The sequence below is a fragment of the Rhyacophila brunnea genome, unplaced genomic scaffold (assembly GCF_057557595.1).
Source record: "Rhyacophila brunnea isolate RB1 unplaced genomic scaffold, BYU_Rbru_1.0 scaffold_13, whole genome shotgun sequence".
Taxonomy (NCBI): Eukaryota; Metazoa; Arthropoda; class Insecta; order Trichoptera; family Rhyacophilidae; genus Rhyacophila; species Rhyacophila brunnea.
In genome coordinates, this window is record NW_028232785.1 from 37340584 (window position 1) to 37581103 (window position 240520).

Below are 240520 nucleotides of genomic sequence, written 5' to 3' on the forward strand. Positions count from 1 at the left end.
TTAATAACGACATTAAAAATTTTATGTGGATAATTCCATTGTCACACGCAACCCTATCTGAATATCGTCATTTCAACTTCACTACCCTCGTTCCTATTCATCATCCACATAAGGTCAATCAATCATATATATTTACCTATACAATTAAGGTGAATATTATAAAATACATGAATAAGTGATGGTCCCTAATCCAATAACAAATGGACACAGAAACCATAATTTAAATCGAGCAGTAATACATGTATTTAACATCGCATTAGGACAGAAGAAAAAGAAGTTAAAAATGAGACAAGAGGAAAAAACAATTACCTAGTATTAAAGAACGGTAAGAAAAAAATAGGTGTATAAAAAAGAACAGTAATTAAAAAATAACTTATAGTTTAGCTTATTACTAATAAATATAATTTGAATATGTGGCATCAATTCGCCAAGTGGATATTTAGTCTCGTTAAATATTAATATGTTTCAAAATATACTTACAATATAAATAGATACTTAATTATGTTAATATTTTCACAAATTTGTTGATCGCTCGTGAAATTTTTCATTTTGACCGCTGTTTCTACTAAAGATAAAACACAAATAATTGAAACATTAAACGTAATGTGGCCTCAGGTAATAGCACAAAAACACGTGCGTTATCCATGATTGTATTTTTGCAAATATGAAAATGTAAACAGTTTATTATTTATGATAAAATAAGTAATTTAAATATTAAAATTTTATTACTGAAAGGTCCATTTACACGGATCACACAATGTTAAAACTCCAACTTTTGTTGGTTGCGTTCGTTTGTACAAAAAATGCTGTTCTGATTTTTATACTTTTGATAAAATATGTTTTTGAAACCATTGTAAATAGGTATTGCAAAATTGTATGAAAAAAAATATATGACAGTCGCCATATTACAGTGTTTTCGATTTTGTACTTTAATTTGTCACCGAAAATGCACTAAGTCAAGTACTTACTACCTTCATATTTTTTCCCAAAAAGTATCAAACCTGCGGTTATTTTGTAGTACCACATTAAGAAATTGTAGCCAATAAAACGATCTGTAATTTGAAATCGATAACTATATTATGACCTTTTATAGGTATATATAAAAAAAGTTAAGACCACGCTAACTTTCAAACTCGATTATCTTAAAACTCGTATTATTGACTTAATGCTTTTTCACAGTATACCCATGGTATGAAATAATTGATTGTATTGCTTGCTATGGAATCTGATGAGTGGGGCAGTGTTTTAATTAATTTGTTCAACGAATTTTCGATTACATATCTGTGGCTATTTAGCAGAAGCAGATATGTCGAATTTTGGTGTTTTGAGGTTTAAATGCAGATTTGTTCTTCTATGTCTATATTTTTATTTGCCAAAATCAGATATGGCTTATCTCTTCTACTGACTTCATAATCAACGAAACAAATTTCAGATATGTTTGAAATTAAGCAAGTCATATTTGCCAAAATAAGATATGGTACCATATCTGCTTCTGGCAAAATAATAAGTATTGAATATAATCAATGTATTCTATTTGCCAAAACAAGATATGGCTGCTGTTTTGGTAGTTACTGTTTTTTGTAGGAACAGTTTTTTTATTATAATGTCTTATAATAACTGAAATTGACAACTCTGATATTCTATCCTCAACATGGCGCAGTGAAAATGCAGTACTAGATGATTCAGTTGAAAGATTGATTGAATGCAGTACTACATAGATTCCAATGTATGTGTCGCAAGCAGATCATGATATTCAAATTACCGAATCTCAACAAAACTTTGCCTCGTCGGATAACGAACCCCTTGCTCAACAGATTAGAAGAAATTCTGCTAACAGCTCTTATAATCCGTGTACATCTACATCTCGAAGCACGAATTCATCTCAAGAAAAAATCAAGAATAAAAGAAGGTTCATGAAGAATTTGAAAGACTGCGGCAAAGAGTATAAAACTCGTGGTGGTGTGGCTAAGCCTGAAAAGCTGTTTATTCCATTAGAGTCCTGTTGCCGTTATAAATGTTTAAGCATGCTTAGTGAACACAATCAGAAGGATATGTTCGCAAAAATTCTGTGAATGAATAGTAAAGACACGGCTGACCAATTCCTCGCAGACAGCATTACCGTTAATGACAAATTAATAGAGAGGAAAGGAAAAGGCAAAGGTGGTCAAGTAAAAGAACGCATGATTACAGCTATTTATAAAGTAAATTTAGTAAAAGTTTGCAAGAAGATGTTTCAGAATGTTTTTGGCGTATCCCGAAATAAAATTGATGTCGCAATTGTGAAAAAACGCAGCTCGGAAACAGGAACTATAGACGGTGACCAAAGGGGGAGTCACGAACGACACAATAAAAATAACATTGAAGAAATTGAAGTAACTAATCATATTAACAGGTTTCCAAAATACCAAAGTCACTACTACCGAAGACATACAAGCAAGCTTTATTTATCTCCGCAACTTAATATTGCAAAGATGTATGATATGTATAAAAATGAACGGACTTCTCAACAGAAAATACCTTTTACATATTCTAAATATGCTTCAATTTTTCGTGAACTAGTCCTAGTATAGACACTTGTAAAGTATGTGATACATATAACATTCAGATTAAGTGTGCAAATGATTTAGAAAGGAAAGCTGAACTTAATGAAAAAAAAACGAACACTTGGCTAAGGCTGATGAATCATATAAGAAGAAAGAACACGACTAATTGTTATCTAAAACTAGTCAGTCCACTCGAATGCTAGTTTTTGATTTGCAACAATGCCTGCTAACGCCTTCCCTGAATACCAACATAGTGTACTATAAAAGGCAACTGTGGACTTATAATTTTACAATTAGAGATTGTAAAACAGATACCGCAAGCTGTTACATGTGGCATGAAGGGATTGCTGGTCAGGGATCTGATCAAATAGCATCGTACTTCGTAGAGCATTTGCAGAATCTTCAAGAAACAGAAACTAATATAGTAGCCTATTCAGACTCCTGTCCAGGGCAAAACAAAAACATAAACTTTTCTTCAGCATTGTCTTATTTTGTCAGTGAATCTGAACACGTGCATTCTATAGACCACAAATTCTTGGAAGTGGGACACACCAGAATGGAATGCGACACGGATCATGCCCGCATAGAAAAAGCTAAAAAATCTATTGAACTTAACATTAACATCCCACAAGACTGGTACCAATTTGTACGAACTGTACAAGGCAAACATTCGTTTAATGTGGTGGAAATGTCAGCAGAAACTTTTCTCTCTTATTCAGACTTACTGAAAACCACTTTCATTAAGAAGTTAAAATGTGTTGAAGGGCAACCGATCAATTGGCACAGTATAAAGTGGCTACGGTATGAAAAACAAGTCGGTGATATAAAATTCAAATACTCTCTGAATGATGAGGAGCCCTTCAGAACAATGCAGTTATTAAGGAATTCCAGAGGGCGTCCACATATTCCTATAATACCGAGGACTCATATGGCACCTGCCCCAATAAATCCTCAAAAAAAGAAGGACTTACTGAGCATGATGTATTTGATAGATCCCGTGTATCATACTTTCTATAAATTACTTGAAACGCAACCTTCTGTACCCAATTATGGTGATGCTGATACCAGCGAAGACGATTAAAACCTGGATGTTATTTTTAAGCTACCTGTAACTTTAAAATAATAATATGCCTAACCTAGATATGTGTGAGATATGGTACATTATTTTTAAAATTGAATTTGCCAAAACCTGATATGTTCTTTAAAGTGATTTTTAAGAAAAACTGTAATATTTAAATACAAATGCTTATAAGTAATTAAAACTCAGTTCATGTCTTCATAATATTACATTAACTTTCTTTCATAATTAAATACATAGGATTTATCACAAGACACACAACATTCAAATTGCTCCCCTGAAAAGTAGGTGAAATGGTCATATCTGCTTCTGCCAAATAGCCACAGATATTAGTATGTATATAGACGACACGTCTGGCTATCTCCTATAATTTTTATAATCGTAAGGATTACAGTTTAGAAGATTAAATTTGATTCCTAATAAAAATTAATAGTTATGGGTGAACGAATTTACTTTCATAAAATAAAATTGATATTAAAGTGTCAAGAATTAAGCTAAGAACGCGCTGTACCTACGATTTTTAATTGATTTTACCATTGATTTGATAAATGGGCATTTTCGCCAAAGTTTGTACATTGCGTTTTTGGCATGTCCCATGACTTTGATTGATTTTTTCATAGTTATTATATTATAAAATGTTGGAAAGTTATGTACTTTTAACATGCAAATTTATTAATTTACTCTATTCAATCAGTTAAATACAACTATCTGACCTGTATATATTTTTAATTGATTATTTAGATCGAAAGGTAGTGCGTTTTTACCATGTCCCACCCATAAATTCAAATAAACAAAGTCTGATTTCGTCATTAATTTTGAGTGTGTAAAATTAAATTCGTAGTGTTTTCAACAGCTTACATTATATATTTTTGGAAAATATATAGTTTTTTCGTAAATTTGTACCAATATTGAAAAAAAATCACGTTTAAAGTGTGTCCCAGGATATTTGAAAAAGTGGAACTCCACATTCCGTTACCACGATTTTAGCATGAAGGCGAAAAATTTTCACTATAAATATGTTTTTTTTTAATGTAGCAACATTTTTGTATAACACTGATCGCCATGTACACTTTAAATTGTTGGTGTGTGTCGGTATCGCTATCGGAACAGGTTGCTTTCTGGGTTGGTCATTTAAGAAGTTCCACTACTGTTACCACGATTTATAAGGTAAGAAAACACATATTTCTATTTCACATACTACACATATGGAGCTTATCTTTCATACTACAGATATAATAAAACATATCGCAGGTTTAACAATAAAACTAAGCTAAATTTTGGCTTCAAACACTTCTGAAACAGAATCCGTTACTTCCACTCCGAAACTATATTGGTGGTAACGTATATGTGGAATGTAAAAGTAACGAAATGGCATGCATAAAGTTGGGTTTACAGTGTGTGTTTAGTTCTTCATAGATTATAAAAAAAATTATTTTGTCTGTTCGTATGAAAAACAAAAATATTTTCATTAAAAAATATAAAAAATAACCTGACTATAATATAATAATATAATAAAGATTAAAAAAGTATGTGATATGTCTGAATACGCAAAAATAGCGCACATAAAAGTATGGAGATAAAAAAAAACAACAGAAGGAAAAGAAAAAACACCAGACTGAAATAATTGCGAGACAGGCACTGGCTCTGTCATACTCTTTCTGTTATACGCCACCAAAATTTTAAAACTTCTCCATACATTTTAGGCATAGAAATTTATAAAAATGTATGAAAAAGTATTTTTTTGTCACGTTTAACAGAAATGTGTACTCGATTAGATTTAATACCTAGAACTGTAGGTATTCACGAAATGTCAGAAAAGTACGTCTTGATTACAATCAACCTGTATAGCTACATTTTATGTTGATGAATACAATTAAATTTCAAGACAACATAAAGTCGAACTTGGTTATTACGAGGAAGATGGGACCGACTGAATTTGCTTGTTATAAGCGTTACTCGTTATATCAGAGAATAGGTATTTTTAAATGAGCATGTCACATTACACAAAAAGCCGAAAATAAAAAATTTGGAAACCATCGTAAAAATCCCCGAAACGAGCATGGCATTCATAAACTACAAAAGAAGTTGTTTATTGTAATTAACGCTGGTAGGTACCTACGGACTTCACAAACCTTGGATTTTTCAACCATATGCGTGGATACTTTTTTATTATTGTCGGTGAAACACCAATAAGGTAGGTACTTAGACACTTTACTAGTGTCATAAACGTAATCCGACCCCGGCGGCATCCTGTCCAATCGGATTTTATTGCTTAGGGTCGAAATGTTTTAAAACGGTCGACACATTAACAGTATTTTAGCTCGGTATATCCGATAAGTTGCTCGTTATAACAGTGAAAGAATTAAATGTATGGCGAAAATCATAAACCAATTGTCAACAAATGTTTCGTTATTACATCCGAGATCTCGCTATGTCAGAGATCGTAATAACCGAGTTTGACTATAATTATTTTCGTAAAAGTTATATACTCCGTGCCGCGCTAGGAACTCGCGTCTGAATCCCTTGCTGATTTTTTTTTTCATATATTGTTAATTTGCTTAAAAATATTTTTTATCTGAGTTACAAATAATATAAATGCCAAATAAAGTTATGGTAATGTATAGTGTGTCAAAATTATTACCTACCTTATTTTACAAGTATTGTGAAATTTATTATAAAATATGTCTATTTTAGTGATTAAGTTTGATTTGTTTTGTTATTTTGACGCACGTTGAATATTTATCTGTCTATCAAAAAATTCAAATAAATTTCATAAAACAAAAATTTGTTTTTATGGTAACATGTAACTTAAGCTTTACAAATTACACTCCGTTACCATTTCGTTCCATTCCGAAAATGTCCCCAAAAAAGTTGAACGTTAACTATTTTTCATTTGATTATTAAATAACGAAACTTATTTATTTTTCCAATAAAATTTAGTAAAAGTGATTATTGTCTTTAAAAAAATAGCAGAACGAACATTGATTGGTTTTTTCAAATACTAAAGGAAAAATGCTCTGCCATTATAGACATAGGGTAACGGAGGGGAACGAAATGTGCCCAAGAATTAAAATTCAATAATATTTTTTGACTATTTGTAGTTTTATTTTGAAGTGTATGGTTTTTTTAATCTAATAGAGCTCTTTTAAGTGATAAAAAGTGTTTCATTCATGTTTTAAAAGCTAAGTTTCGTAGTCACGGAACGGAAACTTATTATGCCCAATTTCATAATAAAAATGATATAAATATTGTATTAATCAATATTTTGCTGAAAAATTGCTATCACCAATTCAGCAATAGAACAAGGAATCTGCTAGCTATATAAAAATGGTTAATTTGAGTGAAAAAATAATATTACCCAAATTTCAAACATGTACAAACTTTGGCGAAAATGCCCAAATACAAAAATCGATTTAAAAGTTACATCTTTAAGACATGATTTTAGTATAAAAAGATAAGGCTATTAACTTGCTAGGTTTTTTTTATGCCGTTGGTATTTTAAATCCGCGATGTCTTTAAATAGGTACCTACCTAAATTTACCTACATGTATGTATGCGGCCCATGTCGTGTTCTCCATCTAGTAACTGCTTTGCAGGTAGCACCTTGCAGCTTCTGTTGGAAGCCAAAGCTTCTGGATTTACTATGGTGGAAGGTGGTAACTGTCTTCTGATGGCTTCCGGTCTTCAGGATAGATGTTTACATAGGTGTCGGCGGGTTTGCATGCCCTCCGTCATAATGTTATCGCTCCTGACGTCGCAAGCTTTCATCAGATAGAATGGAGACTATTATTGTTCAATGCGTTGATTTCTCGCCAAGAGGAGAAGATACAGATGTCCATCCGATGTTTCTGGCAAAAGGGCGGGATCTGAATGGCTGCTAGTGACAAAAAATGCCTCCAACGGCGCGAGTAAGTATTTGGCTGTAAAAATGGCTGCGTTCGTCTTCGAATAAAAAAATAACATCTATCAGAGTCGGATGACATCGAGGAACACGAATATGAAGATATGGTTATGGTTTTAATTTTATGCGAACGGTGACGAGGAATAAGAGTAGGTACATTAGGTATGTAGATTAGATACCAACCTACCAAATAATGTTATTAAAGCGAACGACACCGGTCGTTGGACAATGATGTTTTAGCTCTAATAACAAGAACATTTTGATAATTTTATTCAAAACGAACGTTCCAAACTGATTTTATCCTAACGCTAGGCACCCACGTCCGAAATTGCGCGCCCATGCGGCCAAGCGCAAGCGCTGTCACATTCTGACCATTGAGTGCAGAGAGATGGTTGCACTAAAAGGCGACGAAATAAAATTTAGTAACCTATAATAATATGTGTGATAGATTAACATAACAACTCATTGAGAGCAATGTAGGTATGTTGGTAAACAATCTATGTACATATTTAGGCGAACACTTCCATCGAATGATTTGGGTTTCGGCAGCTAAACGATTCACTGTACAGCTAACTTCTGTTCAGAACTGGTCTGAAGTTTCATACTAAACCATTTCTGACGGTCAGGGAATGGTTTGACTTTCGCTGGAACAGTGAACCAAACGCAAATCTTAAACGGTTTCCGGTTTACCTACTTTCTACGCCTTCGATAATAAATTATTTTACTTATATTGTCTATGGTCATACGGATGAAAACATCACTGGAACGCACCTTTGGTCAATTGTCTATTGACACGTCAGTCAATCTTATCAGATATTTTGCGTCATTAAACTTCGTAAAATGGATGTAAAACGTGAACTAGATGGTTTTGAATCTGACACAGAAGTCCAGCAATGGTTTGATGTGCCAATTATCCATCCAAACAATCCGCTTATAAAGATTTGTGTAAAGCAAGAGAATGCTTATGATGCCAACAGCACTATTGAGGTTAGGTTTTCCAAACTTATTAATCATTGTAAGATTGTGTTTATTCTACGTTGAAGTGGTTTCTTACTGATGCAAATGAAACAAATGCGTGATACATTGGACTTTACTAACTGAAACATGACGTAATAAATTATACATCGTTGTATTGACACTTCACAACGATTATTTGACTAGGCACCTACCTACCTATAGGTTCTGCGTCTCTGTGGCTGCAGGTTTACTACTTTTATTATTTTGAAGACAACTTTACTATTGAACATTTATTAATAATAGTAGGTACACAGTATTGAATCGTGATAATAGGTCACTTACAGAAACGTCCTTGTGTCACATACGAAAATAATAATATAAGTGTAAACACGTATTATAAAATACCTTCTGTCTTGTTTTTCAGAGCCCTGTAACCAGCCTTGCCGATATTAAAACTGAGATTGATTCTCTCCGAGTTGATTTCAAAGATGCATTTTCCGAAGACAGTGATCCGCAACCTAGTTGCTCATATTCAAAAAGCGAGCCAATAAATCAGGTACCTACTTACCTATTTATACAATATTTTAAATAGATAAATATTGTGTTATTCACATCGTGCTTGTATGCGATCATTTATATTAGTCTCCGTTATTATTATCATTGGATACAAATTGTATTTTATAAGAATATGTTTTATTTAAATTTAACGTAACGATCAAATGTTTGGACTGTACACTCCTTCGGTGCCTTGTTTTACGATACTAGATTTGTGAAAAAGACTGCCTGTTATTTTTATTAGTATATTGGTATTTTATTATTGACATTCAATAATATGTCTTATTAAATGGGTCGAATAAATTTGTTGCATAATCAATATCGGTGCTGTGAGTATCTACAGCAGTGTTTGCCAATCGTTTTTACTCCACGGTACACTCGTGAATGGGATTTATTCCGCGGCACACAAAATGCGTTAAAAAGGAAATTTTCCTTATTAATATGAATAAAGAAAATCATAGTGTGGGTTGATCCATTTTTTAATATTTTAAGAACAAATATGTACCCAGGTGGTAATAATTTTATTGGTGAGAAGAATGCAATTGATTTTTAGAAAGAATTCTGTAAAACGCGGCTCTAAATTAGATAAACAAATACGTAACTCCATATCTACCATTTTTTCTCGCTCTCATTTAACGATTTCATTTCCACGAGTGCTGAAAAACCAAATTCGTAAAGATACGACGATCCAAACGGAGACAGAGATTAAATTCCTGTTGTAGCCAATTGAGGATATTGACGCCAAAACGATACAACACTAGCTCAGAAAATAAGGCTTTGTGCTCAGGATCGTTTTTTAGATCTATTCAAATATCCTCCTCTGTTAATGTCAGGTGTGTACCGTCGAATCTTGAGAATGGATTGATCACCCACTGGTACATTATTTGATAATCATCATCATAAGTCGAAGTCATTCCACTGCTGGATGAAGGCCTCCTCAAGCTTCCTCCAACTCTCTCGGTCCTGTGTCATTTGCTGCCACGTATTTTCGCCGAACTTTACCAGTTCGTCATTCCAGGGCAACCCTGTGGCCGTGTCGTGCCCCTTGGGTACCACTGGATGACGGCATTTGTCCAGCGACTATCCTTTCGGCGAGCAATTTGCCTCGTCCAACTCCATTTCATCCGTTTGGCAACGTCTATTACAACGCGTACTCCTGTCTGCTTTCTAACCCATTCGTTTCTCTTTCAGTCCTTTCGCATGTAGCCGAACATACACCTCTCCATGCCTCGCTGTGCCAATTACTCAAGATCATGTAATTTGCAGTTACGATCCTATAGATCTCAATGTGCTATATGTTAACAAAAAGGCAGATTAAACTACGCAATGTACTGCAGTTAGCTGGAATGTCTTTCAGTGAGTATACATTCACTTGCCAAATGCAGTCGTACATTGGTGGTCACCGAAAGCAGAGGATACAGCTGTGGCAGGTCTTATCCAGAAATGGATTGACTCTGGCTGATCATAATGGTGATACTGTTACATAATATTATTAATCATGTTGTTATTTTCAGGAGTGTGAAGACAGCCTGATCAATATTATAAAGTCGGAGAATGATAATGAAAATGTCATCATCAAACGAGAATTTTTTGACGAAGCAATTCGCCAAATCAATAATGAGAATCCTCAACCCGGCTCCTTCGATCGACAAAACAGCCCAGTAGACCAGGTACGTTCATTTACAGGTTCTCCAATAACACAACTTTTAAACATTTTTTTTTAATATTCTAAACATCCACATCTACATGGTATTAAAATTTATATGGTCACCGCAGTTGTTCTCAAGGAATACAACTCTGGTCACCCAATTTGAATATCACTTATTCGAGCACTGCTGGTCGTATATCCCGAACAATATTGGCTTCCATTGGGTATTCAGCATAAACCAGTGACTCCACGAAGTTTTACAGGAAATAATCCGGATATATCAAATTGCACCACCTTGGAGGAGGCCAATAGTTGTCATGTCCATTTTTCGAAATCAACTAAAGCAAGCGATTATAAGCGGTTCACGAAAGAAATTAAGTGACAATCGTGTCGTACCAACCTCATCAGGTGGCGGAGGAAGCCGCTCCGCGAACTTCTCTTTTTGATCGATTCACAATGCTTGAGACCACTGTAGCGAAAGAATGCCTCATCTGAGTACTACAGTAACAAACCATTTCATTGGCACCAACAAAAATGCTTGTACCAAATAAGAAACAAAAACTTGGAGGAGCTAGTAGTAGTAATTCTGACAGACAGTAAAAATGGAAAACCGTTCAGTTATGTGAAATCTATAAAAGAAGCGTGGTTAAAATGCTCCCACGACCTTTTTGAAAAATTTGAAAACATGCTAAAATAATATATTCAAAGAATAAAAGATATGCAATTCTCTAAAAACACGGTGAAAGATAGAATCTCTCATTGCAAAATTAAAGCCTTTTTTAATTGAATTCATCAAAATAAATATAAATGTCATTCCAATATTATCTTTTGAATCATATTTTTAAAAAACAGTAGGTAAGAATAATTATTAATTACTGCTTTTCCCGTATGCAACTGACATTGATTAATTCAAAATCATAAATAAAAAGATAAATGTTAAGAATGTTGAATGTTTTTGTAATTTTGACACTTTTCTGTAATCAAAATATCAATTTTTAGGTACCTAGTCTATTATAAACCGACATATTTAGTGAGCATTACACCGTTTTGGCTATTTTGTATAGACTCTTTTGACTGGATGTTCCAAACGGATGCGGTCGTTTTTGTTCGGGATATTTTCACGGGGTGCTTAGTCAAAGTGGAAAAATGCGAATTTTTCGCGTAATTTAAATGAAAAAACAATAAAAACTTCATGAAAAATCATGTAATTAAATAACTCAAAGGTTTGTAATTAAAAAATGTTTAAAAAAAATGTTTGGTTTTAAAACTTGACGGCCGCTCAAAATCAAATTACTAGCTTAATATAAGAGATAAAAATTAAAAAATCGTGTTCAAAGTTTACATAAATATACCTAATCAGATGCATTTAACAAAAAATATTTAAGGCTAATGTATTGGTTCAAGTATTAAGTCACTAGAGACCAAACGTTTAGCTGGAACACCCAATTTGAATTTGGAATTTTTCTGTTATTATATGTGCACAAACGAAATAAAATCGTGCACAAACGTGCACTAACGATGCACAAACAAATGCACCCAAAAAAAGTTGGAGTTTTAACATTGGGTGATCCAGGTAAATGGACCTGGTCGTGAGAAGGTCTTCGATCAGACCACCAAAGTGGTTGACTAGGTGAGGGAGAGTCAACCTAGCACTTCGTCAGGTGGACGCAAGGACACCTTTCGGAGGCAGGGATATACGAGGAGGATACCAGACCAGGTTAGGGGTGGCCTGCCAAGAGGCCCACGCCCATCCAACCGAGGTTTTCCCAGAGATAACCGAGGTGGTGCAAGGGGCACTTACCCAAGACGCAGGTGACCGGGTCTCCCTCACCACGTTCAAAGGGGGACGCCTCCAGCATTTCCAGGAAATCTGGCAGGCCAAGGGTGCACCACCACCATTATTAAAAATAATAACGGGAACCCGTATTCCGTTTATAAAGAAACCCCCTCTAATAATGCCTTCCGTGCAATTCCAGAAGGATTTCCAAACGCGACAATCGCTGGAGATCACTTCACAAATCGCGGAACTGAAGGAATCGGGAGTATTGGAATTGGCAGAACCATCTCCAAGCTTCCTCTCAACCCTGTTCCTAGTAAGGAAGCAAGACGGCAGTCAACGACCCGTCTTCAACCTAAAACGCCTAAACGGTTTCCTACAACCAAGGCCGTTCAAACTGTTCCACCACTTCAAGGTCCCAACATTCCTGCAAAGGGAAGACTGGTTAGTAAAAATAGACCTAAGCCAAGCGTACCTACATGTACCTATAGCTATACAACATCGCCGATTTCTTCGGCTAGTTTACCAAGGAGAACTCCTTCAATTCACGTGCCTTCCATTCGGACTGTCGGCAGCACCAAGACTGTTTGCCTCGTTAACAAACTGCGTGGCCGAACACCTCCGGGGAAAGGGTATGAGAATCGTCACTTACTTAGACGACTTTCTGATGGCAAATCAGTCCAGAGAGATTCTCCTGTCGCAACTGACTTATATGATAGATTTCATGCAAGCTCTAGGCTGGATAATCAACAAGAAAAAATCTTGTCTGATTCCAAGCCAACAGCGGGAGTTCTTGGGTATCACGTGGGATACTCACAACAATCGGAAATATCTATCAACAGAGAAGTGCACATCACTTCGTCACCACCTGCAATTGCAGATCCAAAAAGGCAGTTGGTCGCTCAGGCAGGCCCAACGCCTCCTCGGGCGACTCAACTTTGCAACCTTCGTCACTCCACAGGGGAGGTTGCATTGCCGACGTCTACAACGTACGAGCGCTCAATTATCGAGGAGCCAACCTCACAAATCAGCATCGATTCCTCCACAAGCTCGAGAGGACATCATGTGGTGGATTCGAGCGGTGGGCTCCTCAGGAAAGATTCACAGGGCAACCTACAATCACTTCCTCACCACAGACGCAGCCGATTCAGGCTGGGGAGCGCAGTTAGACGAGTACCACCTATCAGGTACATGGACAAAACGCCAATCCACGTGGCACTCCAACCAAAAAGAGCTGTTTGCGGTACTTTCAGCCATACAACTCCGGGAACAAACGCTCAGGGGATCAGAATTACTCCTACAAACCGACAACAAAACAGTGGTGGCCTACATCAACAACGAAGGGGGCACAAAGTCCGCAAGCCTACTAAGTCTTTGCCGACAGATCCTGGAAATCGCCAACCAGGCCAGTATATCATTGACTGCACAATACCTTCCAGGAAAATACAACTGCGTGGCAGACCATCTCTCACGCAGCAAAATTATCCCAGAATGGCACCTAGTTATGGCGGCTACAGCTCCCCTATTTCAAAGATGGGGACTCCCAGACGTAGACCTGTTCGCGTCCAACACAGCCCATGTTGTCGCAACCTATGTCTCACGAAATCCGAACGATGCTCTTGCACTGTTCCACGATGCCTTCAGTCGACAGTGGGACTTCAAACTAGCCTGGATATTCCCGCCACCGAATCTAATTCCACAAGTATTGGCACACCTGAACATGGCAAGGGGAAAATATTTACTAGTGGCCCCATGGTGGAAGAAGTGTTTTTGGAGCGCAGACCTACAGCAGAGATCACTGGAACCCCCCTACCCGATCCCGCACTTGGAGTCATTTCTAGTGGATACAGTGACAAACCATCCACCTCCACAAGTCCGGGACCTATCACTCCAGTTATGGATAATTTTGGGTGGGCAGAGTTAGTTTCTAGCTGGTCGGTAGAGGACAGATCACTTCTCACTTCTGGCTGGCGACCATCCACTTTGAAGACTTATAGACCGGCATGGGACAAATGGAAGACATGGTGCATGGCCAACACGATAAGCTATAATACCCCCGAGCCGATTGAAGTGGCTAGATACCTGGGTCACTTATACAATAAGGAAACACTATTCTTGTACATAAGTCAGCCATAGCTACCTTTTGCAAACCTATGATCAGTAAAGACATCAGCAGTAACATAGTTGTGCGTCATATGTTAAAAGCCATATCCACCCGCAAGACTAGACCTACAAAACCACCGATTTGGGATCCTAGAATAATCGTGGACTACCTCAAGAAAACAACACCACTAGTATACAACCTATATGAGGTTTCACGCAGAACAGCTATACTATTATTTAGTGGCGCACCCAGGGGGGGGCCAAGGGGCCCTGGCACCCCCCAAAAATGAAAATAATCAGAATGATTTTAAACATTGAAATTGAAAACCAATAAACTATACCTTTGGGCTTAGACAAATAAAGACACGGCAAAAAAATGATTTGTAATAATTCTCCAGCACCCTTCTTAGAAAAATTTCTTAGATTTTAATCTCTAACACAAAAATTTCGAAACACTAATGTCAGGTTTTTTTAGAAACACAATCTCTAATGGAACTGTCTGAAAATGAAAAAATTCTCGGTGTCCACCCGAATTCCGGAGTGGTGTAGGTCATGGCTGGGGAGGGCTGACAGAGCTCTAGCCTGGGGGCCCGGGCTGTGGGGGGCCCGGCATGACGGGTCGACCAGATAAGTGAGATAAACACACATCATAAATTAGCTTTAATAGTAAAAAAGTCGCCTGCGGCGCTATTATACTTCATGGCCATGAACATTTTCAATTATTTATATAATTGTGCAATATATTTTTTGATTATTATGTGTCGATACTCGACAGCTCCATTATTAAAGTAGATGTATTAAAAATCGCCAATAATTCACTGTATAAGTACCCTTAATTTGAACTGAAACACAATTTGAAGAACGTTAATGTAGTGTTTCACACTGCCTTTAATCTTAGCGGTAGGTAGGGGACCCGCCAAATATCTTAGCCTGAGGGCCCGTTTCAGGATGTGGGGACCATGGTATAGGTATACTGAGTGCCATAGACAAAAGACCGATAAAGGAGAAATTAGGCTGTGAAGAAGAAAAAGATCCTATGGGACTAATTTACATTCTCCTCCTTGGGCCCCCCCCCAATATTAAATCCTGGGTGCGCCACTGCTATTATTACTCGCATCGGGACGACAAGTTCATGACCTTACCCTACTCAGTATAGCGGATAATGGCCTAGTCGATAATGGCGACCATATAATTCTATGGCCAGTGTTTGGTTCCAAGACGGACACATCAAGGCACCGCCAATCTGGATGGAAATTAAGCGCTTCCAGTTGCCAAAACATCGATCCAGTTTTTTGGCTACGAAAACTTATCTGCGTTTCCAATGAGAGAAGAGAAGAGGGTGGTAATATTCCGGCATTATTTATCTCGTCAAGAGGCCCCCCAAAACCTGCGACTCGAGCAGTCATTGGAAATTGGGTGAAGTCAGTACTCGCTGATGCAGGGGTACAGGAATCACCAGGCAGTACTCGATCAGCAGTCGCCTCTCTAAATTGGTTAGAGAACTACCCCATAGATGACATCCTGCAGAGAGGTAATTGGCGCCAAGAAGCTACTTTTAAGACATTTTACCAGAGACCGATAGACACACAGACTTCTACAGCGGGGGAACAAAATATGTTGACCTCTCTATTCAGCCCGGTACACTGAGCCTAAAAGCAAGGAGATGTTATACCTGATTCTCATGTTAGGTTCATCCACCTTATCTTGCAGGATCTATCTTGCTTTACCAGGTGATAACAAACAGATATCTCAAGGGACTTCAGAGTCAATTGCGAATAATGAAAGGAGTTTTACCTACCATTAAAACTCTTATTATTCTTGTTGACTCTGAAGTCCAGAGAACACCTACCTGGTTTCCTTGAGACATATCAAATTGAATACCAAAGACAAAGCACGCCGCGATACAAGCGTCAGTCCTGCCAGCCGGTAAAAAACAAGATGAACAACCAGAGAGGTAAATAATCGAGAAGAAAAGGGGGTAAAAAGGGGCCAGCGCAGAAGAACACAAGGCAAAAATACGATCAACATCTCAAGGGACTTCAGAGTCAACAAGAATAATAAGAGTTTTAATGGTAGGTAAAACTCCTTTCATTATCGCTTCGCGAATTCGTTTAATTGCTAAGTTTTTAGCGCGGGAATTCGTGAACTCAATACTACGTCCTCCCGCGATAATTTTTTACCACTCTTTTTATATTGAGCAGTGATGCCATTTTTTTAATACAATATACTCCCGAATATTAAATTTCTTTGGCTTTCGTCTCTTTTATTCGGCACAATCTGACATACTATTGTTGTTTTTATTTAATAAAACGCAATTTTTTTGTAGTACTTATTCCACTTTTAAAATCCACTATTAAATGTAAAATAAGTACTACAAAAAAAATTGCGTTTTATTAAATAAAAACAACAATACAATGCAGTTCCCCCATGAATTGACAGTTAACAAAATAAAATGACATACTATTATTATAATTAGATACAATTCTTACGTGCTAAGTACATGTTGAACATTTTTACAGTTAATCAACGAATTTGGGAAGTACGTACGCACATTGTTGACCAGAGGGCAGGTGACATGGTTACACCTAATAAAAATAATTATTGTTATTAATTAAACTATCGGGAGAGGCCCAATAGTCATGGGTGCAACAGTGCTGTTAGTGTGCATTTGCCATTGGTGAATACGCGTTGTGCTTGAAAATATCGAAAGGCAAAACCCGAGTGGAAAAAAACTACCCACTCAAATAGTAGTACAAAACTTAAATCCAATAAAACTCAAACACAGTTTATTGTTTGATCGCTTCCACGGCATAGGTTTTTCAGTATTTCGGCCATACATAATAAATAATTACGTATTCTGGCAACACTTCTCTTAAATTAATGTACCTTGAATGGATCCTGTTTGTCACGTTCTTCCTGACATATTTACCATTAAAATGGATGTAAAGCGAGAATGTGATGGAGGACAACCTGAAGAAGAAGGCAAGCCTTTGTTTGATACGGCGACTACCTACCCAATCAGCCCGGAAGTTTGCACTCATATAAAGCAGGAGAATGCCGACGTTTCAAGTTGCAATTTCGAGGTTAGTTTTCTGAAACTGATTTTTTTAGATTTGAAATAATAACGATTAGTGTGAAATAATAATATGTTGCTTCTTTATAAACTGCGTAGAGACATACAATGATATTAAACGTTGATTTAAAAAAAAAAAACTCGATTATACATTTTGACAGCTACGATGCATTTCTGATTTAGGTTAGGGCAGGTTATCTTCTAATTCATTTTGACTATAATTAGTATACATTGTTATATGGATATTATATGAAGTTACGTGAACTGGAAGTGGTTTTACTGTGTTAACCACAATGTTTCTTTCAGTATCTTTTAACGGACCTCTTTAATACAAAACCTGAGACTGATGATCAACTATCCGTCGTCAAGCGCGAGATTATTGAAGATGTAATAGACCCATTATGTGATGTTGAAGATCCTCAACCGGGTTCAGATTACAGGCCTATACATCAAGTTCGTTCAATTGTATAATGTGTTATTTTTCTTCCCTTGGTGCAGTCTTATATCGATGGCTGGAATTAGCAATTCATGTTTTAATCTTAGAGCCGTTACACACGCGACACCATTGTCTCGAGACGCTGCATGAATGGGCGCATTTAGACGTCGGAGAAACAAGTGTGAATGTTGTCACCGCTTTGTGAAAACAGTTTATTCAATTGTGCGAATATTTATATTCCCCTAATAAAAATACACACTTGACACGGTGACACAATTTAATAATCTGTATGTCTTGTTGTCTAAACAAAACAATGGTACGAAAATGATCGTCAGCATTTCCTCAATCATAATGAGAACAGCGCATCTCGGTATATAATAACTAATGACAAATAAATCAAATTGGGTTTTTTTCTCCTATAATTTACGTTAACGTTTAGTCGGTGTTCTTGACATTAGCATCTGTACCATAACACCTTCAAAATTCAATAGGTACATTATTGTTTATCAGATAATAGCTACACGGAATATTATCAACTGCATTTCGGCAACATTTATATAATACTAGTACAATATAACAGAAAGTTGTAAAGTTGGCTCTAGCACATTGCATACGATTGTTGATAAGCAAACATGGAAGTCAAGCGAGAATGTGATGGAGACCAATCTGGTAAGTACTGAAGACAAGTTTGATGTAACAACTAGCCATCAAAACAGCACTGACACGCGCACCCGTGTAAAGCAGGAGAACACAGATGATTTCAGTTGCGATTTTGAGGTTTGCTTTTATTTATTAAGTCCATTCCTGCGATTTTTTATAATTATTTCAACGGAATACCTACGATAGGTTTATATTTTTTACTAATTGTTTAAGATCCGACTGATTTTCTCTTAGAGATGCTTACATACTGTAGCTTAAAATTTAGAAGGGATCTTTATTTAGCTACATATTTTTTCAGACTTATACGCGGCGTTAAAGTGAACTCTGCCATTCTTGGTGGTGTTGGCTTGTGTGTCTCTGATAATTACCTTAGGAATCGAGGGCATCCGCTGCTTGTTCTCCCACGGTGCAGAACTAACCAGCCATTAGTAATGCCAATTGGGAGGGCAGTAACCATGTTTAATGAAATCGCTTCGGATATTGATATATTCCACTTACGTGAGGGTGAATTTATGTGGACGTTGTTTTATAAGTTTTTAAGATAGGGTCTATCAAAGTTCACTCTGTGTGCTTCCATCTACTTTTATTTTGTTACTTATTTTATTTATTTTCTTATTTTATTTCTTATTTTATTACTTATTCTCTGTATTTTTATTTTAAAAATTATTAACACTTATTTTATGTCATGTCGTGAACGCTTTGAATTTATAATTTGTTATGTTCATTATATGTAAAATAAATAAATTTGATTTGATTTGAAAAACATACGAGGATGTCAAACTTTCTTTCAAAAACCTTTTGACATAGGTACATTTAGACAGCTACCTTCCTCAATTATATAAAGAAGTATTGTTATAAAATAGGTACGCGAGCTCAAAATTGTTTTTTTATATGATTACAAAAATGCATAACGTTTCTTTCAGAACCAGGCAACGCGTCTCGCTGAAATTAATCCCGAGATTGACCTCCAGCTGGTTGACGTTAAACGCGAGTTCGTTGTAGACGCAAAACACCCATTCCACAATGTAGATCCAACACCTGCATGTTCGCATTCAGATAACGGACCAGTACAGCAGGTAATTGTATATTATGCGATATTTTCTTCCATTGGCTATGTATCCTATCACAGCTTTGTGACTAAATTTCAAAAGGTGCATATTATCCTCATCTCGGTTATTCACGCTTCGTACAACTATTTCACTAACCTATTTATCTGGTTTAGTGTGAATGGGTGAATTGACCTACAGTATTTGAATGTGATGTCTGTCACTGATGATTACCGATCGACCTCTTCTCTCAGAAAGTACTTTTGTCATAGCATTATTGTTTGTAGGTAGCAGAATAATGCTGCGATGACATTATGCCACGTCTCATGCTGGCATGGACACAAAGTAAGTCTGTGGTTTCGTCATTCTGCAGAATATTTTGAATGATCTAATTTCAATGAACCTAAACAGTTTATACGTGTGCGTAATTTAAAATAACTTGCGATATTCAATCCATACATAATATTGTGAACAGTGCCAGCGCCATCGTAAGATACATAGCTTGAGCATATCTTTTTGTACACGCATCTCTCAAACGAGTGATCCCACTGTTCAGCTGTCAAAATCAGATTTCAGATTGCCTCCAAAACAACATAATTATAAGGTCTTTCTCTTTTCGTATTGAATTATTATAAAAAAAATCGCAAATCAAATCTATAACCTTTCTGTGTTTTTTTTTATAAATATACATTCCAGTTATTTGTCAATTATCAAAGTCAAACTATTTCTTCATGCAAAAACGGTGGTAACATCGATTTCCAAAAAATGTCTTATGTAACTTTGAACTATACAATACGTTTGTGGAAGATGTGTTAATGTTAGTGTAGTAATTATGATGTACCCCATCTATCAAAATCAAACCAATCCCATTTTCAAGACAGCTGCAAACCAGCAGACAATAGATTAGGGATACCTAGGCATACATGAGGTCAACGAGAACCTCATTTTGGATTTTTATAATTATATAAAGTACCACACCATAGTCACGTTCTCACATATATCGAGTAGGTTTATAGAAAGTGTTAAATGACATTACAATAATCAATTTGTTTCTGATAGAAAACGCGTTTTATAAAATGATATAAGTATCTCTTAATAATTATGATTATGTTAAGCGTTTTAAGATTGTGCTTGATTTAAATTGAAGTATGTTCGGGACTCCAAAAATCGAAGTAAAAACAAAGCTTATGTACCAATTTACACTACCCAGTACCACAGTCGGTTTTAATCGATCGATCACTCCGCGCCTTGTCAAGTGCTAGCCTTGGCATTCGGAAACGAGTGGTCTTACCTCTCCTGCGCCTCCCACTGCTGACCAAGCATTATTCTATAGCAGTGATGGTGAACCTATGGCACACGAATGTTTTATGTTGAAGGGAAAAAAATATTACCTAATATAATATTAAAAAAAAACAACAAAAACGTGATACAAATAAAAATGTAAGTACTTAGGTATATACACTATAAAAAAATAATGATGACACAGCCGTGCGTAATTTCTATATTTTTTTTAATTATTTTTAGCAGTGGTATTTACCAATCGATGCACAAGCGGAAACGACGTGCATACTCGTGCATAATCGTTATACGATCTGTCTATTGCATAAAAAAATAATAGGCAAACACTCTTCTAGAATTTATGTTTAACGTAAATATATATTTAAACAAATCGCTCCTAATGCATGGAAAATAATATTATCGCAGTCACCTCATCAGGCGGCGGAGGAAACCTTTCCGCGAAGTTCTGATTTTGATCGATTTATAATGCTTGAGACCACTGTGGCGAGAGAATGCCTCATCTGATCGCAGCAATTCTGGTGTCATTTTCTGTGTAAATAACCAAGGTAGATAATACAGTAACAAACATTTTATTTGGCACCAACAAAAATGACTGTACCAAATAAGAAACAAAAACTTGGTGGAGCTAGTTGTAGTAATTCTGACAAACAGTGAAAATGGAAAACCGTGCAGTTATAGGAAATCTATAAAAGAAGCATGGTTAAAATGCTCCCACGACTAAAAAGGTTCACTAACACCGTGTCTAGGTACAATATATCTACCTGGATCTTATAATGAACTGTTATTGAAAAATCTCATAATTTATTAATACTTTTAAATGTCTTTTTTAGATTATCGCTAGAAGCTCTGTAGCGGCCAATGCTACGAGTCTCATATCGTCCTGGGACGTGACTGAAGCACAAGTGTCTAGCGAAGACCTACACATTGAGGAACAGTACATTAAGCTAGAACTCAAAGATTATATTGAAAGGTTCAAAGATGTCGCCAGTCGCAATAGTAAACGTGATATTTTTCAATCGAATAATATGGTAAACACAGAATTATTAGTGGCTGTTATACAACTGGAAACAAAATCGTTTCATAAACAAAATTTTGTGTGCTGTATCTGTTTTGATTTTTTTTCGTCGTTCGGCCTAATGTCGCTTCACAAAGCGACACATAAAACCGCAATTGCGGAAACGACCGATTCCGTTGCAAGGCCGGTTAAATGTGACGATGGTCATTTTTCAAGATTTCGTCCTGTTCACGTCATGAAGTCACTCAAAATGACTTATTCTGATGAAAATCCATTCAAGTGCGATATTTGCAATTACTCATGCACAACGTCTAGTGTCATGAAAGTGCATAAAGAGACCCATTCCAGTGAAAAGCCATTTAAATGTAATATCTGCAAATACTCATGCAAACGATCAGATTACATGAAAACACACAAAATGACCCATTCTGGTGAAAAGCCATTCAACTGTGATAATTGCAATTATTCATGCACGACGCCTAGTAAGTTGAAAACACATAAAATGACTCATTCTTGTGAAAAGCCATTAAACTGTGATAAATGCAACTATTCATGCAAACGATCAGATTACATAAAAATACACAAAATGCGCCATTCTGGTGAAAAACCATTTAAATGTGATATATGCAATTACTCTTGCAATCGATCAGGTAGTTTGACAACACACAAAATGACTCATTCTGGTGACAAGCCATTTAAATGTGGTATATGCAATTACTCATGCACGACGTCTGGTAGCATGAAAACACACAAACTGACTCATTCTGGCGAAAAACCATTTAACTGTGATAAATGCAATTACTCCTGCACAACGTCTAGTAGCATGAAAAAACACAAATTGACTCATTCTTGTGAAAAGCCATTTAAATGTGATATATGCAATTACTCATGCAGACAGTTGGGTAACATGAAATCGCACAAAATGAGTCATTCTGGTGAAAAGCCATGTAAATGTGATATGCAATCGATCAAGTAGATTGACAACACACAAAATGACTCATTCTGGTGACAAGCCGTTTAAATGTGATATATGCAATTACCAATGCAATCGATCAAGTAGATTGACAACACACAAAATGACTCATTCTGGTGACAAGCCGTTTAAATGTGATATATGCAATTACTAATGCAATCGATCAAGTAGATTGACAACACACAAAATGACTCATTCTGGTGACAAGCCGTTTAAATGTGATATATGCAATTACTAATGCAATCGATCAAGTAGATTGACAACACACAAAATGACTCATTCTGGTGACAAGCCGTTTAAATGTGAAATATGCAATTACTAATGCAATCGATCAAGTAGATTGACAACACACAAAATGACTCATTCTGGTGACAAGCCGTTTAAATGTGATATATGCAATTATTAATGCAATCGATCAAGTAGATTGACAACACACAAAATGACTCATTCTGGTGACAAGCCGTTTAAATGTGATATATGCAATTACTAATGCAATCGATCAAGTAGATTGACAACACACAAAATGACTCATTCTGGTGACAAGCCGTTTAAATGTGATATATGCAATTACTTATGCAATCGATCAAGTAGATTGACAACACACAAAATGACTCATTCTGGTGACAAGCCGTTTAAATGTGATATATGCAATTACTAATGCAATCGATCAAGTAGATTGACAACACACAAAATGACTCATTCTGGTGACAAGCCGTTTAAATGTGATATATGGAATTACTAATGCAATCGATCAAGTAGATTGACAACACACAAAATGACTCATTCTGGTGACAAGCCGTTTAAATGTGACGCACGCAATTACTCATTCATAACGTCTAGTAGCATGAAGATGCACGAAAAGACTCAATCTGGTAAAAAGCTACTTAAATTATAATTATTCGTGCATAAAATCGCATATCATGAAATTCTATAAAAAGACTCATTCTGGTGAAAAACCATTGAAATGTGATCAACAAAATTTCTCATGCAGACAGTGAGGTACCATGAAAAATCACAATACTACTCATTTTCGTGATAAGCTATTTAAATGTGATTTATTCAATAATTACTCATGCATTGAATCTGGTAGTGAAGTCATTTACATAATTATTGTGATAAATGCAATCACCCATGCATATATTTTACTAAGATAAAATTACATGAAAGGACTCATTCCAGTGAAAAGCCATTTCGTGTAAATTATTCTGCGCATGCTAATTGTCTGTAAAAGACATTAAAATAAAAGACACTGGCTGTGCTTTTCAGTGAACTGTAAACTGTGAAGGAATGATTTGGATGCTGGGAGGAGAGCGTATGTCTAGGATGCCAGGCACTGACCTTTTATGCTATTGACGCTGACTTCATGGCCTGGTTGTCAATACTGGTCGTATTATCAGTCTCGTTCGGTATTGTTCATAGGGTCATCTGGTGCGTGGCACTTAACGGTTTAGCTTAGGTAAATGTTTATATGCGCACGGTTGATGTATAACTGACCGTTATTTGTCGCGCCAGGCAAGGGTTCAATTGTCAATTGGGTTGGAATTTATCTGTTGTATTTGGGCCACCCTAATTGGCGTTATCAGACACGGCCATTTGAATGTGATATAATTACTCATGCATAACTTCTGGTAGCATATTTGACATTTTTAAAAAATCCCGCATTTTTGGGACATAATTTCAATATTATACCAATAAAGGCGTTGGCTACCCGTTCACTAATTAGCTAGGATAAAGTATCTGTAGTCAAGACTTTGAAATAATGGTCAGTCGAGAAGGGGCCGAACGCGCGTACGTCATTTTTATCATCAGCCGATAACGTAAACAATTAATATTTTTGTTGCCCATTCTATAGCGACATAATATTATGTAACCGTATGTAATATTATTTTAAACCATACAATAATAATTATTATCTCTGTGCTTAATACAGTTTTTGAATACTTCAAACCCACTCGCTCTAAGAAATCTCGTTTGTGTCATTTTGGATTTGTGTAAATGGACGTTAGGTCTTAGTGACATAAATTTAAGTGTATCGAACTCCACTACCGTCAGCTTGTTTTTTTTTTATCCATATCCAATCCTAATTGGAACACATGGGCCTCCAACGGATTTTGTTTTTACGAGAAACAAATGACATCCACTTTCTCAACCTATTAAGTCCATACTCTGACCCTACACAAATTCATTAACAATATGTGTACATGCCAGACCCAGCATTTGAACCTGGGACCCACGATGCTATAAGCCGACGCTTAAGACGTGCGGTCATCGTGGGATTAGCTAGTTCAAAGCTTCGTTTAGGGGATCCGACAATATTAACGAGTGGTGCAGGACTAGTCAATGAGCTCCCCAAACACGTAGATATGTTTTTTGTTTTTAAAATTTTATTTCTCTGGTTAAAATTGTACTTAGGGTCTGCAGTAAGTATGTTTTTATTTTTTTTATTTTATATAGGTAGGTATCTATTCTCTTCTTCTCTCTTGTGAGGGTACCTAATATTTGTGATATTAGAAATCTCATGTTGTGTACGTCTTGAATTTAGATTTGTTATCTCCTCAATGTCTTGTTTTCTTAAATAAATATAAATAATCATATAATAATAATAATTAATTATAAGTTCCTACCTACGTCCCTATTTATATTGATTTACAATTAAGAATTTAAACAATGTCTCACATTTATAAAAATAATTAGTCTGTATAAGAAATATAACTATAATACCAGTTAAATAGTGTGTTTAATTACTTCCACTAATTGAAATTATCACATCGTCCCCTATTAACATAAAAACGTACAACAAAAAGTCAATTTTTTCAGGAGGCAAAACAAACATTTTTTTTGTTCAAGCGTTTTATGCAAAACTAAGAATCGTAGAAAAATGAAATTTGGTTTTCTTTTTTAAACAAACTTTTTTTATTATATATTAAAAAAAGTCGATCTACTTACGATTTCGTGTTGCCAAAAAATTTTCAGTCCATCACTGGTAAATACTAAGGTTTCAAAAAATGAGAGTCATTATTTATTTTTCAAGTATGTTTATTATTAAAACTATATAGATTGAAATTATTTATATAGTTATTAAAACCTGCCTTGCCAAAAAATGATCGAATAAAATATTCTTATATCTATAAAATATCTAAAATGATTTAATGGCAACTTTAGATATTTTATAAACAAACTAATATTTTTTTTTTACTATTATCGTGGTACTGTGTCTTGGATCTATATATTATTGTAGTCATGGTGATTGAACTAAAAGAACATAAATACATTTGACTTACAAAGTTTAGTGTGCAATATTTATATTGGACTTCAAAAGTCTACCTCCACCCTTCGCCACAGCAAAACACGTACACAAAATTGTGTAGGAAGTTAATCATAACAAACAATACGTGTAAACATCGTTTTATTTATGAAACGATTTTGGTTTTAAATAATTTCCAATTCTTAACTTTTTTTAAAATAACAATTCAGGTTTTCATAAACATACATTTTTCATAGTTTTAATTTATTCGAGTGGAAATTTCCAATGATTACAACACCACAACCAGAGTTGATTTAATTATCAATAGTCAGATACAGCCTCATTCACAAAATGGCAAAATAATTAGGATTGAATTGGATTGCAACATAAAGATGCCACAAAACGACAGCTTATTGCAAAGATCTATATGACATTCACTACTGCTAGGGGCGCGAGTTAAAAATGCATATAAGTATACCTTAACATACATTTATAAGGGTTCGCACCACTATGAATCATGTATTTTAGGAATAAGAAGTTTCCAACGTGCATATTATACGTTGCAATGAAAAGGTTATAGGTTTTTCTCCAGTATGTCATTTCATGTTTTTTATGATCAACAAGTTGTTAACATCTATGTGAAAAAAGGGTGCATTTATAATGTTTTACACAATTATAAATTATGTCATGTATTTTAAGAAAGGGACGTTTCGATCGTCTATATGAATATACATTGCAATTAAAAGGTTAAACACCAGCATGTGATATTAAATGACTTTTAAGATTACTAATATGAAGACGCATTGAATTTATGATGTTATTCGCCAGAATGTAATTTTTTATGTGTTTTAAGATTATTAGGGTGCGGAGGTCTATATGAGCACATACTGCATTTATATTGCTTTTCACCAGTATGTTTCATTTCAGGTTTCATAATTATGTTATTCAAGTTGTGAGCAGCATTTATCTATATGAACATAGTCATTGTATTTAAAAGTTTTTCAACAATATGTAATTTTTTGCGTTATAATATAACCAAGTTGCGAGCATCTGTGTACACACATGCAATTAAGAGGTTTTTCACCAAATGCTTAATTTTAAATAAATAACTTAGTTGCGAGCATCTATATAAATAAACATTGCATTAATACGATTTTTCGGCAGTATGTGTCATTTCATGTCTTTTAAGATCACTCAGTTGCGAGCATCTATACAAACAAACATTGCATAACTAAGGTTTTTCATCAGTATGTATCATTTCATGTCTTTTAAGATTACGAGCATCTATATGGGCATACCTTGCATTTATGACGCTTTTCACCTGTGTGTGTCATTTCATGGTTTTTAAGACTATTAAGATGCGAGCATCTATATTTGCATACCTTTCATTTGTGACGTTTTACACCTGTATGTGTCATTTCATGTCTTTTAAGAAGACCAATTAGTGTCGAGCATCTATAAGGGCATACCTTGCATTTGTGACGTTTTTCACTTGTGTGTCATTTTATGGGATTAAAGACTACTAAATCGCGATCATCTATATGGACATTCTTTCCTTGTTTTGATGCCAAATATGTTGGACAAACGGGACGTTCTTTTAATACTAGGATCAAAGAACATTTTTTAGCCTGTGCCAAAAATGGTGATGAATCTTCAGCTTTTGGAAATCATTTAAGTTTAAATAATCACTCTTTTAATATCGGTAAAACAAAATTAAAATCCTGCATTTGAATGAGAAATTTATAAAATTGGATAAACAGGAAATCTTAGAAATTAATAGGTATACATTTCTGCCCAATTCTAATTTGTTAAATGATCAATTATATTTTGTGTCTTCTCCATTATTGTACCCTATTTAATATTTGGGATTGTCATAACATAACTTTATATATTGTACATTATTTATTATTTTAATTTTTATTTAATTTTGACTCATATTTCTGTTGTATTTGTTTTTTATTCGATCTAACTTCAATTGATAATATTGTTTATTTTATTTTTTATAAAATTTTTATTATAAATTTTGACTAATCATAATTATTTGTTGATATTAATGTTATTGTAAGTGTAGATATTTTCATATTTTGTGGTTTGTTAATATTTTAAATAATTTATTTAATGCCCCTGACGTAGTATGTCCAACCTCATTAGTTTTAAATTAGTCTGTTATTGGGAAGGTATTATTGGACGGATAATTATTATGTACCTATTGTTATATTATTTCTATCGCTTTGAATTTTGTGTGATAAATATTGTTTTAAAAAAATGTATTCAGTTGAAAATGTCCCACTGAGGCGGACGAAACCGGTCCTAACATATTAATTAAAAGTGGAATAAGTACTATAAAAAAAATGCGTTTTATTAAATAAAAACAACAATGCGAGCATCTATATTTGCATACCTTTCATTTATGACGTTTTCCACCTGTGTGTATCATTTAACAGTTTTTAGGGTAAACAAGTTGCGAGCATCTATATGGGCATACCTTCATTTATAAGGTTATACACCTTTGTGTGTCATTTCGTGTTTTTGATGAGTACTAAGTTGCGAATATCTATATGAGCATACCTTGCATTTATGAGGTTTTTCACCCATGTGTAGTTTCATGTCTTTTAAGATCACTCAGTTTCGAGCATCTATATGTGCATTCCTTGCATTTATGAGGTTTTTCACCTGTGTGTGTCATTTCATGGATTTTAAGATAACTCAGTTGCGAACATCTATATGAGCATACCTTGCATTTATGAGGTTTTTCACCTGTGTGTGTCATTTTATGTCTTTTAAGATCACTCAGTTTCGAGCATCTATATGTGCATTCCTTGCATTTATGAGGTTTTTCACCTGTGTGTGTCATTTCATGGATTTTAAGATAACTCAGTTGCGAACATCTATATGAGCATACCTTGCATTTATGAGGTTTTTCACCTGTGTGTGTCATTTTATGTCTTTTAAGATCACTCAGTTTCGAGCATCTATATGTGCATTCCTTGCATTTATGAGGTTTTTTACCTGTGTGTGTCATTTCATGGCTTTTAAGATCTCTCAGTTGCCAGCATCTATATGAGCATACCTTGCATTTATGAGGTTTTTCACCTGTGTGTGTCATTTCATGGCGTATAAGATTACTTAGTTGCGAGCATCTATATGAACATACTTTGCATTTATGAGGTTTTACACCTGTGTGTGTTATTTCATGGTTTTCAAGACTCTTAAGTTGCGAGCATCTATACGAGCATAACTTGCATTTATGAGGTTTTTCACCTCTGTGTGTCATTTCATGGATTTTGAGACTACTAAGTCGCGAGCATTTATATGAGCATAACTTGCATTTATGCGGTTTTTCACCTGTGTGTGTCATTTCATGGATTTTAAGATAACTCAGTTGTGAACATCTATATGAGCATACTTTGCATTTATGAGGTTTTACACCTGTGTGTGTTATTTCATGGTTTTTAAGACTATTAAGATGCGAGCATCTATATGAGCATAACTTGCATTTATGAGGTTTTTCACCTGTATGTGTCATTTCATGGATTTTAAGACTACTAAGTCGCAAGCATCTATATGAGCATACCTTGCATTTATGAGGTTTTTCACCTGTGTGTGTCATTTCATGGATTTTAAGATAACTCAGTTGTGAACATCTATATGAGCATACTTTGCATGTATGAGGTTTTACACCAGTGTGTGTTATTTCATGGTTTTTAAGACTATTAAGTTGCGAGCATCTATATGAGCATAACTTGCATTTATGAGGTTTTTCACCTGTGTGTGTCATTTCATGGATTTTAAGACTACTTAGTCGCGAGCATCTATATGAGCATACCTTGCATTTATGAGGTTTTTCATCTGTGTGTGTCATTTCATGTTTTTTGAGACTACTATGTTGCGAGCATCTATATGTGCATACCTTGCATTTATGAGGTTTTTCACCTGTGTGTGTCATTTCATGGATTTTAAGATAACTCAGTTGTGAACATCTATATGAGCATACCTTGCATTTATGAGGTTTTTCAGCTGTGTGTGTCATTTCATGTTTTTTGAGACTACTATGTTGCGAGCATCTATATGTGCATACCTTGCATTTATATGGTTTTTCACATGTGTGTGTCATTTTACGTGTTTTGAGATGAGATAGTTGCGAGAATATATTGTCTAGGTTTTGATCAGTAATCACGTCTGTGTGAATTACTTTGTGACTTTTTAGAGCACTTCCGCATCCAAAAACTGCGTTACAAATGCTGCAAATTAAATAACGTGAGAAATGTACTACTCTTTTCAGATTAAGTCTAAGTTCCTTCGGAGTCTCTTGTTCTGAGATTTCTCCTTTAATGTTTTGTTCATCTATCGTTACTTCTGAATACTCTATTATTCTATCTTGGATTCCATCAGGCGAGGATTGTTGACACCTGTCGATATCGTCATGCTTTGTGAAAAAGCCTTTAGTAGAAACCTAGAAAAAAACAAAAATAATCGTAAAGTCAATATTATTCTAAGTTAGTATTTAAACTGTTCCATTTGAGTTATTTTTTCGAAGCTTATGACTTTCAGCATCTTTAGACATTATAAGTGTATTGAGAATGAAAATGACGTTAAGAAATGGTAATATTACCGACATAGATATTAAATACAAACAATGTTACGGAACGATCCGTAGTTTAAAAAAAATGCACCTACATGAAACATCAAAAGAAAATGCACAAAACAGACAATGACACAATTGTGGTACTGCTCTTGGTGATATGTATAAATCTTATATAGTTTTGAATGCAAAATTTTAGATTGATGTCAATAAAATACATAGTTTCAATTTACTGTGTTTATTTCTAATATTTCTTGATAAAATAATTTAAGATAACCAAAATAACGTACATACTATGAGGAAATTTTGCACCCTGTTCGATAAAAAACAATGTAAGCTTCGTGTAGTAACTAGTAATTATTTCTGTGTCAGTGTGTTATTGGAGAGTGTGCATAGTGTCAGAAGATGCTGAAAGGCGAAACCAATGTCACAAAAATATTCAAATTGATAGAATGTATATTCAAATTTTATCAAGCAACTTAGATCAATATTGTAAACAATAATTTAATGTCGTTAAATATTCAATAATTTACTAGAACCATCTTATCTTGGCTACGAATATAAAGTGTTGTATGCAGTGTTACAGACTATATCGGGTACGTAGATTTATACTTGAAAGCGCGGGAAGAATTTATATTCAAAAATCATCAAGCGACAGATCTACAGTTTAAACAAAATTTGAATATATCATAATTCTGAATTCGTGAGGACACGCATACTAAGCGTCGCATAGGGGCGTCAGTTATCCAAAGTGCGACATTCTCGATTAGGTATGACTCGGTTTATATAATTTACACATATTAAATGTTATTGGATAAATATTTTTCGAAAAAAATAAAGTTTACCGATTGAGCACATTTAAATAATGATCTAAGCAAAACAGCAAGTCGTATTGCTAAACAACTAAAAATCGGACCTGCGCAGAAGCACACTTACTTTCGTGCGCATATAGTATGTGTGTATTTTCTGCGTCTTTGTGTGAAAAGTCTGTTTTACATGATACAATATTATATTCACAGTTTACAATGACAAAAATCCTTTACAAAGACAAGCACGAGAAATTCCTGTTTTTAATTTGACCGAATATTTAAAAGTGATGAAAAGCAGTACAATTTTATAATGAGTAGATATATATTTATATGGAAAATGATTTTCACAGTTTGCGTTTTATAACAACTTTACTAAAAAAACTATAAAGACATTATTTGAAAATTATAAAAAAATGTGATTTGGTCATCGATATATTTAATATGTATACTGATCACTTCTACTAATTAAGTCATAATTTGTGTTCTCCTAATTATTTAATGAATACATACCTGCAGATATACAAACAGTATAATATGTGGCTTTATTGAGTGTTTTCTTCAAAACTAAAAAATTACACAGTATTCTTTGACCTATCATTATAATTAAGAAGTTAAGTCTTTAACTAATGGCCCTTACAATACTCTCTGAAGCGTTTTCAAAATGAGGTTACCATAGGCAATCGGCCTTTGTATTTTAAATCAAAGTAGGTAGGTATTGATTACTTTAATTACTTTTTTCAATACGACTGGCCAGGAATAGTACGGAGAATTATTAAAATTTTAAACGTTAACCTTCGATAAAAATCGGCGAATAGAGAAGCAAATGTTACAATAAATAAAATTAAATGTACCCCATGTCCTGGTGTGTAATCTGAATGCGAACATCCGGGTTGACGATCTTCATCAGAAAATGGTGGCGTTTTCTCTTCAGTGAATTCGCGCTTTATGTCAGTCTCAGCTTTGATACCAGTGACACCCGTCGCAGCGAACTGAAATAAACGTTTCATATAACATGTTGTCAATAAGTTCTTTTCCTTTTCCACGGCGCTACATCCCGGGGTGAGATTTGGCTTCCTCCACAACCGCTCTCCACTCACTCCGTTCTCTCGGCACACTTCTCCAGTTACCAAGTCTTCCTATATGAAGCCAGTCCACTTCTACGGCGTCAGCCCATCTCCTTCTTGGACGGCCTTTGGGTCTTTTTTGTTGGGGTAGCCACTTCATCATGATCCTTTGCGCTCTAACTTCAGGCATTCTCTCCACATGTTTCGCCCATCGTAGTCTTTGGGACTTACAGTATCTTGATTGTTTGCTGTTCAATCAGCTCTTCCAACTCGTAGTTCATTTTTATTCTGTAGTTCCCATTTTCCAACGTAGGTCCAAAGATTTTTCGGAGTATTTTGCGCTCGAAGACAGCTAATTGATTTTCCTCGTTTTTAGTCAAGCTTATAAGTTAATAAGTACATATTATTAATATAAGAAATTAAAACGTTATTATCTAGCTAGGTGAAAGTAGGCTGTTAAGATCGGACATAATTAGTGCACACTAAACATTATCAGGCATAATCTTTTGTTTTCATTAAATTAGTATTTAATATTCCATTAAACCCTGCCTAAACTAAACCATAATATCGCGGTAAATAATAATCGCTTTCCAAATTGAGTTACTATTGCCATTGTAATTTAAATCAAAGTAGGTTTTTTAAAATTTAAATTTTAAAGGACATTTAATATGAACGTCAATTACTATCGATAGGCCGCTTGGTCATTACGCACCAGGTGCGTCTTTAGCGTCCAATGACTTAATTACTTTAATTAAGTACTATTTTTACTTTCTTTTTTCCTAAAAAAGATATCTTCTGTTTGTTATATTATATTTTCTCAGAAGTGTTTTTAAAATTATGTATGTTCAATATATTACCTATATAAAATTCCATAAAAATTTTAATATTTTATAAAGGAACGAATCTCGACAATTTATCTCTGAGACGAATTCTATAGTTTTTTGACATATTGTTCGGCGCGGAGCTGATACTCTGGAGAGACTGGTAGTTTTGGGCAGCCTCCAAGGCAGATGAAACAGAGGAAGAGCGACCAAGTAAAAGAGCTGACTGAGGGCAGCCTTCACTATGTCCTGATATAAGCAGAGGATTGAGAGGAGTGGGAATTCTTGATCGCTTAAAAGATGATAACATTCCAAGGTGGTCACCATCCTCTACCATGAGGGAACGACCAAGAACTAATGGGAAACATTGAAAATGTACAGATGGATTGTGCTTTTATTTAGCGATAATAACTGTTCAAACGTAAGATTTCTGACTGTCGTAAATAGTAAGCGAGACGCCATGTTGTCATTTTGTGGTTAACCTCAAAATGAGACTGCGCGATGTAGTTTTTTTTTCAGCTGGTTTGCTACTGTCGCTCTACTGCGCAGACGCGGATATCGAACAAATCCCATCTGTCACGTGAAAATTCAGAAGCGAACTTTTTTGATTCATGCAAGCAATATTGCAACTTGCACAATAATACGTGTGTACACGTAGATTTTCTTTTTATGGCCTCGGTGATATATGTACTGTCAGCAGTAAATCCTTGCATTACAACTTTCATGAAGAGTTTCAAGTCATCAGCAAACAACATAAACATAGGATTTTTAATTACTAGTGCTATGTCATTTATAAAAACGTGAACAGCAATGGCCCTAACTTTCAGCCCTGAGGCACACCAGAAAATGTTTTAAATGTCATGTCGGTGACTGATAGAGGGTGTACGATACGTAATGTTGACGATTCTTAAAATTCTTCAGAATAACGCGAGAAATCGTTTAACGGCCTGCTCCAAATCCATGCTGCTCATTCATTATAAATGACTAGCGCCATCTATAGATTAATACTTGAGTCGGCAATGAAATGACTCAATCCTCGGAGAATTCATGCTGTGCACGATCATTTCAAGAACTTTTGCTGGTGAATAGAGAATGGCTACAGGCCTATAGTTTTTTACTGATGACTCCGTACCACTCTTATGAATTGGAGTAACCTTCGACATCTTCCATGCTTCCGGAAAGATACCCGTCTCCATTGTCAGGTTGAATATATATATGAAAGTGGCACTTGACAAAGTCAATACAGCCCTTTAAAAAAATCTTGGGACATATGCGGTCCCTAAGAGCGAGTATTCTTATCTTTTTTAATAAATCTAAACACGTCACCCTCATCAATTGGGAAGATGTCAACGGATTGGGCACCGCATGATCGTTTTCTCTGCATATATATGAACGCGACATACTTGTTTCTCCGCCTAAACGCGCCCATTCATGCAGCGTCTCGAGACAATGGTGTCGGGTTTGAAACGGCTCTAAGATTAAAACATGTATTGCTAATTCCAACCTTCGATATTTCGAATTCCAACATCTTCAATAATCTCACGCTTGATGCCGACGGATAGTTGGATCATTCGTCTCAGGATTTATATTAAAGAGGTCCGCTAAAAGATACTGAAAGAATCATTATGGTTAAAACAGTAAAAACTGTGTTAACCATAATGTTTCACTTTCAATTTCAACTTTCACTTTCAATGTCTAATTATAGTCAAAATGAATTAGAAGATAACCTGCCCTAACCAAATAACAAATGTATCGTAGCTGTCAAAATGTATAGTCGAGTTATTTTTAAAATCAACGTTTAATATCATTGTATGTCACTACGCAGTTTATAAAAAAGCAACATATTATTATTCCACACTAATCGTTGTTATTTCAAATCTAAAAAAATCAGTTTATAAAACTAACCTCGAAATTGCAACTTAAATCGTCGGCTTTCTCCTGCTTTACTTGAGTGCGAACTTCCGAGCTGAGTGGGTGGCTAATTAGTGTGCCAACCAAAGGATTGCCTTCTGTATCAGATTGTTCTCCATCACATTCTCGCTTTACGTCCATTTTAATGGTAAATATGTCAGGAAGAACGTGACAAACAGGATCCATTCAAGGTAGGTAGGTACATTAATTTAAGAGAAGTGTTACCGCAATTCGTAATTATTTATTATGTATGGCCGAAATACTGAAAAGTCTATTCCGTGGAAGCGATCAAACCATAAACTGTGTTTTATTGGATTTAAGTTTTGTACTATTCTATTTTAGGAGATAGTTTTTTTCCACTCGGGTTTTGCCTTTCAATATTTTCAAGCACTACGCGTATTCACCAATGGCAAATACACACTAACAGCGTATAGGTACTGTTACACCCATGACTATTAGACCTTTCCCGATAGTCTAAATTACGTAATTATTAGGTGTGACCATGTCACCTGACCTAGTCAACAATTGCCGGCCACAGACGGACAGTTCTCGTAACAGGTTGAACATGCCAGTTAATAACTATACAGTTATCTTTGGTAGATAATCTGCTGCGCCCATAGACGGACACTTTTCGACCTTTCAGATGTTTGCCATGTTCAAACTGCCAGCGACCCCCTACTCCCGTGTTTTTGTAAAACTGTTGGAATTTCAACTAGCCGAAAGTTTTCGGGTGACGTTAGATGTTGGTAACGTAAAGTAGTATATACCGCGCGATACAACTTCGGCTGGTGTTGCTTGTTATTGCATTTTATAATATATTTTATAATACATTAAAAATGTAATAAAATTATGTACGCGGAGATCGCAAATATTATATTTTATTTATTTTTACGAGAGTAAAACAAAGTAATAGTTATTTATGTAAACATATTATTTTATACAATATAATATAAATGTTAAAATGAAAGTTATTGTGAAAATATAGACTAATAACTCAGTACTCAAATTTTGTTTATTGTATGTAGTGAATATTAAAACTTATTAATTTAAGACGTTCACAACATAAATTAATATACCTAATTGTGAATGACAATCTCGGTAAATCTAAATAAGATTTAAGTATATATTTTAATAATATCATAGTAATTAATTATTATACTGATAATTGATGTAAATATAATTTTGTGGCATGTTTAAATTTATTGTAGGTATATAAAATCAATACCTTTATAAATATTACCGTTTTCTATTACAATATAATATAAATGTTAAAATTTTAGAAAGCATTATAAATATTAAGTTATTGTGAAAATATAGACTAATAACTCAGTACTCAAATTTTATTTATTGTATGTAGTGAATATTAAAAATTATTAGTTTAAGACGTTCACAACATAAATTAATATACCTAATTGTGAATGACAATGTCGCTAAATCTAAATAAAATTTAAGTACCTATATATTTTAATAATATCATAGTAATTATATAATACTGATGATTGATGTAAATATAATTTTGTGGCATGTTTAAATTTATTGTATATAAAATCAATACCTTTATAAATATTACCATTTTCTTACTTAATTAATACTGTCCATTAAAGGGAATAATTTATTCAAAAGAAAAGATTACATTTTATATTTACACGAATGTGTATAATATTGTTTCGGTGAATCGATAAAATACACAATCCACTAGCGAAATCATAATTTATTTTACCAACGTCATAGGTGTGTATTTTATGTCAATTTGTTTCTAATAAAAACAATTATAACCATAATAAATTCAAAGTAAAATTATTCGTGTATCATCGTTCAAGTATACCCTACCTAAAACTAATTGAAACAATACCCCTGTGTAATATCTCCGCGAACCTAACCGCCATAGTTTTTGACACTTGCTCTGCCACAGACAATAACTGTACGTTATATGGGCACGTCTGTTGACAGTTCGACAGATTTAAATGGGGTAGTTAAACTGATCTGTGGTGTGTCCACTAACGTACAGTTATTGAACAGTTATTGTCTGTGCCATGTTCAAACTGCTACGAGAACTGTCCGTCTATGGGGGCCTAATGGGCGTACGTAGGTACGTCCAAAATTACTTGATTAACTGTCAAAATGTTCAACATGTACTTAGCACGTAAGAATTGTATCGAATTATAATAATAGTATATCAGGGAAGAATGTGATTGTGCCGAATAAAAGAGACGAAGACAAAGAAATTCGGGAGTACCTATGTAAAAAGAAAAGATGGCATCGCTGCTCAATATAAAAAGAATGGAAAAAAATACATACCTAGTCGCGGAAGGACGTGGTATTGAGTTCGCGAATTCTAGCTCTAAAAACTTATTCATGTACCTATTATAAAACGAATTCAGATAATAATAATATATAATTAGAATATAAGCAACATAATTAACATTATGAACGTAACAATATACTTAACCCTACAATGCATGACATTTTCTTTTTTGATGAAAAAAATATATGTGTTGTGAATTATGGTAAAAGTCGAGGGAAAAATATTAAAAAAAAAAAAATAAGTTTTTGTATTTTTTTATTCAAATAAACAATATGATGCCAAATGGCATCTGCATGCAATAAGGTGTAAATTGAAAAATATTTTTAAAAAAAATATGATAATTTTTAAAACAGTTTTTATCTTTAGTAATACATAGTGCAACTTTGCACTTTTCACACATTGTCCTGGAATACCCACTACATCCTAATCCTTAACATCGAAGTTTCTTATATATGTGCATCGGCCAGTGGAACTTGTTATCTCGTCGTTTATCTTCGGGTGGGGCCTATGGATGACTTTGACTTTTTTCGCACTGGTTCAGGAGTCAAAGAATTTCCATTTGGCCGACCTCTTTTAAAAGCTGAGTTAGAAGTTGATGCGCAGAGACATTTTGCAACTTTGATGCGAAATTTATATAAACTAAGAAGTGTTTTTTCTTGTTTACCCTTCTCGATCGAAATCCTCTCATATAAAAGCCAAGCATTTACCGACTTCAGATCGAGTAAATGGTAAAAAATTCTCATCGGTCATCTTTTGCTTCTCGTTTTGATTGTTTGTTTGCCCAAGAAGCTATCCAGAAGATCGACGCCACCCACGTGGTTATTATAATCAGATATCACGTGGGGGCATTCATTGCACAGGAAGTGGATCTTATCAAAGCGAGCTACAGAAGTGAATGGAATCTCACCGGCAAATGTTGATAGCATTGTCACTACTTTATTGTCCTTCAAGGCTGTATTGGATATTTCAACACCATCATGGGTAGCGACAAATTCATAACTAGTGCCACGAGTTGCCTTTTTAATAACCTTTTCATCTGGAAGCTTACATCATGGAATCCGGTTTTTTCTAACAGTGCCAAGGCTATGTATTCCTTCCTTTTCCAGATAAGTTAATAATTGGATTAACGTATAATAGTTATCGAAATATAGTTGTAAATTTTGATGTCTTGGCATATTTCTGCAGAGTCTCACCACCACATTTGAGCTCGCTCCTAAATCATCTTCAATTGCTGGTCTGGGTAGACTGTTTTCTTGTCCACTATAAATCTCGAATTTGAAAGCAAATCGTTTGAACCCGTATTTCTTTGGTTTCATAGGCATGTATTGTATCATAAAATTTCTAGCTTTGGTCGAACACATTTGTTCATCCACACATAAGTACTTTCATACGGAATTTGAGTGAATCTTTCATTTAAGTGTGTGATTAACGGTCTGACTTTAAATAGCCTATCGTATGCTGGATCTTCTCTAGGAAGGTGTTTTGTATTGTCTAACCTATTTCCAGTACCCAAAGAAATATGATCTACGTTTTCTTCATGATCACTCTCGTCTGATTCTAAAGGTCGACAATTTGGCTCAATATCACTGTTACTATCGGAATAATCAAGGCCATCAATGCTTTCTGAAGAGTCCCATCTTTCCAAAATATTATCAATCTCTCTGTTAGTTAATGCTCGTTTTCTGGAATGCAATCTAGAAAAGAAATTAGTATTTGAGAACCAATTCATCAATGAAGTATATTATAGAGTACACAAATAAAAAGTACGTCAATGCATGATGATGCCAAATGGCATCACAAACATTTTTCTAATTATTTCTATGTATTTGATATTCAGCATAAAAATTATACTTAATAAAATCATAAAGTACATACCTGAATGCATCACGAAATATTTTTTTTATGTTCTTGAATGGACTTTCTTTGGCTAAAAGGTATATTTGAAACAGGCGAATTTCAGGTTCAATCACTTTCGCTTCTGTCAGACATTATTTTAAGAATTGTATTAAGTTGGAGACATCTGTTAATTAACTGTACTACTATATAATTAGAACATTTACTAATGAAAAATACTAAATCATTTCAAAAACGAAATCATAGAGGGGGTTATTAATATTTGCATTAAAATATCATGATGCCAAATGGCATCAGTATGCAGTGTAGGGTTAATATTAATTTGGATAGGTACTGTTAAACATAAGTTTCTTTTGTAAAAATAACCCTTGAACATATTATTATCAAGCCACGTATTCATTAAAAAAATACTATTCATTTATTATTTAATTTTTGTGAAACCCGGGTCCTACCAACATCCCGAGCTAGCCACAGGACCCGAGATATCTCAATATGTACCTACCTACCGACACTGTGATTTTTAACCTAAATATTAAATCAATTAGGTAATACAATAAAGTAGAGACACTTTATTGCCTACCCATTCAGTCAAGGATCAAGTAAGTATAACAAACAAGACATTGTCAAAGGGCCATGTCTTTATTTGACTTTGCCCTGTCTATCCGTGCTTGGTGCAAATCACACCCAATGTCCGTGTGCCTGCCTCAAAATACGGGTGGCATTTGGTTTGTATTACACTGACAGATATGTTATTTTACCACGTTGAAGATTAATATTGTATTTAACAACGTCTGTAGAAGAAAACTTGAAAATAGGAAAAATGAAAATGTGCCCTTTAGCCATTTGAATGCCGAGATGCGCTTATTTCGTTATGATTGAGGAAATGCAGACGATCATTTTCGTGCCATTTTAGGTCCATTTACCTGGATCACCCAATGTTAAAACTCCAACTTTTTTTGGGTGCGTTTGTTTGTGCATCGTAAGTGCACGTTTGTGCACGATTTTTTTTCGTTTGTGCACCTATAATAACCGAAAAATTCCAATTTCAAATTGGGTGTTCCAGCTAAACGTTGGGTCACCCAATGTTGAAATTTCAACTTTTTTTGTGTGCATTCGTTTGTGCATCGTTAGTGCACGTTTGTGCACGCGTTTCTTTTGTTTGTGCACGCACATTAAGGGGGTTATTCGCATTTCAATTTGGGTGACCCAGCTAAATGCTGGATACTTGTGTCACTAAATTTAAATTGTAAACACTAGTGCGTTGGTAGTGAACGTTAGTGCACGATTCTTTTTTGCCTTTTCATCTGTATTCAGCGCGCTATTTAATTGTTAAGTTTGTATGCAAAACCTGACTGCGTGGGTTTAAAAATATTTTTTTAGTGATATCTCTTGTCGCATATCCAATGCGCAATTGTGCATACTTTTTTTATTTTTTTCTCATATAGTGCGTGAGATATTTGACATGAAATATTTGATGAACGTTAAGTCGAACCACCCAACAAACTTTTTTAATTTTTTATTAGGTCATCAATTTGTCTATTATTGGCTTACGTTTGTGCACGTGCTTTTTTTGATATCGAGATTATATCTTGAGAGATATTATTTTTTTAAATTTAGTGACTTGATACTTGAACCATTAAATTTACCTTAAAATTGTTTCGTTAGGTGCATACGATTACATATATTTTTCTAAACTTTTAACATGATTTTTAAATTTTTAAGTCTTACATTAAGCTATAAATTTGATTTTGAGTGGCCGTCAAGTTTTAACATCAAACATTTTTTTTTCCACATTTTTTAAATGCACACCTTTGAGTAATTTAATTACATGATTTTTCATGTATTTTGTATTGTTTTCCCATGTAAATTACGCGAAAAATTCAGATTTTTCCATTTTCACTAAGTACCCCGTCAAAATATCCCGAACAAAAACAACCGCATCCGTTTGGAAGATCCAGTCAACAGAGTCTCGCATAATAGCCAAAACGGTGTATGCTCTCTAAATATTTAGGTTTATAATAGATTACATAAAAATTAATATTTTGTATATACAAAAGTGTTAAAATTAAAAAAAAATCAATATTAAACTTAAAATTTGTCTTTTTATTTATGATTTTGAATGGATCAATTTTAATTTCATAAGCAAAAACGCAGTAAATAATAATTATACTTACCTACTGTTTTTAACTAATGATCCGTAATAAAAAAACAAATAAGTTATAATACAATAATTAGGTTGGTATGCATATTTTTGAAAAATGCAATGTATTTTTATGCAACGATGTTTTCTTCAAAAGATAATAAATTGGAATGACATTTCGTCAACTAAATGCGAGGAACATGTAACTCCGTATTGACCAACTTCACAGAAGGAAGAAAAAACTGTTTTAAAATAAAACGGATTGGTTTAGGAAATTTGAAAAACACTTTTAGTAGGTATTTAAATGTTATAAATGAGTAAATCTCGTCATTTTTACAAAATATTTATGAACATAGAATATAGAGGAGTAACATGGTTTGCTTTTGTTTTTTTGAGATTTGAGCTAGGAGTTACAATGTTTGAATTAAAATAAACAGTACCAAGTTTTACAGTATCTATTGCTTGTCTACATTATGTTGGAAAATTCAATAAAATCGCATAAATAGGGGTAATAAGCATCACATAAATGAACGAAATAATATTTAATTCATTATAATTTTCGAGTTAGCTTTCAAATGACAGATTATTATAAAATTAGTGATAATCAGCCACCATACTTGTTTTCAAGAACTGAAGGTATTTTTACTTATTTTATTTTATTTCATTCCTTTCTTGATATAGTTGAGGGGAGGCTGCAAAGAATTTTGGTTGCATAATAGTACTTTAATTTATTCGTACAGGGAGCTCTTGCATTCTTCACTAAAACGCAGTTTGAAATTAATATTTCCATTTATTAGATCCATTATATTGCAGTGCTCGAATATAAGTCATTAGTTTTAACCTGATACTGGAGCAATATTTTTTGTGTTAAATATAATAATTGCTATAAGTACTATATTATAATTATTAAAATATCATTAATATCGATAATTCCTATTATGTATCATCTGCAAAGAATAATATTTTCCGAATTAGGTACTCGTACCTATTTTAATAACAACTGTTGCGTTTCACTATTACAAAAAGAAGTTTTTAATTTTTTTCTTCAATTTTCGTTTAGGTTTTTTAACCGGAATACATAGTTTTTCAACTGCGCCACAGTGGATCAAATAAACAGATGTGGATGGTTCAATGTCATCTTGCCGAGATAATAATATTATGTATGATTGTCGGTTCGTGATAAGACTGCGGTTGTATATCATTTAGTGTTCTTTACTGTTTCTGTAACTGTAACTGTTTATTATTGTGTATTTGCACAGTAGAAGCTGTTACCTTGTGGCAGTGAAATTTAATGCTGCTCTGGTCTTTTCATTTTCTGATGTTTTAAAATAACTCCACAATATTGAAACAAGTTATAAATTTTGGCGGTATCTTCACAGCCTTTCTAGTGTTTATCATTTTGAAGTTTTTGTATTTTTCTTCACCAATAACTTTTCTAAAAAAATCACAGGGAATAATTTTGGTTCAAGTTGTTCTGTGTGAAAATGGAGACCAAGCTATACATTGCCCATCCAGAACAAAACAACCATAAGTGCTAAAATTATGATTTCCTGTTTTAAATGCAAAAATTTCCGTAGGATTCACATAATTATAGTGTAAAAACACCACTACTGTTAGTCACTCCAATTCATTTTTGATGCTTAGTTTAGTTAACAAATTTAAAATATTTACAATGAAAAAACAACACATGTCTCGATATGTTCTTTTTTCACTCAAGTCAATGGGTAATGTTGAGTGCAAATGAACCATAAGTGCAGTTGCGTTGTTTTTAGTGTATGAAGTAACTGTTACGCGGGAAAAATCGCTCACAATATCTAAGGCCATCCTCCCACGGCGCAACTTATGTCCGTCGGAACTGAAACTAAAATTCCAGCCAGTATCTAGCTAATGTATTTCAATGGCGGCTCGCTGACGGCGAGACCGGAATCTCTCAGCTTCAAAACGGTCGCGAAGAGATGCGACATGCTAGTCGCGCGGTCTCTGAAGTTTCCAGTCACCGTAAAACAGTGGTACCAACAACATTAGATTTCGGTGAAAAATCATATTTTCTTACCAAAATTGGTAGCACTTCGTAAAGCCGCTAGCGTCATATCGTAAAAACCGAAACAATCAGAGACGTCAAAACTCAAAAGTACGAGATGAGCGAAGCGAGCATGTTTGTATTTTCTTTTTGAATAGCAGGAGTGATGATCCTAACAAGCTCGAGGTAGCTTTTCTTGGACATTCTATAGAAAGCCAGAAATTTGGAATCGGTTTCTTGCAGTTCCTTTACAGCAACAAATAGTCTGCAGTTTATGTTCCTTTCTATATAAGGATGAATCCAATATTTTCTTTTATTTTGACTCCTGTATCTGTTGTATTGATACAAAACCAAAGTCTCCTCGTCGCTTGACCCGCTCGAAGACATTGTTTGTTAAATATTAACTTAAATTAAAATAACCTAATAAGCGCGCGTGTTTTGTACAACACAGCTGATAGTCCAGTTTGACAGTTTGAGGTTATGTGATTATTATTTCAACTGAGTTTCAGTAGCGCCGTGTGCGAAGCATCACATTGGCCAGTTTATGAGATCCTTCACAAACCAGTTCTGTCAGATTTCAGTTGCGCCGTGGGAGGAGGGCCTAAGTGTCGGTTGGTTAGCGCCAGAGAAAAACGGTTTCCAGAGGACGATACATGGTATAACATTTGGTAAGCAGCATGTAACCATTTCTGGTAAGATCATTGCAACTAAGTGTGTCAAAGGCACTTGCAATGAAAATTGTAAACTAAAGTGTTAAACTAAGTTATCACATCAATGTCAAGTTGTCATCAATACTAAGTTTTGGGAAATAAGAGAACATGTTAGACAACGTAACTTTATCGTGACCCATACTTCTGAAGTCTTACCGAAATATAGACGCATAAAGGAAGGTGTGCCCAACTGAAAACCAAATTTGTCATACCAATTGACATGGGATGGTAACATGATAAAGCGATAAAGGTATGCAAGACATTCTTTATGAAAACATTAGACATTGGTGATACTTTCATAAGATACACTCGTGACAAGGTTTTGGTTCAAACGGGAGTATTGGACGCTGAAAAGCGAGGCGTTCACCAAAATCATGCAAAAAACTTCCCCCAGATATAAAATCTGCCATAAGGGAGAATATTATAAATTCATTTCCGCATATAGATTCTCACTACACAAGGACTAACACTTCCAAGCAATTCTTCGATGGAAGTTTAACGCTATCAGAAATGTATACGATGTATAAACAGAGAGCCGAAAACCGTGTCATTGCAGTTATGCAATAATATTTAACGAGGAATTTAACCTGTCATTTTTCTTACCGAAGAAAGATCAGTGCACACTCAGCTGTGAAGGGTTTAAAAATGCTGACACTGATAAGCAAAAGGAGTTGGAAAATGAGTATCAAACTCATTTACAAAATAAGCAAATGGCTGGTGATGAAAAATCCTTTGACATCATTGCCGCCAAGTCTGTGGATTCAATAGTACCTAGTATGCTTCTATCTACAAGCCGTACTCCAAGTTCCCTGTGATGATGTAACGGTGTTTTACTATAAAAGAAAATTAAATGGTTTTAATTTTACAATATTTAATATAATTAGCAAAAAAGGTGAATGCCATTTTTGGAATGAAGCTTTGGCTAATAGAGGTGCCAATGAAATCAGTTCTTGCGTTTGGATGTACCTAAATGAAAATAGTACTGGCAAAGACATAATTTTCTATTCTGACAATTGCACTGGTCAGAATAAGAATAAAGCAATTGCCAGCATGTATCTATATGCTGTAGGAAACTTAGACATAACGACTATTACCCACGAATACTTGGTTGTGGGTCACATACAAAACGAGGGTGATTCTATGTATTCCACTATTGAGCAATAGAAAAAGAGGCTTCTGAAATGTGGTCCAATTTATATTCCGGCCCAATATACTCCTAAAAAGAATGGCAGCCCATACACTGTCCATGAGCTGTCAACCTCTTCATTCTTCAACTTTTTCACGATATCGACTGCTATGGGGACTATTTTTAATGTGAATACAGATGGTTATAAAGTTTTATGGAAGGATATTAAAGTGATCCAAGTGAGAAAGGAAGTACCTTTTACAATTTTTTTTATAAATTAAATTATGCCGAACAAAATTTTAAAGCCATCGACATACGAACGCACAGAAGTCGGCGGTCGACAATGGAGCCAATTTTAGTTGCTTCATACGATAATCCGCTTAAACTGTCAGCAGCAAAACTTAAAGATTTGTTGGATTTGTGCACGTCTAACCTAATCACAAACATGTACCATAATTATTATGATAGTCTTGCGGCAGAGCGACCATTCCCTGTTAATGATGACAGAGAACATGATGATGATGATGATGATGAATAAGACTCACTTGCTAATCTGAGCCACTCCGATGCCATTTACTAATCGTGAGTCTACAGACTCACCATTACTCAGAATCACAAAATTGTTAGAGGAACTCTTTTTATTTGAATTTGTTATTTAAATTGGTTATTTACATTTAGAATATGAAAAAAATATTACATACATTAACATATTTTTTGTTATAGCATTTAAGTCATTCCAATGTATATTTTTTTATAAAAATAAATACAACCTCTCAGTGTAAATATTTTCCATTGCAACACAAATGCATAAAATTGTAGATCATTACCAAAATGTCTAGTGTAAAAAGACCACAAGTGCTAAAATAAGGCTTTAAAAACATATTTTCAGATTTTTTTGCTGAAAGTAGTTTCAAGCACATTATTTTATTGTGGAAACAAAAAAAAATATCTTCATACCTGAGATAATTGATATGAAAAGAGTGTTTTAAATGGTTGAAAAACTTCAATTGCGATTTTCTCGAAACTATGAATTAGCAGTTATGGTTGTTTTGTTCTGGATGGGCGATATTTAAAAAGTAATATTTTTCTTGTTTCATTACCTATATCATTAATTTCTTGCGATGCCCGAAGTCACATAGATCGTGAGCCCCGGTGCGGTTTAATATGTCGTATTGACCGTCTTAAGACAATTCTGAATATTGAAAGGCCAAAATATACAAACGAGGTTCAAATAACAGGAGGCAAGCACGTCTTGGACATATATTTTCTCGTGGAATGATTGACCTGGGGTTCCATTTGTTTGGTGACTGAACCTAAAGGTCGATTAATATCTCTTTTAAAGATGATAAAGCGACCCAGAGCAAGGCTTAGCGTTTTCCGGATTAGAACCGTTACCTCGTATCAAGCCTATCAGTCAACATTAGCGAGATGTGCAAGACTAGTCAATGCGCTCTCACTAGCCAAAGACGTAGACATTTTCGTTGACGTGCTATGTATTTTATTGTTCTGTATAAAATTGTAGGTAAGTACTTATTATTATAAATTTTATTTTCCTACTAATACCAATAATAATTTCCTATTCTCTTCATCTTTTTTGTGAGGGTAATTTTGTTATACTGTAATTCTTATGTTGTGTATGTCTTGAATTTAAATAGGTTATGTTCACAATGTCTTGTTTCTTAAAGAAATATAAATAGGCATAAAATTGTATAATTAATTATATGTATTTACCTACCTACCTATTTATATTATTTTACAATTAAAAATTTAAGCAATGTCTGTCACCTTTTTAAAAATAAGAAGCCTGTGGAAGAAAATATTACTATGATACCTATCGGTTAAATAATATGTTTGATTACTGCCACTAATTAAAACTATCACATATTACCCTAGAATCCCAAAAAAATGACAATAAATAATAATCACATAATATTGAAAATTACATTAAAGCACCTCCAATAATAGACTGAGCTAGCCCTACGTATAGCTAATTAGGGGGGGTGTTAATAGTTTGATTTCAATGACAGTAAGTTAGGTATAAGGCGAAAATAAATAATAATAATTTAAAGAATGGAAACCAATCCTAACCTAACCTACCAAATAATGCAGTATAATCGGCTATTTTCAAAATTTCTTTACTTGGCTTCCTGTAAACTGACAATAACCAACTAATGTTGTAGAATAATATGTTTTGAAAGAATATTGTATTTTCCCCATAACGATACCGTCAAACTAATGCCTGAACAAAAACGATGCATGAGTGCGAGTGAGAAAGTATTCGGCACCCTTACAATCTCTGCGAAACGCGCTAGAGTAAGATAAAAGGTCTACATTATTTGTGTAAGCTAGTTTCCAAAAATATCGCCATCAAATCGGAGCAAAACGTTTCACACAGCGTCGATAACTTGCGAGCTCGTGTTGCTAAAATTGATATTTTTGTGTTAAACATAAAGTCAGTGGTAAATATTTTTAGTTAATTAAGTAGAAAAGATGGTTCTGTGTGTTGTCTTAAAATGTGGTAGCCATACTGATAAGCAAGACGATGGTATAACGTTTCATAGATAAGTTGATACATGTTCGTGATAATTTATTTGTATTTTATTATATATTTTAATATCAGTGACCTAGTGTTTCTTTAAAATAACTTAAATTCTGGATATCTTTATCTAATGGTTGCATTTTGACCACTTAAAAATACTATATAACGAAAAAAAATAAAAAATTATATTTTAATTCTGAGCGTCTAGTGCGAGCACTTTGGGCGAGCACTAGCGAAATGGTCTATGGTCTCGAACATTTGTAGACGAATGCGTTCGCTCGCTCACAAACCAAACGCAAGGCACGCGGCTTCATTTAGCAATGCAACGGGTGGCGTCTAGATGTATCTATAGTCTAAGGTCGAACTCTTTTTATTTTCCCCAGAGAGCATAGACAATTAAAAATTGTTGGCGATGTCCTGATGTCTATGGTAGAAGCCACAGTATATGTTTGCCAGTGTAACACGTTAGCCTGATGTCGTGAAGCTATTGACAGTTTTTAATATCAAATGGAAGAAGAAACCGGTGAATTATCACATGACGAAACGGCGGAGGTAATCAGCGACGGTGCATACATATCGATTGACGTAAATCACTTCAACAGCAAGGGTCGATTTGACGTGTCAGTCGAACAGGAAAACATCGAGGACAACAATAGTATCCACTTAAAAGAGGTAAGTAGATTTCTAATTTGTTTAGGCGTGGGCATTCAAAATTCTGTTTTAGTGCGCACTAAGCACGACTAATCTACATAGTAAAAAACAAATTGAAGACAATATTGTTTTAATATCGGACGGAACAAACACTTTGTAATTATACAGAGATTTTTCATTCGATTTTACGAAATAAGTATTGCAAAATGAATCACGGTTCTTGTCTGTTTAGTGAAAGGCAACGGCAAACAAATTTAATGCAAATACCTACTATATTAACTATACTAGATTAAGGTTAGGTTAGGGTGAATGCTTTAGGCTAAGGTCTCATAGGCAGGTGCCTTGCTTGGTGGCTACGTGCGAGGTGACATATACGGACGCACACCATACTATCACAAAGGCCACAATGCACGCTTTGCGCCTCGCTACGTGATTATTAGTCGCCTCGTGAGTCTCCCGACGAAAAAACGTGTTGGTTATTTTTATTGTGTCACCTAGTGATTTTGCAAGATGGCGATGTTTCTTCAGTATGACAAATAACAAACACCGTATATTTCGAGGTTATGAATATTGCCGCACGGGATGAATAATTGACAGCACCTACGCGCGCAACAAGTTCGAATTTGAGATTTTCGAAATTTTAAATATAAATTCTCTGTGAGAAGTAGCTTTCTGGTTAGTTTTGAGAGTGACAATATAGTTGTTGACTTGAACTCTCCCAAATGTCAAATGAAGTTGTACTTAAGCACTTAGCGTGCAATGTGGCAGTGTGAGTTTAGTAGGCAAGCATAGCACCTACGTATGTGGCCGAAGCCTTAGTAAAATAATCTGCTGTTGATTAACACAGTGCATCGTATTAACCATCATCAGTTGTGTAGGTAATAAGACTTTGATTTAAGAGACGCTTTTAGTGTTTTAGTGTTGTTATCTATGGGCGAATGTCGGAGACGGTCGTTGCGAGTTCGCTCCATACATATTTCAATCTGCGAGTATTTACGCCACACGGCAAGGTTGAATTGCTTGAGCTTAGACTAAGGCCATCCTCTCACGCAGAAACTAAAATCCGACAAACTGGTTGCTGATGGAATTCATAAACTGGCCAGTGACATGCTTCGCACACCGATCTACTGAAACCCAATAATCTTATAACCTCAAATTGTCAAACCCATTGTCTTTCCTACTTCATCCTAAGCCTTTTCCATAATATCTTTACGGGAATATACTGGCAGCCTGTAATTATACAGGCAGGAGTATTAATCGTCTCTGTTCTGGCAGAACACACTAACTGGAAAATACTAGTTTTGAGTAATTTGACTTTGAAGTTATTAAAATGTTTGAAATAATGGTCTATCATGTGAGTTTATTAAGTAAACGTAAAAAGGATGACTTTAAAATAAAGACTGTTTATTTATGAAGAAGGTTTCCAGACGGTAAAGTTTGAAATAAGGAACATTTTGGTCACTCATTTTTTCGAATTAATGTTTTCTGCCAGAACAGTGACTAATTTTGTTAACATCTGCCACATGCTGTAAATTAATAATCGGTTCGCCCATCTCTAAATTTTGGCGTCTTGACTTGCTTGTGTATTTCAGTTCAGTGGTACCAACTTTGGTAAGAAAATATGATTTTCGAATACGAACATCGAATTTACTGATATTGGTACTACTGTTTAATGGGTGACTGGAAACTGGGAGACTAGCATGTCGCGTCTCCTCGGTTTCAGTTGCGGAGATTTTGAAACTGAGAGATTCCAGTCTTGCTGTCAGCGAGCCGCCATTGGAATACATTAGCTGGATACTGAAGTTTATGTAACACATAATTAATTTTTTCACACGAAAAAAAACGCACTCGATTGGATTCGAACCACCGATTGTTCGGTTATCAGCTGAACGTACTACCTTCACGCCGCAGTACGATACTGCAATCGTGTTCTATTACACAGTATAATAATATTATGGTTTAGAAATGTTTCGTTGCCTAGGCAGCGAATCTATTATTGTCGGCCATTAGCAAATCCTTACCTAAACAAACTATTAAACGTCACAGTGACAGTTGGTACTTTGAAAATAAAAACAACGATAAATAATTATATAATTTAGTAATGCAAGTTAAAATTTATAGAAATTACCAACGGCGCTTCAATAAAAGGCCCGTTTTCTTACGTCTGTAATTAAACAAGATAATTAAGAACTAGTTGAAGAATCTAGGTTATTACAAGTTTTGTTTTTGTTTTGTTACGCCAAAGAAGTATAACTTCTAACGTGCGTACATAAGTACATACACCGATTTTTTTTAATCGTGAGACATTGAAATTAATTATATTTCGAGTCCTACTGATGATTAAGCTATTTTCATTGTTCTCTTTTATTTCTCTATGTTTTATATATTTTTTTTTATTTCTATATCAAAAGAATTTTTATATAAAACACTTATTTTAATAAATTCTAAATGAAAAAGGTGCATTTTGTTTTTTTTTTTCTATTAAAACTATGAAGCCGCATCTAAGAGTTTGTCAGATTCAATCTCAATTCTCAAACTATATGGCTGCGACTGCAAAAATCCACAATATAATTTAAAAAAAATATATTTATATATTTAAGAACTACTAGAGGGTAAAGTACAAAAAATTATTCTAACATGGTACAATTTTCTACAGTCTACTGCAATTAATTATATTGTAGTTAATTATCTTACATTCAAACTTAAATTACTCAAGATCATGAAATTTGCAGTTACGACCCTATAGATCTCAATGTGCGATATGTTTACAAAAAGGCAGATTAAAGTACGCAAAGCGCTGCAGTTAGCTGAAATGTCTTTCGTTGAGTATGCATACGCTTGCCAAATGCAGTCGTACATTGGTGGCCACTGAAATCAGAGGATACAGCTGCGGCAGGTCTTATCCAGATATGGATTGACTGTTACTTAATATTATTAATCATGTTGTTATTTTCAGGAGTGTGAAGACAACCTGATCAATATAAGGTCGGAGAATGATAATGAGGGTGTCATCATCAAACAAGAATTTGTTGACGATGCAATTTGCCAAATCAATATTGAAAATCCTCAACCCGGCTCCTCGGATCGACAATACAGCCCAGTAGACCAGGTACGTTCATTGACAGGTTCACTAATAACACAACTTTTAAACATTTTAGGGCATTAAAATTTATAAGGCCACCGCAGTTGTTTGAAGTTGAAATAATAATATCAAATCGCACCACCTTGAAGGAGGCCAATTATTTTCAGGTCCATTTTTCGAAATCAACTAAAGCAATCGTTTATAATCGGTTCGCGAAAGAAAATAAATGACAATCGTGTCGTACTCACCTCAACTCCTCAAAAACTTGGTGGAGCTAGTAGTAGTAATTCTGAATGACAGTGAAAATGGAAAACCGTGCCGTTATAGGAATTCTATAAAAGAAGCGTGGTTAAAATGCTCCCACGACCTTTTTGAAAAACGTGAAAACAAGAAAATATATTCAAAAAATAAAAGATATGCCTTCGTCTACAAACACGGTGAAAGATAGAACCTCTCATTGTAATATTTAAACCTTTTATAATAGAATTCCTAAAAACTACTTTTTCATTTTTTCTCTATAAAAAACTGTTCGGCACCTCAGACAGTCGAAAGATTATATTTGGAAATTTTTGGCACGCGTGCCTACGTAAAAAGGTTCGCTAACACCGTGTTTATGTATAATATTTCTACCTCGATCTCTTACTTATAATGAACTGTTATTTAAAAATCTCATAATTTATTTAAACTTTTACATGTATTTTTTAGATTATCGCTAGAAGCACTGTACCGGCCAATGTTGCGAGCCTCATGTCGTCCTGGGACGTGACTGAAGCACAAGCGTCTAGCGAAGACCTACATATTGAGGAACACGACATTAAGAATGAACTCAAAGAATCTATTGAAAGGTACAAAGATGTCGACTGTCGCAATGGTAAACGTGATATTTGTCAATCGAATATGGTAAACACAGAATTATTAGTGGCTGTTATACTACTGGAAAAAAAATCGTTTCATAAACAAAATTTTGTGTGCAGTATCTGTTTTGATTTTTTTTCATCGTTCTACCTAATGTTGCTTCACAAAGCGATACACAAAACCATAATTGGGAAAACGACTAATTCCGATTACGATGGTCATATTTCAAGATTTCGTCCTAGTCACGTCATGAAGTCACTTAAAATAACACATTCTGGCGAAAAGCCATTTAACTGTGATAAATGCGAATACTCATGCAGACAGTCAGGTAACATGAAAACGCACAAAATGACTCATTCTGGTGAAAAGCCACTTAACTGTGATAAATGCAATTACTCATGCACGATGTCTGGTAGCATGAAAAAACATAAAATGACTCATTCTGGTGAAAAACCATTTAAATGTGATATATGCCATTACTCATTCAGACATTCTGGTCATATGAAAAGACACAAAATGACTCATTCTGGTGAAAAGCCATTTAACTGTGATAAATGCAATTACTCATGCAGACAGTCAGGTAACATGAAAACACACAAAATGACTCATTCTAGCGAAAAGCCATTTAACTGTGATAAATGCAATTACTCGTGCACGACTTCTAGTAGCATAAAAACAATTAAAATGACTCATTCTGGCGAAAAGCCATTTAACTGTGATAATTGCAATTACTCGTGCACGACTTCTAGTAGCATGAGAACACATAAAATGACTCATTCTGGCGAAAAGCCATTTAACTGTGATAAATGCAATTACTCGTGCACGACTTCTAGTAACATGAAAACACATAAAATAACTCATTCTGGTGAAAACCCCTTTAACTGTGATAAATGCAATTACTCATGCAGACAGTCAAGTAACATGAAAACACACAAAATGACTCATTCTAGTTAAAAGCCATTTAACTGTGATAAATGCAATTACTCGTGCACGACTTCTAGCAGCATGAAAACACATAAAAAGACTCATTCTGGCGAAAAGCCATTTAGTTGTGATATTTGCAAATACTCTTGCAGAGTCAGGTAACATGAAAACACATAAAATGACTCATCCTGGCGAAAAGCCATTTAACTGTGATAATTGCAAATACTCGTGCACGACTTCTAGTAGCATGAAAACACATAAAATGACTCATTCTGGTGAAAACCCCTTTAACTGTGATAAATGCAATTACTCATGCAGACTTTCTAGTATCATGAAATTACATAAAATGACTCATTCGGGCGAAACGCCATTTAAATGCGATATATGCAAATACTCATGCAGACAGTCAGGTAACATGAAAACACACAAAATGACCCATTCTGGTCAAAAGCCATTTAAATGTGTCAAATGCAAATACTCGTGCAGACGTTCAAGTAACATGAAAAGACACAAAATGACTCATTCTGGTGGAAAGCCATTTAACTATGATATATGTAATTACTCATGTAAAATATCTGGTCACTTAAAAACACACAAAATGACTCATTCTAGTGAAAAGCCATTTAAATGTGTCAAGTGCAAATACTCATGCAGACGTTCAAGTGAGATGAAAATACATAAAATAACTCATTCTAGTGAAAAGCCATTTAAATGTGACACATGCACTTACTCATGCACGGCGTCTGGTCACATGAAAAGACACAAACTGACTCATACTGGTGAAAAGTCATAATGTGATAAGTGTAATTACTCGTGCATAATGTCCAGTAGCATGAAAATACACAAAAAGACTCAATTTGGTGAAAGCTATTTTAATGTGATTTATCTAATATTTACTCATGCATTTAATCTGGTAGCATTAAATGGCATAAAAAGACTCATTCTCGTGAGAAGCCATTTAAATCTTATATTTATGTAATTACTTATGCACAAGGTCCAGTGTCATAATATCGCAAAAATTGACTCATTCTGTTGAAAGGTCATTTTAATGAGATAAGTGTGGTCATAATTTTAATAAGATGAAATTACATGAAAGGACCCATTCCGGTGTAAAGCCAATTCGTGTAACTTCTTACACTCATGCAAATTGTCTGTAAAAGACACTGGCTTTGCTTTTCAGTGAACTGTAAACTGTGCAGGAATGATTCGGATGCTGGGAAGAGGGGAGGGTATGTTTAGGATGCCAGTTACTGACCTTTCATGCTATTGAGGTTGGCTCCATGGCTTGGTTGTCAATCCTGGTCGTATTATCAGTCTCGTTTGGTATTGTTCATTGGGTCATCCGGTGCGTGCACTTGACGGTTTAGCTTAGGTAAGTGTTTATATGCGCACGATTGATGAATGACTGACCGTTACTTGTCGCGCCAGGCAAGGGTCGAATTGTCAGGTTGGTAGGAATTTATCTATTGTATTAGGGCCACCCTTATTGGCGTATTCGGACAAGGCTATTGGAATGTGATATAATTACTCATGCATAACTTCAGGTAGCATATTTCACAACAACTTATTTATTTATAAAAAATCCCGCATTTTTGGGACATTATTTCAATATAATATAATATTATACCTATAAAGGCGTTGGCTACCCGTTCACTAATTAGCTAGAATAAAGTATCTGTAGTAAATACTTTGAAATAATGGTCAGTCTAGAAGAGACCGAACGTGCGTACGTCATTTTTATCATCAACCGATAACGTAAACAATTTATATTTTTGTAGCCCATTCTATAGCGACATAATATTATTATGTAACCGTATGTAATATTATTTTAAGCCATACAATAATAATTATTATTGTCACTTTGCTAAATACCGTTTTTGAATACTTCAAACCCACTTGCTCTAAGAAATCTCGTTTGTTGTTTGGTGTATTTTGGATTTGTGTAAGTGGACGTTAGGTCTTAGTGACATAAATTGAAGTGTATCGAACTCTACTATCATAAGCTACTTGTTTTTTTTTTAAAACCATATCCGATCGTAATAGAAACACATGGGCCTCCAACAGACTTTGTTTTTACGAGAAACGAATGTCAACCACTTTCTCATCCTATTAAGTCCATACTCTGACCCTACATAAATTGAAAAAAATATGTGTACATGCCAGACCCAGGATTAAAACCTGGACCCACGACGCTATAAGCCGACGCTTAAGCCGCGCGGCCGTCGTGGGACTGTTAGCTAGTTCATATTATTATTCATATAAAATAAAAATATTATTCTATCTATAAAATATCTTATTTTATGTATGATTAAAGGGCATAACTTCTGATATTTTATAGATAGATGAGTATTTTTTATCAAAGTATATTCTGTTATGGTTTGGTTTCGCATAGTTTAAGGCGATAGACATTTTTTTAAAATTCACAATTTCAACTTGATCAATTAATAAATATTTAGGTATCTGAAAACATTGAAAAGAAAAATATTTTTTATTTTAAGTCAAAAGTAAACTTACAATTGTAAAAAAATGTTATAAAATGTAAAATTTGTCAAAGGACCCCATCTTATTATTAAGTAGGTAATATTTAGGTATTATTAAAATTTATTTTATTAAGTTTTCTATTTTGTACTTGAAAGATTTTTCACTCATTCATAATTTTAATATTTTTTATAATTATTTTAAAAACCATGGATTTTTCTAAAAAAATAAATGTGTGCAAGCTTCTTATTTTTACGCTAGGTGCCTTTGCACATCTATTCTGTACACAAGATTGCTATCGAGGGTAGTTTTTCATTTTTATATTGAAGTATTAGCACGCAACGTAACAGTTACAATAAGTTAGCCTTCTAAACAGTCAAAACTGTCTATCTCGCTAAAAAAATTAACACAGAGAGGTGCTGTTAAAACATAGCACTTATTGTAACAATAACAACCAACTTCTTGTAATTGTTACAATAAGTGCTAATACTTCGATACAAAAAAATGAAAAACTACCCTCGATAGTTGCCGATAGCGGCGGATATCAGTCGTGTGTATATAATAGATGCGCTGGTAGGTGAAGACATAATTGAATCGTAATACGTGTGACGTAACTAAATACAAAAAAAAATGTACAACTGTCATCGTATTTCTGTTTATGCCTGTAAATTGGTGTTATTTCTAGGCATGCTCCTCTTAGTTTCTAAGAGTTTGCCTTGTTATGGTAATAATAGTTATGTCCAAAGAGATTGGAATTGGTTCTGTCTAAATAAAATGTCAAGCGACGGAAGTTTTTGTTTTGAATGAATGAGTTGAATGAGAATGATTTTTAGTCCTTTGACAAGTGAAATATGTTAGTATTTTATATATAAATAAAGAAATTGAAAACTTATTTGGTTTTAATCGTTTTTATTCACACTATCCCATTCATAAAAAGTAGCACCCGTTCGCACAAGGAAACTAGGTAGGTACATTAATATGAGATTCATCATTATAACCCATAATATAGTTATTGCCATCTCCCGTCATAATGCTATGCTGGTTGCTGGTCATCGTCTGTTATTTGGACTTGGGAGTGAACAATTAAATACCTACATCGGAATGGTCTAAAGCGGCGATTTTTGTTTAACTCTTTTACATATTGTCACATTATATTTATCCGAGATATATGATTTCTTTACAAATGCAATCTCTCGAAGCCTAAAATTTTTCGCTGTCGATCTCGCTATGAACGATGAGCCTGCCTTTTTTGCGTGCGGACAAACAGCGTTGCCGGATATTTTTTTCTCGTAATCGACCTTAACTAGTCAGAGTCAGCTCGGAAATGGTTCCGGCCTCTCTAGACCACCAGAGGAGACAGCCCCAAATGTGGACAAGTCGAAGGTGAGACATTATGACGTCATCTTTCAAATAAGAAAAATCGGAAACTCCCCTTTTTAGTAAATTATTGACGGTCATAACTTTAGTATGTTTCCATTATTTTCATTGTCCAAATTAATACGGAAGGCTTTCCATGCATTAAACAGTTATCGGCGGCTACCTACAATTTGTAATACGGCGAAAATTTAGGTTGCTAGACATGTCGGTCAAGTTCGGATATGTTCGTGCTGCCTGTGAAGAGCGATCCTAAGCTGATGAAGCCGAATCAGCGCCGTCTAGTCGGTAGCTCGGTAAAGAGTCAGAATAGGTGTTTGACACCAGCTCTTGACTGTAGTATTTTTATTGTTTATGATAATTACCAATGATCTATTAGGTTTTGACGGTTTATTATTTATGATAAATTGATAATATAGGGGGGTTATTACAAACACTTCAACTATTCATATTTTTTTATTGTGACCCTTGATTTGATAGGTTGGTAATAGAATTTTTACATAAGTACCTACTCTAGTGTATTGATTTGTTATTCAATAGCATTCGTTGTCAGTATTTATTTGCCTTTTGGTGAGTGTACACAGTACCTGAAGATGCCGAAAGGCGAAACCAGGGTCGCAAATAACGACTCAATCATGGGAATAGTACAAAACTTAAATCCATTAGAGTTTAAAAGTACATCTATTTTGTTAATCTTTCATTATTATTATATTACTTTACATAATTATCTAGTCTTTCGGTAAATTGCAAGACAGATAAACACTTGACATCTGTAAGTCTCATGACAATATTGTTTTGCACTACTGTACTACATCTCCCATGATGCCAATGAACCCACCCATGTTATTGTATTATTATGGGGTCAAATTTTTCTAAGAACTAGGTACCTACTGCACAATGATTTGGTTAGTAAGTATATTTAAAAAGTAAGATTTTTCTTGTTTCATTATCTCATTAATTTCTTGCGATGCCCGAAGTCACATAGATCGCGAGCTCCGATAGGGTTGACCGTCTTAAGACAAGTCTGAATATTGAAAGGCCTAATACAAACGAGGTTCAAGTAACAGGAGGCAAGCACGTCATGGACATGTATTTTGTCGTGGGTTGATTGACCTGGGGTTCCATTTGTTTGCTAGCTGCTACCTAAAGGTCGATTAATGACTCTTTTAATGATAATAAAGAGACCCAGAGCAAGGCTTAGCGTTCTCCGGATAAGAATCGTTTCCTCGTATCAAGCCTCTCAGTCACCATTAGCGTAAGGTGCAAGACGTCTAGTCAATGAGCTCCCCAAATACGTAGATATTTTCGATGACGTGATAGGGTGAATCATATAGCTATTGGCCGGTTAAGGATTTTTTTGACTTTGGCTGGTTATAACTTTCTTGATATTTAACATTTTTGAAGTTTCAGAATGGAATTGTACTGATCAATGCTTTGCGTTTTCATTTTGCTTAATACATACTTCATTACTTTGACCATTTTTTGATAATTATGGTTTATCTAGATGGAGAGCAAAAATACAGTAATTGGCCACTTTTTTATAGCTACTGGCCCCCCCTTTCTATAGTTATTGGCCACTTCAAATCTGATCAAAATGTGTGTTTAAAAGTGCTAACACAACCTTTGATTATTAACAATTTAGAGTAAATAAAGAAAATATGAGAGTTTTATAGAACAAATATATTAAATTGAAAAAAACATAGACGAAATATAAAAAAATACAAAGAAATTATATGGTCAGTAATTAATAAGAGAATCTAGTTTTTAGTAATCTCTATTACGAAACAAGTTAAGCATCTCTTCTGTATCCATCAAGTCAGAATCTTCTGATAGATTTTCTCTGGTCGATATGTCCAAATCATGGCAGATACATCACTTGGTACCACATAACACAAGTGTCTAATTCTAAGGCATGTTCTTTATGATGTCTTAAAATATTGCCACGTCAAGTGATAGAAAACGTTTGAAATTTTGGAGCTTTTTTCACCGCCTATCTGGTGTGTACCATTCTCAAATTATTGTATTCTCTCTTCAAAAACAACCTCTTTGAAAAAATAAAGGGTATAGTTTTGACTTCATTTATATATCAATGTTAGAATTTTGGTTAAGTAAAATTCGTTTTTCTAATCATTTTGTATAATCAACAGCGTTTGCATTGAAGGGAAAGAGGGCACATGCCTGAAACCATTAATTAGATATTCCGGCTTAATTGTATTAACAACTTGTTCGAAACAAAATTGTTTTTGGAGACCACTCATGGACAGCCTTCTTCCATATTTTCTTCACTGGTCCAAAAACTGATACATCTGCTAGTTGAAGTATTCTCGTTGCATTACGATATAATGCAATTACGTCGATTTGCAATGTGTTACATAATAATATTACACTTAGTTCGTACGTCATATGCGTTTTGTGTACATCGACGAATAAAATTACTGGAATCTGGAACTGGCAATCGAGTGTCGCCATATTTTGCTGATAATGTAAATAATACAAAAAATGCGTTCTTTTGTCTTTCCTTTACCAATTGCATACACGTGAACTTGCTTTACTCGTTCTTTCCACTATTTGCATGACATTTTAAAACAAGATTTCAACCAACCTATCCCTGGCTTAATATTGTTAAAAGGGTTCGGTTGTGGATTTTTCATTAAAAAAGTTGCACGCTATTCACAATATCGTCTTCTGTCTGGGAAATCCTTTGTTTCCCTGGTCACATATATTATTATCCATTCTGCAAGATCACATTCTTCTTCTTCTTTGCTTAATTATGGATGGGGTCCATATTCAGGTCGACTTGTAGGATTTTTCTTTTTGAATCGCAAAGTAGCTCGAGGAATGCAATCATTTTTCGCGGTAGCTCTCACAGATATATTATCTTTAATTTTTTCATGAGCTTTATCTAACTGCTGGCTACTATATAGGGTTTTTTTGACATCATGTATAATCTGCAAAAAAAGTACAGTACCTAGTTGGCATAATTATGACGAACATAGTAGGTAATTGGCCACCCAGCTAATAACTGTTCATTGGTGTCACAATTATACGAAAAAAATATGGACTAGCTAATTTCCATAGCTCTATCAGAATATGTAAAAAAAATCATATTTTTTTTTTCTCAAACACAGTTATTGGCATAATTGGCCAACTTCTGTATAAGACGCTTTTTCAGATACAGTTATTAGCCACCGTTGAAAAGTGACGTTAATTGATGCAAATGTCAAAAACAATTAGATCCATGGTTTCCATGCAATGCATGTCAATAGAAAATCTTGTAAAAAACACACATATATGCTGGGATATAGAGTTTTTTTAAGTATTTCAAAAGCAGCTTACCTTAAGGATTTCTTAAGAAATGACCCACAAATTCGCAGACTTTTGGGTTTGACAGCCAAGAAGACACCAGCACCTTCTGGTGGTAACTTTTGAAATATGGCATACTAAGAGGATGGGGGAGCTATACATGGAGACAAATGTGAGAAAGGGATAGCTAACACTTTATTTTATCAACTAGAAGTTGAAATGGCCAATTACTATACCAGTCACCTATAGGTACCTAAGTAAAATAAAAATCGCCGTTTTAGACCATTCTGAGGTATTTATTTGTTCACTCCCAAGTCCAAATAACAGACGATGACCAGCAACCAGCATACTGAGCGAAGAAAGAGAATGCATCTTCGTCGCTCTTACGGGAGATGGCAATAACTATATGGGTTACAATGATGAATCTCATATTAATGTAGTTTCCTTGTGCGAACAGGTCGTACTTATTATGAAAGGGATAGTATGAAAAAAAACGATTAAAACCAAATAAGTTTCCGATTTTCTTTATTTAGTTATATACAAATATAATACATATTGTCACTAAATACAGTTTTATACCAAGCTATCGTCAGCAAGTACCTTCTACTTGTCAATCGGATAAAAATGTTGGGTTCATTCATTCAAAACAAAACTTCCGACGGCTAACATTTTATTTAGTTAGAACCAATTCCAATCTCTTTGGACAAAACTATTATTACCATAACAAGTCAAAAGTTTAATAATTTTCGATTTAAGAGGAGCATGCACAGAACATTAAATAACACCAATAATTTACAGGCATAAAAGAAAATACGATGACAGTTTTACATTTTTTTTTGTTAAGGAGATGCTTTACCTACCGGCGCATCTATTCTATACACAAGACTGCTATCGGCCGCTATCGGCAACCATCGAGGATAGTTTTCCATTGTGTGTATCGAAGTATTAGCACTTATAGTAACAATTACAAAAAGTTGGTTGTAATTGTACAAAATTGTAAAAATTGTAAAAAAACTACCCTCGATAGAAATCTTGTGTACAGAATAGAGGTGCAACGAAGCTTGCACACATTTATATTTTTATAAAAATGGATGTCTTTTAAAATAAATTAAAATAAAAAACTGGTGAAAAATTCTTAAATACAACATAGAACACTTATAAAACTAAATTTTAGTAAAACCTAAATAATATGACCACAAAAAATATGTACCTAGGTAATAATAAGATGGGGTCCTTTGACAAATTCACGTGTTATAACATTTTTTTAAATTGTAAGTTTATCTTTGACTTGAAATAAAAAATATATATTTTTAATGTTTTCAGATATTACTTACATGTTTATTATTAATGTAGATAAAATTGTGAATTATCAAAAAAATATCTATCGCCTTAAACCCCGTCGTAACCAAACCATAACAGAATATACTTTGTCAAAAAATACTCTTCAATCAAAAATTATGCCATTTAATCTAATTTAATTTAATTAATAATAATGATATTATATAAATAGAATAATATTTTATCGATTATAGCTTGGTTTTGGCAGTGCATTAAAATTTAAAAAAAATTAACAAACAACAAATTGTGTGTTTAATCCAAACTCAAACTTAAATCAAACTCCAAAAAGTGTGCACCATATTGTCGGATCAAATGGATCAAAGGACAAAGCTATGAACTAGCTAACCTAACGATGACCGCAGGTCTTAAGCGTCGGCTTATGGCGTCGTGGGTTTCGCGTTCAAATTTTGTGTCTGGCGTGTACACATATTGTTTTTCAATTTGTGTAGGGTCAGAGTATAATATACTTTATAGGTTGAGCAAGTGGCTGACATACGTTTCTCGTAAAAACAAAATCTGTTGAAGGCCCATGTGTTCCTATTAGGATCGGATGTGATTTAAAAAAAAACAATTATCTTACGGTAGTCGAGTTCGATACACTTCAATTTATGTCACTAAGACCTAACGTCCACTTACACAAATCCAAAATACAACAAACGAGATTTCTCAGAGCAAGTGGGTTTGAAGTATTCAAAAACTGTATTAAGCACAGAGGTATTAATAATTACCGGATGACCACATGAACAATAGTGAACGAGACTGATAATACGACCAGGATCGACAACCAAACCATGAAGCCAGCCTCAATAGCATAAAAGGTCAGTGCCTGGCATCCTAGACATACCCTCTCTTCCCAGTACCCGAATCATTCGTTCACAGTTTACAGCTCACTTAAAAGCACAGCCGGTGTCTTTTATCTTAGTGTCTTTTACAGACAATTTGCATGCGTATAAGAATTTACATGAAATGGCTTGTCAATGGGTCCTTTCATGTATTTTAATGCTACTGAACGTTATACACGAGTTATTACATTTATCACATTATAACTGTTTACTAGTATGAATCATTTTGTGTCTTTTCATGCTGCCAGACGTCGTGCATGAGTAATTGCTTTTATCACAGTTAAATGGCTTTTCACCCAAATGAGTCATTTTGGTGTTTTCATGCCACTAGACTGTCTGCATGAGTAATTTCATTTATCACACATAAATGGCTTTTCACCAGAATGACTCATTTTGTGTGTTTTCATGTGACATGGATGTCTGCATGAATAATTGCATTTAAATGGCTTTTCAGTGGAATGAGTCCGTTTATGCAATTTCATGCTACCAAACGTTGTGGATGCGTAAACACACTTATCACATTGAAATGGCTTTTCCACAGAATGAGTCATTTTTTGTGTTTTCGTGTCGCCTAAATGTCTGTTTGAGTAATTTCATATATCACATTTAAATGGCTTTTTACCAGAATGAGTCAATTCATGTGTTTTCATGTTACCAGACGTCGTGCACTTATAAAAAAGTAAAACTTGAATTAATAAAAAAAAACTCTTAAGGGCCCACATGCCCAACGTAGGTCAAAATGAAGATTTTATGGTATTTTCAGAGCATAACCCTGGACATTCCTAAAAAGTATTAGATAATATATTTATATAATTTTGAAGCCTTATTTTCCTTTATATTTATTTTAAACATTTGATGACTGCATAAGTATTCTAATGTATTGAATTATTTTTACCATCATGGGATATAAGAGTTCTTCAGAATGGAAAATTTGTTTGACATTAAAAATTTTCTTTCGCATCGTCAGCACTGCAGTTCGGAGAAATCATAGCAGTGGCAAAGAGTGGAGGTAGGCTGTTAAGTTCTGGCATAAAAAGATCACGTATTTCTTTTCATTGGACTAATATAACTACGTGTAGATGGCATTTTAAATTAGGCATAGTAGATAACAGTCTAAAAATATATTCTTTTATCTATAAAATATTGAAAATTATGACATTAAACTATATTTAAATAATTTTCGATGTTCTCTAGATTGAACAATATTTGTTATCAATAATTATCGTTTGAAATAGGCAGGGCATAATGAATTTAAAAATAATGATCGCCATGTGTAATATTAAGTATTCTTATTTCAACAAAAATAAATAAGTATGACTGAAATAGTGTGAACTATTTTAGTTGGATCGCCCATACGGTACACCTACATTGTTGTGGTTGGGTTGAGGCAGAGTTTAACTGTTCTGAAAAAAATAACCGGCACAATCTGCAAATTGTATTCATAATTCAATTAAAATAAATAAAGTTGACTGACAAATTTTAGTGTGCATCATTTATGTGTTATCCTAACAGCCTTCTTCCACCCTTCGCCACTGTTACATAGTGGTTGGACCAAAAGATACCTTGCCATACATAAGTATTTATAAATAAGTGGGTTAAAAACAGAACGGCTTTTTTCTCTTTTTGATAATTGCATTATTTTTAAATTAAACAATCGTAAAACTAGCTTACCACACTCTATTAATATCATCGTCATCATCAATAGCCTAGGTCGATCCATTGCTGGATTAGGGCTTCGACTAGCGCCACGTATATCCACCGAACATTCTCTACTGCATTAATTTAATAATAAGTTATAATCTAGATACCAAAAATCCTCCAACAAAGTTGTGTCAATATCTTTTTATATAAATCTTAATTTGTAAACAATGGAAAGAAGCCTGCTTGCTTACAACATACCGCATTGTGTCATAATACAAGTCTCAAATTTTATTTTTACTACCAAATACCAAATCTTCGACCACCCTTTCACACTTCCATACATGTTGATAATTAGTTGCAGATTATTAATTGGGTTGTAGCATATTTACATGTAAGATGTTCAGTTTAGTTTGGGACAAACGCTTTATTTTTTCAGTAATAATGAAAAACAAATAAAATGGTGAAGAAAAATAATTATTACAATATTAAGTGACCAATAATATATCAGGAATACTAATTAAAATATTGCCACATACAGGTTTCACGCTTCAGTATTGCAATTAGTTGCAGTACGAATAATGTTCCAGAAACAATAAGTATTTATTATTAGGATACTTAAGATGAAAATCAATTTGCAATATTTTTTAAAACACATCGCAATTTATGGTTTTTGAGATTAACAATTTGAGAGAATTTTTTAGAGCACACATCGCATTGATGTGGTTTTTCACCAGTATGTGACATTATATGACCTTTAAGATGAGTAATTCGAGAGAATTTTTTAAAGCACACATCGCATTGATGTGGTTTTTCACCACTATGAGTCATTATATGACCATTAAGATGAGAAATTCGAGAGAATTGTTGAGAACATACATGACATTGATGTGGTTTTTCACCAGTATGTATCATTTTATGTATTTTGAGAATTCTAATTGAGACAAAATTTTTGGAACACACATCGCATTGATATGGTTTTTCACCAGTATGAGTCATTATATGACCTTTAAGACAAGAAATTTGAGAGAATTGTTTAGAACATACATGACATTGATGTGGTTTTTCACTAGTGTGTGTCATTTTATGTTTTTTGAGATAACTATTTGAGACAAATTTTTTAAAACACACATCGCATTGATATGGTTTTTCACCAGTATGTGTCATTTTATGTATTTTTAGTTCATTCGCGTTGAAATTTTTAAAGCACACATCGCATTGATGAGGTTTATTACCAGTATGTGTAAATTTATGATTTTTAAGGTGGGCAATTCGAGAGAATTTTTTAAAACATACATCACATTGATGTGGTTTTTCACCAGTATGTGTCATTTTATGTTTTTTGAGATCACCAATTTGCCTAAAATTCTTTAAACAAACATCGCATTGATGTGGTTTTTCACCAGTGTGTGTCATTTTATGTATTTTGAGATAACCAATCTCCTGGAAATTCTTTAAACATACATCGCATTGATGTGGTTTTTCACCAGTGTGCACAATTTTATGTCTTTTTAGTTTACTATTTCCGTCGAATTTTTTAAAACACACATTGCATTGATATGGTTTTTCCTCGGTGTGTGTCATTTTATGTATTTTAAGGTTACCAAATTGCAGAAAAAATTTAAAACACACATCACACTGATGTGGTTGTTTACCAAAATGCTTGATTTTATGTTTTTTGAGATGATCAATACGCTGGAAATTCTTTAAACAAACATCGCATTGATGTGGTTTTTCACCAGTATGCATAATTTTATGTCTTTTCAGTTTACTATTTGCGTTGAACTTTTTAAAACACACATCGCATTGATATGGTTTTTCATCGGTGTGTGTCATTTTATGTACTTTAAGGTTACCAATTTGCAGAAAATTTTTAAAACACACATCACACTGATGTGGTTTTTTACCAATATGTGTTTTATACAACTTAGGATGCTGAGACTTCGTGCATGAAATGTTGTGACTATTTAGATGATTTACAGATTCAAACACTCCATAGCAATTATTGCAAATAAAGTAACGTGGAAAATATGTAACTCTTCTCAACACAATTCGAACCACCTTTGGCAAGTATAATTTCGAAACTTCCTGTTTTACGTTTTGAACATCTATAGTTATCTCTGAATGCTGTATCATTTCCATTTTATTGGTTGAATCTGTTATTTTGTTATAGGTCAGGTTATTGTCAACTGTATCCTTTCTAGCTACGTCCAATGGATTATAATGTGTGAAACATTGCTGGGAAGATATCTACAAAAAGAATAGGGTTGGTATATTTAATTCAACAATATTAAAGCAAATAAAAATAATTTTTGTTTTAACAGTTGTAAATGCTAGGTCGTTTTTTTTGCTAAGATAGAACTTACAAAAGAGTTAACTGTCAAATCGTTGTGTGATGTGTGACACCCGTTGACCTTATGACATTAATGATTGGTTTAGTCTAGCAAAGCAACACGAATAGAATCATGTTGACAATTTTACCAAATCTACCTATAAAAAATATTGTCGATTCGCGCAACCTATAATTGCATTTTCTCGCAAAATTGCTCTTTAGTGATTTAGCTCATTGAAGCTTAACGGGTTTGTTAGTATGGAAATATGCTGCATATGGCTTGAGACCAATCCTTACAAGTCCTTTGATTGCATTATCGGACAATATTTTTTTCAAAATTAGGCTGAAGATTGCGTTGTGGAACATTGATCAATAATATTTTTGAAAATATAATGACAAGAATCCGGACGAAATATGCCATACCACAACAGCACTCATCGAATATAAAACTTAGGGGATAAGTTTGTTCCATAAAAGGACCTGTTAATTGATTTCTAAAGTCATGCGATATTTTCTGTGGGGGTTTGTGAATTCACTGGCTGATGCCGATAGTTAACCAACAATTGGCGCATTGAAAGCTAACATTATTCGTGTTATACAACTGGCAGTGCACGAAAAAAGTGTTCTAAATTAGGTGACCAGTATATGCTTCGATGAGAACAGATACGGTGGCAATATGCCCTAAACCATTTAAAAATGTAAATGCCATGCACGTGTCTTTTGAATTAAAAAAACTATCAAAATTAACTAATGCTATATTTTTACAATTCATTTATTTAAAGTTCTATCGGGCTAAAAAAACAACCTTTATAAAAAATTGAACGAACCTATTCTATTAACATGTATTACTACTCCACAGCTCATAAATGAAACGAGTTCTCGCACGTATTTTAAAATGACTTCATTAAGAAGTAAGAGCCGTTTCACACGAGACACTAGTATCTGGACACTGGTGTTTCTCTCTGAATAGTCTAAACACTGCACAATTAATAAAAATTCAAATTTATTTATTTTAAATATAAAGAACATAACAAATTTTAAATTTAAAACGTTCATTATTGACATAAAATAAGTGTTACAAATGAAAATACAGAACAATGTGAGTTAAAAATATAATGAGTAATAACATGAGAAATAAAATAACAAAAATAAAAGTAGATGGAAGCACACAGAGTGAACTATCTTAAAAATTTATATAATAACGTCCACCTAAATTCACCCCCACGTAAGTGAAATACATAAATATTCGAAGCGATTTCATTAAACATAGGGATTGCACTCTCAATCGGCATTACTAATGGCAGGTTAGTTTTGAACCTTGGGAGAACAAACAACGGATGCCCTCGACTCCGATCAGAGACACACAAGCCAACACCACCAAGAATGGCAGTTTTCATTTACGCTGCGTATAAGCCGGAAAAACTATGTAGGTAAATAAAGATCCCTTCTTAATTTTAAGTTACAGTATGTAAACATTCCTAAGAGAAAATTAGTCGGATAATATCCATCCATGCATCGAAAACTGGAACAATACTCGCGAGGCATTAGTAAACCATCTCCAATATAATATATTATCTATATCAAGTTAGAGTTGACGACAATCGTCCAAGGCGACAACTTTCATGAAGAGTTTCAAGTCATCAGCAAACAACATAAACACAAACATAGCATTTTTAATTACCAATGCTATGTCATTAATAAAAAAAACGTGAACAGCAATGGCCCCAAGTTTTAGCCATGAGGCACACCAGAAAATGTTTTAAATGTCTGTGACTGATAGAGGCCGTATGTTTTCCAATGATAAATCCGTACCACTCTTATGAATAGGAGTATCTTTCGACATCTTCCATGCTTCCGGAAAGATACCCGTCCCCATTGTCCAGTTGAATATATATGAAAGTGGCATTTGACAAAGTCAAAACAGCCCTTTAAAAAAAATGTTGGAATATATTATGCGGTCTCTAAGAGCGAGAATTCTTATTTTTTTTAATAAAATCTAAACACGTCACCCTCATCAATTGTCAACAGAAGATATCAACGGATTGGGCACCGCATGATCGTTTTCTCTACATATATATGAACGCGACAAACAAGTATGTCTAAACGCGACCATTCATGCAGCGTCTCGAGACAATGGTGTCGCGTGTGAAACGGCTCTAAGATTAAAACATGTATTGCTAATTCCAACCTTCGATATAAGACTGTACCGAGGGAAGAGAAATAACAAATTATACAATTGAACGAACCTGATGTATTGGCCTGTATTCTGAATAAGAACAACCCGGCTTAGGATTTTCAACATCACATAATGGGTCTATTTCATCTTCAATAGTTTCGCGCTTGATGACGGATAGTTGATCATCCGTCTCAGGTTTTATATTAGAGAGGTCCGCTAAAAGATACTGAAAGAAACATTATGGTTAACACAGTAAAACCACTTTCACTTGAATGACTAATACTTATAGTCAAAATGAATTAGAAGATAACCTGCCCTAACCCAAATAACAAATGTATGGTAGCTGTCAAAATGTATAAACGAGTTATTTTTTAAATCAACGTTTAATATCATTGTGTCTCTACGCAGTTTATAAACAAGCAAATTATTATAATAATATATTAATCGTTGTTATTCGCAATACAGCGTGATTGTAAGAAAAATCTGTTTCCAAAAACTAACCTCGAAATTCAAACTTGAAAAGTCGACATTCTCTTCCTTTACATGAGTGCGAACTTCCGGGCTGATTGGGTGGCTAGTCATTGTGTCAAACAAAGGCTTGCCTTCTGTATCAGATTGTTCTCCATCACATTCTCGCTTTACGTCCATTTTAATGGTAAATATGTCAGGAAGAACGTGACAAACAGGATCCATTCAAGGTACCTTAATTTAAGAGAAGGGTTGCCACAATACGAAATCATTTATTATGTATGGCCGAAATACTGAAAAGTCTATTCCGTGGAAGCGATCAAACAATAAACTGTGTTTTATTGGATTTAAGTTTTGTACTATTCTATTTGTGTAGGTAGTTTTTTTCCACTCGGGTTGTGCCTTTCGATATTTTCAAGCACTACGACTATTCACCAATGGCAAATACACTCAAACAGCGCATACTGTTACACCCATGACTATTAGACCTCTCCCGATTGTCTAAATTACGTAATTATTAGGTGTTACCATGTCACCTGACCTCTAGTCAACAATGTGCGTACGTACTTCTAAAATTCCTTGATTAACTGTCAAAATGTTCAACATGTACTTAGCACGTAATAATCGTATCAAATTATAATAATAATATATCAGCGAAGAATGTGATTGTGCCGAATAAAAGAAACGAAAGCCAAAGAAATTTAATATTCGGGAGTAGGTATGAAAAAAAAAAGATGGCATCACTGCTCAATATAAAAAGGGTGAAAAAAATAAATAGTCGCAGGAGGACGTGGTATTGAGTTTGCGAATTCCCGCGCTAAAAACTCAACAATTTAACGAATTCAGATAATTATTACTTAGAATATAAGCGATGCTAGGATATAATTAACATTAGGAACGTTGTTACCAAAATTAGATTAATTTGGATACTGTTACACATAAATTTCTTTTGTAAAAATAACCGCTGAAAATATTATAACGCCACGTGTTCTACAAAGAACGACTTTTCATCTAGTATTTAATTTTTGTGAATCCCAGGTCCTACCAACATCCAGAGCTAGCCACAGGATCCGGGATATCGCAATACCTACACTGTCATTTTTAACCTAAGTAGGTACCTATTATAATAAATCAATTAAAATAATAAAGTAGGGACAATTTATTGCCTAGGTACCCATTCAGTCAAGGATCAAGTAAGTATAACAAACAAGAATTTGTCAAAGGGCCATGCCTTTTGATTTTGCCTTGTCTATCCGTGCATGGTGCAAATCACACCCAATGTCCGTGTGCCTGGCTCAAAATACGTACCTATGGCATTTGGTTTGTATTGCACTGACAGAAATGTTCTTTTGCCACGTTGAAGATGAATATTGTATTTAACGTATGTAGAAGAAAACTGCAGATGGGCTCTTTTGCCTTAAAAAACTGAGATGCGCTGATCTAGTTATGCTCGAGGAAATGCTCATTTTCATTTTCGCTCCATTGTTTTGTCTTGACAACAAAACGTACATAATCATTACCTATTATTGCAATGTGTCACCGTTTCAAGTGTTAATGTAACTATTCAGCGCCAACTTTAAATTAATCAAGCCTGAGCATATTATCTTCTTGCACAGCAACGAGTGCTCCACTGTTCAGCTGTCAAAATTAGATCCCAGATAGCTTGACATATTGATTCTCCCTTTCTCGTATCAAACTTAATTATAAAAAATCTCAAATCACGTAATATATTAATAAATTATAAATAATATACATTCCCGTTATTCACTAGCTGTCAAAATCAGACTAGTCCGTCACACAAAAACCGGTGGTAATATCGTTTTCCAAAAAATATGTAGCATTAATCTATGCATTACATATTTTGTAGGTGTATTAATGCTAGTGTGTTATTTATCACGTAACTTAACTATTCGAATCAAACCATCCCCTGTGAACACGACAGACGCGTCAGTTTGAGCACTCTATATAGAACAATGGCAGGTCATCCATAGACAAAAACAGGAGGGGCGGGAAAAGTAGGACCAGTCGTTGTGAATTAATGGCTTTCTACTTGAGTCGGTAATGACCTATTATAAATATTAGTTTCGACGGAAAATAGTTTTCAGTATTGTGGCAACACTTTTCTAACATTAACGAATGTATCCTGTCTATCACGTAACACGTGGCTTCAGGAATATATACCCTTAACATGGATGTAAAGCAAGAATGTGCTGGAGAACACTCCGATATAGAAGGCAAGTCTTTGTTTGACACGCTGGCTAGCCATCCAAACAACCCGGACCCTCGCTTTCATGTAACGCAAGAGAATGCGGACGTTTTAAGTTGCAATTTCGAGGTTAGTTTTTGGAAACTAAAGTCCTTTATAATCACTTTAGATTGAGACTAAAATTAATTAGTTTAATATTGTAAACTGTGGCTTTTTTACATACTATGTAGGAACATAAGGTGATATTAAACATTGTTTCAAATAATTACATGTTTATACAATTTGACAGCTATGATACATACATGTGATAAGTTAGGTTATCTACTAATCCATGTTAAATATAATTATTATACATCGTTGTATGGACGTCTAGTGTACTGAAACTGGTTTTATTGTGTTCACAAAATGTAACAATGCTTCTTTCAGTACCTTATAGCGGAACTCTCTGATAAAACATCTGATAATCAACCAGCTGTCGTCAAGCGCGAGATCATTGAAGATATAACATACCCATTATATGATGATGAATACCCTCAACCAGTTTGTTCTAATTCAGATTACAGGCCAATACAACAGGTACGTTCAATTGTACGCAGGTATATGTGCCGTTTTCTTCCCTTAATGCCGTCTTATATTGAAGGTTTGAATTTGTAATGCATCTTTGAAACTTCATAAGGAACTATTATAATATAATTCAGTCAAACTTGTTTCATTTATTGATATCGGCGTATATTCGAGTTATTGGCGATTGCTATAACAGATATTTTGAGACAGTATTGAGTAGGTATATAAATCTTTTGTTAAATTACGTAAGTATAATTAAATATGGTGATTTATACATCACAATCATTCGAATGTAAAGCAATAATTAATGCGATTATCTAAAATTGTGATCAATTGTATGGTAAATAAAATTATTCGCCCTCGAGTCCTTTTTAGGTAGGTAGGTATTACAAGTAGTAATTCGTTGTTTAGCGACGTCACGATGTGACGTCATAATGTGTCATGGCGTCCAAATAATTGCATACTTATGAAATTTCATTCCCCGACCATTAATTTAATATTTTTAAATTGTAAATGTGTATGAAAGTGTGCGAACGGTACCATATGAATTTAATAATTATACATGAATAAATATTATGAACATTAAATAATATATCAGTTATTTTATCACATTTATTTTACGATTTTACTGCAAGGATACAGTATTGCCAGTAAACATTTCCATTTGGTGGCAATACATACATATTATGACTAACTTAACTTCAATCACTTATATTAAGATATGTCAAAACAAAATAAGAATTAATTACTGAAATGCAAATGGATTGAGATAATAATATGTAATAATCTCTATATATTATTATCATTTATACCAATCACCGTATGACACTATTTATGTTACCAGTGTATTTTAGAGTTGCGCCTTGTTTATTACAGTTATCTTACAATAATTAACTAGGTAGGTAGGTACCATAATATTTTGAAGAATGCAAAATGCTTCCAATTGCATATGTTATTGCCAGATACAGCAGTAGGTACCTATCTTTGCGGTCGTTTAGCGGAAGAAATTTATCGTAATCTTACGTAAATCCATCTTATCTCTATGAGAAATACTGCATTTTGTACCTAAGCAAAATACGAGGCATTGTATCAGTTACCTACCTACTATCTAGTTGATAGACTATGGATCAAAATTCTTTGTTCGTATCTACGTATTTGTTTTCACTAAACTAACACTAAAATAATATACTGATGTTAGTTTTTAAAATTAAAAAAAAACCTGCAAAACCAAGCTTTAATATCGTCGGTGTTTTGTAAAAAGGGCGAATCAACCATTTTGGCGAAATTGAGATTTTAATGAAAACACAATATGTACCTCACTAGCCTTGTTATGTAAAAACGGCAAACCTGTATCTCTACGGGAAAGTACTTAAAAACGATAATCGTAAGGGCGAATATCCACTTTGTGTTATGAATAAAGGGCGAATGTGACATATTGGGCCTTTTAAAATAAAATCTGTCCTAAAGTAGTGGTAAGTGTTATGATGTACGGGCGAATATACGATATTGGCCCTCCCTGCATATCCACCTACATATCAATGTGACTATTGTTAAATCAAAATTGTCGAGTTCGCCCAACGTCACTATCATTCGTGTCATTTTACTAATGACAGTAATGACAAAGCTTATTGGCGGGATTGTTTTTAGAAGTTTCCTCAGGTAATTTATGGCTCGATGACATTGAGCTACTTTACAAGCTGCTTGTCGGCGAGTTTAAAAGTGGGCGAGTCAGCGAGTGCGATTGTGATGATGACACACAAAACTTTCCACTCGCTTACAAGCCAGCAAGCTATTGATTTGAAACCATCATTTTTGGTACTATTTTGACAGGACGTATTGAGTAGTTCGTTTTTTTACCGGCTGGTTTGCCACTATCGCTCTACTGCGCAGACGCAGATCGGCCCACACGCCAGCGTGTAGCGTGTAAAGCTGCCCGGCAGTCAACTTTTATCGGTAGATTATTTACAATCTGCTTGTGAACTTGTTCGATGATGACACTTGGCGACTTTACAGGCAGATTGTAAATTCGCCAACAAGCAGCTTGTAAAGTAGCTCGATGTCATCGAGCCATTAGTGATAAAAGAATGTTTTAGTTGACAATTTGTTAAACAATCGTTTGAAATATTGTTATTGGCTTTTTCTACTAATGCTACAATTACATTAAGCTGCTTTACGAGCTATTTGTTGGCGAATTTAAAAGCGGGCGATTCAGCTACTGCGATTGTGATGATGACACGCAAAACTTTCCATTCGCTGAGAAGCCAACGATATAGCGACTTTTTTGACAGAACGTAGATCGTTTTTTACCGGGAGGTCGCTACTACGCTCTACTGCTCACACGCCGGCGTGTAGCGTGTAAAGTTGACCGGCTTTCAACTTTTCTCGGTAGATTGTTTACAATCTGCTTGTTAACTTGTTCGATGATGACACTGAGCGACTTTATAGGCAGATTGTAAATTCGCCAACAAGCAACTCATAAAGTAGCTCAATGTCACTGATGCGTAATTGAGCAGCATTTGTATTCAATATTAAGTATTCATCGAGTGATACAACATACTTTACCTCAAAATGAGCGAGATGTAAGTTTTTTTGTTTAACTTTTCGTGTTGTACAGTTGGTAAGCAATTTTGGTTTCGATATGTAATATACATTAAGATAAAATACCGGAAATCAGGCTATGGAAAGAAAAAAACAGCTGAGAGCCGCTGGAAAAGAGTATAAATCTGCGGCGGGAAATGTTGTTCAACAAAGGAAACGATTTAATTTTTTTCTGCAGAAAATGTACATATTATAAATGCAATGATAGATTTTTGGGGAATTTTGGAAACTCGGTGAAAACGATGACAACCAAGATGAACGGAGACAATATATTTCAGATAGTATAACTATTGAAAACCCCAAAAGGCAGCGTGTAAACAATATTTCACACAATTTTATTCATTTTGTATCTCCAGTCTAGTTAATTTGTCCTTACTTAATAAACAATAATCTGATGTCCCATAACTATTTTGATTAGGTATATAATGCCTTTTAAGGACAAAAACACTCTTAATGTTTACTAGAATATGGTTTTGATTTAATTTAACTTTCACTAATATATTGTTTTGTCTTGTAAAAGTTTAAATAAAATATTATAAACATAATAAAATTACTTTACTTATAATTATTCCCTAAGAAAGCCACATATCTAAGGGCGAACGTGCAACTGTTCCGTATTTTTTATCACACATAAAGGGCGAATATCCATTTAAAATGATTTTTCCGACCTTTTTATACAAATTTATACATTTTTTTATATTATCAAGACAGTAGTTCCTCTAAGCTTTATTATGTATTTGTTAGAAATTTATAATCATCCATAGGTATTTAATAATTAAATGACAAAAGTTAAAAATCCTCCTCCTGTAAAATAGCATTTTGCTTGATTCGCCCTTTTTACAAAACACCGACGATATGTTATTAAATTATATAGAATTTTGGATAATTTATAGATGGAAGAATGTTTTTTATTTATTTTGGTATAGGAGAGGCTTAATGAATTTTAAAAAAACTAACCCAGCCATCTGTAATGTGTACTCTTAATTGAATTAAAACAAACAAGTATGACCGCAAGGGTGCACTATTTTATCGGATTGCCCATAAAATTGGAATGCTGTTCGGTGATTATACATTCAGCTGCCAATTTGTCATACATAGGCGACCAAAAATTAATGAAGAAAGAGTTCTGGGAGACCCTTTCTGGCTTATCGTAATAATGATACTGTTACAGAATATTAATAATGTTGTTATTTTCAGAAGCGTGACAACGGTCTGATGAATATTAAGTATGAGAATAATGATGAGGGAGTTACCATCAAAGAAGAATTTGTCGAGAATGCAATCCACCAAATTAATGCTGAATTACCTCAACCTGCCTGCTCTAATCTACAGTACAAACCATTAGACCTGGTACGTTTGACATGATCTATAATTAGTTTTTGACGTTTTTTTTAAATATGCTATCCGGTGTATTGTTATTGATACGATAGGGTTTTACACTAATTAGGTTTTTTACTGACCCTTCAACTATTCATAATTTCTTTATTGTATTTTTGTGACCTTTGACTTGATAGATAGGTAATGGAATTTTTACCTACTTTATTGTATTTATTTATATATAAGCTTGAATTAAGATTGTTCGTTGTCAGTGTGTGTTTACCTTTGGTGAGTGTACACGGCCCCTGAAGATGTTGAAAGGCGAAATCCGGGTCGCAAAAAACGAATCAAATGGAATAGTACAGAGCTTGAATCCATTAGAACTTATTGTTTATTTCCTTCTCCATGTCATGCTATGAACGTCTTATATCAATAATTTGTAATGTTTACCATATTAAAAAAAAAAAAAAAAAGATTTTTATCATAAATGTCAACGAGTGAGCGCAGTGTAACATATCGCTTTGACAGAAAAACACTTTACAAACGACAAAAAATCAGTGCTATATTGGGCAACATTGGAACATAAGTATATTTTATTGATTGTAATAGTATTGCTTTGAACATTTTAACACTTCTATTCTTTTTGTAGATTTCTACCCAGAAATGTTTTGCAGTACGTAAGAGTAAACCATTGGACATCGTTAAAAAAGATACGGTGTATAATGACCCGAGTAACAACAAAATAGCACACGCAATCAATCAAAACAGAAAAATGATGTTGCAGCATTCGGAAATAACCATCGATGAACAGAACATCAAACATGAATTTCAAAAAGTATACTTGTCAAAGGAGGTTCGAATTAAGTTGAGAAGAGTAACATGTTTTCCACGTAACTTTATTTGCAATAAGTGTTGTGGAGTGTTTGAAACTGTAAATCATCTAAATCATCACTACGTTTCATGCATAAAGTCTCAGCTTCTCAACTCATACAAGACACATGGTGTTAAAAAGCGACACCAATGCGATGTTTGTTTTAAATTTTTTACCCAATTAAGTACTCTCAAATCGCATAAAATGACACATACTGGTGAACAACCACATCAATGCGGTGTGTGTTTTAAAAAATTCATCAACAAAAGTAAACTCGAAAGACATAAAATGACACACACTGGTGAAAAACCACATCAATGCGATGTATGTTTTAAAAAATTCATCAAAAATAGTGAACTTAAAAGACATAAAATGACACATACTGATGAAAAACGACATCAATGCGTTGTGTGTTTTAAAAAATTTCTGAAAATTAATCATTTAAAGGCACATCAAATGACACATACGGGTGAAAAACCACATCAATGCGATGTGTGTTTTAAAAAATTTCTGCGTATTGGTCATTTAAAAATACATAAAATGACACATACTGATGAAAAACGACATCAATGCGTTGTGTTTTAAAAAATTTCTGAAAATTAATCATTTAAAGGCACATCAAATGACACATACGGGTGAAAAACCACATCAATGCGATGTGTGTTTTAAAAAATTTCTGCGTATTGGTCATTTAAAATTACATTAAGTGACACATACTGGTAAAAAGCTGCATCAATGCGATGTGTGTTTTAAAAAGTTCATCACAAATGGTAAACTCAAATTACATAAAATGACACATACCGGTGAAAAACTGCATCAATGCGATGTCTGTCTTAAAAAATTTCTGCATACTGGTAATTTAAAGACACATCAAATGACACATACAGGTGAAAAACCACATCAATGCGATATGTGTTTTAAAAAGTTCATGACAAATAGTAGACTCAAAAGACATAAAATGACGCACACTGGTGAAAAACCACAACAATGCGATGTATGTTTTAAAAAATTCATCAATAATAGTGAACTTAAAATACATAAAATGACACATACTGATGAAAAACGACATCAATGTGTTGTGTGTTTTTAAAAATTTCTGCAAATTAATCATTTAAAAGCACATCAAATGACACATACGGGTGAAAAATCACATCAATGCGATGTGTGTTTTAAAAAATTTCTGCGTATTGGTCAATTAAAAATACATAAAATGAGACATACTGGTGAAAAATCACATCAATGCGATGTGTGTTTCAAAAACTTTATCAGAAATTGTGATTTAAAAATACATAAAATGACACATACTGGTAAAAAAAACTGCATCAATGCGATGTGTGTTTTAAAAAGTTCATGACAAATGGTTGTCTAAAAATTACATAAAATGACACATACTGGTGAAAAACTGTAACAATGCGATGTTTGTTATAAACATTTAGTGAGCGTCAGTCATCTTAAAAGACATAAAATGACACATTGCGGCGATTAAAAACATTAAGGGGGCACATGCTCGTCGTAGGTCAAAATTGAGTTTTTTTGTATTTTCAAACCATGATCCTGGACATTCCTTAAATGTTGTAGATAATCTATTTATATAGTTTTTAAGCCTTATTATCATGTTTTGAAAATACAAAAAAAACTCAATTTTGACCTGCGACGAGCATGTGCCCCCTTAATGCAATGATGTGTGTATTAAAAGAATTGATCGAATCAGCCATATTAAAAAACATAAAATGACACATACCTACTGGTGAAAAACCACATCAATGCGATGTTTTTTTTATTGTGCAAATCTGTCATCGCAAAGCACATAAAAAGACACATATTGGTGAAAATCCTTATCATTGCTGTATGTTTTTAAAAAAATATACAAATTAGTAATCTCAAAGCACATAAATTACACATACTTACTGGTGAAATACAACTTCAATCAACTTCAAATACAAATCAATATAAATGCACGTATTGTCGTACTAAAGATTCTCAGAAAATGATATACACCGGTCAAAAGCCGTAAGAAAGCGACGCTTGCCTATAAAATGTAATAATGAGTCATCTAAAAACACATTAAATGTACATTCTGCTGAAAGTCACACCAATGTGACGGATGCCGATATAAATGTAGGCAGCTCAGTCATCTGAAAACTCATAAAATTTCATCATTCGAGTTCATTCATTCAATGAAACATTCTGGAAATTTCTTGGTTAGTATGGTAATGGATGCTGCCTTCATCTTTATAGTATACGTAGACGAAAACGACGTGATTATTGGAACATTTTCTGCATAATTTCGGATGTGTGTATCAAGCCTTGATTATTTGTTATAATTGGGTCTCACATTACTTATTGATATAGCCCTGGGGTGTTGTTGCAATTGTTCCATTAGCGTCCATATTGGAACAATTAAAAGGCCAAAACTTATACACCTCATCCAATAGTCACTTGGGTAAATGAAACGTATGCCCAAAATCCTTGATGATTTAAAATGATTATTTTTTTGTAAATCAATAAAGGAATAAATATGTATTTAGGTAATAAAATGTTAGTCATAATTTGGATAGTGTGTGTGTGATTAATTGTGCTGTGTAAACGATCAAGGTGAAATACTATAATATACCCCTAGTAAAACAAAAATTTAGATGTAATCATTATAAAACCTATTTTTTAATGATATGGCATATATGTGTAACGCCATGCATTGTATTTTAGATGTAAGTATTAAGGATAATATTAGGAAATAATTAACGCATAACGCGATTTAGTCAAGATGCGCTCAATCACCGACAGTCCCCGTCGTGGGCAGTCGAAAGTTGTCAAGAGGCCCGAAGCCACGTCGGTTAGCGGTCCGAAACATCACATTTGTTGGCAATTTCTCACATTAATTTTGGCATCATCGAAAGCATCTTCTCGGTTGCAATGCAGTATCGTTCACTACGCTATTATTATTATGTTCGATAACACAAACCATAGGCTTCATCGGAAGACGATTGGTCCGCAATTAACGATTGTTTAATTATAACTCTGACTCTCTCCGCCATTACACTATTTTTTGTTGTTGTACGAGAGTGTGGGTAATCAATAAACAATATATAATATATAACATGGCGAACCTTTTTATGTACGCGTGCCAAAATTTCCCAAATAAAATTGTTCTATTATTAGACGTGCCGAGCATTTTTACGTGAGGTAAAATGGTTTTTAAAAATCCTATTAAAATAATGATGATGTTCTTGACACCACTCACAGAAAATATTTATAGCTTCACTAACAAAAATCTTTTTTTTCAATTTCGCCAAATATTTCCGTCCACCAATTTTGTAACTGTCATTTTTGTAAGAATCACCAAATTTTTGTTTCTTATTTGGTGCAGTCATTTTTTGTGTTAATAGTAGTTAATGTATCAATTATTTTGGTTCTTATCGTACTAATTGACATGAGAATTACTTCAGTCTGACGATGCTTTCTCTCGTTAGAGTGGTCTGAAGCATTGTAAATCGATCAAAATTAGAGGTTCGCGGCGCGGTTTCCCCCGCCGCCTGATGAGGTAAATGTGAAAATATTATATGTGACGCATAAATTCTAAGGACCAACCTATGCAACTGTATATTAAAATTAAACGTAATGCTTATTCTTGAACATTATTTTTCTGCTATTTTTATACAATGCGATCCGTCTTTTATTAATATTATAGGTACCTATCTGTTTTCTTCAAACGCGTGCCATAAATTCGCCACCTCTGATATATAACTACGCTAGTGCACAAAATCGTATCTTTTAATTACTGTTGCCATGCTGTGTGTACCCACTTCAATCCTGAAACATTTTAATTCTACAGACATTTATTGTTTTACTTTAAACATTGACAGCCGCGCTACTGAGCTAGCGACATAAGGTTTTGGTGCGTTATTATCAAAACACAAATCTACTCCTGGCTATAGATACAATGATAACTTGTGTACAGTTGTTATTTGGATTAATTGTTTTACAGAGATTACAGCACTTTTTTATTTCGTGTGTTGCAAATAAGATTTTCACAACTTGTACACTGACTATAATGAAATATTCTAGTAGTCGCATTCAAATATGATTATTGTGACAATAAGCTGGAACTGTTATATTTTACTTGATATTCTATTGCTACGTGATATGCAATGTTTAAAAACAAAACAAAAGTCAAATCACATTTTTTTAATGTTTGAAATGTTTATATCGTAAATCGTTGCGTTTCGCGTTTGAGTGGTTAATTTGTCAAATTATTGGAAGTTCGTGTATTTTATTATTTACGTGTAGTAATAGATATAAAACGGGAACCAGAAGAAACTGGATGGGATACCGAAATCAAACCGGCACGTACGCTTTGGTTTGATATTCCGATAAACCGTCCAAATTGTCCAGACAGACATTCTTATGCAAAACAAGAGAATTTCGAAGCTGTGCAATGCAAAGTTGAGGCTGATCATTGCCGACTATGGCTAAACTAAACTAGACTAAAGATGGCAGTGGGCTGATCCGTTAGATACCCCCCCTCCCCATTAAAGTCGAACCCCCTGAGTAGGGATTCCAATCCGGGGATCCCGAACTATTTTCGATATGTACCTATGAATCCCGGGATTGGTAAACATTATGCCGAATCGGGTTTGATTTTTTTTAACAATTTTTATAGAAAATAAAATAAAAACGAAAATATAACAGAAAAAATACTTTTAATAACATATAACTACATGAGAAATAAACTGAGTTTTAATGAAGTTTGATTTATTACCCATGTGTTGCCAACTCATTTTATTTTTTCACACAAATTAATAAAAATGAGAAAGATTGGGGAAAAACAATGCTTCGCACTTTCAACAAAGTGATTCCACCATGAACTCATACGTTTTATGACAATTTCATATATAGCTGACTAATTAGAGTTATGAAGCAAAAAGCCATAAGCAATGATTTTACTTTAATATTTTAAACCTCACTAACCTATTTATGAAATCAGAAACTGCATTGTCATATACTTTAATATGTATACACACAGATTTGTAAATATGTACTACTTTGTTTAACATAAATTAAAAATTCTACATAATATTATGTACGATGCCCGTAAAGTGAATTTGAGAAATAGAATAAATAAATCAAGAAACATTTAGTTAGACGTTTCAACCATTTACACCTAAGCTGTCTTATTTTTATAGAAAGTAAACCATTGCGCACTACCAGAAAGTGCTATTTTGGAGACCCACTGGTCAAAGGGGAATCACCTTATAATAACCATTTTGCTGCCTTGCGCAATCGCAACATCAGAACAATAATAAATCCATTTATTTAAATGAATTCAGAAGATAAAAAATATTAAATAGAAAAAGTAGAGCTCGTTTAAGGTGATACATAATGTTTTAATTACGTACTTAAATCTTTAATTGTTTTATATTTTATTTATTAATTGTCAATACAATATGTTATTTTTTATTTTAATTGAACTTGTATTTTTTGTTATCTTTTCATAAATATATAAAACTGTTTTACTTTCACATTATTATTTATATTACAATATTATAAGATTGAACGTACACATTAACAATAAATATTTTTGCCAGATTTTATCAATGTATTTATTAGTTATTTTTGTACATAAAATTTTTATAATAAATTTTAAAAAAATGCCAATCCCGGGATCACAATTTTGGCTCGGGATTGGATTCCTTACCCCTGAGTACCGGGCAGAATTTCGCAACCGAGAGGATTTCGAAGATATAAAAGATTCTAGGTAGAGAGCACATCGTTGCAACAATATGGACGAAGCATCTAGAAAATAAAATGACACTCATTTTGTGCCGGGTCTGCCGGATGGCGAAATTCATATTTTAATATCGGTATCCTACGCTCAAATGAACATTCTGCTTGCCAGCGGTTTGGCGACACCGCTGGGTCTGCCCATACAAAATTTCTGACTGTCAGGTTTCGACTCCGCCGTTATTATTGTGCTACAAAATGCCAATGTGCCTAGTTAAAAATTGTAAATTTTCCGCTGTATCCGCTTTAACCGAACAGTACCAAAAAATCTACTAAACACTCCAAAAAATATGGGATATCACTAATGTCTTTTCATGTGTTAGTATTATTTATTATTGATAAAATGCCATTTTAAGATATTGATGAATGTTTATTCGATGCATTGAATAACAGAAACCATTGGACAGACGCCTGTGATGTGCTGGGCTCACTTGCGTCTAATCTCATTTAATCTGTTTCTAACGTCTACGTCATTCTACGTGATATGGTCACGTGACGTCTACATATACATCTGTGGACTTTCGTGCACAATTTCTCGTGCGCGCCGATATGAAGTGAGTTGTCCATTTAATATGTTATTGGTTGCAACCCGTAGAGTCTATGATGATTACCCGACCGGCGAACTTCCGATCCGGCGGGTCAATGACACATCTTTACGGTCCCTTAGAGCAGCGACACCTTGTTTGTTATTGTCGAGCGTGAATCAGGAAGGTTACGATATGATTTTGGAGAATTATCAGACGAAGTCCATGGAGGGGGCAGTGGTGAATATGGCAACATCACTGGCAACTGCAGCAACGACAATAAGAGAATCGTCAAGTGGCACGGCATTACTGGCCATTTTTTCGGGCATTGAGAAGTCACTGGCAATCCTGGCGCAGAGATACACACATCAACAAATGATCCGTCATTACAAAAAGAAAAGGGAGAATGACAAAGACGACCGAGGTACTAGAACTTAAGCAGTGACCGACCATTATACCTGCGGATCGCCTACGGAGCCACGGTAGAATGATTCTAAAGAACGCAATCTATTAAAATATTTACATTTGAATATTATGTTTCTGACTCGAAGTTGTAAATGTTAGGAATCGGGAGCATTCGTTGTTTGTCCTCCCATGGTGCAAAACTTATGTGCCATTAGTAATGCCAATTGAAAGGGCAATAACTATGTTCAATTAAATCGCACATCGTCGGCTTGCTATGTAGGCCTTCTATGTCTGTTTTGTGTGGATATTCAGGAGAGAGTTAAAATGGTTTTTCTACGATATTAGAGTTCATTCTTTTTTGATAATAGGCATATTATCATAAGTTTAATACTTTTTTATTTATAAAATAAATGTAATAATAAGTTTTAGCTCCATCCTGAGCATTTGCATGAGGCGGGCGTGGAGGGTTTGCATAAAGAGCCGACGATATGATATTGATATATTCCGCTTACATGAGGTGAGTTTAGGTAGGCGTTTTTTATCTGTTTTTAAGATATGGTCTATCAATCTAGTTCACTTGTTTGTGCTTCCATGTACTTTTATTATTTACTTATATATCACCCTGTATTTATATTTCAATATTGTTGACACTTATTGTTTATGTCATGTGAACGTTTTGAATTTATAATTTGTCATGTTCATTACTTGCATGTATAATAAATAAATTTGAATAATTAATATGATATGAAATATCTAAATAATATAAATCATAATATTCGACCCCGTTAGTTCACAGCCTCTGTCCCACAAATAAATATTATCTTAAAAGTAAATACGTCCCTTAGATTTAAAATAAAACCTTCCTGCTGGCAATATTATATCCCTCAAGGGCAGCCACCCCAACCCAAGCAATGACAAATTTACCGTCAGATTGCTTAGAATTTTTAACCACCCCTGCCCCTGGTGTTTACCTGGCGAGGTTGATTCTATGCATTCCTCAATAAACTGAGCAACAGAAAAAAAAGTAGGAGTCAAATCATACTTCTCATTGAGGTAAATATGGTCAAAATATACAGCTTTTCTGTGATTGATGGCCTTACCCTCTTCTTATTTAACGTCTTGGCTTTGACTCAATAGACCAGAACGTAACGTACCTACTAATGTACCTACCCTCAAGTTCGAAGCTAGCTCAGGGTGTTGGTGTGCACTTGGGTGTTAAATAAATTGTTTGTTTCATCTTTTTAATTTAGTGCTATAAAGGATCACGGGTCCAGAATTAAATTAAACACCAGGATTAGCTTTACTTCGTATATTGTTTTCACCAGCTATTTGTATACTATTCCTTTACACTTGCATCTTAATATAATCTTATGACTTTATAAAAATAGTCCCTTTATAACAAGGTCCTTAATATTTCTTATTTTTTAGGTAACCAATAAATGTTTAATACCAAAATCCGAATTACTCTTTGCAATTATTATTGCACTGAATTACATTCCGTATTGTTCCTTAATTTACAATTGTGGCTTTTGGATTACAATCCTTATTGTTCTTATTTTATAATAATTATTAATATATTTGATCTATCACTTAAACACCAAGCGATGCCTTTAATTCATCCGGATTATTAATACAATATTTGCAGCGACCGCCGTCAGCTGTAAGTTTGCACTATTTTTCGTAACAAACCTTTGAGGTCATATTACGTGCATCTCGGTCTGAGGCGCTAACCGCCCTTCCCGCGAGAACTGGCGGTTTTTACCGAGATAAATTACTCCGCGTAACTCTGCTTCTAATAGGCTAACAGTTGACATCAAAATTATTATCCGAATACATAAAATCTTATACCTAAAAATATTTCTAACATTGTCTAAGTACGAATCTTATGAATAATGAATATTAGGTTCTTATCCTTATGCACATGCCTAATTACATAATGATGTTTATTTACAATTCAAAATAATACCAAATCAAACATTATTATAATATAATTCTTATAACCTACTAATTTCCTTTAGCTTTCGTCTGCTTTTTTCCGTTAGCACTATCATGTGTTCATCTACGTTATACTTATATATTTATCAATTAGCTTATATTATGTAGACAAAATTTCCATATTTTACCGCTAGACATTTTATAAAATTATCCAATCTTATAACTAGACAAGTACTTCCCTCATCTTTCACCCTGTGTTAGCGTTTACTTATACGCCTCAGATACCAGCTAGATACGCAATGCATACGACTTTTATCTGAGAAAGGAAATCGATCATATTATGTTTTAAGCCTTTTGACTACAAGGTCGGGGAACGTGTTTATGTTAATTAATTACTCAATGATGGATAATGGTATAAGGCCAAAGTCCAGAAACGTAACACTACCTATAGTTGTTATGAATGTAGCATCAGATATTTTCAATGTTGGCATTTAAAATAATTCTAGGTGATTAGGTACTACTAAGTATATTACTCTTGTTTACTCTAGTTAGGCAGGTACCTACAAAGTTGATAAAAAAATCCTACTTGAGATATAGTATAAATAAATTAAATAAGCTACAAGAATTGTACACTACATATTGCTATAACAATATTATTTTCCAATATGCAGGGTGTATAGAAAGACAATCCGTCACGATATATAGATAACACGAGCCAATAATAAATACCTACTACACATCATTATTATTTAGTTGAAAATTATGGTAATTTGTGCAAAACCATTTATTACTGCACTCTAGTAAGTAGATAATCACAAAGTTAATAAAATACTGCCACTGTTGCGCGTGTAAAAAAATGGAATGAAAACTGAGCGATATTAATATTTTTGTGGAGTTTACCAACATAACCACGATTCATGCGCTTGCAAAATAATTACAAATGTTAAGGTTCAAATTAATAGACTATAAATGACGATCGGGCACATATATGCTAAGAGCGATTTAATGTCTATGATTATATCTATGCCATTCCGACATATTATACATACATAGTTTTTGACAGCTATGACACAGAACCCTATGAAACAGGACGCCAACATAAGAAACGGGTTTTTCGGCATTTATATGACCGATCGTCATAGAGTATATTTAAGCCATTAGTTATAAAGAAAAAAAATCGTCATTCCTACGTGTCAATTGAGGAATCCAATCCCGAGCTAAAATTTAGATCCCGCGATTATAATTTGACTAGGTATTTCGGGATTGGTATTTTTTACTAAAGCCAATATAACATTTTTATATACTTATAAAATATAAAAGTATGATTGAAATTCTGAAGTGTTCTGTTGAGTACTTTTAGGTTATTCTGTAAGGGCAATAATACCTAATACCATGTGACCATTCGATATAATTAGCATACTAATTAAATGTTGTAATTAAAAGGTAATTATCTCTGCTCACGTGCCATGGCTTCAGTGACGTCTAACTGGTTTTAAATAATCGGATTTATTAGTCTTCTTATGTTGTTACAATTACGTATAGCAGCAAGAATGGTTATGTAAAGGTTTTATATTTTAACTCTACAAATGTCAAGTTATTGTATATGATAATTGATCGACTATAGACAATAATAATGAAATGATTCAACAATTCAGTTGCAAATCCGGCCTTCAACGGTACAGTTAATCATGCGAGCAATTCCGCATAAAGTTTCGATATCATATTCAAGATCATAATGTAACCTTCAGTAACAAACTATAAAAACAATGTGACAGTTTTATTTTAGTGCCGTGTTAATCTTAAATGTTTTAAGACAATATAAAACAATCCATATCAAAACTGTGTCTCATTTAATCGTGCCCCAGAACATTGTATTATCACACATACTAAGCAACCTTCTACATACAAATAATAGACGTTATACTCGTATCTTCACATCCTAAAACAATAGGTCATAACGTCTATAGTTATTTATTATCCGCGAGCAAACGGCGATTTCACGTGTGACGTGTGCAGGTACATACATGTCACTAACATAATGCTTTGTACACATACCGATTGATTGTGATTGATGAAAAAATCAACCCCAAAAGATTCGGGATAATGTTTACTAATCTTGGAACACATAGGTGTCAAAAATTGTCCGGGAAGGATCCCGTGATTAGATTCCCTAGTGTCAATACGCTCAGAAGCTATGCCACAAATACTAATTTGTCACATAATACCAGTGGCTAATACTACCAACATGATGTTTGACAGACTGCATAAGTGGTACGTCTTCATAAACGTCATAACATAAATATAAAATAATGGATAAGTAAGCGAGTATCTATACGAACATGCGTTATAATTAGAAGGCAATAACACTAGTTTGTCATTGTATGTTTTTTAAGACTACTGGATGTCGAGCATTAGTTATATAAACGTACATTGCATATATAGGGTTTTTCACCAGGATGTGTCATTTAATGTTTCTTAAGATCACCAAGTTGCGAGCATATATGAAAATACATTGCATTTGTAAGGTTTTTCAGCAGCATGTATCATTTTTTGTCTCTTAAGATCACCAAGTTCTGAGCATCTATATAAATATAAATTGCATTAGGCGGTTTTTCACCACTACGTGTAATTTATGTGTTTTGAGATGAACAAGATGCAAGCATCTAAATAAAAATATTTTGCGTTGCGAACATCTATATGACCATACATTGCATTCATAAGGTTTTTTTTACCAGTATGTGTTATTTTGAGTTGACTAGGTGTCGAGGATTTATATGAACATACATTGCATATAAAGGGTTTTTCACCAGTATGTGTCACTTTATGTATCTTAAGATCACCAAGTTGCGAGCATCTATATGAACATACACTGCATTTATAGGGCTTATCACCAGAAGGTGTGATTTTATGTTTTGAAGTTCACTTAGTACTGAGTATCTTAATAAACATATTTTGCGTTTATAAGGTTTTTCACCAATGTCACTTTAGGTGACTTACGATGACCAAGTTGCAAACATCTATATTATGACCATTAAGTGCATTTATAAGGTTTTTAACCAGTATGTGTTATATTATGTCTTTTGAGGTAACTAGATGTCGAGGATTTATATGAACATACATTGCATTTAAAGGGTTTTTCACCAGTATGTTTCATATTATGTTTTTTAAGATCACCAAGTCGCGAGCATCTATATGAACAAACATTGCATTTATGAGGTTTTTCACCAGTATGTGTCATTTTATGTCTCTTAAGATCACCAAGTCGCGAGCATCTATATGAACATAAACTGCATTTATAAGGTTTTTCACCTGTATGTGTCATTTTATGTGTTTTGAGCTTACTAGATGTCGAGGATTCATACGCACAAACATTGCATTTAAATGGTTTTTCACCAGTATGTGTCATTTTATGTGTTTTGAGCTGACTAGATGTTGAGGATTTAAATGAACAAACATCGCATTTATAGGGTTTTTCACCGGTATGTGTCATTTTATGTTGTTTAAGATAACTAATTCGCGAGCATCTATATGAACATACACTGCATTTATAAGGTTTTTCACCAGTATGTGTCTTTTTATGTGTTTTAAGATAACTAAGATCCGAGCATCTGTATGAACAAATATTGCATTTATAAGGTTTTTCACCAGTATGTGTTTTTTCATGTTTTTTAAGATCATTAAGTTGCGAGCATCTATATGAACATGCATTGCATTGATAAGGTTTTTCACCTGTATGTGTCATTTTATGTCTTTTGAGACTACCAAGTCGCGAGCATTTATATGAACATACATTGCATTTATAAGGTTTTTCACCTGTATGTGTCATTTTATGTTTTTTGAGACGAAAAAGTGTCGAGCATCTATATGAACATACATTGCATTTATAAGGTTTTACACCTGTATGTGTCATTTTATGTATCTTAAGATTACTAAGATGCGAGCATCTGTATGAACATACATTGCATTCATAAGGTTTTTCACCAGTACTTGCATTTTTATATGCTTTAATATTACTATGTTGAGAAAATATAATGACTTGATATTGATCATCAATTACGTCCATGTGAGCAATTTTGTGAGTTTTTAGAGCACTTCTGCTACCAAAAACTGCGTTACAAATGCAGCAAATTAAATTACGTGAGAAATGGATTACTCTTCTCAAAATAAGTCGAAGTTCCTTCGGCGTATCTCGTTCTAAGATTTCTTTTTTAATGTCTTTCTCATCTATCGTGACTTCTGAATACTGCAACATTCTATCCTGGATTCTACCATCTGAGGATTTTTGACTGTCGCCTGTATCGTGATGCTTTGTGAAAAATCCCTTGGTAGAAACCTAGAAAAAAAATCAATATTATCAATTGTTATGTGTTATAATATTCCATTTGTTATTTTTTTTTTCACTTTGCTTCTCAGCATCTGCGGACATTATTAAATAACGAAATGGGAGTTAAATGGCAATAGTGTCTTTGGAGAGTGTGCATAAGCCTATGACACCAACACAAGAGCACTGACCTTCAGTTGGTGTTTGTGGAGAAAAAGTTTTGATGACATAACTGCATATTTCAGCCTTATAATAAATCCTGTCGCTAAATAAAAAGATGTTAACCACACATAACAAAACCAAAGTAAGAACCAAGGAGTAAGTCCCGCAGGTCATACTGACCGGTTTAACAACTACTCAGGATGGGCTGTGGATGCCAACAGTCGACCTAAGCGGTAAGTATTATAGATGTAGTATATAGGATTAATTAAATAAATGTATAGGTATTACTCGTATGCATAAGGAAATAATATGTATTTAAATGTTTAATTGTATTGTTAACATAAGATCACCGAGCAAATTTAATATGCCATTACTCAATGTATAAATTCGATTAAATTAATACCTAAACATTATATAATTACCATTATATTATAATGAAAATGACGTATCAGAATACGTAGTTATATAGAGTAGTGTGAAAAACAGCATATTTTATTATTATGCAAATTTAATAATAAGTTTAAACGTTCATCTTTACAAGTCCAGTCGATGAGCTAAGGGATCTTTATGTATGTAAACTACTTCTCTTATTCAAGATGTAACTATTTGAGAGGTAAAACTTTAATCCGCGCAGCGTCTGGTCAAACCTGATGGCCGCGAGTACATCCTAATTACGTGTGCGGTTCTCCAACTTTCTAATTAGCGACTCTATATTATTAAGACATTATTATGACTTATAAGTTAATAAAAATTAAATAAATAAATATAATATAAATAAATTTGGACCTAAATTAATAGTCAATAAAATTCTAATTCTAATCCTAAGTTAATTATTTTCTTTACAGTTTTTCTAAGAACTATATTATACAATATAATAAATTATACGTGACCTTGACTATGGTAGTGCCATTAACATTAAATATCGTTATACTGAACGTGAGTTTTATTCGTTAAAATAACTGTAGTGAAGCACCATCATCGAGTGTTTCCACTATGTACTCCAAGATCCTTATATAGATGACCCCCAGATCACATATCTGAGCTAGTCGAATCTGGGTGACTGTCACCTGCCTAACTTAGAGGCGAAACAAAGGTATATTATCATACTTCTAAATTCTACTTCATTTAATAGAACACTCACTACACGATAGAACTTCATATTGGAGAAAGTATTGTGGGGTGTGGGAATTACTATTAGACAACGAAACTCAAAATTACTATATCAAGTTAAAACTTCTACGGTTGATTTCAATATTTCTTGAATTCGGAATATTATTATTAAATATCACTATAATTAATTTGTAAATTAAATTATTAACGTTTTGCTTGCCCACTCTTGCGGCACATCCCGCTTTCGCCTATTAATTATTGGTCGTTAATAAATGAATAGCTGTTTCAGGTTTTCCATAATCTTTTGATTGTACAATCTAAAGTAAAGTAGGGAAAGGGGTGCAATCACTTATCCATACTAAAAATACACACTACATGCAAAGAGAAGTGGACAAAACATATCTTACTTGAGAGATGAATTATTATCCACTGCACAAACAAAGAAAAAGACAATCGAGATTTTGTATTTAATCACAGGTGAAATAATATAATCAGGTACTACATTTAATCACCGATTTCGTGATATTTCAACTCGATTCGCATGAAATACCATTATCTCTCTGTTTTCAAGATTCCACAATGGAAAAAAAGAGTTTTATTTTTTGCTTAGATAGAACATACGAAAAGGTTAATCGTCAAACCGACCTGTATTACTGTGCATCCTTTTTGACATTGAAGTTAATCCCTCCAAACCAAAACCCACTACGCACCACACCCGGTCTTAATCGAGCGTATCACGTGGCCCTACATTGGCGATGTGAAGCATCTAGTTAAGTTTTAGGCCGGGAATGCCCTAGGAGGAGATACCCAGGACTAAGGTTGCGACGCTCAGAGTGAGCTCTGAGTTAAACGTTACTTTCTAATGCAAAGTGCCGGGGAGAGAAGAGCACAAGGAAATTATGAAAATAAAAATGATTCTAGTGTATATAAAATAAAATAATGAAGCTAATCATACGGACAGCAAAAATTATGTGAAGAGATCTTCACGCCCGCAGTAAGACGCCGCAAATTTTTTAAATGCAAGATAATTGGCCTTAGTAGCAACCAAGTCGGACGGCCCGATGGGCCCAACAGCTGGTTGGACCGACCTGAGCATCTCCTCCCGTTCGGAGCACATTCTAAGACATTCCCAGAGGATGTGGTTGGCATCCTGAATCTCCCCTCCGCATGGACATGTCGGACGGCTTACAAGTCCAAGCTCAAAGAGCTTGCCAGCAAACCCACCGTGTCCAGTCACAAATTGACTGGTGTGATGGTCAGGAGTCAGATATTTGGTTATCTCCAATCGCCATTTAATATTTGGAAAAAACATATATGTGTGCCGGCCCTTGGTTGATTCATCCCACCGTCGGTGCCAGGTCTTTCACGCCGCGTCAAGCGTCATGAGACGTATTGTCCGCTTCAACGAGGTTACTTTTTCAGCAACAAGCCGAGGAGGCGGGGCTAGGTGAAAGTCACCAACAACGGCCTCCTCGCCTTTGAAGAGCATCGTTGACGCGCCGCTGACCTGTATGTGCAGATCTAGTGGGAGAATGCCGGCCAGGACCGGGAGCGCGGCCGTAGAAGTTGTTCGGTAGGCCTTGGTTATGGAAAGCAGCGCGCTGCGCGGTCCGCTTAAAGGAGTGCTTCTAAGTTCAAGTTTTTGACACTTATGATCAGTATTTAGACCGGCAAATCATGAATATAGTGACGATCGAACAGCGATTCAAAGATATTAATAATGTTTTACTTAAGCGATGACGCTTATTTTGGGCTAAACGGGTTTGTTAATAAACAAAATTGGCGCATATGGTGTCCAATCTGGGAGAGGCCCTAGAGATTTCTTTACATAAAAATAATGCACTAGCTTGTGCGGTTTACATGCTGGTGGAATCATCGAACCTTATTTATTAAAAAAGAGGCGGGAGCTCGCGTTACGGTCAATGGAGATCATAAGGCACTGGCCCATGATCAATGATATTTGTTGCTGTTGCACGTATGGATGGCATTGATCCTTACAAGATGAAACTACGTATCGGGATACGATCGCAACCACCGACTTATTGAATTAGGTTTATTTATGATATGAACCTGTCAATTTGTTTCCAAAGTCGTGCGATTTGACAAATATAAAATATTTTCTGAGTGGCTAGGTGACGCTGATAAGCCATACATAATTGACGCCATGGAAACCAACATTGTTAGTGCTATTTGTAATATACGGCCAGCAGTGTTCGAAAAAGTGGCACAAAGCCGGACGTACAGAATGCACTTCGTCAAGAACTCTGCGGTGGCCAGATACCACAAATCATTTTGAAATGTTAGGCACTGTCGACTGTCTGAAGGTACACGCTAGATACCTATGTCCATTCATTTTAAAACTTAAATATCTATGCTACCTGTAGATATAAATAATAGCGAGGATATTATAAGTCGCTGATCAGCAATCATGTTAGCGTGAATCAATTTGTGACTTTTTAGGACACTTTCGCATCTAAAAATGTGCAAATGCTGAAAATTAAATGCGTGAGAAATATATTACCTTTGTCAGAATAAGTCGAAGTTCCTTCGGAGTATTTGCTATAAAGATTTCTTCTTTAATATTTTGTTCGTCTATAGTCATTTCTGAACAGTGCATCACTTGATCTTCGATTCCAACAGGCGAGGATTGTTGCCTCCTATCTGTATCGTGATGCCTTGTGAAAAATTCCTTAGTAGAAAGCTGGAAAGCCAAAATTATCATTTTTATAAATTCTAAATTATGTTTTCTACTGTTCCGTTTGAGTTATATTTTATGAACGTTTATGATTTTCAGAATTTTAAGACAACAAATCATTTAGTGCTGACACCGCGACTGGCGCGTTTACATTTGTTGGCCATTAGATATAATTAACATGATATCTAAATGTGATAATTAATTAGTAATTTGTAGGCCAGCATTCAATCTTATATAGGTACATCATCCCGATATACATCATTTAAGGCATGTTCTAAAAAGATCGTGGCTAGGCGATGCGCGGATTGCGGGTCGCGTGTGCAAATGACGCATGCCGAACAAAATATAATTTGTCATATAAATCGAAGATGCGTCCATTTAATGTTCTGTTTATTGTTCTATTAGTATTTGCCCGGGTCCGACCCCATTCGGGCCCAATAGGGCACGCGGACATGGTGACAACCGAGGCCAATTTTGCGGCCTTTACTAAATTCGCCAGAGCGTACGGGGGGCGGGACACTCTCGACTCCCCTTGCGACTCTTCAAATTAAAGTCACTCTGGTAGTTGCCATATAAATTAACATCATGCATTCGCACTTCGGTGCAAGGTTGCATCACCAGTCCCGTGCGGCTCTGCTCGGGACAAAATGAGGGCTTAAATTCTTTGATCTGGCACACGTAAGCCGGCCACATATGACGTGGCTGCATATACATAACGGGAGCGGAGGTGGGAGTTTTACACACCATGTTCTATTAGTAACAATAATAATATATTCATTGACATGTTTTCTTTTTCAAGTAATTAGGTAACGTTTTTAGTCATCTTTACACGATTTAAGAATAAACCCCCGTTGCCATCACGAAACAAATTGACGTATTCACACCTCGACGTTCGCTCTCCGAATGCAAGCGAGTCCAAAATTTCGTCGAGCCTATGTATGGTCTTAAGTAAAAAAAATAGAGTAAAAATGATAATAGTACCTACCCTACCCCTACCAAGGTATTACATACGAATTCAATATTGTTATAGAATAATCCGTAAAAAGTTAAAACACAATATGGAACTCAACATATAACATCCAAAAGGAAATACATAGAACAGAATAATATGATACAATTATTGTGGTACAAGTCTTGGTACAATATGTGTAATTTATTTTGTACAAAATTAATATAGTTTTGAATGGAAATTCAAAGATTGGATTACATAATTGACTGATGTCAATAAAATATGTTCACTCTGCAACCGTGCTATGTTTATTCCTGATATTTGTTGATAAAATAACTTATGATCACCTAAATAACGTAACGATGGCCGAGCAGCTTATGCGTCGGGATGCGTGCAATAAACCTCCTCTTTGCTGGAAGCAATTTTTTTAATAAATGTTACGCCGAATGTGCGAAATTGACTATTACATGAAATGGGCAAAAATTTGCGTAAATCGTGAAAAATGCAAGCCCGTTGCCTTATTCATGAATTAGACAAAATATCTGCAGAGTGCGTGAATTCGGCAGTAATTTTTCTGCCTAGTTAATGAATTGGACAAATTAGATAGTAGCGCTACGGTGGTGTTTTTTGCAACTAAACTAAATGTAACAAATGCTTATGCATTGGTCAAAATTTACGTATATTATCTATGGTCAAAATAGATGGTCGCGCTCCGGTGGTGTTTTTTGCAACTAATCAAACTAACCAAATATGTCAAATGTCATTAATTATATTATAAAAATATACCAATCAATAACTACAATGACGTTCATATCCATTTACTATGCGCAAAAAAAATCTAGAACTATAATATGATAACGGAAGAATTTTATTAAAAGGTATTTTCGCGATTTGATTCGTGCTTGGGTATCAATCGTGCAATGGTCGATTGTATGTTTGTGATAGTTTGTCGACACTTGTTAGCTAACCTCAAAATGGACATTCACTTGAATTCAGAATTACAAGACCTAACTTAAACTGAACTAACCTAACCTAATAATATTATATTATGTCCAATTATAACTAATATAACCATCCGTATTAAATTTACTTTTTCTTCTGTCATGTTGACAGTTTAAGAATTCCATACCCTGGCGAATTCACGTAGTCGGCAGATAATTTACCTAATTCATGAATAAGGCAACAGGCTTGATTATAACATGAATTAGCCAAAATTTTGCGATTTCATGTAATAGTCAATTTCGCATATTCGGCGTACCATAAACAATAGAACAAATTAACGTTATTTTTTGTTTGCATATCTTACCTTGCATGACTTAAGGTGATGTCTCAAGGTAAAGTTGTTATCGAAAAATAGCTAGAAAAGTTTATTAATCGGTAGATATATATTCAAAAGTAATGAGAAAAATAAAATAAAAAATTAAGATGTATCGTGGAGTTCTATATACCAAAAATACGTGTCAAAATCGGTACATTTCTATCGGGTGGTAAGAATGAATGACATAAGATTTATTATCAAAATTACGATAAAAATATACCTAAATCTATTACCTAGCGAAACGCTAAACGTAAATTGGAATTTATTATATCCTTATATCTTTTTTTTTTAATTTAAAAAACATCGATTTAGAGGTTAGAAAGCATGCAATTAAAATCGAAATATGTCGGTTTAGACGCAATTTATCGCAAAAAACGATTAGCGTTTCTATTAAAAATATTATTTATTAATTTTTACGGCAGTTATTTAAATTTAATCTTGTATTTTTGTATATTAACGAATCGATAGAAATCGAAACCATAATAATTGCTCGAATTGGCAACATGCTAACAACACTTAGCCGACGCTTGGCCGTATAGTGCTGCCGTCGTGGAATTATTTGGAAACAAAATATCTTCATACAAAGTACACACACAACCATAACATGACGTTGAAAATGAAACTCACACATAGACAAGACAAAATAACATTTTTCTGCATTTTGACAAAAATCAGTTTATCAGTTTGAGGCGAAATTGCCATATGAATAAAAATAACTTAATAATTGAAATTACAATATTAACTTAATTTACGTAGAAACCTGCCTATATTCAAAATTTGAAACTGCGAATTATTTGCAATTAGTATTTGCTTAAATTACAACTGTTTTTTATCATTATTTATGATAAAAATAATAAACAAATCTCGCATTTTAACATATGGTAGCATTCGTGCTCTCGATCGAAGATCGGGTTTATGACAATTATTCTTCTTTATTTGGCCATTATTAGGTATATTGTTTGAAAACAGGAAGGAATCGACTCATCAGTAACATTTTTGTCAAGTAAGTAAACTTTTCAGTGTATAATAAATAATATTATTATCGTACATCAAAATGACAAACTATGTCACGCAGTTTTGATTGTCAAACAAACATTCAAAAATTATTGAAAAGAGTTACATATACTGTATTTTCAATCACCATCATGCATTTATCATCAATATATATTATTTTAGGCGTAGACTCATCGTTTTCGTAGAATTATAAATACTTTACGTTAGTTTGAGGTTATGTTTATGACAAATGTCATCGAGCCCATCTTGTACGTTTTCTAAATTATCTAATAGATAGTGAATTTCTTTCATTCGCATAATATGATTGTAGAACCGAATTTAATAAAATAATCTTCCCTGGCTCACAAAATGGTAGGTTTACAATGTTCTTAATAATATATTTATTGGTTTTATAGACCATCCGGTCATACACTAGATTCATTTTCATTACATGCTTTGGCATAAAAACAAGAATTCATTACATCTTGTACACATGATGTAGCGATTGTCTCGAATGAGGAGTTGACATATTATTGCCCATCATTATTTGTATTTTTACTGCTAAATACTTGAATTAATGAGGAAATATGGATAATGTAATAATATTTTTTTCCTATTGTTTCAGTATGCCGAATGCTGGTCCGGAATTGGAGGAAAATTTGTTGGTGAGAGGGCATGTTGCTGACAATGTCCTCTGCTCCTTTTTCGAATACTTCAACCTCACTCTCTTCGAAAAAATAGCTGAGCAGACAAAATTATATTCAGCACATAAAAGGGACTTGTGGTCGGTGAATACGAATTCGAAATTCGTATTCACCGGCATCAAAATTATGATGGGTACATTAAGGTTTCCGCAGACTCGAATGTACTGGTGTTATGATCTAAGCATTCCAATCATTAATCAAGCAATGCCCAGAGACGGGTACTTCAAACTGCGGAATCACTTTCATTTTGCAGATAACACTGCTGACCGCACGGGCTGCACAGATAAACTTTGGAAGATTAGTCCCTTTTTAAGTGAGGTTCTAAAAAAATGCCATACTTTGCCCAGACCTGCTCATAACTCCATCGATGAGCAAATGATGCCGTTCACTGGCCGCTGTAGACACAGGCAATTTGTGCTTAACAAGCCAAATCCTGTAGGCCTTAAAAATTTTGTTCTCGCGGCCAGAGATGGATTAGTGATAGATTTTCACATATATGTAGGGAAGGGAACGGTATCAGATGGAGATATGAAGCAGTTCGGTCTGGGCGCAAGTGTGGTCAAGTTACTCTGCCGGACTCTCCCCAATCCTCCTGCATTGTCTATACTGATCGTTTTTTCACTAGTTTGAAGCTCGCCGATTCGTTACTTCACGACAAAATGTTCTTAACTGGAACTGTCAGAAGTAATAGACTCGGCGATGTGATTAAGAAATTATAAAAACGATAAATCAATGCAGAGGGGAGATTGGGATGAGAAGGTTCGGTAGGATGACAAAGTCTGTGTAGTCAAGTGGAAAGAAAATAAATCCGTGTTATTATTTTCCACTGCGGTCGGCAGTACTCCTGTTGGTACCTGCATGCGATGGTCGAAGGAAGTAAAGAGGAAGATCAGTGCCACTCAGCCGGCCATTGTAAAGCACTACAATATGTCGATGGGTGGCATTGATCTTTGCGATCGGATAATTACTTATTACAGGACTGCGATGAAGACATGCAAATGGCCTGTGAGGGTTTTTAACCACTTTGTGGACTTGGCGGTGGTAAACTGTTGGCTAATGTATATGCGGAACTGTAAACTAGAAAATGTACCCCGAAAGGATATTATGGGACTGTTGTCGTACTGAATCAGATTAGCGAAAGCTATTATTCGGTATGAAGATCGGGTAGCCTACATTTTAACACTGCCAGCACGAGGTCGGCCAAGAAACATGTCGACATCGCAGGTAGACACAGAGCCACCAGCTCGCAGGAGAACGGTTGTCCCCCAACCGATCGCTGAGGTATGTTTGGACAGCGTTGGCCACCATTCAGCATCCGTGTGCAGATACCCTGGATGCAAGTGCCGCACCAGGTATATTTGCATAAAATGCAATATATACGTGTGCACAAAATTTTGCTTTGAGCTGTATCACACAGTATAGGATGCAGCTCAAAGCAATTTTAAAGTACATATTTAGGGTTTTATTTCATAATTTTAACTAATTTTAAGTGTAAATATATTTAATTATCCTATTTATAAGGTTTTTGTAATATTTTTATTGTGTAATGTTCTATTAAAATTGACCACTCCTATGAACAAGTTGTTTTCTTTACCTTCCCTAAGTTTATAGAGTAGGTAATATTCATCTGCAGTGTGACCTGGTATGTGCATATAGTATATTTTACTTTATAAAATAAAAATAAAAAATTTGTCAATAGACTAATACTTCTCTTCCATATTTTCATTCCTTTGGCCCTATATTGGCCTTTTGTATTCTAAATTTCTATTCAAAATGAAAAAGAAGTTGGCAAGTATAAATTGATTTAAAACTTTTCTTTTAAATCATAAAAATGTCAATACGATATAATAAAATATTGTACTTATTTAAAAAAATATATAATTATTTGAATAGGTATATATATATAATAATATTATAGTAGAATATATTATTATATTCTTATAATATCGAGGGTATACTTGCAGAACGCATTAAGTGAGTTTTTGCTGTTTTTCTGTTTTAAATGCCAAAATTCTTAGAATTTTATGCTCTACGTTCTGGTAAAACGCACTTAGTCTAAGGATATACTGGTAAGAAAATAGAAACTGCATTAAGTCATATTGTTATTTTTTTATACTGACAGAAAGCATTATATGACCTATAATGCGTTCTGTGTGTACAAAATACGGGACTTGGACATGGCATATGCATTAAGTGTGACATAATGCATTCTGTCAGTACAAATTTTGTCAATAGATGTCACCATAGGGCATAGGCCATACCTTTGAAATTTTAATTCATCTGTCTTTAGTGATTAGTGAAACAATACATTGAACCATTTGAAGAATTTATTAGAATGGCTTCGTCTCAAAGAGCAAAACATAATATATTAAAGATGTGTTGGAGTTGTTCTTATGATCGCAAAAAAGATTACATTCTAAAAAATGTTGAGATTGAAATTCCCGTTGATAGAAAACCAAGGAATGAAAAAAGGAAATCCAGACAAAACTAAAGAGTTATTTCTTTTTCAAGAGTGGACAAAAAGTCAGAGTCTGAATTTTTTTTTAGAGTAGGTACTTTACACATTTCAAATAGATCAGTAATTCGCGCATTTAAAGGACAAGAAGACGTGGGAGTACAGTTTACGTTACACGATCGTAGAGGTAAACATCCCCCTATTCACAAAACAAGCAATGAGAATTTAATCCATATAAAGTCTCACATAGAATCCTTCCCGTTTATGGAGAGTCACTACACGAGAAAGGACATATATATACGGTAATATTTAGACAGTAAATTAACAATTTGCAAAATGTATAACCTGTGTAAAGACTATTGCACAGACAACCTATCATAGAGTGTTCTGCAAAAATTATAATTTATCGTTTTTCAAACCAAAAAAGGACCAGTGCACATTTTGTAATAAATACAAAGTAAGTTGCCCCGAAGACAACATCATAATGGAAGAGGATTTTCAGAGTCATTTGAAAAGGAAAAATGAATGTCATTCTGAAAAAGAAAAAGATACGGATATGTCCAATAATGATTCCTTATTCATGACTGTAACATACGATCTTCAGAGTGTGTTACATATACCATCCACAGAGGTTTCACTGCTCTATTATAAAAGAAAATTAAATATGTTTAACTTAACTATTTACGAAGGTCCAAAGCCGAATAAAGGATTTTGTTTGGCTTGGACCGAAATAAATGGAAAGCGAGGGAGTTGCGAAATAGGAAGTTGTCTCATGTGGTATCTCAAGCAGCTTCCATCGAGTGTAACTGAAATATCTTTCTTCTCCGATACATGCGGAGGCTATAATAGAAATTTGCAAGTATCTGCTCTTTTCTTGAATCTATGGAATGCGATTCTATGCATAGTGCCATAGAAAACAGGCAAAAGTTTGCGTCGATTTATTGTGCCAATGACTAAATGATTTTTGAATGTCTCGTTTCATTTCGAAAAAGAAACCATACGAAGCAAGCGAGCTAAAATATACTGACTTTTATGACCACAAATTTTTATCGAATCAGTTAATAAAAAATAAAAACTTGGCGTAAATTGGCTAAAAATGAAATGTCTTAAATATGAAAAGGAAAAACCATTTACCATTTACCATTCAATATAAATATAATTTTAGTGATGTGTACGAAACAATAAACGTTTTAAAAATTAGAAATGCTTAGCGTATCAACCAAATTTGTTTTGTAGAAATCGAAAACATTCCACAATTATAATATAAAAATCCATTCAAAATAAGTTGTGCCAAAAAAAAGGATTTGTGTGAAAAAAGTGTAATACTGGACATTTTTCATTGGTGGTTTCAACAATTATCTGCCGAGAATAACAGCTATCCAGACTTACTTCCGGAGCCCGATATAAATGATTCCGATGCCGAAAACGACGAATAATAATGAACATTCTTTTTTTTAATATTAATACTGATACTAATCTAATTGTTTTCATGAATAAGTGCAATGTGCAAGTGCAAGGAAATGCAAAGAATGTCAATCAGAATTAAGGCTAGTCGTAATATGTAGCATACTATCCAATCTGCACACCCTTCAGAGAAATGTTATTGTAGTTTACAGTAAATAATTTAATTTAAAAAAAATCTGTTTAAAAATTATTGTGATTTATTATTATTTCATTGTATTTTTTCTATATTTCTCTAATTTGAAATAAATAATGTTATTTTCATTAAAAATATTATTTTTATTTGTATTATTATGTACCAATCTAATCATTAACATAAAAAAATATAACAATAATGTATTGTCATTTATCTAATAATATGTCAAAGTTAGCGAATAGTTACTGACAGAATGCATTATGTCAGCGGTCACATTACATTTACATTTTTAAAAAAATATCCTTACAACTAATCAACATCAAATCTTATGTTTTGTATGCCAAAAAGGTTATTCTTTATAATGTAGAAAAAAAATATATAAAACATTCTACATGGGAGAAAGCTATGAAAAAAAAAAATAAGCTATTAATGCGATTATCTCAGAACTTGTTTTAATGACTTAATGCTTTCTGTCAGTATACCCTCGATATGTAAATGAATTTTTGTCTAGCGATTTTTTTCATCTGGCAATTTAATAATACTTGCAACATATTATGGTAACTTACTGCCATCTGGTTAGAATTGACCAAAGTTTTTAGTAACAGATTTTTAGAAATTCATGGTAGATGCCTTTAAATATAAAAAGATGGCGTAAAAGTCACATTATATGTGTTATTTAGGCCAAAGACATCGCCTTAAAGGGCACTTGCGGATGATTAATTTAACGTACAGTGGATCGCAATTTAAGATACCTATTCACATTAAAATTGCTTTACATTCGAATGATTGTGATGTATAAATTATCATAATTAAATACTCATGATTTAACGAAAGATGTATAAACCTACACATATATTGTATTATTATATTATTTGTGTGAGCTAAAACCAACAAATGAAACAAGTTGGAGAGAATTAATAATGGTCAAAGATGCATTTGCAAATTCCAACCATCTTTATAAGACGGCATACATTATAATATCTACTTACAATTGGTCTGTAATCTGCATAGGAACAACCCGGTTGAGGGTATTCATCATATATTGGGTGTGAAACATCTTCAATAACCTCACGCTTGACGACGGCTTGTTGATCATCTGTCTCAGATTTTATATTGGAGAGGTGAGCCATTGGGCACTGAAAGAAGAATTATTATATTTTGTAAACACTGTAAAACCAGTTTCAGTTTTCGTAACATCCATAAAACAATGTATAATAATTATATTTACCATGAATTAGTAGATAACCTAACCTAACCTATAATATCACATATGTATCGTAGCTGTCAAATTGTATAAACATGTAAATTTTTGAAACAAAGTTTAATATCATCACAAGTTCCTTTACTGTTTGTAAAAAAGCAACATTTTATTATATTACACGTATCGCTGCTATTGACAATCTAAAGTGTTTGTAAAAGATATCATTATCCAAAAACTAACCTCGAAATTGCAACTTGAAACGTCCGCATTCTCTTGCGTTACATGAGTTCGAGGGTCCGGGTTGTTTGAATGGCTTGTCAGCGTGTCAAACAAAGGCTTGCCTTTTATATCGGAGTGTTCTCCATCACATTCTTGTTTTACATCCATGTTAAGGGTATAATATTCCAGAAGCAACGTGTTACGTGGCAGACAGAATCCTTTCAAGACAGAATTCTTAGAATAGTGTTGCCGTAATACGGAAAAGTATTTCAGTGAAAACTACCTATAATAAAAATAAACACTTGACACGGTGACACAATTTAATAATATGTATGTTTTGTTGTCTAAACAACACAATAGTACGAAAATGATCGTCAGCATTTCATCAATCATAACGAGAACAGCGCATCTCGGTATATAAAACAAATAAATCAAATCGGGTTTTTTTCTCCTATACTGTAAACACTGACGACATCTTTTTCGTGACGGCTCCACTCTCTACTAGTCTCCAGCGACAGGACACACGTTTTAGTAACGATAAAAGTTCTACGTTTAGTCGGTGTTCTTGACATTAGCATCTGTACCATAATACCTACAAAATTCAATAAGTACATTCTTGTTTATCAGATAATAGCTACACAGAATATTATTAACTGTATTTCGGCAACACTTATATACAACACAACATAAAGTTGTCAAGTTGTCTCTAGCACATTGTATAGTACGATAGTTGATACGCAAACATGGAAGTCAAGCGAGAATGTGATGGAGACCAATCTGGTACTGAAGACAAGTTTGATGGAACAACTAGCCACCAAAACAGCCCTGACACGCCCATCTATATAAAGCAGGAGAACACAGACGATTTCAGTTGCGATTTTGAGGTTAGTTTTTATTTATTAAGTCCTTTCCTGCGATTTTTTATAATTATTTTAGTAGAATACCTTCGATAAGTTTATATTTTTTACAAATTGTTTAAGAACATACGAGGATGTTAAACTTTCTTTTAAAAACCTTTTGACATACATTTAGACAGCTACCTACCTCAATTATATAAGTAAGCATTGTTATAAAATAGGTACGCGAGCTCAAAATTGTTTTTTTTATATGATTACAAAAATGCATAATGTTTCCTTCAGTATCCAGCAACGCATCTCGCTGAAATTAAACCCGAGATTGACCTCCAGCTGGTTGACGTTAAATGCGAGTTTGCTGCAGACGCAAAACACCCATTCCATGATAAAGATCCAACACCTGGATGTTCGCATTCAGATAACGGACCAATACAGCAGGTAATAGTATATTATGCGATATTTTCTTCCATTGGCTATGTATCCTATCACAGCTTTGTGACTAAATTTAAATAGGTAAGTAGATATTTTTCCTCGTCTCGATTATACACGCTTCCTACACTATTTCACTTACCTAAGTATCTGGTTTAGTGTGAGTGGGCGCATTGACCTACAGTATTTGAGTGTGATGTCTGTCACTGATGATGACCAATCGATCTCTTCTTTCAGAAAGTACTTTTGTCATAACATTATTGTTTGTAGGTAGGTAGCAGAAGACGTCACATGCTGCCATGGCGACAAAGTAAGTCTGTGGTTTTATCATTCCGCAGAATATTTTGAATGATCAGAATTTCAATGAACTTTAACAGTTTATATGTATGAGTACTTTAAAATTACTTGCGATATTGCATCCATACATAATATTGTGAACAGTGCCAGCGCAATCTTAAGATACAAAGCTTGAGCACAGGTATCTTTTTGTACACGCATCTCTCAAACGAGTGATCCCACTGTTCAGCTGTCAAAATTAGATCCCCGATTGTCTTCAAAACAACATAATTATAAGGTCTTTCTCGTTTCGTATTGAATTATCAATATAAAAATCGCAAATCAAATTTATAACCTATCAGTGTTTTTGTTATAAATATACATTCTTGTTATTCGTCAGTTATCAAAGTCAAACTATATCTTCATGCAAAAAACGGTGGTTTCATCGATTTCCAAAAAATGTCTTATGTAGAATTAAGCTATACATAACGTTTGTGGAAGATGTGTTAATGTTAGTGTAGTAATTATGATGTACCCCATCTATCAAAATCAAACCAATCCCATTTTCAAGACAGCTGCAAACTAGCAGACAATAGATTAGGGATGGGCATACATGAGGTCAACGAGAACCATATTCTGGATTTTCATAATTAAATAAAGTACCACACCATAGTCACGTTCTCACATATATCGAGTAGGTTTATAGAAAGTGTTAAATGATATTACAATAATTAATTTGTACACGATGGAATTAAAGATCTGAAAAAACACGGTTTCGGATAGAAAACGCGTTTTCTAAAATGATATAAGTATCTATTAATAATTATGATTATGTCAAGCTTTTTAAGATTGTGCTTGATTCAAATTGAAGTATGTTCGGGACTCCGAAAATCGAAGTAAAAACAAAGATTATGTACCAATTTGCACCACCCAGTACCATAGTCGTCTAGAAACACGGTGAAAGATAGATTATCTCTTGTAATATTTAAACATTTTTTAATAGATTTCTTAAAAACTACTTTTTTATTTTTTCCGTATAAAAAACTGCTCGGCACGTCAGACATTCGAAAGATTATATTTGGAAATTTTTGGCACGCGTGCCTACGTAAAAAGGTTCGCTAACACCGTGTCTAGGTATAATATTTCTAACTGGATCTCTTTCTTATAAGGAACTGTTATAAAAAAAATCTCATAATTCATTAATACTTTTAAATGTTTTTTTATAGATTATCGCTAGAAGCACTGTACCGGCCAATGTTGCGAGGCAAAAATCTACCTGGAACGTGACTGAAGCACAAGCGTCTAGCGAAGGCCTACATATCGAGGAACACGACATTAAGAAAGAACTCAACGAATATATTGAATGGTATAAAGATGTCGCCTGTCGCAATAGTAAACATGATATTTTTCAATCGAATATGGTAAACACAGAATTATTAGTGGCTGTTATACAACTGGAAAAAAAATCGTTTCATAAAGAAAATTTTGTGTGCAGTATCTGTTTTGATTTTTTTTCATCGTTCGACCTAATGTTGCTTCACAAAGCGATACACAAAACCACAATTGCGAAAACGACCGATTCCGTTGCATGGCTGGTTAAATGTGACGATGGTCCCTTTTCAAGATTTCGTCCTGGTCACGTCATGAAGTCACTCAAAATGACTCATTCTGACGTAAAGGAATTTAAATGTGACAAATACAATTATTCATGCAGACAGTCAGGTAAAATGAAAAGACACGAAATGAGTCATTCGGGTGAAAAGCCATTTAAATGTGATATATGCAAATATTCATGCAAACGATCAGATGTCATGAAAACACACAAAATGAGACATTCTGGTGAAAAGCCATTTACTTGTGATAAATGCAATTACTCATGCACGACGTCTGGTACCATGAAAATACATAAAATGACTCATTCTGGTGAAAAGCCATTTAACTGTAATAAATGCAATTACTCATGCATACAATTAGGTAACATGAAAACACATAAAATGACTCATTCTAGTGAAAAGCCATTTAAATGTGATATCTGTAATTACTCATGCAGACATTTAGGTAACATCAAAACACATAAAATAACTCATTCTGGGGAAAAGTCACTTAAATGTGAGAAGTGCAATTACTCATGCAGACAATCAAATCACATGACATCACACAAAATGACTAATTGTGGTGAAAAACCATTTAAATGTGATATATGTAATTACTCATGCAGACATTCAGGTAACATGAAAACACACAAAATGAGTCATTCTTGTGAAAAGCCATTTAAATGTGATATGTGTAATTTCTCATGTAGACATTCAGGTAATCTGAAAACACACAAAATGACTCATTCTGGTGAAAAACCATTTAAATGTGATATATGCAATTTCTCATTTATTCATTCAGTTAACCTGAAAAGACACAAAATGACACATTCTGGTGAAAAACCATTTAAATGTGACATATGCAATTACTCATGCAGACAGTCAGGTCAAATGAAAAGACACAAAATGAGTCATTCTGGTGAAAAGCCATTTAAATGTGATAAATGCAATTATTCATGCAGCCTATCAAGTGACATGAAAACACACAAAATGAGTCACTCTGGTGTAAAGCCATTTAAATGTGATAAATGCAATTATTCAAGCAGACATCAGAGTCACATAAAAACACACAAAATGACCCATTCTGGTGAAAAACCATTTAAGTGTGACAATTGCAATTACTCATGCACTACGTCTCGTGTTATGAAAATGCACAAAATGACTCATTTTGGTGAAAAACCATTTAAATGTGATAAATGCAATTACTCATGCACACATTCAGGTAACATGAAAACACACAAAATAAGTCATTCATGTGAGAAACCATTTAAATGTGATAAGTGCAGTTACTCATGCAAACATTCTGGTAGCATGAAAAGACACGAAATGAGGCATTCCGGTGAAAAGCCATTTAAATGTGACATATGCAATTACTCATGCAGACATTCAGGTAACATGAAAACACACAAAATGAGTCATTCTGGTGAGAAGCCATTTAAATGTGATATATGCAAATATTCATGCAAACGATCAGATGTCATGAAAACACACAAAATGAGACATTCTGGTGAAAAGCCATTTACTTGTGATAAATGCAATTACTCATGCACGACGTCTGGTACCATGAAAATACATAAAATGACTCATTCTGGTGAAAAGCCATTTAACTGTAATAAATGCAATTACTCATGCATACAATTAGGTAACATGAAAACACATAAAATGACTCATTCTAGTGAAAAGCCATTTAAATGTGATATCTGTAATTACTCATGCAGACATTTAGGTAACATCAAAACACATAAAATAACTCATTCTGGGGAAAAGTCACTTAAATGTGAGAAGTGCAATTACTCATGCAGACAATCAAATCACATGACATCACACAAAATGACTAATTGTGGTGAAAAACCATTTAAATGTGATATATGTAATTACTCATGCAGACATTCAGGTAACATGAAAACACACAAAATGAGTCATTCTTGTGAAAAGCCATTTAAATGTGATATGTGTAATTTCTCATGTAGACATTCAGGTAATCTGAAAACACACAAAATGACTCATTCTGGTGAAAAACCATTTAAATGTGATATATGCAATTTCTCATTTATTCATTCAGTTAACCTGAAAAGACACAAAATGACACATTCTGGTGAAAAACCATTTAAATGTGACATATGCAATTACTCATGCAGACAGTCAGGTCAAATGAAAAGACACAAAATGAGTCATTCTGGTGAAAAGCCATTTAAATGTGATAAATGCAATTATTCATGCAGCCTATCAAGTGACATGAAAACACACAAAATGAGTCACTCTGGTGTAAAGCCATTTAAATGTGATAAATGCAATTATTCAAGCAGACATCAGAGTCACATAAAAACACACAAAATGACCCATTCTGGTGAAAAACCATTTAAGTGTGACAATTGCAATTACTCATGCACTACGTCTCGTGTTATGAAAATGCACAAAATGACTCATTTTGGTGAAAAACCATTTAAATGTGATAAATGCAATTACTCATGCACACATTCAGGTAACATGAAAACACACAAAATAAGTCATTCATGTGAGAAACCATTTAAATGTGATAAGTGCAGTTACTCATGCAAACATTCTGGTAGCATGAAAAGACACGAAATGAGGCATTCCGGTGAAAAGCCATTTAAATGTGACATATGCAATTACTCATGCAGACATTCAGGTAACATGAAAACACACAAAATGAGTCATTCTGGTGAGAAGCCATTTAACTGTGATAAGTGCAATTACTCATGCAGACAATCAAATAACTTGTTAACACACAAAATGACTAATTGTGGTGAAAAACCATTTAAATGTGATATATGCAATTACTCATGCAGATATTTAAGTAACATGAAAAGACACAAAATGTCTCATTCTGGTGAAAAGCCATTTAAATGTGACATATGCAATTACTCATGCAGACATTCAGGTAACATGAAAACACACAAAATAACTCATTCTGGTGAAAAGCCATTTAAATGTGATAAATGCGAATACTCATGCAAACAATCAGGTAACATGAAAAAACACAAAATGACCCATTTTGGTGAAAAACCATTTAAATGTGACACATGCAATTACTCATGCACGACGTCTAGTAGCATGAAAAGACACAAAATTACTCATAATGGTGAAGTCATAATGTGATAAATGTAATGACATAAATTGAAGTGTATCGAACTCCACTACCGTAAGCTAGTTATTTTTTTTAACCCATATCCGATCCTAATAGGAACACATGGGCCTCCAACAGATTTTGTTTTTATGTGAAACGGATGTCAGCCTTTTGCTCAACGTATTAAGTCCATACTCTGACCCTACACAAATCGAAAAACAATATGTGTACATGCCAGACCCAAGATTTGAACCTAGACCTACGACGCTATAAGCCGACGCAAATAGTTTTGTTTGGGCGATCCGACAATATTGTGCACACTTTTTCATTCTATTTATTTGTTTTCGTTGAATTAGATATCACACATGTTGGAATTTTTTTTTTTAATTTGATGCCCTGCCCAAACCAAACTATAATCGATAAAAATATTATTCTACCTATAAAATATCTTATTCTATGTATGTATAAATGGCATAATTTTAGATATTTTATAGATAGATGAGTATTTTTTGGCAAAGTTTATTCTGTTATGGTTTGGTTTCACAAGGTTTAAGGCAATAGACGATATTATTAATTAATAAATATGTATCTGTAAACATTGAAAAATATTTTTTTTTATATTTTAAGTCTAAAGTAAACTTACAATTGTACAAAAATGTGAATTTGTCAAAGGACCCCGTCTAATTATTAGGTTGGTAATATTAAGGTATTATTAAAATTTAGTTTATTAAGTTTTCTATGTTGTACTTAAGAGATTTTTGGCAAAAGCATATTTTTAATTCTTTTTATATTTAAAAAAAAAACCATCGATTTAAATGTGTGCAAGTTTCGTATTTTTGCGCTAGGTGCCTTTGCACATCTATTCTGTACACAAGATTGCTATCGAGGGTAGTTTTTCATTTGTAACAATTACAATAAGTTAGCCGTCTAAACAGTCAAAACTGGCTATTCCGCGACAAAATTTAACATAGAGAGGTGCTCTTAAAACATAGCACGTATTGTGACAATTACCCTAACTTCTTGTAATTGTTACAATAAGTGCTAATACTTCGATACAAAAAAATTAAATACTTCCCTCGATATTTGCGAAAGCGGCCGATATCAGTCTTGTGAATAGAATAGATGCACTTCTAGGTAAAGACCTATCCTCAATTGAATCGTTATACGTGTGACGTCACTAAATACAAAAAAAATATATATACAACTGTCATCGTATTTTCGTTTATGCCTGTAAATTGTTGTTATTTAATGTTCTATGCATGATTCTCTTAGTTGTTAAGAGTTTGCCTTGTTATGGTTTTAATAGTTATGTCCAAAGATATTGGAATCGGTTATGTCTAAATAAGATGTCATTCGACGGAAGTTTTTATTTTTAATGAATGAACATGCCACAATAATATTTCTGTTCTGTCCATCTGCAGCTTCTGAGTATGTGACAACGTGTTTGATTTCAGGTGAAAGATTCATGATTTTCTTAAATACACATGATGCGATGTCTTTAGAACCTTTCCACCGGTTGACTCGTGCCACATTATAACCTTCGGAGAATTCTTAAGAACATTCTCTTATAGTTAAATTGTACACAAACAATAATCTTTTATAGTAGGTACCTGCACAATAATTGTGGATAATAGCAGACATGGTAGAACCTGTTATAAACAACTATAACTAGTTGGTTTGATCTTTCCTTAGCTGTAGTTTTATCTCCTGGTTTACTGTAATACTCGTAACATTTGTGTGCATCAATGAAATGTTCATTGTGTTGTTTGGAGATTTCTTTCCTTGCCTCTTTGATAGATATAATATATAATGTTTACATGTAATATATTCATCGCCTTATGTATCTAACAGTGGCGAAGGGTGGAGGTAGGCTGTTAAGATTCGCTATAAATAGTGCACACTAAACTTTTTTAGTCATATGTATTTGTTTTTATTGAACTAAGACTACAATTTACAGATGGTGTTAGTTAGTTTTTAAAAATCAATTAAACCATGCCTTAACGAAACCATAATAGTTTTGGTCTAATTTGGGGAATACGACAAAATTGTGGATACTTTTTCATTCGTAGTTATTTGTTTTCGTTGGATTAAAAATACATATTACACATATTGTTGGTTAATTTTTTTAATTCATAACGCCCTGACTAAACCAAACTATAATAAATAAAAAATATTATTCTATTTATAAAATATTCAAAGTTATGTATGATTTAATTGTACAATTTTAGATATTTTATAGATAGACATGTATTTTTTGACTAGTATCTATTATGGCTTGGTTTCTCAGGGTTAAATTGAATTTAAAAAAATTAACCAACACTTTCTGTAAATTGTAGTCTTATTTCAATGAAAACAAATATGTATGTCTGAAAAAGTTTAATGTGCACTATTTATGGCGGATCTTAACAGCCTACCTCCACCCTTCGCCACTGGTATCTAATAAGGTTTATTGAATTTGAAACCCGTTTTGTTAAATACCTACATCATAATATCGTCTTTGTTCTGGCAGAACACACTAACTGAAGAATACTAGTTTTGAGTAATTTGACTTTGAAGTTGTTAAAATGTTTGAAATGGTCTATCATGTGAGTTTTTCGTAAAAAGGATGACTTTACAACAATAACTGTCTATTTATTAAGAAGGTTTCCAGACGGTAAAGTTTGAAATAAGGAACATTTTGGTACCTATAACTAACTCAATAGGTACCTATGTCATTTTTTCGAATTAGTGTCTTCTGCCATAACAGTGACGATATGCAGTTCTCACACTTATATTTTCCAACTGCATTGCTTTATATTCATCATTACATAATTTTTATATTTAAATGACTTGGTAAGCATATTTAAATAGGAACATCTTCACAGGAGTAATGGCCCTCGTGTTTTGGAGGCTTTCTAATAAATGCCTCGATCTAGACTCGTTCATCAACCATTTTGTTTTTTTTGTGGATGTCTTCCTCTTAAATATGTTGTCCATGAAAGCCAGCTGGCGATGAATTTGTCAGAACGGCTTATTATTGTACCTAGTATCTTTTAATTCAGCACCACTAACTGACGTTTGAGGATCAGATTCGACGGATATTGCTGGACAATTAATTCTTACATGAATTATGGGTCATTATTTGCACCTGTTGGTATATATAGAGAGAGAGAGATATTTTTAAAACTACGTTACCTATGAGAGTATTCCTCTAGTAGATTTATTAGGGGTTTCTTTATCCTGCTGGTTCTTCGTTTGTTCCAACCATCTTGTCATCTTAGTCACCTTATAATACCTACCATGATGTTAGCAAACAAAATATCGGATGGCAAAATCACAGTATTGGCAGATATTATGTTTTGTCATTTATTATACATTTCACTCAAACTTTGGAAACGAAAGATGGCAGAATGAGATATTTTGGTGTATAAGCTTCTGTCAACTTTCAACAATCAACATTTTTGGGATATAACAAAATGCCAACGCTCATAACTCCAATACTAGTGGGTCTACGATAGGTATATTGGGTTTTGCCATCTTATAGATCTCAACGAGATGAGTCTAAATATAGTGTTAGGTAACTCAATTTCGTCAAAAAGTCTAGTTTTTTGGTTTCGTCATCTGAAAACTGACATAATAATTTATGTAATAGGTATGGATATTATCCCCCTAGAATCCCAAAAAAAAAATAGTTATTGCAAATTACATTAATATACTTACCTCCAATAATAGACTGTAGTTTTTGTAGTTTTAGACCATTCCGAGGTATTTGTTTGTTCACTCCCAAGTCCAAATAACAGACGATGACCAGCAACCAGCATACCGAGCGAAGATAGAGAATGCATCTTCTTCGCTCTGAAGGGAGATGGCAATAACTATATGGGTTACAATGATGAATCTCATATTAATGTAGTTTCCTTGTGCGAACAGGTGCTATTTATTATCAATTGTTGTGTGAATAAAAACGATTAAAACCAAATAAGTTTCCGATTTATAATCATAATAATACATATTGTCACTAAATACAGTTTTTAACCAAGCTATCGACATACTCAGCAGGTATCTTCCACTTGTCAAACGGCTAAAAATGTTGGGTTCATTCATTAAAAATAAAAACTTCCGTCGAATGACATCTTATTTAGACATAACCGATTCCAATATCTTTGGACATAACTATTAAAACCATAACAAGGCAAACTCTTAACAGAAGGTGCTGGTGTCTTCTTGGCTGTCAAACCCAAAAGTCTGCGAATTTGTGGGTCATTTCTTAAGAAATCCTTAAGGTAAGCTGCTTTTGAAATACTTAAAAAACTCTATATCCCAGCATATATGTGTGTTTTTTACAAGATTTTCTATTGACCTGCATTGCATGGAAACCATGGATCTAATTGTTTTTGACATTTGCAGCAATTAACGTCACTTTTCAACGGTGGCTAATAACTGTATCTGAAAAAGCGTCTTATACAGTAGTTGGCCAATTATGCCAATAACTGTGTTTTATAGTCCATATTTTTTTCGTATAATTGTGACACCAATGAACAGTTATTAGCCGGGTGGCCAATTACTATGTTCGTCATAGGTATGCCAACTACTGTACTTTTTTTGCAGATTATACATGATGTCAAAAAAACCCTATATAGTAGCCAGCAGTTAGATAAAGCTCATGAAGAAATTAAAGATAATATATCTGTGAGAGCTACCGCGAAAAATGATTGAATTACTCAAGCTACTTTGCGATTCAAAATGAAAAATCCTACAAGTCGACCTGAATATAGACCCCATCCATAATTAAGCAAAGAAGAAGAAGAATGTGATTTTGCAGAATGGATTATAATATATGTGACCAGGGAAACAAAGGATTTCCCAGAAAGAAGGCGATATTGTGAATAGCGTGCAACTTTTTTAATGAAAAATCCACGACCGAACCCTTTTAACAATATTAAGCCAGGGATAGGTTGGTTGAAATCTTGTTTTAAAATGTCATGCAAATAGTCGAAAGAACGAGTGAAGCAAGTTCACGTGTATGCAATTGGTAAAGGAAAGACAAAAGAACGCATTTTTTGTATTATTTACATTATCAGCAAAATATGGATTGCCAGTTCCAGATTCCAGTAATTTTATTCGTCGATGTACACAAAACGCATATGACGTACGAACTAAGTGTAATATTATTATGTAACACATTGCAAATCGACGTAATTGCATTATATCGTAATGCAACGAGAATACTTCAACTAGCAGATGTATCAGTTTTTGGACCGGTGAAGAAAATATGGAAGAAGGCTGTCCATGAGTGGTCTCCAAAAACAATTTTGTTTCGAACAAGTTGTTAATACAATTAAGCCGGAATATCTAATTAATGGTTTCAGGCATGTGCCCTCTTTCCCTTCAATGCAAACGCTGTTGATTATACAAAATGATTAGAAAAACGAATTTTACCTAACCAAAATTCTAACATTGATATATAAATGAAGTCAAAACTATACCCTTTGATTTTTTCAAAGAGGTTGTTTTTGAAGAGAGAATACAATAATTTGAGAATGGTACACACCAGATAGGCGGTGAAAAAAGCTCCAAAATTTCAAACGTTTTCTATCAATTGACATGGAAATATTTTAAGACATCATAAAGAACATGCCCCAGAATTAGACACTTGTGTTATGTGGTACCAAGTGATGTATCTGCCATGATTTGGACATATCGACCAGAGAAAATCTATCAGAAGATTCTGACTTGATGGATACAGAAGAGATGCTTAACTTGTTTCATAATAGAGATTACTAAAAACTAGATTCTGTTATTAATTACTGACCATATAATTTCTTTGTATTTTTTTATATTTCGTCTATGTTTTTTTCAATTTAATATATTTGTTCTATAAAATTCTCATATTTTTCTTTATTTACTCTAAATTGTTAATAATCAAAGGTTGTGTTAGCACTTTTAAGCACACATTTTGATCAGATTTGAAGTGGCCAATAACTATAGAAAGGGGGGGCCAATAGCTATAAAAAAGTGGCCAATTACTGTATTTTTGGTCTCCATCTAGATAAACCATAATAATCAAAAAATGGTCAAAGTAATGAAGTATGTATTAAGCAAAATGAAAACGCAAAGCATTGATCAGTACAATTCCATTCTGAAACTTCAAAAATGTTAAATATCAATAAAGTTATAACCAGCCAAAGTCAAAAAAATCCTTAACCGGCCAATAGCTATAATATGATTCACCCTATCACGTCATCAAAAATATCTACGTATTTGGGGAGCTCATTGACTAGACGTCTTGCACCTTACGCTAATGGTGACTGAGAGGCTTGACACGAGGAAACGATTCTAATCCGGAGAACGCTAAGCCTTGCTCTGGGTCTCTTTATTATCATTAAAAGAGTCATTAATCGACCTTTAGGTAGCAGCTAGCAAACAAATGGAACCCCAGGTCAATCAACCCACGACAAAATACATGTCCATGACGTGCTTGCCTCCTGTTACTTGAACCTCGTTTGTATTAGGCCTTTCAATATTCAGACTTGTCTTAAGACGGTCAACCCTATCGTAGCTCGCGATCTATGTGACTTCGGGCATCGCAAGAAAATAATGAGATAATGAAACAAGAAAAATATTACTTTTTAAATATACTTACTAACCAAATCATTGTGCAGTAGGTACTACCTAGTTCTTAAAAAAATTTGACCCCATAATAATACAATAACATGGGTGGGTTCATTGGCATCATGGGAGATGTAGTACAGTAGTGCAAAACAATATTGTCATGAGACTTACACCTGTCAAGTGTTTATCTGTCTTGCAATTTACCGAAAGACTCGATAATTAAGTAAAGTAATATAATAATAATGAAACATTAACAAAATAGATGTACTTTTAAACTCTAATGGATTTAAGTTTTGTACTATTCCCATAATTGAGTCGTTATTTGCGACCCGGGTTTCGCGTTTCGGCATCTTCAGGTACTGTGTACACTCACCAAAAGGCAAATAAATACTGACAACGAATGCTATTGAATAACAAATCAATACAATAGAGTAGGTACTTATGTAAAAATTCTATTACCAACCTATCAAATCAAGGGTCACAATAAAAAAATTATGAATAGTTCAAGTGTTTGTAATAACCCCCCTATATTATCAATTTATCATGAATAATAAACCGTCAAAACCTAATAGATCATTAGTAATTATCATAAACAATAAAAATACTACAGTCAAGAGCTGGTGTCAAACACCTATTCTGACTCTTTACCGAGCTACCGACTAGACGGCGCTGATTCGGCTTCATCAGCTTAGGATCGCTCTTCACAGGCAGCACGAACATATCCGAACTTGACCGACATGTCTACCAACCTAAATTTTCGCCGTATTACAAATTGTAGGTAGCCGCCGATAACTGTTTAATGCATGGAAAGCCTTCCGTATTAATTTGAACAATGAAAATAATGGAAACATACTAAAGTTATGACCGTCAATAATTTACTAAAAAGGGGAGTTTCCGATTTTTCTTATTTGAAAGATGACGTCATAATGTCTCACCTTCGACGTGTCCACATTTGGGGCTGTCTCCTCTGGTGGTCTAGAGAGGCCGGAACCATTTCCGAGCTGACTCTGACTAGTTAAGGTCGATTACGAGAAAAAATATCCGGCAACGCTGTTTGTCCGCACGCAAAAAAGGCAGGCTCATCGTTCATAGCGAGATCGACAGCGAAAAATTTTAGGCTTCGAGAGATTGCATTTGTAAAAAAATCATATATCTCGGATTAATATAATGTGACAATATGTAAAAGAGTTAAACAAAAATCGCCGCTTTAGACCATTCCGAGGTAGGTATTTAATTGTTCACTCCCAAGTCCAAATAACAGACGATGACCAGCAACCAGCATAGCATTATGACGGGAGATGGCAATAACTATATTATGGGTTATAATGATGAATCTCATATTAATGTACCTACCTAGTTTCCTTGTGCGAACGGGTGCTACTTTTTATGAATGGGATAGTGTGAATAAAAACGATTAAAACCAAATAAGTTTTCGATTTTCTTTATTTATATATAAAATACTAACATATTTCACTAAATACAGTTTTTAACCAAGCTATCGTCATACTGGTACCTTTCACTTGTCAAAGGACTAAAAATCATTCTCATTCAACTCATTCATTCAAAACAAAAACTTCCGTCGCTTGACATTTTATTTAGACAGAACCAATTCCAATCTCTGTGGACATAACTATTATTACCATAACAAGGCAAACTCTTAGAAACTAAGAGGAGCATGCCTAGAAATAACACCAATTTACAGGCATAAACAGAAATACGATGACAGTTGTACATTTTTTTTGTATTTAGTTACGTCACACGTATTACGATTCAATTATATCTTCACCTACCAGCGCATCTATTATATACACACGACTGATATTCGCCGCTATCGGCAAATATCGAAGGTAGTTTTCATTTTTTTGTATCGAAGTATTAGCACTTATTGTAACAATTACAAGAAGTTGGTTGTTATTGTTACAATAAGTGTTATGTTTTAACAGCACCTCTCTGTGTTAAATTTTATAGCGAGATAGACACTGTTACGATGCGTGCTAATACTTCAATATAAAAATGTAAAACTACCCTCGATAGCAATCTTGTGTACAGAATAGATGTGCAAAGGCACCTAGCGTAAAAATACGAAGCTTGCACACATTTATTTTTTTAGAAAAATCCATGGTTTTTAAAATAATTATAAAAAATAATAAAATTATGAATTAGTGAAAATCTCTTAAGTACAAAATAGAAAACTTAATAAAATAAATTTTAATAATACCTAAATATTACCTACTTAATAATAAGATGGGGTTCTTTGACAAATTTTACATTTTATAACATTTTTTTACAATTGTAAGTTTACTTTTGACTAAAAATAAAAAATATTTTTCTTTTCAATGTTTTCAGATACCTAAATATTATTTAATTGATCAAGTTTAAATTGTGAATTAAAAAAAAAATGTCTATCGCCTTAAACTATGCGAAACCAAACACTACACTTTGACAAAAAATACTCATCTATCTATAAAATATCTGAAATTATGCCTTTTAATCATACATAAAACAAGATATTTTATAGATAGAATAATATTTTTATTTTATATGAATAATAATATGAACTAGCTAACAGTCCCACGATGGCCGCGCGGCTTAAGCGTCGGCTTATAACGTCGTGGGTCCAGGTTTTAATCCTGGGTCTGGCATGTAGACATATTTTTTTCAATTTGTGTAGGGTCAGAGAATGGACTTAATAGGATGAGAAAGTGGTTGACATCCGTTTCTCGTTAAAACAAAATCTGTTAGAGGCCCATGTGTTAACATTAAAAAACAACTATCTAACGATAGTGGAGTTCGATACACTTCAATTTATGTCACTAAGACCTAACGTCCACTTACACAAATCCAAAATACAACAAACAACAAACGAGATTTCTTAGAGCAAGTGGGTTTGAAGTATTAAATAACTGTATTTAGCACAGAGGCAATAATTATTATTGTATGGTTTAAAATAATATTACATACGGTTACATAATAATATTATGTCGCTATAGAATGAGCTACAAAAATATTAATTGTTTACGTTATCGGTTGATAATAAAAATGACGTACGCACGTTCGGTCCCTTCTCGACTGACCATTATTTCAAAGTCTTAACTACAGATACTTTATCCAAGCTAATTAGTGAACGGGTAGCAAACACCTTTATTGGTATAATATATAATAAGAATTTACACGAATTAAGTTTTCACCGGAATGGGTCCTTTCATGTAATTTCATCTTATTAAAATATATGCATGGGTAATTGCATTTATTATAAAAATTATGTATATGACTTTTCACTAGAATTGGTCTTTTTATGCAATTTCATGCTACCAAACGTTGTGGATGCGTAACTACACTTATCTCATTAAAATGGCTTTTCAACAGAATGAGTCAATTTTAGCGATATTATGACACGTTGTGCATGGGTAATTACATAAATATAAGATTTAAATGGCTTCTCACCAGAATGAGTCTTTTTATGCCGTTTAATGCTACCAGATTAAATGCATGAGTAAATATTAGATAAATCACATTTAAATAGCTTATCACCAACATGAGTATTTTTGTGTATTTTCATGCTACTGGACGTTATGCACGAGTAATTACATTTATCATATTATGACTATTCACTAGTATGAGTCAGTTTGTGTCTTTTCATGTTACCAGACGACGTGCATGAGTAAGTGCATATGTCACATTTAAATGGCTTTTCACTAGAATGAGTCATTCTGTGTGTTTTTAAGACATCTGATCGTTTGCATGAGTAATTACATATATCACAGTTAAATGGCTTTTCGCCCGAATGAGTCATTTGATGTGTTTTCATCCAACCTGACGTCGTGCATGAGTAATTGCATGTGTCACATTTAAATGGCTTTTCACCAGAATGGGTCATTTTGTGTGTTTTCATGTTACCTGAATTTCTGCATGAGTAATTGCATAAATCACATTTAAATGGCGTTTCGCCCGAATGAGTCATCTGATGTGTTTTCATGCTACCTGATGTCGTGCATGAGTAATTGCATGTGTCACATATAAATGGTTTTTCACCAGAATGTGTCATTTTATGTGTTTTCATTTTACTTGACTGTCTGCATGAGTAATTGCATTTATCACAGTTAAATGGCTTTTCACCAGAATGAGTCATTTTGTGTGTTTTCATGTTACTTGATTGTCTGCATGAGTATTTGCACTTATCACATTTAAATGGTTTTTCACCAGAATGAATCATTATGTGTCTTTTCATGATACCTGATTGTTTGCATGCGTAATTGCATTTATCACAGTTAAATGGGTTTTCACCAGAATGAAACATTTTATGTGTTTTCATGCTACCAGACGTCGTGCACGAGTAATTGCATTTGTCACATTTAAATGGTTTTTCACCAGAATGGGTCATTTTGTGTCTTTTCATGTTACCTGATTGTTTGCATGAGTAATTGCATTTATCACAGTAAAATGACTTTTCACCAGAATGAGTCATTTTATGTGTTTTCATGCTACCAGACGTCGTGCATGAGTAATTGCATCTATTACAGTTAAATGGCTTTTCACCAGAATGAGTAATTCTGTGTGTTTTCATGTTACTTGATTGTCTGCATGAGTATTTGCATTTATCACATTTAAATGGTTTTTCAGCAGAATGGGTCATTTTGTGTCTTTTTATGTCACCTGAACGTTTGCATTTATCACAGTTAAATGGCTTTTCGCCAGAATGAGTTATTTTTAGTGACTTCATGACGTGACCAGGACGAAATCTTGAAAAATGACCATCGTAATCGGAATTGGTCGTTTTCCCAATTGTGGTTTTGTGTATCGCTTTGTGAAGCAACATTAGGTCGAAGGACGAAAAAAAATCAAAACAGATACTGCACACAAAATTTTGTTTATGAAACGATTTTTTTTCCAGTCGTATAAAAGCCACTAATAATTCTGTGTTTACCATATTCGATAGACAGATATCACGTTTACTATTGCGACAAGCGACATCTTTGAACTTTTCTATATAATCCTTGAGTTCTTGCTTAGTGTCTTGTTCCTCAATGTGCAGGTTGTCGCTGGACGCTTGTGCTTCAGTCACGTCCCAGGGCGATATGAGACTCGCAATATTGGCCGCTACAGTGCTTTTAGCGATAATCTATAAAAAAACATTTAAAAGTATTAATAAATTATGAGATTTTTAATAACAGTTCATTATAAGTAAACGATCCAGTTAGAAATATTATACCTAGACATGGTGTTAGCGAACCTTTTCACGAAGGCACGCGTGCCAAAAATTTCCAAATATAATTTTTCGACTGTTTGTTATTGGGAAAAAATGAAAAAGTAGTTTTTAAAAAATCTATTAAAAAAAGTTTAAATATTACAATGATATATTCTATCTTTCACCGTGTTTCTAGACGACTGCATATCTTTTCTTCTTTGAATATATTATTTTTGCTTGTTTTAAAATTTTTCAAAATGGTCGTGGGAGCATTTTAACCACGCTTCTTTTATAGATTTCCCATAACTGCACGGTTTTCCATATTCACGGTCTGTCAGAATTACTACTACTAGCTCCACCAAGTTTTTGCTTTTAATTGGTACAGACATTTTTGTTGGTGCCAATGAAATAGTTTGTTACTGTATTACTTAGCTTGGTTCTTACACACAAAATGACACCAGAATTGCTGCGATCAGATAAGGCATTCTCTCGCTACAGTGGTCTCAAGCATTGTAAATCGATCAAAATCAGAAGTTCGCGGAGCGGCTTCCACCGCCGCCTGATGAGGTGAGTGCGATAATATTATGTGTTACGCATAAGGCATTAAAAGCGATTTGTTCAAATATATATTCTCATTAAACAAATTCTTGAAGAGTATTTGCCTATTATTTTGTATACAATACGATCTGTCATTTATGCACGAGTTGCGACGTTTGCGCATCGATTGGTAAATACCACTGGTAAAAATAATATTAAAAAGTGTAGAAAATACGCATAGCTATGTTGTAATTATATATATTAATAGTGTATATAAGTACTTATATTTATTGGTATCACTGTTTTGTATTTTTTTTATTATTATATAAGGTATTTTTTTTTCTCTTTAACATAAAACATTCGCGTGCCATAGGTTCACTATAACTGCTTATAACTAGTTTCCGAGTGATCGATCGATTAAAACCGGATATGGTACTGGTTGGTGTAAATTGGTACATAATCTAATGCTATTAATAGGTACTGCCGCTGAGCGATCTTGGATAACACACTAAGCTTCGATTTTTGGAGTCGCGAACATACTTCAATTTAAATCAAGCACAATCTTAAAAAGCTTGACATAATCATAATTATTAATAGATACTTATATATCATTTTATAAAACGCGTTTTCTATCAGAAACTGTGCTTTTTCAGATCTTTAATTCCATCGTCTACAATATAATTGTAATGTTATTTAACACTTTCTATAAACCTACTCGATATATCACAATAACAATTATTAATAGTTACTAAAAAACTATTAAAATTTGAAATAAGCACACAGGTGTACGTATGAATTTTAACAAGAAAGAAAAATGTAAAGGATAGCTTATTTATAAAATAGAAATAGTTCCAGGTTTAGTATTTATTCAGAGTTCACAGAGATTAATTAAAAATATAGGAGAATACTTCAAACGGTACCTACACGAAAATAGATTAACAGGATAGGACTTAAAGATTAAAACCACACTTAACACTAGAAACGCATCTTGATAGTATAAGTGGAAAGCCACGGATAATATCCATACAGCCGAAAGTGAGGGAGTCTAAAAAAAATCTTCTAGACCCTCTCCACCATAAGGCCGTACTTCAACTGTTGCGGGGCCCAAATGATAGACCCACACTCAAGTCTGCATCTAACCAAGGAGTTATAGAGAATTTTTAGTACCGTAACATCCGAAAAGACCCGGGAAGTACGCAAGATAAAGCACAACTGTTTTAGCGCCTTTTCACAAATTGTATTCATATGACCACTAAACGTAAGTTTATTGTCAAATGTAATCCCTTAGGTATAAAGCCCACCAAAAAAGCGTTCGGTGCGCTCACTACTGAGAAGGCCCCCTCTCAACCGCGCATTACTATTTACCTATGTAATAAGGGGCTCAAGGAGCACAAAATAATTATTATTATCAGCGTCTCTCATAACAAAGCAATAAAAATATTATTAAATTTCTCGGGGCATGTAATTAATATTGGACACGCAATAACTAAACAAAGAGCTCATTGTTCTTAAATATTGGCTTCTCGCCCGTCTTATCGACGACGCTTCGAGGAGCGTGATTTTGCTTGCCGTGTTCAATGAATGGTGGACTACGTTGTATTTTCGTCAATTCGTATCGCTGCGAAGCCAAAAAAACGATGACTCATGGGGCAGGCGGGCACAAGGCGTCGTCAAATCTAGTATGCGCTGGCGTATTTGATTACGTGGTATTTTCGATGATTTACACGCCACTTGTGAAATTTTGCGCGAGAGCCCCACTCGCTCCGTTAAGTGGGTTTTACGCCTTACAGATGATATTCCCGAAAGAAGTCTGCCGTGCATCGAATCAGTGGCGCACCCAGGATTTAATATTGCGGGGGGGGCCCAAGGAGGAGAATGTAAATTAGTCCCATAGACTCTTTTTCTTCTCCACAGCTTAATTTCTCGTTTATCGGTCTTTTGTCTATTGCACTCGGTGTACCTATACCATGGTCCCCACATCCTGATTCGTGCCCTCAGGCTTGGATATTTGGTGGGCCCCCTACCTACCGCTAAGATTAAATGCAGTGTGAAACACTACAATAACGTTTTTCAAATTGTATTTTAGTTCAAATTAAGGGTACTTATACAGTGAATTATTGGCGATTTTTAATACATCTACTTTCTCATCTTCTTCATCTACTCGAGTATCGACACATAATAATCAAAAAATATATTGCACAATTATATAAGTATGTTGATACATATAGCCGTCTAATATAATAACATAACTAAATATTATAAGTAATAATATAAGAATATTATTAATACGTTTAACTACGGCACTGGCTGTCCGCCAATGCTAAATACTAATTAATACTAATTACAGTTAAATGTTCACTTGAGTGTCCGGCGTGACATCAGTGTATAATCGAAGGTCTATTGTAACGGTCGCATAATCAATGTAATCTTTTACTCTGTATATTATTATTCATGATGATGATAATAATAAAGTTAATCATATGAAGAAAACCATGTTCATAATTTAACATCCTCTAAACGATCCATTATCCCAACATGGAAGCAGAACGTGGTTGAAATATAAAACTAGTGCAACGTGGTTTAGAACGTAAAACCAGTGCTCCGTAAATTGTACCGCGGGTTCACGGTAACAATAATACAAGTGCGATCACAGCGGATCAGAAAACCGACCGCTTAATTAAGTGAAACGCAGTGGCGGCGTAAGGCTGCAAAATAATTCAATAAAGAAAAAAAAAAAAAAAAAAAATGGCAAATCTAACGAAGATCACAGAGGTAAATATACCAATCTTCGAAGGAAGGAATTACAATAGCTGGAAATACAGGTTGCTGAACATTCTAGAATACAACGAGTGTCAAGCGCCAGCAATCCGAACAATGGAAACAACAGAAAAATATGCGGAATGGAAAAAACTAGATTTAAAAGCCAAAACCATTCTAATTAGTGCAGTTTCCGATAGCCAATTAGAATTTATCAAGAACTGCGACACGACATTGACAATGCTGAAAAAACTAGATGAAATACACTCAACGAAATCAACGCCGATGCAGATAATCTGCAGGTCAAAAATCGAGGAAATTAAAATGAAAAACTATGCAACAGTCGATGATTTCTTCTTAGACTTCCAGAAAACCTGCAATGAATATGTAAATGCAGGTGGTACTCTTCAACAAGAAGAGCAGATAAGATATTTAATAAAGGCACTACCGTTAAGCTATAGTGCGATAGGTGATTTCATTGACATAGTTCCGACGGAAAAACAAACAATGGAATATGTCAAATCGAAAATCAGGGAAAAAAGCCTAACAAACACGGAAAATTCACAAAAGACGAATGTCAGCACGTTCAATACGAAAACAAAAACAAAAGGCCTGTGCTATATATGTAATAAGCAAGGACACAAGCAGCAACAGTGTTGGTTCGCAAATCAAACCGACAATCTACAGCAGGGATATGGGCCCAGCACCAGAAACAGCGGCAATACATCACAACAGCCGACGAACAAAAACAATTTACGAGAAATTTGGATATCACAGAGGCAGAGGCATCGAGCAGCAGCAACAACAACAAAACTTGAAGATGTGGGCTCTTCAAGTTAATCATCATAAACTCAGTGTAAACAGTGAAGAAACAAGTGAGAGTGAAATAAAGTGGCTACTCGATAGCGGGTGCACAGATTACCTAGTGAAAAGCGATAAGTTCTATTCAAGTTGCGTTGAGCTTAAAGAGCCAATCGACGTAAACCTACCCGACGGAAAAAAGTTGCGAGCAACAAAAGTGGGAAATATTGTAAGTTACTTTAAAAACCATAACAATGTTGAGCCAGTAGAACTAAAAAACGTCTATTTAGTAGAAGGTTTAAAGAAAAATCTGTTAAGTTTTTCAAAAATAACACAAAATTGCACAATAGTAGCGCGCGATTCAAACGCCAAAATCTTTGATAAAAAAACCAGAAACCTTATAGCAGTGGCTAATAAAATAAATGATTTATACTACATGACTAGCTGTGTAAAAAATCCTAAAGATTCAAGCAAGATTAGTACATACAATGATTATCCAAATGAAGCCTTCACAAATACAACGAGATTAACAAAAAAGGAAAAGTGGCATCGTGCGTTAGGCCATGTAAACTTTAGATATCTAGAAAAAATAGTAAAAGATAAGTTACTTGATGGACTACCAGACCATCTTGAAAAACAAGAAATGAAATGCGCGACATGTATTGAAAGTAAAATGGCAAATTTACCTTTCGAAAATCACCGCGCGAAAACAACAGCGATAAACGAAATAATACACACCGATCTAAACGGTCCGCACAATATTGTGGGCTATAAAGGTGAAAAATACTTTTTGACTGTCATAGACGATTACAGCAAATGTGCAAAAATTTATTGTATAAAAAATAAATCAGAAACGGCCGAGTGTCTCAAAAATCACATTAACTTTGTAGAGAATCAATTCGGGAAATCAATAAAAAGATTGCAATGCGATAAGGGGACCGAATATTTAAATCGAGAAATATACGAATTTGCAAACAAAAAGGGAATCGAAATTTTACCATGTCCGACAAACGTACACGAACTCAATGGAGTCGCTGAACGTTATAATAGATCAGCAATGGATATAGCAAGATGTTTAATTAAAGAGGCGCGCATAAGTAAAATTTATTGGCCCGAGGCAATAAATACAGTTGCCTATTTAAAAAATCGAACTATCGCAAATACGTGCGAGAATAAAACGCCTTATGAAATATTTTTCGGGGTTAAGCCGAAAGCCAAACATTTAAAAATTTATGGCTCAAGAGTTTTTGTCCGAATTCCGGAAATAAACAGAAAAAAATGGGACGATAATTCACAAATCGGAGTACTCGTAGGATATACACATTTCGGGTACCGAGTTTTGGTTAAAAATAAGGTGATCGAGGCAAGACATGTGCAGGTTTTCGAAAAAGGTACAAGACTAATATGCCTAGAAAATCAGACTAATGAAAACACTTTCGACGGAAATAACGAATCACAAAACCGTGTAAACATTGATCTAAATGAGCAGGGCTCGGAGATCGAATTAAGCGAAAGTGAAAATGAGCGTGAAAATGATAATGATAATGAAGTATTTGTTGAAAATGAACAGGCGAGCGAATCGGTCAAAGTTAAAACTAGACAAGTATCCACACGCGAAAAAAAGACAGTCGAGCGTTACGGAAATCCTATAGCTCACTGTATATACGTTAATTACATAAACGCAAATGCGCCAAGTACATATGAGGAAGCTATAACCTCAAAAGACTCTGACCATTGGCGAGCGGCGATGGATTCAGAAATTAACTGTCTAAATAAAAACAAAACATGGTGTCTAGTCGAAAAGCCGACTGATAAGAAAATAATCGATGTTAAATGGATATTTAAAAGAAAGAGCGATGATACATATAAAGCGCGTCTAGTAGTACGCGGCTTTCAACAAAGAGAACACTTGGAAAACGTTTATTCCCCCGTGGGAAAAATGTTAACTTTTAAAATTCTTGTGAGTTATTGCACAACGAATAATCTCTTCATTGACCAGATGGACGTTGAGACCGCATTTCTCAATGGACCAGTTAAAAGCGAAGTTTATATTTACCAGCCAAAAGGCTATCAAAAAGAAAAAAATAAAGTCTGCAAACTAGAGAAAGCGTTATATGGTTTGCGAGAAAGTCCACTTGCGTGGTACGAAACATTCGATGAATATGAAAAAAAATTAGATTTCAAGAGAAGCGAATACGATAATTGTCTTTATGCAAAAACCGAAAATAAGGAATCAATATATCTCCTGGTATTCGTAGACGATCTGTTGATCTGTGGGAAAGACAAATTAAAAATTGACTTAATTAAGAAAAGTTTAATGAAAAGATTTACGATGAAAGACCTTAATGAGGTTAAAAGTTATATAGGCATCGATATTGATTACAATAAAGATCAAAACAACATGAAGCTAAGCCAGACAAAATATATCGAATCATTAGCCTCTAAATATCAGTTAGAAAATTCTAAACTATACGAAACTCCAATGGAGACAAACCTAAGAATCGATCAAGCGAGCGAAACAGATGAATCAATAAAATACAGAAACTTGATCGGCGAACTTTTATACATAAGCTCAGGCACTAGACCTGATATCGCGTACAGCGTTAATTACTTAAGCCGTTTTCAAAACTGCTACGACATAACCCATTACAAGTATGCGATGCGAATTCTAAAATACTTATTAAAGACCAAAGATCTAAAATTAAGATATGGCAAAAACGAAAAGAACGATAAAATTGATTGTTACGTCGACTCAGACTATGCGGGCGACAATATAGACAGAAAGTCGACGAGCGGTTATGCTATTCGACTAAACGGAAATTTAATTTTTTGGAAGTCAAAAAAACAAAATGTGGTTACAAAATGCTCCACTTTCGCGGAATATATAGCACTGTCAGAAGCAGTCACAGAAATTTTATTTGTGAGAAATATATGTAACGAAAGTTTTGATTTAAAAGTAAACACACCAATCAAAATTCACGAGGACAATAGCGGAGCTTGAGCTTGAAAGGCTTGCCTTCTGTATCAGATTGTTCTCCATCACATTCTCGCTTTACGTCCATTTTAATGTTAGAAAGGAAGAACGTGACAAACTGGATACATTCAAGGTACATTAATTTAAGAGAAGTGTTGCCGCAAAACATAATTATTTATTGTCAATGGCCGAGATACTGAAATATTCCTATCTTTCAACCTGAACGAAACAAATCTAACTAAACCATAGACAATATACGTACAAATTGTATGAGTAGAAATTAGACCGGAAATGGTTTGAGATTAGACGTTTAGTTCAGTGTATTAATGAAAATCAAACCGTTCTCGGACCATCAGAAATGGTTTGACATGAAACGTCAAACCAATTCGGGCGATCTATAGACTAATGACGATCTGTCAAGTGATGATGGGAATTATTCAGTATTTATATATCGTGAGATGTTCATATCAATATTTAAGACATTTAAACCATAGGAGTTCACTCAAATTATGTATATTATAGATTAATAATCAATACATATTATTCATAACTAACCATACGCGAAATGAAGCCGCTTTTGGTCCTATTATCCCAAAATCCAGCCATATTTTCTATGGAAAAAGTTGGATTTAATATCATTACTTACCTATACACTTATAATTATTATTATCATGTCAGACCAAGAATTTATTTTCATTTTATTTAGGTACGTATATTTTGTAACGGATATTCTAAATTACAAGCTATCTTAAATCAACCCGGAATGATCAGGTTTTATATTATTAAGTACTTACCTAACGAATTTTATCAAATTAATATGTTCGATTGTCACAATATCATACTGCCAGGGCTCGAAATGGACCGAAACGCTATTCCTGTTCCTGAAATCGATAAAATTATCGCTCCGTTTCGTGGGAAAAATAATTTGACCGCCTGAGCTAGATAGGCCATATAATAGAAAATCTAACATACCTATTTTTTTTATGAAATACACAAAAAATTGATAATATCTATGTCTTCTAACTATGCATTGTTCTTCAGAAAACTGTCGTGCGCTCCGGTTTGTAAACTTTTTCATTTCGAGCGTTGCATACTGTCGACATGAATACAAACTATCAAGTGAGCAATTATGAAAAGCTTTAAGCAAAAGCTATTTTTAAAAACTTTTGTCATAGGTACTTACCTATAAATCTTATAAATGAATTAAATAAATGGCTACCTATTCTAGAAGCATTATTTATATTTTTTACAGTTTTAAATTTGTGTTATTGTAGACGACGATAGGTTAGAATTTCATACAAGTTGACGTTTCAATAAATGTGTATCTGTCTTAGAGACTAATATGTTATTGAATTAATTTTAATTGAACTAATTTTATTATTAGTCGTCAGAAAAGCGTTCCCGTGGACCTTTTGCCAAACGGTCCCAAATTCAAGAAATCTAACGTTCCATTTGATTTGTTTAATTCAGGTTGAATGAAACGAGCCTCGGAACATTAATTTAAGAGAAGTGTTGCCGCAATACGTAATTATTTATTAGGTCGAAATGCCGAAATACTGAAAAGTCTATTCCGTGTAAGCGATCAAACAATAAATTGTGTTTTATTGGATTTAAGTTTTGGACTATTCTATTTGAGTAGTTTTTTTCCACTCGGGTTTTGCCTTTCGATATTTTCAAGCACTAGGTACGCATATTCACCAATGGCAAATACACACTAACAGCGTTTTCTGTTACACCCATGACTATTGGGCATATCCCGTGTAACGTATGAAAAAACGGGTGTGGGAGTGTGGGAAGGATTGTAGGAAAGGATGGGATTTGGATGGGAATTACGAGGAAAAGGCAGGTGCGCCTGCGTATGGGGAGCGTGGAAATGGGATAGGAGATGGGATAGGATAGGAGTGCGGCAGAGCTATGAGACGCGGGGAAGCAGGGTCGTGGGTAGGTTGACATTACGTCCAAAACCTCAGTCACCTGTCGGCATGCGTTACTCATTCGTTTATTGCTGTAATGATAAAATACATAAAAACACAATGATGAGTTATCTCGGTTTGAGCGCCACTCTATGAAATGCATAGAGAAAATAATAAAGGTAATAATTAAATAAAAAGCGGGTATTAAATTTTAACGGAGGTATAATAATTGATGTATAAAAATAACTAGCAGTCGAGAGGGTAAATATAAAGCTGAAATGCCATAAGATAATTTAGATAATTTAAATAACAGATAAAATGCTAGTTTCGGTGGACCGTAACGAAATGGATTAAAATAAATACCACGATAAAATGATCTCAACTCCTTTCGCCCTCGATTCCTTCCAAGGCAGAATCGAGAGGTGGCCCTCCATCGTGTGTCTTCAAGGGTTTCGGGACCATGGGCTTCCTTCCGTCTCCATGGCCTGAGAGGGACGTCCTTCGGCGGGCGACCAGAAAACGAGTCCCATTTTAATCGTTTCGAGACGTCAGAAACTTAGAGCCATGTGCTTCGGCCGGAGACCCGGAACTTAAGAGTGATGTTCTTCGTACCGATGTCAGAAACTGAGAGCTCTGCTTCGTACGGATGTCAAAAACTAAGAGAGCAAATCTCGCTTTGCCTTCGAGTAAAAAAGCCGTCCGCTTTTTGCGCCGGAAATAGTTCAACCGACCGTTGTTCAAACTAGTCGGTGTGCGCATGCGTCCTCAGGTAGCCTTTTTTGCGTTGTGTTGCCATCATAAAAAAGTGTGATCATGTAAATAAGATGACACCCGATATACCTCTAAATTACGTCGTAATTATTACTTATTAGGTGTAACCACGTCATCTGACCTCCTAGTCAACAGTGGGCGTACGAACGTTTAAAATTCCTTGATTAACTGTCAAAATGTTCAACATGTACTTAGCGTGAAAGAATTTGTATGTAATTATAATTATTATAGTATGTCAGGAAAGAATGTGATTGTGCCAAATAAAAGAGACGAAAGCCAAGGCCTGAACAAATACGATGCATGAGTGCGAGTGAGAAAGTATTCGGCACCCTTACAATCTCTGCGACACGCGCTAGAGTAAGATAAAAGGTCTACATTTGTGTAAGCTAGTTTCCAAAAGTATCGCCATCAAATCGGGGCAAAACGCTTCACACAGCGTCGATAACTTGCGAGCTCGTGTTGCTAAAATTGATATTTTTGGTGTTAAACATAAAGTCAGTGGTAAATATTTTTAGTTAATTAAGTAGAAAAGATGGTTCTGTGTGTTGTCTTAAAATGTGGTAGCCGTACTGATAAGCAAGAAGATGGTATTACGTTTCAAAGGTAAGTTGATACATGTTTGTGATAATTTATTTGTATTTTATTATATATTTTAATATCAGTGGCCTAGTGTTTCTTTAAAATAACTTAAATTATGGATATCTTTATCTAATGGTTGCATTTTGACCGCTTAAAAATACTATATAACGTAAAAAAATAGAAAATTATATTTTAATTCTGAGCGTCTAGTGCGAGCACTTTTGGCGAGCACTAGCGAAATGGTCTATGGTCTCGAACATTTGTAGACAAATGCGTTCGCTCGCTCACAGACCAAACGCAAGGCACGCGGCTTAATTTAGCAATGCAACGGGTGGCGTCTAGATGTAACTATAGTCTAAGCCAAAGATATTATTTAATATTAGGGGCTAGTTAAAAAAAAAAAAAGATGGCAACACTGCTTAATATAAAAAGAGTGGAAAAATACTTGGTCGCGGAGGCACGGAATTGAGTTCGCGAATTCTCGAACAATTAAACGAATTCAGATAATTAATAATTAGAATATAAGCGATATAGTTAACATTAGGAACAATATAAGATTAATTTGAATACTGATAAACATAAGTTTCTTTTGTAAAAATAACCGTTGAAAATATTGTAAAGCCACGTGATCAACAAAGAAAGACTATTCATTTATTATTTAATATTTTGTGAATCCCGGGTCTTACCAACATCTCGAGCTAGCCACAGAACCCGGGATATCTCAATACCTTCACTGTTATTTTTAACCTATATAATAAATCAATTGATACAATAAAGTAGGGACACTTTTTTGCCTACCCATTCAGTCAAGGATCAAGCAGTAAGTATAACGAACAAGACATTGTCAAAGGGCCATGTCTTTTGACTTTCTCTTGTCTATCCGTGCATGGTGCAAAATAATCACACCCAATGTCCGTGTGCCTGGCTCAAAATACGGGTGGCATTTTGTTTGTATTGCACTGACAGATATGTTATTTTGCTGCGTTGAAGATTAATATTGTATTTAGCAACGTCTGTAAGTAGAAGAAAACTTTAAAATTGAAAAAATCCATCCCATTTGCCATTTGAATACCTAGATCCTCTCTCGTTATGATTGAGAAAATGCTTGTTATCATTTTCGCTCCATTTTTTTGTTTTGACAACAAAACATATCTAATTATTATTGAAGTATATCACCGTGTCAAGTAAGACGTGTTTGTATTTATTATAAATATTAGTTTCAACGGTAAACACTTTTCAGTATTGTGGCAACACTTTTCTAACATCCTGAATGTATCTTGTCTGTCACGTTGTTCCTGCCATATTTACACTTAAGACCCTCGCATTCATGTAACGCAAGAGAATGCGGACGTTTCAAGTTGCAATTTCGAGGTTAGTTTTTAGAAACTAAATTATTTTACAATAACATTCGATTAAGAATAACAATGATTGGTTTAATATTATAAACGGTGGCTTTTTTTACCAACTATGTAGGAACATAAAGTGATATTAAACTTTGTTTAAAAAAATTACACGTGTATACAATTTCACAGCTACGATACATCTGTGATATTATAGGTTAGGTTAATTTATCTACTAATTCATGTTAAATATAAATATTATACAATGTTATGACGTACACCCGGGTCCCGTAATAATCTCAAAGGCACTTAATCTTCAACCGGTCCTGCCCTTAGACCGATTGAGAACCTTTGCTTAGCTAGCTCAGTCTTATTTGGGAGAGGGTGGTCACCTAAAGGTCTTGTCCGACACTATATGAATGCACTGTGACAATATTATTTAACTTTTTATTGTTTAAGAATCGTCACCTAGTAGTAGGTTGACGTCTAGGTCAATAATTATCTAATTGACCTTCAAATCAAATTTACTTTCGTAAATATTTACGTAATCACCAATGACAGCTGATCTCCTGTCACTTGTCTTTGAATCAGATGTTTACGTAGAATACATCGCGGGTTATTTTTTTTAAATAAAAAAAACTTCTTCGATAATACTGATTTAATTGTTTATTTAAATTAATTTCAGTAAATAGATTTATTATATTTAAATGTTTATTAAAAATTACACAATTTATTTTAGCTTCAAATAATTACTTACTTATTTTATAACTTATTTTAGTTACTTAATTTATTGTATACGTATTTATTTTAATATTTATTTATTTAATTACACACGTCACACATATTCATGAGGTGAGAGTCAACGTCCTCTAGATTGAGGGTTATTGATTTTAGTACTTAAATCCTCGTAAGGGTACTGTAAACCGGTTGTCATACGCGGCTGATGATGAATGATGTCATCGTAAAGTGATGTAATTGTTTATATCAAACGCGGAATAATCGAAATAATTACAATTTCGTTACACTTTAAATGCCTCTCGAACTCAATTCGTAGCAAGGGCTTTCTCACGGAAAACTAATAAATGCATTAATTGCACACTATTTACGCAGTTAAATCTCGGCTTTCTTCCCGAGTGAATATTTTCAACATTTCGTCCGCAGAGGAACCAACACGACCTCCCTCTGCGGATTATACTACCCCACTCAAAAATTAAAAATTTTAAATCAAGATTGGTCTATCTGAAAGAAATCATCCATAGTTCACTCTGAGTGGCAGTGAGCTGCTCAGACTGTACTATGGGACTCATTACACGTTCATTATTATAGCTTTGTTTAGAGGTAGGCCGCGTAATTTCAAACAAAAATCGACATTTATGGTCGGACCGAAAAGTTGTGACGTCACAAATTTTTCGAAAAGAATGTCAGCTGAAGGCAAACATTTTCTGGCCTTGTCAGTTATCTGGTGATTACGTGACCCGAAACTGTTTTCACCGTGTTTACAAAATGTAATAATGCTTTTTTCAGTACATTAATATGGCGGACCTCTCTAATATAAAATCTGAGACAGATGATCAACCAGCTGTCGTCAAGCGCGAGATTATTGAAGATATAACACACCCATTATATGATGATGAATACAATCAACCGGGTTGTTGGAATTCAGATTACAGGCCAATACATCAGGTACGTTCAATTGTACGTATGTATATGTGCCGTTTCCTTCTCTTGATGCCGTCTTATATTGAAGGTTTGAATTTGCAATGCATCTTTGAAACCCATTTCACCATTATTAATCCGCTCCAACTTGTTTCATTTAGTGGTTTTAGCTAACACTGATATTTTAAAACAATTTATGTGTAGGTTTATAAATCTTTCGTCAAACCATGAGCATTTATTTATGATGATTTTTATACTTTGCAATCATTCGAATGTAAAGCAATAATTAATGCGATTATCTAAAATTGTGATAAACTGTATGGTGAATAAATGAAATTAATCGCCCGTGAGTCCTTTTTTGGTAAGTAGGTAATACAAGGTAAGCCTTAAAATACAATAAACGGAAGCAATATCTACGTGAAATGAGGTGGAAATAGACCAATTCTATTGTCAAATTTTATGTAACAAATTAATGTTGTAAGCCTCAAATTTTACTTAATTATCTACCATGCTGCATGATAACATAAATTGAGGCGTTCCAGCTAAACAGGTTGACAGGTCAAAACTGGCGCACTGCGCATGCATTATAAGTAAGCCGGTATAGGTAGTTTTAGATTTAACGTTTAGTTCACTGTATCAGCAAACTTCAAACCATTTTCTGACCGTCAAAAATGGTTTGGTCTGAAACGTTAAACCACTTCTCACGATCTGTCCAAGTAATGAAGTAATAAGACAGGACCTAACCTAAAAATGATAGTCATTTATTATATTCCGTACCTTTGTCATTTTCTCAACATAATATTGCGTTACCTATGAACATTATAATATTTTTAGGATTAAGAAAAATTGAGATTCTACTGCATTTATATATCGTGAGATGTTCATAATAATATTTTAACTATTTGTACAGTGGGAGTTCAGAAGAATTAGGTAGGTATATTATTGCGTAGTAACCCCTACCTATTATTCATTAGTAACCATATGCGAACAATAAACCGCTTTTGGTCGTGTTGTCCCATGATTCCACCCAAATTTTCTATGCATAGAGTTCGATTCGATATCATCACTTGTTTGGTATTTAGTGAGAGGTAGTGGCGGTCGCTACTCGACCGAAAAATTACAACAGAATGGATTGACTCGACTAAATGATTTTACTAAAGTACCTACTCGACTCAATTTTTCTGTTCGTACACGTTTAGTTACTAAATTACTCGCCTCTTGACTAAACTACTCGCCTGATCCGAACCGGGCTTAAGGGTGTCTCCTTGAGCGCAGCGACAAAATCAAACTTCATTGACGTGCCTATTCAATTGTGAAGACTCAACACTTGAAGGGTAATTTTTGAACAAAGCGGTACGCAAACAAGAAACAAAACGCAACAGTATCTTCAAAGGAGGCATTGTGCTTCAAACGGTGTCCAATAATGCAACAAAAATACTGAATGCACATTTATGGTCGCGTAAGAGTTTGAATTATATTTTTGTCTATGCTCTCATGACAGCTAGTTGGGGTTGACATTAGATTTTTCAACCTGGAAATGAATATATCTGCCAATGGTTTCGATAACCGAAATCGTTTCACAAAAGCCTCGTCTGTCATTTTGAATGGATCCTTACGGTTACCAACTCTTAACAACAAAATTTCAGCGTGAATCACTTCCATTTTGGGTAGGTACGTGTAAAATAACTTAAAATGTGGTAATGACATTATCATATTATTTAATCAGTACTTATTAGTTTTCACTGAATTCTTAAAACGATTGATTGTTGTACGTAGATAATTAATCCTTAAAGAAGCTACCTACTTAAATATTTACCTCATAATAGTGTTATTACAATATTCAGTACGAGAATGTGAACGGAACTTCTGATGTATTTTACAAACCTAATATTAATAAAATATGTACCTATGTTTCTGTATAACAAAACACAATAAATACGTACCTTATTGAGAATTTAAATACAAAACAACACTTCCAAGGGTAATATGTAAATGAAAAACAACAATAAATAAAGAGCCTTTCAACGTTACGTTCCGACATTTAATCTGTTTACCATCTGTCAAAATTAGCGCCTCAACCATCGAAGCTTATTAAGCTCAAAAGCCTCCGCCACTTTCAGACGCGTTTGTCAAAATCTAATTAGAAATTAAATTTCTCATACAATGACTTCGATACTGCTTTGTCCGAAAATTGCCCTTCTAGGTGGTCATAGTCCAGAAACTTTGCATTCTTTATGTTGGTTGATTTTCTTATATTGTTAGTATAAATTTTTTGATTGATTTATGTTTGTATTTTATTTCTTGACAGACCCCGCTCGTAAACCGCGACATGGAGTGTATGATTGCACCTGATATCTTTGAGAGACAATCTGCACAGTCGTTTGGTGAAATTGAAGTGCAAGAAATGGCCATCAAAAAGGAAATAGCGATTGCTTCTGCGAAAAAAGTCCGTCTGAGGTTGAACAGAGCTTCATTTTTCGTTAGAAATTTTGTTTGCAACGTGTGTTGTAATTTTTTTTCATCTGCGCTCATTTTGAAGTCCCATAAACGTATGCACGATGCGTCAGTGACTTTCGATGAAATGGCTTTTCCATGCGACCAAAGCAGTCACTTGTATGAAAAGTTTGATGCGTCGACGTTTGCAAGTGATTCACAGGTAAGTCATATAATATACATGCTCATTTGATTATTGTTGTTACGTATATAATGTATTATATATTGTCATCTGAAACTTATATGAATAATATGCTTCTATATATATTTTTATTTGTAATCATAATAGGTATCATCCAGTGGCGAAGGATGTACATAGACTGCTAATATGCAACATAAATAGTACACACAAAACTTTGTCAGTCATACATATTTGTTTTCATTAGATTAAAGTGACCATACTATACTGATGTGTTGGTTAGTTTTTAAAATTCAACAAAACCCCGCGAAACCAAGCCATAATAAATAATAGTCCAAAATTATTCGTATATCTAGCAAATATCTAAAAATATGTTATTAAAGCCTCCCCCAAACCAAAGCGAATATTCGCAGCGAATTCGCAACGCCCTCGCTGTCGCTGTCGCTACCGCTTGGATTTGATGCGAATTTCGCGTTTGGCCCCACACCAAAGCGTCAGTGACGCAGCCATAAACTAAATAATTTTATTTACGCGCCAGATTTAAAATTGTAAATAATATTAATATTTTACGCCAAATATTCTATAATTTTTATGAATTAAATATGAAAAATATACGTACACTATAGCGCTTTCAGAATTGCTACAACTTTTACCCACTTTGCGTAAAGTGTATTTTAATTATCTGAAACAAGGTGGCAGCATTGGATGCAGCCATAGACTAAATACATATACGAATGTCAAAGTGACAGTTGTGTGTTGACAAAATGTACACGTCTTCTGAATGCTTATTACACGCTGAAGATATAATGAGATGGCGTGCGACAAATTACATCGACATTTAATATAACCTTACTTTATGACAGGGCAAGATTGCCATGGCTCATAGGTAAGATAGATTTACTCAGTTTCATAACTGCACATATTATAAATAAGCATTTACCATGAAGGGTTAACAGGATTTGAAGGTAATATGCTATTGAAATAACATGTCTCCGTTATTTGAATTGTAGGTTTTGACTATTTTGCGTTTCTACGCAGAGGGAGCGTACCAAAAACGGGTAGGCCAAGTCTTCTGCGCAATGAGCCAGGCATCAGTAAGCAGATGCATAGGAAACGTGTCCGATGCTACTCGTATAATAGCAGTGCTTAGTAATACTTACATACAGTCGCCATACAGCGCTGACAGTCTTTAGTGTTGTGTTGATACCCTCTGATCAATTTATACAATATTACAATGTACATGTCATGTAACTAGAGTAACTGCGCATAGACACAAGTAAATTACCTACTCAATAAGAATTTAACGGGAATATTATTTTGTGTCGGTAAAAATATTTTTTAATTTCAGACTTCAAGAAAGGGCAGGTTTCCCGAAGATCATTGGGTGCATTAACTGCACCCATGTGCAAATATACCCGTCATACTTGGAGACTTTCAAAAATGAGCGCAGGAAATTTTCTGTAAATGTAAAATTCGTAATAAAATCTATGTTGTTTCTGATACATTCATATTCATTACGTATAATATCATAACATGACATTTATTTTTATGCAGGTATCTGACATGGACATTCTGGCAGTGAGTGCCAGATTTCCTTTGAGTGTTTATGACCAATTCATATTTAATGGATCGTTGGTAAAAACTGAAATGAAACATCTACAGAACGACAAGAATTGGGAATTTTGTTCTATTAGGGAAGTATGTTAAACTTTACTTTACTATGGCAGTACCAGTAACAAATATTTTTGTTTGGTTTATATTCATCCGTATTTTGTATAGGTACTTCAAAGGAATCAAAATTTTGCATAAAACAGTTTTTTAATTATTTAAATCCTGATTTCTAATATTTTTACAACTTTCAGTCGAAAACATATTCAAATTAACAGACTGTGTATATTGAAATCATTCTAGTGCCACCATAGGCCAGCCAGACTCACTACACGGCTGCCCGCTGTTTGACCAGGGATGTGATTGAGTGTTTTTGGATAATGGACCACACCAGATCGCATAGCTACAGCAACAAGTGCAAGACCAACCGTGGCTATACATACAGTATACATGTATATATTAAATATAATTTATGTATATTTATTTATGGCTTATACACCGAAACAAAATATGTCACTTAACTGTACTTGAATATTTTTGCAGGATCATTCAATAAAAAATACTTGGTTTAGGTTAAGAAAGTTTTAATAATCATTTTTGCACAGAATACAAGAAAAATATTTATATAATTATTAGAATTACAATGAGCTTTAAAAGTAACACGATATTGTAATAAAATGGACAAATATGAAAAAAAATAACAATAAATTGTACATAGATAGGTAGACAGGGTTCAGATGATTCTGGCAGTGCAGGCGACTCATTTAGGTGTCAGTATTGTTACTTTCAAATGACAATAACACCGTTCCAATGTGATTCGGTCGTGCCAGAAGACTCTGTCCTTCCTCTATTTAGTAACCGGGCGTTTTACAACTTTAAATGAAAATTAAGTGGGTATATAGATAGTATATTTTTTCTAGTATAATATTATTTAATTAGGTGACTTTTTATTTCTTTATTACTTGAAATGGTGTTTACATGGTAGATGGATTATAATGGTTTTGAAATATAGTTATTTTTGTTAATTCTACTTTAACTGAGTCATTTACCTTGACAGCTGTTTCGGCACATAAACTCATTTTCGGAACATTCAACAATAATTTGTGATTATAAAAGAGCTACAGGTCACGTAGCAAATTAAATACGCTTAGTTAAATAATAAATACGTACCAAATATTTTACAAAATACACCACATACATCCATCGAATATGGTAAATAAAATACAGATTCAAGTATCAAACAATTCTTGGATAAATAGATGTTTATGTAAGTATATGTTTTTTTAAATACTTACATGATACTGTGTTGTATAACATTTAAATTTATATTTTTGATTTTGATTTACATACTTAAATGTACCTACATAAATTTGTAATGTACAATAGGTACTTAATTACATTTTTAACATTAGGAAATTACCATTATTCGATTCTATCCACCCGCCATGTCTATAATCACCCCAACGCTGGATAGAAAGAGACATCACACAAAATTGGCTGTTTGATAATAAATGGTAGTTGAAAAATATTTTAGGGTATGATTATGTCCATAGAAACAGGTTTTAAGTCATTCATGTTTGTCCCAATAATGTGTAGCAGAAAAATAAAAATTTTAAAAAGGGTCTTTTCAGTATTCACCCCATTCTACGGCAAACATTTTTCTTAATAAAAATAGGTACATCAATAGAGGAATCATAAAATGGACCTTGGCCCTCGCCCACGCCTTATTCATCCTTGTATATTATATTATCACACTTAATGTTTTGGAAAATTCATTAACATTGTGCACAAATGCCACTTTTGTTGATTGACACTTCACTTAGTTGATCTCTTTGTTCACGTGAAGTACAATAAAAGTATGTAGCAGCGAAGAACTAGAGACCGAAAATAGTGGAAGGAGCTAGAAGAGGCTTTCATCTAGCAGTGGAATGACCCCGACTGATGTTTATGATGAAATATTATTTTATTCCTGTTAATGCCGGGGGTTTCATTTTTAATTTCTTCTGGTGCTTTGTACCTACGTTGAAAGGTTGAAGATCTTTGCTAAAATTAAATTCATCACAAAGCATTAGTATATCTCCAACATCATTCAGGTAGGTATCCATGATGATAATATAATATTATGTACTTAGAGGAGGTACCTGACCTTTATATTTACATGCACATAAAATTATTAATCTTATTGCCTAATGCAGACCAAGATATACCTACCTACATAATATTACATGAACAGAAGTTTAAGAACATCTCAATTAAGTTTAAAATGTTTGTAGGTATACAAATTAATGTGAAACAGAAAACATTGGTTATGTTAGGTAGGTACATGGAACATGTAGATATTATCTTGGTTCGCGGTCGGCACTGGGCAAAACCAGTTTATTAGCTCAATATACCTATACATAATGAAGGAAATATATACCTAGTAGGTATATAGGTACATAATATCGTTTTTGTGATTGAGGTCTCTTGAGATCAAAAACAAACACAACCTAGGTATGTCCTACTGTAAATAACCCGATAGTAAGTAGTATGTAAGGTTTTTGGTCTAAAACCTTACAAAATACCACAATGACGACATGGAGTACCTACTTATCTACCTATATGTAGGTATATTATATCTTTAGCTACAATAGAAATGCTATGCTGCATAATGTTAGATGCAAAAAAATAATCTTAAAGACTACCTATCTAACCTAAAAAAATATTATCAAGATATTATCGACGAATATAAAATGGGTATTTACGTGACCGATACCGAATATGATTGAAGTAGGTATTGTAAATGATACCTAATTATAACATTATTGATATGACTGCTCGAAAGTCGAAACCAAAACGTCAAACGATCGCAATAAGTAAGAACTGTCAGTGCACTAACAATCAAAGTTATAAAGTTTCTGTTATTAAAGGCTGTGCATGACGCAAATTAATAATTTGTATTTTTTAAATATCGGGACCTTAGATTAAAGTTATTTATTTATAATAGCGTATTCATCCTGTCAAAAAACTTTACATACTTTGGTTAGACAAAGATACCTACATAATATTATTATGACGACCTTCATACCATTTTCAACAATTTCCCTGCCAATTTCATCCCATATCTTATCTTTCTTTCTTATGTTTTGTAGTCACTGTCAGAGAAATCATAAAGGATTGGATATTTCCGGACCAACTCGATCAGCTGCTCAATGTTTTCGCCATTTTGATTTTACTAATTCCCTTGGCGAAATTGTCCGCCGCGAATAAATTCGCTGTCGACAGAGTTCCCGAAAATCGCAGCGAATATTCGCTGCAAATTCGCACTCAAGACGCAAGGCGGTCGCGCAAGCGTGCTCTGTCCCGTAAGCCAATACGAGCTTGATTGGCGAATAATTCGCTGCGAATATTCGCCGCGAATATTCGCTTTGGTTTGGGGGAGGCTTAAATCACACAGATCTTTGGATATTTTATAGATCAAAGAATATTTTTTATTAGTTATGGTTTGGCATAGGCAAGGCTTAATGAATTTTAAAGCAATCTGTAAAATGTACTCCTAATTCAACTAAAACAAATAAGTATAATCGAAAGAGTGTGCACTATTTTGTCGGATTACCCATAACATTGGAATGTTGTTCGGTGATTATACATTCACCTGCCAAATAAAGAAAAACATTGGCGACCAATTATTGAAGAAAGAGCTCTGGGAGACCTTCTCTTGCTTATCGTAATGATGATACTGTTACTCACTATTTATAATGTTATTTCAGAAGCGTGAAAACTGTCTGATGAATATTAAGTATGAGAATAATGATGAGGCAGCCATCATCAAAGAAGAATTGGTTGAAAATGCAATTTACCAAGTCAATGATAAATTAACTCAACCTGGCTGCTCTCATCTACAATACAAGTCATTAGACCAGGTATGTTTAAAAAAAAAAGGCGGTGTTTTTAAAGTCCGACGGGCCGAAGTCAAATTCTGGGCGCCCAATTCGGACTATTTTTATTAAAACACTGCTGGTCGTATAGTACGGAAAATGTTGGGTTCTAATGCGTTTAATGCTGCTGGTTTATCGGCATATACCAGTGACTTCACAAAGCTTCACAGGTAGAGATATCAATTCGCACAACCTTTTACGCCTGTCCATCCTGTTATAAATCCGTAAAAGTTGCAAAAAAATATTAATCATAGTTCGATAAGGGTATCCATTGACGTTACTTTGAGCTTTGGCCCCATTTTATAATAAATTTGCGACGATGCCACCAGCGTGTAAGCCGCACCACACGGTGCATTTTTGTGGATCTAGGAAGTCTTTTAAAGTGGTCTTTTTTCTTGCGGGCAATTTTCCTTATGAACAAACCCGTGCAAAAATGAGCCTCATCGCTAAACGCAATTTTGCTCAAAAATGGAGTTATAAGTTGCGTAAATCGACAACAGTTTTCTAAGTATATTTCGATAATTTATTAGCGTTTTTCCAGCGTGGTTCTGTTCATGAAGATTTGCCGGGTTAGGAAGACTTATCATTAGGTATGCTCACATACTGTAACTGAAAGTTTAGAAAGTATCTTTATTTAGGTTCCGAATTATACGCGACGTAAATGAAAACTCTGCACTCCTTGGTGGTATTTGTTTGTTTGTTTCTGATAATTATCTAAGGAATCGAAAGCATCCGTTGTATAAACAACCTTTCCATTTGTAATGCCAATTGAGAGGGCAATAAGTTTGTACAACCAAATCACTTCAGATATTGACATATTTCACCTGCTCCAGGATGAGTATAAGTGGGCATTGTTTTATAAATTCCTAAAATAGGGTCTGCTTAGCTCATTCAGTGACTTTCTTGTTATTAATTTTTTTAAATGTCTACACTAATTCTACTGTTTAATGCTCTTTTTCTTTTTTTTAAGATATATAATACTCTTTTATTGATATTTATTTTCTTCTAAATGTCATGTCATAGTATCAGTGCTATATTAGGGAATATTGGAACACAAGTATATTTTATTGATTGTAATAGTATTGGTTTGAATATATTAACATTCCTATTCTTTTTGTAGATTTCTACCCAGAAATGTTTTGCACTACGTAACAGTGAAGCATTGGATATCGTTAAAAAAGATACGGTTAATAATGACCCGAGTTACACAATAGCACATGCAGTCAATAAAAACAGGAAAATGATGATGCAGCATTCGGAAATAACCTTTGATGAACAGAACTTCAAAGATGAATTTCAAAAGTTATACTTGCCAAAGGAGGTTCGAATTAAGTTGAGAAGAGTTACATATTTTCCACGTAACTTTATTTGTAATAATTGTTGTGGAGTGTTTGAAACTGTAAAACATCTAAATCATCGCTACGTTTCATGCATGAAGTCTCAGCATGTTAAGTTATACATGACACATACTGGTGAAAAAAGACATCAATGCGATGTATGTTTAAAAACATACATCAACAATAGTGTACTCAAGAGACATAAAATGACACATACTGGTGAAAAACGACATCAATGCGATGTGTGTTTTAAAAAATTTCCACGAATTTTTCATTTAAAAACACATAAAATGACACATACTGGTGAAAAACCACATCAATGCGATGTGTGTTCTAAAAAGTTCATCCAAAATAGTGATTTCAAATTACATAAAATGACACATACTGGTGAAAAACCACATCAATGCGATGTGTGTTTTAAAAAATTTCCACGAATTTGCCATTTAAAAACATAAAATGTCACATACAGGTGAAAAACCACATCATTGCGATGTGTGTTCTAAAAAGTTCATCGGAAGTAGTGATCTCAAAAAACATAAAATGATACATACAGGTGAAAAACCACATCAATGCGATGTGTGTTTTAAAAAATTTCCACGAATTTGTCATTTAAAAACACATAAAATGACACATACTGGTGAAAAACCATATCAATGCGATGTGTGTTCTAAAAAGTTCATCCAAAATAGTGATCTCAAATTACATAAAATGACACATACTGGTGAAAAACCACATCAATGCGATGTGTGTTTTAAAAAGTTCATCACAAAAAGTCATCTCAAATCACATAAAATCACACATACTGGTGAAAAACGACATCAATGCGATGTGTGTTTAAAAAAGTTCATCACAAATAGTCAACTCATATCACATAAAATCACACATACTGGTGAAAAACAACATCAATGCGACGTGTGTTTTAAAAAATTTCTGCGAATTTGTCATTTAAAAACACATAAAATGACACATACTGGTGAAAAACCACATCAATGCGATGTGTGTTCTAAAAAGTTCATCCGAAATAGTGATCTCAAATTACATAAAATGGCACATACTGGTGAAAAACCACACCAATGCGATGTGTGTTTTAAAAATTTCATCACAAATAGTAAACTAAAAGAACATAAAATGACACATACTGGTGAAAAACCACATCAATGCGATGTGTGTTTTAAAAAGTTCATTACAAATAGTCAACTCAAATCACATCAAATGACGCACACTGGTAAAAAACTGCAGCAATGCGATGTGTGAATAAAAAAAAAATCTGCAAATTAGTCATTTAAAAACACATAAACTTACACATACTGGTGAAAAGCCACATTAATGCGATGTGTGTTCTAAAAAGTCCATTCAAAATAGTTATCTCAAATTACATTAAAAGACATCAAATCTGCGGAAGTTTTACTTTTGGACTTACCCCGAGTGACCGACATTTCCGATTGCTCGCCCACGCACACCGAGATAAAATCGGCTGTTAAAAGGCTCAAGAACGGAAAAGCACCGGGTGGAGACGGGGTTCATCCTGAATTCCTCAAGTACATCCTGAGCGCAATCCTGCACCCTATGATTCATCTGATGGCAAAGGTGTGGAAAGAAGAGCGCTGTCCAACGGACTGGGTGAATGGTGAAATCATCACACTTCACAAAAAAGGTGACCCTCTAAGCTGCGACAATTACCTAGGCATTACGCTACTCAGTGTTCCGGGAAAGATTTTGGCAAACATCCTCTTGATCAGAATAAGGGACCCAATAATGCACGTCCTCAGGAAAAACCAAGCCGGGTTTTTACCTGGTCGAGCGTGTGGAGACTAAATTTACAACCATTGATGTCTTCTCCAGCAGAGCCATGAGCTGAACAGTCCGATGGCTTGCTGCTTTATTATTCGGATTATGAGAAGGCCTTCGACAGTCTGCACCGTTTCTCCCTCTGGATGACACTGGGAGCATACGGGATCTCTCCCAAGATCATTGCCATAATCAAAAGCCTGCACGAGAATAGCGAATGCTGTGTCAGAATTGGGGACACTGTCACGGAATGGTTTGGGGGTCACGACCGACCGACACGATAATCGACAGGTTGCATAAAAACTCCTCTCGCGTTGGTTTCAAAACGCGAAGAAAACCAACGTCTTGTGTAATAGCACCTGTCCTGATTCAGATTTCCCTCCGATTAGTGACTGACAAAACATCGAGAACGTCGACAGCTTCAAGTACCTGGGGGTACACAGGAGATAGTGTTTACGGTAACTTTACTGTAGCGAATCATGGCACCTTACGAAGGCTCAGAGCAACCGTATACTGAGCTTATAAAACAGACGTTTGCGACGAATACTGGGTGTGCGGTGGTATGACTTTTGGAGAAACGAGGAGATAGGAGAAAGCACCAAGCAGCCACTCATCACTCTGAAAGCGAAAGGGCGACGTTGGACCTGGCTCGGTCACGTGCTGCGGACGCCAGAAGAGTACTTCAACCTGGCTTGCCTGTTCTTCAAGCCGATCGGATTCCAGCGTCCTGAAAGGCCGCTAAATACAATCTACAGAGTGTATACGGCGGAGCTACGGGATGTTTGTTTGACCTGGAACGAAGCAAAAATACTGGTGAGCGACAGGGATTCTTGGAGGCGCCGCGTGGTGTCCATATGCTTCAGTTAAGGGGCGGATATGGCAAAAGAAGAAAGAAGAAGAAGACATAAAATGACACATACTGGTAAAAACCACATCAATGCGATGTATGCTTAAAAAAATCATCATAAAAGGTGAACTCAAATCACATACAATGATACACACTGGTGAAAATCCACATCAATGCGATGTGAGTTTTAAAAAGTTCATCACAAATAGTCAACTAACAATACATTAAATGACACATACTGGTAAAAAACCACATCAATGCGATGTGTGTTATAAAAAGTTCCACACAAACAGTCAACTCAAATCACATAAAATTGCGCACAGTGGTAAAAAACTGCATCAATGCGATGCGAAAAATTTAAAGATTTGCCGGTCTAAATACTGATCATAAGTGTCAAAAAGTATGCGCAGTATTACAGGTCGGTTTGACGATTAACCCTTTCGTAAGTTCTATCTAAGCAAAAAATAAAACTCTTTTTCCATTGTGGAATCTTGAGAGAGGTAATGGTATTTCATGCGAATCGAGTTGAAATATCACGAAATCGGTGATTTAATGTAGTACCTAATTATAATATATCACCTGCCATAAAAAACAAAATCTCGATTGTCTTTTTCATCTTTAGCGATTGTAGTTATGTGCAGTGGATAACAATTCATCTCTCAAGTAAGATATTCTTTGTCCACTTCTCCTTGCATGTAGCGTGTATTTTTAGTATGGATAAGTGATTGCACCCCTCACCTTACTATACATTAGATTGTATATTCTATATTCTGATACGTCATTTTGATTATAATATAATGGCAATTATATAATGATTATTAATTTAATCGAATCTGTACATTGAGTAATGGCATATTAAATTTGCTCGGTGATCTTATGTTAACAATACAATTAAACATTTAAATACATGTTATTTCGGTTTGCATAAGAGTAATACCTATACATTTATTTAATTAGTACTATATAAGTACTACATCTATAATACTTACCGCTTAGGTCGACTCTTGGAATCCACAGCCCATCCTGAGTAGTTGTTAAACCGATCAGTATGAACTGCGGGACTTACTTCTCCGTATGTTCCGGTCTGCGCAGTCGAAGCCTAGACGTTAAATAAGAATACTGAAAGCTATCTATTTTCTATGTGTGGCTATTTTGGGGTACCACCAAGATATCCTTGGTTGATCACATATCCAGTGTTAAGAATTAAACGCCAGCAATCAAGACTCATTAACTCATAGATAACCTAAAATTATTAAGCACAGAGAGCTGAATACTTTGACAATATTTACTTTAATTAGAAGTATGATTAATTACTCATGTTATATTATGTTGCTCAATTTATTGTTGAATATTGGTTCATTCTTTTTATGAAGAGTGCAGTTTATTGTCAGAATAAAAATTTTTGTCTCTATCACTACTATTTTCGTGTAGGTACAGCAAAACGCAAGAACTGATTTCGATGTCACCTCTGTTAGCCAAAGCATGATTAAAAAACTAGCATTTACCAAAGATATTGGACGGTGCAATCTCTTTGGCATTGACCTTTTTTGTTACCTAATTAAGTAGGTATTTCATATTATATTGTAACAGTTTAACTTACGCCGATACATCGGCACAGGCAACTTTAAGGAAAGAGCGTAAATCAAAACATATTACTATAGAATCCACAGATATGGCGGCAATGGTACCTGACATGGGATTTCACCACGAGCCATTGTGTTTATTTTATAAATGAGTTGGATAGGTAGGTACTGAGTTTCCATCACGTTTTCTCATTAGTACCAGCGATCTTAAAGGCTTTGGTAGGTCTATTTAGTAGTTATAGTAGTTAATAATATATAGTAAAAAATAAAAGTAATAGTAAATAGTGTAGGTTTCTTATGAAGCCCTTTTGTCAGTCTAACCAAGAAAGGCTCTCTGTATTTAGTTATAGTTTCGGCAAATTCGATTCCATCGTGTTTTGAATAGATATGTTTGATGCTATGGTGAGGCTTGAGTTCGTAGACGATTCGAAGGCATCTATTCTTTATTGTTTGCAGCATCTTTAAATAGGATTTGGTGATGTCAGTAGTCCAAATTGGGGATGCATACAGCATGGTTGGTTTAATAACCATACTATATAGTGCCTTTTGGTTTTCTTCTGAGAGACAACTTCTACGGTTTTTTTTTTTTTTTTTTTAGAATTATTAATAACCATGTCTTTGCTTTTTCGTACAAGGTGGTTGTTAGTAATTTTGAACAATCACAAACACCCAGGCTTTGAGAAAAACACATAAAATGTTTTTGTCATGACCGGGAATCGAACCCAGAACTCTCGGGTGGAAGGCCAGCGCCCTACCCACTGCACCACGAGAGCGAAGATGGGTCTAAGAACCCCCATCGCCATAAAGGCTTTTCGCCTGGCTTCTAATAGGTGAGGTGTTTAGTTCAATCTATGGTGAAGGTATAGGTACCCCGAGATATTTCACATGGTGACTGAATGAACAGGAGATGTCACAAACAGTAATTTTTCCTTTGTAGGATTTTTGGCTCCGCGAAAAGAGAATCGCCTCCGTCTTCTACGCGTCTCCAGCGACTGAAATAATCAGTTAGCTGTCGAGTGCCCTTTTCTAAGTTCCTAATCGCCGTGTCAGTCTGTCGGCTGGTGGAAACGATGGCAGTGTCATCAGCCTATAGTGCCAGTGTGCAGTTGGCGGGGTTTGGCATATCATTTATGAAATGATTGAAGAGCTGGGAGATTGCCAAACTTGCATAAATTGCATTTCAGGCCATATACCTATATTATTATCGTCAAAAATGCGTAATATTTGCTACTAATGTGTGATACCAGTATTCACGTATGTGGGTTAAACATGGAAGATAAATTTAAAACAATAAAATCAGCCCAACGTGGCATGAAATGTGCATGTTGGGCATAAAATAAAATCACAAATTAAACTAATGGATACGGAAGAAGACAAGAGTAGGTTATATGAAACAATATGTCGGTCGACGAGTGAACAATCGTGCTGCCTAATTTCCAGGTTATTCTATATCACATTCTTAAGCAAAATTACTTTTAAATGCCATTTTGTTCTATTTCCAGAACTCTGTTTAACATATTAGTCAAAATCCAAAAAAAACATGAGTGGATTTGTCGATAATGTCGAAAATAAGTTATTTCTTTAAATGCAGAACACAGTTTTTAAATATACGTATATTGGTTGTGCAAATATTTCAATGTGAACTTTCAAATTGCTCTTCAGAGAATTTTACTGAAAGTGACATAGAACAACCTGGAAATCAGGCTGTGAAATGTCGATATACAGTGGTCCCGCCCCAATCGGGCACTAAAACAACCACAGGCCCCCAAAACCAGCTCGCTTGATATACCCATATACTTCGCTGGATATACGTAGCAGTGAAGTTCTGGGTACTTAAATAGTGGTAAAAGCTAACAGGAATATAGGTATATAGCTTTCCATATTACAGGTATAAACTAAATCCAGAACATGACTGGTCAATATAACAGTATTATTAAATCTACATTTCGCCAATGATGGGTTGTTATTGAAGAAAAACATTTCTCGGTTTACTTTTTTAAGTGTATAGCATTTTCAGAAAAAGGCACACAGTAGAATTACCTTAAGATAGGTACAATTATTTTTACCATCATGGGAAATGAGAGTTCTTCAGAATGGAAAATTTGTTTGACATTAAAAACTTTCTTTCGCATCGTCAGCACTATAGTTCAGAGAAATCATAGTTACATAGCAGTGGCAAAGAGTGGAGGTAGGCTGAAGGTCCGACATAAAAATATCACGTATTTCTTTTCATTGAACCAATACAACTACGTGTAGCTGGTGTTTTAAATTATGCATAGTAGATAACAGTCTAAAAAATTCGTTTATCTATAAATTATTGAAAATTATGACATTAAACTATATTTACATAATTTTCAATTTTCTATAGATTGTGTAATATTTAGTATTCTTATTTCAACAAAAATAAATAAGTATGACTGAAATAGTGTGAACTATTTTAGTTGGATCGCCCATACGGTACATTTACATTATTGTGGTTGGGTTGAGGCAGAGTTTAACTGTATTTAAAAAATATCCGGCACAATCTGCAAATTTATTCATACTTCAATGAAAATAAATAAATTTTAGTGTGCAATATTTATGTGAAATCTTAACCGGTCTCCACCTGTCGCCACCGTTAAATAGTAGTTGGACCCCAAGATACCTTGCCAAACATAAGTATTTATAAATAAGTGGGTTAAAAACAGAACGGCTTTTTTCTCTTTTTGATAATTTTATTATTTTTAAATTAAACAATCGTAAAACTAGCTTAGCACACTCTATTAATATCATCGTCATCATCAATTGCCTGGGTCGATCCATTGCTGGATAAAGGTTTCCCCTAGCGCCACGTACATTTACCGAATATTTTCTACTCCATTAATGTAATAGTAAGTTATAATGTAGATACCAAAAACCTCTATCAAAGTTGTGTCAATATCATTATACGTAAATCTTAATTTGTAAACAATGGAAAGAAGCCCGCTTGCTTATAACATACCGCATTTTGTCATAATACTAGTCTCAAATTTTATTTTTACTACCTACTAAATAGCAAATCATCTACCACTCTTTCACATTTCCATAGATGTTGATAATTAGTTGCAGATTATTAATTGGGTTGTAGCATTTTTACATGTAAGATGTTCAGTTTAGTTTGGGACAAACGCTTTATTTTTTCAGTAATAATGAAAAACGAATAAAATGGTGAAGAACAATAATTATTACAATATTAAGTGACCAATAATATATCAGGAATACTAATTAAAATATTGCCACATACAGGTTTCACGCTTCAGTATTGCAATTAGTTGCAGTACGAATAATGTTCCAGAACCAGTAAGTATTTATTATTAGGATATTTAAGTTGAAAATCAATTTGCAATATTTTTTAAAACACATCGCAATTTATGGTTTTTGAGATTAACAATTTGAGAGAATTTTTTAGAGCACACATCGCATTAATGTGGTTTTTCACCAGTATGAGTCATTATATGACCTTTAAGATGAGACATTCGAGAGAATTGTTTAGAACATACATGACATTGATGTGGTTTTTCACCAGTATGTGTAATTTTATGTTTTTTTAACACACTATTTGAGAAAAAAAAATTGAAACACACATCGCATTGATGTGGTTTTTTACCAGTATGAGTAATTATATGACCTTTAAGATTAGCTATTCGAGAAAATTGTTTGGAACATACATGACATTCATGTGGTTTTTCACCAGTATGTATCATTTTATGTATTTTGAGATCTCTAATTGAGACAAAATTTCTGAAACACACATCGCATTGATATGGTTTTTCACCAGTATGATTCATTATATGACCTTTAAGACGAGAAATTTGAGAGAATTGTTTAGAACATACATGACATTGATGCGGTTTTTCACCAGTATGTTTCATTTTATGTATTTTGAGAGCATCAATGCGCTGGAAATTCTTTAAACAAATATCGCATTCATGTGGTTTCTCCCCGGTATGTTTCATTTTATGTATTTTGAGACTACCAATTTGCTGGAAATTCTTTTGACATACATCGCATTGATGTGGTTTTTCACCAGTATGTGTCAAATTATGTATTTTGAGATAAGTAGTAAAATGGAAATTCTTTAAACAAATATCGCATTTATATGGTTTTTCACCAGTATGTTTCATTTTATGTATTTTGAGAGCATCAATGCGCTGGAAATTCTTTAAACAAAAATCGCATTGATGTGGTTTCTCCCCGGTATGTTTCATTTTATGTATTTTGAGAGTACCAATTTGCTGGAAATTCTTTAAACATACATCGCATTGATGTGGTTTTTCACCAGTGTGCATAATTTTATGTCTTTTCAGTTTACTATTTGCGTTGAACTTTTTAAAACACACATCACATTGATATGGTTTTTCACCGGTGTGTGTCATTATATGTTGTTTAAGATTACCAATTTGCAGAAAAATTTTAAAACACACATCGCACTGATGTGGTTTTTTACCAATATGTGTTTTATATAACTTAGGTTGCTGAGACGTGCATGAAATGTAGTGACTATTTAGATGATTTACAGATTCAAACACTCCATAGCAATTATTGCAAATAAAGTTACGTGGAAAATATGATACTCTTCTCAACACAATTCGAACCACCTTTGGCAAGTATAATTTCGAAACTTCCTGTTTCACGTTTAGTTCATCTATAGTTATCTCTGAATGCTGTATCACATTTTCCATTTTATTGGTTGAATCTGTAATGTTGTCATTGGTCAGGTTATTGTCAAGCGTATCCTTTATAGCTACGTCCAATGGATTATGTGTGAAACGTCGCTGGGAAGAAATCTACAAAAATAATAGGGTTGTATATTTTAATTGAACAATATTACATGACATTACTGATTGGTTAACTCTAGCAAAGCAACACGAATAGTCACGTTGACAAATTTACCTAATCTACCTATAAAATATGTTGTCGATTCACGCAACCTACAATTGCATTTTCTCGAAATATTGCGTTTAGTGATTTAGCTCATTGTAGCTTACCGGATTTGTTAGTATGGAAATATGCTGCATATGGATTGAGACCAATCCTTAAAAGTCCCTTGATTGCATTACTGGACAATATTTTTCAAAATGAGGCTGAAGATTGCGTTATGGAACATCTGATCAATAATATTTTTGAAAATATAATGACAAGCATCCGGACGAAATGTGCCATACCACGACAGCACTCATCGATATCAAATTTTAGGGGATAAGTCAGGCGATATTTCTTGTGGGGTTTTGCGAATTCACTGGCTGATGCCGATAGTTAAGCAATAATTGGCGCATTGAAAGCCAACATTATTCGTGTTATACAACTGGCAGTGCACGAAAAAAGTGTTCTAAATTAGGTGACCAGTATATGCTTCGATGAGAACAGATACGGTGGCAATATGCCCTAAACCATTTAAAAATGTTAATGTCATGCACAAACACATTTCGAATCAAAAAAAAACTATCAAAATTAACTAGTGTTATATTTTTACAATTTATTTATTTAAAGTTCTATCGGGCTAAAAAAACAACCTTTATAAAAAATTGAACGAACCTATTCTAATAACATGTATTACTTCTCCACAGCATATAAATGAAACGAGTTCTCGCACGTATTTTAAAATGACTTCATTAAGAAGTAAGAGCCGTTTCATACGAGACACTAGTATCTGGACACTGGTGTCTCTCTCTGAACAGTCTAAACACTGCATAATTAATAAATTTCAAATTTATTTATTTTACCTATACAGAACACGACAAATTTTAAATTTAAAACGTTCACAATATGACATAAAATAAGTGTTACAAATAAAAATACAGAACAATGTGAGTAATATAATAGGTAATAACATGAGAAATATTATAACAAAAATAAAAGCAGATGGAAGCACACAGAGTGAACTATCGATAGACACTAACTTAAAAATTATAAAAAAACGTCCACCTAAATTCATCCTCACGGAAGTGGAATATATCAATATCCGAAGCGATATCATTTAACATCGTTATTGCCCTCTCAATTTACATTACTAATGGCAGGTTAGTTCTGAACCTTGGGAGAACAAACAACGGATGCCCTTGACTCCGAAGATAATCATCAGAGACACACAAGCCAACACCACCAAGAATGGAGTTTTTATTTACGCTGCGTATAAATCGGAAAAAAACATGTAGCTGAATAAAGATCCCTTCGAAATTTTGACAGTATGAAAGCATTCCTAAGAGAAAGTCAGTGGGATAGAGCCACGGATAATATCCATATAGCCGAAAGTAAAGGAGTCTAAACATTTTCATTCTAGAGCCTCTCCACCATAAGGCCGTACTTAAATTGATGCGGGGCCCAAAAAATAGACCCAGTCTTAAGTCTGCTTCTAACTAAGGAGTTATAGAGAATTTTTAGTACAGTAACATCCGGGAAGTACGAGACAAAGAGGAAAGGAAGACAAAGCACAACTGTTTTAGCGCGTTTTCACAAATGGTATCCATATGACCACTAAACGTAAGTTTATTGTCAAATGTAATGCCAAGATTCCTTACAGATGATATTCCCGAAAAAACTCTGCCATGCATCGAATACTGGAACAACAATATTCCCGAGGCATTAGTAAACCATCTCCAATCTAATATATTATCTATATCAAGTTTAGAGTCGACGACAATCATCTAAGGTGACAACTTTCATGAAGAGTTTCAAGTCATCAGCAAACAACATGAACATAGCATTTTTAATTACCAATGCTATGTCATTTATAAAAAAACCTGAACAGCAATGGCCCCAAGTTTGAGCCCTGAGGCACACCAGAAAATGTTTTAAACGTCTGTGACTGATAGATGGTGTACGATACGTATTGTTGACGATTCCTAAAATAACTCCCGAATAACGCGAGAAATCGTTTAACGGCCTACTCTAAATCCATGCTGCTCATTCATTATAGATGACCAGCGCCATCTAAAGATTAATACTTGAGTCGGCAATGAAATGACTCAATCCTTGGAGAAATTATGCTGTGCATGATCATCCCAAGAACTTTTGCTGGTGCAAAGAGAATGGCTACCGGCCTATAGTTTTCCACTGATGACTCCGTTCCACTCTTATGAATTGGAGTAACCTTCGACATCTTCCATGCTTCCGGAAAGATACCCGTCTCCATTGTCAGGTAAAATATATATGAAAGTGGCCCTTGACAAAGTCAATACAGCCCTTTAAAAAAAATCTTGGGAGATAGGTATGCGATTCCTAAGAGCGGGTATTCTTATCTTTTTTAATAAATCTAAACACGTCACCCTCGCCAATTGGGAAGATGTCAACGGATTGGGCACCGCATGATCGTTTTCTCTACATATATATGAACGCGACATACTTGTTACCTACTCCGTCTAAACGCGACTATTTATGCAGCGTTTCGAGACAATGGTGTCGCGTGTGAAACGGCTCTAAGATTAAAACATGTATTGCTAATTCCAACCTTCGATATGAAACTGCACCGAGGGAAGAAAAATAAAACATTATACAATTGAACGAACCTGATGTATTGGCCTGTATTCTGAATTAGAACAACCCGGTTTAGGATCTTCAACATCACATAATGGGTCTATTACATCTTCAATAATCTCGCGCTTGATGACGGATAGTTTATCATCCGTCTCAGGTTTTATATTAGAGAGGTCCGCTAAAAGATACTGAAAGAAACATTATGGTTAACACAGTAAAACCACTCTCACTTGAATGACTAATTACAGTCAAAATGAATTAGAAGATAACCTGCCCTAACCTAAATCACAAATGTATCGTAGCTGTCAAAATGTATAATCGAGTTATTTTTTTTATCGACGTTTAATATCATTGTATGTCTCTACGGAGTTTATAAAAAAGCAACATCATATAATAATATATTAATGGTTGTTAGTCACAATACAGAGTAATTGTAAAAGAAATCAGTTTCCCAAAACTAACCTCGAAATTGCAACTTGAAACGTCGGCATTCTCCTGCTTTATATGAGTGCGAACTTCCGGGCTGATTGGGAGGCTAGTCTGCGTATCAAATAAAGGCTTGCCTTCTGTATCTGATTGTTCTCCATCACATTCTCGCTTTACATCCATTTTAATGGTAAATATCTTAACAAGAACGTGACAAACAGGATCCATTCATGGTAGGTACGTTAATTTAAGAGAAGTGTTGCCGCAATATGTAATCATTTATTATGTCGAAATGCCGAAATACTGAAAAGTCTATTCCGTGGAAGCAATCAAACAATAAACTGTGTTTTATTGGATTTAAGTTTTGTACGATTCTACTTGAGCAGGTAGTTTTTTTCCAATCGGGTCTTGCCTTTCGATATTTTCAAGCACTAGGTACGCGTATTCACCAATGGCAAATACACACTAACAGCGGATATTGCTACACCCATGACTATTGGGCCTCTCCCGATAGTCTAAATTACGTCTTATTATTAGGTGTAAAAATGTCACCTGACCTTCTAGTCAACAATGGGCGTACGTACGTCAAAATTCTTTGATTAACTGTCAAAATGTTCAACATGTAGGGGAGAGTGGGTCACAGTGAATCACGGGGTACAGTGGATTATTCACTACAACTCAATTTGTATAACGCTTACGCAAACAAACGAACGAGTGGTTGCCGCTCGCCCATACCCCTCTCCATCGCAGTAGTCGGTGACGCGGTATCAAAGCGGGAAGATGTGCTGTCACACTCCGGTCAGTAGGTAAGTAACGAAACTATTTTTTCACGTGGTTTTAAGATTTGTTTCGTCTCTATGTGAATAAGAAATGTAAATGTTTATATTTTGTTTTACGAGTGTTATTTCTTTAATCCGTTGTAAACTATGTTGTTTTGTCTTTGAGTTAAATAGTTTTTTTTTTGTTATATTTTTTTTACCATAACGGCCAATGGGTCACAGTGAATCATTTCGTTTTGGGTCACAGTGGATTGCTGATCCAATGTAACCCATGAAGCTAATCTGTTCTTTTTTCGTAGGTAAAAAAGCCTCGCAATCGAGTAAGGAAAACTACTGTCCGACAAGAAGATCTAGGCAATAACCGGAAGTCGCTAGTGCGTTTAAAAGTGGGAGGAGCTTGTTAGTTCACAGTTTTAACACGTGGACAACTCGTGGCTAACTGGAAGGCGCTTCAATCGGAGTGCGGTTAAAAATGGGAGGAGCTTGTTAGTTCACAGTTTTAACACGTAGTCAAGAAGATCCTCTTGGACAGTAGTATCGGACTTCACACTGAAGAACAGATGAGAAACCAAGCCAAATGTGCCCGGTATTGCCACGGTTGCACTGCACGACATTAAGATGATTTTACCAAAACCTAAGTTTTCTGGCAACACAAAGAGAAAACAATCTATGTATCAAACTATCAATTTGACAAATTTACGTTAATTTCATTTTTGATCGCAAATTAAACCTTAACATTATTTTTTTAAATTATAAAACAGTTTTGAATATGTAATAAAAGACGATGTATCTAAGAGTACAAATAAATGAGTAATAATATGGAAATTGTTGTCTTTTACTGTATTTTTTTTTATAGATCCAGTGTGTCCCAGTCGATTCACTGTCACCCATGTATTGATCCAAAGTGACCCATTCCCGGGTCACAGTGGATCATTCCCATTTTTTTTTTAAAGTGGTTATAACTTGTAAGTTTAGGTAATACTCGCCAATAAAAGCCCTTTTCTTTGAAGATTAGATACTCATATTATGATTTAATTTGAGAGATTAATTATTTGGCCATAAAATTTGGAATTGCAAGACTTGAGAAAAAAAGTGATCCACTGTGACCTACTCTCCCCTTCTTAGCACGTAAGAATTATTGTAGGTATCTATTTATAATAATAGTATGTCAGGGAAGAATGTGATTGTGCCGAATAAAAGAAACGAAAGCCAAAAAAAAATAATATTCGGGAGTACCTATGTATAAAAAAAAGATGGGATCACTGCTCAATACATAAAGAGTAGGTACAATAGAAAAAATATATAGGTACCCAGTAGCGTGAGAACGTGGTATTGAGATCACGAATACCCGCGCAAAAAGTTTAACAAACAAACAAATTCAGATAATTAATAATATTGGTATAAGTAATAAAAAGCGATGTTAGGATATAATTAACATTCGGAACGTAACAATATAAGATTAATTTGTAGAATATTAAACATAATAAGTTTCTTTGTAAAATAACCGTTGAAAATATAAAGCTACGTGATAAACAAAGAAAGACACTTCATTTATTATTTATTTTTGTGAATCCCGGGTCCTACCAAGATCCCGAGCTAGCCACAGGACCCGGGATTTATCTCAATACCGAGGTGTTATTTTTACCTTTATAATAAAATCAATTAAGTATTAACACGTCTTAATTGCCTATCCATTCAGTCAAGGATCAAGTAAGTATAACAAACAAGACATTGTCAAAGAGCCATGTCTATTGACATTGCCTTGTCTCTCCGTGCATGGTGCAAATCATAGACTAATATAGACTAATATACCTTTATAGATCGGCCACTCAGGTATACCAAAGTGGTTCAAAGTGGCCTTAGTGAATGTTAGTGATCATAGCGAATGAAGTGACCATAGCATATTTGAAAGTGACCTACCTCAACAAGTTTGTGTAGCTTAAGTCGTTTTTTTATAATATGTGGTGGTTCAATGGTAAAGAAAAAAAACCCAGAAAATTAATATAATTGTTGTTTTTATTCCAGAAATACAAATGTACAACAAAAAATAATATTACATAGCATGATAAATAAATAATATTACATAGCAATATAATGCGATCAGATTACAGAAAATGAAATAAGAACAAAGAGTTCATAAAAAAAACTATGACAATATAAATTTTATCAAATACAATGAAATTGTGAATTACGTAAGGATTTTACATATTTCAATTACCAAAAAACTAATTATAGTACTCTGATCAAAAGCTTTTAAAAAACATAATTCAATTTGGATTTTAGTCATCAGAATTCCAATTTCAACAGTTGAATAATGATTATAGATACGGATATTAAATTATAAAGCTTGTTGGAAATTAAATAATTAATTTGGTACATAAGTATTATTAATTGCATTTTATCATGAAAAGATTATTATTTATTTAATTTAAAACCCTGATAACCTAAAAAAAACTGATTATTTAAAATGCTCAAGTCAAATTTAATTTTGCATTTATGGGCATAGAAAGATAGCTATATTGTTCATAATCTCAATCTTAATTGAAGTTATAAATTAAATCATCATTTAATTACAAGATTGGTCTGTCAATCACTACATAAATTCGATTTGACGTTAATACGCAATCATTCGAACTGATCAAACATGTAGGTAATTGTTTTAAAACTTACACATTGTTACATTTATTAGAAAATTAAATGTATCGAATTGCTTGAAATTCTTAAAAGAAAACGTAAAACTTGTGTTGTTTTCAATGCCATATTACTTTATGCAAATCCACATATAAATAAAAAAAATTTACAATTATCGGAAGAAATTACGATTTGTTTAACCATCTCAACTGTCAAAGCTCGACTTTTTTACTCGTCCGTTATTCATACAAGAGAAAGTTTGACATATTATTGTAGGTAGAAATGTTTTTTGGGACCGCGAAGTCTCACATTGAAATTAGTGCAGATGTTTTAATACTAATATTGATAACTTACGTCTAAAAATGACACATCCATCAACAGCACATTTTTTGTTTGACATTTTACAGGTATATTAGCTATGAATACTGAACACAAGAGTATATTAGTATAATATTACTGTTTGCTGGACACAAAAGTACATTTGGCCACTATTATGGACACAAGGATTTCTCTTTAACTTTATAAAAATCACGAAATTATAAATATAACAAACAGACAATATAAAATTTGATTTTTAATTTTCTAACGATGTTTGCAGTGCTGCCAGATGAAATGTATATTAGTCTATGAAATGAACCATAGACTAATATACTTAAATGAACTTGCCAGTTTATTATTATTTTTCCAAGCTGGAATTTTATATTAATTATTTAATATTAGATTAACACGAAATAAATAAATAACACCATAATAGATATAAAGATTTAATTTTGAATAATAATCCAATATCCCACAAGCTAGATTGGCATGAAGAAATAAATATAAAATGACACTGCCATCTATCTGTAGTGGTCAACTTAGATTTGCTTTGAACAAGTACTGTTATTTCAGTTTCCACCCCTCTGGTGCAAATCACACCCAATGTCCGTGAGCCTGGCTTAAAATACGGGTGACATTATGTTTGTGTGTATTGCACTGACAGATAATATGTTCTTTTGCCGCGTTTAAGATAAATATTGTATTTAAAAACGTCTGTAAAAGAAAACATTAAAATAGAAAAAATGCAGATGGGCACTTTTGCCATTTGAAAACCGAGATACGCTGATCTCGTTATGATTCGCTCCATTGTTTTATTTTGACAGCAAAACATACTTAAGTATTATTGAAGTGCACCCGTGTGAAGTGTTAATGTATCTATTATTTATATTAGTATCGACCGAAAACACTTTTCAGTCTATGCATTACCCTGAATGTATCCTGGCTGTCACGTTGTTCCTGCCATATTTACACTTAACATGAATGTAAAGCATGAATGTGATGGAGAACACTCCGATATAGAAGACAAGCCTTTGTTTGACATGCTGACTAGCCATCCAAACAACCCGGACCCTCGAACTCATGTAACGCAAAATAATGCGGACGTTTCAAGTTGCAATTTCAAGGTTAGTTTTTGGAAACTAAATTATTTTAAAGAAACATTAGATTGAGAATAAAAATGATTCGTTTAATATTATAAACTGTGGCGTTTTTTACAAACTATGTAGGAACATAAGGTGATATTAAACTTTGTTTCAAAAAATTACATGGTTATACAATTTGACAGCTACACCGTGTTACACCGTGTTAACAAAATGTAATAATGCTTCTTTCAGTGCCTTAATATGGCGGACCTCTCTAATATAATATCTGAGACAGATGATCAACCAGCTTTCGTCAAGCGCGAGATTATTGAAGATATAGCACACCCATTATATGATAATGAATACCCTCAACCGGGTTGTTCGAATTCAGATCACAGGCCAATTGTAAGTAGGTAGTTATAATGTGTGCTGTCTTATATAGAAGGTTGGAATTATAAATGCAACTTTTAAACTCATTTCAGCATTATTAATTCGCTCCAAATTGTTTCATTTGGTGGTTTTAGCTCTCACTGATTTTTTAAAACAATTCATGTGTTGGTTTATAAATCTTTCGTCAAATCATGAGCATTTGTTTATGATGATTTATTATACATCACAATCATTCGAATGTAAAGCAATTATCAATGCGAATATCTAAAATTGCGATCAATTGTATAGTGAATAAAATTAATCGCCCGTGAGTCCTTTTTAGGTAGGTAATACAGGGTAAGCCTATTGTCTATAAAAAAACTACTTGCAGCTGTAAAATACCATCAACAAAAGCAATATCTACGCGAAATTGGGTGAGATTAGACCAATTATTCTATTGTCAAAACTTTATATAACAAATTACTAGTGTAAGCCTCAAATTATACTAAATTATCTACCATGCTGCATGACAACATAAATTTAGGCGTTCCAGCCTAACGGCTTAACAGTTCAAAACTGACGCACTGCGCATGCGTTATAAGTAAACCGGAATAGTTTTAGATTTAACGTTTATTTCTTTGTACCAGCAAACTTCAAACCATTTTCTGACTGTCACAAGTGGTATGAACTGAAACCTCAAACCATTTCTCACGATCTGTCAAAGTAATAACTATCCAGACAGGACCTAACCTAAAAATGATAGTCATTTATTATATTCCGTACCTATGTCATTTTCTCAATATAATATTGCGTTACCCATGGACATTATAATACCTATTTTTAGGATTAAGAAAATTTGAGATTCTTCAGCATTTATTATATCGTGAGATGTTCATATTAATATTTTAGACATTTACACAGTAGATTAATTATAGCGTAGTAACCGATACCTTATGCCAAGTCCACACCAGAAACTTTTGTCGCCAACCTCATAAAATTTAACGACTATGTCTCGGAATAGGGTAATAAAATCGAAGGTGTTGCTACTTTTTGACGTTGCTCATTTGTCCACACAGAGAGGCAACGTCATTTTTTCTTGTAAGCCACGGAACGTTTGCCTGATTATTATTATTTTATCGTATTTGTCGCGAGTCGGGACATGCTATACCTACCTATCAAAAGGCGCTCGATATTTGAGACTGGGACTCATGCACTCTTTAATATAAGTACCTATTATAGTGGAAAATATTATAGGTACTTATTTATATATTAGTAGATATAGGTAAGTCGGTACCTACTTCAATTTGGTCAATATCAAACTTCGAGAAAAAGACACCAAAATTATTATTTTAAAAAGATAAACAATACCAATACGATAATAATCAATATCATTGTCTTCATCTATGGCATATTATTTTAAATCAAACCTCGATGTAGATGTAGGTAGGTGCATGTAAACACTTACATGTAGGTAATCACTCTTACCTATCAGAGAATTATGGTTATATTTTTTTATTGCTCGCGTGTTATAATAATGATGCAATTAGGGATTTCAATACCGGTACATATTTCGAAACCGGTATTCAATTATTTACCGATAACGAAATAACGGTTTCAAAAATCAATCAATGAGTCACCTGTACCTCGACCGCGCACGAAAAGTGACACACGGCGATAACATCGATGTTTCAATTCCATAGAAAAGTCAAAAATTTCAAGTTTTGAGCTATGTTGGCCATTATAGTGGTATATCGCTCCTCTTCTGTTCCACAAAATTACAACTCAAAAAAATTACAAAATGTCATCGAAGGGTCCATGTTTTGTCGCTTTTAGGGGTGGCAAAACTGTGATCAGCCATTACTCAAAACTAGTAGTTCCTAGTTCCAGCCATCGACATGCAAACGACTCAATTCACTTGTACCTGGAATGCGCACGAGTTTTTACGCGCGAGTCAAATCGCGCCATCTGAACAAGCCCAAAGTTACAATAGAAAGAAGTTACAGTTATATACCACAAACTCATCTAGCTATCTAGATAATAACATTATCTAGCTAGGTACCTATTCTAACTCATACGGATTAAAGGCATACTAATAATAATTATCAGTACAATAATTATCACATTATAAAATTTAAAAAATAAATAAAAAGTTCCCACCTACCTACGTAATAGTTGGATATGCACAATTAGGAAAGTGGGTAACTCGGTAGGTACAGCATGCTGATGGCCTCAATTAAAAATATACCCCTTTAATTAAAGAAAAAATATTGAACAGAATAACTGCATAATAAATGCATGCTCATTTAAAACAAATTTCTACATGTTTCAAAAATAAGCCGATTTTTTTTAATTCGTAGGGCGTGCCACGTTTTTAGATGTAGGTACTCATGATAAATAATCTAAATATTCTAAATCGTATTTACTGAATATAAAAAAAAAAAACATTTAGGTAAATTGGTAACTATACCGTTTATTGAATATATTAAAAAATATACACAAAAATGAAAGAAAATAAGAAAATATAAAAACATTTAATAACACACTAAGTACTTAATTTTTAATACCTAAACTAATTTTGTTAATCAACGAATAATTCACAAGATTTAAGAATGTTCTATTATAACTCAATAATACATAATTTTGAAAACGCTTCTGAAAAAATTCATGCTATCCCTTTCTAAAATATTGCTGTCAAATTATGTCACCCAGCACACTGACTTAACAAAAATGTATATAGTAAATTTGTCAAACGAGAAGCATTGGAAAGTGATAATGAATAATTTATAATTAACTATTTCTTTTATCCAACGAATAATTCACAAGATTGATTAAAGAATGAACCATTCTGATTATTGAACATACTTTTGAAAAACGCTTTCTGAGAAAATATATTATAACCTTCTGGTTGACACCAGATATTTGAATGTACATGATGCAATATAGAAAAAATACTTTCACACAAGTACGTGGAAAAAATTGTCAAGAACGAGATTTCGGAGAGTCCGAAAATACTATTATTTTGATTGTGTAAAAAATGTCACAAAATGCGTAATAGGTAAGTAATCAAAATAAGTGCTAGACATATGCTCCAACTGATTGGCAATCGCTACCTACACGGGAGAATAAAGAGTAAAATATGTATCCCAGTCGATATCACTAAATTCCTGTACCTACCTACTTACGAAGCACTCCGTATTAAAATCAACTGGTATGTTAATTTTATTAACAATTATTATTAATAATCCATTATTAAAGTGTGTTGCTCACTCTTTTGATTTTTCCGCCAGTCCTCGAAACAAGTGGTGAATTCGTCTCGCGACAGAAATTCGATCCGCAATACGATAAAAGCAATTAAAACTTACGGACTAAAGTAGTTATTTTTATGATGGCTGACCTCATTTTTAAATGTCGCCACATGTTTATCGCAATGTGGACGGATTTGGCAACTCCAACATTTGTCAACTTAGTTCAACAAACGATTAATGTAATTTATGGTCCAATAAAATATGATAATTATCGTTAAATTTTATGAGGCTGATACCAAAAGTCGCAGATGTAATGGGACTTTACGATGATATTAAACTTTGTTTCAAGAAATACAGGTAATGGTGCCTTTTATAACTTTTTTTTAGACTAAACATAACCTGACCTTACTTAATCTAACCACCTAACCCATCTTGAGTGTGTGATATTGCTGCTTCGAAATGTATGGAAATATCAAACTCTAAAAAATTACAAAAATTATTCGATCTGAAAGCATCTCCGACAGAAAAAGGTATTTAACGTAATTGTCTACGAGGGATAAACTGTTTCCAAACAAAATGATAAATGGTCATGCGGTCATCTGCGGCACTCTAACCGAAATACATTTATTATGTACCTACTTACTAATTCATTGTGATTATAACTATTGAACACTTAATGAAGTAACGTTAGCTGAAACTGGTTTTACTGTGTATACAATGTATAATAATGCCTCTTTCAGTCCCTTGAAGCGGACCTGTCTGATATAAACTCTAAGACAAATGATCAACCAACCGTCATCAAGCGCGAGATTATCGAAGATATAATTGACCCATTATATTGTGATGGCGATGATCCTCAACCGGGTTGTTCATATTCAGATTTCATCCCAATACGTGAGGTTGGTTCAATTGTATAATGTGTTATTTTTCATACCTTGGTGCAGCCTTATATCGAAGGTTGCAATTTGCAATATATGTTTTTAACTTAGAGCTGTTTCACACGCGACACCATTGCCTAGAGACGCTACATGAATTGGCGCTTTCAGCCGGAGACACGTATGTACGAATAAAAAAACAGGTAAATAGTTATGTCACAGCCATCGCTGTGGACAAATATTCTAAAGCAGGCTATTTTATGGCGGGCAGGCCGTAAAACCCAAGATTTACAAAGCGTTCTGACGTCCTGCAATATTGGATGCACGTTATAGTTGCGTAACAGACAATGCATATTATTAACATACAGACGTTACTATTGAAAAATAACACATTTCTTAGTTTATCCCATAATTTTCCATATTAAACTTCTATCTGTAGCCTGTTATACCATACCAGGTAGGTTAAGCCAGTTCTCTGGTGCGAATATTGTAAAAAAAATAATCAAAACAATATTTTAATTAAAATTCTAATGGATTCAAGCTCTGTACTATTCCATTTAAGTCGTTTTTTGCGACTTTTTTTTTTTTTTAATTTTTTTTTTGTTTTTAGGCGAAACCCGGGTCGCAAAAAACGACTTAAATGGAATAGTACAGAGCTTGAATCCATTAGAATTTAAATTCAAATTCCATCAAGTACCTTCGGTCGAAAGTATTAATATTATAAATATTTTAATTGTTTGAAATATCGCTCGGTGAGTATATTATATTCGCATGCCAAATACAGTTATACATTAGCGGTCACTGATAGCAGAAGATAGACTTGTAGGCGGCCTACTTTGGCTGAACTGTGATACTGTTGCATAATATTAATAATGTTATTTTCAGAATCGCGAAAACGGTCTGATAAATATAAAGTCAGAAAATGTAGGAGTGGTCATCAAAAAAGAATTTGTTGTGAATGCAATCCGCCCAATCGATAATGTTAATACTCAACGTGACTGCTCGAATCCATTAGAACAGGTACGTTCCAATTATTATAAATGTGTTTTAAGCCCGATAGAACTTTAAACTGTAAAAAATAACACAAGATAAATTTTGATAGTTTTTTTAATTTGAAAAACAGACGTGCATGGCATTTACATTTTTAATGGTTTATGGCATATTGCCACTGCAGCTGTTCTCAACGAAGCAAATACTGGTCGCTCAATTTAGTCCACTTTTTTCATGCAATGCCAGTTGTATAACACGAATAATGTTGGCTTTCAATGCGCCAATTTGCTTAACTATCGGCATCAGCCAGTGAATTCGCAAACCCCCACAGAAAATATCGCCTGAATTTGGAGAACATTTGACAGGTCCAATCCATGTGCGGCATATTTCCATACTAACAAAGCTGTTAAGCTATAATGAGCTTAATTGCTAAACGCAATTTTGCGAGAAAATGCAATTATAGGTTGCGCGAATCGACAACATATTTTCTAGATAGATTAGGTAAATTTTTCAACGTGACTCTATTCGTGTTTCTTTTTTAGATTTAACCAATCAGTAATGTGATGAAGTCAACGGGTGTCACACATTATACAACGATTTGACAGTTAACAATTTTGTAAGTTCTATCTTACCAAAAAAAAAAACACCAATTATTTACAACTTTACTGCTAACACACAATTTGTTTTTATTTGCTTTAATATTGTTGAATTAAATATACAACCCTATTCCTTTGTAGATTTCTTCCCAGCAATGTTTCACATATAATCTATTGGAAGTCGTTAGAAAAGATACGCCTGACAATAACCTGACCAATATCAAGATAACAGATTCAACAAATAAAATGGAAAATATGATACAATATTCAGAGATAACTACAGATGTACTAAACGTAAAACAGGAAGTTTCGAAATTACACTTGCCAAAGGTGGTTCGAATTGTGTTGAGAAGAGTTACATATTTTCCACGTAACTATATTTGCAATAATTGCTATGGAGTGTTTGAATCTGTAAATCATCTAAACAGTCACTACATTTCATGCACGAAGTCTCAGCATCTTAAGTTGTATAAAACAAATATTGGTAATGATGTGTGTTTTAAAAATTTTCTGCAAATTGATAACCTTAAAAAACATAAAATGACACACATTGGCGAAAAACAATATCAATGCGATGTGTGTTTTAAAAACTTCAACGCAAATAGTAATCTGAAAAGACATAAAATTATGCACACTGGTGAAAAACCACATCAATGCGATGTATGTTTAAAAAATTTCCAACTAATTTGTACTCTCAAAATACATAAAATGACACACACTGGTGAAAAACCACATCAATGCGATGTTTGTTTAAAGAATTTTCGGCAAATTGGTGATCTCAAAAAACATAAAAGGACACATACTGGCGAAAAACCACATCGATGTGATGAATGTTTTAAAAAATTCTCTCAAATTGCTCACCTTAAAAATCATAAATTTACACATACTGGTAATAGACCTCATCAATGCGATGTGTGTTTTAAAAAGTTAAATGCAAATGAACTCAAAACACATAAAATGACGCATACTGGTGAAAAACCATATCAATGCGATATGTGTTTTAAAAAAATTGTCTCTAATAGTGATCTCAAAAAACATAAAATGACACACACTATTGAAAAACCACATCAATGTCATGTATGTTCTACACAATTCTCTCAAATGTCTCTTCTTAAAGGTCATATAATGACTCATACCGGTGAAAAACCACATCAATGCGATGTGTGTTTCAAAAATGTTGTCTCAATTAGATATCTCAAAATACATAAAATGACACATACTGGTGAAAAACCACATCAATGTCATGTATGTTGTAAACAAATCTCTCAAATTTCTCATCTTAAAAGTCATATAATGACTCACACTGGTGAAAAACCTCATCAATGTCATGCGTGTTCTAAAAAATTCTCTCGAATTACTCATCTTAAGGGTCATATAATGACACATACTGGTGAAAAACCACATCAATGCGATGTTTGTTTAAAGAATTTCCAGAATATGTGGAATCTCAAAATACATAAAATGACACATACTGGTTAAAAAGCACATTAATGTCATGTATGTTCTAAACTTTTCTTTCGAATTTCTCATCTGAAAGGTCATATAATGACACATACTGGTGAAAAGCCACATCAATGTGATGTGTGCTCTAAAAACTTCTCTAAAATTGCTAATCTCAAAAACCATAAAATTTTTAAAAAATATTGCAAATTAATTTTATCTGGAATATCCTAATAATCTTAAATACTTACCGGTTTTGGATCATTATTCGATTTTTATTATATTCGTACTGCAACTAATTGCAATACTTAAGCGTGAATCTTGTATGTGGCAATATTTTTATTAGTATTCCTGATATATTATTGGTCACTTAATATTGTAATAATTATTGTTCTTCACCAAAAATAAAGCGTTTGTCCCAAACTAAACTGAACATCTTACATGTAAAAATGCCACAACCCAATTAATAATCTGCAACTAATTATCAACATGTATGGAAGTGTGAAAGAGTGGTGGATGATTTGCTATTTGGTAGGTAGTAAAAATAAAATTTGAGACTTGTATTATGACACAATGCGGTATGTTATAAGCAAGCGGGCTTCTTTCCATTATTTACAAATTTAGATTTACATATAAAGATATTGACACAACTTTGTTGGAGGATTTTTGGTATCTAGATTATAACTTATTATTAAATTAATGCAGTAGAGAATGTTCGGTGGATGTAAGTGGCGCTAGGGGAGGCCTTAATCCAGCAATGGATCGACCCAGCCTATTGATGATGACGATGATATTAATAGATTGTACTAAGCTAGTTTTACGATTGTTTTAATTAAAAATAATAAAATTATCAAAAAGAGAAAAAAGCCGTTCTGTTTTTAACCCACTTATTTATAAATACTTATGTATGTCAAGGTATCTTTTGGTCCAACCACTATGTAACATTCTCGATGGGTGGAAGAAGGCTGTTAGGATTTCACATAAATATTGCACACTATAATTTGTCAGTCAACTTTATTTTCATTGAACTAAGAATACAATTTGCAGATTGTGCCGGTAATTTTTTTAAATTCAGTTAAACTCTGCCTCAACCCAACCACAACAATGTAGGTGTACCGTATTGGCGATCCAACTAAAATAGTTCACACTATTTCAGTCATACTTATTTATTTTTGTTGAAATAAGAATACTAAATATGATACATGGCGATCATTTTCCTGTTTCAAACGATTATTATTGATTACAAATATTGTTTAATGTCATAATTTTCAATATTTTATAGATAAACAAATATCTTTAGACTGTTATCTAATATGCATAATTTAAAATACCATGTACACGTAGTTATATTAGTCCAATGAAAAGAAATACGTGATCATTTTATGCCAGACCATAACAGCCTACCTCCACTCTTTGCCATTGCTATGTAACTATGTTTTCTCCGAACTACAGTGCTGACAATGCGAAAGAAAGTTTTTAATGTCACATAAATTTTCCATTCTGAAGAACTCTCACTTCCCATGATGGTAAAAATAATTGTACCTATCTTGAGGTAATTCTAATGTGTGCCTTTTTCTGAAAATGCTATACACTTAAAAAAGTAACCGAGAAAAATGTCTTTCTTCAATAACATCCTATCAGTGGCGAAATGTAGATTTAATAATAGTGTTGTATAGAGCAGTCATATTCTGGATTTCGTTTATATCTGTAATATGAAAAGTTATATACCTATCTTCCTGTTAGCTTTTATCACTATTTCAGTACCCAGATCTTCACTGCCACGTTCATCGGCCGAAGTTTATGAGTTTGTCAAGCGAGCTAGTTGTAGATCCCTGTGGTTGTTTTAGTGCCAGATTGAGGCGGGGCCACTGTATTTTGACATTTCGCAGCCTAATTTCCAGGTTGTTCTATGTCAACTTCAGTATATTTCTCAGAAGAGCAATTTGAAAGTTCACATTGAAATATTTAGTAATTTTGCTTAAAAATGTGATATAGAATAACCTGGAAATTAGGCAGCACGATTGTTCACTCGTCGACCGACAACTGTTTCATAAAACCTACTCTTATCTGCTTCCGTATCCATTAATTTAATTTGTGATTTTATTTTATGCCCAACATGCACATTCCGTGCCACGTTGCGCTATTTTTTTTTTTAATTTATCTTCCATGTTTAACCCGCATACGTGAACACTGGTAACACACATTAGTAGCAAATATTACGCATTTTTGACGATAATCTTATAGGTACATAGGCTGAAATGCAATTTATGCAAGTTTGGCAATCTCCCTGGCTATTAAATCATTTCATAAGTGATATGCCAAACCCCGCCAAATGCACACTGGCGCTATAGGCAGATGACACTGCCATCGTTTCCACCAGCCGCCAGACTGACACGGCGAATAGGAACTTAGAAAAGGGCACTCGACAACTAACTGATGATTTCAGTCGCTGGAGACTTAAAGGTAACGCGTAGAAGACGGAGGCGTTTCTTTTCTCACGGAGCCTAAAATCCTATAAATGAAAAATTACTGTTTGTGACATCCCCTGTTCATTCAGTAACCCTGTGAAATAAGTCGGGGTATACCTTCACCATAGAATGCACTAAACACCTCACCTATTAAAAGCCAGGCATAAAGCCTTTATGGCGATGGAGGTTCATAGACCCATCTTCAACCGTAGAAGTTGTCTCTCGGAAGAAAACAAAGAGGCACTATTAAGCATGGTTATTAAACCAACCATGCTGTATGCATCCCCAATTTGGACTACTGACATCACCAAATCCTATTTAAAGATGCTGCAAACAATGGAGAACACATGCTTTCGATTCTTCGAATCGTCTACGAACTCAAGCCTCGTCATAGCATCAAACACATCAATACAAAACACGATGGAATCGAAATTGCCGAAACCATAAATAAATAATAGACTGACAAAAGGGCTTCATAAGAAACCTACACTATTTATTATTACTTTTATTTTTTAATATATATTATTTACTACTAAATAACTACTGAATAGACCTACCGAATAATGTTAAGCCTTTAAGATCGCTGGTACTAATGATAAAAGGTGTTGGAAACTCAGAACCTACCTATCTAACTCATTTATAAAATAAACACAATGGCTCGTGGTGAAAATCCTAATAGATGGTATCTAATACCATTGCCGCCATATCTGTGGATTCTATAGTAATATGTTTTGATTTACACTCCTTCCTTAAAGTTACCTGTGGTGATGTAACGGTTTTTTTTATATAATAAAGTTAAGCTGCTGCAATATATGAAAAAGCTACTTAATTAGGTAACAAAAAAGGTCAATGCCAAAGAGATTGCACCGTCCAATATCTTTGGTAAATGCTAGTTTTTTAATCAAGCTCTGGCTAACAGAGGTGCCAACGAAATCAGTTCTTGCGTTTAGCTGTACCTACATGAAAATAGTAGTGGCAGAGACATCATTTTCTATTCTGACAATAAACTGCACTCTTCAGAAAAAGAATGAACCAATTATCAGCATAAAATATATCATGCCGTTGGGAACTTGGACATACCGACCGCTGGATTGGTAAGTCCTTCTTTACTTTTAAGGAAAGATTTTAAAACGCAACAATCAGCAGAGGTCACTCTCGAGATCGAGGACTTAAAGAACTCAGGGGTTCTAGAAGAAGCGGGTCAAACCCCCAGTTTTTCTCTCAACCCTGTTTCTGATCAAGAAAAATGACGGGGCTCTATGCCCTGTTTTCAACCGAAAGCGTTTGAATGCGTTCCTACAGCCAAAGCCATTCAAACTAATTCACCATTACGAGGTTGCAGCCGTCTTACAAACAGAAGACTGGCTAGTAATAATAGATCTAAGCCAGGCGTCCCTCCAGGTACCAATGGCTTCTCAACATCGTCGATTTGTTCGACTAGCCTATCAAGGGGAGCTCCTACAATTCACGTGACTCCCGTTCGTGCTGCCAACCGCTCCGATTATGTTGGCATCCCTGACCAATTGGGTCGCCGAACGCCTACGAAAGAATGGCTGAAAATATTCACTTACCTAGACGACTTCTTAGTAGCCAACCAATACGAGAAACAGTCTCGGTTCAGGTGGAATACAGGATAACCTTCCTACAGTCTTTAGGGTGGTTAATAAATATTAAAAGATCCTGTCTGAACCCAAGCCAACAATGAGGGTCCCTGGACATCACGTAGGACACACACACCAAGCGGAGGTTCCTGTCGCCGGAGAATTGTGTAGCACTCCGTCACCATCTGCTAATGCAGGTACAAAAAGGCAGTTGGTCCCTCAGACAGGCACATATCCAATCCCTTCTGGGGCGACTCAACTTCACATCCTACCTCCACGAGGAAGGTTGCATTGCCGACGGCTACAACGCTCCAGTCATCAATATGGCCGAGGTCCCATCCTCGCCAATTGATGACAATCCCACCACAGGCCCAACGGGACATCACGTGGTGGCTCTAGGCGATAGGATCCTCAGAGTTGACATAACGCAGGTACAAAAAGGCAGTTGGTCCCTCAGACAGGCACATATCCAATCCCTTCTGGGGCGACTCAACTTCACATCCTACCTCCACGAGGAAGGTTGTATTGCCGACGGCTACAACGCTCCAGTCATAAATATGGCCGAGGTCCCATCCTCGCTAATTGATGACAATCCCACCACAGGCCCAACAGGACATCATGTGGTGTCCCTAGGCGAAAGGATTCTCAGATTTGACACAACGCGGGTACAAAAAGGCAGTTGGTCTTTCAGGCAGACACATGTTCAATCCCTTCTGGGGCGACTTAACTTCGCATCCTACCTCCACGAGGAAGGTTGCATTGCCGACGGCTACAAAGCTCCAGTCATTAATATTGTCGAGGTCCCATTCTCGCCAATAGACGACAATCCCACCACAGGCCTAACAGGACATCATGTGGTGGCTCCAGGTGATAGGCTCCTCAGAGTTGACACACATCAATCACTTCCTGATGACAGACGCAGCTGACACAGTCTAGGGAGCCCAACTGAATGAACACCACCTATCAGGTACGTGGGAACAAGACCAGTTACCATGGCATGGCATTCCAACAGGAAGGAAATGTTTGCAATTCAATCTCAGGTACAATCAATCATAGGATCAGATCTGCTTCTGCAGACAGACAACAAAACAGTGGTGCCATACATCAACAACGAGGGTGGCACAAAATCTGTCACCCTCCTAAACCTATGCCGACAGACACTAGTATTTACCAGTCTAGCCAACATCATGTTTACTACATTATACACAACTGCGTGGCAGATCATCTCTCCCGCAGACAACTCATTCCCGAATGGCACCTCATCAACACCGCAACCACCCCCCTGTTTCTGTTCCCGAGGTGGATTTATTCGCAAGCGAAACAGCACATGTCATTGCAACGTATGTGTCACGAGACGTTACAGACAATGGCGCGCTGTTTCACGACGCCTTCAGCCGAGTGTATGACTTCAGATTGGCGTGAATATTTCCCCCACGAAACTTTATTTCACGAGTCCTAGCGCACCTCAACTCAGAAAAAGGGAAGTACTTACTAGTGGCACCGAGCTGGAAATAATGCTTTTGGGGAGTGGACTTACGAAAAAGGGCGATAGTACCTCCTTATACAATGCCGCACCTACATACGACACTAGTAGGTTTGGAGACCAACCGTCCACCTCCAAGGACCCAGGACCTGTTCCTTTAACTATGGTTAATTTCGGGTGGGGTGGAAATAACATCAAATTGAATGGTGGGAAAAAGGGCACTCCTTACTTTCAGATGGCGGCCTTCGACTCTAAAAACTTACAAACCAGCTTGGAACAAATGGAAGACAATGACATGAGTAACAAGAACCTAATGGATCATAATAGCCCTCAACGAATGGAATTGGCCAGCTACCTAGGCAACATGCACAACAAAGAGGGTTTGTCGTACAACACCATCCTGGTGCATAAGTCAGCCATAACCACTTTTTGCAAACCGATTATCATTGTAGATATCAGCATCAACGTGGTAGTACAACACAATATGTTACAGGCAATTTCGGTACATAAAACGAAACCCGTCAAACCACCGGTTTGGGATCCAGGACGAGTGGTAGATCATCTTAGGAAAACAACACCGGTGGAGTACAACCTATTCGAAACCTCTCGCAGGACAGCTACCTACTCGGCTGCTTCTCGCATCGGGACGAAGGGTTCATGGCCTCACACTACAAATAGTAGACAATGGATTGGTGGAAAAACGTGACTACATAATTGTATGGCCAATGTTTGGCGCAAATACAAATACCGCCAAGCATCGTCAATCGGAATGGAAGCTAAGCGCTTCCACGTGTCAAAACATCGACCCAGTATTATTCTGGTTACGGAAACTCGTCTGCATGTCAAACCCTAGGAGAGGGGAAGGTAGGGATATTTCGGAATTATTTATATCTTCAAGACGATCACCAAAACCAGCCACCAGGACAGTTATAGGGAATTGGATAAGGTCAGTACTGTTGGAAGCAGGGGTACAAGAACCACCAGGCAGTGTCCGCTCAGTGGTGACTTCCTTAAACTGTACATATACCCAATGATAATTTTAAAGAGAGGTATCTGGCGTAGTGAGTCAACATTTCACGACAACTACCAGAGAACGATGGATACACCACCATCAGAAGGGGAAAAGAACCCATTACTTCTCTATTCAACCATATACATGGAAAGTCACGATGGTCTTTTACCTCGTCAATGAATCATTGTCACATACAGGAATTTGGCATACCCAACACCAGGTGATAACAAACAGATATCTCAAGGACTTCAAAGTCAAATTCGAATAATGAAAGGAGTTTTACCTACCAATAAAACTCTTATTATTCATGTTGACTTTGAAGTCCAGGTAACTTCTACCTGGTTCCTTGAGTCATATCATAATGAAGACAAAAGAATCCCAAATTACATACATAAAAAATTTACGCGTGGGTATGACCAGTAAATAAAAACAGGAACGACCAACGACAAGAAAAGGGAAAATAAATTAGTAGAATATATCCTCACGCGAAGAAGAAAGAGCAAACCCTATCTCAAGGACTTCAAAGTCAACATGAATAATAAGAGTTTTATTGGTAGGTAAAACCCCTTTCATTTTATTTAATACTAACCATCCCAGGTGTGCGAACAACAACTGAGAAAAATTTCATCGCAATCTGATGAATGTTATAAGAACGCATACGAATAGAAGAAGAAGAAGAAGATTATTGTACTAATTTAGAAACCTTCGCGGGTGTTGGCACAATTACCGACGAAAGTTTTATTGAAATCGTATGAATGGAATAGGAACGCATACAAATAGAAGAAGAGGAAAAATATTGTTGTACTAATTCAGAAACCTTCGTATGTGTGGGCACAACAATTGACGAACGTTTTATTGCAATCGGACGAATGACATAGGAATCATACGAATAAAAGAATATAGAATAAAGATGATGAAGAAGAAGAAGACGGTTGTACTAACTCAGAAACCTTTGCATGTGTTAGCACAACAACTGACGAAGGTTTCATCGCAATCCGATGAATGGTATAGGAACCATATGAATAAAAGAAGATATAATGAAGAAGAAGAGATAGTTTTTCTAATTCAGAAATCTTCGCGGGCATGCGCACAACAACTGATCAAAATTTCATCGCAATCGGATGAATGGTATAAGAACGCATACGAATAGAAGAGGAAGAAAATGGTTGTACTAATTCAGAAACCTTTGCAGGTGTTACCACAACAACTGACGATGGTTTCATCGCCATCCGATAAATGGTATAGGAACCATGCGAATAAAAGAAGATATAACGAAGAAGATGGTTTTTCTAATTCAGTAAACTGCGTGGGCATGCGCACAACAACTGATCAAAATTTCATCGCAAACGGATGAATGGTATAAGAACGCATACGAATAGAAGAAGATAGAATAGAAGAAAAGGTTGAAGAAAATTGTTGTACTAATTCAGAAACCTTCGCAGGTGTGGGCACAACAACTGACGAAAGTTTCATTGCAATCGGACGAATGGTATAGGAATCATACGAATAAAAGAATAAAGAATGAAGACGGCGAAGAAGAAGAAGATGGTTGTACTAGGTCAGAAACCTTTGCGGGTGTTGCCACAACAACTGGCGAAGGTTTCATCGCAATCCGATGAATGGTATAGGAACCATATGAATAAAAGAAGGTATAATGAAGAAGTAGAAGATAGTTTTTCTAATTCAGAAACCTTTGCGGGTGTGCACACATCTTCTTCTTCTTCGATGGCGCTACAGCTCAAGTCGAGCCCTGGCCTCCTCCACCGCTGTCCTCCAGCCGGAACGGTCCTCCGCACGTCTTTTCCAGTTCCTGATTTTTAGTATCTGGTTGGCATCTTTTGTAACCCCATCGTGTGCGTGGCTTTCCCACTGGCCTTTTCCCTCCTGGGTTTCCTTCGAGGATCTTCTTCGGTATCCGCGACTCAGGCATGCGCTGGACATGGCCTGCCCAGCTTAGCCTCTGGAGTTTTATGAAGTTGGAGAGTTTTGAATCTTGGTATAAGCGGTATAGTTCCGTGTTGTACCTAATTCTCCACTCCTCATCATCATTCATGGGTCCGTATATCCGCCTAAAGATCTTTCTCTCAAAGCAATCCACCATTTCAGCTGCTTTCATATTTAGCGTCCATGACTCGCACCCGTAGTGCACACATCAATTCACCAAAATTTCATCGCAATCGGATGAATGGTATAGGAACGCATAGGTCAGACAGACAGACAGACTTTCATTTGTATGTATAAGATATAGTCTATAATCTGCGCGCAAGTGCAAGCAATAAGATGACAAAGTCTTATCGCAATCGGATGAACGGTATGGCAGCGCATAAAATACGAACAAACAAACTAACAAATATTGATTTTTATATTATAGATTATAATCAGAGAATCGATATTGCAAAATTATAAGTATTTTTTTTATATACTAGGTTATACTTGGGAAATTATCTAAAAGTAGGTAAGATATATCTATAGTCTTAGAGGTATAGACTTAATACGTGCGTATAAGTTCAAGTAGCGTAGTGATTTATATTTATTAATGTGTATTATTTCAGCATAAGAAACATGATATTAAAATATATTTAGTGGAAACTATACGATCAATCGGAGTATTTTTCTTGATTAATTGTTCTTATGTAAGTATATTATTTTAATATGTTTTAAAATACGATTTTTAAAAATACTTAATAACATGATACAATAAGATCACAGTGTTTTAAAATTATATAGGGAATCGATATTGCAAAATTATAACTATTATTTTATGTGGTGAACGTGATAACGCAAGTCCACACAGATGTTATCCTACCTAATAACATCCCTCGTTCGCTTCGGATGAATTAGCAACCCCCACTCTCCGTGAAATGGCAGCGTATGTTGGTTGTTCCATTTAAAACAGACCGAGACACGCCGTGGCTTAGATATGACGTACTTTTATCGATGTCCGATATTATACACGATTATAAGATAATTGCATGTAATATACACAGAATAAAATGTTAAACGATGACTAAACAGTATTTAAAAACATACTTTACCTTTTGAAGCAATCAATTAGCTTTTAAAATGCCTTAAAATGCCAAATTTCAATCGGTACACTGAGTGGACGGCATGGGAACGGGCGTAATTTTTTTACCATGGTAAGGGAAAGGTTAATAAAGATAGAAATTTAATTTTTGTGAATCCCGGGCCCTACTAACATCCAGAGCTAGCCACAGGATCCGGGATATCTCAATACATGCACTGTTATTTTTTAACCTACCTATATAATAAATCAAATAATACAATAAAGTTGGGACACTTTATTGCCTATCCATTTAGGATCAAGTACCTAGTAACTACCTATAACAAGCAAGACATTGTCAAAGGCCATGTCTTTTGACTTTGCATTGTCTATCCGTGCATGGTGCAAATCCCACCCAATGTCCGTGTACCTGGCTCAAAATACGGGTGGCATTTAGTTTGTATTGCATTGCCAGATATGTTCTTATGCCGCGATTAAGATTAATATTGTCTTTCACAACGTCTGTAAAAGAAAACTTGAAAATAGAAAAAATGCAGATGTGCCTTTTTGCCATTTTTGCAAACCGAAATGCGCTGGTCTCGTTATGCTTGAGGAAATGCTGATCTTCATTTTAGCTCCATTAATTTTGACAACAAAACATATAAGTATATAATTATTATTGAAGTGTGTCACCCGTGTCAAGTGTTAATGTATTTATTATAAAAATTAGTATCGACGGAAAAAACTTTTCGGTATTGTGGCAACACTTTTCTAAAATTACCCTGAATGTATCCTGTTTGTCACGTTGTTCCTGCCGTATTTACACTTAACATGGATCTAAAGCAAGAATGTGATGGAGAACCCTCCGATATAGAAAGCAAGCCTTTGTTTGACACGCTGACTATCCATCTAAATAACCCGGACCCTTGCTTTCATGTAATGCAAGAGAATGCGGACGTTTCAAGTTGCAGTTTCGAGGTTAGTTTTTGGGAACTAAATTATTTAACAATTACATTAGATTGACAAGAAAAATGATTAGTTTAATATTGTAAACTGTGGATTTTTTACATACTATTTAGGGACATAAGGTGATATTAAACTTTGTTTCAAAAAATTACAATATGTTTATACAATTTGACATCTATGATACATATGATTGATATAAGTTAGGTTATCTACTAATTCATGTTAATTATTATAAGTACATCGTTGTATGGACGTTTCGTGAACTGCAACTAGTTTTACTGTGTTTACAAAATGTAATAATGCTTCTTTCAGAACCTTATAGCGGAACTCTCTGATAAAACATCCGATAGCCAACCAGCTGTCATCAAGCGCGAGATCATTGAAGATATACCACACCCATTATATGATGATGAATACCCTCAACCGGGTTGTTCATATTCAGATTACAGGCCAATACATCAGGTACGTTCAATTGTACGTAGGTATATGTGTCGTTTTCTTCCCTTGATGCCGTCTTATATTGAAGGTTTTAATTTGCAATGCATCTTTGAAACTTCATAAGGAACTATTATAATATAATTCAGTCAAACTTGTTTCATTTATTGATTGCGGAGTAGATTCGAGTTATTGGCGATTGCTAAAACAGATATTTTGAGACAGTATTGAGTAGGTATATAAATCTTTTGTTAAATCACGTAAGTATATTTAAATATGGTGATTTATACATCACAATCATTCGAACGTAAAGCAATAATTAATGTGATTATTTGTTTATATAATTAATCGCCCGTGAGCCCTTTTTAGGTAGGTAATATAAAACTACTTGCAGCCATAAAATACCCTAAACGGAAGCAATATCTACGTGAAATGGAGTGAGAATAGACCAATTCTATTTTCAAAACTTTTTGTAACAAATTAATGGTTACTGTTCGGTTATCAATCTAATCTAACCTAAACTAACCCAAATCGGGTATTTTCAAAATGTGTTTTCCGCTGTATTCCTAATAACCGAACAGCAATTAATTACCTAAAATAACTATTAAACGTCAGAGTGACAGTTGGTACTTTAAAAATAAAAAACGATAAATAATTACATAATTTTGTAATATAAGTTAAAATATATAGTAATAAACTAACGGCTCTTCAATAGGCGGCCCATTTTCTTACGTGTCTAAGATAACAAGATAATTAAGAGCTAGTCGAAGAATCTAGGTTATCACAAGTCTTGTTTTGTTACGCGAAAGAAGTATAACTTCTAACGTGCGTACATAAGTACACACAATTTTTTTTAAATTGTCCGACATTGAAATAAAATATATTTCGAATTTTACTGATCATTAAGTTATTTTTATTGTTTTCTTTTATTTCTCTATGTTTTATATTATTTTTATTGATTTTTTATTTGTATAATAAAAGAATTTTTATATAAAATACTAATTTTAATAAAATTTTATATGAAAAAGGAGCATTTGGTTTTCTATTAAAACCATGAAGCCGCATATGCAAGTTTGTTCGTCATTCTCAAACTATATGGCCGCAACTGCAAAAATCCACAATATAATTTTTAAAAAAATATTTTTATATTAAAGAACTACAGTAGGGTAAAGTACACAAAATTATTCTAACATGATTCAATTTTTTGCAGCCTACTGCAATTAATTAAATTATAGTTAATTATTTTACATTCAAACTCAAATTACACAATATCATGTTATTTGCAGTTACGACCCTATAGATCTCAATGTGCGATATGTTTACAAAAGAAAGATTAAAGTACGCAATGTGCTGCAGTTAGCTGGAATGTCTTTCGGTGAGTACACATTCACTTGCCAAATGCAGTCGTACATTGGTGGTCACTGAAAGCAGAGGATGCACCTGTGGCAGGTCTTATCCAGAAATGGGTTGACTCTGGCTGATCATAATGGTGATACTGTTACATAATATTATTAATCATGTTGTTATTTTCAGGAGTGTGAAGACAGCCTGATAAATACAAGGTCAGAGAATGATAATGAGGGTGTCATCATCAAACAAGAATTCGTTGACGAGGCAATTCGCCAAATCAATAATGAGAATCCTCAACCCGGCTCCTCCAATCGACAATACAGCCCAGTAGACCAGGTACGTTCATTTACATGTTCACTAATAACATAACTTTTAAACATTTTTTTATATTCAAATGATCGATATCTACATTGTATTAAAATTAATATAGTCACCGCAGTTGTTCTCAACGTTGAAAATTCTGGTCACCCAATTTGGATGTCACTTATTCGAGCACTGCTGGAACAATATTGGCTTCCATAGGGTTTATCAGCATAAGCCTGTGACTCCACGAAGTTTTACAGGAAATAATCCATATATTTTAAATCTTTAAATCGCACGACCTTAGAGGAGGCCAATAACTGTCATGTCCGTTTCACGAAATCAACTCAAGCAATCGTTTATAATCGGTTCCCGAAAGAAAATAAATGACGAACGTGTTGTGTTTTCGGATTATATTTTAGTAGTAAAGTCCATTTGTAACGGCGACAAGAGACCCACAAATGGCGCTACCCATTGACGGCCTCGCAAGCGCTATATAGAAGGATCAGGATTTAACCATATGTTAACTACGTATTTTTTATCTCAGTCTTACGGCCAGTCAGCTTAGTCTGATTAGGTCTGACCCTTTTGATCATGCCTCAATTTTGAAACTAAGCATTTTACACTATCAAGATTCATTTGTTGCGTAAATAGTGTAGTTATCTAAAGTCTTATTTTGTTAATCTTTTTTAGTAAAGGTACCTTTTGAAGTATTCTGCTTTATTTTTAAATAATCTCTGTGAACTCTGAATAAATACTTAACCTGGAACTATTTCTATTTTATAAACAAGCTATCCTATACATTTTTATTTCATGTTAAAATTCATACATACACCTGTGTGCTTATTTCGGATTTTAATAGTTTTTTAGTAACTAATAATAATTGCTATTGTGATATATCGAGTAGGTTTATAGAAAGTGTTAAATGACTCAAGTACAAGCCTAAGCATTCGGAAACTCTCCGACAACGAGTTGTCTTACCTTTCTGCGCCTCCCTCTGCCGACCAATCATTATTCTATAGCAGTGATAGTCAACCTATGGCACGCGAATGTTAAAGAGAAAAAAATATTACTTAATATAATAATAATAAAAATAAAAAAAAGTAATACGAATATATATCAGTACTTATATATACGTATATAAATTAATGACGACATAGCTGCGTATTTTCTGCATTTTTTTATATTATTTTCACTAGTGGTATTAACCAATCGATGCGCAAACGGAACCGACGAACCTGGTGCATAAATGACAAATTGTTTTGTATACAAAATAATAGGCAAATACTCGAATTACTCGAAATACTCGTTTAATGTAAATATATAATTGAACAAATCGCTTCTAATGCTTTATGATTACTTCTGATTTTGATCGATTTAAAAAGCTTGAGACTACTGTAGCGAGAGAATGCCTCGTCTGATCGCAGCGAATTCTGGTGTCATTTTGTGTGTAAAGAACAAAGCTAAGTAATACAGTAACAAACTATTTCATTGGCACCAACAAAAATGTCTGTACCAAATAAGAAACAAAAACTTGGTGGAGCTAGTAGAAGTAATTCTGACAGACAGTGAAAATGAAAAGCGTTCAGCTATGGGAAATAAAAAAGAAGCGTGGTTAAAAAGCTCCCACGATCTTTTTGAAAAATTTGAAAACAAGCAAAAATAATATATTCCTAGAATAAAAGATATGCATTCGTCTAAAAACACGGTGAAAGATAGAATCTATCATTGTAATATTTAAACTTTTTTTAATAGATTTCTTAAAAACTACTTTTTCATTTTTTCACAATAAAATACTGCACGGTATGTCAGCCAGTCGAAAGATTATATTTTGAAAATTTTGGTACGTGTGCCTACGTAAAAATGTTGACTTACACCATGTCTAGGTATAATATTTCTACCTAGATCGCCTACTTATAATGAACAGTTATTTAAAAATCACATAATTATTGAAATTTAATATAACTTTTCTATGTTTTTTTAGATTATCGCTAGAAGCACTGTACCGGCCAATGTTGGGAACCTCATATCGTCCTGGGACGTGACTGAAGCACAAGCGTCTATCGAAGACCTACACATTGAGAAACAAGATATTAAGAAAGAACTCAAAGAATATATGGAAATGTTCAAAGATATCGCATGCCGCAATAGTAAACGTGATAATATTCAATCAATTGATATGGTAAACACAGAATTATTAGTGGCTGTTATACAATTGGAAAAAAATTCGTTTCATAAAGAAAATTTTGTATGCAGTATCTGTTTTGATTTTTTTTCATCGTTCGACCTAATGCTGCTTCACAAAGCGATACACAAAACCACAATTGCGAAAACGACCGATTCCGTGCTATTTAACTGTGATAAATGCAATTACTCATGTAGACAATTAGGTAACATGATAACACATAAAATGACTCATTCTGGTGAAAAGCCATTTAACTGTGTCAAGTGCAATTATTCATGCACGACATCTAGTAGTATGAAAATACATAAAATGACTCATTCTGGTGAAAATCCATTTAAATGTGATATATGCAATTACTCATGCAGACAGTCAGTTCACATGAAAACACACAAAATGATTCATTCTGGTGAAAAGCCATTTAACTGTGATATATGCAATTACTCATGCTCGACATTTGGTACCATGAAAATACATAAAATGACCCATTCTGGTGAAAAGCCATTTAACTGTGATAAATGCAATTACTCATGCACGACGTCAGGTAACATGATAACACATAAAATGACTCATTCTGATGAAAAGCCATTTAACTGTGTCAAGTGCAATTATTCATGCACGACATCTGGTAGTATGAAAATACATAAAATGACTCATTCTGGTGAAAAGCCATTTAAATGTGATAAGTGCGAATACTCATGCACGACGTCTGGTAGTATGAAAACACACAAAATGACTCATTCTGGTGAAAAGCCATTTAAATGTGATAAGTGCAATTACTCATGCACGACGTCTGGTAACATGAAAAGACACAAACTGACTCATACTGGTGAAAAGTCATAATGTGATAAATGTAATTACTCGTGCATAACGTCCAGTAGCATGAAAATACACACAAAGACTCATTTTGGGTATAAACTTTGTAAATGTGATTTATCTAATATTTTCTCATGCATTTAATCTGGTAGCATGAAATGGCATAAAAAGACTCATTCTGGTGAGAAGCCATTTAAATCTTATATTTTTGTACTTACTCATGCACAACGTTCAGTGTCATAATATCGCATAAATTGACTCATTCTGTTGAAAAGCCATTTTAATGAGATAAGTGTAGTTACGCATCCACAAGGCTTGGTAGCATGAAAATGCATAAAAGGACTAATTGTAGTGAAAAGTCATTTACATAATTTTTATGATAAATGCAATCACCCATGCATATATTTTAATAAGATGAAATTACATGAAAGGACCCATTCCGGTGAAAAGCCATTTCGTGTAAATTCTTATACACATCGCGACCCGAGAACTACAGGGTTCTAAGTGAACAACTGCAGCAAAAAAGTTATGGGCTGTTGAAGTTTTGAACGCATGTATTTTGTTAATTGTGAATGTTTTCAATTATTTTTTTGATTGAATATATCAATGATGGTACTGCTATGTTGTAACTATCAATAAAACTACGTTAAAACTAGTTTTTAATGGTTAATTTTATATATCATAAATTCAGTTAGAACTTTATCCACCTGAAACTCAAACAAATCGCCTTAACTACAAGGTTCTAACTGAAATTTGTATGGAAATCCTGGTGATTCAGGAGACATAGTTTCACTTTTCATGTTAAAACAAATAGAATCCTTGAAAGTTATCTAATAAAATATTTTTTTCGGGTGAAAATGTATGGAAATTGTTGGAAAAATGGGAAATTTGGAAAAACTTAAATATTTTTTTGTATTTTTTGTTTAATACCATTTTAAAACAAAAATTATGTTCAAAATATAATTTAATAACAATACAAAACTATTGTCAATGCAACAAGCCCTATGTTTATTGTTTAATTTCAACCGGCTTGTTGTCTTCATCAACATCAGATACATTTATTGTAATTGTGTATACAAGATCGTTGTTACTAATGGTTGTGGGAATGGTGTGTAAAAATTCTTCTATTAACTATTCGCCTCAGTTTTAGAATAAACTTGAAGCCAGCAAAAGGCATAGCTTTCAGATCCATCATAACATCATAATGATATTGTCTAATTAATACACTACATCTCTATAGTGTGGGAATTCTCAGGAATATGGATGTTAAAATACAACATAACCATTTCTTCACCTCAGCTACTGAGATTTGAAACATCTCAAGCATTTATATCACTTCCAGGAAGACTTTTAAACCTAAAACATTAAATCAATGAATGAAATAGCCTTAAAATACTCTCAATATTTAGACATTATTATAACAAAAGGTTAAAGAATAAAGTGTACAATGTTCGTTCGACATTCACATTACTAAAATAATCAATTATGTAGGTAGGTTTTTAAATTAACGGTTTGTGAATATGTTACTGTAACGTCGTTTGTAACGAAATTTTAAAAAATAACAATAATATAATTAAATCTTACTAACGTTTCATAATATTATAATTCATCTATTAGTGAGTTCACAATTTACTGTTGATTTCAAATATCATGACACATTTTATTTGAGGTTACGTATCTCGAAGATATAGTAGTTTATGTAAATACTCGTGGTGTATTGTTAAATACACTGCATGAAGTCTTAATAATAAATTTAAAATACTAATCAACAAGATTTTACTCTTCATATTGCAATTTAAACCGATTTAACAACTTTAAATGTATTCACAACCACGAAATGTCAAAGCACATAGAACTTTGTAGAACGACGGATCTTTTTAGATTATGATAGAACTCTAGTACCACAGATATTTTGTAAAGTGCACATAGAACTCGGTAGTATTGGGGTTTAGTGAAAATATATAAGAAATATTGACCTCATATTGATATAATATGTAGATAATATGACTTGGAAGACTGGCTCATTTTTACTTTAGTTTGGCCAAAAATCGACACTTAGAACCTTGTAGTTCTCGGGTCGCGCTATCTTAACAGCAAGCAATAACACTTTTGCTTTTAGAGCCATCATCTCAGACCTGTTTGCAGCGTTGAGTGCCACACCCTCTGACCTGATCGCAGCCAGGTTGAGTGCCAGCATCTCTAGGATGGTATTCTGGGACAACGGACCTATCGCCTGCGTTGCCACAGAAGTTTGTGACAACGAGAGCCTGCGGGCTCTCACTGTTGCTGGAAAGACAGCACTGCCTTCACGTGTAGCAGCATGGGCTCTTGTGAAGGCAGCACTGTCTTCCAGTGCAACAGTTTGAGCCGTGAACCGTGGTGTCGCAGAAATTGCACATTCGGGGGTTGTCATCATATCTGCATCTGATGATGATTGTGAATATGTTGTGACAGAAGGGTTGCGGTAAAATTATGTTGTATTAGGTACAGTAGGAGGGGTTGCGGTGAGTGCCACCTCCATGCTGCCGGTGCCAGGTTGGTTGATCCACCGTTGGGGCACCGATGTTGACGCGACACAGACGCGACCCAAAAGTTCCTGTGGTACCTGTGAATTAAATGTTATCATCATAAGTAAACATGCGACGGGTGAACCCTTTTATACTGTTAATCAATATAGAATTTTATAAATGACCTATCCCAGAGCAATTGCCCTGCCTACCTGGCTCCCCAGTAACTGTAAATAGCTGGATTAGAGCCATAATTCGCTGCTGGAGAGCAGACAGCCGGATTCTAGAGGGCGGGCCGCCTCCTGTCTTCCTCTGGGAGATCAGGATTTTGGCCATTTTGGCCCGCGTGTTCCGCCTCGTGTCTTCCAATACCTGTAAACAATAATAATTAGAAATTTTCAATTTGAACAGTATTACTAAAGATTTAGTACTATTATAGGCAGCAGTGACATTTGGGATGCTTTCAAAAGACGTGGTTTAATTTATGAAAACAGCTGATAATCGGAGAATTAATTAATAAACATTTCTTACTTGAACTATAGCTACCTATGGTGGATTTATGTGGAGAGTAAGAGTTCTCACAGACGGGATTCCGGTGTCAAGCCACCGAAGAATCCAGCCACTCTACACTGCAGTGGCTATGGCAGCCACTGAATTCATATCGTACCATCACAACTAAACCGCCACAAGTGCAAAATTATATGATTTGAGTTAATTATTAGGTTTAATCGCTTCACCGCGGAACATTTAATTACTATTTATATACCACGTTTAAATAACATGCTAATTATATATAATGGCCACCAAATGAGGATACAACAGCTGTGCTGTCAGCGCTGTAAGGATTAATAGTCTATCATTCATAGTAGGGGAAATGTGTTCAAAATGGCACAGTGGGGAAAAATAAACTTTTGCTCTACTGGCGAAATGGTGCAGTCTAACATGATGCAACTAGCTCAGGAACAATGCATGACCCTTCTTTTAAATATTCAGCCATATTGAGTTTACTCAAAACAGCCGTACAAGAAGATACAGTGGAAAGATTTGTGAACCAAACGAATATTTTTGCAGCTTGTCGACAAAAGGTAATATTACATGTATTTTATATTATCAAATCTATATATATATCGACGGCCCCAGGAAAAACCATGATAAGTCTAAAATCATAAATGTTCAGGAGAGCGAAAAAACTAAAATATTTACGCTATTAAATTCATCATATAAAATGAGTAAGTTTTTTCTTATCGTATTTAAGTAAATCAGATAGACCATTTTATGGTCTATATTCCTATCAAAATTTAATGGTGATTCATTAATTAACAGCTGAGATAATGTCCAAAAATCGTTTTTATTTGGAATAATATTACGCACTTTATATTTTGACTCGATTCAACATGCTTTTGCGCGGACGAAATAGATAACTGACTCCGCATAACACATTCATATTCTGAGATAGAAACCTTATTTTACGTCGCATTTTTCTTACTCCATACGATTTTATTAATTACAACTATAGTTATAACGCTCTTTTACGGAAAAATTGACATTGCGCAATATTTAACTCGAAATAGTACAGCGTGTCTATAAAATCTTAACAAGGGATATAGGGACATATTGATATATATATATATTTTTATACGGAGTTTTTATAATTTAAATGTATTTAAGTATGACTTTTTATGTTTTTTTGCAAATTATTATTGATATTTTTATAAATAATCAGAATATGTACATTACGAAATAATAAACATTCAGGAAAAATGTTTATAATGGAATAATAAAGAAGTTATGAGGAAATTAGTACATAACACTACTTACTACACCGTCAATAAAATATCTATTTTTTATACCTACTTCGTAACAAATTTTTCATTAAAAATATAGAATAGATAGAAAAAAACAATGTAATGTTAATGGTCATGTATATCGCTAGAACAATTTTAGTTTAATTAATATTCAGTACAATTATCGAAACCAGAGAGATAATATATTTCATTAAATAAATCATTATAAGTTCGTTAATGGTTTACATAAAGGATATACTGAGTGAATTAAATTAGTAATTATCACTTTAGAACACACATAATTATTATTGTTCAATACAAAAATACAAAAATATTAAATAACTAGTGGAATATAATATTATACATAACAATTTGGCACAAATGTACCTACCAAAGCATCGAAATGTTGGAAAAAATATATTTAAGTAGGTTTGTTAGTTTCAAAAATTTTAATACTAATAAACCTAAGTAAAGTGTTATTTATAACCTAATAATTATTATTTAAAGACAGCTGAATTCACTTTCGTTATCAAATGAGATCGCATTATTAAAATGTTCATCAGCAGAAGTTAAATTCATATAAAATTTATACTAGGCTTGTATTACATACACATTCTATAATCACGATTAGGTAATTACCTATCTAAAATAACATTGATACAACATTATGTAGTTCTGCTGTAGCAAGAGTGATAACCTTTTCAGTACCTACCTTCCATTCACTTTTTTCAATTCAATTTTTGCAACATAATATCTTTCTGTAATTGATCTTGTTAAATTGTAATTAAAAGCTTATAAATACTGATACAGTGATCATATTAACTTTCGTTTTGTTTTTCTAATGTTTATTGTTGATATGAGTTTAATTATCGATTAGTAAACATAGTTGAATTATATTTAATTGTCAACATAAATCATGAAACATCAGTATAAGTACGTCTTAATTGAAATCAGTTATGTTAATTAATACGAGGTGTCATGATTGCAATAATTTATTTGGAAAGATAAAATAAATATGTACCTCCCCAACATTGTAATATTTAGTTTAAAATTTAAATAATCGTGGTACGAATCTGCATTTTTCTAAACGGTTGGCTTTTAACTAGTATTTTCTTTAAATGATACATTATATTGTTATCTAATCTAATCAATTACGTAGAGTTTTGTTAAATACTTTCTCAAAAAAACATAGTTTAATATCAATTATAACTCATAGCACTTTATTTAACTTACTATTTTGATCGATCTATATAACTCCGACCGATTTAACTTAGATAAAAAATAGTAAATACTATTTATGCTAGTTTTCATATTTTAAAACAATCATATTCAATAAATTAATACGAGGTAAGTATATATGAGAGTAGGTACTAGATTTTTCAAAACCAATTGATATTTTGTTTGATATTATACCTACCGGGGATACCACAATATATTAATCCCATCTCATACATATTATTTACCTAGATTCTAGACAACAATAAATGATTCATAAACTGACTATTATACACGTTTTTCGGTAAAATTCTATTGAAAATAATAGATAAAATAAGTTTTCAAAAAACCCGGCTAATCTTTTCTTTTAGGTGACCGACATGTAATAATGATTTTTAATCCACAGAGCTCGTTTTCGAGAAACATTCAATGTACAAAGTAATAATAATATATACCCTTTTATATTATTGCAAACATAAAATTAACACGTCGGACGTATTTAAGTTTTACAATGAGCTTAAGTTGGTCCCAATGTGTACAAATCAATTAGTAAGCCTTTCGGAAATTCTCACCATTTGAAAGAGTAATAAAAATGATTTTTTTCACTTTCTTAAGTCATAAATATTATTCCGTAATTAGTAAGAATTTTACTAAGAGAATAATAAAATAAACTCTCTTGTATTTGCTAGCTAGATAAGTCCTTCATTTTAAATAATAAAATATTTTGTAATTTAAACATGAAAATACTGCCTAGTTGTGATTATCGATGTACAAGACTAATTTAATCAAAATGTGTCATACTATACCGAAAATAAAATAATTTTTTGAAGTTAAAACATAATATTATAGGTATAAGCATCTGCCTATAACATCGTGGGTTCCGAGTTTGAATCATGGGTCTGAAAAATTGTCTAAGATACAAATCTTAGACAATAGATACAAATTGTTTTTCAATATGTGGTCGGAGTCAGAGTACGTACCTAATAGGTTGAGCAAGTGGCTGACATCCATTTCTCGTAAAAACAAAACCTGTTCTCCAATCTGTGGGGGGCCTCATTATGATCGGACATGATCGGATATTTTAGGTGGGTACATTTTTAATTGCAAAACAATTTGTTTTCTAGTGATAGGTAATAATATTTAATTAAAATATGTCGTTTTCTGCTGGGTATTTATTTAAATTAAGTTTATTTATAATTACATACTTTTTTTACTCATCTAAATAATTGAAACAGTGAATTATTATAATGATATATCCATATCGTTTTCTATTGGATATTTGTTTAATATCAAATAATATAACAATTTCAAACTTAAACATTACCTACAACATTGTTTTTTGGGTATCTAAGTAGAAGAGTAATTAACCGAAAATAGTCGAAGAAAGCTTGTGGAGGTCTTTATTTTGCGGTGGATTGAAATTGGCTGATGAATCAATATAATGAATAATCAATATTTAAACATTATTACTGTGTCCTAGTATAGTAAAAGTACCTACCTATATTAGTACAAAATAATTCTTTTCTATTTTGTTTGTTTTATATTCAATAATATAATATTTTGATAATAAAACACTAGTACTAGTGACTAGTGAGTAGCTTTTTAACTAAAACTGCATTTACCCACTGCAAATTCCAATATTTTCCGAAGATAAACCAATATATTTTTCAAAACTAATGTGATACGTCAATATAAACCATGCCGTATATTAGGATCTCCGTTAAAGACTGTTATTGCAAGTATAACAACCTTCTTACTCGTAAAATAAAACGCAGTACACTTGTTTTATTGATATATGACTATACTCCTCGGATATTTATGTGAACACAAATTTGGTCGATGCGATATGTAGATATAGAGCACCATTGTCGAAAACCTAACTTTGTCAATTTTTATGCTAGAGACCTGAAATTTTTACAGGACATGCACAAAAAATATGATATTATAAAAAGCTAATAAAACTTAAAACGCTATTTTCAGACTTATCATGGTTTTTCTAGGGCACGTCGATGTATAGGTATACAAGATGTATATTTTGTAATAGGCGAAGTTGTGGTTCTGATTTATCTTCGTTTTCATTCACTTTTTATTGATAAACTTTGGTCAGGGTTGTGAATAAAACTAATATAATAATATACCTAGAATAAATTTTATTATTATTAAAACTGTGAAGGATGGGTCGATAGGGGAACGGGGGCTCGAACTTCGTATGTCTGTCGAACTCTATTTTCTGATAATAATAATGAATTAGGTAGGTACCTACCATTAATTACCAGCTTTAGACTAGGTAGGTAGGTAGGTACTTATTTTTTAATTATTTTATATGGTGAATCATTCAATTGATTTGAACAAGAGCTGCTTTGATTTTTTTAATCCATATTAATGATTGTACCTACTAAACTCTTTAAAATCATCTAATTATAAGTAACTGATGTATACTTTGTTTCACAAAATATTATTTTCTCGATTATGGCAACACCAATGAGGACGCTTCATTTTTCATTTTCCTTTCCGGCACTGAGCCTGGCCATAAATTAATATACGCAGACCAAAGCCCAAATATTGAAGCATGGATACTATTATCAAGCGCGATCCTGATGAGGAAGTGCAGTCTTGGTTTGAAGTACCAATAATTACGAACCCAAACGTCCCGGACGCCTCCACCATAAAGCAAGAGACTGCTGATGATTCAGGTTACAAGTTTGAGGTTAGTTTTTTTTAAGAATCTGTCAAATACTACCTACTGCAAAACACCAGTATGGAGTAGGTATATTAACATGTTTCCATATTTTACAAACTATTTAGAAAGGTTTTCAAACTTTGTTTAATCAATTACCCTCCAACATTAAATTCGAGAGCAATTATTATTTTATTTTAGTAATAATTGTTCACGCTAGACTAAGGCAATCCTCTCACGCAGAAACTAAAATCCGACAAACTAGTTGCTGATGGAATTCATAAACTGCCCAGTGACATGCTTCGCACACAATGCCAAACTGTCAAACCCATTCATTGTCTTTCCTACTTCATCCTAAGATTTTTCCGTAATATCTTCACGGGAATATTGTGGCAGCCTGCAATCATACAGGCAGGAGTATTTCTCAACATCTGCCACATATTTTAAATTAAAAATCGGTTTGCCCATCTCTAAATTCTTTCCCCCAAATCTCATCTTTACATTTTGACTTGTTATTGCTTGTGTATTTCAGTTCAGTGGTACCAATTTTGGTAAGAAAATATGATTTTTCATAGAATCTATTGATGTTGGTACCACTGATTTATGGGTAACTGCACCGCCATCTTTTGAATGTCGGCAATGGTGACTGTCTACTGGGAGACTACATGTCGCGTCTCCTCGGTTTCAGTTGCGGAGATTTTGAAACTGAGAGATTCCAGTCTTGCCGCCATTGAAGTACATTAGCTGAATACTGGAGTTTCAGTCTCGTCTTTTTTGAGTATCCACGTGAGAGGAAGGCCTTTATATGTTGCTCTACATTATCCCGAATAAACCCGAAGAGGAACGAGCACGAGAGTATGGTAGATCAGCTCAGTTTTCTTCTTCTCGCAGGAGCGCGGTCCTGTGTCAGTTTTTTGTGCCTATCGGCAGAAGCGTAGGGCAGATAAAACCGTAATGGTATATACTTACTATATGACAGAGATATAAATTTCACCGTTATTACAATGCCAATAGAGTTCACGTTGTTATTATGTATTGTGTAGGTACTGTTATAGAACGTCGGGATCAACTTTATATAAACACCTTTATATTTAAACTGGTTTTATTAGAATGTAATATCTATATAAAAAAAAATGAGTGTTTGTTTATTTGTCTGTCTGTCTGTCCCGTATGCGTTCCTATACCATTCGTCCGATTGCGATGAAACTTTGGTGAGTTATTGTGCGCACACCAGCGAAGGTTTCTGAATTAGTAAGAACATGCTTCTTTTTCTTCTTCTATTCGTATGCGTTCCTATACCATTCATCCGATAGCGATGAAACTTTTGTCAGTTGTTGTGCGCACACCCGCGAAAGTTTCTGAATAAGTATAACCATCTTCCTCTTCTTCTATTCTATCTTCTTCTATTCGTATGCGTTCCTATACCGAATTCGGAAAATCTATGCTTCTCACATGGACAGCCGTATGTGGCCTGCTCGTCGGCAAAGGACTGACCAATTCATTGGTGTTGGTATGACTTGCAGCCCAAGCATGCAACTTGTCTAATGCAACAATAGATTTTTTTTCAAATTAAAAAGTCGCATTCCACCAATATGCGGAGCTCCATTTGGCAACGTGTGTTTTGTGAATAACAATGACGTATTCGACACGTTGCAGGCGGACAAGTTTTTACGTGAGAGCCGGTTTAACGCGGCAAAGACTATGCTTTGCTCTGCTTCTTGGTCGTACACTCATGGCTGAAGATCGACATTTTTGTGTTTAAGATCTTTTCAGCTTTGGATAACGCTTATGAGTATTACAAAGGCCAATAGCTAAACTTTGTCGTAATTAAGCATGGCAGTCGTAGGATAGTGGTAATGCACAGTGCGCGACACCCAAGATGCAGTTTTGATTCTTAACCAACGCTAAAGCCGCGCGGCCACCGTGGGTATCATGTCTAAATAATTGATGATAATTCAATTGGAACAAATAAATCGATGTGTGATTAACACAAAAACATATCTACAAACAATGAGTTTTTAGTTGAGTATTCAGAATTGTTCACTATAATCGGTTCTATCTGTAACACAAAAGCGTATCTCCGTATTATGAGTAAGGACATAATCTAAAACGTATCTCAACAAACATATCAGCTGATACATTTTTGTGTTTATGGATTTTTTCTGTTTGGAGAGCGCTTATGAACAGGTATTAAAAAGGCCAATAGTTAAAATTTGTCGTAATTAAGCATGGCAGTCATAGGATAGTGGTAATGCACAGTGCGCGATACCCAAGACACGCAGGTTCGATTCTTACTTTTTTTCGAAAAAGATTTTCTCTATTGGCTATATTTTCTCATGAGTGTTTTCAAAATGATGTGTTTTTAACATGGTAAGGTAAATACATATCGCACCCTGAGATCTATAGGGTCGTAACTGCAAAATAACACAAAAAGACTTATGAATGCGGTTCGATAGAAAAATTTTTTTTTTTAAAGCTCTATGGCATTTACAGCTACTTGGAAGCAGTGGCCTCCTACACCATTGTGTCCATGTGGTTATTTTATATAAAAAAAAAATTCTGAGCTATATGGCATTATCTTACATGAGGTCCTTTTGCCTAAAAATATTTAATCTTTGGTGCAATATTTATTGTACTATATAGCCGTATTTGCAGATGATTTGCATTGATCGAGTAAGTACATTCGCACATATATTTTTAAAGTTATACATCTTTTGTCGCGTTTAGGAAATCAGATCAGAGTGTATTTTTGGCGTGTGATATGTACCACATAATTTATTTGTTCACACGAAAAAAAACACACTCGATTGGATTCGAACCACCGATTGTTCGGTTATTAGCCGAACGTACTACCTTCACGCCACAGTGCGATACTGCAATCATGATCGATTATACAGTATATTATTATGGTTTAGAAATGTTCCGTTGCCTAGGCAGCGAATCTATTATTTTTGGCCATTAGCAATTCCTTACCTAAACAAACTAATAAACGTCACAGTGACAGTTGGTACTTTGAAAATAAAACAACGAAAAATAATTATATAATTTAGTAATGCAAGTTAACATTTATAGAAATAAACCAACGGCGCTTCAATAAGCGGCCCGTTTTCTTACGTGTGTAATTTAACAAGATAATTAAGAGCTAGTCGAAGAATCTAGGTTATCACACATTTTGTTTTTGTTTTATTACGCCAAAGAAGTATAACTTCTAACGTGCGTACATAAGTACACACACCGATTTTTTTTAATTGTCAGACATTTAAGTAAATTATATTTCGAATCCTATTGATGATTAAGTTATTTTTATTGTTCTCTTTTATTTCTCTATGTTTTATATATATTTTTTTAATTTCTATAATAAAAGAATTTTTATATAAAACACTAATTTTAATAAAATTTTATATGTTAAGGGTGCATATTGTTTTTTTCTATTAAAACTATGAAGCCGCATCTGAGAGTTTGTTTGACAATTCTCAAACTATATGGCCGCGACTGCAAAAATCCAGAATATAATTTAAAAAAATATATTTATATATTTAAAAACTACAGAAGGATAAAGTACACAAAGTTATTCTAACATGGTGCAATTTTCTGCAGTCCACCGCAATTAATTAAATTTTAGTTAATTATTTTACATTCAAACTCAAATTATTCAAGATCATGATATTTGCAGTTACGACCCTATAGATATCAATGTGCGATATGTTTACAAAAAGGCAGATTAAAGTACGCAATGTGCTGCAGTTAGCTGGAATGTCTTTCGGTGAGTATAAATTCATTTGCCAAATGCAGTCGTACATTGGTGGTCACTGAAAGCAGAGGATACAGCTGTGGCAGGTCTTATCCAGAAATGGATTGACTCTGGCTGATCATATTGGTGATACTGTTACCTAATATTATTAATCATGTTGTTATTTTCAGGAGTGTGAAGACAGCCTGATCAATATAAGGTCGGAGAATGATAATGAGGATGTCATCATCAAACAAGAATTTGTTGACGATGCAATTCGCCAAATCAATAATGAGAATCCTCAACCCGGCCCCTCCGATCGACAATACAGCCCAGTAGACCAGGTTCTTTCATTTACAGGTTCTCTAATAACAAAACTATTAAACATTTTTTTTTATATTCGAAAGATCGATATCTACATTGCATTAAAATTAGTCACCGCAGTTGTTCTCAACGAAAAAAATTCTGGTCACCCGATTTAGATGTCACTTATTTGAGCACTGCTGGTCGTATATCGCGAATAATATTGGCTTCCATTAGGTTTATCAGCATGAACCAGTGAATTCACGAAGATTTACAGGAAATAATCCAGATATATCATATCGCACGACCTTGGAGGAGGCCAATAATTTTATTGTCATTTCCATTTTAGAAATCAACTAAAGCAATCGGTTTGCTAATGAAAACATATGACAATCGTGTCCTGTTTTCCGATTATATTTTCGTAGTAAAGTCCATTTGTAGCGGCGACAAGAGACCCACAGATGGCGCTGCCCATTGACTGGACGCCGCAAACGTTATATAGATGGATTAGAATTTAACCATATGTTAACTGCGTAATTTTTGTCTCAGTCTTACGGCCAGTCAGCTTAGCCTGATTAGGTCTGACCCTTTTGATTATACGTGCCCTCAATTTTGAAACTAAGCATTTGACATTATTAAGATTTATCTCTTATATTATCGCACTCACTTCATCAGGTGGCGGAGGAAGCCGCTCCGTAAAGTTATGATTGGGATCGATTTATAATGCTTGAGACCACTGTAGCGAGAGAATGCCTCATGTGATCGCAGCAAATTCTGGTGTCATTTTGTGTATAAACAACCAAGCTAAGTAATACAGAAACAAACAATTTAATTGGTGCAAACAAAAATGCCTGTACCAAATAAGAAACAAAAACTTGGTGGAGCAAGTAGTAGTAATTCTGACAGACAGTGAAAATGGAAAACCGTTCAGTCTATAAAATCTATAAAAGAAGCGTGGTTAAAATGCCCCCACGACCTTGTTGAAAAATTTGAAAATAAGCAAATATAATATATTTAAAGAATTAAAGATATGCATTCGTCTAGAAACATGGTGAAAGATAGAATCTCTCATTGTAATATTTAAACTTTTTTTAATAGAATTCTCAAAATCTACTTTTTCATTTTTTCGCTATAAAAAACTTTTCGGCACGTCAGACACTCGAAAGATTATATTTGGAAAATTTCGGCACGCATGCCTATGTAAAAAGGTTTGCTTACACCGTGTCTAGGTATAATATTTCTACCTAAATCTGTTACTTATAATGAACTGTTATTTAAAAATCTCATAATTTATTTAATAATACTTTTAAATTTCTTTTTTAGATTATCGGTAGAACAACTGTAGCAGCCAATGTTGCGAGTCTCATGACGTCCTGGGACGTGACTGAAGCACAAGCGTCTAGCGAAGACCTACACATTGAGGAACAAGATATTAAGAAAGAACTCAAGGAATATATAGAAAGGTTCAAAGATGTCGCCTGTCGCAATAGTAAACGTGATATTTTTCAATCGACTAATATTGTTAACACAGAATTATTAGTGGCTGTTATACAACTGGAAAAAAAATCTTTTCATAAACAAAATTTTGTATGCAGTATCTGTTTCGATTTGTTTTCATCGTTCGACCGAATGTTGCTTCACAAAGCGATACACAAAACCACAATTGCGAAATCGACCGATTCCGTTGCAAGGCTGGTTGAATGTGACGATGGACATTTTTCAAGATTTCGTCCTGGTCAGGTCGTGAAATCACTCAAATTGACTTCTTCTGATAAAAAGCCATTCAAGTGCGATAAATGCAATTATTCATGCAGACAGTCATCTATCATGAAAACACACAACATGAATCATTCTGGTGAAAAGCCATTTAAATGTGATAAATGCAATTATTCGTGTACGACGTCTGGTAGTATGAAAACACATAAAATGATTCATTCTGGTGAAAAGCCATTTAAATGTGATAAATGCAATTATTCATGCAGACAGTCATCTATCATGAAAACACACAAAATGACCCATTCTGGTGAAAAGCCATTTAAATGTGATAAGTGCAATTATTCATGCACGACGTCTGGTGGCATAAAAAATCATAAAATAACTCATTCTGGTGAAAAGCCATTTATCTGTGATATATGCAATTATTCATGCAAACGATTAGTTAACATGAAAAGTCACAAAATGACTCATTCTGGTGAAAAGCCATTTAAATGTGAAAATTGCAATTTTTCATGCACAACGTCTGGTAGTATGAAAACACACAAAATGACTCATTCTGGTGAAAAGCCATTTAAATGTGTCAAGTGCCAATACTCATGCAGACGTTCAAGTGACATGAAAACACACAAAATGACTCATTCTGGTGAAAAGCCATTTAACTGTGATAAATGTAATTACTCATGCACGACGTCAGGTAGCATGAAAATACATAAAATGAGTCATTCTGGTAAAAAGCCATTTAAGTGTGATAAATGCAATTACTCATGCAGACAGTCTGGTGGTATGAAAGCACACGAGATGACTCATTCTGGTGAAAAACCATTTAAATGTGACACATGCACTTACTCATGCACGACGTCTAGTAACATGAAAAGACACAAACTGACTCCATCTAGTGAACAGTGAGAATGTGATAAATATAATTACTCGTGCATAACGTCCAGTAGCATGAAAATAGCCAAAAAGACTCATTATGGTGATAACCTTTTTAAATGTGATTTATCTAATATTTACTCATGCATTTGATCTGGTAGCATGATATGGCATAAAAAGACTCATTCTGATGAGAAGCCATTAAAATCTTATATTTATGTAATTACTCATGCAAAAGGTCCAGTGTCATAATATCGCAAAAATTGACTCATTCTGTTGAAAGGTCATTTTAATGAGATAAGTGTAGTAATTATTTTGATAAGATGAAATTACATGAAAGGACACATTCCAGTGAAAAGCCAATTCGTGTAAATTATTATACGCATGCAAATTGCCTGTAAAAACACTAATAAAAGACACTGGCTTTGCTTTTCAGTGAACTGTATACTGTGAAGGAATGATTTGAATGTAGGGAGAGGAGAATATATCTAGGATGCCAGTTACTGACCTTTTATAGGCTGGCTCCATGGTTTGGTTGTCAAGCCTGGTCGTATTATCAGTCTCGTTCGGTATTGTTCATTGGGTTATCCGATGCGTGCACTCGATATTCTAGCTTAGGTAAGTGTTTATATGCGCACGGTTGATGAATGACTGACCGTTACTTGTTGCGCCAGGTCAAATTGTCAGGTGGGTAGGAATTTATCTGTTGTATTAGGGCCACCCTAATTGGCGTATTCAGACAAGGCCAATTGTGTATGATATAATTACTCATGCATAACTTCTGGTAGCATATTTTACAACGACATATTTATTTATAAAAAATCCCGCATTTTTGGGACATTATTTCAATATAATATAATATTATACCAATAAAGGTGTTGGCTACCCGTTCACTAATTAGCTAGGATAAAGTATCTGTAGTAAAGACTTTGAAATAATGGTCAGTCGAGAAGGGACCGAACGTGCGTACGTCATTTTTATCATCAACCGATAACGTAAACAATTTATATTTTTGTAGCCCATTCTATAGCGACATAATATTATTATGTTACTATAATATGTAATATTATTTTAAACCATACAATAATAACTATTGCCTCTGTGCTAAATACAATTTTGAATACTTCAAACCCACTTGCTCTAAGAAATCTCGTTTGTTGTATTTTGGATTTGTGTAAGTGGACGTTAGGTCTTAGCGACATAAATTGAAGTGTATCGAACTCGACTACAGTAAGCTTGTTGTTTTTTTTTAACCATATCCGATCCTAATAGGAACACATGGGCCTCCAACAGATTTTGTTTTTACGAGAAACGGATGTCAGCCACTTTCTCAACCTGTTAACCTACACAAATTGAAAAACAATATGTGTACATGCCAGACCCAGGATTAAAACCTGGACCCACGACGCTATAAGCCGACGCTTAAGCCGCGCGGTCATCGTGGGACTGTTAGTTAGTTCATATTATTATTCATATAAAATATAAATATTATTCTATCTATAAAATATCTTATTTTATGTATGATTAAAAGGCATAATTTCAGATATGTATTTGACAGATGAGTATTTTTTTCAAAGTATATTCTGTTATGGTTTGGTTTCGCATAGTTTAAGGCGATAGACATTTTTTTTTAATTCACAATTTAAACTTGATCAATAAAATAATATTTAGGTATCTGAAAACATTGAAAAGAAAAATATTTTTTATTTTTAGTCAAAAGTAAACTTACAATTGTAAAAAAATGTTATAAAATGTAAAATTTGTCAAAGGACCCCATCTTATTATTAAGTAGGTAATATTTAGGTATTATTAAAATTTATTTTATTAAGTTTTCTATTTTGTACTTAAGAGATTTTCACTAATTCATAATTTTATTATTTTTTATAATTATTTTACAAACCATGGATTTTTCTAAAAAAATAAATGTGTGCACGCTTCGTATTTTTACGCTAGGTGCCTTTGCACATCTATTCTGTACACAAGATTGCTATCGAGGATAGTTTTTCATTTTTATATTGAAGTATTAGCACGCATCGTAACAGTTACAATAAGTTAGCCTTCTAAACAGTCAAAACTGTCTATCGCGCTATAAAATTTAACACAGATAGGTGCTGTTAAAACATAACACTTATTGTAACAATAACAACCAACTTCTTGTAATTGTTACAATAAGTACTAATACTTCGATACAAAAAAATGAAAACTACCTTCGATATTTGCCGATAGCGGCGGATATCAGTCGTGTGTATAGAATAGATGCGCTGGTAGGTGAAGACATACTTAATTGAATCGTAATACGTGTGACGTAACTAAATACAAAAAAAAGTACAACTGTCATCGTATTTCTGTTTATGCCTGTAAATTGGTGTTATTTCTAGGCATGCTCCTCTTAGTTTCTAAGAGTTTGCCTTGTTATGGTAATAATAGTTATGTCCAAAGAGATTGGAATTGGTTCTGTCTAAATAAAATGTCAAGCGACGGAAGTTTTTGTTTTGAATGAATGAGTTGAATGAGAATGATTTTTAGTCCTTTGACAAGTGAAAGGTACCAGTATGACGATAGCTTGGTTAAAAACTGTATTTAGTGAAATATGTTGGTATTTTATATATAAATAAAGAAAATCGAAAACTTATTTGGTTTTAATCGTTTTTATTCACACTATCCCATTCATAAAAAGTAGCACCCGTTCGCACAAGGAAACTAGGTAGGTACATTAATATGAGATTCATCATTATAACCCATAATATAGTTATTGCTGGTCATCGTCTGTTATTTGGACATGGGAGTGAACAATTAAATACCTACATCGGAATGGTCTAAAGCGGCGATTTTTGTTTAACTCTTTTACATATTGTCACATTATATTAATCCGAGATATATGATTTCTTTACAAATGCAATCTCTCGAAGCCTAAATTTTTTCGCTGTCGATCTCGCTATGAACGATGAGCCTGCCTTTTTTGCGTGCGGACAAACAGCGTTGCCGGATATTTTTTCTCGTAATCGACCTTAACTAGTCAGAGTCAGCTCGGAAATGGTTCCGGCCTCTCTAGACCACCAGAGGAGACAGCCCCAAATGTGGACAAGTCGAAGGTGAGACATTATGACGTCATCTTTCAAATAAGAAAAATCGGAAACTCCCCTTTTTAGTAAATTATTGACGGTCATAACTTTAGTATGTTTCCATTATTTTCATTGTCCAAATTAATACGGAAGGCTTTCCATGCATTAAACAGTTATCGGCGGCTACCTACAATTTGTAATACGGCGAAAATTTAGGTTGGTAGACATGTCGGTCAAGTTCGGATATGTTCGTGCTGCCTGTGAAGAGCGATCCTAAGCTGATGAAGCCGAATCAGCGCCGTCTAGTCGGTAGCTCGGTAAAGAGTCAGAATAGGTGTTTGACACCAGCTCTTGACTGTAGTATTTTTATTGTTTATGATAATTAGGTACTAATGATCTATTAGGTTTTGACGGCTTATTATTCATGATAAATTGATAATATACCTAGGGGGGTTATTACAAACACTTTAACTATTCATAATTTTTTTATTGTGACCCTTGATTTGATAGGTTGGTAATAGAATTTTTACATAAGTACCTACTCTATTGTATTGATTTGTTATTCAATAGCATTCGTTGTCAGTATTTATTTGCCTTTTGGTGAAGATGCCGAAACGCAAAACCCGGGTCGCAAATAACGACTCAATTATGGGAATAGTACAAAACTTAAATCCATTAGAGTTTAAAAGTACATCTATTTTGTTAATCTTTCATTATTATTATATTACTTTACTTAATTATCGAGTCTTTCGGTAAATTGCAAGACAGATAAACACTTGACATCTGTAAGTCTCATGACAATATTGTTTTGCACTACTGTACTACATCTCCCATGATGCCAATGAACCCACCCATGTTATTGTATTATTATGGGGTCAAATTTTTTTAAGAACTAGGTAGTTCCTACTGCACAATGATTTGGTTAGTAAGTATATTTAAAAAGTAATATTTTTCTTGTTTCATTATCTCATTATTTTCTTGCGATGCCCGAAGTCACATAGATCGCGAGCTCCGATAGGGTTGACCGTCTTAAGACAAGTCTGAATATTGAAAGGCCTAATACAAACGAGGTTCAAGTAACAGGAGGCAAGCACGTCATGGACATGTATTTTGTCGTGGGTTGATTGACCTGGGGTTCCATTTGTTTGCTAGCTGCTACCTAAAGGTCGATTAATGACTCTTTTAATGATAATAAAGAGACCCAGAGCAAGGCTTAGCGTTCTCCAGATTAGAATCGTTTCCTCGTGTCAAGCCTCTCAGTCACCATTAGCGTAAGGTGCAAGACGTCTAGTCAATGAGCTCCCCAAATACGTAGATATTTTCGATGACGTGATAGGGTGAATCATATAGCTATTGGCCGGTTAAGGATTTTTTTGACTTTGGCTGGTTATAACTTTATTGATATTTAACATTTTTGAAGTTTCAGAATGGAATTGTACTGATCAATGCTTTGCGTTTTCATTTTGCTTAATACATACTTCATTACTTTGACCATTTTTTGATTATTATGGTTTATCTAGATGGAGAGCAAAAATACAGTAATTGGCCACTTTTTTATAGCTATTGGCCCCCCCTTTCTATAGTTATTGGTCACTTCAAATCTGATCAAAATGTGTGCTTAAAAGTGCTAACACAACCTTTGATTATTAACAATTTAGAGTAAATAAAGAAAATATGAGAATTTTATAGAACAAATATATTAAATTGAAAAAAACATAGACGAAATATAAAAAAATACAAAGAAATTATATGGTCAGTAATTAATAACAGAATCTAGTTTTTAGTAATCTCTATTACGAAACAAGTTAAGCATCTCTTCTGTATCCATCAAGTCAGAATCTTCTGATAGATTTGCTCTGGTCGATATGTCCAAATCATGGCAGATACATCACTTGGTACCACATAACACAAGTGTCTAATTCTGGGGCATGTTCTTTATGATGTCTTAAAATATTGCCACGTCAATTGATAGAAAACGTTTGAAATTTTGGAGCTTTTTTCACCGCCTATCTGGTGTGTACCATTCTCAAATTATTGTATTCTCTCTTCAAAAACAACCTCTTTGAAAAAATCAAAGGGTATAGTTTTGACTTCATTTATATATCAATGTTAGAATTTTGGTTAGGTAAAATTCGTTTTTCTAATCATTTTGTATAATCAACAGCGTTTGCATTGAAGGGAAAGAGGGCACATGCCTGAAACCATTAATTAGATATTCCGGCTTAATTGTATTAACAACTTGTTCGAAACAAAATTGTTTTTGGAGACCACTCATGGACAGCCTTCTTCCATATTTTCTTCACCGGTCCAAAAACTGATACATCTGCTAGTTGAAGTATTCTCGTTGCATTACGATATAATGCAATTACGTCGATTTGCAATGTGTTACATAATAATATTACACTTAGTTCGTACGTCATATGCGTTTTGTGTACATCGACGAATAAAATTACCTACTGGAATCTGGAACTGGCAATCGAGTGTCGCCATATTTTGCTGATAATGTAAATAATACAAAAAATGCGTTCTTTTGTCTTTCCTTTACCAATTGCATACACGTGAACTTGCTTCACTCGTTCTTTCGACTATTTGCATAACATTTTAAAACAAGATTACAACCAACCTATCCCTGGCTTATTATTGTTAAAAGGGTTCGGTCGTGGATTTTTCATTAAAAAAGTTGCACGCTATTCACAATATCGTCTTCTTTCTGGGAAATCCTTTGTTTCCCTCGTCGCATATATTATTATCCATTCTGCAAGATCACAATCTTCTTCTTCTTTGGTTAATTATGGATGGGGTCCATATTCAGGTCGACTTGTAGGATTTTTCATTTTGAATCGCAAAGTAGCTCGAGGAATGAAATATTTTTTCGCGGTAGCTCTCACAGATATAATATTATCTTTAATTTCTTCATGAGCTTTATCTAACTGCTGGCTACTATATAGGGTTTTTTTGACATCATGTACAATCTGCAAAACAATACAGTAGTTGGCATATGATGAACATAGTAATTGACCACCCGGCTAATAACTGTTCATTGGTGTCACAATTGTACGAAAAAAATATGGACTGGCTAATTTTCATAGCTCTATCAGAATATGTAAAAAAAATCGTATTTATTTTTATTTTTCTAAAACACAGTTATTGGCATAATTGGCCAACTAGGTACTGTAAAACACGCTTTTTCAGATACAGTTATTAGCCACCCTTGAAAAGTGACGTTAATTGCTGCAAATGTCAAAAACAATTAGATCCATGGTTTCCATGCAATGCAGGTCAATAGAATATCTTGTAAAAAACACACATATATGCTGGGATATAGAGTTTTTTAAGTATTTCAAAAGCAGCTTACCTTAAGGATTTCTTAAGAAATGACTCACAAATTCACAGACTTTTAAGTTTGACAGCCAAGAAGACACCAGCACCTTCTGGTGGTAACTTCTGAAATATGGCATACTAAGAGGATGGGGGAGCTATACATGGAGACAAATGTGAGAAAAGGATGGCTAACACTTTATTTTATCAACTAGAAGTTGAAATGGCCAATTACTATACCAGTCACCTATAGGTACCTAAGTAAAATAAAAATAGCCGTTTTAGACCATTATGAGGTATTTATTTGTTCACTCCCAAGTCCAAATAACAAACGATGACCAGCAACCAGCATACCAAGCGAAGAAAGAGAATGCATCTTCTTCGCTCTGACGGGAGATGGCAATAACTATATGGGTTACAATGATGAATCTCATATTAATGTAGTTTCCTTGTGCGAACAGGTCGTACTTATTATGAAAGGGATAGTATGAATAAAAACGATTAAAACCAAATAAGTTTCCGATTTTCTTTATTTAGTTATATAAAAATATAATACATATTGTCACTAAATACAGTTTTATACCAAGCTATCGTCAGCAAGTACCTTCTACTTGTCAATCGTATAAAAATGTTGGGTTTATTCATTCAAAACAAAACTTCCGTCGGCTAACATTTTATTTAGTTAGAACCAATTCCAATTTCTTTGGACAAAACTATTATTACCATAACAAGTCAAAAGTTTAATAATTTTCGATTTATGAGGAGCATGCACAGAACATTAAATAACACCAATAATTTACAGGCATAAAAGAAAATACGATGACAGTTTTACATTTTTTTTTTGTTAAGGAGATGCTTTACCTACCGGCGCATCTATTCTATACACAAGACTGCTATCAGCAACCATCGAGGATAGTTTTCCATTGTGTGTATCGAAGTATTAGCACTTATTGTAACAATTACAAAAAGTTGGTTGTAATTGTGAAAAATTGTAAAAATTGTAAAAAAACTACCCTCGATAGAAATCTTGTGTACAGAATAGAGGTGCAACGAAGCTTGCACACATTTATATTTTTATAAAAATGGATGTCTTTTAAAATAAATTAAAATAAAAAACTAGTGAAAAATTCTTAAATACATCATAGAACACTTATTAAACTAAATTTTAATAATACCTAAATAATATGACCACAAAAAATATGTACCTAAGTAATAATAAGATGGGGTCCTTTGACAAATTCACGTGTTATAACATTTTTTTAAATTGTAAGTTTATCTTTGACTTGAAATAAAAAATATATATTTTTAATGTTTTCAGATAGTACTTACATGTTTATTATTTATTGTAGATAAAATTGTGAATTATCAAAAAAATATCTATCGCCTTAAACCCCGTCGAAACCAAACCATAACAGAATATACTTTGTCAAAAAATACTCTTCAATCAAAAATTATGCCATTCAATCTAATTTAATTTAATTAATAATAATGATATTTTATAAATAGAATAATATTTTTATCGATTATAGCTTGGTTTTGGCAGGGCATTAAAATTTAAAAAAAATTAGCAAACAACATATTGTGTGTTTAATCCAAACTCAAACTTAAATCAAACTCAAAAAAGTGTGCACCATATTGTCGGATCAAATGGATCAAAGGACAAAGCTATGAACTAGCTAACCTAACGATGACCGCACGTCTTAAGCGTCGGCTTATGGCGTCGTGGGTTTCGCGTTCAAATTTTGTGTCTGGCGTGTACACATATTGTTTTTCAATTTGTGTAGGGTCAGAGTATAATATACTTTATAGGTTGAGCAAGTGGCTGACATACGTTTCTCGTAAAAACAAAATCTGTTGAAGGCCCATGTGTTCCTATTAGGATCGGATGTGATTTAAAAAAAAACAATTATCTTACGGTAGTCGAGTTCGATAAACTTTAATTTATGTCACTAAGACCTAACGTCCACTTACACAAAACCAAAATACAACAAACAACAAACAAGATTTCTTAGAGCAAGTGGGTTTGAAGTATTTAAAAACTGTATTTAGCACAGAGGTATTAATAATTACCGGATGACCACATGAACAATAGTGAACGAGACTGATAATACGACAAGGATCGACAACCAAACCATGGAGCCAGCCTCAATAGCATAAAAGGTCAGTGCCTGGCATCCTAGACATACCCTCTCCTCCCAGTACCCGAATCATTCGTTCACAGTTTACAGCTCACTTAAAAGCACAGCCGGTGTCTTTTTATCTTAGTGTATTTTACAGACAATTTGCATGCGTATAAGAATTTACATGAAATGGCTTGTCAATGGGTCCTTTCATGTATTTTAATGCTACTGAACGTTATACACGAGTTATTACATTTATCACATTATAACTGTTTACCAGTATGAATCATTTTGTGTGTTTTCATGCTGCCAGACGTCGTGCATGAGTAATTGCTTTTATCACAGTTAAATGGCTTTTCACCCAAATGAGTCATTTTGGTGTTTTCATGCCACTAGACTGTCTGCATGAGTAATTTCATTTATCACACATAAATGGCTTTTCACCAGAATGACTCATTTTGTGTGTTTTACAAACGCTTTATTTTTTCAGTAATAATGAAAAACAAATAAAATGGTGAAGAAAAATAATTATTACAATATTAAGTGACCAATAATATATCAGGATTACTAATTAAAATATTGCCACATACAGGTTTCACGCTTCAGTATTGCAATTAGTTGCAGTACGAATAATGTTCCAGAACCAATAAGTATTTATTATTAAGATATTTAAGATGAAAATCAATTTGCAATATTTTTTAAAACACATCGCAATTTATGGTTTTTGAGATTAACAATTTGAGAGAATTTTTTAGAGCACACATCGCATTGATGTGGTTTTTCACCAGTATGTGACATTATATGATCTTTAAGATGAGTAATTCGAGAGAATTGTTTAGAACATACATGACATTGATGTGGTTTTTCACCAGTATGTGTCATTTTATGTTTTTTTAACACACTATTTGAGACAAAAAATTTGAAACACACATCGCATTGATGTGGTTTTTTACCAGTATGAGTAATTATATGACCTTTAAGATTAGCAATTAGAGAGAATTGTTTAGAACATACATGACATTCATGTGGTTTTTCACCAGTATGTATCATTTTATGTATTTTGAGATCTCTAATTGAGACAAAATTTTTGAAACACACATCGCATTGATATGGTTTTTCACCAGTATGAGTCATTATATGACCTTTAAGACGAGAAATTTGAGAGAATTGTTTAGAACATACATGACATTGATGCGGTTTTTCACCAGTATGTTTCATTTTATGTATTTTGAGAGCATCAATGCGCTGGAAATTCTTTAAACAAATATCGCATTGATGTGGTTTCTCCCCGGTATGTTTCATTTTATGTATTTTGAGAGTACCAATTTGCTGGAAATTCTTTTGACATACATCGCATTGATGTGGTTTTTCACCAGTATGTGTCAATTTATGTATTTTGAGATTAGTAGTATAATGGAAATTCTTTAAACAAATATCGCATTTATATGGTTTTTCACCAGTATGTTTCATTTTATGTATTTTGAGAGCATCAATGCGCTGGAAATTCTTTAAACAAAAATCGCATTGATGTGGTTTCTCCCCGGTATGTTTCATTTTATGTATTTTGAGAGTACCAATTTGCTGGAAATTCTTTAAACATACATCGCATTGATGTGGTTTTTCACCAGTGTGCATAATTTTATGTCTTTTCAGTTTACTATTTGCGTTGAACTTTTTAAAACACACATCACATTGATATGGTTTTTCACCGGTGTGTGTCATTATATGTTGTTTAAGGTTACCAATTTGCAGAAAAATTTTAAAACACACATCGCACTGATGTGGTTTTTTACCAATATGTGTTTTATATAACTTAGGTTGCTGAGACGTGCATGAAATGTAGTGACTATTTAGATGATTTACAGATTCAAACACTCCATAACAATTATTGCAAATAAAGTTACGTGGAAAATATGCAACTCTTCTCAACACAATTCGAACCACCTTTGGCAAGTATAATTTCGAAACTTCCTGTTTCACGTTTAGTACATCTATAGTTATCTCTGAATGCTGTATCATATTTTCCATTTTATTGGTTGGATCTGTTATGTTGTTATTGGTCAGGTTATTGTCAAGCGTATCCTTTCTAGCTACGTCCAATGGATTATATGTGAAACATCGCTGGGAAGAGATCTACAAAAATAATAGGGTTGTATGTTTTATGTTGAGAATAACGGATCGTTTAGAGGATGTTAAATTATCAACATAGTTTTATATATATGATTAACTTTATTATTATCAACTTCATGAATAATAATATACAGAGTAATAGATTACATTTTGTTATGCGACCGTTACAATAGACCTTCGAGTACAGACTGTTGTCACGCCGGACACCCAAGTGAACATAGAATTCTAATTAGTATTAATTAGTATTTAGCATTTGCGGACAGCCAGTGCCATAGTTAAACGAATTAATAATATTCTTAAATTATTACTTATAATATTTAGTTATGTTATTATATTAGACGGCTATATATCAACATTTTAATTGAACAATATTACAATATTACATTACATTAATGATTGGGGAAAAAATGAACAAGGGCCTCAAGCAAACGTTGCAATGAATGCAATATTAAAATGACATTTGAAAGTGACAGCTGAGGCAGCCATTTTGAATGGCGCGTGACGTCAGATTGCTTACGTCACAAACAGTGCTATAGGCTATATGATGGAAAATCGGTTAAATAGCTTATAAAGAATTTGGGAATCTCATACATACGGCCCTATGACATTAATGATTGGTTTAGTCTGGCAAAGCAACACGAATAGAGTCACGTTGACAAATTTGCCAAATCTACCTATAAAATATGTTGTCGATTCGCGCAACCTATAATTATTGCATTTTCTCGCAAAATTGCTCTTTAGTGATTTAGCTCATTGTAGCTTAACGGGTTTGTTAGTATGGAAATATGCTGCATATGCATTGAGACTGATCCTTAAAAGTCCCTTGATTGCATTACCGGACAATATTTTTTCAAAATTAGGCTGAAGATTGCGTTATGGAACATCTGATCAATAATATTTTTGAAAATATAATGTGCAAGCATCCGGACGAAATGTGCCATACCACGACAGCACTCATCGATATCAAATTTTAGGGGATAAGTCAGGCGATATTTCTTGTGGGGGTTCGCGAATTCACTGGCTGATGGCGATAGTTAAGGGGGGACATGCTCTCCATAGGTCAAAATTGAGTTTTAATTGTATTTTCAAACCGTGATCCTGGACACTCCTTAAACGTTGTAGATAATCTATTTATATAATTTTGAAGCCTTATTATCCTTTATATTTATTTTAAACATTTGATGACTGCATAAAGTATTTTTGTTACATAAAATAGTATTCTTTTAAACTTCTTGCTCTAATGTTTTAGAATATAGTCATATTTCGGTACATGAATGTGCAAAGCCAACATTATTCGTTTTATACAACTGGCAGTGCACGAAAAAAGTGTTCTAAATTGGGTGACCAGCATATGCTTCGTTGAGAACAGATACAGTGGCAATATGCCCTAAATCATTTAAAAATGTTAATGCCATACACGTCTGTCTTTCGAATTAAAAAACTTTCAAAATTAACTAGTGTTATATTTTTGCAATTTAAAGTTCTATCGGGCTAGAAAAACAACCTTTATAAAAAATTGAACGAACCTATTCTAATAGCATATATTTCTACCCCACAACCAATAAATGAAACGAGTTCTCTCACGTATTTTAAAATGACTTCATTAAGAAGTAAGAGCCGTTCCACACGAGACACTAGTATCTGGACACTGGTGTCTCTCTCTGAACAGTCACTGCACAATTAATAAAAATTCAAATTTATTTATTTTACATATAAAGAACATAACAAATTTTAAATTTAAAACGTTCATGATTGACATAAATTAAGTGTTACAAATGAAAATACAGACAATGTGTGTTAATAATACAATAAGTAATAAAATAAGAAATAAAATAACAAAAATAAAAGTAAATGGAAGCACACAGAGTGAACTATCGATAGACACTATCTTAAAAATTTATAAAACAACGTCCACCTAAATTCACTCTCACGTAAGTGGAATATATCAATATCCGAAGCGATTTCATTAAACATGGTTATTGCCCTCTCAATTGGCATTACTAATGGCAGGTTAGTTTTGAATCTTGGGAGAACAAACAACGGATGCCCTCGACTCAAAAGATAATAATCAGAGACACACAAGCCAACACTACCAAGAATGGCAGAGTTTTCATTTACGCTGCGTATAAGTCGGGAAAACTATGTAGCTTAATAAAGATCCCTTCTTTATTTTAAATAACAGTATGAAAGCATTCCTAAGAGAAAGTCAGTTGGATAGAGCCGCGGGTAATATCCATACAGCCGAAAGTAAAGAAGACTAAAAATCTTCTTCTATATCCACTACAAGTCTGTACTTCAACTGATGCGTGGCACAAACGATAGTCCTACTCTCAAGTCGGCTTCTAACCAAGGAGTTATAGAGAATTTTTAGTACCGTAACATCCGAAAAGACCCGGGAAGTACGCAAGACAAAGTTTTAGCGCCTTTTCACAAATTGTATCCATATGACCACTAAACGTCAGTTTATTGTCAAATGTAATGCCAAGATCCCTTACAGATGATATTCCCGAAAGAACTCTGCCATGCATCGAATACTGGAACAACAATACTCGCGAGGCTTGAGTAAACCATCTTCAATCTTAAATATTATCTATATCAAGTTGGAGTTGACGACAATCGTCTAAGACGACAACTTTCATGAGGAGTTTCAAGTCATCAGCAAACAACCTAAACATAGTATTTTTATAAACAATGCTGTCATTTATAAAAAAAACGTAAACAGCAATGGCCCCAAGTTTGAGCCCTGAGGCACACCAGAAAATGTTTTAAACGTCTGTGACTGATAGAGGGTGTACGATACGTATTGTTGACGATCCCTTAAATAACTCCCGATTAACACGAGGAATCGTTTAACGGCCTTCTCAAAAACCATGCTGCTCATTCATTATAGATGACCAGCGCCATGTTTAGATTAATACTTGAGTCGGCAATGAAATGACTCAATCCTCGGAGAAATCATGCTTCAAATCATTTTGCCGGTGCATAGAGAATGGCTACCGGCCTATATTTTTCCACTGATGACTCCGTACCACTCTTATGAATTGGGGTAACCTTCGATATCTTCCATGCTTCTGGAAAGATACCCGTCTCCATTGTCAGGTAAAATATATATGAACGTGGCACTTGACAAAGTCAAAACAGCTCTTTAAAAAAAATCTTGGGACATATGCGGTCCCTAAGAGCGAGTATTCTTATTTTTTTAAATAAAATCTAAACACGTCACCCTCATTAATTGAGAAGATGTCAACGGATTGGGCACCGCATGATCGTTTTCTCAACATATATATGAACGCGACATATTTGTTACTCCGCCTAAACGCGCCCATTCATGCAGCGTCTCGAGACAATGGTGTCGCGTGTGAAACGGCTCAAAGATTAAAACATGTATTGCTAATTCCAACCTTCGATATAAGACTGCACCAAGGGAAGAAAAATAACACATTATATAATTGAACGAACCTGATGTATTGGCCTGTATTCTGAATAAGAACAACCCGGTTGAGGATCTTCAACATCATATAATGGGTCTATTACATCTTCAATAATCTCGCGCTTGATGACGGATAGTTGATCATCCGTCTCAGTTTTTATATTAGAGAGGTCCGCCAAAAGATACTGAAAGAAACATTATGGTTAACACAGTAAAACCACTTACAGTTCACGTGACTTCAAGGAATATACATATAACAATGTATACTAATTATAGTCAAAATGAATCAGAAGATAACCTGCCCTAACCTAAATCACAAATGTATCGTACCTAGCTGTCAAAATGTATAATCGAGTTATTTTTTAAATCAACGTTTAATATCATTGTGTCTCTACGCAGTTTATAAACAAGCAAATTATTATAATAATATATTTTTCATTGTTATTCGCAATACAGCGTGATTGTAAGAAAAATCAGTTTCCAAAAACTAACCTCAAAATTTAAACTTGAAAAGTCGACATTCTCTTCCTTTACATGAGTGCGAACTTCCGGGCTGATTGGGTGGCTAGTCAGTGTGTCAAACAAATGCTTGCCTTCTGTATCAGATTGTTCTCCATCACATTCTCGCTTTACATCCATTTTAATGGTAAATATGTCAGGAAGAACGTGACAAGCAGGATCCATTCAAGGTACATTAATTTAAGAGAAGTGTTGCCGCAATACGTAATCATTAATTATGTATGGCCGAAATACTGAATAGTCTATACCGTGGAAGCGATTAAACAATAACCTGTATTTTATTAGATTTAAGATTTGTACTTGTTTGAGTAGGTAGTTTTTTACCACTCGGGTGGTCCCATTCGATATTTTCAAGCACTACCCGTATTCACCAATGACAAATACACACTAACAGCGTATATAACTGTTACACCCATGACTAATGGGCTTCTCGCGATAGTCTAAATTACGTAATTATTAGGTGTTACCATGTCACCTGTCCTCCTAGTCAACAATGGGCGTACGAACGTCCAAAATTCCTTGATTAATTGTCAATATATTCAACATGTACTTAGCACGTAAGAATTGTATCTAATTATATAAATAGTATGTCATAGAAGAATGTGATTGTGTCGAACAAAGGAAACGAAAGCCAAAGAAATTTAATATTCGGGAGTATGTAAAAAAAAAGATGGCACCACTGCTCAATATAAAAAGAGTGGAAAAAATACATAGTCGCGGAAAGACGTGGTATTGAGGTCGCGAATTCCCGCGCTAAAAACTTAACAACAAAACGAATTCAGATAATTATTAATAAATAGAATATAAGCGATGTTAAGATATAATTAATATAAGGAACGTAATAATATGAGATTAATTTGGAAACTGTTAAACATAAGTTTAGTTTCTTTTTAAAATAACCGTTGAAAATATAAAGCTACTTATTAAACAAAGAAAGACATAAAGGACATTTTTATTTATTACCTATTTAATTTTTGTGAATTCCGGGTCCTACCAACATTCCGAGCTAGCCACAGGACCCGGGATTTATCTCAATACCTACACTGTAATTTTTAACCTATACCTATAATAAATCAATTAATACAATAAAGTAGGGACACTTTATTGTCTACCCATTCAGTCAATACTCAAGTAGTAAGTATAACGAACAAGACATTGTCAAAAGGCCATGTCTTTTGACTTTGCCTTGTCTATCCGTGTATGGTGAAAATTACACCCAATGTCCGTGTGCCTGGCTCAAAATACGGGTGGCATTTTGTTTGTAATGCACTGACAGATATGTTCTTTTGCCACGTTTAAGATTAATATTGTATAGGTATTTTAACAACGTCTGTAAAAGAAAACTTGAAAAAAGAAAAAATGCAGATGGGCCCTTTTGCCATTTGAAAACCGAGATGCGCTGATCTCGTTATGATTGAGGAAATGCTGATATTCATTTTCACTCCATTGTTTTATTTTGACAACAAACCATTTTTACATAATTATTATTGAAATTTGTCACCCGTGTCAAGTATTAATGAGTCTATTATAAATATTAGTAACGCGAAAAACACTTCTCACTATTGTAGCAACACTTTTCTAACATTTCCCTGAATGTATCCTGTATGTCACGTTGTTCCTGGCATATTTAGACTTAACATGGATCTAAAGCAAGAATGTGATGGAGATTACTCCGATATAGAAGGCAAGCCTTTTTTTGGCACGCTGACTATCCATCCAAACAACCCGGACCCTCGCACTCATGTAACGCAAGAGAATGCGGACGTTTCCAGTAGCAATTTCGAGGTTAGTTTTTGGAAACTAAATTATTTTGCAATAACATTAGATTGAGAATAAGAATGATTGGTTTAATATTATAAACTGTGGCTTTTTTTACCAACTATGTAGGAACATAAAGTGATATTAAACTTTGTTTCAAAAAATTTACATCTGTGATATTATAGGTTAGGTTGATTTATCTACAAATTCATGTAAAATATAAATATTGTTCAATGTTATATGGTGATTACATGACCCGAAACTGTTTTCACCGTGTTTACATAATGTAATAATGCTATTTTCAGTACCTCAATATGGAGGACCTCTCTAATATAAAATCTGAGACAGATGATCAACCAGCTGTCGTCAAGCGCGAGGTTATTGAAGATATATCACGCCCATTATATGATGATGAATACCCTCAACCGGGTTGTTCGCATTCAGATTACAGGCCAATACATCAGGTACGTTCAATTGTTCGTAGATATATGTGCCGTTTTCTTCCCTTGATGCCGTCTTATATTGAAGGTTTGAATTTGCAATGCATCTTTGAAACTCATTTCACCATTATTAATTCGCTGCAAAGTGTTTTATTTAGTGGTTTTAGCTCACACTGATATTTTAAAACAATTTATGTGTAGGTTTATAAATCTTTCGTCCAACCATGAGCATTTATTTATGATGTACATCACAATCATTCAAATGTAAAGCAATAATTACTGCGATTATCTAAAATTGTGATCAATTGTATGGTGAATAAATAAAATTAATCGCCCGTGAGTCCTTTTTAGGTGAGTTAGTAATACAAGGTAAGCCTATATTGTCTACAAAAAACTACTTGCAGCCATAAAATACAATAAAGGAAGCAATATCTACGTGAAATGGGGTAGAAATAAACCAATTCTATTGTCTAAACTTTATGTAACAAATTAAAATGTTGTAAGCCTCAAATTTTACTAAATTATCTACCATGCTGCATGACAACATAAATTGAGGCGTTCCAGCTAAACAGGTTGACAGGTCAAAACTGGCGCACTGCGCATGCATTATAAGTAAGCCGGAATAGTTTTAGATTTAACGTTTAGTTCACTGTATCAGCAAACTTCAAACCATTTTCTGACCGTCAAAAATGGTTTGGTCTGAAACGTTAAACCACTTCTCACGGTCTGTCCAAGCAATGAAGAAATAAGACAGGACCTAACCTAAAAATGATAGTCATTTATTATATTACGTACCTATGTCATTTTCTCAACATAATATTGATGTTATACATATATATATATATATATGACATTATAATATTTTTAGGATTAAGAAAAATTGAGATTCTACCGCATTTATATATCGTGAGATGTTCATATTAATATTTTAGACATTTACACAGTAGGAGTTCAGTAGAATTAGGTAGGTAGTCATATTATAGCGTAGTAACCGATACCTAGTATGCATTAGTAATCATATGCGAACGATAAATCGATTTTGGTCTTATTGTCCCATGATTCCACCCAAATTTTCTATGCAAAGAGTTCGATTCGATACCCTCACTTGTTTGGTATTTAGTGAGAGGTGGTGGGGGTCGCTACTCTACTGAGAAATTACATTGACTTGACTAAATTATTGGGCTCTATATTACGACCGTACACCCTGGATAAACGTCAGATTTCATTTTTCAATACTTGAAAGCATCTAAGCGAGATTTTTTGAGCATAGACAATCATGGAAAAAATCGCTATTATATGGCTAAAACGCTATTATAATGGTAGACAATAAGTACAAATATAAAAATTATATTTGTACTTATTGTCTACGCTTATAATAGCGTTTTACCCATTTAATAGCAATTTTCAATGATTGTCTATGCTCAAAAAGTGTCGCTTAGATGCTTTCAAATATTGATGAAAAAATTCTGACGTTTATCCAGGGTGTACGGTCGTAACATAGAGCCCAAACCTCATTGACGTGCATATTCAATCGTAAAGACTCAACACCTGAAGGGAAATTTTCTAACGCAGCGTTACCTACGCAAACAAGAAGCAAAACGCAACAGTATCTTCAAAGGAGGTATAGTGCTTCGAACGGTGTCCAATAATGCAACAAAAATACAGAATGGACATTATTTATGGTCGAGTAAGAGTTTGTGTTATATTTTTGTCTATGCTCACATGACAGCTAGTTGGGGTTGATATTAGATTTTCCAACCTGTCAATGAATATATCTGCCAATGGTTTCGATATCCGGAATCGTTTCACAAACGCCTCGTCTGTCATTTTGAATGGATCCGTCCGGTTACCAAATCTTAACAACAAAATTTTAGCGTGAATCACTTCCATTTTGGGTACGTGTAAGATAACATAAAATGTGGTAAGGACATTATCATACCTATTATTTTATCAGTACTTTTTAGTTATCGCTGAATTCATAAAACGATTGATTGTTGTACCTAGATAATTAATCCTTAAAGAAGCTACTTCAATATTTACCTCATAATAGTGTTATTACAATAATCAGTACCTACGAGAATATGAACGGAACTTCTGATGTATTTTACAAACCTAATATTAATAAAATATGTACCTATGTTTCTGTATAACAAAACACAATAAATACGTAATTGAGAATTTAAATACAAAACAACACTTCCAACGGTAATATGTAAATGAAAAAAAACAATAAATAAAAAGCCTTTCAACGTTACGTTCCGACATTTAATCTGTCAAAATTAGCGCCTCAACCGTCGAAGCTTATGAAGCTCAAAAGCCTCCGCCACTTTCAGACGCGTTTGTCAAAATCGAATTAGAAATTAATTTTCTCATAAATTCTAATCACTTCCTCATACAATGACTTCGATACTGCTTTGTCCAAAAATTGCCCTTCTAGGTGGTCATAGTCTAGAAACTTTGCATTCTTTATGTTGGTTGATTTTTTACATTGTTATTACTTATAAATGCTTATTGATTGATTAATGTTTGTATTTTATTTCTTGACAGACTCCGCTCGTAAACCGCGACATGGAGTGTATGATTGCACCTGATATCTTTGAGAGACAATCTGCACAGTCATTTGGTGAAATTGAAGTGCAAGAAATGGCCATCAAAAAGGAAATAGCGATTGCTTCTGCGAAAAAAGTCCGTCTGAGGTTGAACAGAGCTTCATTTTTCGTTAGAAATTTTGTTTGCAACGTGTGTTGTAATGTTTTTTCATCTGCGCACATTTTGAAGTGCCATAAACGTATGCACGATGCGTCGCTGACTTTCGATGAAGTGGCTTTTCCATGCGACCAAAGCAGTCACTTGTATGAAAAGTTTGATGCGTCGACGTTTGCAAGTGATTCACAGGTAAGTCATATAATATACATGCTCATTTGATTATTGTTGTTAGGTATATGATGTATTATATATTGTCATCTGAAACCTATATGAATAATATATCACTATGTATATTTATATTTGTAATCATAATAGGTATCATCCAGTGGCGAAGGGTGTACATAGGCTGCTTATATGCAACATAAGTAGTACACACAAAACTTTGTCAGTCATACATATTTGTTTTCATTAGATTAAGGTGACCATAATTTACTGATGACTTGTTGGTTAGTTTTTAAAATTCAATAAAACCCCGCGAAGCCAAGCAATTATAAATAATAGTCCAAAATTATTCGTCTATCTGAAAAATATCTAAAATCTTGTTATTAAATCATACAGATCTTTGGATATTTTATAGATCGAAGAATATATTTTTTTAGTTATGTTTTGGTATGGGCAAGGCTTAATGAATTTTAAAGCCATCTGTGAAATGTACTCCTAATTCAACTAAAACAAATAAGTATACTTGAAAGAGTGTGCACTATTTTGTCGGATTGCCCATAACATTGGAATGTCGTTCGGTGATTATACATTCACCTGCCAAATTAAGTCAAACATTGGCCATCAATTATTGAAGAAAGAGCTCTGGGAGACCTTTTTTGGCTTATCGTAATGATGATACTGTTACTTAATATTTATAATGTTATTTTCAGAAGCGCGAAAACGGTCTGATGAATATTAAGTATGAGAATAATGATGAGGCAGCCATCATCAAAGAAGAATTAGTTGAGAATGCAATTCACCAAATGAATGAAAAGTTAACTCAACCTGGCTGCTCTAATCTGCAGTACAAGCCATTAGACCAGGTATGTTTAAAAACAAATGCGTTTTGTCCGATAGGCCGAAGTCAAATTTTGGGCGCCCAATTCGCACTATTTTTATTAAAGCACTGCTGGTCGTATAGTACGGAAAATGTTGGGTTCTAATGCGTTAAATGCTGCTGGTTTATCAGCATATAACAGTGACTTCACGAATCCATTTCTCTAAATCAATTTATCTGCAAATCTTGATTCAAATAAAGCGATAGTTGCGGTAGCTGTATGGCACTTCCTGTTGAAATCACTGTTCTTTGGAATGATTCCATATTTAAAACAAAGTAATAATCATGGCTCGACAAGGATATCCATTCACCTAAACCTGAGCTTTGGCGCTATTTTTGAAAAATTGTGCGGCGATTCCACCAGCGTGTAAACCGCACCAAATGATGCATTTTTGTGAATGTAATAAATTATAGGAAGCCTTCTAGATTGGTATTTTGCCGTCTAGGAAATTTTCCTTATTAACAAATCCGTTAAGCAAAAATGAGCGTCATCCCTAAACACAATTTTGCGATAAAATGCAGTTATAAGTTGGGTTAGCATCAAGTAGAGTAGTTTGAGTGCCAAATTCCGAAAGAACTCGATAGTGTAGAGTGGCATAAAGGTATTTAGAAAAAAAAATAGTTTTAATTTGCGTAAATCGACAACGGATTTGCTAAGTAAATACGTATACTTAATTAGCATTGCTCCAGCGTGGTTCTATTCATAAAGATTTGCCGGGTGAGGTATACTGATTAGGTATGCTCACATACTGTAGCTTAAAGTTTAGAAGGATCTTAATTTGCCACATATTTTTTCCGTCTTATACGCAGCGTAAATGAAAACTGCCATTCTTAGTGGTATTGGATGCTATGTCCCATGGGCGGCGCGCTTCTGTATGCGGCCTTTGTGTATCTTCCGTCTGTAAGGCTCCCCTTTTTTTGATGGCGCAGGTCCGACACCTGCGGACGTAGTCGTCTACTTGTTTTCGTTGCTTCTTCCAGAAATATAGTCGTGCGATCGCCCTGTTGGTCTGTCCCGCTCCGGGGTGACCTGCTTTATGGTCATTATGGTACGCCCTTATGACTGGCCGCTGCTGCGAGTGTGGTACTATTATCAGGCGTCTGCCTTTTACTACTCGACATAAGTCATAGTCGTGCATTTCAGTTCGATCGTCACTCTAGGTGTCGTCTCTTAGAATGGGTCTTTCGATGATCATCTCGCCCGACTTCTGATCGTCTCGTTTTGTTCTATGCCGGTCACCAGGTCTGGTAACTCCAGCACTAAAGCCATGGGGGTTGGATCTGTTGTCGGATACCCTCTGGTATGCTCATACGTCCATGTCTATGTCTTCCGACGGTTCCGGTTCCGAGATAAAGCGTCCGGTAGTTTTTTATCTTTCCCTTGACAGTGGGTAATGGTGAAAGAAATTTCTGATAATAGGATCGCCCATCGGGTTTGTTTCGCTCTTTGGTCTTTCGCTTGTTGGAGCCGAATGAGCCCCTTATTGTCGATTACCAGGGTGAACCCTCGTTCTTTTAGGCAGATCCTATAACGTTTGATAGCCCAAATGATCTCGAGGGCCTCCTGTTCATTGCTGTGGTACTTGCGTTCCACTGCAAACAAGCAACCCCTGGCGTATAAAATGATGTGTCGATCGCCGTCGTCCCTATCTTGGAAGAGGACAGCCCCCATCCCGTGTCCGTCAGCCGCAGCTCTTCTTTTATGCTTTGCATAAAGGCTGTCGCGGCTTCCGTCCACCGGAACTTCTGTGATGTGATTTGCAGCAGCTTCAGCCGGTATGTACTACATCTTATCCGCAACAATGTCATCCATATTTGCAACAGCAACAAATATCATTGGTCAATCAATGTCCTGTGCCTAATGATCTCCATTTACCGTAACGCGAGTGCCGGCTTCATCTTTTGATAAATAAAGTTCGATGGTTTCACCAGCATGTGAACCGCAAAAAGCAGTGCATTTATTTGATGTAATTAAGTTTGTAGGGTCTCACTTAGATTGGACTCCATATACGCCAATTTTGTCTATTAACCAATCCGTTTAGTCAAAAATGAGCGTCATCGCAGTGTCGAAGATTAATTTGACAATTTGGAATCGGTGCTCGATCGTCACTCTATTCATGGTTGCCTGTCTAAATACTGTTCAAAAATGTCAAAAAGCATGCGCAGTATCACAGCTCGGTTTGACAATTAACCCTTTCGTAAGTTTCGTAAGCAAAAAAAAATAGTTGTGGATTCACAACAAACAGAAAGGTAAATGACATTTAATGCAAATCGAACCAAGTAGTCATAAACTAGCAATATTTCTCCTGACATAAAATTTGAAGACTCCCATGTGCTTTGTTATAAATTATTATTATTATAAAAACAAATATTATCTTTAATGAGTATAGTCATGTGCTGTGGTTAAAAATTCATCTCTAAAGTAAGATATTCTTACAAGAAATGAAAATATAATTAATATTAAATTCTACAGGTTTTTTTTAAAAAGGTTTGTCGATAGCTATTTCGGTTGTAACACCATTATCAAGACTATTCAGATAGGCCGTTTGCCTTTGCTTAAATACTATACGTGTATAGATAGAGACAGAATACATTTTCTTATTCGTTCCAGCAATATTATGAATTTTTACATTATTATTAATTGTAATATTATTAATACTTTGAAAACCCTGAGTGGGTTTTTTAAAAATGGATATCGAAATTTTCAAAATTTATCAAAATTACAGTGTTCAATGGTTATTTATTGACATTATTAATCAATTAAAATATTATTAGTATAATTGTCTTAATCGTGTGCTTAGATTATATTTAATAGTGGCGACGAATACATTACCAAATTTTCATTAAAGATTAAAGATTCAAATCGTTATTACAAGTCCATTGGTTATCACGGCATTATTTCAGACAAAATTTATCAAGAAATTAAACATAGCGTTAACGTAGCATTCAAAGCTAATAATAATCTAGGATTAAACTTAAAAAATAGTAAAGATAAAATCAACAAACTGGAGAAAAGCGGAGTTTATAAAATAACATGTGGCACATGTAGTCTATGCTACATTGGACAATCTGGCAGGTCAATAAAAACTCGTTTTGAAGAGCACCTCGGGTCTTTTAGGAATGGTAAAACAGATTCTCAGTTTGCTAAACATTTGATATCAAACTCGCATAGCATCAGTAACAATGAAACGCCACAATGTCTGCATATATGTAATAAAGGTCTAAAATTAAATTTACTTGAACAGTTGGAAATTAATCGCGAATTATCCAAAAGTAATCACATAATTAATGAAAATTTGGTAATGTATTCGTCGCCACTATTAAATATAATCTAAGCACACGATTAAGACAATTATACTAATAATATTTTAATTGATTAATAATGTCAATAAATAACCATCGAACACTGTAATTTTGATAAATTTTGAAAATTTCGATATCCATTTTTAAAAAACCCACTTAGGGTTTTCAAAGTATTAATAATATTACAATTAATAATAATGTAAAAATTCATAATATTGCTGGAACGAATAAGAAAATGTATTCTGTCTCTATCTATACACGTATAGTATTTAAGCAAAGGCAAACGGCCTATCTGAATAGTCTTGATAATGGTGTTACAACCGAAATAGCTATCGACAAACCTTTTTAAAAAAACCTGTAGAATTTAATATTAATTATATTTTCATTTCTTGTAAAATGGAATTCTACCAAGTAAATGCTAACTCAATTAATAAGATATTCTTGGTTCACTTCTCCTTGCATGCAGCGTATATTTTTTGTGTAGGTAAGTGATTGGACCCCTTACCCTAATCTGTTGCAGACTAGACAAATAGAAGTTAATGGATATTTGTGTTCAAATAACTTTTTAAGGTTAAGCGACCAATAATTTATACACAAAAGCGAAGTGTGCCCCAAAAGTGGACAAGCCAAACGTAATTATTTTATTTGCACGTTAATGATAGTGATGATAATTTTAATAATCATGTTCCAAATTCACGATATTATATTGAAACCAACAGTAAAGGTTTCTACTGGGAATTATTGGCCACATTTTCTCCAATACGGAATAGTACCTGTCGTTAATAATCTATTACATCATGTGGAATTCTGATGTATGAAATTAATATTAAAATACTGTCAATGATCGCACTGTGCACACTCTCCAACGACACACTATTAACATTACTGATAATATTGATATCGATTATTACGATTTGTCTAGGTTTCTACCAAGGGATTTTTCACGACGAATCACGATACAGACGAGAATCAACAATCCTCAGATGATGGAATCCAGGATAGAACGATACAGTATTCAGAAGTGACGATAGATGAGAATAGCATTAAACAAGAAATCTTAGAACGAGGTGCTCCGAAGGAAATTCGACTTATTCTTAGAAGAGTAATCCATTTCTCACGTAATTTGATTTGCTGCATTTGTAACGCAGTTTTCGGATGCGGAAATGCTCTAAAAACTCACAAAATGGTGCACATGGATGTGATTCCTGATCAAAATCGAAGCATAGAAGTTTCGCACTATAGTAATGTCAATGTACATAAAAAGACAATTACTGGTGAAAAACCTTATAATTGCAATGTATGTTCATATGGATGCTCGCGACTTAGTGATCTTAAGAGACATAAAATGACACATACCGGTGAAAAACCTTATAAATGCAATGTATGTTCATATAGATGCTCGCGAATTGGTCATCTTAAAGAACATGAAATGACACATACTGGTGAAAAACCTTATAAATGCAAAATATGTTCATATAGATCCTCGACATCTTGTCGTCTTAAAAGACATAAAATGACGCATACCGGTGAAAAACCCTATAAATGCAATGTATGTTCATTTAGATCCTTGACATCTGGTCATCTGAAAACACATAAAATGACACATACTGGTGAAAAACCTTATAAATGCAAACTATGTTCATATGGATGTACGACATCTAGTGATGTTAAAAAGCATAAAATGACACATACCGGTGATAAACCTTATAAATGCAATGTATGTTCATATAGATGCTCGCAACTTAGTAATCTTAAAAACCATGAAATGAGACATACCGGTGAAAAACCTTATAATTGCAATGTATGTTCATATAGATGCACGACATCATCTCAGCTTAAAACACATAAAATGACACATACCGGTGAAAAACCTTATAAATGCAGTGTGTGTTTATATAGATGCTCGCGTATTGGTGTTCTTAAAATACATAAAATGACACATACTGGTGAAAAACCTTATAAATGCAAACTATGTTCATATAGATGTACGACATCTAGTGATGTTAAAAAGGATAAAATGACACATACCGGTGATAAACCTTATAAATGCAATGTATGTTCATATAGATGCTCGCGACTTGGTAATCTTAAAAAACATGAAATGAGACATATTGGTGAATAACCTTTTTAGAACAATATTATTCATATTATGTAGGTGATACTTTTCGCATTCCTAAATAGTATCTTCACGTGACCTACCTCACATTGTGTCTACGTAAAGTGTTCAACCCATGTGTGCTACCAACGCTCACACAAGTGTCTGAAACATGAACTCTTAATGTAAGATAAAATTTAAAAAAAATGGATACCTTGCGCAACTTGACATGAAAAGGTGCTTCTTGAGCACATCGGTAAAGATTGCAAAAAAACTAATGGACAAGGAAGCAGACAAAAATACGCGATGGGATCTCGATCCAGATGAAATGGTAATAGACTAGAGATGTCTATCAGTGAGTGGACAACCGCTGGACAAATGGCGTCCTACAGTGGTACCCAAAGAGCGGAGCACTAAATGCCCACAGGTACACCCTTCAGCCTGCTGCTTTCATAGTGTTTGGAAAATGCACGTGACAGCAAAAAAAACTGGGTACCGAGAAGTCTGGAGGTAGCTTTACTGTGTTTCGAGAAAAAACTTCAACTTGCTTCCAGCCAAATAGATTCTGGCTTCCTGGAAAGTAGTTAAATACCATCTATCTATAGAGTGCACACTGGAGACCTAAAAAATGTTGGTATGACTTGGAATTATGCTAAGAGACTTCAGAGCGATATGTATTCTTGACGGCGGCAGTGTGGTGTCTAGCTAACAAGGGGAAACAATTTAAAATTAATAAATTATGTCAATTACATATTGGTTTTTATTTTCTTTTAATGTGTTTACTGTCAATAAATGGTTGAACTGCATTGTATTATGAATTTAATAAATCGCAAAATTATAAATTAGTACTTATTTTACTTTTAGTTTTTAATAAATCTGGACCGGTTTCGTCCGCTTTAGAGGGACATTATCAACTTTAGAATTGTCCCTCTGAGGCGGAAGTTGATGAAGCACTAAAAATTTTTGCGTTTTATTAAATTAAACAATAATATATATAGAAATATTATATAATTAATTTTTTGGTACATTATCGGGAGTAACACTGACCCACCTTATTAGGTTGACGGGCTGCTTGAAGGGTGGTTATTGAATTATTATAACACACAAGTGATTCACTGATTTATAATGTTAAAACAAGCTTGGCTTTCTGTTGGCATGGTATATCCGCCGCATGAGCAGTGGACCCTTGCGTGGTACCACCGATTTCGCATTTTTTTTCATACTGATTGGAAAATATCTTTAATTATTATTTTGTGAAGAGAGAGATGGAGATGCGTAGGATGTCACGAGAGCATAGCTAAATTCCCGAATGTTTTCAGGTCTTTTTGGGTTTTAAAAATTTACCGTTGCTTGGGATTGAAGCGACCTTGGCTCGGCCGAGCATGCATATACATGCATGCATATGCATAACATGCATAAATTGCATTTCAGCCTATGTACCTATAAAATTATCGTCAAAAATGCGTAATATTTGCTACTAATGTGTGTTACCAGTGTTCACGTATGCGGGTTAAACATGGAAGATAAATTAAAAAAAAAAAATTAAAAAAAAAAAAATTAAAAAAAAAAAAAAGTTGGGCATTAAATAAAATCACAAATTAAATTAATGGATATGGAAGCAGATAATATGTCGGTCGACGAGTAAACAATCGTGCTGCCTAATTTCCAGGTTATTCTATATCATATTTTTAAGCAAAATTACTAAATATCTCAATGTGAACTTTCAAATTGCTCTTCTGAGAAATATACTGAAGTTGACATAGAACAACCTGGAAATCAGGCTGCGAAATGTCGAAATACAGTGGCCCCGCCCCAATCGGGCACTTAAACAACCACAGGGACCCACAACTAGCTCACTTGACAAACCATAAACTTCGGCCGATGTACGTGGCAGTGAAGATCTGGGTACCTACATAGCCAATGGAAGAAAATATCGCATACCATACAATTACCTGCTGTACTGGTCCGTTATCTGAATGCGAACATCCAGGTGTTGGATCTTCATCATGGAATGGGTGTTTTGAGTCTGCAACGAACTCGCGTTTAACGTCAACCAGCTGAAGGTCAATATCGGGTTTAATTTCAGCGAGACGCGTTGCCGGGTTCTGAAAGAAACGTTAGGTATAAATTTTTATAGGTATTCATATAAAAACACAATTTTGAGGTCGCGTACCTATTTTATGACAATACTTACTTATATAATTGAGTTAGGTAGCTGTCTAAATGTACCTATGTCAAAAGGTTTTTGAAAGATAGTTTGACTTCCTCGTACCTATGTTCTTAAACAATTTAGAAAAAATATAAACAAAACGATGGTATTCTGCTAAAATAATTATAAAAAAACGCAGGAAAGGACTTAATAAATAAAAACGAACCTCAAAATCGCGACTGAAATCGTCTGTGTTCTCCTGCTTTATTTGGGTGCGCGTGTAAGTGCTGTTGTGGTGGCTAGTTGTTACATCAAACTTGTCTTCCGTGCCAGATTGGTCTCCATCACATTCTCGCTTGACTTCCATGTTTGCTTATCAACAATCGTATGCAATGTGCTGGAGACAACTTGACAACTTTCTGTTCTGTTGTATATATGTGTTGCCGAAATGCAGTTAATAATATTCCTTGTAGCTATTATCTGATAAACAATAATGTATTGAATTGTGTAGGTATTATTATGGTACAGATGCTAATGTCAAGATCAACAACTAAACGTAGAACTTTTATCGTAACTAAATCGTATGACCTGTCGCTGGATACTAGTAAAGAGTGGACCCGTCACAAAAAGAAATCGTCAGTGTTGACATTATAGGAGAAAAAAACCCAATTTGATTTATTTGTTATTATATACCGAGATGCGCTGTTCTCGTTAAGATTGAGGAAATGCTGACGATAATTTACGTACCATTGTGCTGTTTATACAACAAAATATACATATTATTAAAACACCGTGTGAAGTTTTTATTTTTATTATAGGTAGTTTTCACGAAAATACTTTTCAGTGATACAGCAACACTATTCTAACAGTACCTTGAAAGGATCCTGTCTGTCACGGAACACGTTGCTTCTGGAATATAATATACCCTTAACATGGATGTAAAGCAAGAATGTGATGGAGAACACTCCGATATAGAAGGCAAGTCTTTGTTTGACACGCTGACAAGCCATTCAAACAACCCGGACCCTCGAACTCATGTAACGCAAGAGAATGCAGACGTTTCAAGTTGCAATTTTGAGGTTAGTTTTTGGATAATGATATCTTTTACAAACATTTGAGATTGTCAATAGCAGCGATAAGTGTAATATAATAAAATGTTGCTTTTTTACAAACAGTGAAGGAACTTGCGATGATATTAAACTTTGTTTCAAACATTTACATGTTTATACAATTTGACAGCTAGGATACATATGTGATATTATAGGTTAGGTTAGGTTATCTACTAATTCATGGTAAATATAAATATTATACATTGTTTTATGGATGTTACGAGAACTGAAACTGGTTTTACAGTGTTTACAAAATATAATAATTCTTCTTTCAGTGCCCAATGGTTGACCTCTCCAATATAAAATCTGAGACAGATGATCAACAAGCCGTCGTCAAGCGTGAGCTTATTGAAGATTTTTCACACCCAATATATTATGATAATGAAAACCCTCAACCGGGTTGTTCGCGTTTAGATTACAGGCCAATTGTAAGTAGACACAATGTGTGCTGTCTTATATAGAAGGTTGAAATTTGCAAATGCATCTTTGAAACTCATTACACCATTATTAATTCTCTCCAACTTGTTTCATTAATTGTTGGTTTTAACTTACACTAATAATTTATGTTAATACAATATATGTGTTGGTTTGTACATCTTTCGTTAAATCGTGAATATTCAATTATGATAATTTATACATCACAATCATTCGAATGTAAAGCAATTTTTAATGTGAATAGGTATCTTAAATTGCGATCCACTGTACGTTAAATTAATCTCCCGTGAGTGTCTTTTAAGTCATGCAAGGTAAGATATGTAAAAAAAAATAACGTAATTTGTTGTATTGTTTATAAAAAAATTGTTTCCAGCAAAGAGGAGGTTTATTGCACGCATCTCGACGCGTAAGCTGCTCGGCCATCGTTACGTTATTTAGGTGATCATAAGTTATTGTATCCAGAAAAATCAGGAACAAACATAGCACAGTTGCAGAGTAAACATATTTCATTGACATCAGTCAATTATGTTATCCAATCTTTGAATTTGCATTCCAAATTATATTAATTTTGTACAAATAAATAACACATATTGTACCACAATAATTGTATCATATTATTCTGTTTTATGTATTTCCTTTCGGATGTTACATGCTGAGTTCCATATTTTGTTTTAACTTTTTACGGATTTTTCTGGAACAATATTGAATTTGTATATAATACCTTGGTAGGGGTAGGTACTGATATCATTTTTACTCTAATTTCTTTACTTTTGACCATACATCAGTGAAACGGCAAATAATTTTCAACTATAGGCGCGACGAAATTTTGGTACTCGCTGGCATTCGAAGAGCGAACGTCGAGGTGTGAATACGTCAATTTGTTTCGTGATGGCGACGGGGGTATTAATTCTTAAATCGTGTAAAGATGACTAAAAATGTTACCTATTTACCTAAAAAAGAAAACATGTCAATGAATATAAATTATTATTACATCAGTGAAACGGCAAATAATTGTCAACTAGGTATAGGCGTGACGAAATTTTGAACTCGCTGGCATCGAAGAGCGAACGTCGAGGTGTGAATACGTCAATTTGTTTCCTGATGGCGACGGGGCTATTAGTTCTTAAACGTGTAATGACTAAAAACGTTACCCATTTACTTGAAAAAGAAAACATGTCAATTAATATGTTATTTTTATTGTTACTAATAGAACATAAACAAAAAATGAAATAGACGCGTCTTGGATTTATATGACAAATTATTTTTCGCTCGGCATGCGTCATTTGCACTCGCGACCCGCAATCAGCGAATCGCCTAGCCACGATCTTCTTAGACCATAAGCTTTAACCGATTCATTGCTGGCCTACTAATTACTTATTAATTATCACATTTAAATATCATGTTAATTATATCTAATGGCCAACTAATGCAAACACGCCAGTCGCGGTGTCAGCACTAAATGAGTTGATGTCTTGATTCTGAAAATCATAAACGTTGAAAAAAAATAACTCAAACGAACAGTTGGAAGCAAATTGATAGGTTCATATCATAAATAAATCTAATTCAATAAGTCGGTGGTTGCGATCGTATCTTGATACATAGTTTCATCCTATTGACACCACATCCTGTACGGATCAATCCCATCCATACGTGCAACAGCAACTAATATCATCGATCATAGGCCAGTCAGTGCCTTATGATCTCCATCGACCATAACGCGAACTCCCGCCTGTTTTTTAATAAATAAGGTTCGATGATTCCACCAGCATGTAAACCGCACAAGCTAGTGTATTATTTTTATGTAAAGAAATCTGTTCTCTTCCAGATTGGACGCCATATGGGGCAATTTTGTTTATTAATAAACCCGTTAAGCCCAAAATAAGCGTCATCGCTTAAGTAAAACAATTATATCTTTGAATCGCTGTTCGATCGTCACTCTATTCATGTTTTGCCGGTCTTACTACCGATCAAGTGTCAAAAAGTATGCGCAGTATTACAGGTCGGTTTGATGAATAACCCTTTCGTATGTTCAATCTAAGCAAAAGATAAAACTCTTTTTTTCCGTTGTGGAAACTTGAAAACAGAGAGGCAATGGTATTTCATGCGAATCGAGTTGAAATATCACGAAATCGGTGATTTTGTGGTACCTAATTATAATAAAATACAAAATCTCGGTGGCTTTTTCATCTTTAGCGGGTGTAGTTATGTGCAATGGATAAAAATTCATCTCTTAAGTAAGACATTCTTTGTCCACTTCTCCTTGCATGTAGCGTGTATTTTAGTATAGATAAGTGATTGCACCCCTCACCCTACTATACCTTAGATCATACTTAAATCTTAGCAATACATAAATTTGCGTAGGTACATTGCGAACCTGCATGAACTTAATAAAACAATGCAAGGTCAGAGTGAAAATATATTGACGTGCTCTGACAAATTAGAAGAATTCAAAAATAAGCTCGAACTTTGGCAGGAGTTAAGACAAGGATTTCTACAATTAATGTCAATACCAGACCACCATTGAAAACAAGCAATTAATTTTGGATCCATCTCAAAAACTTTTAACTTTGCTGCAAAAGAAATTTCATCAGTACTTTTATACAACCAATACGACTGGAGACGAAACCCTTTTGCAACCAATGCCGAAAATTCTATAGAAGCGCTTTTCCTATAAATTCGAATGGAATTTGTTGAATTAATAAACGACAGGGACGCTAAAACTGAACTTCGACGATGTTACATTGGCTATTTTCTAGATTTCGCAGTTCAGCTCCAATTTTCGAGTCAAAAAAAGTCGCCTGCGGTGCTATTTTACTACGCTAGTATTAATATTTTAAGACATGTGATTGTAGGATACAATTTATTATTATTGTGTCAATGCTCGACTAACAATTATTCCTAACCAGACAACTAACCATAATTATATAAATCTAATATAACCATTCAAAATCGCTAAACATAAAATCAATACCATTAATTTTACCTTGCACACTATTTGAAAAACACTATTTTAGAGTATCACACTGTCTTTAACCTTAGCGATAGGTAGAGGAGGCCCGCCAAAGATCTTGGCCTGGGGTCCCCGTTCAGGATGTGGGGGTCCATGTTTTGGTGTATAAATTATTTTACGTGTGGTGTGCCGTGGAATTCTGGGAAGAGCTTTGGTGTGCCGTGGATGGGAAAAGGTTTCGGAGCACTGCCTTAGATTATACAATCAAAAGTTTATGGAAAACCTGAAACAGCTATTCATTCATTAACGACCAATAATTTTAATTATTTATAGGCGAAAGCCGAATGTGCTGCAAGAGTGGGCAAGCCAAACGTTATTAATTTAATTTACAAATTAATTATAGTGATTTAATAATAATATTCCAAATTCACGAATTATTGAAATCATCCATAGTAGTTTTCACTGGATATAGTAATTTTGAGTTTCGTTGTCTTATAGTCATTCCCACACCCCACAATACACTCTCCAATATCGAGTAGTATCGTGTAGTGAGTGTTCTATTTAATCATGTGGAATTTCGAAGTATGATAATGTATCAAAATATTGTTTATACTATTGATCGAGGTTATTTGATGAGATTTGAATATGTTTTGTGACCTTTGTTTCGCCTTCAAGCTAGGCAGGTGACAGTCACATAGGTTCGACTAGCTCAGATATGTGATCTGGGGGTCATCTATGTGAGGATCTTGGAGTACATAGTGGAAACACTCGATGATGGTGCTTCACGACAGTTATTTTAACGAATAAAACTCACGTTCAGTATAACGATATTTATTGTTAATGGCACTACTATTATTCCATGGTCAAGGTCACATATAATTTATAAATTGTATAATTGTTCCTAGAAAAACTTTAAAAAAAATATATAGTTTATATTTATAATTATAGGATATATTTAGTATTAAAGTCCAAATTTATTAATATATTCATTTATTTAATTTTTATTAACCTATAAAAGTCTTAATAATGTTTTAATAATATAGAGTCGCTAATTAGAAAGTTGGAGAACCGCACACATAATTATGATGTACTTGCGGCTTCTCATCAGGTTTGACCAGAAAAAGAAGAGATTCGCTGCGCGGATTAATGTTTTACCTCTCAAACAGTTACATCTTGAATAAGAGAAGTTAACAGTTTACATACATGATGATTCCTCAGCTCATCGACTGGACTTGTAAGGATGTACGTTTACACTTTATGGTTATATCATCCAGTTTTGAGCTAAACGAACTATGATTTTTCATCTCTACTTATGTTCGGACATACTTGTCTAAATGATGGATACAAAGTTATAAAGGCTTAAGATTATCGTAGTCTATTAGTTAATATTATTATGTTCGCCTTATATCTATGTTTATATAAATCAATTATAGCATCACAAATAATTAATCTGCAAGGAAATTTTGATTAATTCTGTTTTAGTATTACGGTATTATCTCGCTCACTCGTATGGAATTTATCTATGGAAAATTGCCCACCTAGTGTGTGCTCTTTCCTTTCACTGCACCGTGTACTTCAAACAAAACGTGTGTGGAAAATTGGCCCGAGCGCTGGCTCTGTCTGACATACTGAGTTATATAGCAATTATAAGAAGGAGAGCTTGCACTATACTATTAAATTTACGTAAATTTGCATAATAATAAAATATGCTGCTTTTTACGCGATTCTATAGTATAACAACTACATATTCTGATACGTCATTTTGATTATAATATAATAGCAATTATATAATTAATATTAATTTAATCGATTCTATACATTGAGTAATGGCATATTAAATTTGCTCTGTGATCCTTAGTTAACAATACAATTAAACATTTAAATACATAATATATTAATTCGTTATGCATACAAGTAATACCTATAAATTTATTTAATTAATCCTATATACTAAATCTATAAAACTTAGGTACGTGTAATTATATTCATGACCGCTTAGGTTCTTGGACTCTTGGCATCCACAGCCCGTCCTGAGTAGTTGCTAAACCGGTCAGTATAAATTGCGGGACTTACTCCTTGGTTCTTACTTTGGTTTTGTTATAGGTGGTTAACGTCATTTTATTTAGCGACAGGATTTATTATAAGGCTGAAATATGCAGTTATGTCGTCAAAATTTCACGTTCACGAACACCAACTGAAGGTTAGTGCTCTTGTGTTGTTACAGGCCTATGCACACTCTCCAACGACACTTTTGTCATTTTACTCTCACCTCGTTATTTAATAATGTCTGCAGATGCTGAAAAGCAAAGTGAAAAAAAATCAAATGGAATATTATAACACATAACAATTGATAATATTGATTTTTTTTTCTAGGTGTCCACCAAGGCATTTTTCACACAGCATCACGATACAGGCGACAGTCAACAATCCTCAGATGATGAAATCCAGGATAGAATGATGCAGTATTCAGAAGTCACGATAGATGAGAAAGACATTAAAAAAGAAATCTTAGAACGAGATACGCCGAAGGAACTTCGACTTATTCTAAGAAGAGTAATCCATTTCTCACGTAATTTAATTTGCTGCATTTGTAGCGCAGTTTTTGGTAGCAGAAGTGATCTAAAAACTCACATAATTGCTCACATGGAGGTAATTGATAATCAAAATCAAATCACAGTATTTTCTCAACTTAGTAATATTAAAGCAAATAAAAATACAAGTACAGGTGAAAAACCTTTTAAATGCAATGTATGTTCATACAGATGCTCGCAACTTGGTAATCTCAAAAGACATAAAATGACACATACTGGTGAAAAACCCTATAAATGCAATGTATGTTCATATAAATGCTTGCAACTTGGTAATCTGAAAAGACATAAAAAGACACATACTTGTGAAAAACCTTATAAATGCAGTGTATGTTCATATAAATGCTCGCAACTTGGTGATCTGAACAGACATAAAATGACACATACTGGTGAAAAACCTTATACCTGCAGTGTATGTTCATATAGATGCTCGCAACTTAGTGTTCTTAAAAAACATAAAGTGATACATACTGGTGAAAAACCTTATAAATGCAGTGTATGTTCATATAAATGCTTGCAACTTGGTAATCTGAAAAGACATAAAAAGACACATACTTGTGAAAAACCTTATACCTGCAGTGTATGTTCATATAGATGCTCGCAACTTAGTGATCTTAAAAAACATAAAGTGATACATACTGGTGAAAAACCTTATAAATGCAGTGTATGTTCATATAAATGCTTGCAACTTGGTAATCTGAAAAGACATAAAATGACACATACTGGTGAAAAACCTTATAACTGCAGTATATGTTCATTTAGATGCTCGCTACTTGGTAATCTTAATATACATTTAATGACACATGCTGGTGAAAAACCTCATAGATGCACTGTTTGTTTATATAGATGCTCGCGACTTGGTGATCTGAAAAAACATAAAATGACACATACTGGTGAAAAACCTTATAACTGCAGCGTATGTTCATATAGATGCTCGCTACTTAGTAATCTTAAGAAACATTTAATGACACATACTGGTGAAAAACCTTATAAATGCAATGTATGTTCATACAGATGCACGCAACTTGGCCTTCTCAAAGCACATAAAATGACACATACTGGTGGAAAACCTTATAAATGTAACGTATGTTCATATAGATGCTTGCGACTTGGTCATCTTAATGTACATAAAATGACACATACTGGTGAAAAACCCTTTAAATGCGATGTATGTTCATATAAATCCTCGACATCTAGTAACCTCAAAACACATAAAATGACACATACTTGTGAATAACCTTATAAATGCAATGTATGCTCATATAGATGCTCGAGACTTGGTGATCTTAAGATAGATAAAGTGACACATAAAAATTGTTTAAAAAGTTACGGGTTTATGTTAACCAATTTACGTGACCCCGCTTGCGGCTAGCTTATTAATGTAACCAAGCCCGCGCTATGAAAACTAGGGATGAACTGGGAGGATGGATCTCCCTTGTGGTAACACAACTTTTGAATATACGTAAATAAAACTCTTGGTTAGTGTGATACCAAATTTATTCAGGTTCAATGTTCACAGTGTCACAATCAAGTTATTTGTCATTGTTCAAACAATTAAAACTTATCAAGATGTCCGTGAACTATTTAGTTAATTATTATATAATCTTTATGAAACCTTTCAAAAAGTTTCAAAATGTTCACACTCAATCTGAGGAAAGTATACGCAAATGTTCGATAAATATTTTTTTTTTCGTAAAATATTCTCTTATACAATGTTACAATCGTATTATATTCACATAATATTAGGTTTGAAAAATAGTTTTTATTTTATAAACCGCTTATAAAAGGTTCATTTATATATATAAACTTATTTATTAAAAGTTAATAATGTTTACAAACTTATTCACTAATAGTTTATTTATATTAACAAACTTATTGACAGAAAGTTTGTTTATTATTTACAATTAAAGTTTCAAAATTTGTTATTATAACTATAAAATAGTTTTTAAAATTTATTATTATAACTATAAAATAGTTTCTAAAGTTTGTTATTATTATTACAAACTCGATTTATTAATTTGTTTTTATTTCAAAACAGACTCTGGCGTAATTTATTTCGATTACGTCATCCCGAAAAAACACCTAACGAAAAAGATGTTACTCCGCCGAGATACGTCACAGTCGACAGTTAACTGGTATCCGGTTTTTCCCGTTACTACTCGCCTCCTTTTGAAGGAGGACTTTTAAATTCGATTTCGCGTACGATTTGCGCCTCGACGATTTGGAGGTCTTACGATCAACGACTTGATGAACTGCTACATGGTAAACTGTTGCTTGTATGGAAGAAGGGTCACTTTTTATACCCTCGGAATCGAGATCCAGTAAGAAATAGTCCGAATGGGATAGCAAATCTGTCCCTTTCATCCAAAATTTAGTTTAGGCATATCTTTTATCTATGATACTTTTCTAATAGAAATAACTTTCAATAAAGTTGAGCTGAATTTATCATGTGTCGTCCGTGGTTATTTTTATAGCCTCCGGAACATGTCTCGTAAATACGCAGTTAGGAATGAGTCACAAAAATGTCCAATGAGCTATTACAATAAGTATTCGTGTGTGGAATAAGGGGGTGACAGTCCTTAATCAAAAACGATTAAATCAAGGCGTTACGCCTACCAAACTTTCCCATGATAAAGTTTCCACCACTCTAAATCGTTCCAGACCAATAAAAATTTATCTAACTTTAATAAAACTAGTTGGACCCAAAATAACTTTTTCATTTGATAACTTTTCTTAGTAGGTACGGTAATTATCACGTAATAACATTACAATGATACATCCAACATCCACAAATAAATATGTAAATGCTTCAATTTATCAAAGATATTAATCACGAGCAATCACTAATTTATGAATCTTTTAATAGTGTTTTAAAACTTTAAACTAAATACAATCTCTTATTTAATTTCTCCTCGCGACGTGAATCAGCTGTATCAAATATTCGCGTCGAATACTTTTCGTGATTTTCACGGTCACGCGATGTTTTTTACGTATAGAATTTTAACAATTTATTTCTTCATTCATTTGAAGTGCGATCAAGATTTACTGTTGCTTATGGATATAAATCCATCTAAGGCAAGGCCTCGAGATTCTCTACTAGTTATTTTTGCAATATTTAATGGATTTCGCGGATTTTTAGTACACAAAAAATCTACATTTTATAATTACGCGTACATAAGCATATGTACGAGTTTACAATATTTTTATAATAATAGCTTAGCTCACCTTAATCTAATTTAATTAATATAAAATTTCATTATTCATAATTGTACAGTCCAGGAATTTATAAAAGTTAATATTTTTATTTTTATACATTTCCAATACACGTACGAAGCTTAATCAAGCATGTACTTAGCAAAGCTCATCTTAACAATTTTTCACATGTTTTATTTTCAAATTCCAATGGACATTAATCAATAGAAACAAGTTTATTCATATCTCAGAATGGCAGCGACAAAATCTATTGAATCGCGTGTATCAGAGTCTCTGATCACAGCGTTACAATTACGCATGAAAAGTCTCGATTTCTGAACTGAAATTTTTAAATAAAATTTTCATTACATTTATTAAAAAGTGTTAACAATAATACATTTATCTTCTATTACTAAACGATTATTCTTACTTACTACCTGTTTATGGTCTTTTGACCAATTATATTTATGCTTCTTCCATAGTATGTACTGAGAAGTCGTTTTTGACTTGCCAACAAGAACTATGGGACTTATATACATCTTATTAGTACTTTGTCGCATGGCTTTTGAGTGGCAGAATTGACTACAAGGCTAGATTTGTATAGTTATGTCGTCAACCATACTCTTTTTCAAACACCAACTGAAGGTCGGAGTTTTGTTCGTGTCACTACTTCGAATAAATATTTTTTTAATTTGTACAAAACATATTTATTTTTTCTCCAAGAAATATAACCACTGGACGCCTTTTGCAATTTCCTCATGCGCCCCTCCATGCATTACACCCTAAAATCATACATGTTAATTTTAACAGTCCCTAAAACGGTATTTGAGTTTCATAGTCCTCTAAAATGAAAATCATTTGATTTTTAATATATTCTCTAAGTAAAATATGCAAAAAGTGAGTAAGGGATACTAAATATTATACTCTTTATAGTGTATAAATCAAATAATAAATACATAAAGTTCAAGCGCTTCCAATGCAATTCTTTTTCTCATTTTTCTCAGAACTGTCAAAAGTCGTTTTAGGGGCTTTTGAAATTAGACGCTTCAAATAATATATAACGAATAATTAACTATGTCTTTTATTCAACGAATAATTCACAAGATTTAAGAATATATCATTCTGATTATTGAACATATATTATTTTGAAAAAAACACTTTCTATATAATAACCAATTGAAAAAATCTTTTTTTGAAAAAATTAAGTCACCTCGACGGGGAATCGAACCCTGTATCTCCCGAGTATACGCCTCATCCGTCGCATTAAGCCATTATGCTACGGCGTGACATACTAATAGCGAACAAATTTTAACTATTGGTCAATTTCTATACCTACCCATCAGCGTTCCTTCCAAATCAGCTACTTTGGCAATCGATTTTTGTTTCTTAAATCAATGTAGGTATAGTACTATTACTTTTGATTACTAACCGACGTCGTGGAATTTCTCCAATATTTTTTAGATGTAGCTACTTGCACGTCTTGCTAATAATTTATAATTAACTATTTCTTTTATTCAACGAATAATTCACAAGATTTAAGAATATATCATTCTGATTATTGAACATATATTATTTTGAAAAAAAACACTTTCTGATAGAGTATATAGTATATAGGGGTGACTTACTTTTTTCAAAAAAAGATTTTTTCTATTGGTTATTATATACTCTATCAGAAAGTGTTTTTTTTTCAAAATAATATATGTTTAATATATCGTCGCTATAGGATTTGTTTCCCGAATAGACCAAATGTCAATTTTACAGGAGACGAAAAACAAATTTCATTGTCGTATATTTTAATATCAGTAGATGTATCAATCATTCTTTCAATACTGTATGATTGCAAAATTATCTAAGAATAGATTCCAAGAGTAATATACTGGTATAAATCATTAAATGCACAGAAAATGCGTTTTATTTACAAGTATTCACTGTGGATATTCGGGAAATTTTTAGCGCTCTCTCAGAATAATGGATATTCGGGACAAAACATGGACGTTCGGGATTTAAAAACGTAGCGTATTGCTGCACGGCCCACAGATTACTGAGTGGTCAAAAAGTACGCGCCTCAAATGTTATATTTATTTACACGATAATTGTTAATAATTACCTCTACTATTTAAATAGGTACTTAATGATCGTAATTACCCAAGTTCGTATGTAATAATAACATGCGGTAATCGCTTTTTCGGTTTTTTTTCGGATTAAGTAATAAAATAGTTTTTAAGTAATTAACTATTTTTTTATTGAACGAATAATTCACAAGATTTAAGAATGTACCATTCTTATAATTGAACATACTTACATAATTTTTTAAAATAACTTCTGAGAAAATATATTATAAGGTATCTACTACTTCAATTATTAACCGCCGTCACGGTCATTTCTCCAATATTTTATAATGGTACTTACTCGTACTTGCTAACAATTTTATATTAATACTTTTTCCAAAAAAAAAAAAAAAATCTATTTATATATATCTGTATATAATTATATCTATATATTTCTATAATTGACAATTAAACTTATTACAAACCACCAAATAAATATTATATGTTTACTATTGTAAGGAATAACAACACAAAATAATAGCATGTATAAATTAATTACCATTAGCTGCTAATATTAGGTAGGTACCAATATTCTTAGTATATAATATCCACCAAATAAATAGTTACTAACATACATATTAAATTAAATTAACTATCAGCGCATTCAAAAATAAATAATAGCATCGCCTTTATTTTCATAGAAATACCTAGATTAAAAGTAAAATAAAGACAAACAATGTTTGATTAATAATAATTTGAAATAATAATTATTTTTTACGTCATTGTAGTTGCCGGGTCATACTGTAGAATTCATATAACCGTTGGGATTTTGTGTCAT

General features: G+C 34.1%; 4 protein-coding genes and 2 long non-coding RNA genes across 6 annotated transcripts; 3 read left to right on the top strand and 3 right to left on the bottom strand.

The window, feature by feature from the left end:
* The first annotated feature begins 8305 nt into the window (after positions 1-8305).
* Positions 8306-11855, top strand: LOC147077443 (uncharacterized). Its single transcript, XM_085941125.1, has 3 exons — positions 8306-8509; positions 8904-9035; positions 10549-11855. Exons 1-3 carry the CDS (start codon positions 8363-8365, stop codon positions 10756-10758), a joined length of 489 nt encoding a protein of 162 aa, XP_085797251.1. The 5' UTR covers positions 8306-8362; the 3' UTR covers positions 10759-11855.
* Positions 11856-64430: 52575 nt separating this feature from the next.
* LOC147077444 (uncharacterized) lies at positions 64431-66090 on the bottom strand. The gene is made up of 2 exons (XM_085941092.1): positions 65386-66090; positions 64431-64439 (listed from the first exon to the last, which is right to left on the bottom strand). Exons 1-2 carry the CDS (start codon positions 66088-66090, stop codon positions 64431-64433), a joined length of 714 nt encoding a protein of 237 aa, XP_085797218.1.
* A 22491-nt stretch (positions 66091-88581) lies between these two features.
* LOC147077445 (uncharacterized) lies at positions 88582-103806 on the bottom strand. The gene is made up of 4 exons (XR_015069461.1): positions 103597-103806; positions 103145-103291; positions 93966-94145; positions 88582-90184 (listed from the first exon to the last, which is right to left on the bottom strand). It is a non-coding gene; the product is annotated as an uncharacterized LOC147077445 (long non-coding RNA).
* Positions 103807-138273: 34467 nt separating this feature from the next.
* On the top strand, positions 138274-142525 carry LOC147077446 (uncharacterized). Its single transcript, XR_015069462.1, has 3 exons — positions 138274-138436; positions 139105-139248; positions 139462-142525. It is a non-coding gene; the product is annotated as an uncharacterized LOC147077446 (long non-coding RNA).
* Positions 142526-144952: 2427 nt separating this feature from the next.
* LOC147077447 (uncharacterized) lies at positions 144953-147567 on the top strand. Its single transcript, XM_085940833.1, has one exon. It carries the CDS (start codon positions 144953-144955, stop codon positions 145664-145666), a length of 714 nt encoding a protein of 237 aa, XP_085796959.1. The 3' UTR covers positions 145667-147567.
* Positions 147568-149511: 1944 nt separating this feature from the next.
* On the bottom strand, positions 149512-209909 carry LOC147077448 (uncharacterized). The gene is made up of 4 exons (XM_085941093.1): positions 208766-209909; positions 208511-208597; positions 152445-152861; positions 149512-149522 (listed from the first exon to the last, which is right to left on the bottom strand). The coding sequence occupies exons 1-4, from the start codon at positions 209817-209819 to the stop codon at positions 149512-149514; spliced, it is 1569 nt and encodes a 522-aa protein (XP_085797219.1). The 5' UTR covers positions 209820-209909.
* Positions 209910-240520: the final 30611 nt, after the last annotated feature.

Coding starts and splice junctions, on each gene's coding strand:
- LOC147077443 (XM_085941125.1), top strand. CDS start 8,363: ATGGATGTAAAACGTGAACTAGATGGTTTTGAATCTGACACAGAAGTC. Junction 8,510..8,903: donor ATGCCAACAGCACTATTGAG/GTTAGGTTTTCC, acceptor CTTGTTTTTCAG/AGCCCTGTAACCAGCCTTGC. Junction 9,036..10,548: donor AAAGCGAGCCAATAAATCAG/GTACCTACTTAC, acceptor TGTTATTTTCAG/GAGTGTGAAGACAGCCTGAT.
- LOC147077444 (XM_085941092.1), bottom strand. CDS start 66,090: ATGACACACACTGGTGAAAAACCACATCAATGCGATGTTTGTTTAAAG.
- LOC147077447 (XM_085940833.1), top strand. CDS start 144,953: ATGATACATACAGGTGAAAAACCACATCAATGCGATGTGTGTTTTAAA.
- LOC147077448 (XM_085941093.1), bottom strand. CDS start 209,819: ATGGAAAATATGATACAGCATTCAGAGATAACTATAGATGTACTAAAC. Junction 208,598..208,765: donor TCTAATTGCTAATCTTAAAG/GTCATATAATTA, acceptor CTCATCTTAAAG/ATCATATAATGTCACATACT. Junction 152,862..208,510: donor AATTGTTAATCTCAAAAACC/ATAAATTGCGAT, acceptor CTCTCAAAATAC/ATAAAATGAAACATACCGGG.